Genomic DNA, 243,793 nt, shown 5'->3' with positions numbered 1-243,793 from the left:
AAGGAACTGAATACTAATCATGCAAAAGAGCACAACTGGAACAGGATTATAATTTTAACAGCAGTACACAGGGGAACTGTACAAGCAGAAACTGCTAATTGGTTCAACAGTTGAGGAATATTATCTAAAGATCAGTGAATCGTTTAGAACAATTCCCAATGGACTCCTCAACAGAGTGAACAACAGCCATTGCCCTTTTGCATTGACTAAAGATCAGCTTTGCCATCTCTACAGTAATTGTAAGATAAAGATACGGCTAAAGGTGCAAATTCCAGAGCAAAATAACCAAGTGTTGGAGCTGTTTTAGAGAATTAATAGATGAGTACACTGATAAAAATGGTGTGTTCAAGTCCTCCTGGGAAGTTTGTATTTACGAGTTGGGAAGTCATGTTTATGAAATGAGTCACTTTCGTTACAGCATAATGCCAATGGACCTACTCTTCATTAACTACACAAAAATATAGCAAGGTTTTTAACTCTATTTCTAGAAAATGAAGAACAAAGAATGTGCATCAGTAGTGTTTTGCTGTTTTATGTTTTTAATTAATTTAAGAAGCCACTGAAAACTTTATTACAATGCTATCATATTTTGTGCAGGCAATTAGCTTACTTTGTAAAAATAAAAAAAAATAAAAAGCCTGACAATGTCACTGCTAAATACCTACTGTGGTATTCCATCATGTTTCTCACTTTACAACTTTGTGGTGGAGTTCATGTGCGCTCGACTTGTATATGCGATCTTTCCAACATGACTTGAACACACCAAAAGTTGTTGTGAAATCTAAGGAGAAAATAGAGAAATAAACAGACTTCCAAATGGGAAAACAACAATATACACAGAAGCATGTTCCCCCCAAAGCAAACTAAATGATGGATTGACAGAAGTCATTCTGACAATAGGTTCCAAAAATATGCAGAAAGTTTTGTCATTGTATAATGCAAAGTTTGTTTTTAATTGTATTTATTTATTGAAAATTATTTATTGAAAAGAATAAGAAAGAAAATTTATTAAAAAAATATATTAAAATCAATTTTAAAAAAAACAACTCTGCAATATTGTGTACATCATGTATGTTACCATTACCCTATTCTTAGATATCCCTTTTAGCATCACTAAGTCCTCCCCCGCTAAATATTTTAAATACTGACAAATAAAACCCTCCCCATTTCATTGCAGGTAAAAATCCAAACAATCCATGTACCTGATAATTGCTTGTCATCATTTTGTAAAATTCAAATAAACATTGTTAAAAAAAAATAAAAAAGCTAAATTGCTCAGTCTACTCCATCTCCCTTAAGCCCAACTATCTTTTCTTTCTGGCTGGCTTTTGTCTCATCTGACCCGCCATCAGGTTCCGTCTTCCTCTATCATCTTCACACATTCCGTAAATACACAACTGCCCAAACCCCTGCTGTCTCCCTCTTAGGGCTAATATAAAATGACATGCTCTCATCAGTCAGAGAGGCTTTGGGTGAAAGCTGTGGAAAGTATATCCTGAGTGGATGCTAACACTTGTCTCTGCTCCCTTGAGATTACTCCTCACCAAGGGCGTAGGTTTAGGGGGGGACGATGGGTACTAGTCCCAATCAATATTTTGAGATGACAAATTTGTCCCCACCAATATTTAGCAAGCTCCTTTGAACTGGTAGTTTGATATTTGCGCTGCTATTTGGACCGATTCCAACGGCCAGGACGACGACAGTACAAGATACGCCGTAATTTGATTGGCGGCGGGTTATCTGACGGGCAGGCTACACGCGCGGGCCGGGACTACTTTTTGTGCTTGCACTCACTGGCAGCGAGCGGGTGGTGTGTGCGTGTGTGCGCGCGTGACGACGCCGATGGTAAGTTACCAGGGTTGTCTCTCTGCCTGCCATATACAAAGGCCAGAGTAAAACATTTTAATATTCCGTTTTTTGCCCCTTTTTGTACTTTGTAGATCAGCTATGTCACCCAAGAAGAAGAAAGGGGACATACGAAGCTTTTTCATAAAGCAGAGTGTAAGTAGGCAAAAATAACTAGCCACACAAATAACTAGCAGTAGCAGTGACTGACCAGGCTTTCAAATGCAGATTCTACTGTGGAAAATAGTATTAACTGGTGATCCTGGTTACCCAGGATATTGTTACAGTTAAACCTAGCTTCTGCAATCTTTCAAGATTAGGAGCATTAATTAGGGGTGTGCAGCACGGATAGACTCATAGAAGTTGCGCTATCATGATAGAATGCTACGAAGTCACTGAATGTTAATTAGCCTACCTTAACTTAGAATCTTGCAGTCATAAACAGTGGATCATCTGAGACATTTTTTGTTTCTACATTCTGTTTATGTAATGTATTTGTGAGTGTAGCCTACTTGCTAGACACATGTGCTGGAAAAACATGTTGGCAATGTTAAAAAGGCGAAAGTTAACACTGTTGGTTATTCAAATATAATGAATCATTACTTGATTGATAATATCCAAATAACAATATCTGGTAGGAGGGTTAAACTTGCTAGCCATAGGATAGACTACAAAATTAATTAACCATTTTGTATGCAGGAAAGACCGCATCAAACCACAACAGATTTACATTTATTCATTTAGCAGACACTTTTTATCCAAAGCGACTTACAATTGAGAACAATAGAAGCAGTAAACCTAGGATAACAATATGCAAGTTGTATGACCCTTCCCAGTTTAATCTAATGGACTTTTTTTTTTAAGAATAGAATGGGGGGAAGGGGGGGGGGGGGGGGGGGAATGGATGTCCCCACCAAAGCTGAGACCAAACCTACGCCCATGCTCCTCACACATGGGGACCTGCCGCTCACGGAAGCCAGCCGGACCCCTCCGGGCATGAGTTTACTGCTGCAGACTAATACCCCATCGAGTGAAGAAAAGATCTTGACAAAAGTAAGAGTGAGATCGGATGGAAAAAGAAAGAAGAGGAGTGATAAATAGCTATTTGCGCCTATAGGTATAATACTGCCATTATTAGATGGGAAAACTGACCCAGTTAGACCCATGGTATTACCAGCTCGGGGCAGATATTAATGTAAGCCTTCTCTCTCTCTCTCTCTCTCTCTCTCTCTCTCGCACGCACGCACGCACGCACGCACACACACACACGTTGGGTTTCCCTGTTTTATGTGGACATACATTCCATAGACCTAATGATTTTTATACTTAACAAACTGTACATTATATATCCCCTAACCCTAAATCTTCCATTCACAGAAAACGTTTGGTATTTTTACATTTTCAAAAAAACATCACTTAGTAATGATTTTAAAAGGTCAATGATTTCGGATATTGCACCCGTTCCCCCCTCCTTCTGGTGACGTATGCATGCTTTTTTTTTCTCCATGTCCTCGGCCTGCATTTTTTCTTTTTTTTACAAAAAAGGTCCATTCACTCCAATAATGATAAATGTAACGATAAACATAAAGTTCTAAGAATTGAAGAATAAAAAAGAATAGCAGAGTACGCACCACAACTATAACGAGAATGACAGAGAAACTATATTGTCGGAATCCCTTTCAAAACAATTTTTTCCAGCAAATGAACGATAAAAACATTGACAGCAAATCAGAATCCATCCTGCTTAAAAGAGCTACAGCATTTAATATGACAGACCACTTAACTGCAGTGCCTGTTTAAAAAAAACAACGATACCGTCTACTTCTGTGGATGCTAATATAGTTTTCGTTCTTGGCGTGAACGGGCCTTAATGCGTTACACTCAGATCAATTTCTTATAGCGCAGACTAAAATTAAATCCACATCTTTGCTCTCTTCGTCCATCTGATGCACTCACACTCACTTCTCTCTGAAACAGGAAATGATTACATTTTGACAACATGGATATGGAGGAAAATTGAAGTTAAAGGCATACAAAAAGGGAAAAATTAGGAGGAAAAGAAAAGGTTGAGCCTCTGTCTAGCAGACTGTCACCTTCTGAAGAAGATGGCTGCTTAAAAGCTTGACTGGAAAAAGCTTTCTAGCTTTTTTTTAGCACCTTTCTTGCATGTGACATTTTAGACAAATTTCACCCATGCTTACTAATAACTCATCCATCAATCAATATGCACTACAATTAACTGCTATTATCCGCTCAATGCACATTACAAACCTCAAAATTGTAGCATTTTGCAGTAACTAAGCTAAACAATGACATTTCATAGTCAATTCTTATATAATTGACCTTTCTAATCAGCCATCAGTAGTTTCGAATCACAGGTGCCATTCTTCAGAGCAGTATCTATCTATCTATCTATCTATCTATCTATCTATCTATCTATCTATCTATCTATCTATCTATCTATCTATCTATCTATCTATCTATCTATCTATCTATCTATCTATCTATCTATCTATCTATCTATCTATCTATGATTCTAACTAACACTGACTTTGAGCATTAAACCCTTGACCATGAGTACTGTTTGCTTTCAAAATGTGTAAAACTCAAAAACAGTGACATTTCTCATTGCCGTTTTCCTTTTTTAACTTTGTGGTGGTGTAACTTGCTCCTGCACTCAAGGGATACACATCAGTGTCATTAAGACAGGAAGCAGAAAGAAGCCTGGAAGAAGCAGAGTGCTGCATTAAAGAGCCTCTCTCTTTTGAGACTGAAAACAGTTTGAAACTGGAGAGGGCTGCGACTGAGAAAATCTCAGTAAATAAAACCTTCACACTGCGAGTGTTTAAGCCGCTGCTCTCAAACAGACAGTGAATAGAAGCACACTGGCATGCTCACAGCGGATAAATACATTTGATGAGGCAGTCACATGCACACATACTCCCGCACACAATGCTACAGCATCTGCTGACGAGCGAGTTCCAGCGTTTGGAAAGCGTCAGCAGGTTTTTGCGCGGTCGACATGGGTTCAGTAATAGTCTTCTCAGCTGAATGGAGGGATTGCAATGCATTTATTTAATCATCAATACAGTACCTCAGGACAACTTAAGCACTATATTGACATGCACTTGTTTATTTAGATGGTCTAACAGAAAGTAAATTGTTGGCAGTAGCTGCTTACAAATAATAAGATAAACAGAGCTAAGAAACATACTAGGGCAAATCAAGTTGATTTAAATAACTGGATTTTAAAGAGACAAATAAATAGGCCTGTCTATTCAGATACCAACCATGTGAGTGTGCATTGATTTATCTGCATTGCTAATTGACAAATGTGCATCAAATTGTATACAAATTAGTTCATATTCTTGTAAAGTTTATCAGGTAATATGTGTATATGGGTGTGATCATGCAGAAAGGTGTTGAAGATTATTGTTGTAACAGTGCATGCATACTTGTGAGATATGTGTGAGAGAGTGATGATGTAATAGCTTACCCACAATGCTGCGCAGAGAAGATGAATGGGGGAGTGAGAGTGAAGGGGATTGGTGGGAGCTCCTATCAATGAATAGAGATTGCCGGCCCATGCTCAACCAATGTTGAGACTTATTGTAATTCTGGTCAGGACTACTTATTCATAAGACTGTCAGGGAAAACGCAATGAAAACAGCATTCCTTTAAATAGTTCAGTGCCCTCCCTTCTCACTGTCTCTCTATTTTCAGCACACAAACAAATGCCACCTGCAATGTATTGTTTGTCTGATCCTGTACAGTTCCTTGTCCATTTTTTCTTTTGCACGTTGTGACTAACTGGTTGTTGTGAGGTATAAGAATAGCCCCAAGTGTCACAGTAAGTAGTAAAACCAGTATGCCATTTACAGCTCAAAAACTAATTCTCATAACCGTCTGCCAATATTTGCTATCAGATGCACACTTCAAGGAAATGCGACTTTCTAAAAATAAACAGCCTTGTAAAGACATCTTTTGTTGGAGTATTTGAAAGTGTCCTCATAATGGGAGACGCACGCGCCATGGAACACTCATCCTTATCACTACAATCCGTCTTAAAACAAAGACAGCAACTAAATTAGATATCTGAATCGAGATGTTACATAATCATCACGCTTCAAAATATATAGCCTACTTTTAGAATTTTTCGGGTGCCAATATGTTGCGTAAAATCCCGCAAACACACATAAACGTCATAAAAGGTAGATAACAATATAGACCCGCACAAAGTATAGATTTTGTAACTTAAAACAAATGACAGTGGTGCTTTGCCTTTGTGTGATCTGGACAGTTTGGTGTGGTCGGTAATCTTGGAGAAAAAAGGAGAAAGAATTGAGTTGCTTTGCGCAAAGCGGCAGCAGTTGATTGTCGGAGACAATGGTCCGGTACTGGGGGAATGACACAGACTGAGACGCGCTTGTATCTTGTCCTTATAGTGGTATTCGTGTTGTTGTCTGAACGTGTTTTATTATTAATATTCCGTCCACAGCATCTCTGATTCACAGACTCGATCATGACTGTTGTGAGGACTCTTGACGTCAGAGGGGAGAATCATCGCTCGAGGTCCAATGGGGGGAATATCAAGCGAGGCAGAGCTATCGTCCTACCAACAGAATTAGCCATGTTAACTGACGGGCACCTCGCTTTTCCACAGGACTTAACCCGCGAAAGATTTACGGTTTTACTCAACTACGTGAAACAAACCGCATTTTAATTATTCTTTTATGTTGTTCTCCGTCTCTTTCTGGGTCCTCTATCTCCTCTCTCATCTCCATCTCCTCTCGTATGACAGGCACGGACTGCGCGCGAGCTCGGGGGAGAAAAAGGCATTGCAGCTTCATGGCACTGAGGTACCGTATGCTGATGCACATTTGTGCTTTCTTTTGTATGAATATGTCTTAGTTAAACGTGTCATTGAATTGCAATAATTGGTTTTCAACCGACACCAGTGTATTTAAATAAATTGCCGGAGGCTTGACCTTTCCGAGTCCTTTGCAGTCTTTCTTGGTCAGTTTATAGATAGCCAGGTCGGTGAGGTGGAAATTTATGAATGAACGAGTTCAAATGTGCCTGCGTCTATGGCGTCAGGAAAAAGCGCATCATTGTGGATTCTGGAAGCATACACGAAGCCTTCATAAGAGACCCGTGCACTGAGGTGGCGCGTCTTATTTTTAGACAATTACTAAAAATAGAAACAAAGTGAAGTGCGTGCGTTTTGTCGGGACTGCTTGATTAATAAACCTTCCCCAATGAAATGCACATGCAGCAGTAAACTAAGCGACATATTGCATATTTACAGCTCGTCCGGATGCAATTTAATACATTGTTTTGGTGGTTCAAAATGTGATAATTGCGCCTCCCAAGTGCTCAACGACTATTTAATTTCTAATTAACCACAAATCAACACTTTGCCAGAAATAATTATAAAATCCGAAAATTCTAGCTAATGACAAATTTTGTAAACGCATATCATACTCAGCCTAGTTATTTTATTGACTGCCCTAAGAACAAGAGACTGTGTCATCAGGTTCAGAGGCTTCAGGCATATTTCTTTTGACATATATCCTATTCTCATTACCTTTCCACTGACATAAACATTCTCTCTTATCTTCACTACCGCACCCCTCTCTCTCTTTCACCCCCCCCCCCCACACCCACCATCAGCTATGATTCACTCTCTTGCAGCAGCAATGAGCAACCAACTTCAAAACACCTCTTCCCTCTCCACGGCGGGCACGTGGAATCTCCTGGATGTGCGGAACTCATCACCGGTGCGGACAGCAGAGCTGAGGCCTCTTCCCGTTAGCCCGTGGGACATTGCACTGTGTGTGACAGGCACGCTCATCTCCTGCGAGAATGCAATCGTGATTGCCATCCTCTTCTACACGCCCACCTTGAGAGCCCCCATGTTCATTCTGATAGGGAGCCTCGCGTTCGCGGACCTGCTTGCAGGACTTGGCCTCATTCTTAACTTCGTTTTCATCTATATGCTGAACAAAGAGTTTGCGACTCTGATCTCTGTCGGCTTGCTGATCGCCGCCTTCTCCGCATCAGTGCTCAACATCCTGGCCATCACAGTGGATCGCTACTTGTCCCTGTACAACGCTCTGACCTACCACACAGAGCGCACGGTAACATTCACGTATGTCGTGGTGGTTCTCATCTGGCTGGTGTGCATCATCCTGGGCCTAATGCCAGTGCTCGGCTGGAACTGCCTCCGAGACGAGGCCAGCTGCAGTATCTGCCGGCCGGTCACCAAGAACAATGCTGTGGTGCTCGCTGTGACGTTTTTGCTGGTGTTTGCCCTCATAATGCAGCTTTACCTACAGATCTGTAAGATTGCCTTCCGCCATGCACAGCAAATCGCTGTTCAGCACCAGTTCATGGCCATTTCCACCACAAAAGGTGTATCCACGCTCTCCGTCATCCTCTGCACCTTTGCCGCATGTTGGATGCCCTTCGCTATGTATTCGATCGTGGCAGACTCCAGCTACCCAATGATCTACACATATGCAACAGTGCTGCCGGCGACATGCAACTCGGTCATAAACCCAATCATATACGCTTACAGAAATCCGGACATCCAGAAATCCCTGTGGCTAGCCTGCTGCGGATGCGTGCCGTCCAACTTCTCCTTGCGGCCAAGGACATCGAGCGATGTATAGGTCGGACTACCTATGCGTTGTGTCTATCTCATATAATTGGTTTGTACCGTGTCAGTGTTAATGATATGATGTTTTCCCTTGATGGGATCCCAGTCAAACGTTGCGGGTTGGGCAGTAGCTGTTGAGATCCAAGATGTCAACCTGCAAATGTATAATTTGCATATTTCTTTAATGCATAGTACACCTCGTTGCACAAAATATCAAATTGTAGACATAATCTGAGATATGTCGTACAGGCCCAGTGACAAATATCAATATACTATACATCTAAAAAACACCATTAATAGTAAAAATCGACCTGATTTGTGTGAAGAAAGCTGTAAACAGCTTTCGTTTACACGTTCATGCTATGGGAGTGCTTTCAGAACCAAGGACAGTGGCAGAGACAATGAGGCTATTCCCTTGCAAACCTGCCTCTAACACTTATATCCGTGTTCACTTAAAAATGTATGAATGACAAAGAAAACACAGTCCCGCGAGTGAAAATTATACCGCTTCTGGCATCTATCGCTTTACAGCCAGATTTATCAAATCACTATTTTTAAAATCATCTCACCAACTGAAATTATGATGCAAGAAAAAAAAAAAACATGACCTCTTTTTATTTGTTACTACACGTCATTCTGCAGAGAAACTTCATATCATAAATCTAATATTTAAAAAAGAAAAGTCAGTTTGTTTAGACATACTGAATTTGTTTGTTACGTCCCTAATGACAACAAAATATCTGCTGCCACAAAGTTGTGAAGCAAATCATATTTTCACATTTTCACACATTTTAGGTCTCTGGAATCTATCGAGCAAACGTTTTGGTTTTGGTGCATAACGGCGGGTTAATGAAAGTTTAAGCGCCAAATGAGGTGTCAGCCACAATGCTGTAAATTCGATGCAGAAAACATCTTCTTAAAGCAATTCTGCAAAAGACCAACTGGGGCAGGAATGCTTAAATGAGACAAAAGATTTGGGTCTTTACAGCAAAATGATTCCAGCAATTATCAGATATAACTGAGTGTGTAGAGTGCATAATTACTCAGTCAGATCAGAGATCAGTGTTAGGGGCGGGCTTGTGTGTAAATAGATCTACATGGAGGCCTATTAAAAGACCAGATAACCAGGCCAAAAAAGATCTTGAAATGGCATGTGAGATTTGAAAAACACATTACTGAATCTGCCAAATTGGATTTAAATTATGCTGTACAACCAAAAACACACAAGAAACTCAAAAGACAAAACCGAGAAACACTATGACTCTCAAAATGGCGCAAATGAAACCACTAACAGCTAAAGGATTAATTGTAATATTTTATATGTACCGTGAGGTACAAATGTATATTTGTGGAGCTTGAAATATGACCATAACAAAGCCTTGTGTTTTCTAGGGGGGAATGAATGTCAAAGCTGTTCTTTGACGACCCCTCAATTGCAGCAAAGAATCTTAATTTAGGCCTTACCATTTCTCTTCTGCAATAATGAATCAGCATGTACCGTTCATCGACAGAGCTACAATCACAATGAGGCCATCAACAGAGCTAATTTTACTTCCTGACTTGAACATGATAAAAAGATTCTGAGAATAGGTTAGTGAGACCAGAGTGTTTCAGCTCTTAAAATCAAATGTACTGTTTTCTAGGATGAGCTTTCACATTGTAGAACAAGTATTTAAAGTTGGCCTTGAGAGCCCATCCAGATGTCCTCTGACTAACCTCAATACTCTTAGTGACCTGTACAAAACCTGATGGACTTCTACATGGAGTTATTTCACAGTCTGGACACTGTGGAACAATTCTCCAGTCTATTTTTTTTGTGCGATTATGTGATACGCCTGATTGTTTGTGTGTCTGTGTGCGAGAGCGAGCGGACCATTTGTTTATATACCACTCACTTATGTCAGGAGTGGGGTTCAGTGACCTGTCACACTGTGCCCACTTATAAAAAATAACCCACCCCTCATAATACACAACACCAGGCAAATATCAATGTTTTTCAGAAAATCTCTATCGTTATGTAATGTATCTCCACTACAATGTACTCAATTGGATGCCATAGATTCAGTTTGTACAGGGGTGCAGCGGTTATTTTTCTTATGCAATGCTGTATGAAAACGTATATTTTTATACACATCAGGGCATGAGTTTTATGATGTCGTTTTGGTGTGGGTGTATATGTGCGTGTGTTCAGTACCTGTATTCTTATCAATGGTTTCCTAAAAAAAGCAAAAACAAAAAACTAAACAAAAACAAACACATGAGACAAAAAGAGTGTTGACAAGGCAGAAAGTGCCATAATTTCACTTACTAGTGTCTTACTGAGTTAATGCATTAATCAGATCAGTAAAAACAAGGATTATGATTTGTAACATCACCTGACTATGTCAACAGTCACAGTGCCATTCACCTTCAAACCTGCAGTGGTCCAAATACAGCTTTGTGCCCAGACTATAGGCAGCTTGACTACTGAAGACAGACAAGATATAGTTTGTTTAGTAGCGGACAGTTTTAATTAGGGATGCACGATATATCGGCCACCATATCGGTATCGGCCGAAATATGTTCATTTTTAATGATATCGATTTTTTAAAGTGATAAATAATGGATTATTTTCTTCAGCTGATACTTTAGATGTTCGCACTGTTCGCCATGATGGTTTTGAATTGCTCGAAATATGATTGGAATCACTTCAAAAGAGGAAGATACAGTTTAGTGCAAAATGTGCTGTCATATAGGCTACATAAATATATAATGAGAACATTATAATTGTGTGATTGGGACATGGCTTTTAATGGTGAGACTTTTGTTTTTGTAAGCAGGCTCTCAAAAAGTATAAAAATTTAGATTTATCAGCCAATATATCGGTTATCGGCCTTAAAATACAGTCAAACCAAAAATTATTCAGACACCAGATATATATTTTTTTTACTAGTGTGTGCAGGACACTATAGTTCATTTATGTAAGAGAGGATAGCAGAATATAGTAAACTGTGATATATTATACCCAAATATTCCTCATACAGTGGACTACCAGTAAAATAGTATAACAATTCGGGACCAAACATTATTCAGACACTTTGACCTGACCATGTTTTGCTCAAGTGTTTTTTCTTTAATTGCTAATGCGAACTTTTTACATCACAGATGGTAAATTGGTATTATCTAAGTGTGTACTTAAATTTAACAGCTGACAGCCATTCAACCTAATTAATTTTAATTTAGAGACAAGTCTAACACAAGGATGGACAAAACCAGTGAAATATCAACTGATTTGATAACTCTGAGTTCTTGTTATATTTTATCTCCATTTCCTAAACTATAGCGAATAAACTGTGATAATGTGAAAAATGTTGAAGGAGTGGCTTAAGAAAATTTTGGTTTGACTGTATATATAATTATCGGTACCGGCCAAAATGTTAATATCGGTGCATCCCTAGTTTTAACAGTAGGGTCTAAAAGCTATAAAATATACCAGGTGGTGAACATTTTCAACGCCAAGGGAACAGCTGCATCCCACCCTCTCTCTCGGACACTGGAGCCCAGTAAGGCTACCGGCAATGCAGTCCTCTCTTTAGCGTTCTGTTGGACTGGGACAGCCCTTTAGTGTGCCAGACTACAGACAGATGGTCCACCCCCAGCCTCATGCTCAAAAGTGACCTATCCAATTACTAACAACACAGATATCATCACAGAATTGAAGTTTGTCAGGCAGCCAGCCATCTAGAATTTCACATATCTTCAGTCAGTAGTGGATAAAATATAAGATGACTGCATTCCTAGCTACAGCACAGGCAATGGGGGCTTAGTTTTAGAGTTATAGAGAGAGAAAGAAGAAAAATTTAGAGTGAGACTAGCTTACCTTAGTCCTTTGTCATGACGTCACTGCTGGCGTACATAAACGCAGAGAGGTCGTCTGAATGACGGCACCTAACCGCATGGAAGCTCTATTACCACTAAATCTAGCCCTGCTAAAAATAACCTTGAAGAGCATGAAATGTTACATTTATCTAGGGTACTTGAAATCCGTTTTCTGGGCCATTAAGCAGAGCTCTGTGTTTCCCATCAACAGCAACATTAGAGTGAGAAGGCGCCTTCCTAAAATAAAGAGGATAGAGACAGTAAGCCTTTAGAAGAGCCTCTGGGGTTATGTAACCACTGCACCCAAATTGTAGCCCGTTCTCCAAAATCCAAATCTCTTGTTACTGATGAAGTCTCACTTTGATCCACAGTCACTTTTGTACTCATTTATAGAGCTAAAGGAAAAGTCTTGTGTAGGTAAACTGTCAGCACAATTATGTGGCCCTTATTAGCAAACGGTCAGAGATGTGGATGGGTGCTCTGATACTGTGATGTAATTGTTGTTGATCATTTTCTTGCTTTGTTTGTTTCTATTTGTATTGTGAACTGAAATCTGACAAATACGATGCACTTTATGAAAGGAACATGCTACACATTGCAATGTAAGTGTGGAATGTAATCCTTCCTATAAATGATTTATTTTTTATTACTGTAAATATGACAATATCGAGACAAAAAGAGAGTGGGTAAAGGAAAAAAAACAAAACGAGGAGAATACTTTGTCAAATAAAATTCAGCAAACTCAATCACGGCCTATGGTTGTTTGGTGTCTTTATCATCTGTGTGTGTGTTTGAGGGGGAAGGACAGACTCACACCGGTACGGGTTATCGTTTGAAGGCGGCTCAGCTTTAAAAGGGTTGCGTATGAATTATTGAGCCGTTCCGTTTTACGTAACACTGTCAGGATCACGGTGAGTGTGGGATCTGAACACCAGAGATCTTGCTGAGCCCACGCTGTGAGGTGATGGACAATTCGCGCCTTTTTGAAGGGGCGATCAACGTGGAAGCGCCTGCTGTAGAAAATGTAGGCTGCCTATTACAGTTTCAGCAAAATTTAGTTACTAGTTAACTACACTACTATAAAGCCATAATGGATTATTTGGTGATCTCAAAACAGTTTAAGATTTAAGACTTATTTTTATATATATATGCTCAGTTACATTACTGGGTTACTCCCTTACTTACGTTCCGGGCCTAATTATGAGCCAAATATTAATGTTTAAATTTGTACTCTGTACTCTAAACGCAGCAATATTTTATAATCTAACAGTGAATAGTAATACTACTTCCAATGACAACATCCAATTAATTATACATAGGCGGCAGGCCTATTGATTTGCTGTAAGATAGGCTACTAGCATAAATAGTAGCCTGATACATTTACTGAAATTCAATATTGACACCAAATGTGTTGAAGCAAATAAAGTTAAAAGGTGAATATAACAAGAATAACTTTAAATGGAAAACAGTGTAAGATCAATAAAAACCGATGATGATGAAAGTAAATTAGGTTCCCTTAAATGCTACAATACAATATCTAATATCACATCCTTAGCAAAACAGTAATTATAACTATTATAAAATGTAGCTTTAAATATACAGGTTAAAAAAACACACATTAGTGTGAGATAGAGCATTGTGTACAACAAATCAAATTTTATGCGATTTGGGTGCCACGAAATGACAAAAACTCTTTAAAAACACTAGAGAAATTTGATGTCCTATATGTGGAAGCTGAAACTGAAAACAAACGCTTGCTGGGGTAAAAATTCGTTTCCTTCAGCAGCAATGTAAACTCTTGCCTGTTATTTCACACATAGCCTACATGCACACAACGGGGAGAAAGAAAGGGTGCGTGGACTGTGGTTAATGGAGTTCACCTGTATATTAAACACAAAGAAAACATTGACATTGATGTACCGACACGATGAACTCACCCTCGATTGAATGGTAGACTAAGTGAGAAATTGCGCATCCTGCTGGTAATTTGGATGAATCACAACTTAAGCGAGAAGAGGCATGACAGTAAGGTTTACCCACATATAACCTGCCTACTCACTCGCTCACGAACCAACACACGATGAAAAGCAGGGATGAGTCACCGGGCGCGCGCGCCCACGCATGCGGACAAAAACGGAGAGGTGACAGTATCACCGCCTCAACAGCACTGAGTCACACTATAGCACTGCTGAGACAGTCACCTCGAGAACCCTCCACGACACAAACATACGCCAGTCGCCACATAATATATCCTCAGTTTATTATCAGTTATTACACGTTTAAATAACTTTAAATAAGACAATAAAGAAAATATTTTTAGAGTCACCAAACAAAACAACACTCTTGATTGTGAGCTAGTTAATCTAGCTTATGACAACAAGCTCATCTGCTACTGTTTGCCCCATAATTGCCTTTAAATCATAGTGAGCCTTATTTATGATCTCGTTCTCCATTAGACACATACAGTACAAACAATTTAAACAGGAAAGATGACCGTAAACCGTTTTCGGACAATAACTCACTATTTCCTACGATGACCAGAGGGATAGGACATCTTCGGTTCTAGTTTTGTCCTGGCCACGGCACACATACTCTATATTTATTTATGCATACATATATATGTAGGCTATACATATTATATAAACACAAACTTTTATGTTAGTTGCGATTAATCTATTTGACTGTGCTTAAAAAATATAGGCCTACAAGAAAACATTTTTATCTGTCCCACCCCACACCCACAGCCGTTTAAATCTATTCACAGATTGTGTCTGTTTAATAGTGTTATATTATCATTACTATTATCATTACCCTAGCCTATAACCGAAATAAAATGAATAGCCTCAAAGTCACATGAAGTGAAAAATTCCTGTAGCCTAAGTGTGACCATACAGAAATAGTCATATAAAATCAAAGCTGCATTGGCACAACTGTCTGGAATTTACGGTGTTTACAAAACATAGGCTATATATGGTACTGGCCTATTAGATAACACAGAACGTTAATTGGGTAATGAGATCAAGCAAAAAATGTAATCTATACAAATAAGCTATTAAACAAAAATAAAACAGCCTACATATCAGTGAATGGCTTTGAAAGACAATGGGATGAATTAATGTTTCTTTTTGTAGCTGAAAATTAATTTTTTCTAATAATAACAAATTATTCAAACATTTTAAATGAAAACAGATGCTCATTTATCGTCAAATACTGATGTATGCAATTCCTTTAACATAAGAAATGTATGTTGTAAAAATATGTTGTTCCCTCAACATAGGAACTCGAGGCCACTACTTCACATCGTGTGGCCACAACACAAGTATGACGTTACCTCGACAAAATTATTTCGCATACATCATCACGTTCCAAAGCCAAGTGAGCCCCCAAACATGTCCCCTCCCGGCCACAATCATTTCCTCCATCCCTAAAAACATTTTCCAGCAAACAGGCTCATTTACTCTAAAAACTCAATGTGTCAGCTACAAATAGCTGAAGAAGAAAATGAGGACAGAGAAACAAACTGGAGAGATGCGTCACAGATTCACACAATTGATCAGTCCCGCTGGAAGTCACGATTGTGACGGAGACACATCAGACCTTCCTCAAAGTTTGGTTCAGGTGAACAAGATCCTCAGTTCTCTGCCAATTTACGAGAAAGAGAAAGCATAATTGGAAAATGATAGGGATAAATTGAAGGATACAATCCATAAATCAATAGAGACAGAGTTTAAGGAAAGGACGGACATACAGTGAGATTAAGAGTAATGGTTGTGTAATACAAGAAAAGGTACTTGATGCTTGCTTTATTTTCGCTCACACACTTTGGCAAATGAATGTCCTTTTCTAGTAGTAGATTGTGATTACTGCATGATTAAAACAATAAATAAAAAATCTGTAGATATTGATGGAGTGGATATCCATTTCAGCATCCACACCAATAGTTTTAATTTATTCATATTATAGTATACATGTAAATAAATAAGAAAAGTAAATAAATGCCCGGAGATTTGAACGTGACTATGGGGGAAACCGATTGAATGTTTTAGATATTATTCGCACTATAAGACACAAAAAAGGAGATTTTTTATTAATCCCAATTGTTATTTCCTGAAAATCAACAAAGAAAAAAGTCCAGGCTTTCTATGATCACAGGATAGTTAAAAATACTGTATGAAGACAAAACAATAAACAAATCATTACATCACAAAAAACTATTGCTTTGAGCTTAGTACATGCATTACATTTATTTATAAATAGATTGAAATGGAAATATTAAATGGAAACAAACCACACTGAGGAATGTTTTAAGAAGCACTTTAATGGCAGTTCATACGTGCATGCAGCATTTGCTTACATTATATTATTTTTTTGATACATAGATTCTCATACTGTTTATTATCTATATAAATCAAAGTTCTGCCATTTTAACAAAGTTCTATACATCACATTGTTTAAAACACAAAGGACTTCATTCTTTACATACAAAACACAGGCTAAATACACAGCTCACGATAGCTGTTAAATTGGGAGAGTTTAAACTCGAAGCCTCCCTATTTGTGCAGTAAATGACACATTTAAGCAAATAAATAAAAAATAAAAGCTGAAATACTGAAGTGCTCTTATTCTGTACAAATTAGCATATTTAACATTTTAAATGCCCTAGAGGGCAAGATGATTCCTAATTAAAAAACTAGCAAACAAAACTAAAATTAAATAATGACCCCAAACCAGCTGTTGATCAATTACACAGAAAACACTGTTCATTTCTATTTGTGTTTGTTACAAGCACAGCTGTCTTCGTTGTTGTGTGCTCAATTATGGTGTGCCTGTTGCCTTGGTAACAATGCAGCGACATCTACTGTGGCTATAGGGAGATGACTGACAAGTGAATGGTTTGATCCTTTAGGGAACAGATGGGCATGAACTGTATCCATTTGAAAAGACACAGAAAACGGATTTCTTTTTCCATCCTTGAAAAGACAGGGTGGAAGAAACAAGGAGAGAGTTTGAACTGACACCGTTAAAGATACAACCCATAACTACTAACACAGCACCACTTGAACCTCAAAACAAAGTATTAAAGTTTTGTTTTAATGAGCTTGTAGATTAATAAAAGCCCAGTTCTGTTGTCTAAAGTTATTTGTAGTTGCACTACCAGTAACTGCCTACAAGTAGCAGCAATCACAATTTGTGATTTTAATGTATTGGTGGATTCAGAATGCACCAATGTACTATCAAAGTCCTTTAAAAGCCTGACTTGTAGTCAAGAAGAAAGCAAATAAAACCCTAAAACTCATTCCAATCCATCCAAATGGGCTCAATTATTTAATTAAATTTGGGGAAATAGCAATCAACAATAGAGTACGTAAAACATCATCACTAAGCTTCCCGCCATCCCTTAGTTACAGAAAATATGTTATATTCCCAGCAGAATATGATTATATCTTACATACACGGCCTTGATACAATTTTCTGATTCAGATTGTCCATCCATACTGTTCAATTAGCTTGGATGTAAACATGAATAACTTTTATACATTTTAATTAACAAACAAAAAATCCTCACTAAACTTCTACGGTGTATTTGTGCTCTATTAGAGCGAATCGCTCAAGAATATTGCTATTTAGACTTTCAACTGGTTTGTTCTCTGCTTGATACTTGGTCAACATCCATTCAAGAGGTCAAAATGCAGTTGTTTCTTTGGGCTTGAACATGAAAATGTTTACTTCATTTAGTATATAGCCTCAAATATATTTCTGACCATTTCCTGTAGGGCTGTGAAAAGATTAATCGCATCCAAAAAATAGTTTGTGTTTATATAATATATGTGTGTGTGTACTGTGTATAATTATTTTGTATATATAAATACACACACATGAATGTATATATTTAAGAAAAATGTGTTATTTATATATAAAATATTTATATATTATATATTATATATATATACTTTTATTTCGGATGCGATTAATCGTTTCACAGCCCTAGGTCCTTCAAGCTAAAGTTAACATTGCATGATCATCCAGCTGGCTGTTCTAATAATGATGAGGTCATTTTCTAAGTGTAGAGAGCGAGAGAAAGAGTGCAGGAGAGAGGACAGATGGTAGGACCACCACACTCAGAGTAAGTGATGAATAGTCTCAGGCGGAGGACTCAAGCACACTGCGTTGATTAGCTGATCTCGAACAAATCTCGAAGTCAAAACTCTCATTCAATTTCACCGTCAAGGCTTTAATTTAAGATGTACAATCTAAAAAGTTTCTGGTTTTGTCTCTTTGAGACTTTGTAGTTACGCAGCCCTTCTTTTAAAACACAGGAGCCATGTTATATTAGTGCAGACAGACATCGACATGCTACATTAGATGTGATAATTCTGTTCTCTGAAACCTACACTAATGCTTACTTCTTTTTTTATTTTTTTATTCCTCTATTGTTGTTTTTCCTGTCTCAGTCCGACCACTCGTTTTCATCCAGCTCAGAGTCTTCGTCAGATTCGCTGTACTCCACGGCGATGCGACGCGATAAAATAGTGGCCACGTCGTTTCCAATTGGCTCCTTCTTCGCTTCCTGCTCCCGCTGTTCCTGCACCTTACGCAGCTGGATCCCTATAAGACAAAAATGGAAAAGGGAGGACCAGAGAAGATACCTGAACATTAATTCATATAACTAAAAGGGTGAACCTCTCAAGAACTGTTAAGAAATGTGGCTTTGAATGGGGAAACATCAAATCCTCCAAAGCTGTTCACCAAGCTTGCAATTAAATTTCATTTTTGAAATCACCAATGAAATCTAACATCAACTGTCTCATACATTTAGTCTCTAAACACTGAAATAATGACAAAAAACTGCATTCTTCAGGCTGGACCAACCAATGCGCATTATATACCAACCGGAGCTTCTAAAGGCATCTGCAGTGGTGCAATGACTTTACCAATTGGCGATTTGCTCTTTTATTTAGAAGGCGGGACTTATTCCAACATAATGGATATTTCTCCTATTCACAGTAATATGAGTGCAGTAATATTAGTGTCTTTGTAAATCTCAAGTATTTGAAATTTCACCCTAAAATAATAATAATAATAATAAAAGATTAATTATTTTTTTGCATGTATTAAATCAAAAACAGTAATATTGTGAAATATTATTACAATTTAAAATATTTTAAATTTTAGAATTGTAATTTATTCCTATCATACAACCCTGATTTCAGCAGTCATTACTTATAACATTACTTGTAACATTATAATCATCTTTATTTTGTCACTTTTGATCAATTTAATGCATCCTTGCTAAAATAAAACTATTAATTTCTTTTAAAAAACAAAACCATATGTACTGTCCCTAAATCCTGGAATGGTATAATATAATATTATAATTATAAAGAATGTATATAATATTTAAAAAACATGAAGAGTTTTAACGTTGTGACATTATTTTCACGGTGCTGCCAATTTTCACTATCGAAACAAGAAAAAAAAACAAGTAGATTGTAGTCCTCTGACTTCTTCACACCCAAAGCCCACTTTATGTGTGACCACTCACCTCGTCGGATGGCTGCCAGCAGGTCGCTGCGTGCATCGCTCATTGGGATGAGAGGTACCTGGCCCTTCCTTACAACTGGTGCTTCCACAGGGGCATTGGGCATGATGTGTAAGTGAGGGTGCGTGGGTGGCCCAGGTGGAGGTGGAGGGGGGGCTGCGGGGGGAGGATGGGTTGGGGAAGGAGTGTAAGAAGTAGGGAGGGCAGGAGTCGGAGGAGAGGGGTTGTAAGTCTGGGTAAGAGATGGCATGGCACTGGCCGGGGCAGAGGAGGGGCCAGTGGGACTGTCAAAGGCAGTCTGGGCGGAAGGAATGAGAGGTGGAGGTGGAGGAGGAGCAGGCGGAATGAAATACTCTCGATGCTGAGACTGCTGACCACTGAGATGCAAACAGAGACAGAAACTGTTCAGACAAACTACTTTACTCAAGAGATGAGCTTTAAGCTTGAAGCACACTACAAGATGGAAACTCATTGCTTTTTTATGTTATTAATTTGAGCATGTTTTTTTGGCTAATTCAAAAAAATAACCAAAAACCATCCCTCCATGTTATGCTGTAAAAATAAATAAATAAATAAAGCTCTTGCATCAGTATTGTTATTGTTAACTAAAACTGAAATTATAAAAAAAAAAAATTGTTTACTGGAATAAAGATGAGGGGGAAAAAGAAATTCACTGGAAAAAAATTGCCAACAAACTGAAACAAAAAAAAAATTAAGTTGAAGTACTAAAATGACTAAAACTGAAATAAAAAATAAATGAATACTAGATATAAATGTGAAAAACTCAAAAGCTAATAAAATAAAAATAAATAATATCCTAAATAATAAATAGTCTAAAATTAAAAAGAAAACAGTGCTTGGTCACAGACATGATGCTAGCTAAATTTTACACATAACTGAATATGTATTTTGTACATTATTCAGACTCTAAACAAAAATATGAATGAAATAGCATTTAGACCAGGGTTTTGCAACCCCTAGTGGTTCATATGAATGAACTGCAGGGGATTCATGAGAGAGTAAAAGAAATGCATAAAATAACTGTATAAAATCAAAAATGATGTATAATTAAAATGTTACGTTTCATGTAAATAATTTAGATCATAAGGGTTCCGCTTATAAAAAAATAAAAGTTAGGAAACTCTGTTTTAGACACTTTTTACACAGAAGATACTGTATTAAGAGAAGCCAAAGAATAACAGACCTGTAGTCTTTAGCCTGCAGGGGGCGTGGCCCGTTGAGAGCGGGGTCTGTAACTGGTTGTCCATGGGAGGTCTGAACCCTGCCAATGGTCTGTCTCCCAGGTGGAGCTGAAGAGGAAGGGGCCGGCCGGTAACCGCGGTCCAGGGACTGGGTCTGAACATGAGAGGGGGCCATGAGGTGCTCTTTGCCATCAGCAGCAGAGTAGGCACTGGTCACAGCCATCTGTTGAGCTGGGTGACTGGGGCTGCCTGGGTAAGAGTGCTCACCCATGTCTGAGGCAACCGACCTGATGACGGAAAAGAGACAGAGAGGGGGGAGGGACATGAAGTGAGAATCATTAAATACAATTTAAATGTTTTGGTTTCCAAACTTCAGCTCTATTGAAAGCATCTGTGTGGCATTCTGTTGTTTATTACCACAGATGAGTGACCCTGGATGACAAAACTTTATTTTATGGGTCTTATGGGTCATTTTCTTGAAATTGAGATTTATACATCACATGAAAGCTGAATAAATAAGCTTTCCATTGATGTTTGTTAGGATAGGACAATATTTGGCCAAGATGCAACTATTTGAAAATATGGAATCTGAGGGTGCAGAAAAATCGAAACATTGAGAAAATCGCCTTTAAAGTTGTCCATTTATGTTCACGATTGTGCTGCATTCACTCACAAAAATAAATGTTTTATACATTTACGGTAGGAACTTTACAAAATATCTTCATGGAACATGATCTTTACTTAATATCCTAATGATTTTTGGCATAAAAGAAAATTTGATAATTTTGACCCATACAATGTATTGTTGGCTATTCCCACAAATACCCGTGCTACTTAAGACTGGTTTCGTGATCCAGGGTCACAGATACTCATTTTGACTGTTGATTTTGCCCCTCAGTGGACTTCTAAAGTCTACGTCCAAGTCAAAGCACCATAATATATGTTAAAAGAGCCGAAACTATGCCACTATTTTTTTTTTTTAAGTCTCACCAAGGCTGCATTTATTTGATAAAAATACAGAAAAACAGTTATATTGGGGAAAATATTAATACGATTTAAAATAATCCGTTTTTTTTCAGTAAACATCATTCTTCCCTTTCTTCACACCAATAAAACAATGAACAACACAATTTATCTACAGCACATATCTACACATAGTACTAGAAAAAAAATAAACAAAACAACCCCCCCAAAGAAAACTGTATGTTGCCCATGCTCAGGAGTCTCTATAAATGCAAACAGATGTTGGGAGCTCAAAGTGCCAACAGATGGCAGTACTGAGTTATGCTGAACTGCAGCCCACTTTGATGATCATGTATTGATCAAAGAGTCAAAGTGAAAGAGACCATTAACCTGTTGTCCGGTGAGAGGGAGCCCTCAGAGGACATGCCATGGTACGGAGAAGGTGTGAAGCGGGGATCTGGCCGGAACTCCTTATCATACGCCATTACGTTCCACTCCTGTCTCCGATTTCGAGCCTTACGAACCTTTTTCACCTCACGACTGGGGTCCTCAACCTGCTTCTGCTGCTCCTGAGTGAATGTGTGAGCAAGAGAGACAGAGAAAGAGATCAAATGAGAGTGCGTGCGAAAGAAAGGCTTATGTTGCAGAAAGCCCAGGGTTTCATCACAAATCACATTTGGTGAAAGAGATTTAGATTGTCAAGCAAGCAAAGTAGTGTCCACATCTCTCACTGAAAATGCTGTGAAGAAAGTTTTCTACATAATTCAGGGAATGCATTAAACATACACACGCACTCAGTAGAAAAGCAAGTGAAGAGACCGTAGGGAAAGAAAGTGGATGCATAAACAGGAGTCAGCAGTGAGGGATTGACGGATGAATAGAAGGACTGACAGAAATGCAGGTCTCTTACGGAGGACAGGAGGGGGCTTCTGAGTAGGGCCTGCCTGGAGTGGGACTTAGTCTGGTCTGAGTGAGTCTGGCCTGAGCCGCTGGTCTGGAGAGAAGGGGCAGATTCTGGGGGGGTTAGAGCTCTCATTCATGCACACATAAAGACACGTCCACTGACGTGTTTCTTTCTGCTCTCTTCTTGGCATATAAACACACTGCCTTCTGGTTTGTAGAGAGGAAATGAATCTGAGAAACTGGTTTTACCAGGGTCCTTGAAGTGCCATGGAATCAAAGGTAGGTTGTCTGATGTGCTAAGCAATATATCAGCTCTTGTTGACAAATTAAAGTCAATCTTAACCATGTTAGTAACACGTACAACAACATTTATTTTAGTACAAACTTGGTACAAAAGTTGCAGTATTTTTGACAACCCAAATGCAGCACACGATAGTTGAAAAAGCAGATAGTGAAACGGGACATAAAGCGCACGTAGAAGACACACACCTTCTGTCTCCTCTTTTCTTTTCTCTTGTCCTCTGTGGCTTGCAGCATTTTCTCCCTCCAGAGGATAAAGAAGTAGGAGGGATCTGTGTAGAACTTCAGTGCATCCTTCTTATCATCTCTATATAAAGAAAGAAAATATGATGGTTGAAGAAGTATTGTATTAAACGGTAGAAATGGTTTAAACAAACTAATTTGCTAAAACAAATGGGTCTTTCAGACACCACTTTAGATTGAGAACATTCTAGGAGAGTGAACTTGATGAGCAGCAGGTGATTTATCATTTTGTCACACTACACCAGAGATGCACAAACCAGGGAGCAATCTAATCTGTGCCGCCACAGTTTCAATATGAACGGAAAATATACTTGCACTTCTCATAATAACATAAAACATCTAATGTTAGCAATTGCTTTGGACAAAAGTATTTGTCAATTGAACTGAAATCTAACAGCAAATGCAGTAAAATTCATCTCTTCATGTGGTGTGAGTTTAAAATGCATTTGGCAACGCAATGTATGAACGTAATAAAATACAATACTATCAAATTATTATTATTATTATTATATTTAAATAGTTTGGCATTCTAAAACCACCAAGTGTGAAGGTGAAGTGGACTGAGACACTATTACAACTAAAAAGAAGGCCAGGTACAAGCCAAAGATGTTTTCCTTTTGATGTTTTGATTTGATTACTTTTTGTATGTTTTTTATTTTTAAATTTAGGCACTGAAAATGGGTTGGAGCTCTTTATTTTGCTTGCAAAGTGCACCAGATTGATGCATTTCACTTTAAAATGTAAAAAATGTTCCCCCGGGGCAGGGCATTTCTTCATTTAAATGTAGAAAATATAAGTGAATTTAATTGGTCAAAAAAAGTACATTTTTAACATAATATACAGTAGTTGGATATAATTTTCTTTCTGCCCACGGGCCTCAATCAAGTTAGATTTTTGGCCCTATGTAATAAAAAGCTTGGCCATCTCCGCAGTACATCATTACTTGTCTGAAAAAAAAAGCTGAGCTGAAGCTACAGTATGCTACAGAAGTCACTACTGTTGATATTAAACATTTAATGCATCTCATGGCGGAAAGTCAGCTGGAAGTGAGGATGATGAGGTCACCTGTAAGGGCTGAGAATATTGAGAGGGGGAGGTTTGTCTCCACGGTGGTAGAGCTCCAGAACAGGATTAGGGATGGAGTTCCTTGAAACCACCTGTTGGTCCTGAATAGTGGAGCTCTTGAAGGCCTTTCTCATGTTGATGTCTTGCAGAGAGACTGAAGATGGGGGACAGAGGGAGAGTTCAGGTTTTATGCATTCATTTCTTTTTTGAGACTGTCTAAGATATTAAGATTTTACAGAATGAAGAACCAATGAAATCAGACAACATACACTTATATGAAAGCAAGACAGATCAAAATAAGGCTAAATGGTTCATCCTCACCATAATAAATGTCTACTATACACGAGCACCAAAACCAGAAAGGAACCGTCACCTCTGTAATACACACTCGGCTGAGTGCAGTGGGCCACAAGACAGCCAGTTAACTGCCATTCATTTAAGACTGGATAATGATAAGCCAATACTTACGGCCATTACCCAAGATCGGTTTAATGTTTACCATTATGGTGATTAAAGTTGTGGTTTGACTAAGACAAGTTGTCATCAGCGTAAAGAGTAAAGGGCCTTACAGCAGAGCTGTGTGAAATCTCTGCTTAAGTCACTTAAGGAGATGACAGAGCTATCCAGGAGACAGCAGATGGTCATTCTCCTATTCACATGCTCTGCTTCTTACCCTGGACTAATCTCAAATGGCACAGACATGTATGAGATCAGATGCACATTTAAGAGCAGCATCATTGCATTGATTGCCTTGGAGAATGTGGAGCTTAATCAGTGACTTAAGATATTCTTTATATCGCCACTATCCAAATCCAAACCATGTGGGGTATGGAAAAAGGGACTAATCTTTTAAATTCAACTCTCAAATCATATTAGTGTACACATTAAAACTTGGGACATCACAGTGGGTCACAAAATGTGATGACAAAAAATTAAAATTAATGATAATATTGATAGTCTAAAATCTAAATTTAATTATATATATAATATATTTATATAATAATATATACTATTATAATATTATATATTATATATAATAATATATAATACAATAATATATATTATTATAATATAATATTATCCATGTAACATAATATAATATTATAAATTGTGTGTGTATATATACACACAGACACAGACACACGCACACGCACACGCACACGCACACGCACACTTAAATATATCATTTAAATATGTACAAATTTAAAGTAACACCAGGTAACTTTTCAACCTTCATAATATATTTCCAAGTCTCTTGTGATGGTACATTGACTTACAATAGGTCGAATGACACGTCTGCCATAGCCTGACGGGGTCTGTAGCGTTTTTAATCGTACTTTTAAACTTCGGGTTTCGGGTAGTAACCGGCGAACAAAGAGAACTACAAAACTCGACTGCTTTACGGCATATACGTCACTTCCACCACCTCCACTTCCTTAAAATCGCAGGGCTGTCAAGTGTCACGCATTGAGCGTGACAGTCACTCATTTCGGTCTTTTGTCACGCTCTCCCGCCACACATTGTATTTCTCACGCTGAAAAACTATTTGTAATATATTTAATATGCCGCCCAAAACTCTGGCCGCGCCGCTCTCACTGTGGAACAGGCATGAATTCAAGCGCGTCTCCTCTGGTGTTGTTCGTCTGGTGTTGTTAGCCAATCAGAAAATAGCACTATTGTATCTGGGTAACATTTAACGCAACAACCAATGACACCTCGTAGTCTGGGGTGTTTTTTTGTCTGCCTGACTATGTTACGGAAGCTATCTTATCCTCCGTTTATCTTCATGAATCAGGTAATGATTATTTGTCTTGCCTCAAGCTATAATGCAAATCAATTTGTAAAATTTGCAGATTTATTTATGGTAGCTTGATATTATAATATTGACGATATATGGTTATCTACCATTCAAACATTGCATTGAAGTATCATATAGATTCAGTAAAACGGTAACCAATAGACTAGGCTACTATAATTTTTTTTTTTTTTATGTCTGTCCTTTTTATGTTTTTTGAAATGTGGAATCTGTAAAGCACTTTGGTCAACTCGTGTTGTGTTTAAATGTGCTGAAGAAATAAATTTTTATTATTATTATTATTATTATAATGACAGTGGCTTGTAAACGTGATCATCGCGATCATTTGTTGTTAGAAAAAAAATAAAACCCATGAAATTATATTCATATGACATGCTGAAATATATGCCACTGTACCTGGGATGAAGACATTTCAGACGCGACGCAAGCAGAACACCTGCATGTGACCTCCTCCTACAGTGTTCAGGGCTATCATGGTTGTCAACAAATGCAGGATGACAGAGTTTACGACAGTAGTAGAGGACAATACCGTTTCCCAACTGTAGGGGGACCCCGAGAGCAAAAGTTACCTGGTGTTACTTTAAATGGCCTTTTTATCAAAAGAAATATACTATGACTAAAATTATTTTATACAGATGATATTTCTGCACAGAAAGCAGTGAACAGCAGAGGAAACGAGCTATATAGATATTGTATAACATCAAAGTCATCATGATGCAAGTGATCCATGCCATTGTGTGGAAATGAATGTCTTAGCTCTGGTCCAAAAATAAATCATTTATTAGAATCTTCTACATTAGTCTTGGGGTTGTCTGTCACTGAGGGGGCGGGGCTTGTTTTGATGTAAAGAATGATAAACTGCCTCAATCCCCCTCTAATTATGTATGCCACAGGAGAACACTCACAATATTAAAGCACTGGCTGTGCCTCAGGGGCCACTGTACTACCGTACTGAACATTAATAATTTAAGGCTGAGCAAACTGGCTAATCTGATGGCAGGGATGGGGTATATGAGGTCAAACCTGGGACAACTTATATTTTTTTGAAAAGCAGAAACACCTTGTTTTAGGAGTTATGAGCCACATTTTTCACCCCTTGTTTGAAATCAGTTCGCAAGGGGGGGTGGGGGTTTCCCCCTGGTCTAAAATTGCGGGGCACCTACATTCATCGCCACCTTTTGCCCAGCTAGCGACGGCCCTGGATGCAAATCTTAGTGCATATTATATATATTTTTAAATTGATGCTTATTAATTTGAAGTTTATTAATTTTGATTTGTGTTTTTGTCATTTGTATTCTTTTATTTTTTTTTAAATGTCTATACAGTTTTTATTTCAAGTTTTAGTTATTTTATTATATCAAGATAAACTAAATGAAAATGAGAAATGTTTTGGCAAATAGCTGAAACAAAATAAGTTGAATTTTAATATTTAATTTAATTTAAGTTAACGTTTATTTCATTTCAATTAACAAAAAAGCTTTTTTTATTTATTGCTTTAGTGGTAACACTTTACACTAAGGGTTCATTTGTCGACATTAACTACATTATTTAACACACAAAAAAAAAATACTTCTGCATTTATTTATATTAGTTAATGCTAATCTCAGCATTTACTAATACATTTGTAATTTCAAAAGTTGTATCTTTTAACATTAGTTAATGCACTGTTAACTAACATGAACAAGGTTAATAAATGTTGTAAAAATATTTTGTTCATTGTAAGTTCATGCTAGTTAATGCATTAACTAATGTTAATAAATGAGACCTTATTGTAAAGTGTTACCGCTTTAGATTTAATTAACTATAATAATCCTGGCAGTGAGACATATTAATATCCAATGATGTACTTCTCTCTAACATAGAGCTTTCCACATCACATACTGACTACAGGCCTTATTTTATTAATTTCATATTTCTTTATCTGTCTCTTTGTTAAATTTTTTATTTACATCTCTAATACCGGGAGTCCTTTTGGAGTGCGAAAGAAACTCGGTTTTAAGTGTGGATGGCTGGTTATAAATTAATAATTAGAATGAACATTAAGGGAGGAGGGAATGGGGTGACATTTTTGGATCAGACACAACCATGAATGGAAGCAAATCCCATCACCCTTTCTGCCAGCGCTAGCGCACACACATACACGTCTCCACACACACACACACACACACACACACACACACACACACACACACACACGTCTCCTTCACAACACTTCACTCACACACACACACGTCTCCTTCACAACCCTTCACTCACACACACACGTCTCCTTCACAACACTTCACTCACACACACACACGTCTCCTTCACAACACTTCACTCACACACACACGTCTCCTTCACAACACTTCACTCACACACACACGTATCCTTCACAACACTTCACTCACACACACACGTCTTCTTCACAACACTTCACTCACACACACATCTCCTTCACAATCACAACCCTTCACACACACGTCTCCTTCACAACCCTTCACTCTCACTCTCTCACACACACACACACACACACACACACACACACACACACACACACACACACACACACACACACACACACCTCCTTCACAACCCTTCACTCTCACTCTCTCATTCTCTCTCACACACACACACACACGTCTCCTTCACAACCCTTCACCCACACAAACACACACACACACACACACACACACACACACACACACACGTCTCCTTCACAAACACAACCCTTCACACACACACACGTCTCCTTCACAACCCTTCACTCTCACACACACACACGTCTCCTTCACAACCCTCCACACACACACACACGTTTCCTTCACAACCCTTCACTCACACACACACGTCTCCTTCACAAACACAACCCTCCACACACACACGTCTCCTTCACAACCCTTCACTCGCTCTCACACACACACACACACACACACACACACACACACACACACACACACACACACACACACACACACACACACACACACACACACACACGTCTCCTTCACAAACACAACCCTCCACACACACACACACACACACGTCTCCTTCACAAACACAACCCTCCACACACACACACACGTCTCCTTCACAACCCTTCACTCTCTCTCACACACACACACACACACACACACACACACACACACACACACACACACACACACACATACACACACACACACACACACACACACACACACACACACACACACACACACACACACACACACACACACACACAGACACACACACACACACAAACACACAAACACACAAACACACAAACAAACACAACCCTTCATTCTGCATGCAGCACACATAAAACCCAGATCACCATCAGGTCAGACAGACGCACACATTAGAGAGCTATAAACACACACACACACACACGGTCCAGAAACTGCACGGTGTGCATTCCCAGCAGGCCTTGGCTCTCAGCGCGGGTGTGGTTGAGAGGTCATCACTCATTGTGAATCAGGTGATAATGGATCACTCGGACTTTAAAATAAACGTCGATGTTTCTTCTCCCTAAACGGGGGGTCACAGGGGAGCTGGAACATATTAAACCCTCTTTATCAGCTCTCCAGTTATCGATCACAGCTGGGCGGAATGTTTTAAATAGACGAGGACATCGTTAGAACATGTAACGTGGCCCTAATCTTGATTTTAAATACGGGCAGGGTGCTTAAAGATAAAAAAAGTTCTGGGATGGGCATCAAAACACAAAACCTGACAGACAGACGTGCTGAGCTCTGCTATCCGCTTCATTTATTATTGAGACAAAAGACAGTGCCACCAGGCACTGGATTCTTCTATTCCGCAGAAAGATAAAATAAAAGAAAGAGATGAGCGGAGTAGAGAGAGAAGTAAAGTGATACAGTTTGATTTCTCTCTCTTTCATGGCAGAGAAAGCTGGGTCATCCCTCTAACTACAGGCTAAAAGAAGACCATTATAGAGGACAGCATTTAGAGGCAAACATGCTCTTTCTCAGCCTTTCTCAAGCTGCTACCTGCTACAGCTGAAAGCTTGATAAGATCTGGAGATGATGTAGAGATAAAGCTTAATGTTTGATGTTACCCTCTTCCACGGTGGAGTCCAGCTGAGTGACTTTGATAGCCAGCAGGTCCACTCTCTCCTGCAGGTTATTCATACGCATGTAGAAACTGTTTGCTTCATTAAACAGCTCTCCAAAGATGTCCTCTGCGTGACGACCTGCAAGACAAATGCAGACAGAAGAGAATGGCATGCTGAAAAGATTAAATTTTCACGCTGGCTTTGTTTTGGTCTTGCTAGTCGACCAGCAAAACTTGTTCAAGGTGGTGGACCAGAATGGTGTCTTCAGATTAAGCAGTTTGCATGATGATAAAACTAGATAAAGACCCTGGTTAGGAAACAATTGGCTTGTGTCATCTCGGTTTAATCTAGGGATGTGCGCATCAGCAAATTTTGACACTCGTTTAAACGGAAGTTTTGTAACCGACTATACTAAAAGTAAGAAACCCTCTGAAGCCTTGTGTATATGGTCCATTTGAGCACTTAATCTATAAATCAAACAGTCAAATCCCATAATAAATGCCGCTAAAAACTGCACACTTTGCAAATAAAGCTTATTCTAATTCTGATTCCGAAGCTCAGTTACTTTTTCGACGTTGAAGTGAATATGCGATGGGCATTTGCTTGCTTCGGCTATAACACCTATTTATCACACCTATATGTGCATGTCCTGAATACGGTTATGCATGGCTCTGGTGGAATTATGCCATGCCATATTTGAAATGGCACAGCTTACATAAAACTTTGCTGTTTTATTTTGTAATTCAAAATACTCCCGCACATCGTTTGTCTTTTGAGCAGTCATTTCTGTGCTCTCCATGACTGACACGGAAGAAAACGCATCTGAGGTAAAATAAAAAGATTAGGCCTTACCTCTTAAAGGACTAGTTCACCTCAGAATTAAAATTCTCATCATTTACTCACCCCCATCATGTCACCCAGGATGTTTGTGTCTTTCTTTCTTCAGTCGAAAAGAAGTTAAGGTTTTTAAGGAAAATATTCCAGGATTTTTCTCCATATAGTGGACTTCAATGGCAACCAATGGGTTGAAGGTCCAAATTGCAGTTTCAATGCAGCTTCGAAGGGCTCTACACGATCCCAGCCGAGGAATAAGGGTCTTGTCTAGAGAAACAATCAGCAATTTTCTAAAAAATACAAAATTATATACTTTTTAACCACAAATGCTCGTCTTGCAGAACTCTGCTATGCGTCAAGCATTACGTAATCAGGTTTGAAAGGTCACGTGTTGACATATGCAGAAGTACCGCGGTAGAGCGAAAACCTCCCATATCATTTTCTCCTCAAACTTCAAAATCATCTGACATCGTTGTTTAACCTTTTCTTTTTTGTAAAGGGCATTTGACTTAGTCTTTGCACGTTCGCTTTGTAAATATTGGATGGTACTATCGTCTAAGTCTCGACTGACCTTTCCAATGTGATTATGTAATGCGTGGTGCATCGCAGAGTTCTGCAAGATGAGTATCTGGTTTTATTTTTAGAAAATGACAGATCGTTTCTCTATATCAGGGGTTCCCAAACTTTTCAGCCCACGACCCCCAAAATAAAGGTGCGAGTGACTCGCGACCCCTACTATCCTAAGATTGCCAGATCGGGTAACGTTTCTGTAGTTCTAATGAGACATAAGAAAACTACTAATCTGACTTGCTTTGAGGCATGTGTTACAATTGCTACAATTGCTCGTTTGTGATGTCGCAATACATCATACTTTCCTAAAATCATGCATCATACTCTACCTTGTCTGTGGCCATTGTTGATTCCAAAGCCGGTGCTGGATAAACAGAGCATGTGCGTGCGACAGTAGGCTGCGGTTGGCTAAATTATTTACGACAGCGGTAATGGACAATTCCAGTTCCAGCCTGTAGGTCGACCGCGGAGGAAAAGTTCCTTGGTGTTTCTTTAATTTTGGAGACCGCCACTCGGAGTTCATCCTCTAAATTCAGTAGCAATCTGTATTTATTTTTAATGTACGTGAGTGCCGAGAAAGTCTTTTCGCACAAGTAGGTAGTGCCAAAAAAGCATCTGTACATCCATAGCGGCCTTGGATATCTGTGGGCATTCCCTCTCGACTGAAATCCAAAAATTCAGCCAGCATCTTGGAATTAAATGCTGTCTTTAGGGTTCGGTCGCTTGACAGTTCAACCAATGCGCCCCCCAGGTCGGATGTCAGATGATTTGCCCTCGTTACAATGAACGGTGATCTTATCCAGTCATATTGTTCTGGAGCGGTTTCCCCAGGGGAATACTTGTTGAAGTGTTCCAGGAGGGCTTGAAGGTGGGTAGTGATAGACTTCTTCACTATTGGCGCTTTTCCACTGCATGGTACGGCTCAGTACGGTTCGGCTCGGCTCGCTTCGCTTTTCCACTGCGTGGTACGACTCGACTCGGCTCGGTTCGTTTTAGCTCGGTTGCTTTTCCACTGCAGTTAGTACCGCTTCAAAGTGGGTGGGATTATGACTGATCGTTATAGTTTATCCGCTCCTCGTCAACCAACAAGAGGGACATCTGCGCTTCTCGTCCACTGACCACGATTCAGCCATTTCTTTTTTGGAAGTTTTTTTTTCTTCAAGCAAGTCAAGCAAGTAGTTTTAAAACAGGTGCTACAGCGGTGGCTGTTACTGGCTATTTAAATGTAGCGGGTTTGATGTCTCGCAAATACAATAACGCTGGTAGTGACGATTCTGTCTGTCTGACCAATCAGTGATCTACAGTGCTTCCACGTCACATTTTAGTATCGGTACGGTACGCTTGGAACCTCAACAGAGGTGGTACCATTTAAAGCGAGCCGAAGCGAGCAGTACCGTACCATGCAGTGGAAAAGCGCCACAAGTGACACGTACCGAGCCGAGCCGTACCGTACCATGCCAGTGGAAAAGTGCCAAAGCGTGCCGTACAAAACCGAACCGTACCGTCCCATGCAGTGGAAAAGCGCCATTAGTTAACACTCAGTTAATTTTCCTCCACGAATTCGTCCAAATTAGAAAACATGTCAATCCTACCCATTTGAACTCGCTCAGTCCAGCACTCAAGTTTTCTCGTGAATGCGTGGATTTTATCATTCAGTTACATGATGCTTGTGTTTTCACTTTGCAATGACATATTAAGGCCATTCAGTTTTTCAAATATGCAAGACAAATACGCTAGCCTTTTTAACCAGTCAGGATCAGTGAGGTGGTCTGCGAGCTGGGACCTATTCTCCATCAGAAATAAGCACACTTTGTCCCGAAGCTCAAACAGGCAGCTCAGCACATTCCCTCGCGAAAGCCACCTGACTTCTGTCTGGAACAGCAAAGCATTCATGCTCCGATCCCAGTTCTTGACAGAGAGTGGCAAACAGCCTTAGATTAAATGGACGCGTTTTTATGTAGTTGACAATTTTTATCGCAGTCTCCAGAGCATGTTTAAATTCTGGATCAACTGTTATGCTCGCAAGAACTTCTCAGTGTATAATACAATGTGTGAAATTTACGTGAGTTGCCACTTCCAATACTCTTGTTTTAAGACCTTTCTTTTCCCCCCAGCATCGCTCCAGCACCATCTGTACACACACCGATGCACTCGCCCCAAGAGAGTACATCTTCTTTTAGTTTGTCGTCAAGTTTTGTGAAAATGTCCTCGCCTGTGCACGTTCCCTCAAGTGAGGTGCAAAACAGAATGTACTCGTTAAGTTTTCGGTCAAAACTGTATCTGACGAATACAAGCAGCTGGGGGAGAGTTTGATACCTCTGTGGATTCATCTAACTGTGAAGCATAGTTCCCTTCCTTCACTCTGTCCTACAGCTGACACTTTATGTCCTGGGCCATGTTGGAGATGCGCCGGGCAATAGTACAGTTAGACAGTTAAGATAGGCGGTAAACAATAAACTGAAGTTTTAAAATAAATAAAATGTTAGGTTACTTGCGTAACCCCGGTTCTCTGAGAACACAGCGAGGTATCTCACTATGGGAATGCCCTCAGGCATGATAGACTATGGAAGCACCAATTACACCACATCTGTCAGAAGGATGGGCCAAAAACAGCTCATGACAAGGAGCCCACCCCCTCCCTATATATACACATCCCCGAAACGGCATTCTAAAGATGCTATTCCCTCGTGTTATGCGAGTAGGGAAGTTTGGTGAGATACCTCGCTCTATTCTAAGAGAACCGGGGTTACTCAAGTAACCTTATGTCTTACCTCTTTCAAACAATAGCTCGGTATCTCACTATGGGAATGATATAGCCAACTCCCGTAACGCATCTCCCACCAAACATCCCCATACCCCTTGTAGAATGAGCCCTTAAGCCCGCCAGGGAATGAAGATCCATAGAAGTATAGTAAACTAATATGAACACTCTCAAGAGGTTCAAACGGGGCCTGAGTTAAAGCATTCAGAACCGTGGACAAGTCCCATGATGGAACCAGCCACTTGGAAATATCTTCACTCCCTCCATAAAGTGGCATATAAGAACTGAAACTCCTTCGAAGCCTACATGACAAGCCGAAATAGCAACCAGGTAAACATTTTAATAGTAGAATATGCTCTACCATTGTTCATTAAGCTTTGCAAAAAGCAAAGTACATCACCCACCGCGCAATGAACATGTAATGGCCACGGGAGAGCCAGCGCATCTACACCCAAAGGCGCATTTTCATCCCCGAGAGAGAAATACAGTGGACAATTTGCGTTTGCCTACGAGGCGAAGACATCTTACGTACATCCCCCAAATCTGATCCACCACCTGTGGGTAGAGTACCTATTCTCCAAATAACAGGTTGCCCCTTTGAAAGAAGATCCGCTCCTACATTCAGGAGTCCTGTTACATGCGTTGCATGAAGCGAGCTGAAGTGAGCAGAGCCCCAGACAATCAGCTTGTGCAGCTGCAACGAACGTGTTCCCCCTTGGCGATTGATATATGCCACCACCGTCATGTTGTTTGTCCTGACCAGAACATGAAACCCTTCCAAGTATGGGAGAAAATATTTCAGGGCCAGAGAGACTGCCATCAACTCCAACATATTTATGTGAAGTTTGCAAAGCTAGGGCGTCCAGCGACCATTTACCGATCTGCCCCAAAAAACAGCCCCCCAGCCCATCAGGGATGTATTGGTTGTCACTACTTTTCTCAGAGACACGCCCCCCCAGCAGAACCCCTGTCTGGAATAAACAGGTGTCTCTCCACTGATGAAGAGTCATCATGCACTCCCTGGATATTCTCACTCTGACGCCTCACTCTCACTCTGACACAGACGCCTCACTGCTACCCATCGCTGGATGTCTCTCATTTTTAGCAAGCCCAGCTACCTTGGACACCAACATGGTGAGTCAGACTATCCTGTAACCTTAGCTCGCCTTAACGCGTTAGCTAGGATAGGAGACGCTGCTAATGAAAGCGAAGCATAGAATCTCAGTAATGAGCAGAGAATCCACAACAGATTTTAACTACACTGCGTTCGGCAACGTCAAATTGACAGTACGTTTATGAACTGAAGTAGCGCTAAAGGGAAGTCTTCATGAGGAAGAGAACAAGAATGCCGTTTCGGGGATCAGAGCTGTATATATAAAGATGGGGTGGGCTCCTTGTCATGAGCTGTGATTGGTCCATCATTCGGAAAGACAGGATGTAATTTGTGCTTCCGTAGTCTATCACGCCCGGGGGCGTTCCAATAGTGAGATACCGAGCGATTGTTTGAAAGAGAACAAAAGTAAACGGCAGGTGCTTCATAGCCGATGGCCACCCATACAAAGCAACTTAAATGTCCCAGGCCTGGTCTTCTCTCGTCTTCCACTATTGTCACTCCTCCTCTTATCCTTTGGAGCTCCTGGAACTCCAGACTGGTGCAGCGGTCAGTGACGTTCATTAACACACGGGCCACCGGCCTCACTCCGTTTCCGCGGCACGCGCACTGCTCTTCACGCTAATAATAAAAGGACACTAATTTTTCCTTGTGTATTTTTTCCATGTAATCAACTATTGTTTTCAGTGTCGACTAGTAGCAGCTGTACCGTTTAGTCGACTAGTCTTGCACATCCCTAGTTTAATCATATATTAAAATGTTTTAGCAAGAAAAATTTTGGTAAATTTCTGCCTGTTGTTATTGGTGCACACTTAAATAAAAATTATCAAATACAATACCTCATAGTTTTAATTTAATAAGAGGAAGTGTGGAAAACATGCCTTGTTTATTTTAACTATATTTTCATGGGGTTCACACATCAAACATTTTCTATATACAGTACTTGGCTATAATGGCAGTCTGGTTGAATGATTGTTTCCCTGACTTTTCAGTAGGGTGAGAGCCTCCGACATTGTGAGATAACACAAATGGGACTTATTTCAACAGATAACATTATTATAAAAGAACTAACAATTCAACAAGAAAGAAATGAAAAGCAGGCTGCCACTCACTCAAGCTGCCCAGTTGTTTGATGATGGCCGCCAGGGTGCTGTTGGTGACACACTCCAGCTCACTGGGCACTCCATCAGGCAGAGCTCCTCGACAGAGGTGCTTGGGCTCAATGCTCCTCTTCACCAGTGGCATGATTGACTACTGCTGAGACAGAGAAACAGAGAGACCTGTTAAGACACAAACCAACAACCTACTGAACTCAAACACCAGATGAGAAATTATGAGTCATTTCCAGAGCTATAAAATAAACATCCATTTAAACGGGGCCCTCACAGACAAAATTGTTGAAAAATGAATAACTATAAAATAAAGGATAAAATAGCTATAAAATAAACAAATTTAAACCCTTCCTCACAGCCAGTTCAAAAATATTAAAGTCTTTAAGTGTGTTGTGCTGAAAAATCCTTCACCTTTAGTTAATACATGCAATCTGACATACCTGTGACTCACTGTGGTCTGCTTATGTTTACAGACCACCAAAGACCACAGACAAACACTATTAAAGACAGTCACTGGCATCACACACACTGATGCAGGCACAATGGTTCAGTGACCTGGGCATGCAGACAGCATCGCCTGGCAACAAAAGTGGACTACTATGCTGCTAATGAGACATGAAAAAGAGTGCTGTTATAGCCCTGTGGGACAGCAGACATGTGTGTGAGTGCTCCTGCTTTCGTGTGTGTCTAGTTATTATTTCAGCAAGAAAGTAAATGGAAAAATGTCTTTATAGTAAATGCTAACAAACACATTGAACTGCACTACCAATTAAAAGTTCGGAGTATGTATTTTTATTTATTTTTTTATTTATTCATATATAAAATAAAGAAATGAATAAAGCAACGAATAAAGAAACAAATAATTATTTCTATTTTAAATGCAGTTCTTTTGAACTTTTTTAATCATCAAATTATCTTATTTTTGTGAAAACCATGATACAAGTTTTTTTAAGCAGCACAACAGTTTAACCAGTTTCTTTGATAATAATAAAAAATGATTTCTGAAGGACCATGTGAAACTGAAGACAGGAATCATGGCTACTAAAAAATAAAGCCTTGCCATCACAGGAATAACTTAACATTTAAAATAAGTTTTCTATTTTAAGTTCAGCAGAAAAATAAAGGCAGAGCACTGACCGCTAATTGCACTTGGATGCCTTCGCGACGGTTGTTTTCAGTTTTTTTTCTACTCATCTCCTAGCCCGTTTCATAAACAGACGGAATGATAATTTAGGGGATTCAAACTTTACAGTGTGTACGTGGCCAATAACTGCAGCAAGAGCTCTTTTAGTCTTATCAATCACAGAGGTTGTGAGCTCTTTTTTTTTTTTCATTTGATTCTGCTCTTTCGATGTGAAGCAGACACTGAGGTACTGTGATCTGGTCATCCAATTTAATAAACACCCCATGAATTATTCCACTGGATCCACCTGAAAATCTTGTTTCTCTTCCCAAATCCTAACTTCTAGTCTATCGCTCCACAAGGAGACTTTAAAATTTTATTTTCTCCCCTATTCTTCACTTCTAATCCTTAATAGCATCCCGTCCAGTGGTAATGTTTATTAATTCGAGAAAAGCAATAGACCAGATACTGTATATTAGTCAATGATGGAAATGTAAAAATTGAGTATTTTGCTCAGCTGATCATCAAGTGCTGGCCTGATCTCTTTTATACACACCATCATAACAATTACACACCAGTTCAATAACAGATTACTCTGCACTGAAAATATTCACACTCTTTTTCAGTCTGTCTTCTCTGAGTCTCTGGGTCTGCTCATGAATAAAGCAGTAGAAATGAGTGAGACCATAGAGAGACATGGCTGTAATCCTAACTCCCTCGAGCGCTCGGCAGGACTGTGTGAAGTGTAAGTAATAAAAGGATGGGTTAATAGAAAGACAGACAGAGAGAGAGAGAGAGAGAGAGAGAGAGAGAGAGAGAGAGAGAGAGAGAGAGAGAATATCTGTCTATGTGCTTTAGGGAATGAAAGGACACATCTGACTGCAAAATACTCAAAAGCAGGACAGTTTATCATGGCTGTCTCTAAAAACCTTGTGAGCTCTACATTTACATTTGTGCATTCAGCAGATGCGTTTTTCCAGTGATTTTGACTTTCAAAAAATTTATGATTTGCATTTTATCAGTATGTCCCTGGGAATATAATCCATGACTTTGGCGTTGCTGGGGCCTGGCAGTTGAGCTACATGAATGTTACCTACCAAGACAGTTTTATTTTGCTGCTGACTCGGGACATACAAAATGCCGTTTAGATTGGCAGATCTCCAAGATCGGAAACACAGTCACTGATACCAACGCCTTATCCTAACCTGCCATGATGGATCATCGATTTCTGCGCAACTTGATGCAATCTCAGCCAATCAGAAAAAGTCAAATTTTTTATAAAATACAATTAAGTGGATTTTGGACCAATAAGATTTCATTGTGGGTAGAACTACCTGGCTCAATCCTGCAAATACTTTGTGGTTGCAGCTGGTTAGGGACAAAACAATATTAATTCACATTTTCAATTCAATTGCCGCATTGTATTGTGCTTGGTTATGTGTATAGTGTGAGAAAATGCTCAATTTTCAATTCAGGAAATTCTCATACTTACAAAAAAATTCAATTACAGACAGGTGTTCCAACTCTCTCACTTCTCTCTCATTATCTTCTCTCTTCATGTAATTTAGCGGTTTCATTGAACTAAAACCAAAAGCATACTTGAAATAAAATAAATGTTAATTGAAATAAAATATAAAAACTTAAACTTATTTTATTTCAGTTAGTTGCCAAAGCAACATTCCATTTAGTTTAACTTGTAATGAAATCAAATCACTAAAAATGGGTTTGGATAATATTATATTGGGGTTGGATATCTATAGTATAATATTATAATAATATTAAAAACTTGAACCCTTAAACACAAACTGGACAAAATGATGGTGAGAATGATGAGAATTATAGGAAGCACACACAGGGAGAATGTAAAGCAATGATTGAGAGAAAGAGAGAGGCAAAAAATGTGCCACCTTGCCAGGAGAGGCCTTGATAATGTTGCCATGGAAACACTGAAATGGCTTCTGAGAAAGGATTGAATTAAAGAGAGAGAAGGAGAAGAGTGAAAAATGGTGCAGAGAGAATCCCTTCTATACATCTCAACAAGACCTCAGAAATGCAGCAGAGACACACACACACGTCTGAATTTCCCCATCTCTCTCTGACAGCAGGAGGGGAGAGCAGCAGAGTGAATTATTGAGTTGCTGTAATGTGTGTGGTGGGGATGTAAAGCAGTAATATGTATATTAATATGAATATTAAGAGCAATGAGCATATGAGGTTCACCTCATTAACCAACGCTAAACCCTATTCACTATCATCCGATTAGGAGCAGTTATAGTACAGCAGTAGGAGCGTGTGTGTAGTCTCTGTTCGCATGATTTTAAAGACTACCCAGTTTTGTGGATGTATGTTGTTTTTGATGTGCATCAGTGTAATTTATTAAGTTTGTATGTGTGCACGATCATCTACTCTGTGTGAAAAATACAGCATTTATAATGAAATTAAAGGCCTATCTCTCCCTCTCTACAGGCATGTGTTTAAAAGTCAATGTAATGCTATCAAACACTCATCTCCCACTGTGAGCCAAGTGCCTGCGGACTGCTTGCAAAATATCACACACTACCATTAGTCACAAACACTGACGTTCATTCGCTTAACAGGTTCCAATCAAATGCAATCCATCTGCAGCTACATTTATTTGATCCAAAAAATTGTGAAAATGTATTACTTTAACTGGTTTAATATACAGTACTGTGCAAAAGTCTTAGGCACTCTAGGCCAGTTATTTATATATTTTGCTGTAGTGTTTCAGTAGGAAATATCAGTTTACATTTCCAAACATTCATTTTGCCATTAATTGTAATAATCCAGTGAAATTTTTGTATTCACAAGGAGTCTGACAACAGCCGGTATGATCCACACAGAGATCTGATCTCATCATCATCGAGTCCGTCTGTGATTACATGAAGAAACAGGAGAAAAACTGAGACAAGATGCTTGAAGAAACCGACCTGCAAAGCTACTTGAAAAACTATGTGCAAGTGTACCTGGAAAAAAGCTGTTTTAAACGCAAAGGGTGCTCACACTAAATATTGATTTGATTTATTTAATAGAAATTAATTAATAAAATCAAATCTATTTTTGACATTTCCGAAAGTCTCTAAAGAAAGTGCCTAAAAGTTTTCACAGTACTGTAGATTTGCATTTGTTTCTTCATGTAATCCCACACGGACTCGATGATAGTGAGATCAGATCATACCAGCTGTTGTCAGACTCCTTTTGCATATAAAAATTTCACTGGATTATTAAAATGAATGAAAATACTAGTACAATGAAAATACTAATGTGCCCAAGACTTTTGCACAGTAATGTATTTCAAAACGTAAATTATTTATGTGAAGGAAAAGCTCTCATTATAATATGCTAATTAGTAGGGGCGGGAGAAAAAATCGATTCTTAGATGCATCGCGATGCGGACGTGGACGATTCTGAATCGATTCACAAATGTCAAAAATGTATTTTCAAAAAATATATATATATTTTTTTTATATATATATATTTATAATAACGTAATATTGACGGAACGCAAAAGTTGTCCAGACTCATTGTAGCCGTTGGGGTATTGTTCAGCCCGGTATTTAGCAGTCAATTGAAAGTTTCTTAATTTTTTCGCCACCGTTAGCTTATCAGGAGCCCTACCCGTGAACGTGAGACCGTATGGTTACTAGGCAACATGTTTAACAATGCCATTTGGCCACGGTTTAGGTAGAGACCTAAACATTATCTAAATCAACTAGTTGTTGGGTTGTCTAAATGACTAGGTCCCAAACGAGCTACATAGTTAGACCGATTCAGGGTCATAGCACAAAACTTGTACAAAAGTCAGTCGCCAATCAAAAGCCCACAAAAGTCTGTGGCGTGTGCACATAACAGAGAGGCGATGGCTGAGAGCGAAATCCAAACACCCTCCTGGTTAAAAGCTGACGTGTGGAAATATTTTGGCTTCTATGAAGTTGAAGGGGGAAAGGAGCTGGACAAGATCCACACTAGTTGTAAGCTTTGTAGAATAAAACTAACATATTTCGGAAACACGACAAATATGAGAAGCCATATGACACGTTTCCACCCAGAGGAGGAAAAACACTCGGCTGTACCGGTGTTCTGACGATTTGTGCTGCCTTGTCGAAAAATGCTACCCAAGCGCGAATCGATCACAGATAATGTTGATTCATTCTCTATTGTTTCCATAATGGTGTAGGTAAATCTCACAATATTATGACATCGTTATTTCTTTTAAATCAGGGTAAGTGTACGAGGAGCATATTTTGATATTTTAAATAAACTAGCAATTATCACATTTGATATAACAAGTAAAAATGACATTATTATATGAAATACAATTATAATAAAATTCGAAGTTAAGAGTACAGTATACGAAAAGTAAAAATTATCATCAAATATTCATCTTTGACCTGTCAAAGTTTCCTACAAGTCTCCACAGCAAGGATGCATAGATTTATGGGCGTGGTAAGCAGAAGAAAAATGAGTCTGCACATGCGCATAACCAGTAAGTAGCACATCTCGATGGGTAGCATGAATCGTCAGAACACCTTTCATTGTTTTATTATTAATTTACTACAAGTATGTTGCTAGTTCAGGCACACATTTATTTTCCTGTTGGTTCTTTGCAATGTTAATAAAATATATTGTACGTTAATTCTTTATGGGTCATTACTTTGTACTTTTAAAGCAAACTATTTATATTCACACACACACACAAAAAGATTCAGATCGATAATCGCTTTAGCATCGAATCGCAGCCCTCTGAATCGTAATCGGATCGAAAGGTGCCTAGAGATTCCCACCCCTACTAATTAGGTGATCAAGAAACATTAAAGGGTTAGTTCACCCAAAAATGAAAATGATGTCATTAATGACTCACCCTCATGTCAGTCCAAGCCCGTAAGACCTCCGTTCATCTTCAGAACACAGTTTAAGATATTTTAGATTTAGTCCGAGAGCTTTCTGTCCCTCCATTGAAAATGTATGAAAGGTATACTGTCCTTGTCCAGAAAGGAAATAAAGACATCATCAAAGTAGTCCATCTGACATCAGTGGGTTAGTTAGAATGTTCTGAAGCATCGGAAATACATTTTGGTTCAAAAATAACAAAAACTACGACTTTATTCAGCATTGCATTGTCTTCCGGTTATGTTGGGGATCCGCGTTCACGAGTCCGCAGTGACGCTGCTGACGTAAGACGCTGCTGACGTGTGTATGGTGCGTCCGTGTATTCGGGTTCAAATAAATATGGCTGGGCAAAAAAATGCAAGTCTTCCTCTGTGTGGAAATCCTTAGACATGTTTGTGAAGATTGTTTTGTTTCCAGCGTGCGTCTCCCTCAGACTGTAAACGAAGCTCGGGCGCACCAGACACACGTCAGCAGCGTCTTACGTCAGCAGCGTCACTGAACGCGGATCCCCAACAGAACCGAAAGACAATACAATGCTGAATAAAGTCGTAGTTTTTGTTATTTTTGGACCTAAATGTATTTCCGATGCTTCAAAACATTCTAACTAACCCACTGATGTCAGATGGACTACTTTGATGATGTCTTTATTTTCTTTCTGGACAAGGACAGTATACCGTTCATACATTTTCAATGAAGGGACAGAAAGCTCTCGGACTGAATCTAAAATATCTTAAACTGTGTTCTGAAGATGAACGGAGGTCTTGCGGGCTTGGAGCGACATGAGGGTGAGTCATTAATGACATTTTCATTTTTGGGTGAACTAACCCTTTACATCACCTCACTTAAGACATACAAACATAACCGACTGTGTTTACGTGAATAAAATAACTCAATTTGGTACTCGTGAACTGCAGAAGGAGTTAAATAATGTACAAACCTGCAATCTCGTACTGAAATTCAGGCCCTGTAACAACAACACTATTCACCCGGAGCGAATGAAACAAGTAAGTGAGAGAAGGCGGGTATATCAACTCGCTGACGGAGAAAGGAGAAGAGAAGCACAGCTGCTATCAGTTTATCAATAGTGCAGAAAATATGTATTGAAATGGTTTCAGATATTTCAGATTCGATATGCTACGTATCAAAAAACTATATTTTTGACAAGGGTGGTTTCACATTTGTTTTCCGATTGCCTGGTCCGAACCAGAGTTTGATTGCTTAAAAATGTAAAATTTTCCATGTTTGAGAGAGACGCTGACATGCAAACATAACTGTACAAACATCAACAATATCTTTTACATTTGTGATCATACACACAAAACTGACAAACATTGTCTACATAAGACTCATTGCTGCTTCCTTTCTCTTCTCCCAGCAACAGTTTTCAGGAGGAAATTATGTTTTAAATGCCAAATCAAGAGAAGCACAAACAGCAGGTCGATCTGATGAGCAGACGTGTTTGTGCTGCTCCAGAGCCCCTGATATCCCCTTACCACTGGCTTCCCTTCACCTCTTTAATGTTGGGATCAATGTTCTCTGGGAGCCATGCTGATCAACCCTCAACCTAAGCTACCCGAAAAAAGAAAAGAAAAAAAAAAGAAAAGAAAAAAACCTTTAATGAAATACGATTACATTCTGCATTCTGTTCCCTTATCCTAAATATTCAGTGCCTCGGAACACAGAACAAGAGTGTCATTAGTGCAGACTGAGAAGAGGAAGTGTTGCCATGGTTTCCTTTCATACCCCCGATTGTTGCTTGATCAAAAAAAGAGGAGAGAAGAGCAGAAGCCAAACACTTCGACAGACAAGATAGTTAGACAGACAAAAATGCACATTATTCCCTTCAAGGTCAATGACTTCAGACTAGTGTTATTTTAGTTTTTATATTTTGACCTTCTATTATTGTTTTTATTAATATGTTTTCATGTTTACATTTTCATGTGCTTTTGTCATTTTTATTAGTTTTTAAATATGGTTAAATTTATTTTTATTTCAGTTTTTATTTATTTTCAGTTAAAGGGGTCATGAACTGGCTTTTTAAAAAAAATTATATTGTTTGTCTGAGGTCAACTTATGACGTTCGCTTGGTTTTTACATTCAAAAACATCAAAATGAATAAGTAATAGGCTATTTTCTACTCTAGTTTTGAGCCTAGCTCAAAAACGCTCGGTTTTTATGGGCGTCTCGCATTGAAGACTTGGAAATAAACGCCCACTGCTGTGAGTGGATAACAGTTTTGCATAATAATGAGTTTCAACTCACTCGTCAGTGCACATGGGGGAAATTGTTTTGAAAACTTCCAATGTTGTAAAATGCCAACCGGAATGATTCGCCCATACATGTTCGACCCAGAGTCCGATCCCGAATCGCAGGACAATGAACCAACAACACCTCAAATACAACGGATACTTCAGCCTGTGACAGCGTGGTAAGTTATTGTTAATTGTTTATGCTACTTCTAATGTAGGCTATCTTTAATGTTTTTATAGAAATTTTACTCACATAAGTGTGTTGCACCATTCCTGTCGGATCCAATATAGAAGGCACAGCACCGTTTTTCAATCTTAATCGGTCTGCAAATCCTGTCTCGACCTGTGTCTTGTTTACAAAACAGTCCTCGGCGAAATGAAGCGAACAAACGGACAATGTTTTACCCACATCAGCTGGAACCTCATTAAAAATAAATTTTAACCATGCATTCCTATTGGAATCCAGAGGAAGCTTATGCAGCGACTGTCTTCTTCCACAACCAGGCACTGCACAATATTTAGTAAACGGCATGTTTACTGCTCGGTAGCTCGATCCGGTTTGTCATCACGAGGTAGGCCTATGTTATTTAGCTATGCCTGTAATGCGCGAATCGGTGGGCGGGGCTAAACCGGCCGTGTTGAAGTAGGCGTTGATCTTCTTCTGCGGGGGTGGTGTTTTATCCTCTTTGACGTCATAGTTCCCCAGTTTGAAAAACGAGTCGTTTGCTGAGCCTGGGATCAATAAAAGCATTTATTGGACTAACAAGGACGTTTTCAGTTCTGAAACTTACAGGACATTCTTATAATATGGTGACCTCTTAGATGTCAAAAGCTCAAGGAAAATTTGATTTCTCAGTTCATCACCGCTTTAAACTTACAGTTATTTCAGTAAGTTGACTAAAGGCGGGCATACACTGTGCAAGTTTGGTTTCAATGTTACTATAGTTCCGGATAGAAAAAAAAAAAAAAAAAAAAGAGTAAAAAAGATGAGTGTGCAAATGATTTGGTGAAAAGCAGGAAACAACACAGCCATTCCTTTCAACAAAAACAACAGAGTATGTGTGTGTGTGTCAGTGCATGCACACACTGTAGGGTTGCAGCCACCGCTAATGATATTCATAGATCTAGCCTATGTGACGTGGTTGTGCATGATTTAGCAATAGGGACTATAGCCTATACACTGGTCAAAATCGGGCCAACTCCACTAATTTTTTAATCCCTCTGGAGTCTGGGGCATTTTTTGGGGCTCTGGGGATGTTTTAACATGCACATAACATTTTAAAATAAAATGTTTTTAATGTTAAATTACTTTTTAGATTTTTATTCAGTAATGATGCCAAAAGAATACTTAGGCTCATAAAAAGGCTGTACAAATATTGGTAAAGAGCTCAAAATGCAGGGTCCAACATTTAAATGTACTCAAAACCAGGTATGGCCTAATTCAGACTGAGGAGTATATGATAAATATATGAAAATACATGCGCTCGTAACGTACTCGGCTTGGCTGGTAATTCCTCTCTCACAATGCTAGCCACGACCATGCAAGCATCAACAATTTCCACAAGATTTCTCCTGAGATAAAAATCGCCGGCAAGCTCGTACGACAGCAAAAAAATGCAATAAAAAAACTTGCACTGTGTGCCTGGCTTGAGCATCATGTCTAATTGATTTAGTTTAAGTTATTATCTACTATTTATATTTTATTTTAATTAACAAACAAATACATTTTTTAATAGTTTTGGTTAATGATATTAATCTAGCTCCAGACAGATTAAATATCAATTAATCAAAAGCTCTGCTGTAATGTTAGATGAAAAAAGGGTCCCTAAAGCCCAAACTTTAGCATTAAATTAGAGTTCATTTGTTAAACTGGGATGGGCCTGAGGGTTAGCAACACTCTCTCTCGGTCTCTCTCAGATGAACTCTTCTCACTCCGTCACACACAGTTAAATGTGCTGCATACAGCACAATCGGAACAAATCAGCTAGGACACCATGTGACCTAGCTGGAGTCCCTGTGCATGAACCCCTGGCTGGATATGGCTTGGAGCAAAAGGGGTCACTCCCTGGAGCCAGTGCTTTAAGGACTGCTCTGATCTGTGACCTGATTTGTATCTGAAGTTCCGGTAGATTTATTAGGACATGGATGGATACCTTCATCTGTGTAAAGGGGGTAGGCTAACAGAAAAAAATAAACTGGGGTGTCTGGAGAGAAGGCGGTGGGCTAACTGGAGAGTGAAATATGGCTGTGGGCTGAATGGAGATGGATGAAACCTTCAGCCCAGAGAAGACCCAAAAGAATGATTACTTCCGTTTGATATTCAAACAAAAACTTAACGTCAGCATGAAATGAAAATCATCTATTTTCTATTTTCTTTAAAAGAATGTTGTTGTGAACGATTCAGCCATGTGCGTGTTTCTTTTCTTTTTTTCCAACTTCCATTACATAGAGACTTTAAGGCCTGGTTTCACAGACAAGATTAAGTTAGGAATAGGCCAACACAATGACATATTACAGCCATAAAGTACAGTGTTAACCCATCATCATCAGTGACCCTTGCATGCAAGCAGAACAATGTATTTTCATTGTAACAAAATCTTTCACAAACTCACGCCTTGCTTCTGTTGATTTTGTCGTTGCCTGAATGGTAACCTGGAGGGATTTGCCCGCTGTGGATTTAGCTTTGTTCTTGAGATGAACTTTTGATTTCAAATGGTCGTTACATGTGTCTTTGTGGGTCCAGTCAACAGTATGTTGACAAAACTTACAAAACAGTTGTCCAGACTCATTGTAGCCGTTGGGGTATTGTTCAGCCCGGTATTTAGCAGTCAATTGAAAGTTTCTTAATTTTTTCGCCACCGTTGGCTTATCAGGAGCCCTACCCGTGAACGTGAGGACGTATGGTTACTAGGCAACATGTTTAACAATGCCATTTGGCCACGGTTTAGGTAGAGACCTAAACATTATCTAAATCAACTAGTTGTTGGGTTGTCTAAATGACTAGTTGACTAGGTCCCAAACGAGCTACATAGTTAGACCGATTCAGGGTCATAGCACAAAACTTGTAAAAAAAGTCATAGTCGCCCCCCCCCAAAAAAAAACAACATGAAAAGATTTATGGAATAAAATGCAAAAAAAAAAAAAAATGTTCACAGCATGCAATTTGAATCGGAACCGTCTTGAAATGCATTACTGAAGACAGCATATTTGTAACAAAATTTGTTATGCTGAGTTTTTAAAAAATATATATATAAATAGGCCGGGTGTTTTCGACAAGCAACTTGTATGATGGACAACTAATCGACCATTCACTCGCTTTTCACTTTAGCTTTTGAAATCGTGATCACGCATACTCTGTGTATATGGAGTACTGACCGCACATTTTACAAGATAATATATTTGTCAATGACAAGATTTTGCACAAGTTCTCCGCCATCATCTTGTCAGTCATCTCTTCTTTCACTAGTCACATGATAGGTGAAATATATCTGAAATCCTGCTACGACTCTGCAGCCTGTGCTGTATGGAGTAGAGCAGACTCTTTGGGCCCTTTCAAACACTAGTGTTTGAAGCAATGTGTGTAGCGCAATGTGACGCTAGGCGTGACGAAAGTGTTTTTGCTAGTTTCAACGGTGAGACTCTGATTGGTTTATTTCAAGTTACACCCACAACACAGACACCCATCACTCATTAAGAGAATAGGGACAACCCTTTTAGATCATGCGACCATTTTTCCTGTCGTTAAACTAGCAAAAGTGGACTTGCGCCTTGTGCTTTAGACTTAGACTAAAGAATAAGATCGTTAAAATAGGCCCCTTTTATAGTGTATAGCCTAATTGTAGCGTCTTTTGTCCAACTGAACTAAATGGTTTTTATTTCTATAAAAAAGCAAAACGACAGTGGGGGCGATGCCGCGATGGGCAAGTAATGTAATCGGTGTACGGTCGAACACTGTTTAACACTGACTACCACAGGAAGCCTACATCATGACCAGCAGTCTGAGATTGATGGCACTGTACAGAAGTGGATTGATTCACAACATCAATGATGACCACCGTGACACCCATGTAAAGTAACTGCAACAACATAGCATTGATCATGGCCTACTGCTGTCAGAAATTGCTGAGTAAGCATGCTGAAAACAGACTCGCTATGTGAATGTCTGTCTGTGTGTGTTTTTGGGTTTGCTCACAAAACCGGAAACAAATGATTTAAAGAAGTACTTAGGCCTACTCATGTTGACAACTGAAGTGAATAAAAGAGAGAAAATGAGACAGGCACTGGTTTAGTCCAGCTGTCTAATATCCCTAATATGTAGTGTGACCTAGAAAACCCTTTTCAATGGGCTCAAAAGACAGGCCATGCTTGCATTTTCTTTTTTTGGTGTAGGGTAACAAAAGGCCAAGGCAAACTAGCAGCAAACAGCACTTTTACATAGGCATTGCACACAAACACATTTGCACACAAAAACACAAAGCAGAGAGGTGGCCTGTTGTACAAATACAGACATACAGTTCAGCTAAACAGAAACTTGAGTCGAGACTTGACTTGGACGTTAAAGACGTGTGAACATGTTAATTCAGTACATTTACCGAATAGACATTAATGCTAAAGTTCAAGTAAACAGATCCATTCCGGCTCATGACACAGTCACAATCAAGGGGGGCGTCTCAAAGTTGGTGATGACACTAGGCAGTGGACACACATCATTTACTTGAGCTAACATGATCAAATTGACACCCTCTGGAGTCTGGGGCAGTGTTGGGGCCCTGGAGATGTTTTCAGTTTTTAAAAAAAATAATAAATGTTGAGATTTTTTTTTTATTCAGAAATGATATCAACCAAAAATTTAGGCTCATAAGAAAAGCAACATATATAGGCAACAGATGTTGGTAAAGAGCTCAAAGTGCAGGGTCCAACATTTACTCAAAACCAGGTAGGCCCTAATTGAGACTGAGTCTGAGAAATGAGAGAATAATTACATGAAAAGATGGACAGACTTTTGTTGGACAGAAAACAAACAAAGAAAAAATAAAGGTAACCGATTATTTTTGTGTTTATAATTATCATAGTTTTGTTTTTGTAGATTAATGCAAGAAAAATCACTCTCACACACACTCACAATGTGACACGCATATATTCAGAAGACAGCAAGCCCTTAGGCAAACTAGATCGACCTATTATAAATTAAACAAAAATATCGATGTATAACGTCGCAGTTCCTAATAAAGTTACCAGTCTCAATTGACAACATATTTTATTTGTTAGTACCACATGATTTCTCGCCAAAGCAAATAATAATAAAATGCCCACTACATGTTACGAATATTTCCACGGTATCACATTAATCCTCGTTACAGCAATAAAACACATAACAAAACACCCCACAGCATTTTTACGTGATCAAAACAGAGCACTTGCGCGCGGTGTTAGCGTTAGCAGCTCAGCTTTGTCCAAGCCCATGAGAGATGCAAAACCGATTAAAAGACCGTTTACCTGTATGTATATCAAGCACTGGCGCGGCGTCTCTTTGATTTCGGTCCGTATGTTTCTCTCCCACTGTATTGTTACATCGCATGCGTCGCTCAACATCTATTATCTGCAACGGCTAATATGAATAACGGTACGCGAGACAGGTTCAGTTGTTTGTAAATCTCGGAACGATGCTTCAAGCGTGCGCGTTTCCTTGACAGCGTCGAGTCTTCTGCTAGAGCAAGATAAACGCTGCCCTACGCGCATGCGCAGACTCTAGCCTTGACCACCTCCCACCAAAATAAGGACCGACTGGAGCAGCAGAGGAAGAAAATAATTAGCACTTTACCTCAGAAATCTTTACAAAATAACAGTGAGGACGGTCCAATAAGACTACATTGCGGAGTTCCGTTATGTTCTGTCGTCTGATAAATGTCAGTTACGGTTGAACCCATTATAAGCATAAACAGACAAATTAATGGTCTTTTCTAAACAGAAATGTCCCCACTGCGGTGATGTTAGGAATATATTTTCGTAAATTACTGTGTAAATTCAAATTGTGAAAATTTGAGCTCAGAGTAGGCCTATGCATCATTTGTTTCTTATTCCGTACATTTGTATTTCTATCAGTAGATGGCAGCACCGTTAAGTATCTCTCTCTCTTTCTCTCTCTCTCTCTCTCTCTCTCTCTCTCTCTCTCTCTCTCTCTCTCTCTCTCTCTCTATATATATATATGTGTGTGTGTGTGTGTGTGTGCGTGTGTGTGTTCATAAATATATATGAATCCACAAACATACATATAAATATATATGTTCTTAAAATACAAGTATTGCCTTGTTACATACATATATATATATATATATATATATATATATATACAAATTTTCTGTTACAGAAATTGTACGTCTATTGATAATTACATATATATATATATATATTTATTCCAAAGACGTACATTTTCTGTAAAATATTTTAGAAGTATATAGGCCTATTTATAAATCAATATAAACATATAACAAGGTAATACTTGTATTTAAGCACAATTTTGATTAACTTTACGTCATCGTGTGGCTTTTAATTTTACAACCTGTGTTAATGTCAGCAGTTTACACCAAACGCATGTTAATATTTTGTAAAAGAGGTATTAACATTATATAATTTACGGACATTAGTTCCATGCTAGTTCATAGTATTTAAACTGTATTTAAAAGATTAATTGTTTTTTTTAGTCTGAGGTAAAATATCTAAACATATGGCTTATATGTAATTTCCACAAAACGATTTTAAATATGTAACTGTGTTTAAAATGTAAAGATTTCCCACCCACTGATGCATCTGGCGCTGTCCATGGTCCTGGAATCATTTTGATTCCATTGTAGGTAGATGTACCCAAACTCTTAAAGATATGTTTAAAATCTACAAAACGTTACAAACACAATGACCACCACAGTGAGGTGAATGATAATAGTTTTTTTTATTAAATAAATAGCAGCTTCACCAAATGATAACAATGTGAGGATGATGGGAGTTTTATAACAAAAAAGAGAGGATCTGGTAAAACATTTACAGGCTATGGTATAAACATTGGAGTTTGAACAAGGGCAGGTGATACAGGAGAAATTCTAAGGTTCTACACAGGAAAACAGCAAAAATGTACAGCTTTATACATTATATATCCATAGACATTCTCAAATGAGTATTTTTGGTCTTACTGACCAACATCTGTTGCCATGGAGAGTTCGTCCATAAAAAAAGTAAATTTTTTTAGTACTTTTGTCTGTTGTGCAATGTTGCTGCTTCTCTCATTCTGTCATGACAACAAAATTTTGCCTGCTCTTACCCACCTTAGCCCCTATTATAACTGTATACTATTAAAATTGCGGTGTAAATAGATTTATTCCCCCTCTGAGCCGCATTGAACAGTTTGTGTAGAGACATCTAACCACATTTTCAAAAGCACTTCTGTGCCACCTTTACAGTGTAAATTTGGCATACGACTTTAACCCCATTGTTCTGTTAGGTCTGGTTTGCTATAGGTCACTGTGAGAAGTGGTTTGCAGTCATTTCCTCTGTATTGTTAGGCCAGGAAATAAGACATTACCCCCAACTGTATAATCGTTTTACTGCCACTCAAAGAATTCAGCAAATCGTTACTGGAGGTGTTTATACAAGTTACACAAACAATGATCTGACTTGCAAATGTATTTAGATAGCATAGCTTCATCCATATTGAAATGCAACTAGCTTGGATGACACAGTAACTCTTTTTTGGATTCAAACTAGGTCTTTTTGTAATTATTCAACTGACCACATGAGGATGCTATGACTCTATCTTACACAAACTGCTGTCTCATAATGTCAAATGCTGCTTTAGTAAGAGACCGGGTGCTCATGCAGTACTTAATGGCATTCAAACATCTGAACCTGTTAACACACACACACATACACGCGCACACACACATACACGCGCACACACACGCACACGCACGTTACATTCCATCTCCCTTTTCCGACCTTGGTCAGATTATTGTTTCTGTAGCTAACTCAGCATACATTCTATGCTCTGATACAGTCAATGAGAGTTACAAGTTCTTATAAGTGTGACATCTCAAGCATCACTCGGAGCTCTGTCACACCTGTCCTATTTTCCAAGTCAAACTAAAATATATTTTTCAGACACTGCTGGTGTGTTCTGTGTGATTGTGACCGCTGCTGATGGAGAGCTCTGTTATTCCCAGTTTCAGCTCTAGTCCGGGGTCAGTGTCCATGTCATGGGGCTCCAGATTTCGGATTCCGTTCCCGTCCCCATTGCGGCAGTTACTGTTCCGGTCAATCGAAACTTTTTCGCAGATCAGGATAGGCGTGACAGCATGAGATGGACAAGGAACGTGTATAGAGATGGGTTTAAGCCCCACCTGGCTGTACTGGCAGTGCAAGTAGCTTGAAAATGCCCTTCGGTAGGTCTTGTTAAACAAAGTGTACACTAAAGGGTTGACACCTGATGAGATGTAACCCACCCAAACGAACACATTGAGCAGTTCCGTGAGCAGAGGCTCGTTACAGGCTCCACGGCAGAGGACATACAGAACGTTGGTGATGAAAAAGGGACACCACATGAAAAGGAAGAGGAAGAACACTACACCCAACACTTTGGATGCTCGCCGCTCGTTCTTGATGGCCTGCATCATGCCTCGCCGCCCGCGGGCTCCACCCGGGTCCCGTCCAGCGGGCGAATTCATTTGAGACGGCGCTTCTGAACTTGGGATTATTGAGATGGTGTCCAGGGGCATGGTCAGACTGAGCGCGTTTCCATCGCTGTTGTTGATCCGTAGACAGTTCAGACTGCTGCGACGTGACGGAGCCGACGACGGCTCCAACTGGGAAGTGGGTTGAGCTGGAGGCTGCAATGGCTGCTGAGAAGAGGCTTTGCCCTCGTAGAGGAAGACTGTGGCCTGACGCTGAAGTGCTTGGACAGTGAGACAATACGTGACCACCATGATGACCAGAGGAATGAAGAAAGCAACAAAAGAGCCAACCAGTATGAAGCGTTCCTCGTTCAGAGCACAGTTGTCGTTTATAAGGACCTTATCTCTGTTACGCAGTCCGATCACTGGGATAGGCATTGAGATACCTGGAGTTGGGGAAAAGTAAGAGAGAATATTAAACAAATATATACGTAAACAAACACCAAAGAAACAGTCTGACTAACAAAGTCTGAGACAGATGCTGGAGACAAGAGACCAACAAATCTTCTCTCTTATCCGACTAGATCAGTATTCCTGATGGTTGACATAGAGAACATTTTATTTAATTAGAGCAGATGAATGAGATTGTCAAGGCAGATAGAAACCTTAATGCTGTTTTGGATCCAGATAAGAATCAAATAAACATTGGGCTCATGTTCAAACAAGAGAGAGGTTAGATGTGTGAACTCTCTGTCATCTGCACTGTCATTACTAAGTCTTATAAGACAAGAACCTTCTATGGAGAAAAGAGATGAACAGGAGACAAAGAGAAACATAAAAGGAGAATAGAAAGAACATTGTTGCTATTGTTGCTAGAACTAATTAAAAATATTTTTTTTTTGTTAGCTGGAAAAAAACTGAATAAAAAATAAAAAATATAAATATCTAATGAAAAACATAAAAGAAATGCCTTGGCAACTAGTTGAATAAATAAAAATAACTTTATATCAATAAAAGATCATTAGAAATATTAATAAAAACCATAATAGTACACACTCTGAGATGGAAACAATAGAGGAATGGAAAGCCTATATGGATGAGAGAAAGAGAGACACTATGTCCAAGAAAGGGTTTAGGCTTGCATTAATTTCAAAGAAAAACAGGGAAAGAAGAGTTTATTTTTCTAGAAATGAGTCCACTAAAATCATTAAACCTTCAAACACCAGTTGTATGGATCAGATAAGTCATGGTCACACTACATTAGAGTCACAAGACTCTAGAGGGCGCTAATGCAGAAGCATGCCAATCCTTTAGCATTCCACACACAATGACAGGCTGTGGTTTACTTTATTGAACCGTAGGTGGTGATCTTCACTACAAGTATGTGATTACCAAACCACAAACATTCAATTAATCTAAGCTACTCTGAATTTAGAGGATCTGCTCGGGTGATGGAGAAAATCACCACAATCACCAAACCCTTGCTTGTTTATACAATGTAATTTCAAATCATTTTCATTGTTGCGATCTGAGGGGCCTTTTAGACCCAGCTGGAGCCTTGAAAAAAACATAACCTGGCATTCTGAAGAGTCCTGTGAGATATGAACACATTCCAGTAATAGATTCAAGAGGATTGCAGTGGACTGGCATTGACTTCAGTAGGTACAAATGGTACAACTGTTCAGTCTAAAGATCTCTACTGTCATTGGAAAATAATGTTGTGTTTGTCCTTTCTTTTCTTCTGCAGGATTTTCAGGCTGCTGCTCTGCTGGTTATCTGGGATTGCCACACCATTCCAGGCATTTACATGCTTGTTTTTGTAAGAAATAATCAATGATAATATCAATGTTTTTCTGACCTATTGAAATAGTCCAAACTGCAGCGATCTTCAGCATGGCCTTGGTGCGGGAGTTGAAGCGACTGTGCTCAATCGGATTGCGTATGGCCACGTAGCGGTCGAGGGAAATGGCACACAGGTGCATGATGGAAGCAGTGGAGAAAAGCACGTCCAGATATATCCAAATAGGACAGAGAGCACTGGGCAATGGCCAGGCATAATCTGGGGAGAGAGAGAGAGAGAGGGAGAGAGAGAGAGAGAGAGAGAGAGAGAGAGAGAGAGAGAGAGAGAGAGAGAGAGAGAGAGAGAGAGAGAGAGAGAGAGAGAGAGATTGCTTTGAAAACATCTTTAATAAAACACATGAAGAAAAGGAAAGAAAGAAAGAAAGAAAGGATAGCTAGCTAAGAGAGACAGAAGGCAAAGTGGTCCTGCATGGCAGATCATATTATACAAGTCCAGACAACTGACTTTAGACCAAGAGCTAAAAAAGACTGTTATGTCAGCAAGCTTAAAATAACCAACATTAAGAAACAGTCAGGTTATGTAAAAAGAAAGTTGTGAGTTGTGTAGGTTCAAGGATGAGAGAGAGAGAGAGAGAGAGAGAGAGAGAGAGAGAGAGAGAGAGAGAGAGAGAGAGAGAGAGAGAGAGAGAGAGAGAGAGAGAGAGATACACACACACACACACACACACACAGTCACACTGGGTCTTCAGGGATAATACCAGAATTATAAAACAGCCCTGGTTCTAATTTGTCTAATTTGTTAGTTTGTTTTCCAGCTGGCTACAATGCTCAGAATAGTGTGATGTGAAAAACCTGCATTATTTGCGTAAAACAATGACTTCATTTAATAAAATGTGTCCTTAATGTGACTTAATAAAACTAGATTTTTAGAGTGGTTTTGTCTGTCACCGCCAAGATGTTATGATGTTGTGGGTGGCTGCCAGTGAATTGCTATGCAGTTGCTAGGATGTTTTGGGTTGTTACCAGGACATTTGCCCATGTGTTTCTAAGTGCTAGATGGTAACCTACTGGCTCAGATCGAAATAACCCATCCACAAACCTCATAATTTGAATTAGAATTCATGTCTATTTAGGACAAGCTGCAAGCAAAAAAAAAAAAATTATGAAGAGTTTCTGATCAACATTTAAGTTACTGTTAAATTTTAGTTCCATGGGAGACTGGTCTCGAGACCATTTTTTGAAGGTCTTGGTCTTGTCTCGGTTTCAGACTAAGAAGACTCATTGTCTAAGAAGACTCTAAGGGCCCTATTTTTACGATCTGAAACGCAAGTATCAAACGTAAAATGCAAGTAACGGTAACGCTTCATTTTACAGTCCTGTTTCCCATGTACAAACTATGTACTTATTATAGTAATTACAATAACTGGGTAATAACTGGGTAATAACTAGGTACTAACCATGAACCTACCCCTAAACCTACCATTAACCCATGTACTTACCTTATATTACCCAGTACTTTCTAGGTAAGTACACTGTAAGTACTGTACTGTAAAATGAAGCATTTCCCAAATAACTTTGTAGGCGGGTCTCGGGCGCTGTTGCTATTATACCGGCTGGATAAATGACTCTTGCGCCAAAAGCAAATCTAAAATTGGTTGGTCTGAAGTAGCTACATTACTCATAGGTGTGGTTTGGGCGTAACGTGAAATAAACCAATCAGAGCATCATCTCACATTCCTTTTAAAAGCAGGCGCGCTTGTTCCTTGGCGGATTGCTATTATGATGGTGGATTTGCCAGGTGCACGCCAGGACCAGTTCACAGCCGAGGAGACCGACGTTCTCGTCAGGGCCGTGTAAGTCAGAGAAGTGACATTGTATGGGGATGGGAGAAACCCACCCATATTAGCTTCACTTAAACAGGCGTATAATAATTTGGGTAAATGTGTAAGCTAGATTTATGCCTATTTTTTCACATCTTCATGGACACCACAATGATTTCCCTCGTGTGGTAATATTTTTCCTCGTAATCATGTATGGTTTGCAAAAATGGAAACTGCTGCGTCTGTGTATATGAAGAAGCAAAGTGTATGCGCGTTGTGCACAGGCTACATTATGGCCAAGCATGCACCCTTAAAATAGCATCTGAATAACGCACCACTGAATTTAGACTAGGTTTTTCCTGGTCTGTGGCGGAATTGTTTTCTGAAACTGCAAAATAGCACAAGGGAACGTTTGCGCCAGAATACTCCTCCTCTTTTCGCTGAACCCCTCCTGGGAGTTCATTCCCTAATTTACCGACGTGCGTCTGTGGAGGGAAAAGTCCGCTGTGCGTCGGGAGCAAAATAGGAATGATACATACGTCGGTGTAAATAGTTAATTGCGCTGGGTGCAAGATAGGGAAATTGCAAAATTGTGGAAACACTAAATGTATTTGTTGACATTCATGTGATCGGATGTACTTATTTTCTAATTTGATTTATTTTGTTACTGTTGTGCCAGGTCAGAAATGAACAGGGTGAAAAATCTCACCAAAATTCATACAAATGCCTACAAAATTCAAGATATGATTGAACTGTTTTTTTAATAAGAGCAAGAGATCTGTTTGAAGTGCGACCGCGAACGTGATATTGATTTTTTATAAAAAATAGATTTTAAAAACATCTTTGCACTGCCACTCTGCAATGCAAAGATGAATTTTGTTCATTCTTGCCCAGCTTTGGTCTTGACTTTGTCTCAGTTGGTCTTGACTACAACCTGTCATACAAAATTTCAAGCTTCAATTGATACGCTTTACAGTAGGTGACAGAAGTGGCTAAATGAAAACATTCCTCAGAAAGGACACACTGTAATGCAGGGTCAGATACTCTAACAGCAAGGTCTACAGGTCTGGAGGGACATGTCTGAGGGTTCGGAAGACATTAGCGCCACACGAGGGTTGAGTCATTGTCAATTTAAAATGTTATTGAAGCCCTGGGAAAGTGCAGGCACTCCAATCAGGGGCTGAATGAGACTGGTCCGAATCCAGACAGCATTTTAGAGCTCAGAACACCTGGACTGGAGATGAGGGAAACGTCTGATGCCAAGTTAGCGAAATTAATGATAACAGAGTTCTCAGCCAGCGTGGGACCAGCAAGTGTTCAGACACAGATGGCAAGTGAGGGGTTTCCTCTCCTCGTTTATTTGTCCATATCGTTTGTTTTTCCCATTCAAGTTCTGCTGTGCACAACACATCCAATTACACCGGTCCTAAAGGGTTAAATAAGGGGCAAGAGAAAAAGACAAAGTGGGATAAAGAGGAGAGGCAGAAAATAAAAGACAGCCAGTGTTGTGGAGTAACTAAAAGTAGTGATCACAGTACATCACTGATTTAATACTGTTCTGTCACATTCTGTTGTGTATACAGCCTTACAACTGGAGCAATAATCAAACATATTCTCCCATAATGTTCTCTTTCATGTAGCATTGGGAATTTCAAATCATATTAGTGAATCAATTAGTTTAAACGGTTCATGTCATTTGAATACTTGTGCAGAAATTCCTGCACAGCTTTTTACATAGTCCTTTTTGTAGCAAAATAAAAAAAATAAAAATAAAAAAAAGAGTCTCCTTTACCAACCTGTTTTTACATATTACAGACAACTTTATTCAATGCAACTTAGGTTGCATTCAAGGTATACATTTCGCCAGCATGCCTGGTAATCAAATCCATGACATTGCCATTATTAGTGCCATAATTTACCAATGGTTCAGACAGCAGATATGTTGTACTATTCTAAACTGTGGTGATCTGGCTGTATAAAGGCCCGTTCACAACAAGGACGATAACTATAAAGATAACTATAAAGCTATAGTTCTAAAAATCGTTCTCAATATGAAAGAAATAGCAGAGTTCACACCACAGCTATAACGGCACAGAGAAACGATATCATTGGAATCACTTTCAGAACGATTTTATCCAGCTGATGAACGATAAAAACATCGACAGCCAATCAGAATCTATCCTGCTATAACGAGCTTGAGCATTTAAAATAACAGACAAGCACGTGCTTAGAATAAACAGAACATTATTGTATGTTTTAATAGTTTTTCTTATTATTAATAGGCTTTAAGAGTGAACACAAAAACTAGAAAGGGGGGGGGGGGGGGTAAACATAATTAAGAGGGCATGGGGGGCAACATTTCCTCACATGTTAACAAGCAACTTCATCTGCATGTTGATGACAGAGAGCACACAATTTAACTATCTTTCATCCCTTGATTGGTCCAGCTGCATACGGCCCTTTGCATCTTGCTTTGATTAATTGGAATAACTGATAACTCAGCCCTGATTTACATGTTTAGTAGAATAATTTCTCTCTTAGACAGAGACGGAGTGTTGGAACACTTCAGAGACATGAAAAATCAACTGTTGCTTTCTGTAGATCACTGATATAACTGAAAGTTAATGAACTCCTTAGGCTCTATGAACAATTTTCAGACATGATGAACAACTTTACACACATTTTAAACACATTTTCTCTCAGTGATAAATGTGGACTCTCTAATAATAAGTCTAATACTTATCTAATAATGCTCCTGTAGCTCAGAAAGTAGTGTTAGCGACATCAGGATTAATGGTTTGAATTCAAGGGAACATGCATGCGTGCAAATATATATAGTTTGAATGCACTTGATTTTGCGGTCAAATGCATAAATGTAGATGTTTAATATCCCATATTTTAACATCCATAATAATATCATTCAGCAAACTAGACAATTAAACCACTGTTAAGAAAATTAGGATAAAAAAACACTCTAATGGCTGTTTTTAACTAATTTACATTTAGACAAATTGGTTGTGAATTTGTATGAATTATTATTATCTAATTCACCCCAATGAGGGTTAGATTTAGCAGTGCAGTTAGGGATGGACCTAAAAATCATAAAAATAAAAAAATGCCACCAATTCATCAAAACGTAAAATAATTACATTTTCTCTTGAGATGGGGTTGGATAGGAATATATACAGTGCCTTGCGAAAGAATTCAAACCCCTTCATTTTTTGTAAAAAAAAATGTATGTTGCTGGCTTATGATAAAGGGATAGTTCACCCAAAAATGAAAATTAGCCCATGATTTACTCACCCTCAAGTCATCCTAAGTGTAAATGACATTCTTCTTTCAGACAAATACAAATACTAACGGAGTTATATTAAAAAATGTCCTGGCTCTTTCAAGCTTTATAATGGCAGGGAATGAATGGCTGTATATATTTTTAAGTCAATAAAATAGTAATAGTAAACTAGCAAAAATAGTAAACTAAGCAACAACAAAACTGGGTATTAAGCAAAAAACACTTACGCGCTCTTGCTGTGCTCACCAACTGACAGCTTGTCCATATAGACAAGTATTCAAACTCTTAACTCAGTACTTAGTTAAAGCACCTTATAACCACAGTAAATAACCACAGTAAAGTGTGGAGATGGCAGCATCTGAAAGGGCAGAAGGTTCACCTTCCAACAGGACAATGACCCTAAGCACACAGCTAAGACAATGCAACATGAACAAGAAATGCAACAAGAAACCTTAAAATATCTGTCCACCGAGGATCCCCATCCAACCTGACAGAGCTTGAAAGGATCTGAGGAGAAGAATGGCAGAAAATTGCCACATGCGGATGTGCAAATCATGTCACATCATACCCAAACAGACTTGGGGCTGTAAAGGTGCTTTAACTAAGTACTGAGTTAAGAGTTTGAACACTTGTGCAATGTTGTGCAACTTATTTCAGTTTTTCCTTTTTTTTTATTGCAATGTTGTCACAGATCTGTTTTAGAAGGGGTTTCTTAAAAAATTAAGGGATCTGAATACTTGCTACTATATACAGTATATATACACTCACCTAAAGGATTATTAGGAAAACCTGTTCAATTTCTCATTAATGCAATTATCTAATCAACCAATCACATTGCAGTTGCTTCAATGCATTTAGGGGTGTGGTCCTGGTCAAGACAATCTCCTGAACTCCAAACTGAATGTCAGAATGGGAAAGAAAGGTGATTTAAGCAATTTTGAGCGTGGCATGGTTGTTGGTACCAGACGGGCTGGTCTGAGTATTTCACAATCTGCTCAGTTACTGGGATTTTCACACACAACCATTTCTAGGGTTTACAAAGAATGGTGTGAAAAGGGAAAAACATCCAGTATGCGGCAGTCCTGTGAGCGAAAATGCCTTGTTGATGCTAGAGGTCAGAGGACTCCACTGATTCAAGCTGATAGAAGAGCAACTTTGACTGAAATAACCACTCGTTACAACCGAAGTATGCAGCAAAGCATTTGTGAAGCCACAACACGCACAACCTTGAGGCGGATGGGCTACAACAGCAGAAGACCCCACCGGGTACCACTCATCTCCATTACAAATAGGAAAAAGAGGCTACAATTTGCAAGAGCTCACCAAAATTGGACAGTTGAAGACTGGCAAAATGTTGCCTGGTCTGATGAGTGAACATGACAATTAGTTCACTGTACTAAAATGGCCCCCACAGTCACCAGATCTCAACCCAATAGAGCATCTTTGAGATGTGGTGGAACGGGAGCTTCGTGCCCTGGATGTGCATCCCACAAATCTCCATCAACTGCAAGATGCTATCCTATCAATATGGGCCAACATTTCTGAAGAATGCCTTTAGCACCTTGTTGAATCAATGCCATGTAGAATTAAGGCAGTTCTGAAGGCGAAAGGGGGTCAAACACAGTATTAGTATGGTGTTCCTAATAATCCTTTAGGTGAGTATATATATATATATATATATATATATATATATATATATATATATATATATATATACACACACACACTGTATATTCATATTACACAAAACAACAAATGTAATGGTTAAATTCATAGAAATAAATTTAAACATATGATATTTATAAATACAATAATTTAAATAATTTTGTCAAACGGGCTGGAGGAAAAAAGTGGCTAGAGTTGATGTGCAGCGTAAGATAAATAGAAACTCGACCTTAATAGGCCTAGAACCACCCTTCAGATGTAGACAGAATTGGTTTGTGAGATGTCTATTCGTTCAACACCATCTGAGCGGCTGAGTATCAGTATATTGCTCATCTTAAACATATCTTGGCACTGTATGTTCCCAGAGGTAATCAGTATAATGCTTCTCTCTGATTTCATTCCCACTGTACTGTCTCTCTCTTTCCTTGTCTTTCTTTCGCTGATCCTCAGCGATAAGGTTTCTATGCTTCCTTCAGAAGTTAATACATGTGAGAAGGCTACAACACTCCATCATAAACATCTCACCATCTTTTTCATCCGTTTTTGAGATGATGCACTGAAATTTAACACCCAAATCACACAGATTAAACAGACTGAATCAAGGTCAGATGGCTGTATCTTATGAAAGTAACATGCCAGCTCAATCACAAATGTGGTGCACTCCCCTCACCAAACACACAAACACACAATCGCACACACTTTTAGACACCGTAAATGAAATGAGGAGTGTGAAATCCATCATTGTCGCATCCACTGCAGTGGAAAACTATTTTATGTCAGTGTGTGTGTTTGTGTGTAGGCATAGGCGTGTCTGAGTTTATGAGCGTGAAAGCATTCGTATGTGGGTGTCCAAGTGTACACATTCACACATTCTAACAGTTCATAATATTTTGCTCTGACAGCTTGCTGGTAATGGCCATCACAGATTTACTGTTTATGACAACAAGCAGACATGCAGCAGAAGTCCTCCACTCCATCTTAATCTGTTTAATCTGTGTGCTTATGTGTTTGTGTGTTGGTTGGTGGGTGTATCTTTCCTTATCCTCTGGTTGTAAGACACCAAAACCCAAGAAACATATGTGTACGGCAGACAAGGTTGCTGCAATTTTGTGTCTGTACAGTATATAAAAGGTTTCCTGTATTTTAATAAATGCTTGAGTTTTTATAAACTCTCTTTTAGGTGGCCTATGTTTTGTGCATGCCAGAGCAAGGTTATTATCGTCAACTAAAATTAAACCATGTCCCTTTTCATTCGTTCCCTCGTTTTAGTAAATCCTGGCCACAATTTACCACTTCATCCCCTTGTTTTAGTTAAATCATGCGCAAATTAAGAATTTGTTCCCCCTTTTTTACTAAACCATGGCCAAGGATTACACTTTGTGGCGAGCAGGACGAGGCAGAGGGACGTGAGAGAATGGCGCGAGGCCGGTGGCGTGAGTGATAATGAATGACACCTGTGAGACGCACCGGTCTCGCATCTCTCATGGAGGAGAGAAAAAAGGAGGAGCGACGACTGTGAAGATCGAGAGAGGAACAGTGCTGGTTTTATGTTGTGTTTTGTTTCCCTTTTGTGTAGGCGCTGCTGGTGGATCCTTTTGTTTTTGTATTTGTTTTATTGTATTATTAAATTGTTTAACTTTTTTAAAAACATTGTCTATGTAAGTTGGTAAAGCATACACGGCAGAAGGTCAGGCCGGGGCATGCCTTCATACAATGGCTATATTACGGGCATACCAGGCTGACCTGCTGAGGGACCTGTAGACTAGCGAGGGGATGGGGCCTGACGTGGTTTGAGAACTGTGCCGGGCCACTGATCTGTCTCTCAGAGCCACTAAAGAGACCACCCGTGCCATTGGGCAGTCAATGGCAGCTAATGTGGCTTCGGAGAGACACCTGTGGTTAAATTTATTGGAAATTAAAGATAAAGATAATTTTTTTTTCAGTGTGCATAGATTCAGCTTTAGCTCCGCTCAGACTGCAGGGCATACATATTCTGAACTACATAGACGATTGGCTTATCCTAGCAGAGTCGGAACAATTGGTGGTTCAGCATCGAGATGTCGTTCTCGCACACATGAAAAAATTGGGGTTGAGATTGAATGCCAAGAAAAGTGTACTTTTTTGAGAGCAGTCTATAGACATCCTGTCGAGACAGGGGCTGAGGCACGGGGAATGGAGGCTCCACACCGAGGTGGTGGAGCACATTTGGGTAGTTTATGGCCGGGTACTGGTGGATCTGTTCGTTTCTCAGGATACGACGCACTGTCCACTTCTTGAACCTGATATCTCTTCTCGACGGCTCTCATAAGGAGTTGCCGGTCAGGAGGAACCTTCTATCTCAGGCGCGGGGAACAATCCTCCATCCTCGCCCATACACATTCAACCAGTGGGTCTGGCCTCTTAGTGGGCCCGACTCAGAGAATACGGTCTCTCAACCGAGGTTGTAGAGAGCATTCTAAGCTCCAGAGCTCCATCCATGAGGAAGCTATATGCCCTGAAATGAAGAGTTTTTACCTCTTGGTGTTATCTACGACAATGGGATCCAGTTATTGCACTGTGGGTTCAATACTTGAGTTCCTGCAAGATCGTTTTGCTTCAGCGTTATCTCCTTCCACACTGAAGGTCTATGTTGCGGCTATTGCTGCTTACCATGCCCCCCTGGGGGTTTATCTATTGGAAGAGAGCCTCTCATTATACGTTTTCTTTGTGGTACCCTGAGGCTAAGGCAGTTCGTACCACAATTCCAGCATGGGATCTGGCTCGTGTTCTAGAAGGTCTAACTGTCGCTCCCTTTGAGCCTCTGAAGTCTGTTTCAGAAAAATTTCTGACCCTCAAAACTGTTTTCCTTCTAGCCATTTCCTCACTAAAAAGAGTAGGAGATCTCCAGACACTGTCAGTATCTCCTTCATGCCTTGAGTTTGCACCCGGGATGGTCAAAGCGTTCCTCTATCCTAAACCCGGTTACGTACCTAAGGTTCCAACCAATATACCACGGCCTATCGTGCTGAAGGCATTCTGTCCTCCTCCCTTCAAGGATTTAGGCCAGGAGAAACACTCAGAGCACTGGATACTTAAGTCCACAGATCTGCCCAGTGGAGAAACTTTGATCAATTATTGGTGTGCTTTGGGCCCCCTAAGAAAGGCCTTCCTGCATCCAAGCAGACGGTTAGCAAGTGAATAGTCGAGGCTATCTTTCTTGCATATGAGGTTCTGGGCCAGCCTTCACCTTTGTCCACTAAAGCCCATTCTACAAGGGGTATGGCGCCCTCTAAGGTCCTAATTTCTGGGGTGTCCATTCAAGAAGTTTGTGATGCAGCTGGCTGGTCTTCGCAGCTTTTATTTGTCAGATTTTATGACCTAGACATGGATACCCCGGGGTCTAGAGTTCTCATGTCATGATAGTTTAACACGACAGGTTCTTGGCTGTATGGCGTTCAGCCATTCTCGTTCCCAAATCGTCATCGACGCATCGCGAGTGCCCTAATCAGGGAACTATGGTTACAGTCGTAACCTGAGACGTTCTTTAGGTGGCTTCCATGGCTGCAATAAGCTGTGTTTTCCTCCAACTGGAAACCTGGGGTGCTGAAATACTATTGGGTAAACTGGCAGTGGGCAGGATCACACAGACCAAAACATAAACAGATGCTCTGACACGGAACTCACATTCAGTTGTTTTTTGGAGAAACAATTATATGAACTCTAAATTATAACTCCCAATCTCTGCAATTATATTATGGCATTTTTATGATTTAGTATGGTCAAAAAAATTTATGAGGGAACAAGTTCTTCATTTGTGGCCACAATATATTTGTCTGCATGTCATGTATGGCGCTCCGTAAAATATAACTTAAACATTTTATTTCAGCTAGAATTAAAGCCCTGTTTTAAGATCGTTTCTGATGAAATCGAACGGTTAAGATTAAAATTTGGACACATGCTGCTGTCCCGAGAATTTTAGTTTTTTTTGGTAGCACCCCCTAAAAAACTAAGAAACTACGATAAAACCTGATAGAATGCATCTTTTGTAGCGATTTTTGCGTGAGCATATCAGTGAACACCCCAGACCACCCGGTGAGTTTCACGTCTTTGTAAACTAAAGTTTAATGTGTTTTATGAATGATTCTTTCATATGCACCTATGAAACCATTGTAGAGGTGTGTGGCGGGGGAGGGGGGAGTGGGGGGGTGCTACCAAAGAAACCTCGGGACAGTAGCATGTGTCCACATTTTTATCTTAACCTTTCAATTTCATCAGAAACGAACTTAAAACAGGGCTTTGATTGTAAAACACCAAACTTACCCTTTAAGCTGAAGAACTAAAATAACTAAAACTAAAACTTAATAAAAACTTTATGGGAGGCATATTTAGATGCCTCATAGGAGGCAAGGGAGGCAGTGTCTCCTCATAAAACTGGATGGGAAAGTAATCGATATTACAAAAAATAAAACAACGCAAATATTAAAAAATGTGTCATTAAAAAATATAAAAGTAACTCGGAGGCGCACCTCCTCTTTCACCTTTGACTTAAAACAGACACCCCAATGCGTGCGAGGGGGTTTAGTGGGGGGTGACTTTCTCCCATTCATTCTCAATTAGCTCCCACTAAACCTAGCACACACTTTAGGAGGTCTTTTTTAAGTCAATGGGATCAGCGAAGGCACAAGAGACACTGTTACTTTATCTGTGGGTATCACCATTGGGCATTGATACTTTATAAAAAACAGTGACTTTTACATTTTTCATGTCACATTTTGTAATATTTGCGTGTTTTTAATTTATTATTATCTATTATTTTCTATTATTTTTTATTAGAACTAAACTTTAATTAAAATGAATAAAAACAGTACATACAAAAATAAAATCTAATTAAAAATTTTAACAAAAACTATAGTACTTTTCAGTTAGGGCCTTCAGTAACGATTGCCGCAGATACAGTTGTTCTCTTTTGGCTCACGCAGAGTCTTTACACAGACTTCAATCTATCGCTTAACGCTGTTGCAGAGACTCTCCATTCGTTACGATGAAATCACAAAACAAAATGCACACAAACGTGTCCCTGCTTGAAATACAACCACTGATGAACATATTTGGTTTCGATGAGAAAAAAATATATATATGAGTGTGGATTAGGACCCATAACCTCTGACATGCTAGGCAAAAGTTCTACCACTAGACCATTAAAGTACACAAGTAAAATTGGCGGATCTATGCATTTAGTCACGTGAAAATTTTCACAACTAACAAAATATGTTAGGAGATCTCATTAAATGAATAATGTTACCAAAACGACCCGATGTAGGCTACTATTGAAATTGATTTCTGGACATCGCAATGTTATTTTCTCCAAAAAATATTATTGTACACATGTATAGTACATATCTGTTGATGATCCGTTTAGATGACATATGGAAAATCCAGCTCAGCCTCACAAAAAAATAACCATATTCTTTCTGGAAATATAATCGTTCCATGCTGAAACAGACAGTAATTGAATTTAGACACATTCAGACACACAGTAATTAATTAAATTTAATTATGAAAAAATATTTTTTTATTTTATTTTGACGACCCACCACTGTTGTACTATACAGTATATACAGTACAGTATATATCAGTGATACTAAAATAAGACAGTGCCAGAGTGTCTATGTGCCTGCATCCATGCCAGTTTGCTCCCTCCCACAACTAAATTGCCTCTTTTCCAATGCTCTGTTTGCTCTGAGGGTCTGCAGGATGCTGTACTGATTAATATCTGTTTGTGATCAATAATGTCCTCTCCTCTCAAACGGACAAATGCAAGCTCATCATGTGCACTATCTACAGCTGACAAGCAGCTAAGATCATTTAAAGCTAGGACATCTTCTGCAATCAATATGAAAGGAGTCTGAGAGAGTTCGGCTAACCCACTCATGTCCAGAGATTGGCGAGGCAACACATCCTGAAAGAGCTCCCCATGGCTGAGGAGAGATGGACAGTGTGGCCCCATGTATGAATAGCAAGAGCCAGAAATACTCTGAAGCAGACAGCTCAGTTGCTCCGAGGCGGCCGGACTGGAAAACGATCTAAATTCTGCCACAGGCAATATTTCTGTGGGCTTCTGAGCAAACCAATGCCAAAGAAGATTCTGTCTTTCTCAATATACCCCCCAACACCCCCCACCCCCACCACAGCCTGTCTCTCTTTTTCTCTTGCTCTGTGAAAGGAGATTTCACGCTATACAGTGCTATAAAGTTGCTATAAAGTTATTAAATCTCGCCACCTCTGGCCCTTTTTATTTCTAAATTTGTCAGTACTCTGTACTATATATAATTAAACTCGTGTACAATCTCTCAACTAAATCAACCTAAACCCAAACTTTTTTTTTTTTCAAAATAGAAGTTATCATCTCATGAGTTTTGGTGGAAAGAAACCAATTAAATGTGTTATTTAACCAGGGTATATTCTATCGTGTCATTTGTATAATGAGCCATGTTATTTGGAGGAGAAGGACTGCCTCGCACCAGTGAAAAAAGCCCCTGGGCTTTAAAGGGAAATGCCACTAAAGTTATATTATGGGAAGTATGGCTTCTCGTGAGGCTATGTTTTGTAGGTGATGGGGGCTTTCTAATGGGATGCATTATTTTAAAGTTCCCATTTGCATTTTTATACACCTTAAAGGTTTAGTTCACCCAACAATGAAAATTCGGTCAGTATTTACTCACCCCCATGTTGTTCCAAGCCCGTAAGACCTTCGTTCATCTTCGGAACACAAATTAAGATATTTTTGATGAAATCTGAGAGCTGGATCACTCCTCCATACTAGTCCATAGGCTTCTTCAGGGATTGAACTTGCCGGCCTCGAAAAGTTATTAAAGACATCGTTAAAATAGTCCAAGTGACTACAGTGGCTCAATCTTAAGTTTATCGGTAACACTTTACAATACGGGTGCACAAATAAGCATTAATTCATACTTAACTAATGCACAGATAATCATGAGTTAATGTATGACTCATGAAGAACTAAACCATTAATTAATGTTTACTGCATCAGCAACTAATAAAGAGTCTATATGATTAATAGATTAAGTAATACATGAATTGCTATTAATTAAATGTGTCATCATATATTAATTCCTTAATAACATATTTTATTAACTAATAGTGTAAATTAATGTGTTATTTACCACAATTAGTCAAAGCTATGCACTTCAACTTCAGTTGTCTGCTTTAATTAATCATTAGCTAATGATTTACAAATCTATCATTATGTTATGACTTTACTTGTTGAGGCACATGACTATTAACTAATTGTTAAGTAATATGTAATTTTGGTTTTGATATCCACACTATGGATTTCAATTTCCCTCCTTTTACAACCGGGATTCCACTGTGCCAGATGACCACCGTATCCAACAGTTCATGGCACAGGAGTGTGTCAGGTTAAGCTTGAGCTCTAGGATTTAAAGGAAGAACACTGAGAACATGCGGCCTGGCTCTGCTATTTCATAACACTGTGTCTAGACTGGACAAAGACACTAGAACCCATTATAATCAGTGATACAACACTGGATGCAACACAATGCTACACGACACAACAAAACCCCGACAGTAAACTGATGCCTTACTCTATTTCAGACGTACTCCGAGCTCTTGCGCTACTTCTGTTGTGAAGGACAAATGGACTTGCAATGGTCTGTCATGCCCAGTGTAAACAGCTGTAATGGTCTCGTCCAGTTTAAACACAGTGTAACAGCGTCAATATTTCCGATTCTGGTGTGCTGATATTTGTGTGCGGCCCAACTTACCCATCCTTCAAACACTCTCTGACATTACACTCACTGCATGTGCAACTGCCCCACAGACCTTTAGTGGGGATGACAAAACCCATAACCATAATGACATATTACCTGATTTCCATTACACAAGAGTAGATGTTAAAACTTCATGCTTATTTGTACTCAGCTTTCGCCAAGATAAGCACCAACTAAGACATAGCTGTTATGTTCAGGAAAAGACACACACACACACACACACACACACACGAGCAGTGCTTGGGTATAACGCTACTTGTTTACTCTTTTTACTTTGCCAGTCACAGAACACGGCAGCCCCCCAGGCATGCGCACAAACATGACTTTACAACGGTATTACGACAACAGATAACAATGAAGAACTGGTTAACAACCACAACATTTTCCCCCCTCCCACCAAGCTTAAGTATGAAATATAGCCTCAAAGTCCTGGAAGTGTGCAGGACGTGCCCTCGCCCTCACAGGACGAGTTGACGCAGGGGCATCAGTAGATTGCGAGCTTTGACAGTGATCAGTTCCCCCTTCCTGCCTGATGACTTCATCAGGATCCAGATTCGGTGGGGCCAGAATGGAGTCCATGACCCCAGATCGGTTCAGGCATTCATACCTAATGGAAGGTGCGGGCACTCTTCGAAGACAACTGGCATGCCAACGAGACCCATTAGCAAGCTCAAAAGTGACTGGCCCTAACTGCCGTTTGACCTGGAGGGGCTCGGACAGAAAAGAGCCCAGTTTATTGCTACGGTGTGGCCTACGGGCTCTTACCCAATCCTGTGCTCGTATCTGGGTAGCCCGAGCACGATGCTTGCGGTCATATCTTGCTCTCATGTTGCGCTGACGTTGATGAACCCGTGCTCGGGCAGAAGTGTTCCCTGGGAGCTTATGAGGCGGACGGAGCCTAGTCAAAGGTAATTCTAGTTCCCTGCCAAGCATGAGACTGGCAGGGGAAACTCCCGTAGTGGCATGCTGGGTGGCGCGATAATGCAAGAGTGTTTGGGAGAGAGAAGCTTTAAATGGAAAACCTTGGGCAAGGTGTGCACGTATGCCATTCTTCAGACTTTGGTTAAACCTTTCTACGCCACCATTAGCTTGAGGATGGTAGTAGGCAGTACGTATGTGGACTATTCCCTTGGCCGACAGGTAGGATGAAAACTCACTGGAGATGAACTGTGGCCCATTGTCTGTGGTAATGGCCCGCGGAATGCCCCAACGGGAAAAGAGCTGCTCCAGGGACTCGATCATTGCAGAGGCTGTAACTGAGCCCATAGGCACAACCTCAGGCCACTTTGAGTGGAGGTCATACACCACGACTAGGAACCGCTGATGGTGGGGAACAGAGGCGAGCTCCCCACATATGTCCATCTGTAGATGCTCCCATGGCTTCACAGGCCAGTCGACAGGCTGCAAGGGTGGTGGGGCTGGAGTTCCTGTTTTGCCACTAAGCAGACAAGGTGTACAGTCACGTACAAGAGCTTCTAGCTCTCTATCAATCCCTGGCCACCAAACCAAGTCTCTACATCTTTGTTTCAGTTTAACTATCCCCACATGGCCCTCGTGTGCCATTGACAGAACCCGCTCCCTAAGGGGCGGAGGAATGACTGCTCGGTGCCCCCTTGCAATGCATGACTCACCCCAGCATGTCAGTTCTGTCTTGACTCGTGAGTAGGGGATCAGGTCAGAGCTCACCTGAGCTGGCCATCCTGACCGAATGTAGGTGCTGAGGGTAATGAAGAGTGGGTCTGCTGCAGACTCGTGCTGAAGTTCCTCAAGAGACACTGAGGTCTGTAAGGGCCCATACACTAACTGCACCAGGTCACTCTCTATGTCTGACTCCGGCTGTCTGGCTGTGGTGGTTGACTCCACCGCTGAACGTGACAGTAAATCTGCAACCACGTTGTCTTTTCCAGGGGTAAACTGCAGCTGGTAATTGTACTGACTCAACCTGTCAGCCCATCGGTGGAGTCTGAGTGGCTTGTGGCCAGTTCCCGCAGAGGACATGAGGGCAGTAAGCGCCTGGTGGTCTGTTCTGAGAGTAAAAGATCGTCCATATAATTACATGTGCCAGCGCTCACATGCCCAAATGCACGCCAGTGCCTCTCTCTCTCCCACTGAGTACTTCTGCTCTCCAATACTCAGAGCTCGCGAAGCGAAAGCAATAGGCCTTTCAATTCCGCCATGCATCTGTGACAGGACTGCTCCGACTGCCACCGCTGACGCGTCACATGTCACTAGGGTAGGACTGGAGAGATCAAAATGAGCTAGTGTTGGTGGTGATGTGAGGAGGTTCTTGAGTTGTTGAATAGCACGTTCACACTCCGCTGTCCATGCCCAGGGGGTGTCATTTTTGAGCAACTGTTGCAGGGGTGCAGTGATTGCTGAATACTGAGGTAAGAATCTGAGATAGTAAGCAGTCATGCCAAGGAAGGATGCAAGCTTTCCAGCCGAGGCCGGCACAGGAAGGTTGAGGATGGCCTCTACATTGGACTGCAGCGGTGTGATACCCGAGCTGGACACCCGAAGGCCAACAAAGTCTATTGCTGGGGCTGCAAACACACATTTTTCTGTGTTCAACGTCAGATTGTGTTTAGACAGAGCTGTGAACACCTGTCTCAGGCATTCATTGTGAGCGGCCACATCCTTTCCATGTACCACAATATCATCCAAGTACACAGCCGTACCCGGAAGCCCTGCTAGGACAGTGGCCATGATTTTCTGAAAGCAGCTAGGTGCTGAACTAAGGCCAAAAGGGATTCTCTTGAAACGGAACACCCCCATGTGAGTAACGAATGCAGTCAGGTTTCTACTGTCCTTGTGCAGGGGTATCTGCATGTAACCTTGCTTAAGATCCAGCTTCGTGAACACTGAGGAGCCATGGAAAAGTGTTGTAAGTTCCTCAATTGTCGGCAGTGGGTATTTGTCTGGCACCACTGCCTTATTAGGGCCCCGAAGGTCAATGCATAGACGTATGCCCCCTGACCGTTTTTTCACAATCACAAGATTTGAGACCCACGGAGAAGCATCGATGGGCTCAATGAGGTCTGCTGTTAGCATGCCCTGCAGTTCAGTGGTGACCTGGTCACGCATGGCGAGAGGCACTCTTCGTAGTGGCTGGATGACGGGCGGTACATCCGGGTTAAGTAAAGGTTTGTGTGCGAAAGCAGAAAGGCAGCCTAAACCACTGAATAGATTGGGAAACTGTGTGTGCCATGGAGAGTCCACCTGAAGGATAGTCACTCCACTGTTGTCATGCAGGGAAAAACCAAGACTAATGAACAGGTCCAGACCCAGAATATTAGCACCGTGCTGTGTGATGTAGAATGAGAACTCCACCAGACGTTTTTTCCCATATTGTACCGGCAGCTTAATTAATCCAGTCACTGCAATGCTGGCTTGACCATAACCACATAGTTTTAGAGGTGATGGTTGTAGCTCCACGTCAGAGAAAAATTTCTTGTAGGTGGCCATATTAAGCAACGACACTTTAGCTCCTGTGTCCAGAAGCAGTGGAATGCAACAGTCTTTCAGCTGTACACCACATGTAGAGAAAGTGACTGAATGAGGACCAACCGTGTGAATTACTGCTGGTGAGGGCTGAGATGAGGTACGTGAGCCTGAGCTGGACTTTGATCTGCACCACCTTGCAAAATGGTTGAGCTTACCGCAATGCCTACACTTTTGGCCGATAGCTGGGCAGTCTGGTGACCTGTTGGCATGACGAATGGAGCCACAGTTGCCACACTTCTGTCTTTGTTGGCTTGATTGAGGCTGCGTTTGTTGGATGATTTCACCTGCAGGCTGGAACCTCTCATCAGTGACTGCATTTGTGGGTACAGTGGTGACATCAGTTTTAGCTGCATTATTCTCTGCTATTTTAGCTGCACACTGAGTAGCTTCCTCAATTTGGAGTGCCAGAGTGAGAGCCTTATCCAGCGTAAGTTCATCATCCTCCATTAACAATCTCTCTCTGACTCGTGCACTGCTCGTTTTTTCAATAATTTGGTCTCTAATTAATTCATCACGTAGAGCACCGAATTTGCATGGCTCAGCAAGGCTTCTTAAATCAGCGACAAACTGGCTGGCTGACTCACCCGATCGTTGGCATCTTTGTCTGAAGTTTAAGCGTTTTAACAGCACGCTATGAGTCTTTTGAAAATGTCCCTTTAATTGCGCAACAGCTTCAGAGTATGTCTGTGCGGTGCCGAGTGATTGGAAGATCCGTACTCCCTCTGCATCGAGACAATGGAGGAGAAGCGCGCGTTTTCTCTCATCCGAGACATCATCCAAGCCCGCGGCAACAAGGTACGTCTGAAATGACACATACCAGCGCTCCCACGGCACAACAGGTTCGCCAGCGTGGGGCAGAAATGGCTCAGGTGGAGGCAAAGATAAAGCCATCCTCGTCGCCAAATGTTATGTTCAGGAAAAGACACACACACACACACACACACACACACACACACACACACACACGAGCAGTGCTTGGGTATAACGCTACTTGTTTACTCTTTTTACTTTGCCAGTCACAGAACACGGCAGCCCCCCAGGCATGCGCACAAACATGACTTTACAACGGTATTACGACAACAGATAACAATGAAGAACTGGTTAACAACCACAACAATAGCTTTACAGTAACCTATGCTTCTCCATCCATTTACGCTTCTTTCCATATTGTGATGTAAATCTCCTTCTGTCTAGTGTTAACACGCGTCAGCACACACAACGGCTGCAACCACAGTGCGGTCCCCCCATGACAACCGTCTGGATTGAGCTGAGTAGGGGACTTAACAATTAGTTAATAGTCATGTGCCTCAACAAGTAAAGTCATAACATAATGATAGATTTGCAAATCATTAGCTAATGATTAATTAAAGCAGACAACTGGAAGTTGAAGTGCATAGCGTTGACTAATTGTGGTAATTAACACATTCATTTACACTATCAGTTAATAAAATATGTTATTAAGGAATTAATACATGATGACACGTTTAATTAATAGCAATTAATTTATTACTTAATCTATTAATCATATAGACTCTTTATTAGTTGCTGATGCAGTAATAATTAATAAATGGTTTAGTTCTTCATGAGTCATACATTGACTCATGATTGTCTGTGCATTAGTTAAGTATGAATTAATGCTTATTTGTGCACCCGTATTGTAAAGTGTTACCAGTTTATCAAGCGACGAGAATACTTTTTTTAATTAATTTCCTTCTCTTTGGGCCTCTAGTCAGTTCACTAGTGTAATAGCGTACGCTTCTGTTTTTGTACGTCACACGCATCACACACATGACCAGCGTCGGCCAATAGTGAGCCTACGTGTGACGTAGCTCTACGCAATCACACTAAGTTAACTGACTAGAGGCCCAAAGAGAAGGAAATGAATAGTTGAAATAAAGTAGTTATTTTTGTTTGTTTTTGAGCACAAAAAGCATTCTCGTCGTTTGATACACTTATGATTTAGCCACTGTAGTCACTTGGACTGTTTTAACGATGTTTTTAATAACTTTTCGGGGCTGGCAAGTTTCAATCCCTGAAGAAGCCTATGAACTAGTATGGAGGAGTGATCCAGCTCTCAGATTTCAACAAAAATATCTTAATTCGTATTCCAAAGATGAACGAAGGTCTTAGGGGGTTGGAACAACATGAGGGTGAGTAAATACTGACAGAATTTTCATTTTTGGGTGAACTATCCCTTTAAAAGTCAGTGCACATTGGCTTATAGACCAGCTTTATATGGAAATATATAGCTATCTTTTTATTTCGGGAAGGAAATCTTTATATTTTAGGCTATGGCATTAAATAGTTTGAAAATAGGCATAGTTTGAAAATCCCTGTGTCAACTCACCATACAGGATGTTAATGAGCGAGATGGGCATGACCAAGATGCCGACCAGCATGTCCGCCACTGCAAGGGACCGTAGGAAGAAGTTTGTTGCGTTTTGCAGCTTCTTCTCCAACGACACGGCCAAAATGACCAAAATATTCCCTCCTATTGTTAGAAAGATAATCACAAGAATTAGCAGGGCTGGCCAGTTCTTTTCCTTCATCACTTCCCTTTCGACCCCATGAGGAGAAGATGAAGATGAGGAGGGGAGATTGACGCTGTAATCGGTTCCGAAGAAGCTCTGGTTCAGGCTCACGGTGGTATTACCAGGCCAGACCATCGAGCCAACGAGGTCTAGGGAGGATGTTGTAGAGCTAAACCCACCCACAACTGGCCCGCCAGGTGCCCCCATCCTCTGATGCCGTTTCCTGTCCCCTGTATCAATCAGAGCTCCTTCCAATCATAGCCGCTGATGGCCACGTATGGGAAGACGAGTTTAGAAGTTTAAAAATGAAGAAGTGATCCACTCAAAATGCTATGTGAAGGAGAAATCCACTGCGCTGAGGATATCCATAGCATTTCCTGTTCCTAGTTTCTGGCTCAGGATCTTATTCATGGAAACTGTATCTGTAAAACACAATGAGAGACACACAATACCACTGAATACCAGACAGTATGAACTCATAGATAATAGACATTATAAAAGACTAAAAAGACACTGACTATCACTGAGAGTTGCTCAGATAAAATAATAATAGGAATCAAAGTCGCACAGTATTGAAGGTTGTGCTGAATATTTACAGCACATTGTCTAAATGGTGACTGACAGCACTGTTGACTTGACTTGCTGAATTTATTTTCAGTTGTCAGTCAGAATATCACCATTGTAATATTGGAAGACGCACAAATGATCAGTTATGGAAAGATCCATCCATTTCAGGCAACAATTGGCACCCTATCTCTGTGGTAATAGAGGGTAATTGAGTTCACAAGTTCAAATGATTCGCTACAATCCGAATCTCTGCGAACCTACCGCACTTCGCTGTACTGGCCTACAGGGAATCATCATAATTCACCAGATCGGAGGTTACTCATCATTGAATTAGCTGTATTAATAACTCTAGACACCTGTCAAAGGTAATGTGATGTAATGTCATTATTATGACATTATTATATTATTACTGATGGACAAGTGGGTAATTGTCACTTCATAAAGCCAGTCACTTAGCCCTAAAACAGAACGATGTCTAATAACGATGTGGGTAATTGCAGTTTTCACCCCATCGGTGAGGCTGTGCATTGTAGGTGTAGACTGATGGCATGTTACGTGTGTGGGAATAACAAGTACCCACAGTGCTCTGTGCCACACAACTAACCATGAATGCTTTAATTTGGAAAAAGCAGCTGAAAATGGGCAACGTGATGAATCTCACCACTAATACTCTGGTTTGAGAACTTTCCCCACTCCTCCAATGGCTGTCGTTCGTCATGACTAAGTGATCAACACAACGATCATTTAAACATGCATCTTTATCAGTTAAGACTAACAGAAGAGAAGAAGAACAAAAGTACATATCCCTAAATCAAGTCCTCTCTAAACAGTTGAGATTGTCCTCTATAGACAGAAAATGGGAAATGCACAGGAAAATATGACACAACCTGTCCCAGCTTCCATCTACAATGCTAAGAAATAGGTTTATTCACTGCAGGGGAGGGCAGTTTTCTGATATACAGACATGTTTCCCTGCATCTAAATAGAGAGCAAAATCGTAAAGTTCCTTCGACGCATGCAGAGACCCCGGTAGTTCACCTCTTCTCTGGAGACTTGAGATAAAGCAAATGACAGCAAAAAGTAAAACAGCCCTTCAATAAATAAATCCCTGGATCGTCACTTTCCTGTGTACCACACACATACACATAAGCATGAGAGAATCTTAAATGCAATCATATACAGGTTCAAAGAAAGTGCATAAAGGCCACAATACTTTTTTTAGACAAATTTACAATGAGCTCTGAATCTTAATATGACACTCCAGGCCCCATTATAAAAGAATAGAGCATCTCCTGGGAGACATGCTGGTGGGCACAAAGAATGAACACCGTGGGCTGCAGAGGGCTAAGAGACAATATCAGTATAAGGGGCTCTGAAATGGTCTAAAACTAGAGGTCTGTTTATATATAAACTATTTTAATATACTGTAGGCCTACATTAAAAAAACAGTTATTTTAAATTGTAATAATATTTCACAGTATCGCTGTGAAATAAATGCAGCTTTGGTGAGAATGAGAGACTTGTTTCAAAAACATTGAACGTTATACATCACCTAAAGGTCAGAAATTCTTTGATATTTATTTTAGATTAATAGCCAAAACCACGCAGTTTATTGAAAAGAACACTCAACTATAAATCTCTTTGTTGTTCTAAAGTTAACAAAGCTGATTGTGGCTCACCTGATGAGAATCCAAATCTTTGTTTTTCCAACACTCATTCTCTCTCTATTGCTCCCCCTCAAACACTCTCTTTTCCCTTCAGACACCTCTTAATCTTCCATTAATGAAGTGGATGAGAGTGCCCTCACAAACTAAGTGAGATCCTGCATTCCAACAATGGGTAATTAGCCTCCTCAGCAGAAGCCAATCAAGTAACAGTGCATTGGGATAAATTGGCATGAAATAGAACGACTACAGGAAACAAGGACAATGCCCAAATACCCTCCAGCATTTAATCTGGTAATGATCAGTACTAGATTAGATTTTAGGATCATTTGGAAAGGCTTTCATTGGGAAAATGTTACCAAAGCATTCAGAGATTCCCTTATGATCCACCAAAACAACAAATAAACATTCACATTTTCTTTTATAATAAGATGAATACAAAAACAAAACAAAACAAAACAAAACAAAACCTAAAAGGAGTACAAAATTCTACCTCAGAGAGTGTTTTAAACTCCGAGGCACTGACCTACATGAATGTATTCTTAGAACTGGTCGTCTCATTTCATATTTGAATTGGAAAATGAAAACAGAAATGTTTTTACATAATGGGAATTGTGGGCAGTTGAATCTGCCTGAGGAGACTAAAATTTCCTCCCACTAAGAAAAGTTTAAAAACCCTTTTACTTCTTGACAGGAGGGTTAAATATTTTCCAAAGCTAAACCTGAGTGGTGTGTATGTGAAATAAGCATACAAAATGAATGCTGAGTAGTTAATTAGTCCTGGTGCTGTCGACCGAGATCAACAGAGGAAAATGAAGAACAGAGGAAGGCATTGTGAGACTAAGATTGAGTGACTCTGACAGCATCACTAAGTGAAGGAATCTGTAGAATTACAAATATAATATTACGGTCCCAAGCGTTTTGTTTGGTAATATAAACGAAATGTAAAATCAGGCGAGCAAGAGTAGCCATGTGCATGTGGGGTCTGGCACAAATAACTAAACAGAATTACAGGGATTCCCGAGGACCCTATAACACAATGTGCAGGCACTAAACATATGCATATCCAGATTTCTTCTGGGCAAGTGCTTTTGAAACAGACCCCAATTGTGATCCCACAGAGAAGACTCATGTCTCCTAATTTATTGTTCTGTTTAACTCGGCACTGCTTTTCATAGCTGAGACTATAATTTTTGTCCACAGGGCTGAATAGTAATACATTAAGAAAGTAACCAGCAGGCTTAGAAAGCCATTTGCCAAGTTTGGTTCAGTGCAGCACTTTAATGGAACAGAAAATAAATCCCAGTCTTAATTTGTCCTGGTATAGGGTAAAATCGTGACATAAAAACTGAACACTTGTTTCTACAGAAAGGAAGACGTTTCTTGATTCATTTTTCAAGTTTGCCACGTTATGAACAGCACTTGAAAATAAAATAAAATCAAAACAAACAGCTTAACACAAACTGCTCGGCTAACTGTCGCCCTTGGCCTTTTCCTTTCATTTTATCTTGCTGTTACCAGGGTGGAAAACTTAGGGCAGGCTTTTGAAAGAAAATTACTAAACATCCTTACAGCAACAACAGATACTTTGTCTTATTTTATATATATATATATATATATATATATATATAATTCGCAAGCTGCAAATTACTCACTGCATCATATGAAAGAATTTTACTATAGTGAATAATGTAGCCTAATATATTAGGCTACATTATTCACTATAGTAAAATTCTTTCATATGATACAGTGATTAATTTGCAGCTTGCTGTACATCACCATTAAAATCTTGTAAGATAACCCAGACTAATGATTTGAAATCTATTCATATATGTCTGTTTCGCCCTGTTCTTCACATCTCTGGAGAAGGTCATACAGATAATAACTCATCTCATATGGGAGGACTGTTACAGGAGTCACTAAAGCCGCTGGCGACAAATTTATGTTCCTTCAATATTACGATAATTACAAAATGTAAAAGATGAAAAGACCTCTGCTTTCTGTGATTGCACTGAGAAAGTCACAGAAATCCAAATTCAAATGTTAGCATGCAGCATCTTTTTCTTGCACATCAGATATTCTGAAACATGATCCTGTGACAATGGTCTAGGTTTGTGCTAAGCTTTTTGCATCCACCTTTTTTTCTTTGAATCAGATGCCAGCCAGACTGCTAATGTGCATTTAACAGGCTGAAATCAATGAATAATCGATACTGTTTCATAAAGAGATAATTATGAGGAGAATACACACATATACTTGCAAACACAGACATACACATACAAACTTAAGTATTTGGGAGAACAAGAAACCTCTCTGAACCATGAAATGGGGCTTTACTTGGTTGGATTAGCGTAAGTCACTCTGACACCTTTGTGAGACGAATCTTTCAGAAAGTCTTAATGTGTGATAGGGACACCAATCTCTTTCATTATGTATTTCCTGGATGGGTGAATATGTAGACACGATCTGATAAAGGTGACAAACACACACAAACTTTTTTAAAAAATGCACCTGATATTCTTTACCAGAACTGGTGCGATTGATAAAAGTTTCCTCTCATATGCCTTTCCAGGGTCAACGTCTCACGTCTGCTTGTGCCTATTGCAAAATGCATGTAATAGGCCTTTAAAAAAAAAAGTTGAATTCATGCAAAACCTCACCAAATACCAAAGAACAGGCCAACGCATGGCATTCTGGGATGTCTTCTTTATCCTTTTTGGCATTCCATTTGAAACTCTAGATTAAACTATTTGTCATTCTTGCTACAATGCAAAAATGAAGCTTTTTTGTTTCAATTCTAAAGAAAGAAAATGTATTCTAAAAATTATTCTAGCTATTCTTTCCATTCCAATGACTACAAGGATTGTATAGTAGTTCATTATAAGGAAATTTTTTGTACATAAAAAAGATATTGCATATACAGATCACATATAATAGTTCCAAGTCTCCAATGATGAAAAAAAAGAAAAATAAACTGCCGTTGTGCTAGTGTGCATGGACAGTAATGCATGAATGAGATCTCTTTGCATTCAGTATAGAATTTAAACAATTAAATGCCAGATATCTTCAAAATTGCTGTGTTCCTCTCGGTTGTGCATTTTATTAGTTTCCATCCATTTGTAATATCAAATCTTTTTTCTATCTTTTTATTTTTGCAGGCCTTGGGGAGTGGAAGGGTTATATTGCCAACCAGGGAGACAGTCTATTGATTTCTATCTTTCTTTAACTTCTTTCAAGCTTTTCAATTCTCAAGCTCTCTCTTTCTGCCACATTTCAGGAGCAGTTGGTGAAGAGCCCGTTGAGGTGCTCTATGCCCTTGACTGAGCAGAGCACCATCGCAAATAATTTCAACCCCTTTCACTCTTTTTCACTCTCTAAGTATCGTTCACCTCCCTTTCCTTTTCTCTTCTCTTTTTCCATCAAACAGAGCAACACCTTTTGCTTCTTCTGTGGGAATGGTGCTCTTTTTCTCCTTTGAGCTTTTTCATGATTTTACTTAATGTATGAGCCTGCCTGTTTATATAACACCTGTTTTTTTTAATCTGAACACTCTAACAAACACAATACCGCTTGAAAGCGTCTTTTCGCATTGCGTGATTGACTGTTCCTCTAAGGGTTTCATTAGCACCTCTTCATCCTATAATCATGTCTGAGTTAGTCTTTCTACTATATACCCTTCCCGACCTGCTGCATCAGTCTTCCTTTCCTTTCAAACTTCCACTGAACCAACACTTATGATAATTGCTGCTTGCTTGCTATAGCAACATTCAGATGAACAGTAATCTGTTTTTAGTTTTTCACAATTATAACACACTATCAAAGATAAATAACTATGTTTTTCTAGTCCAATTACTGACCACTTCAGTTTCTTCACTTCCTCCCAGTGACCCCACGGTTCACTGATGAAGCGATGCATTCCTCTATCCCTTGTTCACTTTTCTACAAAGCTGATTCAATGACACTTGAGTTGCTCGGATATTCAAGGGTAATCAGCGAGTCACCATCACCCTGAGCATTACACTGGCCTCTACAGCAAGGTTTAACCGGAGGAGTGGCCTGGGTTAATGCTAACGCTGCACAGATTGAAGGATCAGCGGCCTTGAGGGATGCAAGAATCCTCTGAATGCCCTCTGCTGTCCTGATTGACCCATTAAATCATCTAAAAGTGTTCACTAAAACAAACATACAGAGGCATGTGGGGAAATGCTGATGATCCGAGCTAGTAAGTAAGTAAAGTTTATTTCTATAGCACATTTAAAACAGCTTGCGCTGACCAAAGTGCTGTACATAGTTGTACTGGCCACAGGGTAATAAAACACATGTAATAGAAATACATTTACAAATACATTTAGCAAAGCTGGCCTTTGAATACAAGTCTTGGGGCTGATTGCTTTCAGAAGCACTACCTTGCAGCATATTGTGGGCAGCCTATTCTGCTTTATCAAACATTGATCAAAGACACTCTTGAGATACAGCAAAAGGAGTGAGCTGAGGGAGACGATAGACCTCTATCTATAACAATTGTTGAATTTGAATGTAAGGAATCATAACCCATGAATTATTGTGCATCTGTGTTTGTGTGTTTGTGTGTGTGTGTGTGTGTGTGTGTGTGTGTGTGTGTGTGTGTGTGTGTGTGTGTGTGTGTGTGTGTGTGTGTGTGTGTGTGTGTGTGTGTGTGTGTGTGTACCTACTTAACTATATTTTGGGGACAAATTTGTTCCCAGAAGTGACCAAAACCTGACAAAATCTTCAGGAACGTCCTCATTTGTAAATCGGGTATAAAAATAAAGTAATTAAAGTTTTTTTTAAAAAGGTAAACATGCAGAAAGTTTTCTGTGATGAGTATGTTTGGGGGTACGGTTAGTATAGGGGATAAGATATACAGTTTGTACAGTATAAAAACCATTACGTCTATGTAATGTTCCCATTTGATAGCTAAGTAAACGGGTGGATGGATGGATGGATGGATGGATGGATGTATGGATAGATAGACAGGAGATGGACAATGACACTGAAATGCTAGCCAATAGAGTGTTGGAGGTTTCCCGCATATGTATTTGCACGGCCTGGTGGCCAATCTTCACTGATTTTAAATTCCATCAGTATGAACAGAGTGTGAAGGTTGAATAAGCTGAGCAATAGCACTGTTGCCATAAAAAGATTGCAATCCACACAAAACAATGGGAGACATATCAGAGTTCAAAAGAGGACAAATTGTTGGTGGCGTCTCGCTGGCTCATCTGTGACCAGGACAGCAAGTCTTTGTGGTGTATCGAGAGCTTTTGTATCCAGGTTAATTTCGGCATACCACCATGTATGACAAACCGTGTATCAGCATGATAAAGCAACAACACAGAAAGACTTGTGACAGAATGGTATGATTAACATGAAAGTGAAATTAAACATCTCCCATGGCCTGCACAGTCACCAGATCAAATTTTTTGTTTCTACATTTTTTTGAGCCACTTTGGGGTATTTTGGAGGAGGGGGTAAGAAAATGGTTTCCTCCACCAGCATCACATAGTGACCTGGCCACTGGAATGGCTCAAAAAAGACTTGTATCTGTCATTTCCAAAACGAACTGTTGCTGTATTGGCCGCAAAATGAGAACCTACACCATAAATTACTGTGGTCTAAAATAAGTCGTTTTTGTTTCATTGTTCCAACCCTGTAGATAGCCTGAGAGAGAGACAGAGAGAGACAGACAGACAGACAGACAGACAGAGAGAGAGAGAGAGAGAGAGAGAGAGAGAGAGAGATAGAGATAGAGATAGAGATAGAGATAGAGATAGAGATAGAGATAGAGAGATAGATAGATAGATAGATAGATAGATAGATAGATAGATAGATAGATAGATAGATAGATAGATAGATAGATAGATAGATAGATAGATAGATAGAGAAAGAGAGAGAGAGCACTATAAATGTCTGATAGCATATAATTTTTGGAGTGGTGGACCGCCATCAAACTACATCCTCTAGCCCAGCCATTAGCATGTGCTGTAGGTGAGGTTGTCTTCACTTAGCATCATTCATGCTGTCCTTGTGGACCATCCCCTGTGATTTTCCTACAACAAAGCGAGTTACTAAAGCCTCTGATATGGCCAGCAAAATAACAGAGTATGAATCCTCATTAGCGAAAAGCCCTTGTTGTAGGGCATTCAATGCGTCCCTTGCATACTCCCTTGGCATGACAAAACTGCAATAGGACAAGGGGACCTTGCATTTCATTAAGGATACAACCTGTAGTTATGCCTTTAAAATGGTAACATTCAGAAACCCAAAGATGCCTAAGAGAATGTCCTGATAAATGTGTAGTTAATTTAATTTTTAAGGATATTCCTAGTCATCTATGACCATGACTTAATATAACAGGAAGAAATTAAAATGTGATCGGTCTTACACTGCAGGCTTAATCATATATGAAACCAATGTTAGAGACCAAGAGGGAAAATGTACATTATATATAAAATTGGGAAAACTGCGGTGGTGCAGTTATAGCATCAGAAAGCAATAACATAATACTTTGAAATATACATATAGTACATATGGCATATGGCACTTTAAAAGCATCTAGGGTTGAGCTAGAGAGATATTTGGAGGAAACGCATACAGATGCAAAAAGGCATGAGCCTATGTCAATTCCGTCAGATATCCCACCTATCAATCCACCAGAATAACAAATGGAGGTCTGTGCACCTAAGTGGAAAGAGATAGAGCAGGTTGTGAGAAAGGCAAGGGCTTCATCATCTCCAGGGCCTAATGGAGTTCCGTACAGAGTGTACAAGAGTGCTTCAGGAGTTCTACGAATTCTGTGGAAATTGATAAAAGTGGCATGGGAAAAGCAGGTTGTACCTAGAGCATGGCGCCGGGCAGGTGGAGTCTTTATACCTAAAGAAAAAGATGCTACAAGCATCAGTCAGTTTCGTCCTATTTCACAATTAAACGTCGAAGGTAAGATCCTTCAGAAAGTCCTTCATTGACACTTCAGTTCAAAAAGCGGGCATTCCAGGGTTCCCAGGATGCTTAGAACACATCAATGTTATCTGGCAACGAATTCAATCAGCTAAAAAGGAGAGGAAGGAGCTCCATGTGACATTCCTGGATTTGGGTAATGCATATGGTTCAGTGCCACATGAGCTTCTTTGGGCAGCATTTGATTTTTTTAGAGTGCCAATGTCAATAACAAATTTAGTGAAAGCCTATTTTGGAGATTTGCAATTTAGTTTCTCAACTCCAAAATTCAGCACCGCATGGCAATGCTTAGAGGTTGGAATAATGGCAGGATGCTCCATTTCTCCACTGGCTTTTACCTTGGCAATGGAAGTAATCATTAATAATCGAGGAGTTTAAGTGTGCCAAGGTCAGACTGGAAATGACTTTAGCAGAGTCACGCGACAAATGTGTAAGGGAGGCAGCCCCTGTCGTAAAAACTGGTAGAAAGTGGTCAGCAAAGAAATCTGTAGTAGAGGCAAAGGCTGACCTTCAAATTGGGGATATCGTGGGACAGGTACAGCATGGAAGAGGGGGTTTTGGGCTCAGTTTAGCTCCTACTAAATGGCACAAGGCAGGCCCAGCTCAAAGGAGGAAGGTGGTAGTCAACGAGGTGCGAAAGCAGGAGGAGAGGATGAGATGTATAAAGGCCATTTCCCAGGCCAAGCAGGGAGAGTGGATGAGATGGGAGAGTGTGGAACAACGCAAAATGGGCTGGCAAGACCTTTGGTCAATGGAAGAGAGTAGGATCAGCTTCCTTATTAGGTCAACATATGATGTTCTCCCATCACCGCAGAACCTAAACCTCTGGGTAGGAGAGGATCCCTCTTGTGCTTTGTGTTCATCACCTGCCACATTAAGGCACATTTTGACAGGATGTAAGGTGGCTCTTAGCCAAGGTCGGTTTACTTGGCGCCATGACCAAGTATTGCAATGTTTGGCTTTAGCATTGGAAGGCAAGCGTAGTATGACCAATAAGTTGCCGCCTGTTCTAGCAAAACATTACACGCAGAAGACAATATTCCTCCGCCCAGGCGAGCAACCACCAAGAAAATGTGCTAACATCAATTCTCGCCCAGGACAACTGGAAGCTGCTAGGGACTGGAAGATGCTGGCTGATCTTGATCAACGGCTTATTTTTCCACCTGAGATTGCCACCTCTAACCTACGACCAGATATTGTTTTGTGGTCTGGATCAGCACGCATTGTTCAACTGATAGAGTTAACAGTGCCATGGGAGGATGCGGTAGATGAGGCATATGAGAGGAAGAAACTGCGGTATGCTCATCTGGCCACTGAAGCAGAACAGCGAGGATGGAGAGTCCAGGTTATCCAGTGGAAGTGGGTTGTCGAGGTTTTGTGGCACACTCTACAACCCGGTTCCTCAGAGACGTCGGATTCAGTGGCCAAGAGTTGCGTCGCACAGTAAAGAACTTATCTGAAGCAGCAGAAAGGAGCAGCAACTGGCTGTGGTTGAGACGGAAAGATTCTAGCTGGCTGTGTACAGGCCGCGATGCTACGGTTTCGTAGAATTCTTGAAAACTTGTAGAGTCTGTTGGTTTATTTGTATAGGTTGTATAGTATTTACAGTCATTACGTTCCTGTGTATATTGCGTGTATGACGGGTGGTTGGGCAGATATTGTGTTTTGCGGTAGGTGGTATGCCATACGGAACCGTTGCCACTGAAACTACATATTAACGCACCAGTGGGGCTCGACAGCCTTAGTCAAACGGGTTGGCGCGTATGGTTGGGTTGCGGAGAGATTGTGGTTAGGTCTCAGCAGCAGGAGGGATGTAGAGGTCAGGGCTGAGTTGAGTGGGGGACGGAGGGGGGTGACTCTGGGACGCCAGAGTCACTGTCGAGCCCTCTTGAGGTGTCGTGGGCTAGTCGACGAAACACTGAGGATGGAAGGTGCCCACCTGAAGACCCTAGAGGTGTCCCCTACTCAGCTCAATCCAGACGGTTGACATGGGGGGACCGCACTGTGGTTGCAGCCGTTGTGTGTGCTGACGCGTGTCAACACTAGACAGAAGGAGATTTACATCACCATATGGAAAGAAGCGTAAATGGATGGGGAAGCATAGGTTACTGTAAAGCTATGTCTTAGTTGGTGCTTATCTTGGCGAAAGCCGAGTACAAATCAGCATGAAGTTTTAACATCTACTCTCGTGTAATGGAAATCATTAGTAATAAATGATTACTGTGTTCGTTTGATTTTATAATAGTGGTACTGTTGGGAAATAAATTAAAGTCCACTTGAAAAACGAAGAGACACTTCAGTTGTATGGCATGTGGTCTATAAATACTCCCTTCCCTTTTGGGATGTCCTAACCTGTACCTCAGTGATGCTCTGTTATAAACGATGGCAGTTAAATGGTGCCTGTCAATATCATCTGAATGGGGTGATTAATGAGGGAAGAAAAATGAAATGAATCCTTTTGTAAAGAAGAGTAGAAAAAACAATAACGTCTGGAGTGGAATCCATCGATCAACGTGAAACAGACAGATGGTGCAGAAGAAGACAAGTTTCATCTCCCTCTTTGACTTTCTCTCTTTCTGTGATTTATGGCAGGTGTTAATTGTTGTAATAATGGTTCAAGGCTTTGTGTGAGGATGAGAGAGAGAATGAAAGGTGTATCTAGCACAGCAAATGTTGAGGGGTGTATGGGTCGCCTACCGTCCATAAGCGGACCATCACATGAAAAATAAAATAACTTACTGAGGGCTCCCGTTTTGTTTAGTTAAAAATTATTTATTTATTTATTTAATATTTAATAAATAAATAAAAAATAAGGAAAGATAAAAATATTTTTACATCATATAAAAAAAATACAAAAAATATTATTTATATAGACTCTGAATCTTTATCTTAAAAATGAGGACTAGACATTTGGAGGACGTACACAGTCTGTTCTGATTACCTCACCATCACAACTCTCATGAGTCATCTGACAAATCCTGTGTTTTTGACATTCAGGCCACCTAAAACCATAATTATGTCGCAAGTGTGTGAGTGTGTACTTGCTGAGGAATGTTGTGAGAGGCCAATTAGGATATATTTTGTTTGTAAACTTTACTTGCTAAAAAAATCCGACGGATTCATTGCCCACACACAGACACAGTGAATAAATAAATAAATAAATAAATAAACAAACAAGCAAGCAAACAAATAAATGGATTAGAAACTGCTTTGGTGCTGAAAGTCCTATCTCCTTGAGTTCTTTCACTAAACTAGCCACTTGAAAGGACATAATAGTTGATACGGTTTGTGTGTTCTGCCTCCTTTCTAGCACGTATCCAAGGCTGCTTTTGACTTCGCATTGACCATTCAGCTCTAAAGAAAACCTCATGCTTACAGCTGTTCCTCTGGCTTGGTGAAAAAAATAGTGGAAAAAGTTGCTAATTCAACTGAATTTACATGCGAGCCAAATGTCACTCAATTCAACACTGTTCCCCGCAATTGCAGCCCTTCACAGTTAAGACTAAAGCTTAATCTGGCTCTCGGTTACACAGTCACACATCCACCTGTGTGTCAAGGTACGGTATGGATTTTGGCTTTGTGGAATTGAAGTACTGAGAGAGGGCGAGAGTCTTCCTTTTTTTGTTTTGTTTATTGTCTCTATACAAACAGGACAACAAGCAGGAGTGGCAAGTGCTCATTTTGAAAAGGTTTCTATAATGGTTTCTATAATGGTGTGTCCTAACAGGGTCCCTGAGACTGTTTACAGGGCTTGTGTCATTCTGCCGTCCTCTTCACTTATTTAAACCTCCCTCTGGGCTTTTTCTCTGAGTGTTTGCTCTCAAGAAGTTCCTGGCTTCATGCATTCAACCTGAGGTGAGCATTGTTCTCACTTCATAGTTTCCACGATGGCTGTCAAGGGAATACAGAATGTACTGCCATTCGGATTAAAAGAGAGTGGAAGAATGACGAACATTAAGATAGCTTTGTGCAACAGTCTTTTCATTGTTCTTGCTCATTATTATTCAACATGCAGCATTTACATAACTTGCTTGTGAAACTGTGCAAAATCCTCACACACACACTCACTCAATCACTCAATAAACTACACGCTAATTTCTTCAGTCAGGCTTTCATCCATCCATCCACTCACTCATTCATCACTCCCACATTTACATGCTTACTCATTTACTGGCTCCCTCATTCATTTGCATATTAATTAATTCATCGATTCTCTTGCTCATTCACTGACTCATTAATTCACTGACTCACTCGATAAACTGCTAATTAATTTCTATTGTCATTAATCCATCCAGTCAGTTGTTTTCTCACTTGCTCCTCAAGTTACATGCTCTCTCACTCATTTATTCACTCACTGACTTACTTACTTACCCTTTTCACTCAATTAATCATTCAATGACTGAATAACTCATTGAATCACTCAGTCGATCATTAATTCATTCATGTTTTCTCATATTCATTCACTTCAGCCATTTTCTCTACTGTTACTCCATTAACATTCACTGAATTCATTATCCAATAATGGATTAATAAATTACTGAATTCATTAATTTATTGTAATAATGTTTTATAATTATTAATGTATCAAATGTTAATTCATTTATTATTTAATTAATGAATAAAGAATGGTACCACTTTTTTTTGATAGTCCACTTTAGACATTCTATAAACTTTATATAACTTTGCAACTGCATGTCAACTAGTAGTCATTAGCAGACTGTCTACTTAAAGGGTTAGTTCATCCAAAAATGAAAATGATCCCATAATTTACTCACCCTCAAGCCATGCTAGGTGTATATGACTTTCTTCTGTCAGCCAAATATAATCGGAGTTATATAAGAAAATATCCTGGCTCTTCCCAGCTTTATAATGGGATCCAATGCATAAAAGAAATCCATACGGCTCCAAGGGGTAAATTAAGGCTTTCTGAAGCGAAGCGGTGCGTTTTTGTTAGAAAAATATCCCTATTTATAACTTTATATAACTATAATCACTGGCTTCCGGTAACGGCCTTATGCGAGTCGAGTTCCAGCGGAAGAGTGACCTCTGACCCGACGCATGACATAGGATGTGGAATGTAGTGTAAGCTTAGGTGAGAGTAGATGCCTCTCACGGTTCAGACAAATAGGGCTGGACAACAAACTCAAGCTCCTCTTATTTTAGGCTTCAAATTTGTGGCCGGTGTTTTGTTTTGCTCAATACTCTACGCTTCCGCATTTGTCATTAGGTCATACATCGGATCAAAGGTCACTCTTCCACTGGAACTAGTTGGAGCTTCAAAAACTCAGGATCTATTCACTCCCATTATAAAGCTTGGAAGAGCCAAGATCTTTTAAATATAACTCTGATTGTGTTTGGCTGAAAGAAGAAAGTCATATACACAGCTTGAGGGTGAGTAAATTATGGGATAATTTACATTTTTGGGTGAACTATCCCTTTAATATCTGCTTGCAATTTATTTTGATGCTCCCCAAACAGACATTCTACTGACTACAAGTAACTTTGTGAGTACATGCCAACACTACTGAACTTCTACTAATCCTAACCCTTCTTCTAATACTCTTCAGTCTTCTAATGAGTTGCAAATTAATGAGGGTTAGTTGACATGCTGCAAAGAGGGTTAGTTGCAAAGTTACTTGTAGTCAGTAGAATGTCTAAAGTGGAAAATCGAAATGAAGTGTAATCTAAACAATTAATTAATATACATTATCTTATTCATTCATTCTTTTACTCACTCTTCACTTTTTGACATTCGTCCATTCATTTCACTGACATTTTCTCACTTGCGCTCCCATTTTACAATAAATGAATCAATCACTGAATTAATTATACATTAATGGATTCATAAATGTGTGGTAGTAATCATGTTAATAACTGATTATCAATTTAACAAAAAACATGAATCATTTAATTCATAAATACATTATTAAAAAATGAATGCACTATTTCACTCACTAACTCACTCACTCACGAACTTATTCATTCACTTGAATAATTTTTGGATTTTCTTAACTATTTAGTTCCCCCATTCTTGCATTCATCCAGATAATTATTAAGTCACAAGAACTGTCCCCACATTGATTCATCCTATAAAATCATTCTGTGATCAATTTTCTGCTGGCGATTTGAATTAAGGCAGTAAGTAGGTTAACATCTGTTCCACCCGCTGTTTTACAGTATTCACCTGAGAGTTCCTTCAGCATGCAGGACTGCAGAGTGAACTGTCAGGAGCTTATCCACAGTCAGCTGTCAATCAAAGTCTGCTCTCCGACTTGAGTGCCGCCCTCTGTGGGAAAGAGACACACTTGATCAGACGCAGCTCTTTTCCACCCTCCTATACTCTTGTTCTAATTCTACACACCCAAACAATGAAGGATCCCTGCCCTACGCTTAATATTAATCCAATATGTTAATTAGATGCAGAGCGAGTGTCAAGGGTACATAATGAAAGACAAGCAATTAAGAGAAAGTTAACGCCACCTTTGCCTCCTCATTAAACGCCTAGGAGCCAATTGCTTTGTCAGCCCATTTCTGATCCACTCCTTTTTGAAATGTGAACCATTAAAGGCCAGAAATGATTTGTTAAAATTAAAAGAAGTTCCCTCTTTGAAAGGCTGTGATCATTTATCTTTCAGGACGATTTAACAAGCCCTTTGGGGGACAACAGAATTCAAATATCTATGTAAATTAGAATGACTATGTGAAGCCAAAAAAAAGCTTAGCTGTTGTGTTATAAGGCAATTAAAGTGTGGCTTTAAGTTTTTATCCGCAGAGAGAACAAGCCCTGCTTTTAGGAATTTAAGATGGAGTCTAACCGAGAGAGGTTCACAGAGGAAATAAAATTATATTCATTTAACGAATTACAGAAAAGAACAGAGAGTGAATAATACTCATCTTCTGTTTTCAAGCCTGTCTTAAGAAGATAGTTTAGAAGGGAATGCCTTAGTCTCTCTCTCTCTCTTCTCCACTGTTTTATTTTTTTTTCACTATTCACTCATGTACTTCTATAGCATATGCGCAGGAAAAACAACGCATTTTTCTGTCACATGGTCAACTGTCGTAAAAATGTCAGGCACGCATCGAGTACAAAATGTCCATCTACTACCTGACATGTCTAGGTATTAAATTATAAGAAACCACTGAAAAATTAATCCTGAGAAATGATATGGGTCTCGAGGTTTTTTCAAAAGTAACCCTGGGTTAATGAGATAAAAGATAGTTTTTACCCTTAGTGCCAAAGTTATTTAGTGTGCAACTATGTGGTGCTAAAATATTACCCTGAGTGTGTAACAAGAGACAACCAATCATAAACCTCCTCAGTGCTTACCTCATCAAATATTATATATTTTTTCAGTCTGAGAGAAGCAGCTAAAAATTCATTGCAGGCTGACAGATGCGTGGTCTTAAAGGGTTGTACTAATTCTCTTAATGAGTAATGGGTGTGTTTTGGGCATAACATGCAACAAACCAATCAGAGTCTAATCTCCCATTCCCTTTAAAAGCAAGTTGCTATTCGCTAAATAGCTATTCGCTATTTACATGGCGTTTACATATACATGGCGGAATTTGCAAGCGGAAAGACTGAACACATCTCCAGAGAGGAAACGGATCTGCTCGTGCGCAAGGTTAAAGTCCGCAACCAGACCATCTACATCTAAGCCGGATTCCACCATATCTTTATGTACACAATAATAATCTTTTACAATGTAATCCTTTTATTTTTTATTTTTGGCATGACTGTGTGCTGCTTCGTCCCTGTGTGTGTAATAAGCAGAGTGTATGCTTTGTGCACCCGTCTACAGGCGCATATTACTAATGCGACCTTTAAATAACGAAAAAATAATAATACTGTGCCATTGACTTCAGATCAGGTTTTTGTTGGTCAATGGCACAGTCTATTTCAGTTGCCTCAAAATAGCAACGCGCCAACAACACCTCCTTTTCAGACCAGCACTGCATGCCCATGGGCGAACAGATGGGCGCAAATGCATGTGCTATTTCAGCTCAAGCTGAAACTAGCAAAAAAACACTTTCCTCGACCTTGCGCCTGGCACCGAATTGCACCGGGTGTATGATAGGGCCCTAAATTTTAACCAGCATTTATAGTTGTAACATCTGATCAGGCTCCGGTCCGCCAGAGGGAGCCCTCACCTAATTATTGTCAACTCTGTCACTTCCTGGTTCTGCCACATCAACTCTTGTCATGGCATTTCCAGTTCAGCTGGTATTTAAAGGGTTAGTTCACCCAAAAATGAAAATTATGTCATTAATGACTCACCCTCATGTCGTTCCAAGCCTGTAAGACCTCCGTTCATCTTCGGAACACAGTTTAAGATATTTTAGATTCAGTCCGAGAGCTTTTTAGATTCAGATTAGACTCGGACTGAATCTCATATTTTAGATTCAGTCCGAGAGAGAACCGTAAGAGAATACAATGCTGAATAAAGTCGTCGTTTTTGTTATTTTTGGAACAAAATTTATTTTCGATGCTTCAAAAAATTCTAACTAACCCACTGAGGTCACATGGACTACTTTGATGATGTCTTTATTGCCTTACTGGACAAGGACAGTATACCATACATAGATTTTCAATGGAGGGACAGAAAACTCTCGGACTGAATCTAAAATATCTTAAACTGTGTTCCGAAGATGAACGGAGGTCTTACGGGCTTGGAACGACATGAGGGTGAGTCATTAATGACATCATTTTCATTTTTGGGTGAACAAACCCTTTAAGCCATGTTCACACTGCCACATTGCCAAGTATTGCCAGTTCTACTGCCTTACTAGTTCTCCCATACCATTGTTAATGATTACTGTTATGACCATTGTTTTCATTCTTGTGACTCATGTTTTTGAATTACTAGTGTGGATTTGTTTGCCATTGGACAGTTTTGCCTGTATTTCAAAGTGACTGACGTTGCATTCAATATGCACATTTGGGGTTTCATATCAATTTCACATCCGACAAGCACATCTATGAAAGCAGAACTTGTTATAGCAGCCAAACAGAAAATTTGCCATCATGGGTTTGATTCCTTGGAAATCTAATAACTGATCCAATTTATCTCAGATACAATATCTGAAACTTTAGATAAAAACATCTGCAAACTTAGATGTAAATTGGAATATGGGGGAATGTTTGGAACATCTTTTTGCAAACAGCCATTACTTTTGCAATGCCATTTGGAGCACAGAAATCACTTAGAGTAGCTTTAACTTCACAATTCCCAGATTACAATAAATAAGCAGATTGCCCATAAATCCTTAAAATGTCATTACATTTGACATCATATCTCCTCTAACCTGAAACCCAAACACATCAGAAGCCCTGGGGATATGCTAGAAATGTTATCTCAGAGCTGGCTGGGTTACAGATGTTTTCATGGAGTGTGTGTGGAATACAGCGAGTTGATTAAAATCCCAGCTCTTATGTAACAGGCGGAGGAAACATGCCCTGCTAACCCACATCCAAAAAGCACTTACACAAGATCCCACAGTTCTGCAGGAGAGAGGCTGTTGGCATGGATGTGTGTGAGAAAGAGTTAAAACAAATCTTCAAACAATGCTAAACAACTGTGTTTTTGTACAGTACATGAGAAAGACTCTTTTTACAAAGCTATACTTTATAAAGCTAAAGCTGAAAAAGTCTCAATATGGGGATATCCACAAAGATAAAATGATTACATTTTTATCTAAAAATTAAGATTTTTAAAAACAGTTAAATCATTTTTAAAATGATTTTTAAAAATGAATGAAAAAATTAAATAAATAAAAAAGCTTTTACCTCCAGTCACTCACTCACTGATTGTTCTCCTACTCTAGCTAGTTCACTGGTGATTGAAATTTCATTGCACTATTCATATTAAATTCACAGGATTTTTTATATCATACCTCACATGACGTGTGGGTGTTTATCTTTTCTTCATTTTAAATAAAAGCTTTTATGTATTCTATTTTTCTTTTTACCGGCCAATGATGGTTCTGAAAGAAAATGCGCAAGGTTTGTTATAGTAACAAACACAAGTTTCACGCGCATCTGACTGACAGATAAACCGCGCACTCTTATTTCAGTGTTTATTGTTATCGATGTGGTTATTTTAGCAAACAGTTTGCTTTGTATATTCAGTTCAGTAGCATTAAGTCAAGAGAGTAAACTTTATCACGTTGTTTGTCTTGGTCCATCTAAGCAATAAATGCACATCCTTGAATGAGCGTATTTGCTTCAACCTGGTTTTAAATATGAACTATCTGTAATGTCATTTTTTGTGTGTGGAAAAATTAAACAAAACTAAAATAGCCAATCAAATTTATTTTCACCCATGCACACACATACACACATTTGACTTTACAACACACAAACACACACCTTTATTTATTCTTATTCTCTCTTGCCCTCTAAATATGCCACGAGTGTACACAGATAGATTAATAATCAATTTAAAATATATGTAAAAATGAATTAAATCTCATGGTATACACACAGTATGCAAAACCGTACGGCTGCAGGCGCCACTGCTCAGAATGAAACTAAAACCTGAAATCTTATGCATTATGTAAATCAGCCAACAGTCCCCACTTGGAAAATCTCTTATTAAACACACTAAATAACAACTTAATTAACATCTAAAAGTGCAAAAAGCTTTGTGTGAGGATTAGGTTTAGAGTAAGAGGATAGAAAATGTCATTAGCTCTATATAAAACAATAGAAGTCTAACTGAAAAGCAGTAGTGTGTGTGGTCAGAGGGCGCCTCAAATCTCTCCTACGGCAGACGCAGTGATTTAGTGATTGATTAGGCCTTCTCATTATCCAACTCTGTGCTGCATCTCTCAGAAGACATTGGCCAGTATCCACTGATTCACTGAACCAATTTAAGCGAAATTGCTCCTTGGAGAATCTGGAGAATATCTATAAACACCTGTGATTTACTGTGGTGATATGACACATGGGCGATAAGGCATTCATATGGCAGAAATAGAGCTAAATGATGAAATACAGAGTAACAGGACTGGCATAAGGAAGAGAGAGAGAGTAAAGATGTAACAGAGGTAGACAAGATCACAGACAAACAAGGAAATGCTTGTAATGAGTAGGACTGCCAACCATCCTCTCTAATAAGGAATCAATCCAGACTGAAGGGAACGGACTTGCGTTTCATATTAAATCCATATAGGATGCATTTTGTCCCTTATTTAAGCGTCTTACCCCCAAATAGCTAAAAACACCTCAGGTGAGCTGTTTGAGTTGGCTTCTCTCATGGGCATAGCTTCAGGCGTTCACTGTGCTTGTGTCACATTTAGTTTTTGTTTAAATCCGGTCAGTTGTCACAGACGGTTTACTTTAATCTAAAATGGCATATGCGCTATAAATATGTTGTGAGAAAATCCCTTATTCTCCTCTTCTAAAGTTGACATCTCCAGAGCGATAAAAGCAAAATCATCTTATGTACATAAAACAATGTGTGTAAGACTGAGAAGTTTGTAGGTTGGTAGCAGGGTGTTTGAAGTAACTAATTAACTGTAGAGACAGATATGACCTTTCCCTCAGACTACATCGATTTCCCCTATAGTGGCACACACACACACACGTACGCGCACACACACACGCACACGCACGCACACGCGCACACACGCGCACGCACACACGCGCACGCACACGCACGCACACACACACACACACACACACACACACACACACACACACACACACACACACACACACACACACACACACACACACACACACACACACACACACACACACACACACACACAAAACATACAGAGAGATAAATAAGATAGATAGAGAATGGCATACTGTAGAATTGACAAATAGCGTGAGATAGATTCTTCTGGATGTGTATCCGCAAATAAACACAGTTGCAGTTGACCCACCAATCAGAACAACACACACTTGCTCACATCTTTGATCTGGAGCTGTTTCTTTTATATGATTGTTTCTCCTGAAATCCACTTATAATGTTAGTCAAGGTTTCTTGCATCAAAAACAGGCATAGTTTAATTTTACATTCGTCACAGTGTGAGAAACAGAGTGTGCGCTGAAATGCAAAACCCTATTATAGTCAACGAATCTGTCTACTCCAGAATCGCCTGATACTTTCAGATGACAAATCATGTTACTATTTGTTGCGCTGCTTGCAACAAATGGTACAAATCTTCACAAAAAAAACAAAAAAATCTTTACAAAAAATGGCCATTTCACTAAGCCATTTTATCTTCCCCATCGTTCTGAAATAAAATTATGAATGTCTATATAGTACAAACTATCTAAAAGAAGAAGGAATATACATTTTTCCACGATAAAAAACATAAAAACAAGAATTAAGGTCAATGTCAAAGTTTTTTTGTATTTATATAGCACCTTAAAGCAACATGAAAGCTGACCAAGGCTTAATGATAAAAATAAATAATCACACAACTATAAATGTTAAAAATAAATTGATTACTGTAAATTGAAAGAGTAACACCTGTGTAGATGTTCATCTACAATGGGAATCAGCTGTGGTTGGTCCAATTGTTTTTATAGCATTTAATTTTAAGATTTAAAATATATTTCATTAAAATATTACTGTAGAATTGTATGAAATCATATTCAGTTTTGTATTATGTTATTGTTTTGAACATAAGTTTACCAGTTTTGAAAAAAGTATTTAAGCATGAGCAAATTGGCCTGTAAGTTCACAGAGTTTTGGCGGTTGTTGTGTCGAAGTGAGAAAAGAATGAATGTAATTTGAAAGATGTAGTCATTGAATGCATTTTGTGCCAAAGCAATGATAAATGATCCACAGTTTAGCCCACATATACTTCTGTTGTACTCACTGTGTGAAGAGTTAAAAAAGTGACCTAAGTATTGAGAAATGTGTCTTAGCGACTGTAAAAAACTGTAAACATCTTTATCCATAAGAAAGACTAACGTTTAAAATTAAAAACTCACAATAGCCAAAGAAATTAAACAAAAAACAAGCCTTAAAAAGCTAAAAGCTAAAACCTGTGAAAAGAGGTACATTTTCGAGGACGATTTGAAAGCTGGTAGTAAAGCAGACAATCTAACAGACTGAGGTAGCGAGATCCACAGCTTTTGAGGATAATTGTCATGAAACAGGAGGTGAGACATGGAGATTAACTGAACAGGTTTTTTATTCACAGATAGGTTTCGATCTTTTGTACCGTCAAACGGGTAAGTGAAGAGCATTAGCAGTTCAATGGACAGCAGTTACACGTAACTGACGAGTCTTTCTCTTTGCAGGATGGAAGATGAGCACACAGATGAGATATAATCTGATAGACAGGTGACTTAAGGAGGATAAAGAAACACAGGCGAGTAGTCGGTTCACTCTCATTTAGAGAAGAGACCGGAGAATGAGTGAGTTTGAGCTTTGTGCTCATGAATGCTGTTTGATGAGGGAGCGACAGGTGTGGCAGGTTAGTATTCTGGTGATTGTGAACGGGTGGGTGGAGCTGAAGGACCCGGTGCTGATGGTATGCTGGCTGAATCCGAGACACTACTACAGAAAAAGCTCTGTTAACTTTTAGGGGCTGTTTACACCACACCGTTTTCAACTAAAATCTTTTTATTCACGGATCTGTGTGAATGGGGATCGTTTTGACAATGGTGTCGTCTGTACGAGGAAAACTCAAAGGAAAAAAACTTCTCAGTTTTAAGCATATGGTTGTTGTGTAAACGTACCCTTAGATTTCAAGCGAGACAATAGAACAACGGGATCTAAGAGATCTCCGGGGGGAGTAGGGACAAATAAGATCTGTAATCTAAGATGGAGCCAGGCCATGTAAGGCTTTAAATACAAAAGTTAAACCTAATAATAAATTCTAAATCTGACCGGTAGCCAATGTAAATGTACTAAGCTGGGGGGGGGGGGGGGGTTCTCCCTCCTCTATTCCCCCCTCTATTCCCCCCCTCAAGAAACCAGCTGCAGTTGCAAACGTGAAAGGCAAAACTGGTTGACAGATGTTTTTTTTTAATTTTTGGTTCATGAGTAAAAAAATTGTTTATACATTGTGTCTCATTTAATTAAAATCATTTTTAAGTACAAAATCAAATGACCAAAAGGTACACACATTTTCTACAGACTTGCTTTGCACTCATTGATCTAGATAACATATATATTATATGATATTACCTATATTATAGATCAGTGTTTCCACAATTTCTCAAATCAACACTTCCAACGTCACAACTTGGCAACTTGTGTATCATCTAGAATTCCAAGTTACCCATACGTAAATACAGTATGACTTCACTTAGTCATTCATGTGCTCTGAAACTTTTTTCAACTTGAATGACACATTAGTATCCAATGACAATATAAATTAATCCAACAGAAGTAAAGTAACCAATTGGCTTTTAGTAGGCTACTCACATATTTTTTTAAATGGAAATCACCTGAGACATCATGATTTCAATAAAAATGCAGTTCTATCTGAAAGGTACTTATGTACCTGAAGTTTAGTTGGACACCTTAAAGCATAAAGATTAAAAGAAGAAGAAAAAAACAGTTCCACGCAACACTGCGAAAAAATAATTAAAAAGCACAAGGCATTTAAGAATACAAGAACATTTCCAAGTCATTAAGTATTCCTTAGAGAACAGATGAGTCAGTAATTAAGAAATGGGAACAGTATGGCACAGCTGCAAATCCTAAAGCAGCCCTCAAAACCTGACGGTGCAAGAAGAAAATCAGACTAAACACTATTGATTCAGCAACACACACACACACACACATATATATATATATATATATATATATATATTTTTTTTTTTTTTTTTAATTAGTGCTTCTCCGATGACACAAGTCAGCAATGCTTCACTGTGACCAGGAAGGATGCTGAATTAGCAATTTGTAAAATTTGTTTGGCGGCTCATTGCTGAAGAACTATGACTGGCTTAATTTATCAACTGAGAACACAACACCCTGAACAGCAAACATATAGTTACCCAAATTTAATTACCCCAAACTCATTTTGGTGCATCACTACTAAACATCATATTTGTCATAAGCATGGCATCAAACAAAATACTGTGCAACGTTATTTAAGGAAACACAATGTCCCTACTGTGAATCATGGTGTCGGAAGCAACATGCTGTGAGGAGGTTTCCTGCAGCAGCCCCGGAGGGCTTGTGAGGCTTGTGAACGCAGTAACAACACGGAAATTGTAGTGTTGGAGAAAAACCTCATGGAGTCTAAGACACCTGCAACATAGGAGAACATTTGTTTACAGAGGATAAAATCCAAAGCTATGCAAGAATTACTTAACAATCTACCCTCGGCCCTACTGCTTGCACTACAGGAGATCATCTAAAAGAATTTTAAGACAATCCTCACCTCACTCTTGTGACAGCTCTTCAAGCATCCCTGTACTACCTCAGCCCCAATCGTTATTTTAATGCCTTTACTTTATATTAACATTAATCCGTAAATTAGTTCAGGCGTGGGCTTAGCACTTATGCTCAAGCCCCTCCTTTACGCAAAACAAACCAAATCTCTTTACTTTCATGTTTTTTTAAGAAGTAAGATGGATGTGAACTAGAGAAATCTTATTAAATTCTGCATGTGTGACAGAAGCCTCAGTCCTGTGGGTCTACAGCAGGATTTCCCAAATGGGGCTTCGTGAGGTAACTCCAGTGGGTTTAACTTGCATTTTGGGAATGCAATGTGCACTTGTTTCACTTTATTTATACATTCGCATAATGTCCAACATTTCTGTGGACAGAAGTTTGAAGTTCACCAGTATTCTGCCAAAATAAATGTTCACGGATTTAAAATGTTAAAAGCTTGTGGGTTTGAACATTTCAAAGTGAAGAATTTAAGACATAAATATGTATAGCCTGTAGTGTAAAATAATAGTTTTTTTATTACAATGCAGTAATATATTTGTTCTTATTTTTTTATAATTACAGTTAAAAGTACTGCTACTACTAATTATACTTAGCACTGTAAAGCTGCTTTGAAACAATCCGTATTGTAAAAAGCACTATATAAATAAAAGTTACTTGACTTCACTACTACTACTACTACTACTACTAATAATAATAATAATAATAATAATAAAGACTCTGAAAGAAGTTGGTTTCAGCAGCAGCAGTATGAAATATTTTCATGACATGAAATGTAATTTTGCTGTCATAAGACAAAATAATTGCAATATATTCTTTTTTGTCCAAGCTGTGGAGCCCTATGAATAATTTTAAAATAAAAACAATCAAAATAAAAACACTTACTGAAAAACATATTCAATATTTGATCTGTTTACCTTGCATGTCATTTAACCATAAACCAACATCAGAGAACAGTGAAAATGCAAATGTGTTGTTAAATTATTGAAATATTAACTTAAAATCTCAGGGGGTACTTCAAGTAAATTAAATATAAAGTAAAGTAACTTTATCATCTATCTACAGTATCATGCCGCAGTCTAAAAGCAGCTGTTTTGTGACTGTGTGGCCCGGGTCCACATACCCCGTCACCCAGTTTTGTGTTCTGTTTGCCAGGGTTTCTGGGTTCAGTTGAGCACTGGTGGAGGAGAGAATGCAGTGACCTGCGATGTTTTTATCCCAAGCTGAGCCCTCCGTTAAGTGTGTGTGTTTCAAGAGGAGTCCTCTGTTAATCTACTTCAAGAGTGTGTGACTGTGATGACTGTGAGTGTGAATTTGGACCTTTAAATGCACACATAGAGGCACCAAACCCTCCCTTCAGCATAGTTACATCAAGTACTGTATGTTGAAGTATGGATACCTATATGGTGTTTTGAAATTGATTAACATCGGCATAAATTCTAGTCCGCTTATTTTGACTATTTAGACAGCCCACTTGTGGCACTTTTCCACTGCATGGTACGGCTCGGTTCGGCTCGGCGCGGCACGGTTCGCTTTAGCTCGGTTGCTTTTCCACTGCAGTTAGTACCGCTTCAAAGTGGGTGGGATTATGACTGATCGTTATAGTTTATCCGCTCCTCGGCAACCAACAAGAGGTATGTCTGGACTTCTCGTCCACTGATTCAGCCATTTCTTTTTTGGAAGTTATTTTTCTTCAAGCAAGTCAAGCAAGTAGTTTTAAAACAGGTGCTACAACGGTCTCGCAAATACAATGACGCTGGTAGCGGCGAGTCTCTCTGTCTGACCAATCTGCAGTGTTTTCACGTCACATTTTAGTGTCAGTACGGTACGCTTGGAACCTCAACAGACGTCCATTTGAAGCGAGCCATACCATACCGTACCATGCAGTGGAAAAGCGCCAAAGCGTGCCGTACCGAACTGAACCGAACCGTACCGTAGGCCTACCATGCAGTGGAAAAGCGCCCAACTACTCCATCTTGTTTTTACATGCCATTTTTTTTATCTGAAATAGTTTTATCAACCCCATACTTTGTAAAAACAATATATTCTTAAAAATATATATTACAAACAAATAAAAATAAATAAATACCATGCACCCCTGGACCCCAGTTTGAGACCCCCTGTATTATTCCGTACGTCAGTGCCAAAACTCTGATCTATTCAAAAAGTAAAGTGTGTCCAGACTACCCTCTTTCACTAATGTCTGACTTTGTGCTGTTAGTAAAGTGATTTGTCTTCACTTTTCAGTTGTCTATGTTGGACACATCCATTTCCTGGCCTCTCTGGAGTGTTAATGCAGACAGGAACGTCTCTTTCCTTTTAAGTGGTTTGTTGTTCTAAGTGATTTGATTTGTTGTTCCATTACTCTCCCCCACTATGTCTACGAATCCTTTGTCTTGTTCCATCTCCCGTATCTATTTATCTCTCCATTTATCACCAAACTCGTCCTTTTAACTTACTGGACATCATTCCATCCTCAGGTTCCCCACACCTTGGTTAACTTCAAATTCAAGGACCTTTCAAGGACTTTCCAGGTCCAATACCCTCAAATTCAAGGACTTAATGTGGGGACACATTTGTTGTTTCCAACAACAAACGCTGAGGCACCCTGCATCCTGCAGTCTCTCCATCTTTAACCATCCATCCAACCATCCATCCATCCATCTATCCATCCATTTCTCTCCGTCTCAATATTACATTGCTCTTGTGAGTCAGGTTGGCCAATAGTCTGTAGGTTGACAGGTGTAATTTCCAGAGGAATGCTGGGAAGGAGAGCCCCCAGAGAGACACGTGCAGAGAGGTGTTAAATTCCTCTGTCCATCACTCTTTCTTTCGCAGAAATTTTCATTCATTCATTCAGCCTTAAAAGATTTCTGATCTGTCTGTATCAAATTTAGAGTGGTGCGCTACAGAACGAAAAGGCAGAGAATATAGCAACCCCCCCTCCCCCCCCCCCCCTCCCCCCCCCCCCCCCCCCAAAGGGGGTAAAATTGCCCTTTGAAATGGAAATCTGCAATTCATAGATACCAGCAAGAACAAACACCAGAAGATTGCCAAAGATTTACTTTTGAACAGCCATGGTTTAGTCTTTGTTATTGTGGCATTATGATCATCAAGCTTCACCATATAGTGTAAGAAATTTAAACAACCCCCAGCATCCTAAGAACTAAATTTGCCACGTAACTCATCCTGCACTTTTTGTGCTATAGACATAAATGACACCTCACATTAGGAGCAGACTTTCAGGATTATTGTTTTGTTTAGTTTTCTTTTCATTCCTATGTTTGTTATTTGTGCTTCAGTTCAGTTTAGCCTTTGATTGCTTCCTAGTTCGTCTCCTTTGTAATCGATTACGTTCAGCAGTCTATCATTATGTTTTCCCTGTGTATTTATACTCCCTGTTTTGATAATGTCAGTTTTTGTCCTAGTTTGTGTTATAATGTTAAATTATTTTATGTGCATTCTGTGCATATTCTCCTAGTTTATTAAAAGAAGTTATTGTGAGATATTCTGCATCATGCGTTTATTCTACCATCATGTATGTGACACAGAAAATGTACTGTTTTTTATCTATAAAAATAGATAAAAATGTATATATTCATTCATTCATTCATCGCAGATATGGATTAATTGCCATTTTCATTATTGTTTTTAAAAAATCAATTCATCAAATTTGAGATCAGTCTACTATTACTTTGGAAATTGTCATAAAGCCTTTTTAGTAGTTTTTTCATGAATTATGAATTATTGAATTGAATTATTTTAATTTGAATTTAATTACATGAATTATTTTTTTTGATTATTATTATTACTTTTTTTTTTATATATATCGACTCTGGGAATGACCTCCAATATCTTAGCAAGAGGTCATCAAGTTTTGCAAATGTTTTCATTAACACATCCAGTTGTTATCATCATCATCTCTGTCATTATGGTGAAAAATCCAGCATAAACCAGCATGAAATATATGTTGGACAGGCTGGTTTCTGCTGGTGGACCAGCAGTCATGCTGCTCTCAAGCAAAACTTCCCATGTTGGGGACCAGCAAACCAGCAACCATCCTCCCATGTTTATCCCAGCAAGCAAAACATACCTTATATTGGTCGCCAGCAATCAGAAATCTCTCTTTCTGAAACACACTGTCTTCTAATATGAAACTCTCTTCTCGTACAACTGTCTTTCATTTGTAATCAATTACTCTCTGTTCTCCTCCTCTTCACTTCTTCCATGACTCTGTCCAATTAAGGGCAATATCTCATGATCCTCTCTTTCGTTCTCCTCTTCCTCAAGGTTCTCTTAAGGTGAAGAGTACCACTTCTCTTCCATCAACTGCAATCCTAACTTTGTAATCAGCCTCAGATCGTGTGTGTGTGTGTGTGTGTGTGTGTGTGTGTGTGTGTGTGTGTGTGTGTGTGTGTGTGTGTGTGTGTGTGTGTGTGTGTGTGTGTGTGCGCGTGTGTGTGCGTGTATGGGTCCAGTTTTCTCTACAATGTGGGTGCCATAAACTATATCTTCAAGGAAAACGTCTTTTAATTATACTAAATATTAACTCAAAGAAAATGTAAAAATGTAAAAAGCTTGTGAGTCTTTTTTTAGTTGTATGTGACAGAACACATCATAGAATCAATAAAAAGTCCCCACTATAGTAGAATAAATCTTTTTGAGATGCATGGTACAATCACAGCATGTTGGTGTGCCTTTAAGAACACGTGTGTTTGTGCAATAGTGTGTTTGTGTTTGTGCATGTGTGTGTGGTTTCATGTCCTTCACAGCTAAAGTATCTCAAGAGTCACAGCACACTACAGTAATTACCAGGTGTCTAAGACTCAACTCTAGCTCAATATTATTTTCCTCCAGAACTTAAAAAAGCCTACACAGACACACACATTCACATTAACTAAACCCACACTGTTGGTCAATACCAAACCATATACACCATCAGAGTCAGTCATATTTACAAATATCAAACATTATCGCAAACACACACACACACACACACACACACAAAAAAAGACAGCCAGGCTTTAGTAATCAGGGAGCACGGTAAAGAAAAACAGCAGCCGAGCGCCCAGCTGTGTGAGATAGGACCCGATATCGATCTGTGCTATCACTTCCATTCAGCCAGTAAGCTACTGAAAAAAATACCCACACCTTGGTTTAGAATATATATCCAAATTCTAAAATGTGAAGGTATCAGCAGGTTTATGCCAATGTATAATTCATGTCATTTTAACCACCGACACCTTGGAAGATAAATAATTTACAGATTTTTTTATTTTCTATGACAGCTGGTTAGAGATAGGTCCATGCAGACTTTAATCACGCAATACCCATGCTTTACTGTGTGTGTGTGTGGTTGAGGGGTGTTCTGAATAAGGTCTGTCATTGAAACAAGCTCAAGATATTTATTAAAATACATTAGTAATACCCCCTGTAATTTTTTCAAAAGCTTTTGTGTCTTGAAAAAGGAGGTTGCTAGCGAGTGGCTAAATGCGACTACAGAGGTTGTTGGGGACTTAAACATCATCACACTGAACAGGTAAACTCATACTCACTAATCCGCTATAATCATGCTCTTGCAATCTATTCTAACTTAAACTTTCAGGGGAAATGTTTTGAGAAAGACTGAAAGAGTTGTCGGAAGCTTAACGTTATGCGCCCGTGAGTAGTTTGTTTAGGTTTTTACTTCTGCCGATTGTATATAGGCTTCAAAATTAATTCAAGTTGTGTTTATTTGTGAAGATTATCATGATGAACAAAATGTGTTGGAATCATAAACGTTTGGTGTTCACAAAGCTTATTTTCTGCAATAATCCAAAAGCCAATGGAAAAATCCTATTGGGTTTTTGACAAGGGAACCAGGGTGATGCTAACTTCCAGTTTGGCCAACAAAATATGTCATCACTGCAGTACTCTATTTCTGCACCATCACAGAATTGCAAAAAATATATTTTTAAACAGGTTTCCTGAACACTCCGTCCACCTTATTGTTCAACAAACAGACAGACTCACCCAAAACTTGCGGTTGAGTCAATGTTGCTAAGCTAGGCGGTCTGGGATGTTCAAATATCTGTAAACAGAGCAATGATTATAAATATCAAACTGTGGAAGAAACATATTTAAACACTGAACATTAAAATGACACACATCCACTTTAATGTGTACTCTGATGACATTATTTAAGAGCTGTATTGTTTTTGGACTGCTTATTAGGCTAATAGCGAACCTCTTGTCATCGGTAAGAAAACAAATATGAGTTAACACTATTAATTTGCTTGTGTTTCTGCATCTGAAATTGAAGTAAATAACTGGGGGCGGTTTGTTGCTGTAACCTCACTGTAACTTTGTTTTGTAGTGTGCTAGGCAACTGACTATTTTAACTGAAACTTTTCACTTGTTTTATTCATGACCAACATACTTTGCCTTTGAACTTGTTAATATTATAACTACATGTAATGTAAGCAGAGGTGGAAAGAGTAATAAAATATTCTACTCAAGTAAAAGTACTACTACTTCAATTAAATTTTACTTAAGTACAAGTAAAATTACCGGTCTAAAAATTTACTCAAGTAAAAGTAAAAAGTAGCTCATTTAAAATTTACTCAAGTAAAAGTTACTGAGTTACTTTTTTAACAGCGGGGTGGGGTGGGGGGCTCTCCCGTGTAGGGTTGTAATGGTATGAGATTTTTACAGTATGATAACGTCTCAGATAATATCACGGTTTACAGTATTAATCAATTATTAAATAAACGGTATTATTAAATTATGGTTATTATTATTATTATTATTATCATCAGTTAAAATGACAGTTAAATTAAAGAAAACAGGTTTTTTGGGGGTTGAACAAATGCTTTTATTATAACAAACTTGAAACCATTTGTTTGTTTTGTTTATTAAAATTTCAATAGAGCATGTCTAGTCAATTAAATTCAATAATTGATAATGAATTAGATTAACAACTAATTTTTAACATTAATAAAAAAAAATTTAAGAATAATATAGTCCTATGAAATGTATTTTATTCAGAAAATTAATGTTTCTTTTTATGATTTAATCCAAATATATTATCAAAAACAGTGGCAATCAAATGAAAATTTAAACTTGTGTCCTTTTATTTTTTGGGGAAGAGCTGCAAAAAACAGATTTACTAAATTAAACCATGGACAAAAAATATATGCCTTAATTAATGTTTAAATAAATTGTATTATTATTGGTGTGGTTGTTATTATTATTTTGAGAAGTACGTTCTATTGTATGCCTATAATAGTAATATATTTCTGTCATAATTTCTCTTAGTTAAACCAAACTTTTATTTTGACGGGTTGTAGTGAAGACATGTTTCAAAGTGTAAGCCTATTTGACAATGGTTTTTCTCAAATAAAATGATGAAAATGCTCATTAGGCGTTCTCTCAGAGCAGATCTGGAAATGCTCATGTATTCATCTTGTAGGACTACTCAAATTGTTTGTGAGAGCTGAAACACCACGCGTACTTGAGTATGTAGTAAACAAAGCGGAGCAGCTCATTCACACCGATTCACAGAAACGCAGAACAAGCAGGTTATATATTTACATAGCAGTATTTTTTCGCTTAAATATTCACAGACCATGTCGCGATTGGATTTATTGCACAGTTCTACTTTCCATGTATTCATCCATCCATCATTTTGCATGTTTTACGTGACATCTTCTGCGTTATGTAAATTCCATTTTCATGACTGGATTCCGGGATTCCCTCTGCATCACGATTACGTAAGTCATTCGGCCTTACGTTATAATCGGGACATACCTTTATCTGCAGGAGGGATGGTGTCCTATGTATCCTCCTTTTGCAGCCACTTTGTGTCCACATTTTTTGCAAATTGGATATCTATCCTCGAGGACAACCACACTTTTTTACATCCAAAGTATTTCCATACTGGCCTTAATTCGCTTGATAAAAATTCGAGGGCGCTTCGCTTTCAGCTTCAGCTGAGTCTGCGTCATCATTTTTGCGCGTTTGTTCTCCCGCCCTTCAATCAATGCAGTAGTTTCCGGAGTGTGATTTTTTTTCTCCCTTGTATTATTATTTTTTTCTCAGTAACGGATATGATTTCAAATGTAGCGAAGTACAATACTTCAAACAAAACGTACTTAAGTAAAAGTAAAATTACAGATTTTAAAAACTACTTAAAAAAGTAGAAGTAGCCTTCACAAAAAAACGACTCAATTACGTAACGCGAGTAAATGTAATTCGTTAAGCCCAATTTATACTTCTGCTTCGAACTGACGCCGTAGCTACGGCGTAGGCTGTGCGTAGCGCGCGTACCCTCCGGCGTACCCTGACGTGCACCTCTCCAAAAATGTAACAACGCGTCTCTTCTACGTGGACGCAAGCGCTGTGATTGGTCTGCTCAAACCGCTTCCTCGGGTTTCACATACTCCCTCTGCGTGCGTCAACGCTGACAACGACGCAGAAGTATAAATTAAAACCAAAGCGTAGTCTACGGCGTAGAGGCTCCGGCGTAGGTCCGACGCAGAAGTATAAATCAGCCTTTACTTTCCACCTCTGAATGTAAGAGAAAACGAACGATGTAGTAGTGCATCATACATCGTTAAGCTATTGACAATAGACAATGGACCAATAATACAAAACACCTACAAAAGATTAAGGACTAATGTGACTTTTAAACTGCTTTCTGTGTAGACAGCTCACTAGATTTTCCATGAAAACCAGTACTATAGGTCAATCTTTTATAGACCTAAAACAGACCTGCTGTCAAGCAAATGCAGTGTGAACATCTGTCGGCTCTCACAACACAGTGCTGCAGTCAGAGTTGACTTCCGGTTGGGTCATGTAATGACAGAGGGCCCCAGCGCGTGCTTACACTTACAGAGCTCTGGTTACTCAATGCTGTTGTGTGCTGGGAAGAACATTTCACTCCCAGAGTCCCTGCGATGAATTATTCAGACAGGTGGTCTGCATATGAATGCCAGGAAAAGTAAATATACTGGACCCCAAAGCCTTCAATATGCTGGGTATCCTTGACAGTTCCCGCTCTCTCTCTTTCTCGCTCTCTCCGAGGGTACGGTATGCGGCCTATCTTTAAAGTCGGCATAAAACAGAAGTTGTGATAGACGTTTATCCAAGTGAATTGGCTTCTTGAACAAGAACAAATTTAGGGCAGAACTTGAATTTTTCAATCAGGAATTAAACAGATAATAGTCGTTTGATATTGCTGTGATCTCGTGTGAGTCACAGGTTGTCCCGCCCACATCAATTGAGACAAAATGTCGTGGCAAGAGAAAGAGGAAGTTATTTTGATTGACGAAGGACACATGAATGTGAAAAAAATACGATATGCACAAATAAATTATTTATAATAAATACTGCAAAATTTCATTAAAAAAAATATGAGAATTGTCCATTTTTATTTGACTGAAAGAAAAAAAAAACTAAAACAACAGGAAAAGTTTATGCATGCTGAAGTCCTCAAGATCAACATATAATGAAACTGCTTGGCAGGGCTGGATTAACCATACTGGAATTTGGACATGTGTCTATCCTATAAATAAATAAAAATATTCTAAAACATTTTTTTTAGATATCGGCCTACACTACCGATCAAAAGTTTTGGGTCAGTAAGATTTTTTATCATTATTATTTACATTTTTTTGTTTTACATTGTATGAAAGTGGTCAATTGAATGAATTTGAAATAAATGTTAATTTTTTGAACATTCTATTCATTAAACATTTTAATGAACATAATATATTAAACAGCAAACTGTTTTCAACATTGATAATAATGAGAAATGTTACCTGAGCACTAAATCCGCACATTAGAATGATTTTTGTAGGATCATGTGACATTGAAGACTAAAGTAATGATGCTTTAGTCTCAGAAGAGAGTGGTGTGTCACGCTTTGTAACTGAGGTGCGTTAAGACAGGCAGATGCAAAAATTACAATCTTCTCTCCATTATTCCCATCAACATTTAAAATCCCTCTCTTTCTCCCTCTCTCGATTTCACACACACACACACACACACACACACACACACACACACACACACACACACACACACACACACACACACACACACACACACACACACACACACACACACACAGAATCAATCTCCATTCAAAATCAGCCATGTAACTGCTGTAAATTAGTCTGCTGTAATGAAACCCGTTTAACAATAAGAGACCAGAGGGATTCAATGCGGTGTCGGTGAAGGATGGGCAATAGAATCGGTGATCGACTATACATGTCATACACACACTCTGCCAGTCAAAAGTGGTCACAACACCTCATTCATATATTTAAAAAAAATTTGAGACTTCAGAATAAGAGTAAAGCTTAGAGTAAAACTATCACACTTTGTAACGGTATGCCGGTTTATCGCGATATTGACATGTACGATTATAATATCGTGAACATTTGTTTATCCACGGTTTTAGAAGAAAAAAATGAAACCAGATCTCACCTGCGCATATGCAACTTCTTTCCACTTGACTGCGTAGACTCCACCCATACATGTACAGCTGTGAAAATGTCTGAGACAGAGGCTGTGAATTCTAATCTATTTCCCCCGCCGAAAAGAAAGTTAAAATCTGCAGTGTGGGAATACTTTGGGTATCCAAAAAACGAACGCGAAGATGCATATCCAGTTTGCAAGAAATGTGGACGAAGAGTGGCTGCAAAAGGAAGAAATACGTTGAACATGTTATATGTTATATATTCATATTCGCGATAAAGAATAAAGAAATAAAGATAAAAAATAAAGATTCCATTTATAACTTAAGGCCGTATTGTTTCCGTGTTGCAGAGGGGATTTACAATAAAACGCAGATGTCACGTAAAAAGAGCAAAGATGGATGAATAAATAAAAAAATATAGCTGTGCAATAAATCAAATCGTTATTTGCGTCTATGAATATACAGCTCAAAAGACTGCTATATGTATTGAAATCTATATTCTGCGTGTCTGTGTGAATGAGCAGCGCCGTTTCGCCTAGCTTACATTCTTCAAGTAGCTGCCACTTTCCCTGATAGCAGCTTTGCTCTTGGCATTCTCTCCACCAGCTTCATGAGGTGCCACTCGGCATGCTATGGGCTGGCTGCTTTGTCTTCACACTCAGCTCCAACTTATCCATTTAACTCATCTTTTCCAAATGACTTCACATTCTTTTTTTAAATGTTTTTTTTTTGTCATTTAGTGCCATTCAAATCAAAAAAGGATTTTTAAATTAAATGTTGTCAATACATGAGTATACGTTTCAAGCATTTCAGCAAAAAAACAACAACAAAAAACCCTGTAAAGAAACGTTTGCATTTTCGATATACGAATAAGAGTGAATGTGTGCACATTTTTTAAATAAAATTTTATTTTCAAAATTGATTCCTTTCTAACTACAACTAGACCTAGAACTTCTTTTATCATTCTTATTTATTTATTCACTTAAATTCCTTTAATTCTGTCTTTGGATGGTTTATATAAGCTTTTTACTTGTGTGAAGTGTCCTTGGAGAGCATGTGGGAAAAAGCATGAGAGGACATGGAGGAAAGAGTGTGAGCTGATTTGACGCGAACAGGGCCAGACCTTGGAGAATCGGTGCGAAAGAAAGAGCATATTGAGAGAGAGAGGAGGATTTCTTTGTGTGCACGTAATGAAGTCTGTCTGCAGCTTGCTGGCTCTCTGGTGTAAAGATCCGGATTCAGCCCATTGAACAGGTATGATAGACTAAATCTGTCACCATTCATGATGGTTTCTTGAACAAAGCTTAAACCAAGACCAAGACAAAGAAATAACTCTCAGTGGAGAATCAGAACTGACCACGCTGTTAAATCCATGACCGGGCTTGACACATATCTCACTCAGTCACCACTTTTTCCTCATAACACTCTCAAATATTAGAGTCCCTTACTGTATAAACATTTATAGAAGACTTTATGGTGCCTGCAATGGAAGCTTCTTCATTTTCCTCTCAATAGTTCCCTACCGATTTTAAGGTTAAATATGGCGCTGACATGTTCTTGGCAGATTTTTTTTAGCTTCATCCATATGTCTGCCTTGGAAGCGAGAGCAAAATGGAGAGAGAGAGAGAGAGAGAGAGAGAGAGAGAGAGAGAGAGAGAGAGAGAGAGAGAGAGAGAGAGAGAGAGACAGAGTGAGTGACAGAAGTGTGTTGTCACATCCAAAGTGTTACCTCAAGGGACAAGGTAGGATGAAATGTACTGTCTTCACCATCAAGTGGACGATTTTTGGAATGCCCTGAGCCAAAGTTTTCTACAGATGCAGTAACCCACAAAGACTCGGACACACACACAAATGTTTTGAGTCGCTTGTACCAAACAGGAGGTAAAACTATGAGTCATATGAATGTGTGCACTCTGAATGAGAGTCTTCAGACAGCCTTTCGCCCAGAACCCATTATTACAAACAAGAATTGATCCTGTCAAACCAAGACTGGAGAGAAAATTACAGTCTTTCTCTTTTTCCATCTACCCCCCCACCCCCCCCCCCCCTCTCTCTCTCTCTCTCTCTCTCTCTCTGCAGAAAATAATGCAGATAACTGTTGTATTACAGCAATAGGATTCAATATTGAAGTGATTTTCATAAACATAGTCATTAGCAACTCTGACAGGAAGGTCCCTGGCATTATGCTCTTCCGGATGAACGACACACTGATTTAACCACTTCATTACCCAACATGCATTTGGTTTAGCTTTAGGTTAGTTTTTTTTTGTTGACAATTCTCCATGTAATCCACATCAATTTAGGCAATGGATTTTTTGCGTTGTAAAGACTGCATTTGAATATGTATAACAGTACTTCCAAAATTTTCCCTCAGCCTTTTTTCTGGCTGTCGTACATGTCTGTGCTGCCACCTCTGCATAACCAGCTCTGCAACAGAGGAACACTCTTAATTGGCCAGCGATATCATTAAATTACCCCACCAATAGCCTTCACAGAGTTTACTTGATGTGACTATCTGCTTATGCAGTCTGCATTTCATAATGCTCTCCATCTCTCTTTCCTTAAAGGGATAGTTCACCTAAAAGACCAGGGATTTAACATGCTTGTTTACAAACATCCATTTACTTCAGCCCTGAGATAAATCTATACAGATTGAAGCCATAAAGGATCACATATTCAATATATGAATAATTAATCTCGCTCAGTATCCTTTGATCACATGGTGTTCATACATGACTGATAATCACTTATTAAGACGTACATGCCCTACGTTGATACAGCCCGACTGAAATGTTTCCTTAGGGAATTTTATCTGAATTAATGGATTTCAGTTCAACAAAGGTTAAAGTCAACATGAAGTGGCATTCACACCCCATTAAGCAAATGTAATATAGCATACCTTTGAGTGAAACGGGATTAAAACAGGGAAAAAAGGATTCAATTGGACATGGCTTGACATGAGCTCATTAGCACATTCCAAACTACGTATTTAAAAAAAATCTAGCTTAGCAATCTATATATGAATAAAACTTCATTATACTTTATTTTACCAGTGGCCAATATAGGTTTGAAGGGCTATGAAATACATGAAACGGATTGAAAGTCATGCTGACCCACGAGAGAATCGTGATATAAGAAGGTCTCTAATACATGCCTATATTTATTTGATAATGACATATGCACAACAAAGTTAGAACCATGGATTAGGAGGACCATGTCAAATTTTAGTCAACAGCACCTTTCTTCCCAGTCTGTCTGTAACAGTTTTTAGTTTCTGTCTCTATGAAGATTTAAAGAAAAAAAAAAATTTGAAAAAAAATACAAAGAGAATATATGCCACACACCATGAAACTGTTTAAACATCTTCATCAATAATTAGTGTTACTCAGACAGTTGGCTTCAATAACAAACCAAGCACAGAATTATAAACACTCAGTTGACTATAGATGCCAGAACCACATCATGTGTGGGTGGTAAACAACTACTAAAAAGTTTTAAATGAGCTTAAATATACCCCTAAAAATAATTCAAGATGCGGTTATCAACACTAAACTCAAAGACTAAATCAAATACGATCTTCATCGGCAGAGAAACAAAAGAGCAGAGAACATGGTTTGATGCACAAGAAATGCATTTACAATAATATCAAAACATGCTGAGCTCCTCGCTGTATAAATCAGCACAGCACTAGACATCTGCACCAGACATCTATAAGTATTAACAGCAAGAGAAGCGATTGCCTAGATTGTTTTGTCCTGGAAAATCACCAAATAGTTTTGAATAACAATTTATCACAGCTATGTTGCAAAGTGCCTGTTTTTAATCCTGCTCTTCTCCTAGTCCAAGTCCAAAAATCTATTAAATGGATGTTTTGTAATGGAGTGACTATAGACCAATTGCTTTTGCACAGGCCAGTATTTCAGCTCCAATATATCAATTATTTGTTGAGGAACTGGTTGCCGGTGTTGGCGTACCTCCAGATGCTTCTGGCTAACTTTCTCAGCAATGTCTGTCTGTGTGTGAATGGTTCCAAAGGCTCAGAGGAAAGGTAATCAATATCCAAGTCTGTCTCCCTGACAATATAAAAAACAACAATAAAGAGGCACCATAGTGGCCAGGGGTTATTAAAAGCACAATTATTATTGTGTTTTTGTATAAAACACATTATTGTATATACTTTAGCCCAAGGATACAGCAAACCCCAAGTATTAAAAGCATAAATTAATAAATGTGAATGCATATCAATGTACTAAACTCACTCAGAAAACCCTGGCAATTGCAAAGTGACGCCCAGGCAACGACAATCAGAGTTTTGCAAGCTCAAAAACCACTCAAAATTTTTTTTTCAGAGAACACATCATTAACTCGATAACTGATTTGGTTTAATGGAAATGGTAGGGAATGGAAGTTTATGTTCAACCTGTCATCCCAGTTTTGGTCAAACCTTAAAAGGGCACAGATCTGACAGGGGGTATCAATTTCTGTCAGTGTGAACATCAAAAGATGGTGCTTGACGGTGTGATATGTAGATAAAAGGTCTGGACAGAAGTCAGAGTCAGAACAGTGTCAGTCAGGACACCACAGCTGACATTCCTCTGCAGTCAAACACACACAATGAGGAGGAATAATCACTCTTTCGTCCTCCCCTCTCCTCAGGTGTGTGGACTCTGAGCCGTTTATCTGACAGCGTCAATCTCACCGTATGCGGTCTCACCACAGACTGAAGGGAGACTGCGGTCGGCACTTGAACCGCATACAAGGCCACACTAGTTATGTGGTTACTTTTCATTTACATGCAGATGCTTTTAAATTTATTTAAAGTACTTTCAGCTTACATTTGTATGCATATAGCAGATGCTTTTATCAAAAACAAAGTGAATTCAAACCATGCATCTTTTTCTTAGAACTCGAACCATTGCCATGCTAGAAACACGTACACTGCAGAAAGAAAAAAAATCTGTGAAACGTACAGTAAAAGAACGGCAGCTGTAGTTACCAGAACTTTACCGTAAAAACATATGGTAGCAACATTTTTAGTTTTACAGATTTAAATAAATATATTTCAATAACTGAAATACATGATAAAATACCAAATTAATAAAATCATTTTTTTTTTACCTTCATAATATACTGACAACCTTAAAAGCACAGGTGGTACACAAAATTCCACTTGATAAAAAGTTAATCACAATTAGCTTTTCCACAAGCTGAGGTAAATGCTAATAATATAGAAAGTGCACATGCACACAAATACAAAATCCCGTCATTGGTAACACAATAAATAAATGGGAACACAATGCTAAAATAATACAATAAACATCGATTGAACAACATAGGATGTAACATAATACCCTATGTACATAAATGACTAGAAAGAACTAAGAAAAAAATAGCTAATAAATAATATAAGTGAAAATATAGAATTCTAAGTCAATTTCCAAATTTGTTTTGTAGATTATAAGATAACTTGTTCTTATTCACTTCCAAAAACTTTTAACAGTATTTTAGTGTGAAATTACATAAAATGTTTCATTAGATCTTTTACAGTTTTTTACTGTGTAGACTAGAGTAAGGGGACATTCCGTAAACCATTTAAATGATTTTATTATAGCATTTTCATCATTAAAATTACGATCATTTTTATGTTATTGGTTGTATATATATGAGTTCACTCTCATTGTGGTGACGCAAACTGGTCTTCTAAACACATAAACTCTCATACACACACACAAAGTTACGCCTTTCACACCTTTGTGACTTTGGTCCTCTTGCACTTCCTCTCGAGGGAGAGAAAATAAAGGGATATTGTGGAGGGAGGACATATTTGAACTGGAGCTTCAAACAAACTACTGCAATTAATCATTCCTCCCAGAACATCTCGCTTCCAATCAAGGCTGAGGCTTGAGCTCTATTACCTTTAAAGACAATGTGACCCTCAATAAAGAGGATGAGAGCCCTGCGAAAATAACCAACAGTAGAATTGGTATTAAGTAGCAATTTACAAGACGAAAGAAGCATTGTACTCTTTTCTGATCTTTTTCACTTTGTGTCCAACAAATATCCGTATAATGACATAACTTATTAATTACTCCTTAAAAGTTTAACTTCGCCAACTTTCAACCCACTTTGTATTCTTACAATGACAGTAGTATATGTAAATGAACAATGTTTACTCATTCTCTGTGTTACCTGGACCAAGGAATTCAGGTTTACTTGTCTGGATGTTGCAAAATGCATCAATCAGACGTTTGACAGCTCAAGGGCTTTCGTAAAAACTATAGATTATACTTTTTTGCATCCGCACCCACGGACAGAGAATTATTAGCACAACAGTTATCGTAAGGGTAGGTTTATCACTGAAAATTGTATCGTGGTAATATGTCTATACTTTAAACAGCATTATGGTAAAAATGGATCACTATCGGAGCAGCTTTCTTACCTGTATGATACAGTGTTTTGCTTTTGGGAGAAACTGACAGAACGGCACTTTCTTTCAGTTTTTCCCTTCCGTTTGGCTTAGAATACTGTTTGCTGTCATCCAGTTTGAAATGTCGAATACAAACAGAGAGATTTTTCTGATTTTCCATTGTGGCATTTTCGCGATATTTACGATCCTTTGCAGTCTTTAGTCGCTAGATCCTTCACTGGAAAGCAAAAATAACTTACACTTGCTAAACGTTTATGCTTTAATTCTTGCAACCGGGAAAATTGCAAGTCCACACCATTATGACGAATAGTTTGCTACGAAGTATTTCCTACTAAAGCAAGGTGGTATGTGACTCTGGAAAACTTAGCCATAGCAGACTCACAGAGTGAACAGGGAGGAACTAAATACATGGTGGTGACAAACTAAATGTTGAACAGCTGTGATGGAGGATTATTGTCAATGGTGACTGATGAGTAGCGAGAAAATACAAACAATTGAAAACATACTAAAAGTCCATGAAAACGAAACGTCTCGGTTACGTATGTAACCCTAGTTCCCTGATAGGGAACGAGACGCTGCGTCAAACGCTGCGGGAACGCCCCTGCGTTGTGCGTCATGAAGCACGTATGGAATCAGCCCAATGGAGAGATGAAACGTCATAGGCGGGTGACGTCATCGACCAGGAAACTATAAAGCACCCCAAAAACACAAGCGCATTAGCTTCTGATAGGCTTGAAGGAAGCGCTAACGGGAGTGCCGGGAGTATGGCGGAGCGACGCAGCGTCTCGTTCCCTATCAGGGAACTAGGGTTACATACGTAACCGAGACGTTCCCTTTCAAGGGAACTTCGAGCTGCGTCAAACGCTGCGGGAACGCGAATACCCACGTCGCCATAGGACCAAATGACCGTCATGTGAGACTAGCGCACAGAGGACGAGAGCACCTGTGCCCCAGGGGTAGAGCTTAAGTCTAGGTCATAGAACTTAATAAAAGTATGCGGTGAAGACCATCCAGCCGCATCACAAACATCACTCAGGGAAACCCCCGACAAAAGAGCTTTAGAAGCAGCCATACTCCTGGTAGAGTGAGCTCGGACAACCAAAGGTGAAGGCTGGCCAGCCGACTCATAAGCAAGTGAGATAGCCTCAACCACCCACTTGCTCATTCTCTGTTTAGACGCCGGACACCCTTTCCTGGGTGGCCCGAAACATACAAAAAGTTGTTCTGATTTCCTCCACAGGGCAGCTCTGTGGACATAAGCGTCTAATGCCCTAACAGGGCAGAGTGAATTAAGTTTCTCCTGGTCCGATGACATAAATGGAGGAGGACAGAAAGCCTGCAGAACCGTAGGTCTAACAATATTAGTAGGAACCTTAGGAACGTAACCTGGTCTAGGATGCAGAAAAGCTTTAACCATGCCAGGTGCAAATTCCAGGCACGAGGGTGAAACCGACAGAGCCTGCAAATCTCCGATTCTTTTTAGTGAAGAGATAGCAAGCAAAAAGATAGTCTTAAAAGTGAGAAACTTCTCGGGAACTTCTTCGATAGGTTCAAAAGGAGCTAGGGAAAGACCTTCTAATACAATGGCCAGATCCCAAGTCGGCACCCTCGTACGAACTGCTGGCCTCAGCCTCAAAGTGCCACGGAGGAAACGAGTTATAAGCGGGTGTCTCCCAAGAGAGACTCCACTGAAAGGGACGTGGTAAGCAGCTAGTGCCGCCACATACACCTTTAGTGTGGAGGGGGATAACCCTGTGGAGAAGCGCTCCTGCAGGAATTCCAGCACTGCACCCACTGGGCAGTTAACTGGGTCCTGCAGGTGTTCTCCACACCAAGAAGTGAAAAGTTTCCACTTCAAGGCATAAAGCTTCCTCGTGGATGGAGCTCTGGAGTTAAGAATGGTCTCAACAACCTCGGTTGAGAGACCGGAGTCTATGAGCTGGGCCCCCTCAGAGGCCAAGCCCACAGTTTCCACAATTCTGGGCGGGGGTGAAGTATCGTGCCCCCCGCCTGGGAGAGTAGATCCCTCCTGACCGGGAGCTCCAAAGGAGAACCGTCCAGGAGAGAAATCAGGTCCGCAAACCATACTCGGGCCGGCCAGAACGGGGCTACTAGTAGTAGACTGACCCCGTCCCGGCGGACCCTCTCCAGAACTCCTGGTAACAGAGCAATCGGGGGAAAGGCGTACAGACGTGACCTCGGCCACGGCTGCACCATAGCATCCAACCCCAGGGGGGCTGGAAGAGTGATGGAGAACCACCGATGACAATGAGTGGTCTCCTTGGAAGCGAATAGGTCCACCTCGGCGCGACCGAAACTCAACCAAAGGAGCTCCACCACCTCGGGGTGGAGTCTCCATTCCCCTGGCCTCGGCCCCTGCCTCGACAGGGAGTCTGCTACCACATTCAAATACCCAGGGAGATACATTGCTCTCAGAGATAGTAGCTTCCCTTGGGACCACAGGAGGATCTGACGGGCCAACTTGTAAAGCCGGCGAGACCGCAGGCCCCCCTGATGATTTATATAAGAGACCACCGACGTGTTGTCTGATTGAACTAACACATGATGGCCTCTCAGGTCTGTTAGGAAGTGTTTCAGAGCCTGAAACACAGCCAACATCTCTAGACAATTTATGTGCCACGAAAGATGATGATCCTGCCACAGACCTTGGGCTGGGCGACCACTCATGACCGCCCCCCACCCTGTGAGGGAAGCATCCGTCGTTAGCGTTATGCGACGACAAAGAGCCCCCAGCACAGGACCTTTGGATAGGAACCAAGTTTCTCTCCACATGACCAGAGCACGAAGGCAGCGCCGCGTGACTTTGAACGTGCGGAGCGGATTTCCCCTCGGGGAGAATCCCTTGGTCCTGAGCCACCACTGTAGCGGTCTCATGTACAACAGGCCGCAAGGTATAACGTTGGACGCTGCTGCCATCAGACCCAACAGTCTCTGAAACTGCTTGACAGTGAGTAGCTGGCCTAGCTTCACTTGTTTCACAGCTGAGAGAATCGAAGCGATGCGGGTCGGAGAGAGTCGCGCCCGCATCGATACCGAATCCCAAACGACACCCAGAAAAGTGGTCTTCTGGGAAGGAGATAATACACTTTTCTTTGCGTTCAGCCTCAACCCCAACTTTCTGATATGAGCGAGGACGACATCTCGATGCCGAACCGCCATCTGCTCGGTCTGAGCTAAAATCAACCAATCGTCGATGTAATTGAGAATACGAATGCCCTGAAGCCTCAGAGGCACTAGTGCTGCATCCATGCATTTCGTGAAAGTGCGGGGAGATAAAGCTAGGCCAAACGGAAGAACCCTGTACTGGTACGCCTCGCCCCCGAAGGCGAACCTCAGGAACTTCCTGTGTTGTGGAAGGATGGACACATGGAAGTATGCGTCCTTCAGATCTATCGTGACAAACCAGTCCTCGGACCTGATTTGAGACACGATCTGCTTGATAGTGAGCATCTTGAATTTTAGCTTCCCTACCGAGCGATTCAATATGCGCAGGTCTAAAATTGGACGCAACCCCCCATCCTTCTTTGGAACGATGAAATATCGGCTGTAATAACCTGACTCCAAACTGGGAGGAGGAACCCGTTCTATAGCCTCTTTTTGAAGGAGCGTTTTCACCTCTTGTTCCAATACCAGAGCCTGCTCGGGGCCCACCACTGTGTGCAGAACCCCTCTGAATTTTGGTGGACGACACCTGAACTGGATAGCATAACCCTTTTCTACTGTCTGCAGGACCCAATGAGATATTTTTGGAAGGCTTTTCCACTCTGCCAGAAATTCTACTAAGGGTACCAGCCTCTCGAGACTGGCCTCTGGTGTAACTTGAGCAGCAGACGCAGCGCCCTGTAACGGCGCACCGGCAGGGAACAACTGGTCTGACCGCTCTGAGACCCTCCTCAGAGGGAGCGAGCGTCCCTCGGGAAAGCGCTCGCTGGGATCGTCTGTGCCCCGGCATAAAGGCGGGGTTGGCAGAACGAGCCCCTGAGGGCACCGAGGAGGAATGGGCACCGTAAAAAGAGGTGAACACCTTTCCGCCTCGGTGGGGACCACCCTCAGCATCCTGAACGGCTTGGCGTCAGGACTTCTTCTTAGCCGAAGCCTTCTTAGCCAATATAACTGTCCTCAGATCAGTTCTACTGGGAGAAGGCTTCGGCTGAGAGTGTCGCGGCTGAGCCCACTGTCCAGCAGGGGGAGCACGAGACGCGACACTCTGCCTCTGCTGCGCTCTATGTGATGAGCTCGAAGACGGCCGGGGCTGCTCCCGCCCAGCAGCCCCAGGGACATGAACTTTAAGGGGAAGAAACTTTTTAAAAGCTGCAGTTTGTTTCTTTTCTTCTTGGAATTTATCGATAACTGAATTCACAGCATCACCAAACAACCCCATGGGAGAAAGAGGAGCATCTAAAAGAAAAGCTTTTTCTCTCTCTTTAATATTAGTCTGATTTAACCACAAATGTCTTTCTGCGGCCACCAGAGCTGCCATAGAACGACCCATTAATTTGGCCGATTCTCTGGTGGCACGCAGGGATAAATCAGCAGCCTGACGCAGTTCGCGAACTACATCAGTACTGACCTCCTCACTCTCACTCATGTCCCTTAGCAGATCAGCCTGGTATGCCTGCAAGATTGACATAGTATGCAGACATGACGCAGCCTGACCTGCTGCCGAATATGCTTTACCCACCAAAGCCGAAGTGTTTCTTAAAGGCTTGGTGGGTAATGCCGGTGCCTTAAAAGATGATGCTGCTTCGGGGGAGAGATGGCTCGCAAGCGTCTCTTCCACACGAGGCAACGCACCATAACCATGAGCCTTGGCTCCCATAATATTAGCGTATGTTGAAGTCTGGGGACTAAACACTCTATATGACACCGGTTTTCTCCATGATTTCGACACCTCGGTGTGGAGATCATGGAAAAACGGCAGGCACCGGCGTGGAGGCTGCACACGTGACGGCAAAAATCTCTCATCCAACTTTGATTTAGAAACAGACTCCTGTCTAGTCACTGGCCATTCAATATTAAGTTTTTCAACAGCTCTTGTTAACACCTCCATAAGCTCATCACTCTCAGGAGTGTGGGGTGGCGAATCCTCCACATCTCCCTCAACACCAACAACATCAAGTTCCTCAGAACTGGATAGCATTGGTGCCTCAGCCCGAGCGGAAGAAACCGCAGCGCGTGCTTCCGAACCCGGGACTGAGGCACTGGATCTCACAGGTGAAGGGAGAGATAAGGCAGAGCCCGTCTCAAACCCCGCTGTGAGATCCATCTGCGATCCCCACGATAAGCGCCGCCGCTCTGCCTCGGCAGAAGCGGGACCCGAACCGCGGGGAGCGCGCACCGAACCGCTCTCCTCAAAGAGCGACCGGCGGGAGCGGAGCGTCCTTAACGGCAAACGCTCGCAATGCTCACAGTCTGCTCCCTCGAGAGCAAACTGGGCATGCTGAACTCCCAAACAAACAACACAAAGATCATGTGTATCCCCGCTCGTTAAATAACGCGAGCAGGGAGGAACACACTTTCTAAACTGCTGTTCGTCCGCCATAATCTCTCAATATATATATATATAGGGATAAATTGTTTGTGTGGTGCAGGGTATGTAAGACAGACAATATCACACAGGGACAGATTCACATGTAGCGCGACTGAAAGCACAGAAGCTAATGCGCTTGTGTTTTTGGGGTGCTTTATAGTTTCCTGGTCGATGACGTCACCCGCCTATGACGTTTCATCTCTCCATTGGGCTGATTCCATACGTGCTTCATGACGCACAACGCAGGGGCGTTCCCGCAGCGTTTGACGCAGCTCGAAGTTCCCTTGAAAGGGAACTAAAGGTGAATGAGTGCAGATGACTGTGACAGATGGCAACATACCCAGTGCATTATGGCTGTTGAAGTTTTCTTACCTATTTGGCAAAATGGAAGGCAACAGCCTCTTTTCTCAGTTTTCTCTAGTCAGGTAGTATTGATTTCAAAAATTGTTTAGCCTTTCTACTTTATAGGCAGCCAAGTTTTATTGAAAGCCCATTTTGCCAGCGAAGAACCCCTTTAACCTGCCCGCAAATAAACAAAGTGCATCATGGTATTTGTCTCACAGGAAAATGTAAAGACAAGTGTGCTTATGATAATATAAGCTGCTTTTGATGCATCCATCAAAAGATATAAAAATCATAGCATTTAATTCATAGATGATATTTGTAAGTAACAGCCAGAAAACTTATTTCAACATCCAAAATTATCATCATGCTATCACTTTTTATTTGAAGTTATTTAAATAATGAGTAAAAATTCATAGCAATCAATTTACATATGATTTTGTAAATAATAAAGTGGCCAAAGTCACTGTGCACTGTGATTTATAATGGACTTCATTAGTTTGTTTGAGTTTTAGCTATTTAAAAAGATATTTTTAATTTCAAATTTTAGAAATCGCTTCCAAAGAATCATGAATATATCCATTCTTGATTTGAGATTGAGCACAGACTATGATTAAACAGATAAGTGACTCTGCTATTACACTTGCAAAGATTATTATTACACAAAATTTCTTCCATTCAGCCATTTTAATGAAACAAGAGGAGATAGGTGGCTGAAAAAATCTCTTTAACTGAAAAACAGACAGCACTTTCTTTGTACACTGATAATTAGTTGGAAACCAATTTCCATCAAAAGCTGCCTAGGTGAACTCTTTTGCTGACTGACACAAACCAATCTTTTAAAAGATGAAAACGGTTCTGAGACTTTGTATAGCCTAAATGAGAAAGTGTAATAAAAAAAACTAGTTGAAATCCTAAGCCCTGTTTTAATGAGGGCAGTGTTTGCCTGAATCTAATTACCTGGTGTTTCCCCAAGCTACATTAAGACCAATGTAAAACATAATAGATAATATTGAACTAGATGGAAGCTGCTGTGTTAAAGCTGCGATGTTTGAGGTTGTTTATCTGTTGTCTCTGAGTCCCCTGGCCTCCACATTGCAGGCGCTGTGAGGACCAGACAGAAGACACACAGCATGCACAATGAGGAGAACAGAGAACTCCAGATTGGACGCCTGCTCAATAAAGACACTGCAAATAAGTTAATCTGCAAATTAATTGCATTGTGTTGTTTTAACTGACTGTTTTTTCAGACTGTGTAAAATTACCATGGAAAGCTTTATATTTTAAAAAATTAAAGCTTAATATTTAAAATCAGATAAATAAAAGAGGCCATTTGATGGTTCAAACTGAAAATCTAGCAATTCAAAGAGAAGATGTAGGAACACTCCATCTTCATTTAATTCATATTGTCGGAAACTAAATTTAGGAATGTAAACATTAAGAAAATAACTTCAAACAAAAAGGTCAAAAAGTGAATTACCTATAGCATGATCATGGTTTTCGAGGCATTGCAGATGACCTTCAGAAAAACCTTTGATTGGCTTTTAATGTCTATTAATGTATTTGCACCAACATAATTTATGTACAAACCCACATAAAGGTTATTCTAAAGCAAAACATTTAAGAAATACCACAAATAAGGACCATCATTTTCCAAGAACACATCTCAGATTAGCGTTATGGTTCAATTCACTGTCTCAAATGGACTGTAAATTAATTACCACATGCTCGTTTACCCCTGAGTTCCATTAAGCTCATGGGTCAATGAATCAATATTCGATTCAGTAATGACATATTTGCACGCAACCTTCAACGATCCACCTGTTGGAAATAGTAGTCAGCAATGTACTTGAAATACAAAAATGTATTTGAAATGTTTTTCTTAAATTGTGCTTTTGTACAGACACAAGTCAAAACAGACTTAATTTCATAGCCTGTTTTCTTTCATGACCTCAGGGTGTTGCTTGTTGTGACATGACAATTATTGAAATTTCAGTTTTTAATTGGAGGCCAGTGCCATTCTAGTCATGACTGACCTGTTATTATGCTCAGAAATAAACCCGCCCACCTTTTCCCCTGAGTGAGCACTTTACACCACAGAAACCAAGGCTATTGATTTATTCAAGTGCGTTTGATCCATCTATAGGAACATTAAGGGTATCTGGGTAAAAAAAATGCTCTGCCGAACCCTTTGGTCAAGTTCTTCCCCGTGAGCAACACATTAAAAGAAAGGGAGTCAGTATTGTTGATTAATGATTAATCTTTGGACGGAGGTGAAGAAGAAGCCAGTTACTTACTAAATTTCACATCAGTCCAAGTTTAATGGTAATACTTTTCCTGGAATAGTCAGCGAACATATCATCAACCTTCTTTACCATGATAAAACAAGCACCAGAGAGGAAAAACAGCCTGTAGTTGTTAGAGTGTAGGTGTTGATAAAAGTCGAATGAAATAATCTGAAGCGAAGTTGACCCATGGAAAAGCGTAATTGTGAGAAAAAACCCCATGAGTCAGTCCTTACACCTCAACCTCTTATGCCATTGAGCCACATTCACTGACCTTCTGGAACTTTCTGGCACCTTCTAGAGCTCTTCATGCAGAGATCAAGCCAATCAGTCTGACACTCACATCGGAGAAATAAGACAACCACACATCACAAAATCAGACAAAGATCTGTGGTTCAGTTGTGGAAGTATAGTCACCTTCTTGTGTGCCTTTTTTATTATTTCTTTTTTAGCTGCTGTCAAACACTTCAGAATGGAGACAGCTCAAACGCCTACTCAGTCCATGGGCAGCTTTACACTGACACTCAAACAACAACTAATGAAAGAGAACAGCTAGATGTCTTTGCTGATAACTGAGGAGCCGAAGGGGGTACGAAATGAACAGGTAAAGGGAACGTCCACAGGAGACATGTATGTATGTGTGTGTGTGTTCAACAAAATCAAAATTCTCTCAGAGGGATTTCATTGATTGAAGTAGACAGTTATTAGTCCCTGCTTCCCATGAAAAATTCAAATGTACTTACAGAATCTGCAAATTTCAAAAGGGGGTTTCAACCGTGCCCAGAGCCCAGAGTCCCTTGGAGGGTCAAAAAAAGATTCTAGCGGGTCTGTGGAAATTTGTTTTTGAGGCTGTCAACAGTAAAACTGCTACACAATCAGGTGTACTGTGAAAAAAAATGCTATAAATTTGAATTGAAAATGTTTCTCTTCAGGTTTGACAACAAAAAAAGATACAATTAATACAACGTGTATATATATAATATATATGCTTTGGCTTCAGCAAACAGAGTCAATCATAAAAGGCAATTATTTAATTTTGAAATATCACACTGCCGTTGTAATATAAAAATGTTCCTTACACATTATTGGGTCTTTATACACAAAAATAGATGATCACCATATTTCAGGATCCTTGGCAGTAAAAATCATAATATTATTATAATATAAAATATTTTTCTTTCTATTTGAACTTGTTTTAAAAATTGAATTTATTCATGTAATGGCAAAGCTCAATTTTCAGAAACCATTAATCCATTTAGTGTCACATGATTCATCATAAAATATAAAAAGATTCCGCAAAATGTACTATGATATGATATATATGAAGGATTTGTCTGTATTGAGTTGCACAGGTTTTACCCTCATCTTTAATTATGCATTCAAAAATATTCACTGTAGAAAAAGTCAGTGGAAAATATGGCATAAATGTACTGTATCAATATGTAATAAGGAATTTTCATAAAACATAACATACATGTCACAGTTTTACCTATATTTTGAATTATGCATTGCGCTGTGTTGTGTTTTAGGGCTAATGCCAATTTCCATAAAATTACTGAATAACATCCTGGCAGAAACTTACCAGCACCTTTTCTGTTTTGGGATCAAATGAAATGTCTGAAAACTTAATGGATAATGTTCTTGCAGAAAGTTACCATACTTTTGTAATGACACCAACACAGAAGTTAATGACAAACCCAGATGAGAACAAAACTCATTAAGCAGGTAAATATCTTGAAGTGAGACAAGTCTTTAAATGATGTTTTATTAACAAAGTTCGCGAGGAGCACGCTCAGATAATTAACACGAGTGTAGAGCACTCAGCATTCAACAATAAGAGGTGTATACATATATTCACCAGTCTCACCTCAATTCGTTGACAGTTTAGCAGCATCCCTCCACCACACCTTCTCCACACTTCTAGTTCTAACCATTTACATACGGGGATGGGGGTACTCTGTGTTCAGGCCGAACTTTGAACGCGGAACCCTCCCCCTGGACAGCACGCCAAATACGCATTAAACTAACTCCCTCTAATTGTATGTAAGTGTGAACTTGTGAAACAGTCTTTTGCGAATGCGGAGAACATCACAATCTGGTGATTTAACAATCGCAATGGGAATCCACCATCTTGGCAAACAATGAAGAATGCAGGCAAGCAAATCCAGGTAAACTCAGAGATAATATGCTTTAGACTTCAACTTAGAATAGCCCAAACTCAGGAACATAGGATAACTCAGAACTTAGACGGAGCACTTAACTTTCATATAGTGGATCACAGGAGAGTACACTCTCAGTTTGTGATTTTTCCTCACAAATGTCCAGATAAAGGAACAAGGGCAGAAACACAAAGAACAACAGGTCAGTATACTTGCGGGTAAGTATTTTCCTTTCCAGCAGAGTGAATAGTGAGACCTAGAATCCTTTACAAAGACTGACACCAACTGATAGGGTGTTAGGGTATATTTGAAGGGACATCCATTTGTAGAGGTGTCCGAAACCACATTGGACGTTTTTGAGTGTACTTATTCAATCCCACATTGCACCGCAATAACAAGTGAACAGCCGATGTGCACTCAACAGCTGTCCAAATTCACTCTCTCACTTTCATTCACTCCTTCAAGTGAACTGTATTCGTGGACTAATGTGGGGAATAGTGATTGAGGGTTTAATTCAGCCCGAGTGTGCATGCAGGTTTTAAATAGTGGTTCAAATGAGATAATGGGCAGCAGGTGTGCGTAGTTAGAAATCTGGCGAGCGAGAGTGGGTGGATGACGGTAAGGGAGAGCCCAGTGCACTCCTGACAACTTCGATACAATAAAGTTCAAAAGAACAGCATTTGTTTAAAATAGAAATCTTTTGTAACATTATAAATAATTCACTATCACTGTTAATCAAATTAATGCATCTTTGCTGAATAAAAGAACATAACATATGCTGGCAAAAAAACAAAAACAAAAACAAAAAAACATATGCTGGCAACCATATCCACCTTTTTCCTGGTTAGCGAATTTACCCATGATTAACAACGGGTTTTAACCGGAGGCCGGTTGTTCTCTCCGGTTCGAAGCTTTATGAAGATTAAGCGCCGCTTGCTCAGAACGCCGCAGTGATGTGCTGGTTAGAAAATATGTGAAATAAGTAGGGCTGCCCCTACCCGTGCACGACTGAAGTTGGGTTGGAAGTTATGTATATGGGAGAGAATGCTAAACCATAATGAGCATTTTCGTAATATATTGCCTATTCTGCATCTCAACGCACGCATAAGCTTGCCACTAAAAAACCCAGGCAAAAGTTATGATTATGCATTAAACATTTGAATTGTTTATTAATAACTAGTGTTTTCTGTAAGTGTCGACTGCAAAGATACATTTGATGATACTGACTCGCCATCTTCGCAGTAGTGAACGCGCCTATAGAGAGAAATGCACACTTCATACGAATTAACCTATACATAAGCAGAGAGCAGCCCATTTCTGCTCGTTTTTAATTATTTTGTTTAAAAGTACACATTTCAAGCATTCTATGGATATACTTATGTATGTGAGGCAAGTAACTTATACGCTGAGTTTCGTTGATTAATAAGACGCGCTCCAGTTCACACGCCCGCACATCCGTGTCCTGTATATCTACAATTTGTGCTTCTTATTTATTATTCCAGGCAATTTGTTGATAAGACATTGATAAAAATGAAGATACAATTTATACTAAACGAAATTCACTTTAAAGAAAGGCTTTCTACAAAACAAAACTTGATAAGTGGTCAAAATCATGTCTGAGCCATACCAAATGTTTTCCGATATATTGGCCATCTTATGATCATATCTCATGTTATGCGGTTCCCTTTTCATATAATCAACATAGATTAAATAAATTTGAAAAAAAACATTATATTGTGAAACTTAATTACGTATGTTTATTTATTTTTTGTTTAACTTATATTTAAGGGTCACACTGCTCCGCTTTGCTCATGTGCTCTGGTGTGTAGCCTATAGCCTTTACATGCATGTGTGCGTGACGTGATAGAGGGGTGCGATTCTCGAATATTAATTGAATAATACCCAGCGATCTTCCAATATTATTTTTGCTTGAAATGCCCATCCCTACTGGTAACGTATTACACCTTTTTCGTTGGATGCTTCAGTTTTAGCGCAGCTAACCAAAAACGTCTACTCTCTGGTATTGAATGTAGCTGATACGAACCGGACATAGGCATTCTCTACTTTTTATCTTATGCTCAAAGCACCCAGTTTCTAAAAAGTTGTTTATCTTCTTAGAATTGTTAAAACAACCAACAACAGCACATGTAGAGCCTGAACTCATTCTCTCACAGCTAATACAGTACGAACCAGAAGTAGGCAACCTGAGTCGTCGTCATGGCGGCGCCCATTGTTTAGAGCAGAATAAGGTGGATAACCAAAGCAACCAGCACTGGTAGCAAACAAATATTTTGTTTTGGAGGCTGGGACCTTCTTAACTCACTAAACCAGCTAGCCTTTTTTGGTCATCCAGCTTCATCTAAAAATACGATGCTCGTCTAATCCAACAAAACAACATATTACAGTACAATCTGCTGACTCCACACAGAGTTAATAGTAAATTATAGTTTTTTGAAAACCTTTCCCACATACTGACAAATCACCAGAGAAGCGGACAGACAGAGAGAAAATAGCATGAGTAAGATGAATATTCAGAGGAAATACTCCCCGTACCTTCTGTTAGAAGAAAACAATTCTCATTAAATTCAACATGATCACAGCAGAACTTTAATTAATCTCACAGTATGAAGCACAAATGCTGCTGCTATCAACCGAATGCATATGTTACACTGGATCATGACTGTGGAGCTAAATCCCATACAAACCCACACACATCCGCTAAATATTAATTGCCTTATTTGTAAGCCTGTATCATGGCCTAACATAAAACAAAGAGGATATCGTCTAACCCATCCCCTACCCCTAAACCCACCCATCACAAAACATGCAAAACACTCAATAAAAATAAAAAAGCATGTTTTGGCTGATTTATAAGCTTTTTTAACTAGTGAGGAACAGTAAAATGTCCTCACTAGTCGGTTGTCAAAATATTTCAGTAAGTGAGGACATTTGGCCCTCACACATAGCCCTCACACATATACAAACATGTGTATACAAACACATACACTCCCTTTGAGGTTGATTCCCACGAGATGGATATCAATTACACCTCAACCATGCAGAATCCACACAAATGTCGTGTACAATCGACCGGTTCTATTTTTCTTATTACAATAAAACTGTATGTCCTGAAGGTCACCAAAACAATCGCCCTCTTCAGTAGTCACTAACCTGCTATCACAATTTCAAAGGAATGATGGAGGAGCACTACAGCCTCATATTGACAATCCCGCATCGAATAATAATGATTAGTACATCACTTATGTTAATAAATAGCGATGTTGACTCGGTTTAGGGAAAAGATGAAGCATTGGGGACAGAGAGGGAAAGAGCAAACAATTCCTTCTATTCCCCAGACCGCTGAGCCTGACGTGACCAGTCAGAACACGAGTCATTCATCTCCTCATGGAAGCACAGAAAATCATTAATAGTGGAGTCTGTCCCGCTCCTTTAAGCGAATCGTTTAATCACTGAGTGGAATTGTGGGCAGGCAGAATAAATGGATGGATGCAAGAGTGATTTATCTGTTTTGTTTGGGAGCCTGCAGGATGAAAGGGAGTCAAATCGAACTGGTTGCAAAAGAAACACAACACAGATTATTCTTTCAAAAGAAAAGAAGCAAAAAGAAAAGAAGGATAGATAGAAGGAAAAAAGACACCAAAAGCTCTCAAACCTCTTACTGATTCAAGCCTCCGGCATCAAGTGCACTTGCTCCCCAACGGGTTTCTGATGTTTGGGTATGTGAACCCATCTAACGGATCCCTCGTTTTCATTTAGGAGTACTAAACTTCACCAAGAGATTATATTCTTTACGGTCCCTCCACCTTCCACACACTAGTGGTTCCACTCCAGAAGCCATCGACAGTCTACATTTGCATTTCATTGTAACCGTCATCTGTGTTTATCTGCGAAGCACTTTCCATACAAAGGGTAATGTTTCAGAGACAGCGCTTGAGATGACCTTTCAAAGATTGTGCGGTTGTTCCGCGTCTTCAGTGAGTAAATGAAGATAAAATTTAAAATAATAAAGTGAAGAGAAAGAGGGGCGAGAGATTAGGTGGACCAGAACAAACATTTTATCTCAGGCAGGTTCTACTGACCCAAACACACACAATCCATTAATAGACACAGCAGGATGTGCATTTTAAGTCATATTCCATCTCCTCACACGTGCGTGCACATACAGCACAACCACTTCTGGGCAAATGAAGTGATGTGAAGTCCAAGTACACACACACACACACACACACACACACACACACACACACACCACACACACACACACACACACACACACACACACACACACACACACACACACACACACACACACACACACCTTGCTCAAGGGCACCTCAGTCGTTTCCTGCCGGCTTTGAGAATTGAACCCACAACCGTCGGGTTAAAATTCTGACCCTCTAACCATTAGGCCACAACTGCCCCCAATCTCACGAATCCTTTCAAGAACATGCCTCTGCAGCCGGATCTCATTAGCATTCATTTTGACAGCATCTAAAACATTAAAATATGTATGCATGCACAACTTTAAACATAAAACCCTAACATTTTATTTTTTATCAACCAATTAAGTATGAATACAATATTCTATGAACCTATAAAATAATCATAAACATTTGTGTTTTTAAAGTTGTTCATAAATAAAACTTTTATGATGTTGTCAATACTTAAATAATGAATTATTCAGTTTTACACCGATGAGTCAACATCGAGAATATGGGAGTTATTAAAAAAAAAAACATCAACACATTACAGTAATGAGAATTTTGGGTGACTATGTGCTACAGTCATAAAACTAATGTCACAAATCCAAAAATTCTAAAACAAGCTTTATTTCAATCATGCAAAGTACATCGTATGTTCTTCTTTTGATTTGGGGGTGAGATTCACCCTTCTAGATATTAATTATATCTAACACACAGACTCACACACTTGTTCTGTCTTTCTCTTTCTCCTCCTCTACTAAAGGTGTACACTCTCCTGCTTATAACAACTGCAAACAGACACACACCACATGAAACAAAGAGCAGTTGAAAGACAGATGAACTGCTCCTCTCTTTTAGCCTTTCAAGTGTTTCGATCTCTCTACCGGTATTACTGGCCATCCATCCTGCCAAACCACAGAGAGAGAATACATTTAAAACTGCGTAAACAATATCTTTTAAAAGCATCACTCACCATCCACAGCACCTCTTGGAGACTTACAGAGGAAGCAACCTAGTCTGATTACTAACAAATAACCAGAGTATTCGCATCAAATCTTTCTCTTGATTCAGCCTGAAAATAAAACGGGTTAAAAAACAACATAAACTTCCATTAAACAAGGGGATCAAGCAATAGCATAGATACTTTGTTGTGGGTTCAAATGATTTTAATCAATTACTGTAGAAACCCTAGCATTGAATTGTTGTATGTAATGTGAAAGAACCGTTAACACATTTTTTTTATTATCAGAAAATGAAATAAAAACACAATTTTAAATGCACTTAATTTGTAAATGTAGATTACTACATATATAACTGTGCGTGTATATACATGTATGTGACGGAATCGACAAAATTAATTCCATCGAAAGAATTATTGAGACATTCTAGTGAATACTTTAGTTACTAATCAAGAAATCATTGATGTCCCGGTTTTTCATTGAGTATTTTGAATTAGTCTTTGCATTAGAGAGCAGATTCATTCAGTGTGAGTTGTTTCTGAATGACTCTTGAGTGACTCTTGGCATTGGAGTGTGATGGTTTAAATGACTCCTGAATGACTTTGTGCATCAGTTGGCTGATGGAATGGGCAGTGGGGCATAGCCATGTGATTTCAGGGGCTAAATATATACGTATCACATACACACTCACACGCATTTAAATTACAAAGTGTTCTCTGATTCTATGGCACAATAAGGTTATAAAATGGATTTATCTTAACTGTACGCTACACAACACTGTTAAATAGAATTATATTATAGTATATATAGATGTCAAAATAAGTACATTTTCTATTTTACATTAGAGTTATGGGTGATTTTTTTTTTTAAATGTGGTGTAATTCAATCAAATTTTAGAGCTAGAACTACACTTGCAACAGTCAGACAATCAAATTCTGTCCTTTTCTTTTTTGAAATGGATAGAACTAAAGAATGATGAACTAAAACAAGATAGAAAGAACCAACAAACTAACAATCAACAGACAGACAGGCAGACATATCTATTCACACTCAGGGCAATTAAAACTTCATTGAATTCTTCATCTATGACGAGGTTTAGAATATTAGGGTGTCTCTCACACTACCGTACACACAACTCTGGTCCTTGGGGATTGAAAAGGCTAGCGACTTGATTTTGCACTTAACACACACGCATAGAGGGAAAATGTTCCTTGGAGTCGGCACAGATCAGTGACTTGTCATTGATGCCATCCATCTCTTCTGTGACAGACAAGGATCGGAGAGCCAGAGAATGAAAGTATGTGTGATAGGCTGTCTGAATCCACACAGTGGTAAGGCTCAGTTGGGGGTTAAGGTTGGTTGTGACACATCAGAGTGACAGACCCGGTTTGGCTGACAGGCAGCATGTGCTTGTTTTTTAGTGTCACAAAATGTGATGCCTCAAATTTGCCTCTACGGAAAACAACTGACAGCCTAAAAAATAGGCAGATTTCTGACTAATAAAATAAGGCACAGAGAAAAAAAAGTCATGTATTAATCCGACAACTTATTGGCACTAACCTGCAAGAAAAGCTGTGATCTCTGAGTCGCTGTGGGAGTGTTGCGATAAGGGATAAGGTGTTGACATCATAAAAGGGATGTGAACAAATCAAATTTGGCCATGTGAGCAAACTTTTCAGCAACTGTGAGAAAGAACTGCTACTGTTCATGGTGATGCTTAAAACCGCTTAAAAAAAGCAAAAAGAGGTAGAGATATGGAAAATGCAACTTCTTACCCATCCATATTATTAGTATCATCCTTGCAAACGAATGATCTACTAATTTAATTTGCCCCTGTGCCCCTGTCTGCCCCTTTCTTACTTGGAATAGAGGCGAGTTCTTCTTAGTTCTGCTTTGTCACCCAAATTAAGCAGTTCGCATCAAAGAGATGAATTTGGAAGAGACAGAGAGCGCAGAACTAGTCCAACAGCATGAGCATTTGCCACACACACACACACACACACACACACACACACACACACACACACACACACACACACACACACACACACACACACACACACACACACACACACACAAAAAAAAATAGAAAAAAGGATTTACTCAGCGACTTCCCAAAAGCAAAATATTTTGTTTGGAGTAACCATTTGCACCTCTTTAAATATTTATATCAACATTTATAGCCTTTATAGTGAATCAATCCCAGGGAGGAGGAAAATAATAGACAGAGATGCTCTACGCTTCAGTGACCTCTCCAACCACACTGCCGCCTTCACGCAAGCTGCTGTCTTTATTACGCTTTCTGTTCATCCTATTTTAAATATGTTTCATAACAGCGAAGCTGGTTTTCCTCCCATAAAAGTGGCCTGATTTTGGCTTGACCAAATAATGCACTATACACTTATACACTATGTACTTATGCACTATGTACTCAACTGAGTAATGTATAAATTTTATATGGTTATTTTATCATCCAACATTTGAGTCTGATAGCCCCTCCCCCTCCGCTATGTAATTAAAGCTGTGACAGTCGAGTGCATGAAGTGTCCAACATGCCACACTAATTAAGTGCATCATCCGGGTATTCAAAGTGCACTTTTTTCTTTTTGGAATTTTCAGCGTGAACACACTACTTGCACCAAGTATAATACAAAACGTCATAGAATAGTGAACAACTCGGGAATTGAGAAACACCTTCTGTCTTGGAGAACCGAGATGATTCAATTCTTATCCAGTATTTTTGACTTGTTTTCCAGTAAAAATATCTATACTATATATATAGTTTAGAAACACATATTAGATATTTACTGTACACTTGTTTTAAGAGACTACAAATTTGTCTTGTTCATAGCATAAGCCTTAAAAAATAACAAACATGTTAGATAAAGCTTAAAATAAAACAAAATAATTTGAAAATGTGTAAGAAAAAGTCTTAATATATTGTGTAGTTTTGCTGCAAGAAAATTGTTGATTTAAGAGTGTGTATATACACTGATGAGCAGAAACATTATGAGAAGTCATAGGTGAAGCAAAAATTGTTGATCATTCATCTCTAAACAAAGCCACATATTAAGGACTGGGTAGATTTGATGGTAAGCAAAAAATCAGTTCTTATAATAAACATGTTGGATACAGGAGAAATGGCCAGGAATAAAGATCTGAGCATCTCTGACAAGGGCCAAATTATTATAGCAAGGTGTCTGGGTCAGAGTATCTCTGAAGCAAGGCTTGTGGGTTGTTTCCGGTCAGTTGTGGTGAGAATTACAGTGGTGAGCATTTAGCAACCGTGGTCGGAGGAGGGACAAAGCTCAAACCGCCGACGGGGTGTTGGGCACCTAGTGCTCATCGATGTACGAGGGCAAGGCTATCCCGTCTGATCTGAGCCAACGGAATATCTACTGTGGCACAAGTCACACTAAATTTTACTGATGGTTATAGGAGGAATGTGTCACAACACAGTACATCACACTCATTATGTGGCTGCGTAGCTGCAGACCAATCAGAGTGCCTATGATGACCCCTGTCCACCATCAAAAGCACCCACATTGGGCACACGAGCGTCGGAACTGGACCATGGAGTAATGGAAGAAGGTTGCCTGGTCTGATGTGTCCGGTTTTCTTGTACATAATATGGACAGCTGTGTACGTGTGTTCTGTTTACCTGGGGAACTGATGGTACCAGGAAGTACTGTGGGACAACGACAGCCGGTGGAGGGAGTGTGATGCTCTGGGCAATGATCTGCTGAGAAACCCTTCACACATGCCACCTACCTAATGACAATGACAATGTTGTTCCCTTATGGAAGTGGCCTCTTTCAGCAGGATAATGGACCCTGCAACACTGCACACATTGTTCAGGAATGGTTTGATGAACGTGATAAAGAGTTCAAGGTGTTGCCCTGGTCTCCAAATTCACCAGACCACAATCCAATTGAGCATCTGTGGGATGTGCTGAACCAACAAGTTTGATCCTCAACGGCTCCACCTCGCAACCTACAGGACTTGAAGGTTCAGCCTCTAACATATTTTTGCCAGATACCACAGGACACCTTCAGGGGTCTTTTAGAGTCCATTCCTCTGCAGGTTGGTGCTGTTTTGGCAACAGCATATTAGGCAGGTGAATGTTTTGGAACGCGTGTGTGTGTGTGTGTGTGTGTGTGTGTGTGTGTGTGTGTGTGTGTGTGTGTGTGTGTGTGTGTGTGTGTGTGTGTGTGTGTGTGTGTGTTTGTGTGTGTTGTTGTGTGTGTGTGTGTGTGTGTGTTTGTGTGTGTTGTTGTGTGTGTGTGTGTGTGTGTGTGTGTGTGTGTGTGTGTGTGTGTGTGTGTGTGTGTGTGTGTGTGTGTGTGTGTGTGTGTGTCTGTGTGTGTGTGTGTGTGTGTGTGTGTCTGTGTGTGTGTATATATATTTGTGTATGTATATAAAAAATATCATTTACTTAATTTGTATTTTTTGTCTTGTTTGTTTTTCAGTAAAAAAAAAAAAAAAAAAAAAAAATATATATATATATATATATTAAGCACCCTCCCAATCTCAGTTGATGTTATTAACTATATTTTCATTTTACATTTTATATCACGGAATGTGGGGTCACAGGCTGGAGATTAACCTACAGATTTGTAGTGAGTTTGAAACCTTTAATGTTGATGGGTAAAATGTTGAAGTTTGGAATAGTCTTGAACCAGCTTTGAAGTTTATCTGTCAAGAAATCTGCTCCCTGGTTTTCAAAAAGAAAAGCCATTAATTTCAAGAGTAATGATAACAGACAGGTGCTTTACACAGTCACAAGATTTTCTTTAAGGTGAGTGAATCACATTCTAGCAGAAATTCAAACGAATAATAATTGCAAAATAGGCCATAACAACACCTGGAAGGAATGTACCTTTCTTAATTTTCTTTTTTTCTCTGTCATGTTCCTTGTTTGTGCTTTTTGATGGGTCAATCCATGCTGCAATCCATGATTTTTTGCATCATCCAAGATATCAGCTTCCAAATCAAAGTCATCGGTCTTAAAACAAATTTCTACGATGCAAGTCATCCATCAATGTATACTAATTTTCTCTTGTCAGGCTTTGCATATTAAGCATGGTTTGGCCCAGAAGCAGAACACCACAAATGATCTTATATGATCTTGGAGAACTTGTTACAGCAACTGGTATACTCATTCCTGTTTTATGAGATAGTCATGCAGCAGTTTCCAAAAAGTTCCACTCATTTCACTCTATTCCCTTCCATTAAAAATTAGCTCTTTTTGCCATTTTTCAAAAGTCTCATCTAACTTCAAGCCTTAACTAATGCATAAGATTGTAGTCAATCCGAATCATCTTATTTTCAATGTTATCCACCTGGTATTTCACTAAAAATACCTCTTGATGGTCCATAAACGGACAAAGTTTCAATACCTTTGAACGTATAATCTTCTTAGAGTCTCATTCACTCTCTAAATTCTCTCTAAAATCTCTGTGATGATGTTAATCCAGCCATTACCCTACAAAACAGCACAGGGGAACAAGTACCTGAATACAGACCAATTTTATTACTGTTTTTCCACACCTAAAATCCTTTGTACCTGAGCTAGTCTTTTCTTAACATGCATCCAGGAAAAATGCCCAGTGAGACATGAGATCTAGTCCCAATCATGTCCAGGATGCATTTCATTACAGATCTGAGCAGCGGGTCATTCATCAGTTTGACAGGTCTAATTCCTTTTGGTCACATTACAGAAATATTTGTGGCTTGATGACCACTGAGAAGGGACCACCAGAAATGGAATTCCAAAAACAAGATTTACTGTTGCCACATGACGAGAAGTCACACTGGAGTCTATGTGTAAGATTTGGGAGTGTGTTTCCAGTGTAAAGGTTTTTTCCCTCTCTTTCAAATGATCGCTTGAATGGGAGTCTGCAATGTCTGGTAGACTCGGTCCACCTTTACTAAAACAATGTCTGTGCACTATTCACACATTCATACTCATCTGCAATAAATACACCATCTACAGGACCTACTGTTATGTGCGCACAGAATCTATTTTAGGATCAATATTCTGTGGATTTTAGCTCTGTGTTCTCAATTCTCCTTTTTAGGGAACTATCTTTTCAAGCACAATCTTAGCATTTGTGAAATAGTGTTGATTCCCCCCCCCAAAATTACCTCAATTCCCTCAATTCATAAATGTTCAAATTTTCACAAGTATAGCCACGAGACATAAACAATATGCACGTCAACATGATTTTAGTGCCATGACAACGTAATGCCACGAATCCCAAAATGTCTGTAAAAATTATTTAAACAGCTTTATAGCTCAAATAATGCACCAGATTTTACAGAAGAATTAATGCTTTTATATAGTTGTAAGCTTTACATTTTTGCTTTTAAAGGGATAGTACACCCAAAAATGAAACTTCTGTCAGGTCCATTTAAGTCAAGACAAGACTATAGAAATGATTAGGAAATTTGTATTGAATAAATTGCAATTCAGTTGATAATTAAAATTTGGCGGTATGGCTCTGTTCAGGGAGTCCTCTGACCTTTCATGAGCACCATGAAATAGCAGAGAGTCAGAGGACAGCAGCAGCATTAGGGAACGCTCACAGTTTAGCACTGGGAGAGCAGAACTATTTCCCCATATGAACAGAGCAGCAACGATGACAGAATACCAAATGCCACGTTATACATGGCAAGGAGGAGCTGGGGAGGTGGTGGGTTGCAGAGAGCGAGCAGCAAGCAGTTAGGAGCGAACTGAATCTGTTTAAATAAGGCGCCCTGAAGTGAGCGTAGCCATTAGCAGCGAGGGGAGATGAACTGCTGATGCGCTGATGCAGCTCAGCTGAGCAGATCGGTGTTGAGACCGTGTTGTTGGCTAATAGCGTTAGCAGCATCTTGACAACTTGGCCTGCCAGAACTGACGCTGATGCTCAATTTCTTTCAGTGATTACTCACCCTCATGTTGTTCCAACCCCGTAAGACCTTCGTTCATCTTTGGAACACAAATGAAGATATTTTTGATTAAATCTGAGATCTGGATCACTCCTCCATAGGCATTATTTATTTTTATTTTCTGCGCACAAAAAGTATTCTCGTCACTTGATAAACTTAAGATTGAGCCACTGTAGTCACTTTGACTATTTTAACGATGTCTTTAATAACTTCTCGGGGCCGGCAAGTTTAAATCCCTGAAGAAGCCTATGGAGGAGTGATCCAGCTCTCAGATTTAATAAAAAATATCTTAATTTGTGTTCCGAAGATGAACGAAGGTCTTACGGGGTTGGAACAACATGAGGGTGAGTAATTACTGACAGAATTTTCATTTTTGGGTGAACTATCCCTTTAAATCCTCCAAAAATTGGCCCTATTCACTTCCATTTAAAGTGCCGCAATGTAACAATTGTTGTTAAAAAGCAAAACTGGAGGGATGAGTTGAAATTTGTGGCAAACAACATTATGCAACAAATGCTATCGATTGAGAATAACTTGCATGCACTGAACATTTACTTATTTTAATGTAGCATGACATTGGAAAATAGCATGCCCACCCCCATAAGATCCTGTGAGTTTTTTGAAGATACAATGTTGATTGGCCTCATGAGCAACTGCAAAGAAGCTGCCTACAGGCAGAACTGGAGCTGTTACAATAACCTTCTAACACCATTTTCACTTTAACACAGCTTCAGGTTGATAGGACACATAATTTCACAGTGCCTCAAGTGGGAGGCAATCACTGGCTCTACAGTAAAAGAAAACACAACACAGAGGATTGACTTTTTGAGACAATTAAAGAAATTCAATCTTCTACAGACCACATTGCAACCACATAGGCCAGCCATGCCTCATCTATAACTGTCTGAAACAGACGATCACATCAGTTCAGTAGAGAACATCACCGGCTTCAAATTCCCTCTTTATAAATTGATCAGATGCTATGAATACAATATGTTGGCTCAATGTGTCACTATTGTTTAAATTAAGCTAACAAAACCTTCCATAATAATAATAATTAACACCCGTCGAATGCGGATTAAAATCAACCATGGCGGGGAAAGCATATCAACTCACTAGCCAATTTGGCAGGTTCAAAAAATTATGTCCTATCACTTTGCATGCCATCGCTACCAGAGCTCCTTCCCAAGAGGAGCTTCAACAGTAGCAAAACAAAGCGAGGTGGTTACACTTTATTTCAATGATCTACTTTAGACGTTCTACTCATCTAACTCTCATTAGTGTATTAGTGGACTGTAGTAGTTGCAAAGTTATAGTTAGTAGAATGTTTGTTTAGGGAGCATCAAAATAAAGTGTTTCGGATCGATTATACGGATCACTGCCGCATATAAACATAATCCTTCACTGTTGTCACTTCTCCTTTTATCCTTCCGGAGCTCCCTGTGGGAATCGAGACCGATGTGGCGCGTGACGCTCATTTGCACTGGCACCACTCCGTTCGCGCGGCTTTCGGCCACGCCCTGCTTGCCACCTGGCACAGTGGCAGTCGTGGTCTAATAGATTTTTACACTGGTAACCCGAAGGTTGCTGGTTCGATTCTCAATACTGGCAGGAAATGACTGAGGTGCTCTTGAGCAAGGCACCTAAACCACAAATCTTTCATTTGATAGTCACGTGTCTAATATCTGTAAAACGTCTCAGGTTACGACTGTAACCATAGTTCCCTGAGAAAGGGAACGAGACGATGCGTCAACGACGCTTTGGGAACGCTCCCAGCGTGAATGCGTCTGAAGCATCTATGTCAACTAGTCCAATGGAAGGAATGAATGTCACGGGCGGGTGACGTCATGACCAGGAAGTGATAAAAGAGCATCCGGTGCAAACCGGCATTAGCTTCAAAAATTGCCGAAGCAAGCCGATCACAGGGATGCAGGAAGTATGGCAGGGTGACGCATCGTCTCGTTCCCTTTCTCAGGGAACTATAGTTACAGTCGTAACCTGAGACGTTCCCTTTCGAGGGAACTCGCGATGCGTCAACGACGCTTTGGGAACGAGAATACCCAAAACGCCAGACTTTCAAATGCCTGAGTGTCAGCCTGTTGTCACACTGCACCAAGCACCTGGGATCCTGGGGCAGCATCCAGGTCCAAGCTGTAAAACCTCATGAATGTGAGCGGTGAGGACCAGCCCGCCGCATCACAAACGTCTTGGAGAGAACTCCAGATAATACGCTTAGAAGCCATACTCCTAGTGGAATGAGCCCTGACCACCAAATGGTTGGCCAGAAGACTCACAAGCAAGAAGAATAGTCTCGACTATCTATATGCTCAATAGGTTGGATTTTCTCGACAGAGAAGTCCGATGAACATAAGTGTCCAGTGCTCGCACTGGCACAAGAGGTTCAGCTTTTCCTGGTCCGAAAAATGGGGGAGGACAGAAACCTGCAGCACAATAGGCCTCGGAATAATGGTAGGCACCTTTGGAACATATCCATGTTTCGGGTAAGATTGCCTTGGCCATCCCGGTGCACTCAAGGCAGGTGGGGACCGAAAGGGCCTGAAGGTCTGACTCTTATAGGGACGAAATAGCTAGCAGAAAATAGTCTTAAAAGAAAGGAACTTCTCTGAGACCAAATCTAAGGGCTCGAAGGGAGCCCCAGATAGGCCTTCTAGAACTATTGCAAGGTCCCAAGCCAGCACCTTAGTGCAAGTTGCATGCCTCAGCCTCAAAGTGCCACGAAGGAAACGAGTGATCAGGGGGTCTCGACCCAAAAATGTACTACCCACCAGGGCGTGGAAAGCCGCAATGGCCGCCACACATATTATACCTTAAGCGTGGAAGGACATAGACCTGATACAAAGCGTTCTTGCAGAAACTCGAATACTGTGTTTACTGAACAGTTAACCGGATCCCACTGACGCTGGTAACACCAAGAAGTGAAAAACTCTCGAAATAGTGAATATAGTTTCCTCGTAGCGGGAGCTCTGGAGCTTAGAATGGTCTAAACAACCTCGGTTGAGAGACCACTCTCTATGAGTTGGGCCCCCTCAGAGGCCAAACCCACAGTTCCCAAATCCCCTGCCGGGGGTGCAATATTGCATCCCCTGCCTGAGACAGAAGGTCTCTCCTGATCGGGACGTCCAAGGGAGGTCCGTCGAGGAGAAAAATTAGGTCCGCAAACCAAATTCAGCTCGGCCAGGGTGGTGCTACTAAATAGGCTTATTCCATCCTGGCGGATTCACTCCAGAACTCCTGGGAGCAGAGCAACGGAGGGAAATGCGTACAGACGTAGCCTCGGCCACGTCTTCCATAGCATCCAGCCCCGAGGGGACTGGTTGAGTGAGGGATAACCAGAGTGGACAGTGCGTCGTATGCTGAGACGAGAACAAATCCACTTCTGCCTGGCCGTAAAACTCCCATATTTGCTCCACCGCCTCGGGGTGGAGTCCCCTGGCCTCAGCCCCTGCCTCGACAGGGTGTCTGCTCCAATATTCTGGCCCCCCCCGGAATATACACTGCCCTCAGACAGCGTAATTTCTTGAGGGACCAAAATAAGAGGCCACCAACGTGTTGTCTGTGGGTCAAGAACCAGAGTTTCCTCCATATAACCAAGGCGCGGGGATACTGCCGCGTGATCTTGATCGTAAGGAGTGGGTTTCCCCTCAGGGAGAACCCTCTGGTCCTGAGCCACCTCTGTAAAGGTCTCACATACAGCAGGTCAAAGGGTATCACATTGGACGCTGCTGCCCTGAGGCCTAACAGTCACTGTTCCAGAACAACACATGATGGCCCCTCAGGTCTGGGAGGAGATGTCTCAACGCATTGAAGACGACCATCATCTCTAGGCAATTCATGTGCCAAGAGAGATGATGACTCCTCCACAAGCCCTGAGCTGAGCGGCCTTCCAATACCGCTCCCCAGCCGGTGAGGGAAGCATCTGTCGAGATCACAACTCGATGGCAAAGAGCTCCCAACACCGGACCCTGGGTTAAGAACCAGTGTTTCCTCCATATAACCAAGGTGCGGAGACACCGCCGCGTGATCTTGATCATACGAAGTGGGTTTCCCCTCGGGGAGAACCCTCTGGTCCTGAGCCACCACTGTAAAGGTCTCATGTACAGCAGGCCAAAAGTTATCCCGTTGGACGCTGCTGTCACAAGACCCAACAGTCTCTCTAACTGTTTTACAGTGCGTGACTGGCCTAGCCTCAGCTCTTTTGTGGCTGTTAGGATAGCAGCTACACGAACGGGCGACAGAGTGGCCCGCATCGTCACTGAATCCCATACCACACCAAGGAAAGTGGTTCTCTGTACTGGAGAAAGCACACTCTTCTTGGCATTGAGCCTCAACCCCAACATCTGCATAGGAGCGAGAACGACACCTCGGTGCCGAACCGCTAACTGTTCTGATTCCGCTAGAATCAGCCAGTCATCTATGCAATTCAGAATGCATATGCACTGCAGCCTGGCGGGGCCAGAGCTGCGTCTACACGCTTCGTGAATGTGCGGGGTGATAGAGCTAGACCGAAAGGAAGTGCCTGATACTGGTGTTCTTTGCCCCAAAGAAAACCTCAGGAACCTCCTGTGCTGAGGGAGGATGGAGATATGGAAGTATGCGTCTTTTAGATCTATCGTGACAAACCAGTCCTCGGATCTGATTTGAGTCACGATCTGCTTGAGTGTCAGCATTTTGGACTTGAGTTCCAGCACCAAACACTCCAACAGACGAAGATCTAGTATGTGACGCAGCTCTCCATCCTTTTTTGGAACAATGAGATAACGACTGTAAAGACCCGACGCAATGTCGGGTGAGTACACCTGCTCTATAGCTTTCTTTGCTAACAGGGCCTTTACCTCTTGCTCCATTACCAGAGCCTGCTCGGAATGCACTAACGTGAGCAACACCCCGTTGTAGCCTGGAGGACGAGAACCAAATCTGCCTCTTACTACTAACTGCAGGACCCATAGAGATATATTTGGCAGTAGCTTCCGCGCTGCCAGAAAATCTACCAAGGGAACCAGCCCCTCGAGGCTGGGCTCTGGTGTAATAAAGACAGCCAGTTCGGGGACCTGAAGCATACTGGCAGGAACCACCCGAACTGACTGTTTTCGAACCCCCCTCAGAGGGCGCATTCCGACGCAATGTCGAGTTGACGCTGCGCCAGAAGCTCGCTGGAGACCGCTGCGCCCCGAAGCACCAAGGGTGGCGGGGTTGGCAGAACGGTCCCCTGAGGGCACCGAGATGGAAAGGGCACCGTATAATGAGGTGTACACCATTCCACCCCGGTTGGGGCTGCCCTCACCGGTCTGACGCCGGTGGCGCCAGACCTTTTCTTTTGAGCCGCAGCCTTCTCAGCGTGAAGAACGGTCCTCGGATCCGGCTTCTGCTTTGAAGGCTTTGGCTGCTGTGTTGTGTATGAGAAACTAGACGGCTGGAGCTGCTCACGCCCAGCAGCCCCAGGGGGTTGGACATAGCGAGGGAGAGATTATCTTGTATCTTTCTCTATGATTCCCATCAAATTGAGCCAGAGGTGTCTCTCAGTGACCACAAGGGCTGCCATCCCTGAGAGATAAATCTGTGGCCCGACGGAGTTCTCAAACCCCATCGGGCCAAACTCCCTCACTTCTGTCCAAATACCGCAGCAGGTCAGCCTGATATGCTTGTAGCACTGCTATGGTGTGCAAGCAGGCCCATGCTAGACCCACTGCCATATATGCTTTTCCCACTAGATTAAAAAATAGTTTTCTTTAATGGTTTAGTGAGAGAAGCCGACGCCTTCAGGTACGATACTGAACCGGGAGACAGATAGCTCGCAAGCGTCTGTTCTACCCGGGGTATTGCCCCATAGCCATACCCTCTTAACCCCCAAATATCTGATTATACATGAATGTGGGGGCTAAAAGACAAGAGGAGTACGGCTTTTTCCATGATCTAGACAGCTCGCTGTGCAGATCGGGAAAAATGGAAGGCCCCGTGATGGAGGTGGAAAAATAGAGGGAAGGAAACTCGTTTAATTTATTTTATTTTTAGGACGAGTGCCCCCTTATTTCTGCTGGTCATAAATATTTAATTTATCTACAGCCTTAGTAAACACTTCCACCAGCTTATTATTTTTTATATATATTTTTTATATATATTCACTTTATTTTATATATAATATATAAACTATCATATATATATATATAGGCTATATATATTTCTCATACGCTGGGGAAAGAGATGGCAAATTCACTTCCCCCATGATTGTGTCACTTTCAATGCCCAGCACATCTACCTCCTCGGAGGTAGAGCACTGAAGCATTGATTTCTCTCTCTCCCCGGGCGGAAGAGACCGCAGCGCGGGCTTCCGAGACCGGCGAGAGAGCACTGGATCCCTCGTGGAAAGGGAGGAGATAAGATCCGCGGACCCGTCTCCAACCCCGTAAAGAGATCCTATTCGCGATCCACAGGAATGCATTCTCCGCGCTGCCTCGGCAGACGCGGGACCTGTCACCGTGAGAATTGCGAGCCCGGCCACTTTCCTCGAAAAGTGACAGGCGGGAGCGGAGCATGCGAAGCGAAAGCTTCTCACAATGTTGGCAATCAGCCCCCTCGGAGGCTGATACCGCATGCTCTACTCCCAAACACATCACACAAAGCTCGTGTGTGTCCCTACTCGTTAAATAGCGCGAGCAGGGAGAACACAGAGTTTGTGCAATTGTTTAGTTTCCATAAATATATATATCAGACAGACAACAGTAAATATAACAGACAGTTTGACACAGATCGCTTGCTGAGGCAACAGAAGCTAATGCCGGTTTGCACCGGATGCTCTTTTATCACTTCCTGGTCATGACGTCACCCGCCCGTGACATTCATTCCTTCCATTGGACTAGTTGACATAGATGCTTCAGACGCATTCACGCTGGGAGCGTTCCCAAAGCGTCGTTGACGCGTCGCGAGTTCCCTCGAAAGGGAACTGCATTTTTTCATCTTAAAAATATATCTAAATTACGTCATATGCTCTCAATGAAAAATGCAGAAAATTAGGTTCATATGTTCATGACATCAAGGCTAGATTATTGTAATGCTTTACTGCGTGGTTGCCCTGCACGTTTAATACATAAACTACAGCTGGTCCAAAATGCAGCCGCTGGAGTTCTTACCAGGACCAGGAAGTATGACCATATTAGCCCGGTTCTGTCAACACTGCATTGGCTCCCTATTAAACATCGTATAGATTTTAAAATATTTCAGATTACTTACAAAGCACTAAACGGTTTAGCTCCCCTGCACTTGAGTGAGCTCTTAGCGCATTATAGTCCTTCACGTCTATTGCGATCTCAAAATTCTGGCCAGTTGATAATACCCAGAATATCAAAATCGACTGCTGGCGGTAGATCCTTTTCCTATTAAGCATCAAAACTTTGGAACAATCTTCCTAACATTGTCCGGGAAGCAGACACAGTCTGTCAGTTCAAATCTAGACTAAAAACACATCTCTTTGGCTTAGCATACACATACTGTAACACATTAACTTGACTTATCTCGAGGTTTACCGCAGTCTGCCGGATCCAGGCCGTATCCGGATCTGATGAGGGACCTGCACCTGGACACGACAACAACACAGTCCTGGAGTGTCAACTAGTCTCTCCCTTGTGAAGGCCCCCTTCCCTTTACCTCTGTACTGATAAAACGTTGTAAGGATAATTCCGATCCACATGGCTACACGGAAGCGATAAAAAATTCTCAGAGCCACCAGGCACTGTTTTATGCAAAAGAGTGGCCGGATCGCATTAAAGGTTTTCTGTTAGAAGGGTGTCGTGTTAGTGGCCGCTAAGTAAATAACTAATGATCAGAAGTGAATCAATCAAAACTAACTTTAGCTGGACAATAACTTTATTCTAGAGTTGCTGTAAAGCCAAAACAATCTATTACTTTAATGTCCTATTATCACTGTAAAGCTGCTTTGAAACAGTCCATATTGTTAAAAGCGCTATATAAATGAAGGTGACTTGACTTGACAACTGCTCCCCGGGGGTTGCAGGAAAAATGGCTGCCCACTGCTTCGGGTGTGTGTGTCCACGGTTTGCAGATGGTGTGTGTGTGTGTATGTGTGTGTGTGTGTGTGTGTGTGTGTGTGTGTGTTTGTTCACTACTCACTGCTCCTAATGTGTGTCCACTAACTTGGATGGGTTAAATGCAGAGGACAAATTCCGAGCAAGGGTTATCATACTTGTTATCACCCTTCGCAGGCCAGGGGGCACCAACGAGACTGTGCGCTACACCCCCTTTCAACCGGGGGCCGTCACGGCGGCCGCAGCACCTAGGGGTAAGGACAAGCGAGGCGAAAGAAAAGGAGATGGAAGAATGATGGTCCCATTCCCAAAATTTACTGCCATCCAGTCCTCCACAAGCTGGGTGAACTCCTCCATGATACCTGGCGTCGGTGCTAGATACCCCTCGGTGGACGGCCCTCTGAATCATCCGCCCCCTGGTGGACGGCAACGTCTGCTCCGTCTTCAGGCGACCGGCAACAAATCAAGTCAAGTCACCTTTATTTATATAGCGCAAATCAGCTTTACAGTGATAATAGGAAATTAAAGTAACAGAGATTATTTTGGCTTTACAGAAACTCTAGAATTGTCAAGCTAAATTTAGTTTTGATTGATCACTTCCGTCACAACGTTCATTCCGTCGCTAACACGACACCATTCTAACAGAAAACCCTTAATGCGATCCGGCAGCTCATTTGCACAAAACAGTGCCTGGTGGCTCGAGAGCACAAACCATGAAATAGGTTCCAAGGTACAAGCCTTGAAAAATGTAAAAATACAGAATTTTTTAACGCTTCCGCGTAGCCACGTGAACCGGAATTATTTTATCAACGTTTTATCTGTACAGAGATAAAGGGAAGGAAAGGAGCCCTTCGCAGGGGAGAGACTAGTGGACATTTCAGGACTGCGTTGTCGTCGTGTCCAGGTGCAGTTCCTTCATCAGATCCGGACACGGCCTGGATCCGGCGAACTGCGGTCTCCTGTTCTCTGCTCCTCCCAATCATGACGGACGGTAGACTCTGGCCTCAGGCTAATGGCCTTAACTCCTCCACAGCAGCCGCCCCTCCACAACCCAGGCGGATGGCAGCGAGTTCGTTCTTCTTCCCTTCAAGTTACTCCTGCCCACCACCTTGAGCGTCCATAGCGACGGACTCTGCTCAGCCGTGCTCAATGGCACCGCGGATTTTCCACTGGGCAAGAGGTCTTTGACAGCGCATTGCTCCCTTCTCTCACGTTTTCGGCACCAATGTAACAAGGTTTGTGTTCAGGGAAGAAGGAGCCAGGGACCGGCAAACGTTCAACATAAGTTTAGATAACCAAATAAACAAACAAACAACAAAACGAAAGTAAAACGGCAGCCCCTCACAGACGATTACCACATATAAACATTATAAAACAAAACATAAAATCCAGGCCTGCTCCTCTCTTGTCCTTCACTGTCATCACCTCTCCTTTTATCCTTCAGGAGCTCCTCCGTGGGACTCGAGTCTGGTGTGGCACGTAAGTGATGCTCATCAGCACTCGTGTCCTGAGCTTCATTACGTTCCTATGCCTTTTGACCACGCCCTGCTTGCCACAGGCAGTAACTTAATTTAGTATGCAAATTGACGGTTGAGGTTGTATATAATCAGACATAAAGAGACACACAGCCTTTCATTTCAACAAAGAAACAAAAACTGATAAGCCTATTTATTTGGCCAATTACATTTAACTATTAGCATTTAGCATTGCTTTCTTTCCCTGCATCAGAAAATACTTTTTGGGTTACAACCCATCAGTTGACAACCACTGGTCTAATGTTGGCTTATACTGATCCTGAAAGCAACTTAAATTGACAAAATTAATAACAAACACTATATATAACAACCTTTGTCTTACAGACACTGACACAAAAACCTACTGCAGAGGAACAGGATGTCTGAAAGCAACCCATTAATCTGTGGTTCTCTCTCAAATTCTCCATTTCTTAGTCTCTTATCTCTGGAGTTATGGGTGTATACGCTCAGCGATGCTGATCTGCAAGCCGACAAGCATATAACACAATCAAAAAACTTTGTGTCCCATAACCCTCAGTGGGACTGCTTGGCGAGTTGAAACTGTTGAGTGACATTAGGAGGAGAAGGAACATCACAGATTCAGTGAGGTGTGTGCACATGTTCATGTGTGTGCATGTGTGCCAACCTACACAAAGACAGGAATAGCAAAAACAAAAATTATCACAAAGTCAGCGAGGTGCCTGTTTCTCCAGGGGCATGATGCCAGAGTATGTGTGTGAGAGAGGGATATTTCTCAGTAGGCGCATTGTTTGTTACACATTACACTGAATCTTTAGGATTGCTGTAGAACAGCTTGGAAGAGATCTGTTTTACAGAGTCTCCCTGAGACTGTGGCAGACAGGTCTTCCCTGCTCACTCTGCTCTGTCATCAATAAGACCCCAGATGAAAAGATCACAAAGCAAAGAGGATTAAAAGATAAGTGGGCAGCTTCATGGACCAATTGTAAATATGTATGTGACTGTGTGTTTCTCACAAATTATCATAACCTCCCAGTGCATGAAAAACACAACACTCTGTAAGACTAACTATCTCTTGTGACAACCTATATAAAAAAATAGGTCTTCACTGGTTCACTTGAGTCTAAAAACCCGGGGTTCTACCCAAGACCCGAATGGCAACATTTATTAATCCTTTTGTGGAAATGATTACCTAATTTATGAGCTCCACATTAATGATGCTCTACAATTCATTCAATAGAATGAGTGTAGGGATTTGAGTGTGGGGATTTGCTAATGAATTTTAACATAAATATAAATATCCTTGTCATTTGAGGTGCGACAAAGTTTGTGAGCTGTGTATCTACTTGGAATGGCTCGCCCAAGCAGAAAAATGCTGTAACCCAGGCAGATTTCGATTACAGAAAACCATCTAAATGCAGCTGATGGCATTCTACAAAAAATCAAACAACAGTATTTTTCAAGTTTTTCCTCAGCTGGTGAAAATGCGCAGAAAACAGTGTATTCCACATTTTTGACATACACAAAGTATAGGCACACTGGGTTAAAATGAATGAAAAATGGCCTTAAATTGTTTGTAATAGATGTATTTAGCTGAAGCTCAAGCAAAGCATTTCCAAATATTTTTACTATTGGTGATGCACAACATATTGATTGATATTTGGAAACGGATATACAGTACCAATGGATGTTTAATCATGCATTTCCATATCCCCTACATTTAGAAATTCAACTTTGTTTGACTACAATGAAAGTCAACAGGGTCCAAAAAAACAACATCACTGGACCTCATTAACTGTCACTGTATAGACAAGAGAGAGAAAAGAAAAAAAAGCACAGCATTTTCATTTTTGGTTGAACTAGCCATTGACATATAGTCTTTAATAAATTTCAAAAAGTATTTCCATTTTTTCATTTTTATTCTGTACATTATAATGTTGCGATGACTATGTTGGCTTAGTTTCTATTACTTTATTTTTAATTTATTAGGACAAAATTTGGTAACACTTTAGTCTATAGTCCACTTTAGACATTCTACTAACCATAAGTCATTTTGCAACTACATGTCAACTAACTGTCATTAGAGTATTAGTAGACTGTCTGCTTAATATTTGCTAACACTTTATTTTGTTGGTCCCCCAACATATATTCTACTGACAATAAGTAACTTGGCAACTACAAGTTAACTTATTCTACTAACCAGAACCCTAACATCTAACCATAACCTAACAGTCTACTACAGTCTACTAATACTCTAATTAGAGTTAGTTGACATGTTGTTGAAAAGTTACTTATAGTTAGTAGAATGTCCAAAGTGGACTATCAAAATAAAGTGGATCCCAAAATGTTAATATCAACCAAATACTAAAATCAGTTACTGACCATAACAATAAAATAATGGGCAACTTATTGTTATAGGACGGGATTTAAATATCAGAGCATCTCTAATATAGGTAACTGATACGTAATATCAATATCCACCCAGTGAACTCTGCTATAAAGCAGATACTATTCTGAGGACAGTTAGGTTCATCTGATTACATGTGCAGGTATAGACAGTGGTAAACAAGTCTTGATATATGGCCTTTTAACAAGGGACAGAGACTGATCTGGATACAGACTGACCCTCTTTATTCAATCACTTCTTTGATGTTTGGCTGCCTTCCTGTCCTCCAATCCTGTCTGTCTCGCTACTTCACAGCATAAATTTTGCCTCAGACATATCCTTGTGTCATTTGCTGAGGCCTTGAACTTTAGTCAAGCAAAGACTCCTGCCCTTGACAATGTTAATTCATGTTCTCCACACTGGTTGAAATCTCAAAGTCACACCAGCCGATGTGAAAGCACACAGTGCCTGGCACATACCAGCGAGTTGTGATGTCACAGAGGGCACACAGCAGGACAGTAAATGAACATGCTGGATCTATTGATGCCACCCCAGAGAGAATGTCAGCTCCCCATGAAGACACAAAGAAAAGATTTGGCCGTGTAAAGCCTATTTATTTATCTATCAAAAATAAACCTTAGAGGCTGAGGCTTAAAGGGTTCACTGTGTAGTTTTTTTTAAGTATCTTATTAGCTAAAATCAATGTCTTTAAAATCAATAACATATTCATAAATATGTCCTCACTGGTGTAAAATTACCTCTGCCAATGATCTGAATTATCCTCGTAAGTGAAGAATTTCTTATCTTTATTTACATTGGATGGGTAAGTCCAAGGAGGCTTCCATGTCGTTCTGCCATTTTGAAAAACTATAATAGCAGAGAGGGACAAAAAGCACTAGCCTACCTCAACGCTTTTTCGTTCAGAGCCAGGGATATGTGACTGAAACCAGCTGAATGTAATTATAACAAAGCTAAACACATCTCTTAAAGCTAATAAATGCACGATTTCGAGTATATGTGGTTTGTGTGTGATTTTCGTGCGATTTGGGGTATTTTCAAATGAATAAAGAATGTTTACAGTATGCATGCTAAGCAGATGTAGCCCATAGCTGCATATAAAATGCTAAATATCTAAATATAACATATTTAAATATAAATATTTAAATATAACATATTCAACCTTTTTTGATTTAAAACGATTTAAAACCGTTATCAGAATATGATACAAATACTCGATGGTGGTTTAAAGTGAGCTTTAAAGCTCCAGTAGGTAGCTTTTGTAAACAAATATTTGTTAAAACTCTCATTATGTCCTGAAAGTAGAATATGAGACAGATAATCTGTGAAAAAAATCAAGCTCCTCTGGCTCCTCCCTGTGGTCCTACTGCCATTTGCAGAAATACACCGCTCCCAGGTCAGAAACAACCAATCAGAGCCAGGAGGAATGTCTTAGCAGTGTCAATCACGCTCGTGTACGCGCTGATCACCCCTCTCTTGCACAGCGCGAGCGCGTACCGTCGTTCGTGACTCTCCTGTTCAAACTCGTTCATCCAAATGAACAAATCTTTTTTCGAGTCATTTAGTTCAGTCAACGAACGAAATGACTCAAAAAAAGATTTGTTCATTTTGAACGAGTCTTTTTCGGAGTCATTTCGTTCATTCAACGAACGAATGACTCGAAAAAAGATTTGTTCATTTGGATGAACAAGTTCGAACAGGAGAGTCACGAACATGCATCACAGAACAGAGCAAGGCAAGCATTTGTGCTTATAAAACTTAAAGTTTTTTATTTATTATTGAAATGACCGATAGTTTCGCTAGATAAGACCCTTATTCATCGTCTGGTATCGTTTAAAACCCTTTGAAGCTGCGCTGAAACTGTCGTTTGGTCCTCGAAACGTTTGTGTCCTATTGAAGTCCATTATATGGAGAAAAAGCCTGGAATGTTTTCATCAAAAAACTTAATTTCTTTTCGACTGAAGAAAGAAAGACATGGACATCTTGGATGACATGGGGGTGAGTAAATTATCAGCAAAAGTAGCTATAACTTATAGAAAGAGTGCAACCTTATAAAGTTACATGTATTGCAAAATACATAATGATTTGAGGACCAAGTTTGTAGTCAAAGTATGGGCAGGCCATAGTCAATGTAAAGCATATTGTTGATGTTTCGTCCCTATTAGTGAATGTTCAATAACTGTTTATAATCCGCCGTCATCGGTGGTCCTGCTTACTAGCCTGCGCGTTCACGGCAGGCTCCGCTGTGGGGGAGGAGCTGTGGAGGGAGGGCTGTAGCGCAGCAGAGAGCAAGGGGGTTGGACCTGTAAGTTGTGCTTGTTCAAATTTTCAGGCTAAGTCAACATTTTCTCAAAACTCCCTACTGCAGCTTTAAGTAAAAGTATAATATTAATCTTTTAAATTGTGTCATGTAGCTTGATGCTACTTGTTGTTCTAATCCACCTGCTGCAGGAGTTCTATTCCATAATCTAATTTGTTAAAAGAATTCACATTATATAATAGTTTATAGTTTTTGCTGTTGTTTTTTAGCAAGACTTAAGATAATACTCATTTATTTATTTATTTATTTATTTAATTATTTATTTAATAAGTGGATTATTCATGTATAGTGGGGTAAAAGAGGTGTTGGTGGCCAAGCCATAACGCCAGAATAAAGGCTATAATGGCTGAATTCAAACAAAAGAATAAGGATAAAAGAATAATGAAGATTAAGTCTCATACAGGCAGAGGTGTGAAAAGTTCGTCAATTTACAACAATAGAGCATGAATGACCGGTTTTCCTCGCCAGACATTAGTCAAAGACTGTAAATGGTTGTTTACAGGGCAATACAATATTTGATAAGCATCTTATCAGCTTTTTCTAAAAAAACTCCCCTGACATCCTCTTACTTAAGTCTTCAGAGCATGGATAATTCTAGAGATATCATCCTCAGATTTGAAATGAAACATGACCACACGTGTGGCTACACTTTAGCTGTGGTTATAAGTTGTTATACTACATTCATATAATATATATATATATATATATATATATATATATATAGACCCCTTTTCAGTTGGTAAACATGGTGACGTTTTTTGTGGGCGGAGCTTAGGTGGTGGCAGAACGATCCCTCTGGCCGCTTCCCTAACGTTAGTATGCAAGTTTTGTTAGGTTGTTTTTTAACAATGACTTGAGAAAATCCGATTTTATCTTAATGTGCAAGGTCACTCACTGTCCAGGACTGCGATTGTTATTTGCAAAAGTTAATTTTAACGGACGGAACCAAATTGCCCGACCCATAGCCGTTACACGCTCACTCAATGATGGACAATCTGACAGGATTAACGTTAACGCTAGGCTACTTCCGGTTGAGTGACCTGACTTCTACACCTATCCAATAGAGAAACTGAGTGCATATAAATCTTTAGATGCCTAGAACTATGTGATGAATGGTCACATACAAGACTTGTGTGGTACGATCCGCAGTTCTGCCTAGCCAGCGCCATGAAGACGACAATGTAAAGAGTAACATTACGGTGCAATTTTAACAATGTGAATATTTTATAGAAATAAAAATTCCAGATACAGCATATTCATTTTTTCATTGATTCTTGCACCCAACAAAACAACAAGATGACATTTAATAATAATAATAACAATTTAAGCTCCTTATTATATAGCCGAATCTGTGCTGGTTGTTATTTGCCGCCTGCAGTTTTACCTTTGTTTTGCCTCCAGCTAGCGCCGTGACCTAACTGTGACGTAGGCTCGAAATTGGTCATACATATTTTGTTTTATGTTTGAGCTTCTATATCTCAATACTAATAACAGTCTGGTTAATTCTGAGTCTCTTGAACTGTAAACTCTCAAGAGTTGGCTTTCTAAATATATGTTGGTTATGTGTCTATTCAGAATGACTTATGAGCAGCAACCTTTTTATTTTGGGTATGTCATGTATGCCAAAATGCATGGCATTCAAGGTTTATTTTATACAATTGAAGAGTGATTCACTCTGTAATTTTATGTTGTTTTGTAAAAAACTTTTAGATTCTGTTAATAAATATATATTTTTGTGTATTTTCAATGTTTTCTGCCGAGTTCAGCATTGCTCTTATATTATGTCTAAACTCTACTTTCAGCGCCATGTCAGGACACTTTTGGGGTGCAGCACCACATGACCTTTTAATATAGGAGCTGAAATAAACAAGATGTGTAAAAAAGGCAGTTGTTTTACAATTGTTCAATTATATCACAGTGCAATCAAAATATTTATCAAAATCTATTGCAAGTTCTGGTCATGTGGACCTTATAGTGTATACTAGTGTGTAGTGTAGGATAACATTGTATTAGGGGCGGTTCCTCTGAGGAGGCAAGGGAGGCAGTGTCTCCTCAAAAAAATTGGATGAGAAAATAACATATATTACAAAAATAAAACAATGCAAATATTACAAAATGTGACATGTGTATAAATGACTTGTTTTTCTAAAGTAATACTGTCCAACGCCGCATCTCTCTTACCTTCCCCTGAGCCCACTGAGTTTTAACAGACCCCCTAAAGCGTGCCGTGGGTTTGGTGGGGGGGAATTGAGAATGAATGGGGGAATGTCTCGTGAAAATTGGATATGATCTGTTGTGATATGAATGGTTTGTGCAGTAAATCGCGCTCAAGAATTGGCCTGAATGTAGAAATGATGGCAATCATTTAGGGAAGACTATTTAAAAGTAAGAAACAACTCACCCACTTAGATATCACTGCTTTATGTCATGTCAAAATCAAACTTGAAATGGCCTAAAACCGTGATCACTGTGGGGGGTTTTGGAGAGAATTCAGTTTGGGGAAATTTAAGGTACATTTTCGTGTCTGTGACCAGTGTTTACAGAGCTTGATGACTGATCAAAATAAGTTGACTATTAAAAAGAACAGCTGAACATCGGTTCACAAATATATTCTTTAGATTGGTACTGCCTTTTGGATTAGATGTAAAAATACATAAAACACTACCTTAATGAGATTTATACTTGGTTTTAATAAATAGAACATTAATTAAAACACATACACACATAGTCTAAAAATAAAAAATAGAATTGTATTTGGTATTTATGTAATGTTCATTTAACTAGGAAAACATGGTGTAAGAGACACATGAATTTACATTTATATATATATATATATATATATATATATATATATATATATATATATATATATATATATATATATATATATATATATATATATATATATATATATAAACTGTGAGGATCCTCGTTTTAAAACACCACTGGACACAGCTGTATTTAATAGTGTTTAAAATGGCTGTTCAGTTTTGCACACACATTCTCCAGTAAAATTGATGTAAAAGATCTCAAATTCATAAAAAGATAGCACGGGTATAAGTGAAATCAGAAAAGAGGTTGAAAGAGGACGGCTGCAGGGGGGAAGGATTGTACAGAATTGAATTGAAAGCCGATGTGTGGGAGGATAGATGTTTGAATAGCTCACACCTCCTGTAAAAGTCTGAGAGGTATTTTAAAGTCTCCTTCTGACACCATGATCTAAAGGGTTTCTCAATGTCACAGAAAGGGACACAGTGTGAACAGAGAGGCAATTACACTCAATGCTTTTTCTATTTGGCACAACGTGTATACTCGCATGAACACACAAAAACACACAAACACCCCAGAAGTCAATGACCTCTAAACTGACACTTGGCCCCAAATTTCCAAAATATCTAGCATAGTCAATATTATTTCAGTTGTCGTTAGTAAGTCAACCATATTGCTCACACTTTATTTATACTTAAGTACTTTATTTATACTTTACTCATTCTTAAACTTAACATCACAGACATAAAACTTTCACTTAATACTCAACTAAATACTTATGTATTAATATATATTTGCAGGTGCTTTTATCCAAAGTGATTTACATTGCATTTAAGGTATTGAGCTACAGGAAGGCCATTGCAGGATGAACTATATCATAGAGACTTGGTATGGTATAATGTTTTAAAGTGGGCTTGTAGGTAACCACACAGCAACCACCTAGCAACACACTAAAACCCACAGAAAAAAACAACTACATAGTAACGCCCTGGCAACCACTATAAAAACATAACATTGTAGCATCCATTTTTGCACTGGTAAGCGCCACTCACATTCTTCAAAAGGTTTGAATGCTCTTTCTAATAAGATATGGAGCTTTTCTGAGGAACCATGTCAATTTAGAGCCCTTTTGTGGAAGAGTTTGTTTTCGGAAACTTTTACAAAGTATCTGGACGCCACCGATGTCTGTAGCCATGCACGATAAAAATAATGACTCTTCCTGGCCCTACTCCATGCTTCACAACTTTATGGGTATTAAGCCCTTTCTCCTTCATAAATGAAATATACTTGCATTTTTACGACTACGGGACACTCCACAGGTGCAGCTGTAAAGCAGAGGCTTCACTGTGTGCGTAATATAACGTTTGTCAATCGTGAAGATGCATTTTCTGGGCTAAAAATCAGGTTTTAGACAACATAGCCATACTGGAAAAAAACATATTAAACTAGTCTAAACTTGTTTTTTAGTCTTATCCTTCCATCTAGACTCAAGCTGAGTCTTGAGAGACCAACTTAAACCAGCTGAAACATGCAAACCCTAGATTAAGCTGTTTTTTTTGTGTGATTGTGATGGATGGGTACTGATGAGCTATATAAATACATACACATGTACACAATTATTATTATTCATTCATTAATTTACATAAACACTTTTTCATGCTTTGAAACCTTCTGCTAATTTCAAAATATCCTACCTGCTTCTGTCAATTCAGATCAATTCTGCACACAAATCAATCAGGGTCTAATGTGTTTATGTCCGTGTGTGTGTGTGTGTGTGTGTGTGTGTGTGTGTGTGTGTGTGTGTGTGTGTGTGTGTGTGTGTGTTCTGCAAATGGCAAAATGGTGAAAATCGCGGTGCGGCTGCATTGTGCTCCGGCTCATATGCGTTCCAGGTGACAGTCAGCGATTTATACAACACTCACAGCCTTCTGAAGTCCCACACATTTTGTACACGCAGGGTCCAAAGCTACATGCAAAGCTCTGTGTGTTTTTCCACAGTCGGAGCTTCAACCCTCACAGTGAGAGACAGACAGAATGCATATGAGGAATTTCTGTTGACACCAGCTGAAGTATTTCCAGTAAGTACAATGGAAACAGAAAGTCCAGATTTAAAATTAGAACATGATGAAAATAGAACATCAAGACAAGAGAAAAAAACAGCATAGTCAAGGCCATTGTTTAGTTTAAAGTGTCATGCACATTTTGAAATTAAACAAAAGAGACATTAAGCAAAAAAAGGACATCTGTAGCACTTCTAAGCATACTACTGAGCTACAAAGACTACAAATGATCCACTCAAAGTCTACAAATACAAAATAGCCATGTGTCCTAAAAAAGTCTTACTCACTAGTAACACTTGTTCCATCATTAATGATAACTACACAGGAACAAAGCAGAAAAGTATTGTAAGTAAGTTAGTAAGTAATAGTGCTCAGTTGAATGATGTAGTTATTTTAATTATTTTTTAATAAAAAATCGGAGCATTGCTAAGAACTATTATATACAGGGTCATAATTAATGTGAATAATGTATAATTAAGTCTAAAGTGATGATTATGATAACCCACTAGTAGTGACTCAATTATCATCAAATCTTTCAGGTGGAATTACTAATTATTTGGAACAGTATTCTAAAGTAAAAAGCATGATAATTCCCACCCAGTAATGACTGAAGCTATTGTAAGCTTTTGAGGTTTTTGTAAGGATTTGCATAATATTTGCTTCTGACGAATTTGGTAACACTTGATTCATCACTAGTGGGTTACCATGATCTTCACTTTAGAATACTGATCCAAATAATTAGTAATTCCTTTAAAAGGATGTAGTAAAACTTGAGTCATTACTATCCAAATCCTTACAAAAACCTCAAAAGCTTACAATGACTTCAGTCATGACCAGGCAGTTACTCCTAGAGGGTTCCCATGATCTTCACTTTAAAATCAATTATACATTATGTTCTTAGTAGTCCTTTGGGAAGTATGGAAAAATTGTAGTTACTTATTAGCTAATATTAGCTAATAGTGAACTACCTCATTCAACTGAGCGCCATTACTTAATAATTCCTTAAGGAGTTTCTTTTTAGTTAATACTAGTTAATGTTGATATTGCATTACTCCTTTGTTCCTGTGTAGTTATTCATTAATGATGGAACACTATTATAAAGTGTACATACTCTTCTTATAAATATCGTTTATAAACAACTGATACAACGTTGTCTGTTATCACTGAAAAGCCTCTCAGCAACAAGAACAAAAATAAACAAAGAACTTTGGTCCTTTTTACTCATTGTAGCAGATGCCTAGTTTATAATACACTGAACCATAGTATTCCATTTATTTAATAGCTCAGGGGCCTTTAACCTTTTACAGATTGTTTGGTGGATAAAATTAAGTAAAATAATTGTAAAATTATTAATAAATTTTATGTGGCTATTTTAACTTTAGCTTTTTTTATATTTGGTTGTAGTGAACTTAAAGTATAGTTCACCAAAAAATAAAAATTCTGTCATCATTTACTCATCTTCATGTCATTTCAAAAAGGTTTCATTTTATTTTTCTGAGGAACAGGAAAGAAAATATTTTTAGAAATGTTTTAGGCTACATCTGAATTTGCATACTTCTCTACTAAATAGTATGAGAAAAGAGTATGTTCGAATTCTTCATGAAACAGTAGTCAAACCCAGATGACTTACTACTTCCGACAAGATTCTGAAGAGCGCATCTGATGGACACGACTAAGAATTTGTGAATAGCATTGAAATAATGCAACTGATGCTGGTAGGTCACATGACAGATACATATACTCTAAGAACATACTTATAACGGTCAGAAGGTAATTACTTATTCAAAAGCAGCACCTACTCCAAGATTATGTAAATAAATTCATGCAACACATAATTTTAAAGAAATTCTCACATAAAAATATCTTCAATATTGCACAACAATTGGCAGACCCCTGCAGTACTACCACAGACATCCTACAGGTTGAGGGCCCCCTATGAAGACCCCTGGTATACCTTGAATGCAGGGTTGCTTTGTATAACGCATAATGTCTGCCAATACATCAAATATAAATGAATGCACATTAGTTCAAGTACAGTGAACTAATTAACTATTGCTAGGCCCAGAGTTACTTCCTGAGTGCAGCAACACTGAAAAACAATCTGCATTTAATTTATTACTTTCATACACTGACATTAGAAATGTGTTTCACTGATCTTTTTAATAGATGTAATCGTGCGTATACATCAGCGTAGAGAATGATGCAGTGTGTGAGGAATATTTAGGCCTGGTATGCAAATACAAAGAAACAATGAAAACTCTTATGTTCCTGTGTATATTCTAAACAATTCCTAGGAGCTGGGAAAACAGGTTCTACAACAAGACACCATGTTTTAATGATGACTTCTCACTCGATTGGACTTGGAACATGCTGACAGGCATGAAAATCAGAATTACATGAATTGATGTGTCTTCAATGGGCTGAGTCATTTTTTCCGCATGGTTTGTGTTCCCTTCCACTATTTGTTGCTCCATTCTTTAATACCTTCAAAAGTTTCAACATGATATTCTAGTACTGTCCCTTTTGAAACCCCTTCAAAAAACTGCAAGACATTTTTATAGTTATCACTACACTAAGTACATGCAGAAAATCAACATTTGAGATTCACTCCCACTAGTAAATGTGGCTGTCACTTCCATTCGTCCTTTTGCTAATAAACAGATTGCTGTATAAGCTATATTATATCAGGCCAAGACTGCATTATGCTATCCTTGCTGAAGTTCTGATCCCAACTGCTGACACTATCACAGTTAAAGGGTGTAACAACTGGAAACTGGCTGCTGGAATGAACATGGGTCTCCAAAGGCATGTCTCATAAAGAAACATCTCACCAGTCAAGTCATGTGAAAGGAAAGAGAGAGGTGCAGTGACAGTGCCAAAGACACAGCTACACTCATGAATACTGAACAACTGAAGAGAAACTGGCACTTGATTTTTCTTATTCTGGTATGTCAATTCCCTTCATGAGGGAAGCCAAAAGTCTTTGATGAACTTAACTCCAAATGTTTCATTTGATATATTAAATCCTAGTTAAAATTAACACTGCCACTCCTCTGAAACCCTTGGAAATACACCATCAATCAAAACTTTGAGGTTGGCAATATTTTTAAATTTTTTTGAAAGAATTATCTTATGCTCACCAAGGCAGCACTTATTTGATCAAAAATACAGTAAAAACAGTAATATTGAGAGGTATTATAATAATTCTAAACTTTTAATATATTTTTAAATGTAATATATTATATTCAATATATATATTTTTGTGGTGGCAAAGCTGAATTTTCAGCAGCCTTTACTTCAGTCTTCAGTGTCACATGATCATTCAGAAATCTTTCGAATATGCTTATTTGGTGCTCAGAAATGTCACCTTTGAGCAATTAATGTGTCCTTGCTGAATAAAAGTAGGCCTATTTATTTCTTTAAAAAAATCTCACTGACCCCAAACTTTTGAACAATAAATGTTACATTTAGTCAGAAGTGTGGCAAGTATGACCTCTCAGAATATCAAAATGCCTCTGTGATTCATCCCAGCACAGATGCTGCCCAGGGAAGAAAAGTGACATATGGGGCATCTCTTGTATTTTGACACCTAAAAAAGACAGACTCAGAGGGAAACGGCCGGAGAAGCTCCCACATTCTGTGGCACTGAGCCTTGGATGTCTCTAGTCCCAAGGGTTGAACTCTGTGACAGGTGGGCTGTTTCTGTAGCTTGTCTCTGAGGCTGTAAACTGGGGACATGGGTGCAAGAGCACACCAAGACAAGATCAGATGAGATGAGATGAGACGGGATGGGGGGGGGGGGGGGGGGGTGACAGAGAGGAAAAGAGAGAAAAAGGCAGACAGGCAGAAAGGGAATCTTCCCCTGTGGACGGACACAATGGTTTCAATGTATTTATCCATGTGTGTTTTTGTGTTCGGTGCCTGTTTGGCCAGCTTTCGTTTTGCATAAAGAAATTAAAGAACACAAAATGATTAAGCAGAGGATCTTCTAATGCTCATAGTAATGGTCACACCAGCAAATTAATTTAAACTGGAGCAGGTCAGGTCACCTGCTTAAGATTATTGACATTCTTTATCTCACCATCAATGTGTGCTTGATGTTAGTTAAAACAAACGCATTGAAAAGATATGCCAACAAACATTTTAAATGCAACAAAAACAAATGTTATAAAAAAAAACAGAACCACAATCAAGCCAAAACTACTACAATTTACTGTGTTTCATTCATAGTGGTGAGCCATTCCCACTGGGTACAATCAGACCTGACAGAACACTGAATAAGCACAGTCCAGGGCCACGCAGACAAAGCCCTAATGCCTGAACCAGGCAGCCGATTCATATTTATGAGAAACCCCACAGAGAAGCAGAACATTAAACATAAAACCAAAGCTCAGAACACACTCCAGCACAGCCTCACACCGTCAATTTCTCTCCAGGGTGCTGACTCTTGACCAGTTGTCCACTTCAATACATAAACTAATGAGATCAGAAAGAAAATGATGAATGTTGATTCCAGATGAGCTAAGATGTATTATAAACGATCCGGAATGAGTATGAACAAAACAAAATCACAACCAGGGAAATGCATAATTCACATCACATAGATAATTTCTAATGGACCCTTTTCGGGGTTATCAGAAGTGGAAGTCACCATAGATGGGTAAACTTATATAGTGGTGAACAGGTTACTTCATCAAATATGATTGTTGGGTTTCCATTTGTTCCAATAGTAAAATAAAAATAATCCACAATAGCATTTCCAAAACAGGAAAAAAATAACAGAGATGGATTACAGTAGTCAGAGGAGAGAAAGATTACAAATTTACCATCAGCCATTGTATTAGAAACACCTTCACAGCATGTTTTTGTAACTTAAAGCCAAAGAAATGTTGATATAAATGTACATTATTATTATATTTGTTTAAATAATGAAAATAAAAATAAGTGTTGCTTGATTTACAATGTTAATAATTGTAGATACTATCACCCCAGTCTGTGAAAAGTAGACCTATCCATTGGTAATATTGGTTACATATGACCTCAGGCCCAGGGAAAATAAAATGTGGATTAAAACAATATTTCATCTAGCCCATTTTAATTGCCTCATGGAATCACCAAATAATTAAATGTCTTAAAAACAATATAACAATCCTAACACACCTTTTTATTAAACAATAGGATGCTAATTAACTCACTTTCATTCTCAAAAAGCAGACTTAATGTAATTTTTAAACTACGCTAAATGTGGAACAATTACGCATGCAACTCTGCGCACGGATGATGTCAGCCGTATTGCGTCATTTCATCTTATTACAGCGTTCACTTTTCAAACCGGTACGCGTCCTCACTATTTCACGCGGGCGCGCGCCTCTCCAAGTCCCACTAATAAGGAATTGGAAGGAATCTGGACAAATCGCGTCGCATAATGTCACCACACGAAACCAACAGTAATAAATAACTGCTAGTCTCAGAGAGACCCCACTTATTAAATTGATGGCACCAATTAATCGTCTATTTTAATTAGATCAAGCCAAATACACCTTGTCTCTACATATCACTGAATCGGACTCATAAAACTGGATTTCTTAGAGCAAAGACGCATTTAAATGCCACTGGAAGGGGATTCTTTTTTAAGGGGATTCGACTCTCTTTGACATTGACAGTAAATTGCAAACCATCAAGGAAAGACTTGAGTAGCCTAAGGTCATGATTCTATTTCATGAACATGTTTGACTTAATGTGTTTATATCACTTGATTGACAATATGCGTAGTATAGATGTGGAGCGATGTGCAGAGGAAGCATTAAAGTTCTGTTACACATCACAGCGCATTCAATACGATGTTCATCTCCAACTACATAATAGCAAAATCACCAGCAATGCCGTCATTAAAATAAGCTTTTATAGGGTTTGCAAGATGTGTTATCTTATCCTGCGCGCACGATCATTGCCAAACAAAGATAAGCTAAATTCTCTCTAAATCCACATTTTAAAACGTTAAGAATTCATTCACTTTCCGAACTTACCGTCGTTTTCAGACATAAGTAACTGTGAATACTTTAATCAGGCTTTTTTAAATACTTTTTTTCTACAAATTAATATGTAAATTAATTGTAAAAATACAATTGTTAAAGGAATACGTGATACTTCGCAAGTGAGAAGAAATGTATAGACATCCATCTTAAAAGAATTAAATAAATAAACGCCAGTATTTTTTCGCACGTAAAAAATATTAAATGTTATTAATGATTAACTCACCCATTAGAATATCGTCTGCTTCCTCTGACCTGCCAGCATTCTTGCGTTTCTCCTCTCCTTTTTAGTCTTCTTTCACTTTCATTGATGACGAATTCCTCAAGAACGCAAAGCAGGACGAGGATTGTGCTCATTCAGACTGAAGCGCGGAAAGAGAGAGGGAGGGAGAGAGAGAGAGAGGGGGAGAGAGCGCGCGCCGTCACTGCCTGCAACCAGTCGCACACCAAACAACGCGCGAGGATCCACAGGCTGTGTTAATGCAGCTGCGCTCTAGCGCACGGCCACGGGTAGCAAGGGTGGTGCCCAGGCACTGTTTATCTGTAACGCATCTCACTATTCTCGACGGTCCGGTTTAATTACTCTGAGTTTTCAATTAGTGAACGACTGAGCACCTTTCTCACCATCAAGAAAACGGAAAGTCACGCACAGAGATTTCATAATAAAGTCGTTTTAGAGCATGGTGTAAATCAATCCAGTGCCAAAAGTTAACATACCATAAGTTAAATTAGCCAGTTTTGTAAATGTCACTTCTTCACAAACCAATTTACATAATGCGTCTTTAACTACTATGCAGGCTACATGGCTTAAATGTATTACAATGTATAGTACAGATTTGTGCATACTGTTGCAGTGTACATGTGTGTGTGTGTGTGTGTGTGTGTGTGTGTGTGTGTGTGTGTGTGTGTGTGTGTTATTTTTATGTACAGTGCAACAGTATGCACAAATCTGTACTGTACATTGTAATACATTTTAAGGCATGTAGCCATATATATATATATATATATATATATATATATATATATATATATATATATATATATATATATGTATATATATATGTATATAGCTCAAATATACAGTGAAAGCAGTAATACTGTGTAATATATATTAAAGATGACTATTGGAAAATATTATAAAATGTAATTTATTCCTCCCAGTTTAGAAAAATATTAGGCAGCAAAAAACAGTTTTGAACATTGATAAAAATAAAAACCATTATTTATAATTGAGCACCAAATCAGCATATTAGGGTGAGTTCTTAAAGATCATACACTGACGACTCGAGTAGGCCTAATTATTCTTATACAATTATGGATCCTATATAATTATGTACAATTACTGTAAGTGCATACAGTGGCGGTTCTACATTGAATTACACCCTGGGCGAGACCACCTTCGAGCACCCCCCTTACAAAAAAAATAAAAAAATTAAAATAAAACACAAAATTATCCACAACCAGTCATATTTTATCATAACAACTAAAGTTAAAGAGAACATTATATTTCTCTGCACAAATCCTTCATTACATCCATCATTGCCAAAGGACAGTGGACACAATTCTGCACAAACTATGACAGTGTAAGTTATCAGAACTTTAATATACACTATATACACAAATGTGCCAAAAAATATATACAATCAGATATATAAAAAATTTAACAAGAGCAGAGAGCAACAATAATATAAAACATTAAGAATAACATACAAATAAAATATAGAATAAATATTCTATAGCACAAATACTTTATCACACAAATGTGAAAACACTAAAGAGAATCATTACACTATTGCACTAAGAACAGAACTTTGGCTGTCATCATGAGGCCATTATAACTGTGTCATGAATATTTTTCTTGACCTCAACTACAGAGGTACAAATTGAATTAGTCATTAAAATGTCATTGTACCACTGTAGTTGAGGTCAAGAAAAGTATACTTGAAACTACCTACAGATTTGAAAATTCCGTTGGCTAATTACAGGGCCTAACGTTAACCCAACTGATGGAAATAAATAATAACTGAACTTGTAACAGTTTTGTTGAAAAGCACAATATTATGGTGAAATTAGATCTCGTGTTTGTTGACTTAAAACCTAATTATTGTTGTAAGCATAACAATCATCATAGCAAAAAGGCTAAGAAACGTAAGAGACGAGTTACCCACAATTAACATTTAGCCCTTCATTCATGACAACATGGATAGCTTACCGTAATCATACCACAGAGAAAACATAGTTTTTGCTCGTTTCTCCTCTTCTTCTTTTCTTTTTTTTTCTAAATTGTGCACCTGATGGCTTTGACCTCTTCCTGTCCATCTCTGTTTATTTGGCACTCGACAATCAACAGATTTCCCATTCCCCGCCCCCAACACTGTCACTCACGTAACGAGTCACGACCAGAAGTCAAGACTAAACCAATTCACCTTGGTGAGGTGACCCACATAATCGTTTTGTATTACTTATTTTTATTAGCCATTTTCAGAATTCATAAAAACAAAAATTTGCAGGAACTATAGGCCTGTATTTATAATATTATGAATGAAATGTGCGTTATTTAGGAAGAAAGTTGAAGTGGTGTGACTGACTTTAGCCCACTAATTCCATTAGAGTATTGCTGATACAGTGCTCCTGCTACGCGCTGCTGCACCGCCTCTGCGTGCGGTGTGTGAATGCTCTAATCTGTTAACATGGGCGCCGAAAAAAATACGCACTGCTAACGCGTGCAGTGTGAAACCGGCGTCACACACGGCAACTTCAAGTAGGGGCGCCAATTTGCCAATTCCCCACACAGTGAAATGATATAATAGAAAACCACTTCGCGGCGCAGAGGATTTTTTTTTAACTGCTCGTGCCGCCCCCCATATGACATGAAAAAATGCCGCCCCGGGCAACTGCCCGGTTCGCCCGTGCCTAAAACCGCCACTGAGTGCATAATATACTCTGAACAAAATTATAAACGCTACACTTTTGTTTTTGCCCCCATTTTTCATGAGCTGAACTCAAAGATCTAAGACATTTTCTATGTACACAAAAGGCCTATTTCTCTCAAATATTGTTCACAAATCTGTCTAAATCTGTATTACTGAGCACTTCACCTTTGCTGAGATAATCCATCCACCTCACAGGTGTGGCATATCAAGATGCTGGTTAAACAGCATGGTTATTGCACAGGTGTGCCTTAGGCTGGCCACAATAAAAGGCCACTCTAAAATGAGCAGTTTTACTGTATTGGGGGGAGGGGGGAGGGGGGTTAAAAACCAGTCAGTATCTGGTGTGACCACCATTTCAACACCTTAGTGCAACCAAGCGGCAACATTCTAATCTGAAAAATGAAGCCTACCCGGAAGTGAGAAAAACTGCAATACATCGAAAATCCGCTAAGGGCAGGTCCCAAAAGGGAGCAAATGTCCATAGACTCCCATGTTAAAATGTCAATTTTCACAGAATAAATTCATGTTTTTACAGGTTGGTCCCATGGACTTTTATATTATTATATTTTTCGATAGGTTCCGAGTGCCTGACAACTGTGAGGGGGGTGAATTTTTTTCTAACTCGTTAGTTTAGATCGTATTTAGATAGAAAATGTATGACAAATAAGGACGTGGTTAACTTTGATTGACAGCGTGATTGACAGATGATAACGGGCTGCGCCGAGTGGAATTCCTAAAATTTGACGTCTTGGCCATGATCTGACACAACACATCATACCAACTCTGTTTCCTTTCTGAAAAGATTTTCCAAGGTGGCGCCGCCCATACCCCCCATAAACGGCCTCAAAACTGTTCTTCAGAAAGTCTATGGGTGACGTCACAGACGCTTTGTCCATATTTTTTACAGTCTATAAGTGCAACACATCTCCTTCGCATAGAGTTGATCAGGTTGTTGATTGTGGCCTTTGGAATGTTGGTCCACTCCTCTTCAATGGCTGTGCGAAGTTGCTGGATATTGGCAGGACCTGGAACACGTATACGCCGATCCAGAGTATCCCAAACATGCTCAATGTGTGACATGTCCAGTGAGTATGCTGGCCATGCAAGAAACTGAGATATTTTCAGCTTCCAGGAAATGTGTACAGATCAAACATGAGGTGATGGTCGTGGAGGAATGGCACAACAATGGGCCACAGGATCTCATCACGGTATCTCTGTGCATTCAAAATGTCATCAATAAAATGCACCTTTGTTCGTTGTCAATAGCATACGCCTGCCCATACCATAACCCCACCGCTACCATGGGCCACTCGATCCACAACGTTGACATCAGCAAACCGCTCACCCACGCCATCTGCCCAGTACAGTGAAAACCGGGATTCATCCGTGAAAAGAACACCTCTCCAAAGTGCCAGACGCCATCGAATGTGAGCATTTTCCCACTTAAGTCAATTACAACGACGAACTGCAGTCAGGTCGAGACCCCGATGAGGACAACGAGCATGCAGATGAGCTTCCCTGAGACGGTTTTTGACAGTTTGTGCAGAAATTGTTTGGCTATGGAAACCGATTGTTGCAGCAGCTGTCCGGGTGGCTGGTCTCAGACGATCTTGTAGGTGAAGATGCTGGATGTGGAGGTCCTGGGCTGGTGTGGTTACATGTGGTCTGCGGTTGTGAGGCCGGTTGGATGTACTGCCAAATTCTCTGAAACGCCTTTGGAGACGGCTTATGGTAGAGAAATTAACATTCAATTCACGGGCAACATCTCTGAGATGTTGTCTCAGTCTGCATGCCAATTGCACGCTCCCTCAAAACTTGCGACATCTGTGTGTAACGTAATTACTACGGAAGCAATTGCAAGTAACAATATTTATTGAAAACTCAGTACGTGGTTCACAGACAGGTAAGGTTGAAAACTCAGTACGTGGTTCACAGACAGGCAAGGTTGAAAACTCAGTACGTGGTTCACAGACAGGCAGGTAAGTGGCGCAGGGACTCGATGGTCAGATGGATACAGTGCAGGTGAAGTGAGGTGACGATCAACAAGACGAATCCAGAACATCCACAGGGAACAGACAGGAACAACGAAGGATACTGGAACGAAGAGGGATCAAACACCGGACATCACAAACAACGATCTGACAATGGAGATGAGAAATGGGTGAGATTAAATAGACCGGGATGATAGACTGCAGCTGGTGATGAGTGATTACTGAATGAGCTCTGATGAGCAGCCACGCCCCTCTAATCAGCACACACACATATGTAACAACAGAAACACGAGACATGAATGAGACATAGGATTTACCAACCGTGACAGTACCCCCTTCCCTAGGAACGCCTCCTGGCGTTCCCAGACTCCCTTACCTGTCGATTGTAATCATCGATAAGGGAGTGATCCAGAATGTCTCTAGCTGGCACCCAACTTCTCTCCTCCGGACCGTAACCTTCCCAGTCCACCAAGTACTGTAATCCGCGTCCCCTCCGTCTCGAGTCCAGAATACGATTAACCGAATATGTGGATTCCCCATCTACGAGGCGCGGCGGGGGGGGAACCAGGACTGGCGGATTAATGCGAGCATAAAAGACGGGTTTAATTTTGGAAACATGAAAGACGGGATGGATTCTCCTGTACACTGGAGAAAGATTCAGGCGGACTGTCACCGGACTAATGATTTTAGTGACAGCAAACGGGCCAATGAATTTAGGTGCAAGTTTATTCGAAACGGAACGGAGAGGAATATCCTTGGTAGAAAGCCACACTTTAGAACCGACGACGTATACGGGAGGCTTCCGCCGGTGGCGATCGGCTTTGGCCTTGGTGCGCGCCCCCACTTGGAGTAGAGTCTCACGGGCTCTCGTCCAAGTGCGATGACACCTCTGGACGAAGGCGTGGGCGGAGGGGACCGCGACTTCGGATTCCAGACTAGGAAAAATTGGTGGCTGGTAACCTACGCTACACTCAAATGGTGATAGGCCCGTGGATGACACTGGCAACGTATTGTGGGCGTACTCCACCATAGAAAGTTGCTGACTCCACGAGGAAGGATTCTTGGACACTAAACATCGCAACATTCGTTCCAAATCCTGGTTGGCGCGCTCAGTTTGACCATTGCTCTGGGGATGGAACCCAGAGGACAGACTCACAGTCGCCCCCAGAAGTTTACAAAACTCTCTCCAAAATTTGGATACAAATTGGGGTCCTCTGTCAGAAACCACGTCTGTCGGGAGGCCATGAATCCGAAAGACGTGGTCAACGACAGTGACCGCTGTCTCCTTGGCTGAGGGTAATTTGGGCAAGGGAATGAAATGGGCCGCCTTCGAGAACCGGTCCACCACGGTCAAAACTACCGTGTGACCCTGGGAGGGTGGGAGGGCGGTAATAAAATCTAGTGCGATATGGGACCAGGGTCTCGAAGGCACCGGCAGCGGTTGGAGTAACCCGTCCGGAGATCGATTGGAAGTCTTACCTGTGGCACAAACTGAGCAAGCCAATACAAAATTGCGAACATCACAAGCCATGAGAGGCCACCAGAATCGTTGCTTGACTAAAAACATAGTACGATTGACTCCTGGGTGACAAGCCACATTGGAACAGTGACCCCACTGAATAACGCTGGACCGTAAACTCTCCGGCACAAACAACCGGTTCGGTGGGCAACGAGTCGGAGGCGTTACCCCTTCTAAGGCCTTCTTGACCTTCGATTCGACCTCCCATGTGAGTGTAGAGATGAATAGATTCTCAGGTAAAATGCACTCGGGAGTAGACGGGCGATCGGAACGGTCAAAAATGCGCGATAAAGAATCGGGTTTGATGTTTTTAGAACCCGGGCGGTACGAGAGAGTAAAGTCAAAACGTCCGAAAAAAAGAGCCCACCGAGCCTGCCTGGAATTGAGTCTTTTAGCCGTACGAATGTATTCCAAATTCTTGTGATCGGTCCAGACGATAAAAGGTACCCCCGACCCTTCTAACCAGTGGCGCCACTCTTCCAATGCTAACTTGACTGCCAACAACTCTCTGTTGCCAATGTCATAATTGCTTTCGGCAGGTGACAAACGATGGGAAAAAAACGCGCAAGGGTGCATCTTGTCGTCTGAAGGAGAGCGCTGGGATAACACTGCACCTACCCCCACCTCTGACGCATCGACCTCCACCACGAACTGACGTGATGGATCAGGGGTTATCAGGATGGGAGCTGAAACAAAGCAGCTCTTCAGTTTGGCAAACGCAGCTTCTGCTGCGTCTGACCACCTGAACGTCGTTCTGGGGGAGGTCAAGGCAGTCAGAGGCGCGGCTAGTCGGCTGAAATTGCGAATAAAACGCCGGTAAAAATTGGCGAACCCCAGAAACCTCAGTAGGGCCTTACGGGAATCAGGACTTGGCCAATTTACCACAGCCTTAACCTTGTCAGGATCCATGCGCATTCCCTCAACCGAGATGATGTGACCTAGGAAAGGAACAGACTGTGCATGAAACACGCATTTCTCCGCCTTGACAAAAAGCCCATTCTCTAACAACCTCTGAAGCACCTGTCGTACGTGTTGCACGTGTTCCTGGAGAGACGATGAAAAAATCAATATATCATCCAGGTAGACATATATGAATTGATCGATCATGTCTCGCAACACGTCATTGACAAGTGCTTGGAAGACCGCTGGGCTATTGGACAAGCCGAAAGGCATGACCAAATATTCAAAGTGCCCCCTAGGGGTGTTAAATGCGGTCTTCCATTCATCCCCCTCCCTAATGCGGACCAAATGATAAGCATTTCTTAAATCCAATTTCGTGAAGACGGATGCTCCTTGCAACCTCTCGAAAGCTGAAGACATCAATGGCAAAGGATATGTATTCTTTACCGTGATGTTGTTCAGCCCCCGGTAATCAATACAAGGTCGCAACGATCCATCCTTTTTCCCCACAAAAAAGAACCCCGCCCCCGCAGGAGAAGAGGAAGGGCGGATGAACCCTGTTGCTAGAGAATCAGAAATGTATTTCTCCATGACCTCTCTCTCTTGGACAGAGAGTGAATATAATTTGCCCTTAGGCGGAGATGTACCTGGCAATAATTCTATAGCACAGTCATAGGGACGATGTGGAGGGAGAGAATCAGCCCGAGACTTACTGAACACCTCCTTCAGATCCCGATACTCCGTGGGCACGTTAGATAAATCCACTGTCTCCTCCTGTAACACATGAACAGAAACAGACGGACAAGCAGAGACAAGACATGACTTATGACAAAAACTGCTCCAAGCCGCTACGGATTTGAGTTGCCAGTCTATTTTGGGATTGTGACGAGTGAGCCATGGGTGACCAAGAACTATGGGTGCAAGCTGAGTGTCCAGGATGTAGAATGAGATGGTTTCTGAGTGATTGCCTGATGTGGTGAGGATGATATCTTCAGTAACCAGAGATATGGTGGGGAGTTTCTGACCGTTGAGGGCGTGAACTGCAATCTGATGGGTGAGTGGTTTGAGGGGAACTTGGTGCTTGAGTGCAAAGTTGTGATCCATGAAGTTACCTTCGGCGCCCGAGTCCAGAAGTGCATGACAATCGTGACGGTGGTTGGACCATCGGAGTCTAACCGGAAGGAGAGTCGATGTCGATGAGGTCTTCTCGGCGGAGATCCCACCCGATAGTAGCCTCATACTTACTACCGGGCTGGGCCTTTTAACGGGCAGTTGTAGGCAAAGTGTCCCGCTCCTCCACAGTACAAGCAAAGGCCCTGGGATCTCCGCCTCTCCCTCTCCTCCCGGGAAAGCCGGGCTCGACCTACCTGCATGGGCTCGGGATCGTAGACGGGGCTGACCGCGTCCCCACCTCCAGCACGGTGACCCTCCGATTCCGCCGAAGAACGGTAGTTGGGTCCTCTTCGCTCCACACGAGACAGTCTGGCGTCCACTCTCAGTGCTAGCGCGATTAAATCGTTGAGTTTCGGTGGTAAGTCCATGGCATAAATCTCCTTTTGGACGCGGTCAGCCAACCCATGCAGGAACATATCCCACTGCGCCTCCTCGTTCCATTGGCTCTCCGCCGCCAGGGTCCGAAACTCGATCGAGTAGTCCGACACGGATCGATGTCCTTGACGTAACTCGGCCAGCAATCTGGCCGCTTCTCTGCCTCCTAAGGTACGGTCGAAGACCCGTTTCATCTCGTCGGAGAGCGCTTGGAACGAGGTGCAGCAGTCTTCCTGGTTTTCCCACACCGCCGTTCCCCATAGTGCCGCTCTCCCAGTCAGCAGCGTTAGCACGAAAGCCACTTTAGTTCTTTCCTCCCGGAAGGTTCTGGGCTGGAGGGAGAAATGCATGGAGCATCTAGTTAGGAAAGCTCGACAAAAATTGGGTTCACCTGAGTATGTCTCTGGGGCTGGTAATCGTGGTTCCGACTGGGAGGGGTCCACTGGTGGTATTTGGGGAATCGGCGGTGGGACCGGCGCAGCGGGAATACGCAGCTGTTGGACTTGCTGGGTGAGCCCGGACACCTGCGCCACTAACGCCTGAACAGCACGAGCGGTGTCGTTGATATTTCTCTCTTGATTCTCCATCCGCCGTCTGCTGTTATTGACGAAATCCTCCAACGTCTCAGGATTGTCACTCGCTGCTTCCATTTCTGGTCAGATCGTTCTGTAACGTAATTACTACGGAAGCAATTGCAAGTAACAATATTTATTGAAAACTCAGTACGTGGTTCACAGACAGGTAAGGTTGAAAACTCAGTACGTGGTTCACAGACAGGCAAGGTTGAAAACTCAGTACGTGGTTCACAGACAGGCAGGTAAGTGGCGCAGGGACTCGATGGTCAGATGGATACAGTGCAGGTGAAGTGAGGTGACGATCAACAAGACGAATCCAGAACATCCACAGGGAACAGACAGGAACAACGAAGGATACTGGAACGAAGAGGATTCAAACACCGGACATCACAAACAACGATCTGACAATGGAGATGAGAAATGGGTGAGATTAAATAGACCGGGATGATAGACTGCAGCTGGTGATGAGTGATTACTGAATGAGCTCTGATGAGCAGCCACGCCCCTCTAATCAGCACACACACATATGTAACAACAGAAACACGAGACATGAATGAGACATAGGATTTACCAACCGTGACACTGTGGCATTGTGCTGTGAGATTAAAACTGCACATTTTAGAGTGGCCTTTTATTGTGGCCAGCCTAAGGCACACCTGTGCAATAATCATGCTGTCTAATCAGCATCGTGATATGCCACACCTGTGAGGTGGATGGATTATCTCGGCAAAGGATAATTGCTCATTAACACGGATTTAGGCTATGTTTACACGGAAACGATCTGAAGAGAAAACGCAAAAGTGGCGTTGCGTTATCACTTTTTATACTGCGTTTAGACAAGCGTTATCGGGGGGAAATCCGCGTGCATATGATGACGCAAAAGTGTGTGAAATTCGATGTAGTATGCACTCCAGGCGGCTAGGTGGCAATGTAAAGCACTGCGACACAACAACACCAATATCTGAGAATATTTTGTACAACTGCTGAAAAGACCCTTGTACGTTTATCAGAGCTGCTATGGCAACTTGAAGGTCCGAGGTATGGAAATAATCCGACATATTGGGGTTATTTTCCTGTAATGGCGCATGCCTGTGATGTAAACACGTACGCGACGAGAGCCACAGTGAGCAGATTTGCATTTTTACTGTTTAGATGGGAACACGACGGTGGATCGTTTTTAAGATTTCCACTCTGGAGGGTGGTTTCACTTTTTTGCGTTTTAAAGCCTCCAAAACGCCGTCGCCGTGTAAACGAAAGGCACATCCGATAAAATATTTTTACGTTTTCACCCAGAATCGTTCTCGTGTAAACGGGGCCTTAGACAGATTTGTGAACAATATTTGAGAGAAATAGCCATTTTGTGTACATAGAAAAAGTCTTAGATTTTTGAGTTCAGCTCATGGAAAATGGGGGCAAAAACAAAACTGTTGCGTTTATTATTTTGTTCAGTGTATGTAGCCTACTTAATTTTACAAACACACACACGTAAATTTTATTAATGGTGACAAAGACATTGGAGACAGAAAATGATGGGGAGTAGACTTTGGGGCATAGGCATTGTTAGACCCTATTTTTGTCTTTCATCACAATCCACCCCTAAAAATCTGTGATTATAGCTGTCAACACTCTTAAATATCTGCGATTATGTGATCTCTCTTCACTTTGCCTAAACCAAACAGCTGCAGTGAGTTATCGTGGTTATTTAACTTAGAATCAACACTTAACAGTCCCTTATCTTTTCAAAAAACTTTAACGATGGTTATATTAGGTATTATCCTTAGTCTGTGGCAGACTCGTTCATAGGCGAGCTGGCTGTGTTCTGCATAGAGCACTACCCGCACACAGCTGTTCACAGATACACACTTCATTTCTCTGTGTCTCATCAGAACGCTCTCTGGTCCAGTGAAATCACAACATCAAATGCAACTAAATCTCTCACCTTAACTGATTTACACCTAATGATAAACAGATGGCATTTGTTTATTAAAGCAATATTGTCAATCAAGCGAGAATCAAAAAGAAAATGCAAAAACATTTTCTGTTTTTTAAAACATTATTTTTAAATCATAGCACCTCACATTATTCTCAGTGATGATTCATTGCTCTAATACTATATTTAAGGGGTGCTAAATATCACCTAAACTTAAAGGTTTTATGAGATTCACCCAAATGCAGTCAATCCTCTATACAGCCAGGAACATCTTTGCTCTTATGTGGTATGACTAATCATACCTAACAAAACACCTTTTCAAAGAGGCAATTATGAAGGACTGCATGGTGCTGTGTGGAGTAGAATATGATTAGATGAGATCTGCAGTTGAGCATTTTGGCACCAGCCCAGTGCTGAGTGCTACGTGTTAAATTATACAGACCCAGCATGGTTCCTACGAATGGCTTCCTTGTGCTTCTGACATATCATTTGTGACAACAGCGGGGACCTGAGCTTCCCCTAAAGCCAAGCTAGGACAGATCGACCGAATGCACAGAGGCCAAATGGAGCTCCATGAGGGTTGGAGGGCAAGAGGAGCAGAGCAATAAAATAGCCATTCTATGATATGAATAAAGATTATGGGATTCGAAAGGTCAATCAGATCCAACTCAAATGTCTCAAGTATAATCATAAAAGCCAACACACATTCCTGGGTCTACTGTGGTTTGAGAAAACTGAAATAGACCATATAATGGTCCGGGATGTTTAGTGGAAAAAATCTTATCCTCAGAAGAGCGTAAAAGCGCTACTCCTAGCTTTAGTTCTGTTCTGAGTACCGCCCTCCATCAACATTACTCAATGTACAATATATGCATTAGCGTCTGTCTAAGTGACCTTTATGGGAGGTGATGAGTGCAGACCCCTGGAGGAAAGAAATTTTCCCTTCTCTTACCCAGGCCACAGGCAAGTCTAATGGGCCTCACAGGAACATTTCGACCACACACACACACACACACACACACACACACACACACACACACACACACACACACACACACACACACACACACACACACACACACACACACACACACACACACACACACACACACACACACACACACACACACAAAGTGTATCAAAATAGCTGAAAGGTAATCCGGCCTCCCTCTCCAACTATGCCAGCAGACAGGATCATTAGACTACTCAACAATGATGAGGGATATTTGAGGCACATTTCCCCCACTTTCAGGAAAGATACATTCGGAGAATGTCAAACGACGATTCCTGCTTCCCACACCCACATATGTACCACCTGCTGCATGCACACCTATCATTAAGGGCTTTGTAGAAGAAAAAGACACAGAGAGGTAAAGGTAGTGATTATAACCTTTTCTCCTGTGTTCTTCATCTTCCTGCCATATATATTTGGCACTATAGAGCTTCTCTGAGCAGACCTTCCTAAACTAATAACAAGCTAAGCCCTGTGGGGGAAATTTTGTGGGTTGAGTCAGTTATAGAAACATATATTATGTTAATTGCAAGGAAATGTAAAGATGCCCTAGAATTGATGAGGGATAATGGCTTGTAATAAATATCAAGGTCTGAAAAGCCACTGAAAAGCTACCTTATGCTGTTATTACAGTTTTGTTTAGTGTACAAAGCTTGAACTTACAAGTGTATTTTGCTTGGAATTGTTTATGTGTACAAAGTATCAAAGTTATAAAATTAAGTAAAACCTACTCAACTATCTAATACTGTAGTACCCATCATGCACTGGGTCATGATGGATTTATAAGGTTGCATTTTTCACTGTTTTCTAGTTTTCTAGTTTTATCATACTCAAACGTTCCACTGATTGTTGCCGTTATTGTGTATGGTAACTTAAGAGATTGAGGTCTCTGTGTTTGGTTGGGTAACTCATTACCTATATTGTGTATATGTTGTCTTACAAAGTGTAACAAGAAATCTATTGTGTCATTTACTTATAAGTAATCCATACACTTCAAAAGCATGGCTTAATTCAGTGCTACATTGTTTGAGTAAAATCTACAAACAAAGAGTAAAATTTACTTGAAACAGAGTATTGCAAAGTAAACTTTAAATGAGTAAGTAGAAATTACCCAACTGTTACGGTGGAGTTAGCGGCAGAGACAAAACTGGATCTAAGTGCAGCAGTCTTTTATTAAACAAAAATAAACTCAAATCTTTAACAAACAGATACTCAGGATTAGGAACAAGATCGGGAACAGAACAACCAACAACATGCAACATTAAGAACTGACAAAAAACAAGATAGAACACAGGGTTTAAAATGGCAGAACTGAAGAGCAAATTAACAAGACACACGTTAAGAACTAACAATCAATCAGAAACTATAGAAACAAACAGGGAGGGGGCAGAAAGACAGAACTGAACTATTAACAGATAAACTAAACACAGACCAGAACAGAAATCAAAACAAACTGATATTGTGACCCCAACACACAATCCAAGTTAACTGTACTTATTCTCTTTGTTAATTTTATGCAAAAACTTGCACACAAAAAATTAAGTAAATTTTACTTCTTTTTTTTCAATGTATGCAATGTTAAACATTTACAATTTTTTGTTGCAAGAAATTGCAGTTAACCAAATAAGTTTTTATTACTGTAGCATTTTTACAGTGCTTTTGTGTAAAAATTAAACATTCTGTACAGTATTCAAAATATTTCATGCGTAGAAAAAATAAAGTCATACAGGTTTTGGAGAGGGTCAGTAAATTATGACAGAATTTTCATTTTTAAGTGAACTATCCCTTTAAGTACAAGAAACAGTTGAAGTACAAGACACAGTTGCCTTGAACAGTTAGAATGATGGTATATATGATGGAACACATCTGTTGACACGTTGACTGACACGTGACAAAGATGGCGGCGGCGTGAGTGTCTGGTGCGGACTGGTCTGCTAATTATGGAATTATTTGCCTTCAACTAATTTTACGATAAGTACTATATTGAATCTGAAAGCCTACAAACAAAGTTTTCGTTGATTATTGACCTAAGCAAGCTCTACAATGGAACAGTCAGCTCTGATTTGCGCAAGTACTACAATGGAACAATCCGCTTCAAACTAATTCCTTTTGGACGCACTGCAGCAATTAAAGTCCGAAATGGTTACCCATTTTGATGTGTAGATGGACAGTCTACAGATGAACTTAGACACAATAAAGCTTTCTCTCTCAAACCTGGGAGAACATATCTCGGAGCGTGAACAAAGAGTCGGAGGCAATGAGGATAATATATCTGATCTTGGAAAGCGTATTAAAACACTTAAAAGTGCAAACGATTACCTGCGGGACAAGGTGGATGATGCCGAGAATCGTAACAGGGTTTATAACCTGCGTTTTATTCACGTTCCCGAGGAGTCGGAGGGTAAAGACACATTTGGATTTATTTCCATTCTGATCCAGCAGCTGTTCGGGAAAGAAAGCTTTTCTACTCCCCCAGTTATTGAAAGGGCTCACCACTCTCCAATGCATCGGACCAGGGACAGCACTAGGCCAAGGGTGATTATGGTGAAGTGTCTCAGTCTCCTTGATAGGCATAAAATCCTCCGACTTGCCCGGGAGAAAAAAATTCTTGACTATAACGGTGATCCATATATTTCCTGACTTTAGTGCTGCTTTGCTTAGCAAGCTACGTCAATTCGATGACATCAAGAAACAACTCCGACAATGTAAATTGGAATATACTCTGATTTACCCGGCCGCTCTCAGGATTACTTTCAATGGGACACCTTTTTTGTTCAAAACTCCAGCAGAAGCAAACTGTTTTCTACAGGGCGCTGTATAATGTTGACTGACTTATTGACTTTAAAGAGCAACATGCAGGTTGGACACCCCTATATAGCATAGTGTACGTTGATGATAGAACAACTAGCTTTTCTTAACTGGAGTAATATATATTTAGCCATTAACGATATTTTGAGATAAATTGTGATAAAATAATTTCCGCGTCTATAAAGCACTAACCGGGAAGTGACGATCGGCGAGGGAGTCTGGTCAAGTTCAAGCTCAGATTAAAATGGATTCGAATGAAGAAACCGAGTTCTCCGATGTGGACGAACATGCTTATAATGGCCCACAGGCCTATAATTATGAGCCTCCTAGGCGAGATAGTAGTCAGGGGGAGATCAGGGGAGGAACAATGGGCAGAGGAGAGAAGTAGAGTTGTGGTGTCAAGAAAACCAGTGGCGAATAGGGCAAGTGACTTGGTGAGTTCATGTAAGTTAGCACCGTGGCTAACGCTGGTTCATCTACTGTATGGCTAGTACCTTGGTGTTTTGCAATAAATCTGCTTTAGCAAACATACGTTCGACCTTGTTCTTGATTAAACATCCATTTAGATTGCCTTAATTTAGGCCAGCAACGTTTTGTCTTCTCATACTCTACGCGGACAGTGATTATGCAGTCCATCCAGGCACTATCTACATTGACTAAATACCATGCCATAACAACAAATTAATAATGACAATACCTAAGCTACAATAGCAACAGTCTAATGGCGCTTTTCCACTGCGTGGTACGACTCAGCTTTAGCTCGGTTTGCTTTTCAACTGCAGTTAGTGATACCATTTAAAGCGAGCCGTACCGTACCATGCAGTGGAAAAGCGCCCTAACAGTCATATCTGTATAAAACTCCACTACACGGTTTTGCCTGCAGGAGAGGGGCAGATTAGGAAGCGCCAAAATCCGGTGTAAACTTTGACGGTGGACTTGATTCCATCGAGTGCACCGAGGGAACAGCGTCAGTAATCAGCCTCACGTGGTCCTTACTCCGAAATCCCATCCGAGACTCCATCAAATCTCCAGCTCGATAATTCTCCGGAGTGAAATGTGTGCCACAAACGACAGAGTGTGTGCAACTAGCACAAACACAATAATTTACCATTATGGCTTCTCTAAAACTCGATCTAAAACTTTCTGTCTCTCAATACTGCTCTAACTACACCAACACCCAACAATGAGAAAGCTGACCGCGAGCTCTATTATTTACCTCGGCCTACGTCATATGACGCGTTGCTATAGCGGGAAAGGCGTATTCCAGAGCCTAGTACATTTTCATCAAAATCTCAATATCAAATGAGATTTCATTAGTAATTTCTACATATGTGTTTTTAAAATACCTCTGCAGACAATTTAAAGTATTAATTCAGAAATAAATTCAACCTGCATGTTGCTCTTTAACTTGCTGAAAAATGAAGGCTTGAATTTAATTGATTTGAATTGAATAGATGAGAAATAACCTTTACTTCATAAAATTGATCTTCTTAGAGCATGGCTTTCTTATAACAAACCTGCTATTATTGCTCTGTCTGAAACTTGGTTAAATAGTAATGTGCGTGATGATGAAATAAGTCTTGATGGCTATAATGTATATAGAGCAGACAGAGGCAGTCGTGGTGGAGGAGTTGCTACTGATGTTTCCGCAAGTCTATCGTCTGAACTAGTTATTACAAGTGAAAGTCCCATGCACTTTGAATGCCTTTTTGTTAGAATATGTTTTCATCAAAACAAACGGTTGATTATAGGAAATATATATAGATCCCCTAACTCTCTATCCGAATCAACTAATAATATATTCTTAGTACTATTAATTCTTTAAATTGTTTTGACGAAATTATAGTATTGGGAGATTTCAATCAAAATTGGCTTGATAGGTCCTCTTTGAAAGAGAGGAATCAGTTTGAAAGCCTAAATCTTACTCAATTAATACGGGAGCCTACCAGAGTGGAGGGGAACTCCAGGTCTCTCTTAGACTGGATCTTGGTCACGCATCCCAATAGAATTGCTGATTCAGGTGTTTTATCTGATTGCTTCAGTGACCATTCAGTTATTTTTTGTATCTGGAAAATAAGGTTACCTCGTCTACCACCTAAAATAATCAAGGTAAGACAATTTAAAAATATGAATGATGATGCATTTATTCAAGATTTGTTATGTATTAATTGGAACAGGATGGATTTAATTCCTTATGTTGATGATGCCTGGAATTTCTTTTATACTGAAGTATTAGAAGTTATAGACAAACATGCTCCATGGGCATCAGTTAAAGTGAAGGGTAGACATTTGCCATGGATTGCTGGTGATTTAATATATCTCTATAAGCAAAGGGACAAGGCCTGGCAAAGATACCATTTATCAAAAGATCTGGTAGATTGGATTGAATATAAACGATTAAGGAATATATGTACTGTTAAAACAAGTAATGCCAAATCTGACTATTATAAAAATTCACTATTAAATGATTATACAAATCCAAAACACTTTTGGAAAAAACTCAATTGCCTGTTGAATAATTCTAAAAAGAATTCCCTTGCAAAACTAAGAATTAATAATAACATTATAAGTGATCCAATTTCTGTGGCTGATGCCTTTAATCAGCACTTTTCTTCTGTTTGTAATTTATGCCCGCCTGATTTCTGTTACTCCAACCCTGTAAATAGTAATGTAGCAAACAGCTCTTTCTCAGTTACTACAATCCTCCCTACTGAGGTACAGCAGTCAATTTCCGAGATTAAATCTGGAAGTGGTGTTGGTATAGATGGTTTGGAGATAAAGTTTATTAAGATTGCCTCTCATGTTCTAGCTTACCCATTATGCCAGCTATTTAATTTATCTATATGTACTTGCAAAGTTCCAATCATGTGGAAGTGTGCTAGAGTAACACCTTTATACAAAAGATGTGATCCTCTTGATCCCAATAATTACAGACCAATCTCAATTATTAGTAATGTAGTAAAAGTATTTGAAAAAATTATATTCAAGAGATTGTTTAAATAAATTAATGAGTCTTTTATTTTTTCTCCAAACCAATCAGGTTTTAGGCCCAATTACTCCACCTGTCACGGTTCACAGGTTCACCTTCTGATTCTGTGTGTTACTGCTCTGATCTGATTGCCCTCGAGCGTCAGCTGTGCTGACGAGCAATCAGATCAGTCGCAGCTGTACCTCGTTTGTGAGTCCTATATGTAGTGCTGTGTTTGTCATGTTCAGTGTCAGATCGTTGTTTTCCTTGGTCCTGTTCGGTTCTCATGTTTGTGTCAGTCTCGTTCTCAGTTCCTGTTCACGGATTCCTGCAGCTCCCTGCAAGCGCCGTTTCACTCTGCTACAGTGGATTATCTGGTCCGTGTCGTTTCACTCTGCTACAGTGGATTATCTGGTCCGAGTCGTTTCACTCTGCTACAGTGGATTCTGGTCCGTGTCGTTTCACTCTGCTACAGTGGATTATCTGGTTCGTGTTGGACTTTCGGAGTGACGGAACCACGCTTCACCCACTGCTGTCATCTGCGCTGCCAGAGCCCTGCTGTCTGACATAGATCGTCACCAGCCTTCCTGTCTTCACTGTTCACTCAGCATTTATTATTAATAAATTCTTTTACTTGCTATTGGATCCTGTGATTCCTCCCCTGACATAACGATCTGACCAAGTTATGGATCCAGCGAGTATGGCCGAGCTACGAGAGATACTCAATAAGAACAACGCACGTTTCGATCGACAGGATGAACAGATCACAGCTACCGGCCGTGCTGTCCAGACCCTGGTGGCGCAGATGACAGAACTCTCTTCCCAGTTTCAACAGCTGAGAGTCGAGTCTGCCCACGGGACCACTGCGCCTAATCCACCACCCGCTGTTCCACCCCCGGCCCAGCCTTCCAACAGTCCGGACCCAGAACCCATGCTGGTGGGGAGAGCTCGGCTCTCCCGGGAGGAGAGGCCAGGGGCTGTGTTTGTACTGCGGGACCGGGGGACATTTTGCCATCAAGTGCCCGGTAAAAGCCAAGGCCCGTCAGTAGCGAGGAGGTTACTGACGGGTGGCATTTCTTTTGAAGAAACCTCCCGTGAATCAACGCTCCTCCCGGTCAGACTGCAGTGGGCCACCTCTCACCACGTCTGTGATCCGCTCGTGGACTCTTGAGCGGAGGGGAGCTTTATGGACCGTGATCTGGCACAACGCCTGGGTATTCCCATCATTCCCATATCTGTCAACGCACTAAGTGGTCAACTCCTGTCACCCGTCACGCACTCCACCGGACCGGTGAGTTTGACTACTTCTGGCAACCATGTCTGCATTTTCCAAACTTAAGGACTGCTTTGTTTCAGCCCCCATTCTGGTGGCCCCTGATTCTTCCCGTCAGTTTGTGGTGGAGGTCGACGCGTCAGAGGTGGGGGTAGGCGCGGTTCTCTCCCAACGCTCCCCCGCAGACAACAAGGTTCATCCGTGCGCGTATTTTTCTCATCGTCTATCTCCTGCCGAACGTAACTACGACATTGGTAATAGAGAATTGTTGGCAGTCAAGTTAGCTTTGGAGGAGTGGCGTCATTGGTTGGAGGGTTCGGGGGTACCCTTTATCGTTTGGACCGATCATAAGAACCTTGAGTACATCAGGTCCGCCAAACGTCTTAACTCTAGGCAGGCTCGGTGGGCACTTTTTTTTGGTTGATTCGATTTTTCCATCTCCTACCGCCCAGGTTCCAAGAACATCAAACCTGACGCATTGTCCCGCATTTTTGACCAATCTGAACGCCCGGTTTCTCCCGAGTCCATCGTTCCACAGAGTCGTGTGGTGGCAATGCTGACCTGGGAGATCGAGTCGAAGGTCCGCACTGCCTTACATGGGGTATTGCCTCCGCCCGGATGCCCACCAGGTCGATTGTTTGTGCCAGAGAGATTGCAGTCCAACGTTATCCAGTGGGGTCATTGTTCCAGCTAGCTTGTCATCCGGGAGTCAATCGTACCATCTTTCTCGTTAAACAACGGTTCTGGTGGCAGACCATAGCCCGCGACACCCGTCGTTTTGTATTGACCTGCTCTGTCTGTGCTAGCTATAAGAACTCCACTCGCCCTCCTGCTGGGCTCCTTCAACCGTTGTCAGTGCCTTCGAGACCCTGGTCACACATTGCGCTAGATTTCGTCACAGGCCTCCCTGCCTCACAGGGTAACATGGTGGTTTTAACCGTGGTGGACAGGTTCTCGAAGGCAACTCATTTCATCCCTCTGCCTAAATTACCATCAGCCAGAGAGACAGCGGTGGCTGTCATAGACCACGTTTTTCGGGTTCATGGCCTCCCGACGGACGTGGTCTCTGACAGAGGTCCCCAGTTTATATCCAAATTTTGGAGAAAGTTTTGCCGGTTGCTGGGGGCGAATGTTAGTCTTTCCTCTGGGTTCCATCCCCAGAGCAACGGGCAGACGGAGAGGGCCAACCAAGATTTAGAACGGGGGCTGCGTTGTTTAGCTTCACAGAACCTACCTCTTGGAGTCAGCACATCTCATGGGTTGAGTACGCGCATAACTCATTACCAGTGTCGTCCACGGGCCTGTCTCCGTTTGAGAGTAGTTTAGTGTACCAGCCACCAATCTTTCCTAGTCTGGAATCCGAAGTCGCGGTTCCCTCCGCTCACGAATTCGTCCAGAGGTGTAGACACACCTGGAGAACGGCCAGGGAGACCCTTCTCCAGGTGGGTTTGCGCACCAAGGCCCAGGCCGATCGCCACAGGTCGAAGCCTCCCGTCTACGTCGCTGGTCAAAAAGTGTGGCTTTCATCTATCGATATTCCTCTCCGCTCCGCTTGTAGAAAAGTTGCTCCTAAATTTATTGGCCCGTTTACCATCACCAAGATCCTTAGTCCGGTGACGGTCCGCCTCAAATTTCCTCCGGCGTACCGGAGAATTCATCCCGTTTTCCATATTTCTAAAATCAAGCCCTTTTTTTGTTCTCCTACTAATCCGCCAGTCCCGGTTCCCCCACCGCCGCGAATCGTAGATGGGGAACCAGTTTATTCGGTTAACCGTATTCTGGACGCTAGGCGGAGGGGACGTGGATTCCAGTACTTGGTGGACTGGGAGGGTTACGGTCCGGAGGAGAGGAGTTGGGTTCCTGCCCGAGACATATTGGATCATTCCCTTATCGATGCTTACAATCGCCAGGTAGGTCCCTCTGGGAGCGTCAGGTGACGCTCCTAGGGGGTGGGGTAATGTCACGGTTCACAGGTTCACCTTCTCATTCTGTGTGTTACTGCTCTGATCTGATTGCCCTCGAGCGTCAGCTGTGCTGACGAGCAATCAGATCAGTCGCAGGTGTACCTCGTTTGTGAGTCCTATATGTAGTGCTGTGTTTGTCATGTTCAGTGTCAGATAGTTGTTTTCCTTGGTCCTTTTCGGTTCTCATGTTGGTGTCAGTCTCGTTCTCAGTTCACGGATTCCTGCAGCTCCCTGCCAGTGCCGTTTCACTCTGCTACAGTGGATTATCTGGTCCGTGTCGTTTCACTCTGCTACAGTGGATTATCTGGTCCGAGTCGTTTCACTCTGCTACAGTGGATTCTGGTCCGTGTCGTTTCACTCTGCTACAGTGGATTATCTGGTTCGTGTTGGACTTTCGGAGTGACGGAACCACGCTTCACCCACTGCTGTCATCTGCGCTGCCAGAGCCCTGCTGTCTGACATAGATCGTCACCAGCCTTCCTGTCTTCACTGTTCACTCAGCATTTATTATTAATAAATTCTTTTAATTGCTATTGGATCCTGTGATTCCTCCCCTGACACCACCACTACTGCTCTTACAAAGTTTGTTAACAATGCTACATCTTCTCTGGACAATAATATGTCCACTGGAGCAATATTTCTAGATCTTACCAAAGCATTTGATTTGGTTGGTCATTATATTCTCCTTGATAAATTATATAACACTGGTCTCTCTGAACATTCAATTTTATGGTTTAATTCATATCTTCACTACAGACGTCAGTGTGTAAGTCTCAATGGTGCTTTCTCTTAGTTCTTGATAATGGAAAAGGGTGTTCCACAAGGTTCTTGTTTAGGCCCTCTTTTATTTTCTATTTTTATTAATGACCTTCCACAAATGTGCTCTGACAGTCAGATCTTTTTGTATGTTGATGATACAGTTATTTATTCTTCAAAACGCGATATTAATTCGATTCAATCTTCACTGCAACTTGATTTTAATATTATTCAAAAGTGGTTCTTGGATAATGGACTTATATTGAATAAAAGTAAGTCACATAGTATGTTATTTTCTACTAGGTCTGCCCGTCATAACCAAGGTAATAGTCTAACAATTAAATTCTTAGATGGTACTTTTATGGAGAATGTTGAGGAATTTAAATATCTGGGCCTCTGGCTCGACTCCAGGCTCTCCTTTAGGCCTCATATTGACTCTATGGTGAAAAAAGTAAATTATAATTTAAGATTATTATATCGTTCAATTAATTGCTTCACACAAGCGATTAGATTAAAAATTATAACTCAACTTTTATTTCCTATTATTGATTATGCTGACTTTGTCTATATGAGTACAACAGAATTACACCTTAAATCCTTAAATGTTGTTTACAACAGTCTCTGTCGATTTGTGTTGAGATGTCCATTTCTAACTCATCATTGTCATATGTACCAACAATTGAATCTCTTATCACCAAAGGCCAGACGACAGCTACACTGGTTCCAGTTTATTTTTAAATGTTTCTTTTTTTAATTATCCTCTTTATTTGAAGCGACATTTAGTTCAATATAGGTCAACTTATGGCCTGAGACACCTTGATCATCTCTTTTTTGCTGTCCCTAATATATCTAAAGAAATTGGAAGACGTGCTTTCAAATTTAAAGCCCCCTCTGATTGGAACAGCTTACCTTGTTCCTTAAGGTCTATCTCTTCCTTTCCACTCCTTAAGTCAGCCCTATTAACTTACTTGCAATTCTGTGATCAATGTAAATGTTTCCCTGGGGTTTGACCTGTGTGTATGCATGTGTATATAGGTATGTATTTTTGTATTTGTATTTGTAGGTTATATTTTTGCTTGTTTTGGTGGCTTCATCAAAAATGGTTCTCTCCTGTAATATTGTAATATCTTAATATCACCTTAATCTTATACTATATTGTTTATGTGAATACGCTTTGGACAGAGGTGGGACAGGCTGGGGTTGATGGTTGTGAGGAAGAGCTTTAGTATGTATGTATGTGTACGTTTTTTGGTGTTATCTTGTGGACCCCCTCGAAAACGAGATGTTTCATCTCAAGGGGTTATCCTCTAATAAAATGAAATATATATATATATATATATATATATATATATATATATATATATATATATATACACACTTATACTATTTCTCAGCTAAAATTATCACACAACTATACAAGAGGGCAATTGGTTTATGTAGAGAAGAAAACAGCCGCTGTCATAAGTCTGTCTTAGAAAAGAAATGACAAGTAATTGAACACCATTTTCTGCCATTATCCTTATTTTGCATCAGCTTAGCGTAACAAATCATGTTGTTTCAATTAGATGCGCACCTCAAAATGACATCCAATCATGTCACCTGAGGACACAGCCTGTACATACTTTAGTCACTAAGTTAATCGGCTTGTTTTTTCAAGATTCTGTGCAAAAACAGTGCCCGGAATTTCTTTATTAATGGCGTTTTATTTTCCATATAAAACCCTGGACTTGTTTCGTGCTCAGCCACGAGAGCAGAGCAGTCATGCATTAAGGATTAATTTAGAATCTGAATCAGATCAGGGCTGACTGTTCACGTGCAGCTCCTCTTAAGCCCCTTTCACACAGCGCGTTGATCCCGGGAAATTGCCGGGAAATTGCCAGAACGCCTTCTGTGTGAACGCAAACACGACCCGGGATTGATGCCAGGATCGTTGTCGGGTTGGGGACCTAGTAACATTGCTGGGATCAGTCCCGGAACACGCGCTGTGTGAACAAAAGCTGTAACCAATGCCGTGTCGTAATGATGACGCTGAAGTGAAAGCAGGCTAGTGGAACGGTACGTAATGCACTAGTTTATGATCGAATCAGAGAAAATAATGCACAAGCGTGGTTTCTCGAGAGAGAAATCGGAGCTCATAAGCAAACTATAGACGCTGCTGGGACATTACATGTCACATCGATGTCACGTGTCTTTACGGGATTTTTACGGGTTGTGTGTGAACGCACTCTCTGATTCCGGAAAATCACTGGCAGTGTGAATAAACCAAAATAAAATGAACCCGGGTAAAATCCCGGGTCGCTTTATCCGTGTATTTTCCGGAATCTCTGTGTGAAAGGGGCTTTAAATGTGGATCTGGGCTCAATTTTACAGTCGCTCCTCTAGTGATTAAATGTTCAGAGTCAGGTTAGCAGAGCTGATTCTGGTACAGCCTTTACCAGGCAGCCAAAACTGAGCTCTAGGGGTCAAGATTCATCCTCACTTCACAAGTCCCACTGACTGACCCCAAACCCCTTCTTCACGCACAACTGAATAAACCACAACAGGCGAAGCATGCAGACCCAAGCGAAACCCTGGGTCTCCCCACTGATCCTAGTGTTTTCCCGGCTTCAGTGATATGATGATTTGTGCTATAGAGAGGCTTCTTATTTCAACAGGCCATGCTTGAGGCTTTATAATTGGCTAAGGGGTTGCCTAAACCCCTGTGGAGCTAAGGGGTTAGCTGCGATCATTGACCTAAGCTTGGCCACCCTGCTCACAATTGCTGTTTCTGTCTCTTTTTTTCTTCATAAGAATTTTGTTTATTTATCCTGGCTCTCTTTATGACAACAACACAGGAAATGTTTCAGGCGAGCACTAAAATTTGCCAGGTAGCTTCAGTAAATGAACAGTGAACAATAGTATGCTTACTAGGACTAGATGTTGATCCCTTGATAATCAGCAAGCACTGTTTTTGGAGATGTCCTCTTGGGTGGGATTGGATTGGGGGATGACCTCCTGGTGCCTCCAATACGACACATCCTCAGTTTATCACAATACACCCTCACCCGAGGCTGGACCACCACAGGCTGATCAGACCTGGGTGTGTGTCGCACCGGAGGCTCCATGAGGTCAATTGGCAGCCCATACAGTCTCCTTCCACTTCAGCCACAGCCAGTGACTGCTTCTTTCGGCAGCAGTGGCAAGGTCTTTGATGGTCTTCTGCTGAGCCTGTCCTCTGATTCCAACCTCCTTTAGTAGCCTTGTGGTGGTACTAGCTACAAAGCCCCTTCTGCCCACTTCCACTGGACGCAAGTTTACCTTCCATCCCCGGTCCTCTGCCTCGGCAGCCAACTCTGCATATCACAACATTTTTCTTTCAAATGCCTCATCGATGGCTTCCTCCCACGGGACTGTCAGCTCTACTTTGTAGACACTTTGACAGGATTTGGACCAAAGGACCAGGGGCCTCATTTAAGAAACACGTGAAAGTGTTTGAAACCGTTGTGTAAAATAAATGGCAATACTGCCTCTCATAAATAACACGAAGACTTCACAAAGCAAGTCTTACAAATAACAGCCTACACGGACACCCGTTTGATCGATCTGCAACAGAAATGCAAATTAACACATATTTGCAAAAAGAAAAGTGAAATATGTTCTGCAATAATATTGGCATGTTATACAATTCATCCCCATAAATAAGATGATAAACAGAACTAAATAATGTACAAAACTGATATTCTCGCCGATGTGTGCGTCTGGGGGAGCAGATATAGATGCAGTCAGTCAGTCAGTCAGTCATCCCCATAAATAAGATGATAAACAGAACGAAATAATGTACAAAACTGATATTCTCGCAGATGTAGATAGATAGATAGATAGATAGATAGATAGATAGATAGATAGATAGATAGATAGATAGATAGATGTAGGCCTATTATTTGTCCACTGGGGAAAGTTGTTTTGATAGTAAAAATGTCTTTTTTAAATGTCGTGTGTCCCCTTTCCCCCACCCGTGGCAGACACACTCTGGCGATGGAGCGCTAGACGCCTTTTTGCCTCGACTTTGATGTCCGACCATTTCTTTTTTATTTCGGCCACAGTCCGAGATTGTTAGGCTACAGCATTTACGCCACTCTGCAACCTTTTGCCACTCAAGTGCCTTTTTGGCATTAGTAATGCCCACACTGTGCCCTCCAAACAACATTTTTCTCCTCTTTTCCACCTCGCCAATGATAACTTCTACTTTACATTGAGTGAAGTTAAATTTTTTTGATTTCCTCTCTGTGTTTGCATGATTTCGCAATCGATGAATATTAACTTGTGGCCGTTTCACGGACTATTTATGGGCAGCTATGGGCGTGACATGAAGCCGCAAAAGCTGCGCTACATTTAGAATTTATTGTGATTTATTAAGGGAAAAATGCGTAGGATGTGCGTGCGCACGGTTTTATAAATCCGAATATTTCTGTGCGTACGAACGTCCTATGTTTCATCCGTACGCCACTTCTGACGCAAATCCTACGCAAAGTTTTATAAATGAGGCCCCAGGTCTGGGCGCAGGTTGGTCGCCGCAATTTCGGGTGGAAAGGTGAGCCTCTGACTTAAGTCTACCCGCATTTCCCAGTCCTGAGCTGCGTTCAGTGGGCATGAGTCTGGAGGCAATCGATTGATCGACCGTTTCTCCCCTTCCCGGACGAAGGATGTTGGTTGCCGGATGGTAGTCTGGGCTTCCTGGGGTATGGCTTTGACAGTTACCCTCTTACTCTCCAGTGTAGCAGCCAGGCACTTCAGCACTTGGTTGTGGCGCCAGGTATATCTGCCTTGCGTAAGGCTGGTCTTGCAGCCCACCAGGATGTGTTTCAGGGTTGCTGGAGCAGAACACTGGAAGCAGGCTGGATTCTCTCCGTACCAGAGATGTAGGTTGGTTGGAGAGGGCAGGACAACATATGTGGCTCTGATGGTAAATCTCAGCATATTGCACTCCATGTTCCACAACTCGTTCCAAGTGATCTTCCTCCTCTCCACACCTTCCCACCTCATCCAGCGGCCTTGTTTGGCTTGGGACACCGCTCTAGCACACCTGTCCGCTTCCTCCTGGTGGCGCACCTCCTATAGATATATACGAGATAGTGGAAATGTTAATACAACATGATTAAATATGGAGACGATTAAAGCATAGTCAAAACTTTGCATGCATGTATTAATTTGCTATATATGTACCACATTTAAGCAGTGGCGTGCACAGACCTCCTCAGGTGAATGAGCGGAATGACCAAAAAGGGGACAAAAAAAGAAGACGCAGACTTCCTTGTTTTTTTTTCTTTTTATCCTTTATTTCCTTGGCATTCTATGAAAAGATGTTGATACAATTAGAATGCATAACACATCAAACGAAAATAGGGAGATTATTATAATATTACTAAATATTATTTACTTTACCAAACAAAATAGTGAGAATCAAGAAAGTTATTATGATGAATTCATGTTTAGTTTTGTTGATCTTGTAAATTTTGTGTATGTATTATATGCATATAGTTTTGCTATCATGAAATCCGTACCACTTTACAATAAGGTTTCATTAGTTAAATTTGTTAACATGAACTAATAATGAACTGCACTTTTACAGCACATTGTAATCTTAGTTAATATTAATTTCAGCATTTACTAAAACATTATTAAAATCAAAAGTTGTATTTGTGAACATTAGTTAATGCACTGACTGTGACATAACATGAACAAACAATTAACAGGTGTATTATTATTATACAAGAATTGTCAAAATGAAATAATTGTCAAAATCACTCAGTGTTACTTAATCTAATCCACCACTATCTCAATTACAATTACAAATTAAAGCTCCAGTAGGTAGCTTTTGTAAACAAATATTTGTTCATTTAAATACAACTGTCTGATATTAATGCAGACATAACATTGAATAATAGGGGTGTAACAATACACTTACACAAGTTTTTTAATCGTTACTTCTAAGACATATGATAAACAGTTAACAAAAGTGCTGTTCTTTAACCAGAATAGAAATATTCATGATTCTGCTTAGCTAAAAAAATACAGAAATATGTTAGACAATAATATGTGTTCCCTTTCGTTGTCACTCCGAGTTACGTCGGATGACGACGAATGGGGTTTCGCTTAGAAAGCCTATCAACTTCGAGTATTACAAAACGAGCCAATGGCAAGGAAATGCCATGGGTCTGCGGAATTTGCATGGCGTAACTCCGCCCCACCTCGTGGGTATAAAAGGAGGAAGCCGGCAGCAAGCAGATATGTTTTTCGCTTCGGAGCCAAGTGTATTCTTCTCTCCACAAGCCATCTCTGAATTGTCAGCTTTACAAACGAGTACCTCGAGTGTTGGTGTGACGGCGATCTACGGCGAGAGAGTGCTTCCTGCTGATCTGTTGCAGTGGTCTGCCAGTCGGTGCGTTTCTCCCCGGGTGCTTCAACACTTGAGTTTTCTCTCACTAAAAGAGCTTACACGTGGCACGTCTTTTTAAAGATGTCTCGCCCGTGTACTTCTGGTTGCGGCAGATTGGTATCGGACTCTGATGGGCACGAGCGTTGCATAGTATGTTTGGGCATTGATCATGCTAGAGCAGCGCTCGTGGATGACTCATGTTCTCTCTGTGGGAACATGACCATCGCGTCATTACGGTCGAGACTCCGTGAACTCGCAAGAGTGAGAGTCCCCTCATCCACCCCCCGTCCTGCGGCTGGTGGCCAGGGTGACCTGAGGGTTACGGTCTGGAACAAGGCGCCGACTATGTGTCCGCGACCCCAGCCCCCCTCTTCAATGACGGTGCCCGCTAGTGAACTGCTGATTCCCGCGGGTCTACCCTCTGGTGGCCCGCGTGCTTCAGTTGAAGCTACAGAGGAAGATGCCATGTCTGTTGCAGCATCACTAGGCAGGTTTGACTCTTCTGGAAGTGAGGGCTCGTCACAGCTGCCACCTTCCGGTGTGCATACGGCTGTGCTCGAGTCTGATCCGGAGATGACGGCCATGCTTTCCCGGGCAGCCGCGAGCATCGGACTTGAGTGGAGGCCTCCACCCTGTCCTGAGCGCTCGCGGCTGGACGATTGGTTTTTGGGTAAGGCCGCCGACCCTCGTCCTCGCCAAACCCCAATACCTTTCTTCCCGGATGTGCATGATGAGATCTCGAAGTCCTGGAAGACCCCCCTGTCTTCTCGGGACCGCTCGCTGGTCTCATCCGCCTTTCCTCCCCTCGATGAGGCAGCTGCCCGTGGGTACACTGGGCTTCCCCCGGTTGAACGCTCTGTTGCCATGCAACTATGTCCTCAGAGTGCTTCTTCTCGGGGCGAGCCTAAGCACCCATCCAAAGCCTGTAGATTTTCGTCGACCCTGGTGGCGAAGTCTTACAGAGCGGCGGGACAGGCGGCTGCTTCACTGCATGCTATGGCCACTCTGCAGGTCTACCAGGCCCAGATGCTCAGAGACATGCACGAGGGTAGGACAAACCCAGGGCTCTTTGATGAGCTGTGCGCCGCGACCGACCTTGCTCTCCGGGCGACGAAGGTTACCGCGCGCTCCCTGGGTTTGGTGATGTCCACAGCTGTGGTCCAGGAGCGACATCTGTGGCTGAACCTGGCTGACATGCGGGACGCTGAGCGGACCCGTCTGCTTCACGCCCCCTTGTCCCAGGCCGGCCTCTTCGGCGGTGCAGTTGAAGACTTTGCCCAACAGTTTTCAACTGCCCAGAAACAGACCGAGGCCATCAGACCCATTCTGCCCCGCCGGCCCGCTGCTGCCTCCACCTTGCCGGCCGGGCAGACGCCTCGACCTGTTTCCCGCCGAGGGCGCCCTCCTGCGGCTCCCGCCCCTCCCGCCCGGACCACGCAGCAGCCTCCACCCAGGGCCGGTCGCGGAGGAAGCCGTAAGAAGGCGCCACAGCCCTCTCCTGCCCCGCCCCCCGCTAAACGCCGGGCCAAGCGGCGCTCCTGAGACGGGCTGCTCAGGGATGATGGTTGTTTCTCAGGAGGTGGTAGCAGGACCACTCCTTCCCCCGGTGGAGGGCCGGGGGAGAATCTTTTGATCTCCACTCCCCGCTGCTCACCCACGGGTGGGCAGCACCCTAATGTGGTTAAAGTCAGAAACAATCCCCTCTTCCCTGAGCTCACAGAGTTCTCGGGCGACACAGAGCGCCGCCCACAAGCCGTGCTCTCCTCGCCCCCCTCTGTCCCAGAGGCGGTTGACACGGCGTGCCGTCCACGGACCGCTTCGCTCCTGTCCCCCTCTGTCGCCAGACCCCTGGCAGAGCAGGCCCCCGCGGGACGACCAGCCTGGTCCTCCCCTTGCCCCCTCTGCCAGGGCGCGGTTGCTAACTGTGCCCCCTCCCCGGGCCGCTATGCCGTCCACATCTGGGCCAGTTACTCCGCTTCGCTGCCCCTCCGGGGGGACGCCTGTGGCTCGCATGATCCCGTTGGTTCAGTTCCTGGGAGCCTGGCTAGAGCTTCCCCGTCTGTCCCACTGGATCGCGCGTACCGTCAGGCTCGGCTATGCGATTCAGTTCGCACGGTCTCCTCCCCGCTTCAGGGGAGTCCGCTCCACTTTGGTCGGTGGCAATGCCCCTATCATGAGACCAGAGATTGCCACCCTGCTGGCGAAGGGTGCAATCGAGACTGTCTCTCCAGCCGAGATGAGGTCCGGCTTCTACAGCCCCTACTTCATTGTCCCCAAGAAAACCGGTGGGTTACGGCCAATCCTGGACTTGCGCGTGCTGAACCGCTCCCTTCACAGGATGCCGTTCAAGATGCTCATCGAGGCGGCCCTTGTTCCCCTTCGAGAACAAGGGGTTCGCATCCTGAGTTATATCGACGACTGGCTGATCCTAGCTCACTCTCGAGATCAGGTTTGCGAACACAGGGACCTAGTGCTTCGGCACCTAGCCCGTCTGGGCCTTCGGGTCAACTGGGAGAAGAGCAAACTTTGCCCCGTGCAGAGGATCTCTTTTCTCGGTATGGACATCGACTCGGTCGCCATGTCCGCGCAGCTTACGAGCGAGCGCGCGCAGTCACTGCTGACTTGCCTAAGACAATTCGAGGGCAAGAGTGCGGTTCCACTGAAACTTTTTCAGAGGCTCCTGGGGCATATGGCATCTGCAGCCGCGGTCACGCCGCTCGGATTGCTTCATATGAGACCGCTTCAGCTTTGGCTTCGCGACCGAGTCCCGAGGTGGGCATGGCAACACGGCACGTTCCGAGTACCAGTTACTCCGACCTGCCGTCAGTTCTTCACCCCGTGGGCGAACCTCGGTTTTCTCAGGGCCGGTGTCCCCCTGGCACGAGCTTCCCGGCATGTTGTTGTCTCAACAGATGCCTCCACCACGGGCTGGGGCGCCATGTGCAATGGACATGCTGCTGCGGGCTCCTGGACAGGACCCCAGCGGCTGTGGCATGTCAATTGCCTCGAGTTGTTGGCAGTACGCCTTGCCCTGCACCGCTTCCGGGCGTTGCTCAGGGGTCAACACGTACTAGTCCGTTCAGACAATACCGCCACTGTAGCGTACATCAACCATCAAGGTGGTCTACGCTCCCGCCGTATGTCACAACTCGCTCGCCACCTCCTCCTATGGAGTCAGAAGCATCTGAGGTCGCTTCGAGCCATCTTCATTCCCGGAGCGCTGAACTGTGCAGCCGACGAGCTCTCACGGCTTCAGCCCCTCCCTGGAGAATGGCGACTCCATCCCCAGTCGGTTCAGCTGATTTGGGACCAGTTCGGGGACGCGCAGATAGATCTGTTTGCCTCTCACGACTCGACCCATTGCGCCCAGTTCTATTCCCTGACCGAGGGCACGCTCGGCACGGATGCTCTGGCGCACAGCTGGCCGCAGGGCCGCAAGTATGCGTTTCCCCCAGTGAGCCTTCTTGCGCACACTTTGCGCAAGGTCAGGGAGGACGAGGAGCAGGTCATTCTGGTTGCCCCTTACTGGCCCAACCGGACCTGGTTCCCCGAACTAGTACTCCTCACGACAGCACCTCCCTGGCCGATCCCTCTGAGGAAGAACCTTCTTTCTCAGGGACGGGGCACCCTATGGCACCCTCGTCCCGATCTTTGGAACCTCCACGTGTGGCTCCTGGATGGGACGAGGCAGGTTTGAGTACCCTACCACCATCGGTGGTGGCTACCATCACTTCCGCTAGAGCGTCGTCCACGAGACACGTCTATGCGTTGAAGTGGAACCTCTTCGTCAACTGGTGCTCTTCTCACCGAGAAGACCCCCGGAGATGCTCGATCAGTGTTGTGCTTTCCTTCCTTCAACAGGGGCTGGAGCGAAGGCTGTCTCCCTCCACCCTGAAGGTCTATGTTGCCGCCATTGCCGCACACCATGACCTCATCGAAGGTAAGTCGGTGGGGAAGCACGACCTGGTCATCAGGTTCCTGAGAGGAGCGAGGAGACTAAATCCTCCTCGTCCTCCTCTCGTTCCCTCTTGGGACCTCTCAGTGGTTCTAACTGCCCTGAAGAGTGCTCCCTTTGAGCCCCTGCAATCAGTCGAGCTTAGGTTCCTGTCTATGAAGACAGCGCTCCTGGTTGCACTGGCCTCCATCAAGAGGGTTGGGGACCTGCACGCATTCTCCGTTGACGAAGCGTGCCTGGAATTTGGGCCGGCTTCCTCTCACGTGATCCTGAGACCCCGGCCTGGATACGTGCCCAAGGTTCCTACCCCTCCCTTTCGGGACCAGGTGGTGAACCTGCAAGCGCTGCCCTCGGAGGAGGCAGACCCAGCCTTGGCACTGCTCTGTCCAGTACACGCTCTCCGCGCCTATGTAGACAGAACACAGTGTTTCAGGACCTCAGACCAGCTCTTTGTCTGTTATGGTGGGAAGCTGAAGGGAAAGGCTTTCTCCAAGCAAAGGTTGTCTCACTGGATAGTGGACACCATTGCTTTGGCTTACCAGCAGCAAGGTCGACCGTGCCCCCTTGGTGTGACTGCCCACTCCACCCGGAGTGTGGCGTCCTCTTGGGCTCTAGCGCATGGCGCCTCGCTAACAGACATCTGCAGAGCTGCAGGCTGGGCGACACCTAACACATTCGCCAGATTCTATAATCTCCGAGTGGAGCCTGTGTCCTCTCGTGTACTCGCTTCAACCAGCTAGTACCGGACCCGCTCAGGTGTCTTCGCTTGCTCGCCATTCCACTCCACGGACTGGATACGTGCGATATTTTCCTCAGGTGAGCTTCTCCGAAAGCCCTGAGCTCCTCCAGCACTCCTGACGTCGGCGCCAGTGTCTATTGCCTGCGCGTCGGCTAGGTGCCTCCCGTGTGCATGGTCCCTCCTCTGAGCGACCCCCACATGTGTATTTCCACTGTAAGCCTCTCTGATCGTGTGTCTTTCCCTTGGCAAGCCACCTTGCCACCCCTGGGGTTGAAATATTCCACCTGCGGCTGGATACCCCAGTGTTTTCCATATGCTTCCTTCGGGTCATATGTGTATTCTCTAAGTCCCCCCCCCTCCGGGCTGGCATTAATTGCATACTTCCCCTAAGCTTGGGATATGCTTCCCAGTGTACCTTGGTATTCCTGTGATAAATGGAGTCCTTTGTCCAGGCTGACAGGGATCTCGATTTACGCAGGGCACTGGAAGACAGCTGAGAAGGTGGCGTGATTAGACTGGTAACCCCATTCGTTGTCATCCGACGTAACTCGGAGTGGCAACGAAAGGGAACGTCTACGGTTACGTATGTAACCCTCGTTCCCTGAGTAGGGAACGGAGACGTTACGTCTGCCTGCCACTTTCCGCTGTACCGCGGGGATCGCCTGAGCTCAGTCTTGGCTCCTCAGCGAAGAAACATATCTGCTTGCTGCCGGCTTCCTCCTTTTATACCCACGAGGTGGGGCGGAGTTACGCCATGTAAATTCCGCAGACCCATGGCATTTCCTTGCCATTGGCTCGTTTTGTAATACTCGAAGTTGATAGGCTTTCTAAGCGAAACCCCATTCGTCGTCATCCGACGTAACGTCTCCGTTCCCTACTCAGGGAACGAGGGTTACATACGTAACCGTAGACGTTTCTGACTACATACATTTAGAAATTTTAAAATATTGTATTTTATTTTATTCATTAATAATAATAAACATGTCCTGGTTTACCTATTTGATGCACTCTTTGTATTTCCATAAATCATTGTTTATATGTAAATAAAAGCTGAACTATACACAATGCATATTGTTGCATTTTGGTATTGCAATATATTGTGACACTCTGTTTATTGTTTCACCTTCTATGAAAAGACTGAGCTTCATCAATACCTTGACCTAGTACATTTGAAATAAGGTTCCACACTTCTCCCGGTCAAGCCACAGTCCAGTCTAAGTAATCCTCTCTCGGACTGCGGATTATAGTATATTATGTGGGGCACCTATGGGTAAGCCATCCTGTTTAATCTCTATAGAGAGATACATAGAAGAAAACTTGCAAACGTCATTCTTTATGTGTGTGGGAGAGATTTGAAATCCCAGAATTAGATTGGAAATACCTGATTTGCACTCACCCCGGTTAACTTGCATTATGCCCTAGGAAGAACTCTGGCCTCGCTGAGGTAAACACAGATTTTTTTTTCTCTCTCACATTTGAATGGGTCACTACATTATCTCAAATTGTCCACAGCAGAATTTATACAGAAGAGCATGTCCTAGTTTCTCTTTTGAAGGCAAAGTAATGGAATAAAGAGACAGAGGGCCAAACACATTAAATGTATCTGAGCGAGAGAGAAAAAAACAAGCAGAACCTTCTGCACACAAGTTTCTGGGGCAGATGTTGGTTCGGTCCGTGATTAGCCGGTTCTTTCAGCCACTAAAGACCAACTGCACCTCTTGTAGAATGTGAATAGGAGAGTGCTTAGAGAGAGATAGGAGAGAAATAAGGGGGAAAGAAAGAGAGAGAAAGAAAAAGAGCTGTAAATAGTGAAATCCTCTGCAGGCACGCTATGGTGTCATTTGGTTTGCTCCCCTAGGACAGATTCCATAGTGCAAGGAGAGAAAATGAGATTAAACAACATGTACTATTAAATTTAACGGCATGGGGGCTTATTCAGAGCAGACACCAAATGCCGCCTTTTTCCTATCCTAGACAAAAAGGAAAGGGCAAAAACCTGTGTGGAACATGAACTGAGTTTGCAGGTCATGCAGGTCGTCTGACCTGATTTAAAGTAGCTGAATCCATGTGAATAGACACATACGTATTGTATTGTGTTTGCATGCTCATTTTGGAAATCGGGTGAACTACTTGCGCAACGAGAAAGAATTAGTTTCAGCTATGCAAAATGAATAATAGATAGGGGTGTAACGATACCCGAACCGAAAAAACGCGATACAGAACACACGATTCGAAACGCGATACTCTCATTGTGTACCGAACACGACCCTCCCCGCCCCCTGCTACCCCGGCCCCGCCCAGCCCGGCTCAATGGACCTCATGTCTTAAGGCAGGAACACACCAAGCCGACGGTCGGCCGTCGGGCAGTTTTTGTGCGTCGGCCGACTAAAGGCCTCATTATGCTTCTGCGTCAACTCCACGGCGTAGCTACGCTGTCACTCCTACGGCGTCGTGGCCGTTTTATGGTTCTGCGTCAGGTTGAGTTGCATCGCGGTGCATCTGACCAATCACAGCCCTTGTGGTCTGCGTCGCCTCGACGCGTAGTCACAATTTTTTGGAGGTGCACGTCGAGCTACGGCGGATGGGTTCGCGGCGACGCAGAGGGGTCTGCGGGGGTACGCCGTCGATTTGACGCAGAAGCATAAAACAGGCTTAAGTTTCCTCAGTGTGTTCCGCACCGTCGGCTGAAATTGGAGCTCGTCGGCTTTGTTTCGGCCGATTCGACATGTTGAATCGGCGTCGGGCCGTCGGGGAAAGAGAGAACTCTGATTGGCTGTTCAGCTTAGTGAAAGAGTCAGTGCACGAGAATAAAAGCAAAACATCGAGCAAAGAATTCAAAACTGTACAGATAGAAGGCTGTTCTTATGTTACATCATGATCGTCATCTTACCTGAGTGTTCCTTGGCGAATATTTTAATATTAACATGAGCGCAGTGGAATAAAGAAAGTGTTTAGCAGGATTGATATTCAAAACGGTAAGCACGCACTGCTTTGTTTACGGTATGTGTATCTGCAGCCGGCAGCGCCGGTTTCCTCTTTTGAATGACGAATATAGACTAATATAGCTGCAGAAATAGACAGTTGTCTCATTTACACGCAGGCGCAGAACGCTCCTTCTAGCTGACAGTCGGCTTTAGTTCTCTCGGTGTGTTCAAGTGCAGCTTTTTACCGCGACGAGAGGCGACAACACAGTCGGCTTTCATCGGCGCTAGTTCGTCGGCATCGGCTTGGTGTGTTCCTGCCTTTATTATGTACATTACACAACGAATTCAGTTTTGTAGCCTAACCACCATTAACACCAAATAACAAGCTCCGTGTTTTGTTACTTTCGATAATAAGCAAGGTGTAATCTTTCAAATTCTGTCTATTTGATCACGAAATTCAAACAATAAATGGTCTTTTGGCGCTCTTTGCTGTGGCGTGACAGATCGCTGTAGGCCTACTAAGCTCCTCATTTCAAGCAGCAGCGCGGCGCACGGGTAAACGCGATCATCTCTTCCTCAGTTAGCCTACAGAATGGACACCTGAATGTATGTTGAAAGATGCAGTATACTTACTGAAAGGCATCATAACTCGTGTAATCGCTCAATCAGTGTTTCAGCAGGGGAAAGACGTCAATAAAACAGCATAGCTTGTCACAAGCATTATATTTACCTCAACAGGCAAGTGATTCAGTGTCCACAACTTTGGTTCCAATAAATGAACTCTTGCACTAAATAAATGCACCATGTTAGCCTATATATTATATTTTACTTAACCTGTTAATGATATCATTGTTTATTTAATGTATGTTTAAAATATCTTTGGAATTCCGTGGGAAAACCGAACCGTCAATTTTGTGTATCGTTACACCCCTAATAATAGACTGTTTAACTTAATTGCTTAACTGAAAATCTGACATTCTAATGATTATTTAGATTTTAATTTAGATTATTTTTATGTGATCAGAGCCATTTGTAAATGTTTCAGTTTAAACATGTGCACTATTATGTGCTGTCCTACAAAAGTTACTATGCATCTTTTTTTTTTAAATAATGTAAAAACTGAGTTAAGTCATTTTTGACTTTGCAAGACAATTTGATCAAAAACAGATATATTATGAAATATTATTACAATTTGAAATAACTGTTTTCTATGTAAATATATTTTAAAATGTAATTTATTCCTGTAATACAAAGCTGAATTTACTCCAGTCTTCAGTGTCATGATCCTTCAGAAATCATTCTAATATGCTGATTTGGGCTCAAGAAACTTTCTTATTATTATCAATATTGAAAACAGTTGGGCTGCTTCATTTTTTTTTTGTGGAAACTTTGACATATTTTTCTTCAGGATTCTTTGATGAAAAGAAAGTTCCAAAGAACAGGATTTATTTGAAATAAAAATCTTTTGTAACATTAAAAAATGCCTTTCCAATCACCTTTGCTCCATTTTCATCCTTGGCAAATAAAAGTATTAATTTATTTTTCTTTTCTTTCTTTTATCTAAATCTAAACTTTTGAGTGGTAGTGAATTATATGAATCACGGCTTCTACAAATATATGACGCAGCAAAAACTGTTTCCAAAAATGATAATAATAAGAAATGTTTCTTGAGCAGCAAATCAGCATATTCAAATGATTCCTGAAGGATCATGTGACACTGAAAACTGGAGTAATGATGCTGAAAATTCAGCTTTACTATCAGGAATAAATAAATAAATAAATAAATAAAAATTATATATATATATATATATATATATATATATATATATATAATTTTTTTTGCAGTTTTTCGCAGTGTGGACAATCAATCAACAGCAGCATTGTGTCAGTCCCTGCACAGTGCATTAAAGCAGCTTCTTCCAGCCTGACCCGACAACTACCTTTACGGTTTACTGATCAATCCTCATTCCTTCTCACTGTCTGTTTCTTTCTTCCTCAGGCAAGGTGACATTATTCATTGATGGAAAAAATATTAACCGGTTCCAGGTGTTATTTTCTCCAGCTGATCACTGTCCAGATCCCATCTTCTAACAAGAAAGCCAACCTCAGAGTGAAAGCGTGATACTTTATCAGCAGAGCACCACGCCACCATTGGCCATTGCTATCTGTCACACAGACCATCACACCCTCAATATCTATCCTTTCTACCTGAATAATGGCAGAGCCAGCAGTGAAAAACAATGATCCAGCACATGCTAAAACAATAGCAGCTTCAACTGTCATTCTCAAATTGAAACACAGAATCCCAGCATCCCCCAGGGTGAGAGCCAGACCCTCCTGCCTGGCTGGAGATAACAATTGTGACAAGCTCCAGTAGACCTGGGCCCTGCAGAGGGACAACACAATCCAGCTTGTTTCTCGCCAGCATAAAGGAATAAAGAAAGAGTTTAACATGTCAGACATGCAATATTTATCAGTTTACACACGCTGATGCTCTTCAGAAACGCCATTAGATTGTCTCGCCATATTGTATAGTTGCCGTCCGGCTTGTCATATTATGTTATCTAACTGACTACATCTAAATAATGCTTGCGAAGCGACAAAGTCTTTGTTGCATGCTTCCTGTTCTTTTTCCGTTTGTTGCTTTCCTAGAGCTCCTTGTGTCTCTTTTTACTCTGTTTCTTTCTCTTTTTCTTTCTGTGCATTTCCATTTCGTTTCCCCCCTTTTCTTTCAGTTCCCAGTAGGGGTATGACAGGTCTTTGGGAGCTGGTGAGGGATTTCAGTTGCTTTGCTTTGTCTAAAATATATTAAACCGAAATCCTGCAGATAGCATCCTACTTCTTAAAGACGTTAATTTACTGTGACTTTTTGATGTTTTTCGCAAATCGGATATAGCAGAACCTTTTTGGAGATATACGAGATTAAAATCTGCCAGAAAGTGTTTACATAAATTGGATATTCTGCTTGTGCTTTTGTAAAGCCTCCGTGGTACATGCTTAAGCAGGATTTGTTGATCTAAGATAAACTTTTTAGCGCTTACGCTACATAGTATGTATGACTCACCTAGAGGAAGAAATCTTTGGAATCATGAAAGCTTGAAACAAGATTGAAAACATGTCCATACAAGCTTAACATTCTTCTAAAACATTCAGTACAAAAGAAATGGTGCAGGCTTAGATTTGGGACTATACTGCAGAAACAGAGGCTAACGCGTGATACCGATCCTCTTCTGATGGTGGGATGCAGCTGCCGGTTCATTCATTACCTGGGGCTGGTATAACCTGCCAAGTCTTTCAAGGTAGTCATCCAATCTTTTTCTGTAAGACTGTTCAAAACTTGTTTAAGTCAGTTACATAAAAACATAGATTGGTCTAATATGATACTGAAAAGTAATGCTGATTGATAGTAATGCCCCTAACCAACTGCTAGTTGCTCATACTAGCTCTTAAGACACAGTCTTAACATAATGGCTATCACTGTAAAAAAAAAATCTGTAAAATTTACGGGAAAAAACTGGCAGCTGTGGTTACCAGAGTCTTCCTGTTAAAAATACGGTAGCAACATTTTAGGTTTTACAGACTTTTAACCGTATATAATTTTACAGCAATAAACCGTATTTCATTATCTGATATGTGAATTTACTGATCTTTTGAAGAATTAATATCTGTTTTGTTCTATTGTAATACACTGACAGCCAACAATCACAGCAGTGATGAGAGTCAAATGATCAATCAAAGCTTATAATAAGCAGCTCTTCCGCATGAAAGTTAATACTAATAAATAGAAGCTACACAGTGTCATTCACACAAACATTAAACGCCATCATGGTAACATGTTGAAATTTAAAAAATGCAATGAGCATTAATTTAATGACATTAAATGTAACATAAAACCCTAATGTACATAACTGATTAGAAAAAAACTAAGAAAATTATGAAGAAACAGTTATTTAAAAAAATACATTAAATGTGGTGTCACGCAGGGAATTGTGGGAATGTCAATTTATATTTTTTCACTGTAAATTATACTATGACTTGTTCTTTTTCACTTCCAAAAACTGTAAATTTAACGGCATTTTACAGTAAAATTACATGAAATGTACCATTACCATCACAGTTATTTACCGTATATAGTAAGGAAACTTTCTGTTAATCAATTAACAGTTTTTCACTGTAGCATTTTTACAGTCTTTTACAGTTAAAAGTACGATCATTTTTTACAGTATGCAACTGACCCTAAATAAAGTTAGACTGTCTAGACTAAAGATGGTTGTTGGTTACTTAAAAATATAGTCAAACTTATGAATATTAAACCAAAATTGCCAAATTAAGAACAAAAACTGACAGAAAGTTCTGAAAAAATAAAAATAAGCTATAATTTAACTGAGACTACACTTTTTCTAAGCTGTCTGTGTTTGCACGTCCAGGACAAGTTTCAGGCTCTATTAAAATTGTGAGACAGATTATTCCCTAGACTAAAGCAGAACCCCAATGAGCAAAATAGGCTGTGCCTAATATAATTGTCATATAGCCTACAATATTATCATATATTTTGAATTATTATTACTATATTTAATCTACTTGGCTCAAGGGGAAGCCTACACCACAAAATGTTTTAACAACAACATTCAAAGAACGCCGGTTTCACGCTGTACACGTTAGCAGAGCGGAGGCAACGCAGAAGCAGTGCGTATGGTGAGCGGGTATGGCGTTCCGATCTATGTAGTGTGACCCTCATACAAAATAAAATACAAAAAAATCCTGTCAATTTCAAAATTAACACCCTGTGCAAACTCCCAATTGTATTGTACACCAATATCTTGGTAGAAACCATAGACTGTAAGGTAGAAACCCAAAAATCAAGAAAAACCACGTCGGACAGGCAAATCACGTGGTCTCGCGCATCCAGTCGCTTCGCTTCTGAAATGCTCCTGGTGTGAGTTGGCAACGGGTAAAGGACGGAATAAAACCTTGTCGGCGAATAAGGGGTAAATAAGGGGCGAAACTGGTCTATGGTAACTTTGTAAGTCTCAATTGTTGAAAGTTCTGTCAGATTCGTGGTTTTGCTACTTTCATAGACGTTGCTTCAACAAGACGTTACTATTCATTGGCAATGTCTACTATAAATGTGAACCTCTCATTTACATTTAGATTTTAATTGTAACCAAGCAATGAACGCAGGCAACGCCCAGTTGAGTTTTAGTAATCATTTACAAATCAAGGTTATATAAGAATCGATTCAAGATCTTGCATACCTTTTCCACATAGCAATCAGTGCAAAGCAGCAGTGCAAATAACCCAACAGAGTCACAGATGGTTTGTTCAATCGGTTGAGTGATTCTAACACTAATCGTCAGACTCAGGAAATAAAATGTAGGCAGAAGTCTAATATATATCATCCATGCATGAAAGGTTATTTGCAATCAAATCTAGGGAATTAAAAGTTTTATGTTTGTCTCCAAACAAACTTATGCCAGTGAAGGGATATTCATACAAGACCAGTCTTTCATAAGTGCCATCGCACATTTCACCATGGAAAACTGCTAGTGACCTGTATAAATATTGAAACAAGAACATCTCCCTACTCTATAATTCACAGTCCAACTCTGTCAATCTGCCTCTGAATATCATTACTGAGTTTAAACATGAATGAAGTTGATTTTTAATTTGTTTCATTCAGACAGTGCATCAAATGTGTTGTCGCAGAGAACACCAATGGACATTCAAAGGTCAGTTTTAGAAGTTTCCAAGCCAAAAAGAGACTGCCAGCATTACTCACATCTTGGAAAATACTAATGAAAAGAGAGGTTTGATTATCGTTGATTGAAGGGATACGGCAAGATATTACCAATTCATTATCAATTCATTTAGAAAAAAGAAAATCAAGTATATAATTGATTGAAATTATCTAATCATGGTATTAAGGATTGTCAAGGACAGTGTTTTACGTTGTATTTTGTTGATGTTGATTTTAAAAAGTATGTTTATACATTTAATTTAATAAATGTTTTTTCATTTAAAATGTTTGAATATTTGGTTCATGATATTTAAGGAATATGAAATGACAAAATATTGACTTAATTTAAGGACAATTTTAAATGACCAAAAAAATGTAATAATAAAAGAATACTTTGTTTTTTATCATATTTTCGAATAATTTCAGCTTCTCCTTTGCAAATTGGCGAACTAACAGATAAAAAAACTCAGAACAGATCATTACCAACAAATTTCTTTCTGTCTCTTTCTTGCTACAAAACTAAGTATTCAATGCACTCCATCTGGACGGCATCTCACAAGCTCCCTTTTTCAGAATCAGAATCAGAATCAGAAAGAGCTTTATTGCCAAGTGTGCTTGCACACACAAGGAATTTGTTTTGGTACTGAGGCTTCCAGTGGACATATACAAATACAACATGAAACATAATACTACAAATTATAAGAATAAAAAATAAAAATATAAATATATGAGAATAAAACTATCACAGTTGGGTTTAGTCAGAATAGACATTTTCAGATTTACAGATTATGAACCTATTTACAGTGTTTTGAATATTATAAATAAATAAATCTACATATAAGTATCACCTGAGTTGTGGGATATTGCACTAAACAGTGGGAGTATTGCACTTACAGGCATATGCCTTGGGAGGAGTGTTAACTGTTCAGGAGGGAAATGGCCTGTGGGAAGAAACTGTTCCTGTTTTAAACAGCTTGTGGCAGCCTGCATGGCACGTGCAGAAGTGAAGCGACGAGAGACGGCAGTATAAAAAATAGGAAACGCAAAGAAAACAAGAAAATTCCAGTCAAAGATCCTTCAGGTGCTCATGGAAATCTTTATTGCTGTGCTAGAAGCATACAACTGCCTGAGGTTTTCCTAAGAGTATCTTTGCTGTATGGGAGTTATCCCTCGCTGACATGTGTATCAACACACACAAGGACAATACAGAACCCTAGCCATGAGCTAATGTCAGGACGTTTTCAAATAACTAAACTGACATGTGCTGTTTTTTATTTATTTAATTAATTTACTAACAATTGCGATTGCAAAACCATAGCTTAGGTGAGCATGATGGTTATTGTTGTTCTGGAGTTCCTATTGTCTTCGAGTATTATTGAACGAGCCAATGCACATTGGCGTGCGAGATTTGCATCTCACACTCCGCCCTGCGGGGCGGGTATAAATACGGAAGTAGATGCACGCACCATTTGCCTTTCGCTTCGGAGCCGAGCTTCATGTATGGTCTTCTGAAGACTGCTGTTATACAACGAGCGAGTGTGTCGGTGCTTCTTTGGGAAGTCTCTCCTGGTGTCTGTGTTTACAGCGTGAGTGCAGCGGTGATCGCGAGCTTTCAAGCTCTCAACTGCTGTTTTCACAGCAACCAAATTTCTGTTTGTGTTTGTTTGTCTGACGGTCGGTTGAGGGCGAGAGAGTGAGTGCTTCACTGATACAGGCTGCAGCATTCCTGTGTCAGTGTTGCCGCGGTCATTCCCATGTGCACTCCGACACTGGTGAGAGGTTTTCACTCACTTCCTAAAAGAGCAACATGGGTGTGTTTGCGTCTTTTTCAAGATGTCATTCCACCTCTGCGTTTCTGGATGCGATCGTTTCCTTTTCCTCTCTGACGGTCACAACTGTTGCATCACGTGTTTGGGATGTATGTTTATGTGTATATAAATATGTATGCATATGGATTTATATGTTCAGCATGCTGAGGCAGCTTTTGTGGACGGCTCATGTTCTCATTGCGGGAATATGACTGTTGAGATCGAGACTCGCCTTAGTCCGCGAAGCACGAGTCCCCATTACCATGCCCCACCCCCGGGTGCCGTGTGGTATGGGTGATCGGAGGATATTGATGGATGTCGGGCCGCCGAGGCTGTTGGGCTCGAGTGGAAACTCTACCGTGTCCCGTTCAGTCTAGGTTGGAGGATTGGTATCTTGGGGCGGGCCCCGCTGGTTCTCAGCTCGCCGGCCCAGTGCTTTTCTTTTCTGAAATGCATGGAGAGCTTATCAGGTGGTGAATGGCACCTTTCTATGCCTGAATAATTTTTTCCCCTCACTACCCTTGATGGAGGAATGGTGAAGGGTTGCTAGGTGTCCCTCCATTGGAGCGTTTTATGACACAGGTGCACCTGTGTCTGGCGGCCGGTGCCTTTTGGGGCATTCTGTGAATTCTCGTCCGTTCCGATGGGCAGAGTTTACAAAGCCTCTGGGCAAGCCGCTTCCTTTCGCGTGCCATGGCGCTGCTACAGGTCTGTCAGGCCAAGGTACCCATGGCATGCACAAGGGTAGCCCAGACCGTGAGCTCATAGGTGAGCACCGCACCACATCCGACCTCGCCCTCCGGGGCATGAGTGTCGTGGCGTGTGCTTTCGGTCTGGTGATGTCCACCTTAGTGGTCAAGGAGCGCCATTGTTGGATCAGCCTGGTTGATATGTCGGTTGCGGACAAAGGTTCGGTTCCTGGTCTCCCCAATTTCCCAGGTTGGGCTGGTCGTATATAATCCGGCATATCTTGCCCCGGCGGCCCGCTGCTACCTCCACCCCGCCGCCGATGGCAGTTCCTCCGCCTGCTCATCCCAGAGGACGTTCCCCGGCCGCCGCTCCCGCTGGGCCTCCGCAGCAGCCTCCACCCAGGCCTCAGCATGGAGCCGGCCGTAGGAGAGACACTCAGCCCGCTCCAGGCGCTCCCAAGCAAGGTGGCAAGTGACAGTGAAAGCATTCCGGAGCGGGCCGCCCAGGGATGGATGAGGATGTTTTTGGAGTTGGCAAAAACGATCACTCCCTCCCCCCGGGTGAGGGGTGGGTGGAGTCTTTGTTTGTGTGTGTGTCTGTTCCGCCGCTGGCTCCATAAAAAAGCGGAGCAAGTGGTACCCACACTTCAAAGAAAGAGCAATTTCATCTGTTCCTGGGTCCCAAGAGGGCCAGTCTGGCGGGTGTGACCCTGTTTACACCCCTCAGCTCCCCCTTGGTCGCCAGAAGGCAGCTTGGTGCGTTTGAGGACCCGGTCATCCGCCTTCTCACGCGCCCCTGCCAGTGGAAACAGTTAAGTGTTGCATAGCACACTAACACCACTCTCTCTACTTTGCTGCCCCACTTCAGGCTAGGCTTTCCCGCTCAAGTCAGTGATAATCATCACATTAGGTGTGAGCAGACGTGCTCCTGAAATCCAGTGATAATCATCACACCTAGTGTTGAGCAGTGCTCCTGACTTGTGCGTGCTTATCCTGCTGGCGAAGGATTTGATATAGCCGCTCCTCCAGTCGGTATGAAGGCCAGTTGTAAAATACTAGGTGGTGGGTCGTGACCATCCTGGCCCAAGATTGGTCTGCAGCTCCGACCTGAAAAACATGTGCTTCAGATCTCTAGCTTCTGCGCCGCAGGCCATCCTGTGTGTTGCGTGTGAGGGTTGAAGTATCAGTACAGAGTCCTTCCCTTCGAGTGCTCCAGGGCCCGTTGGGTCTTCAGGTCAACTGGGAGAGAGTAATCTCGCCCACGGGTTGAGTATCTCTTTTTCAGTTTTGGAGATGGACGCAGTCCAACACTTCTCTCCAATCAGAGTGTGTTCAGCTGGTGTTTGAAGTGAGAAAGGGTCCCACTGAAGAAATTTTCAGAGGCTCCTGGGGCATATGGTAGATGGAGCCATTGGCTTCCTCCATATGGTGACCGCTTCAGCGCTAGCTTCAGGATCGGGTCCCGAGGTGACCGTGGCAGAGCAGCTCACCCTGTGTGACAATAGTTCATCCCGGTCTGCTGCCAAACCCTCTTCACCTGAGGGGTCATGTATAAATGGCGTGTTTTAACAGGGGCCTGGGCGACCCTCGACTACACGGGCATTCATGCTTCGAGTTGTTAGACATTGCGACTGCGGCGCAAGCTTCCCTTGCATGTCACAACTCACCCGTCACCTCCTCCTTGGAGTCAGAAGCTTCTGAGGACGCTTTGTTCCACTCTTCCCGCTTTACTCAATCGTGCCGCCAACGAGCCTCACGACAGTTATAGCCAGGGCAAGTGGAGACTCCAACCCCTGGGGTCCAGCTGGGTCATGACCATTCCGGGGCCGCTCAGCTGCCTCTCCGGTTTCGTCTCCCTGCCAGTTGTGTTTCTGTCCAGACACTGGCTCTCAGCTGCCCCAGGGGCCCAAATAGTCCCCAGTGAGCCTTCCAAAAGCGACTGCGACTCATGGTTGTCGTATGCCTGCTCAAGTCAGTGAATTCATCACACTCATGTTGAGCAGAAATGCTCCTGAATTTCAGTGAAGTTCATCGCATTCACGTGTTGAGCAGTAGTGCTCCTGTAGCTCAGTGAATTCATCGCACTCATGTGTTAAGCAGCAGTGCTCCTGAAGCTCAGTGATCCTTTTACACTCAGTGCTGAGCAGAAATGCTCCTGTAGTTCAGTGAAGTTCTTCGCTCAGTGAAGTTCTTCACATTCGAGAGATGAGCAGAAATGCTCCTGTAGCTCAGTGAATTTATCACACTCATGTGTTCAGCAGAAATGCTCCTGTAGCTCAGTGAAGTTCTTCACACTCAAGTGTTGAGCAGAAATGCTCCTGCAGCTCAGTAAAGTTTTCACACCCAAGTGTTGAGCAAAAATGCTCCTGAAAGCTCAGTGAACTTATCTCTGTCTAGTGCTGAGAAGAAATGCTCCTGAAGCTCAGTGATCTTTACATGTACTGTTGAACAGTGCTCCTGTCCTTTTGCGCCCTAGGAAAAGTCACTTGCACTTACAGTGCCAAGTCAGGAGGGAACAGGTCTTCATAGTTGCCCCTTATTGGCCCAACTCGACCTAGTTCCCATCGACAGCCTTCCTGACTTCCCCTGAACACATTTTCAGGGACGGGCACGATGGCACCCGCGTTCACTGAAAGCGGAGGTTCAGATGGTTATCAAAGGTACATGTGGTAGTTATCATCACTTCTGCGAGCACCCCCTATAAAGTGGGTAGCGTGCTTACGCCTTTAGAAGTGGAACCTAGTCGTTGAGTGCGTCTTCTCTCCAGAGGAGATCCTGAAAGCTTTCGATCATTTCAGTGCTCTCTTTCCTGCAAGATGGGTTGGAGTAGGCTGTTTTCCTTCAAACTCAAAATGATGTTGCCTCGGTGTTAAACGACGCTCATCGTGATGCAGAAGCATGGAGAAGCACGTCCTAATCGTCAGCTTCCTGAGGAACAAGGTAATGTAAATCCTTGCGTCCCTCTTTATCCTCTTGGGCCTTATCTCTGGTGCAACTGCACTGCAGAGACCGCCCCTGAGTCACTGCAGGCAGTGAGTTAAAAATTCTCTTATATCAGTTCTCCTGCTCGCATGGTCTCTACTAGAGGGTAGGGACTTGCTCGCTTTCGGTCAACGTATTGTGCCTGGAGTTCGGGTCGGCTAACTCTCACAAGCTGAGACCCCGGCTTGAATTATTCAATTCAATTCAATTCAAATTTATTTGTATAGCGCTTTTCACAATACACATTGTCTCAAAGCAGCTTTACAGAAAGTGCATTTAGGAAATGTACATAGAAAAATACAGTCAGTTAATCATGTTTTAATTTATGGCATTACATATCGCCGGCTTTGAGTCGTCTCTTCACAGGCGTCGAGTCGTCTCTTCACAGGCGTTGCGGCATCTGAAGTCTCCGTGAGAGGCTGGATACAAACTGGAGCTGACGAACGCTATTTACCTCGGGACTAGCGTCCCGAGATAACAGCAGATAGGCAGATGGGAAATAATTAGTATAGCTGATGTTCATAATGTTAATGCATTCGAACTGATTCAGCAGTAGTATTAAAGGTTAAGCATTAAGTGAATGCTTGGTTAAAGAGATGCGTCTTTAATCTAGTTTTAAACTGGGACAGCGAGTCTGAGTCTCGAACAATATCAGGAAGGCTATTCCAGAGTTTAGGAGCTAAATGTGAGAACGCCCGAATTATGCCCAAGGTTCTTACCTCTCCCGTAATAGGAGCAAGGGGTGAGCCTGCAAGCGCTGCCCCGGAGGAGGCATATCCAGCCCTGGCTTTCTCTTCCGTTCGCTTATAGCGGTTAGACGTGTACAGAACGCAAGCCATAGACCTCAGACCAGCTCTTATCTGTTAGGAATTCAGCAGAGAGGGAAGGCTATTTCCAAGCAAAGTTGGCCACTTATACCCCTTTTCCACCAAAAAAGAACTGGTTCGGAACTGGTGCTGGTTCAAAGTTGGTTCAGAGTTGGTTCAACTTGCGAACCTTCTCAGAACCGGTTTGTTTTTCCACTGACCAAGCGCCTAGCGAACGACGTCGTTACGTCAGTGTGTACGTCGCTATACGTCTCAGCTAGAAATGCTTGCAAGTACAACGTTACTTTGGGATTATCTCTAACTCGTGTACCAAGAAGGCTTTAAAAACAATTGAAATATGTAAGTCTTTTAATCTTTTCCTTTGATATGTAATCTTTTCTGATTAGTTATGTACCCCTGTCTTTTGTCTTTTTTTTCTTTCCGTTTATTTGTTCTATATTGTGACTGTTTTCTTCTTTGCTTACATAATGTTTTCAATAAAAATAAATAAATAAATTAAAAAAAGCTAGAAACGCTTGCGCCAACTTCAAGCATAACAATTACAATGGCGGACTACATCGTGTTTCTGCAAATGTTTCTCCTGGCTTTGCGGTCAGAAAAGATGTTTAGAACACATCTAAACCCACCCCCAGCCCCCGTCGTAAGCATGACGTGGTAAAAGAACGGTTCTCTGGTTCTAGTCCAGCAAAGAGTTGGTGCCGCTTTGTAACCACTTTTCCTGGCCGAGAACCGGTTCTTTGGCTGTCGAAACACAAAGAACTGGTTCGCGAGTAGGCACCGGCTCCGAATCGGCTCTCAAAAAAAAGGGGTATCTGTGCCTACTTTCATTTCGGTAAAAAATTCCGAGATGCAACATGTCAACTTAGGTGTTGAGCTCCTCGATGATGAGTGTAAAGTGCTCCGCCTGGGCGTTGACGATATGCTTTGCTAAACAGATTCTAGAGTTGGGGGCTGGACGACATCTAGTTGAACCGCTGCGCCTTTCTACTCCAGTTGAGTTCCCTTAAATCTGAACCCTGTTGAGTTCCTCCACACCCCTCCGACGTCAGACGTGCGGAACGTCTGGTGTTAGGCCTACTACTTGTAAGCAGTGTGGAATCTGTGTTAGGCTCGGTCCATACGGCGACCCCATATGTGTATTCTTCCACGATACGGGGTATACGTTCCTCCTTCAGGGAACGGTGGGTTGCATACGCAACCAGGACGTTCTCCATCTAAAACACTGTATATTGATGAAGAGCATACTGTTTATTTAGTGTGTTCATGTAGATTTTAAAAAAGACAAAGAAATGAAAGGTTCAGCAAAGATGCATTAATCAAAAGTGACAGTAAAGACTTTAACAGTGTTACAAAAGATTTATATAAAAAAATGCTGATTTTTAACTTCATGGTTTGCATAAAAATATCAAGCAGAACAAAAACAGCACTTTTATATTGTTACAAAAAATCTTTCAAATAATCTTTTTATTAAAAATACATATACATATATTTCAAATGACCTATATATTTCATAAACATCTCTTTCCTAATCTTTTCTCCCAAATCCTGAAAAACATGTATCATGGTTTCCTTGAAAATATTAAGCAACACTACTGTTTTCAACATTGACAATTGATAATATTAATAAGAAAATGTAACTTGAGCACAAAATGAGCATATATTACAATGTTTTTTGAAGGATCGTGTGACATTGAAGACTAGTGTAATGACTGCTTTAAATTATATGATAATATATGTAGCCATTGACCCATGACATAAGAATCACTGCAAAAATAATTTATTTGGGTGTTTTAAAATAAATTTCCTATAAAAGTAACTTAACATGTCACTTTCCATACAGAAGTAACTGCCCAAATAAGCCCACTATCCCTTTTATTTAATATATGAATACATACCAGTCAGTCAAATTATAGGTCTGTCTGAATTCACAGTACCAACGAAACAGTGGGTAAAAAACAAGAAGAAACGTTTATCACACAACTCATGTAATACGTCAGTATGTAGCATGTTCAGATTCTTTTTCGTATTACACACCTGCATACTTTATAAAACATACTTTTTAATAGTCATGACTCACGACATAAGGTCTTCATTGAGTGTAGTACCTACTCTGACACAATATGTGAGGAATTTAGAACACAATTTCGGATGCATCAAAACTAATGTACATAGTAAGTATCTCAATATTGTTATGAATTACTTTTGAAAATTACATTGCCAAACACTGTTGGTCATGTTTAAGTATCTAAATAGGCCATTCCAGACTGGTGGTGAGATACAATAAGTAATATCTTGCTATGGGAACTACGCCGGCCCACATATCCCCACAAGAATTCAGCAATATCGCCTCACAACAATGTGAAAGTGAAGCTATTAGAGCTGTGTCTACCAGCAGCAAGCCAGAGTGTCAGACTCTTCTAATCTAACACATTACAGTGATTTTCAGCAGGGCGTTTGATCCACCTGTGTCAGAGTGCTGCTACTTGAAGTGCCAGGAAATGACTTGATATTACAGCCCGTCACTCATTAATTATATGGTTCAGCGCAAACCGGGAAATACAACTCCTTGCATTGACTTCAGTGTGGAGGGTGAAATATTTTCACAGTTACGCAATTTGAGTGCTTATATTGACTCGTGGTTTGTCCTGGATCAGTATAAATAAACAGGAGGTGGAAAACGGATCCCTGTCTAAAGGAAAGAAGCCAAAAGCAATGACATTCTAACTGGACAGAAGAATAAGATCTTGCCATTAACATAATGGGAATCTGATTTAGAAGTCTATAGTTAGTTGCCAAGATCTTCACTCCAATAAAACAGAAAGCATGCTGTGGACACACACATAAATTCTGGAAACATGCACACACACAGAGCACTGAGAGCTTGACATGATAGCCTGTAATTGGACAGGACACAAAGGTCGTTGCCAAAAATCGTAGATGCTTTGGACAAAAACCTGGAACATAATCCCACAGCCAAAATAACCTCCCTCCTTCTCCTCTTTCTTTGCCTCTGCTCTTCCCCCTTAGCTTTTTCTGCCCTTCTTTCCCCATTAATGGTATGCACTGAATATTTTGATAAATATTGATAATGAATTAATAATATGGTGAAAAATTATAGTGATAATATTTTTGGTCATGTCACCCAGCCCTACATTTAAACTGATGAGAAGTGACATCAATCGCCACATGATGTTGTTACAAAAGCTGCATCAAATATACTGAAAAACACCAGTCAGAGCCTTGGAACCAGGGGTCTGAACCATTTCAAGGAAAGAAAACAAAAAAATGGAAACGAATGACATTTTAACAGAAACAAACAAAAAAAAAACGAAAACAAAATCAAGTTTAAACGCTGTACTTATTTAAAGAAGCAGTTTTTTTATTTGCCCTTGCACTGCAAATAATCAGAGAAAGTCTCCAAAATGCATGCAGGACTTTCATTCACGATTTAGGCGGGTGTAGCTACTGTATGAGGTTTTGATGAAAGACTGAGGATCCACTTGAGTTACAAAGTTTAGTCACAAGCTATAAAGTTAAATTCAAGCTGATATAAAGTATAGGCAAAAAAACTACGTTATTAACAGGTATTTTTTTCTAATCAAACAATTTTCAGAATGCTAAATTAGCATTAAATGTTACAGAAGGAACGTATGAACTGATACTTTAAAATACTGAATCTGTTCGGAGTGAACCGATTAAATTATTGTTTCCAGTTGGAAGTGTTGCAGTTAACCAGATTTTAAAGCAGGGGTTTCGTTTTGATGTTACGGTAGTCATTGACCATTGACAATGGTGATATGGAAACACACAGATTATTAGCAGCTGACCAGAGAGATCTGGGGCCTCATGTATCAATCTTGCGTACGCACAAAAACTTTGCTTACGCCAGCTTTCACGCTCATCCGTCGGATGTACTAACAGTGAAATTAACGTGAGAATGTGCGTTCCTCCACGCCAATTTCATGTCTGGCGTACGTACATTTCTATACTCGTACATTTCAATACTACATTTCAACTATAGTTTTTTTCCGTTGACGACTCTTACAGGCAATGAAGTTAAGTTGCAAACATTAGACAGCGAATTGTTCTACAAGTCTATCGCACTACCACCTGTGGGAAGCATTGCTATTAATTTGCAATTTATCAAATAATTAACATATATTGGCACACAAGCCTTATGGGAATATTCTATCAATTATGCAATTAAGTAAGAACATATAAAAGCATATGCAAATTGATACAACCCTTAGTCTATGGCAATGGCAGCTTTGGGCTTATTAGAGGACATCGCTAATGGCAGAATCCGAAGAGAACGAGTTTTTAGGGACCACAATGATTTTCTGGCCCAGGATGATGACTGGCTTATCAGCCGTTTCAGATTTCCAAGGGCTATCCTCTTGGAGCTCTGTGCGGAGTTGGGTCCGAATCTAAAGAGAGAGACAGCGAGGAGCCACGCAATACCCGTTTCCTTGTAGGTGCTGACAACACTTGAGCCCCTTTCACACAGGGATTCTGGAAAATACACGGATAATGTGACCCGGCATTTGTCCCGGGATTGTTTGATTTCGGTTCATTCACACTGCCAGTGATTTGCCGGGATCTGTGAGTGAGTTCATACACAACCCATAAAGATCCTGTAAAGACACATGACGTCAGGATGAGACGTGTAACGTACGTGACGAAAACATGTACACGCGCATACCGTTCCACAAAGCTGGTGAACGATCTCAGCTTCAGCGCGGTTAGTGAGGAGCTCCTGGTCTCTGCTTCGTTCCAGTTTGCAGACATTTGTTCGTCCTTTCTTTGTTGATGACGAACACAAACTTTCTTCTAAGAGCAACAGAGTTGCGCGATGGCACGAGCGTCATCACTATGACACACCCCTTACGGCATTGGTTCTGGCTTTTGTTCACACAGCGCGTGTTCCGGGACTGATTCCGGCAATGTTACTAGGTCCCCAACCCGGCATCGATGGCGGTATCAATCCCGGGTCGTGTTTGCGTTCACACAGAAGGCGTTCTGGCAATTTCCCGGGATCAACGCGCTGTGTGAAAGGGGCTTTAGTTTCCTGGCAACTGGTTCTTTCCAAACGGAACTGACAGACCGCTCAGGAATAAGCCAGTCGTCTTTGAGCTGCGCAATGCCAGCGGTATGGGTCGGGATACCGCTTTGTCCGTACGCAATGTTTTAGTATGAATTCAACGCAAGTCTTTGTACATGAGGCCCCAGATCTTTTCAGAGCGTCAGGGCCTAATTAAAAAGAGTCAAATATCTCAAGGTCATAGGCTAAGAGTAAGCTGGAGAGCTGCAGGGCAACAGAGGCCACAGGTAACGCCTATTACATCACTCAACAACCATATTAATCCTCACAAGAAATTATTGTAAATAAATGATCTGATGATCAGGGAAGGGTCATAGCACTTGCATATTGTTGCCCTATTGTTAGTTTAACTGCTTCTGTTGTTCTCATTTGTAAGTCGCTTTGGAATAAAGCATCTGCTAAATGAATAAATCTAAATCTAAATGATTACAACGGTTTGCAGAAATAAAGCCTAAAGATTATACCACAGAAATAAATTACATTTTAAAGTACTGATGATATCAAAATGGAAGTTATTTGCTTTTAGTATGAATAATTTACCCGTACTGATCTATAAGCTAGTGTGCTCCAAAACAATGACAAAATTTGCATTTAGAAGATAAGCATTCAAAACTTACAGTCTCTCACTGCTGCCAATATGGTTCAATGATTTTGATGACATCACTCTGCACTTTAGCTTCTCATCAGATTTTCTGTCCAATCAAATGCTATCTTTAATCTAAAGCGTCCCGCCCCCTACTTTATAAATAGGATTAGACTGCTCCAGTCATTTGACACATTTACTATTTTCTACATGGTGAATGGCATATAGTGCATTCTATAGGGAATAGGGACCGATTCAGACAGTGTTAATTATGCTTTCCATTGGGGCGATTGAAGTCTGGTTTCACGTTTCTGTTTTTTTTTTTAAATCAAATAGGTTCATCCTTGAAAAGAGACTTCTTTAAAAAATATTTAAAAATCATACCTCTCCCACACTTTTGCATGGGTGCATAATGAATCATTCATTGCAAGTCAGGTTATTATTTTCTGTAACAGTTCACTTGCATCTCTAATCCTTTGTATTGAATGTCAAAACAGGTCTTTATGGTACAAAAAGATTATGATCTGACTGCAATACTGATTTCCCTTTTAAATATTAGGCTATAAGAAGTAATTCTAATTAATTTACATTCTAATGTAAAAGACCAGAAGTGTTACTTCCACACACAAACACAAAAGTAAGTTTAAGTCAGGATGGAGCTCACAAAAGGTTCGCTGCACAATTTCACACAGCTGAACACTTTGTGCAGCTGAACTGAGAGCTGCTGAAAGCTCTTGTCCACACTCCTCTTTAAGAAAGTCTTCCATATAATTGTATACACCTTGAGTATACAAGCCAAACGGCTTCACACAGTCAAGGATGAGAGAATAACCAAGCATTCCTGCCTCAGCTGAAACAATCACAACCGGCTCTGTCTTGTGAGCACGTTTAACTGTGGAAGGTTGGGGAATGCAGACAGAAGCTTGAAAGAGAGGATGTTCTTCACTCTGTAACAGGGAAAAACTGAAAAAGAGAATTAAAGAAACATTGGATTAGGAATACAATCACCTTAAAATGATCATTCATCAATTTTTCCCTTCCTTTTAATATCAAATTCATGTTTTCCCCAGAGGTTAAACTGTTATTGTCTAATGATGAAATTCAGAGAAATGGTCAAGACTGGCAGGGGAGAAGCAGAGAAAGAGAATGAATTAGGAAACACTATACCCCTGTTAATTTTCAATGAAGAGACTTTCATTAGACTTAAAATAACCAGTGCTGATCTGTCCCTTTCTGCACAATTCTTCATACGATAAATAAAAGACTGAGTGGCAAAGTAGCAGAAGCTGTCATTGCAAAACCGCAAGCGACCCTCCATTAGCCTAAAACATAAGAGGTTTAATAAATCATCCTTTATTGTGTGATTCATCAACTATTTCACAGCAAACGAGAGCTCAAAAGGTTTTCACACAACCTTGTAATGGACATTTTGTTTGTCCGAGAATCCATTAGCAGCCACACCACAGATCAGCTCACATATGAGTCCATTTGGTATGTATGTATTTTGACCATTTATTTGCCTTTAAGAGTCCAGCATTGTAGAGAGAGAAAAAAGCACGATGTTAAGGACACAACATATAGATGTCAGATCTGCAGTAACAAAAAATATAAAATAAAACAAAACCTTTTCAGTGAAATATGTCATTTAAACATTCTAAATATTATGTCAGTTTGAATACAGGGTGAATCCTATAGAGTGCAACAGTGAACACCCACTTTTTCAGTGGCGTTGGTAAGTATTTTTCCCATTCATTTCTCCCATAGGGATTTAAAAAAAGGTCTTTGTTAAAGCGCTAAAGCCATGAACCAAATCAACCAGCTATGAGGTCAACCATAACATTGCAAACTTTGTAGTATAAGAACTACAATCCCATGAAGCCTTACGAACAGCATAATCGAATTAAAAACTATGAAGAGCGTATCGACTCGATTTGGGGGACTTCGTGGGAGTAGGCTGAGCTAAATAGCTCTTTTGGTGTGTTGTTCTGTACAGCAGTATGGGTAAGGTAGTTTTTACAACAAATTCTGCCATTAAACATGATTATTTAAAAAAAAAAAAAAAGCTGTAATATTGTGGGCTGATGGCTTTGATAGAAGCAAACTAGTGATTAACATACTCATATCTCGCAGTTGGGCTGTTTTTAAAGGTTTAAAGGTTACTGTTAAAAATATATTGGAGAAGAGGATTGGAGTTTTCACTTGCAGAACCCGACTGTTGCACTCTATCTAGGCATTGTGCAAAAGTTGTACCTTTAGAGGTACAGCAGCCTTTCACAAGGGCAGTACACTTAAAAGGTCCATCTTTGTATCTTTCTCCAAATTCATCCTACACTCCTGACATAAATTATGTAACAAGAAAAACTCATCAAAAAGGTAAATAATAATAAACAGCTTTTAAAAAGGCCTATGTCCCAAGATAAAACTAAGTAAACATTTCTTGAACCACCGGCAAAATAGGACCATATGCTACTTTTGATAAATAATGCAGACATAATTTAATTTACTTTAAGATAATTATTTTAGGCCCTGAGATATGGCTCATTAATTAAATGATGTTGTTATTGTATACTCTCACACTTCCCATCTATAGCCTGTGCATTCAGAGTAAAATAGTTTTGTTAAACAATGTCTCACCATCTTACAGCTGACATCATGAAGTCATTATGTTCAGGATAAGTAGTTGACAGGGTTAGTGCTAAGAGAGGTACTAAAATTATATGTTGAGAGCTGAAGAGACATCGTCATGGCCATATCATCATCATTAATAATTGATAAGCCCTGCTCTCAACTTCCTCTTCCTTTTCAGTGACTCAAGACAGGCTGCGTGTGACAATCAGGCTTTCTCTGGAGAAGTTGGTGTGTATGTAAATCGTCTCGGTTACGTATGTAACCCTAGTTCCCTGATAGGGAACGAGACGCTGCGTCAAACGCTGCGGGAACGCCCCTGCGTTGTGCGTCATGAAGCACGTATGGAATCAGCCCAATGGAGAGATGAAACGTCATAGGCGGGTGACGTCATCGACCAGGAAACTATAAAGCACCCCAAAAACACAAGCGCATTAGCTTCTGATAGGCTTGAAGGAAGCGCTAACGGGAGTGCCGGGAGTATGGCGGAGCGACGCAGCGTCTCGTTCCCTATCAGGGAACTAGGGTTACATACGTAACCGAGACGTTCCCTTTCAAGGGAACTTCGAGCTGCGTCAAACGCTGCGGGAACGCGAATACCCACGTCGCCATAGGACCAAATGACCGTCATGTGAGACTAGCGCACAGAGGACGAGAGCACCTGTGCCCCAGGGGTAGAGCTTAAGTCTAGGTCATAGAACTTAATAAAAGTATGCGGTGAAGACCATCCAGCCGCATCACAAACATCACTCAGGGAAACCCCCGACAAAAGAGCTTTAGAAGCAGCCATACTCCTGGTAGAGTGAGCTCGGACAACCAAAGGTGAAGGCTGGCCAGCCGACTCATAAGCAAGTGAGATAGCCTCAACCACCCACTTGCTCATTCTCTGTTTAGACGCCGGACACCCTTTCCTGGGTGGCCCGAAACATACAAAAAGTTGTTCTGATTTCCTCCACAGGGCAGCTCTGTGGACATAAGCGTCTAATGCCCTAACAGGGCAGAGTGAATTAAGTTTCTCCTGGTCCGATGACATAAATGGAGGAGGACAGAAAGCCTGCAGAACCGTAGGTCTAACAATATTAGTAGGAACCTTAGGAACGTAACCTGGTCTAGGATGCAGAAAAGCTTTAACCATGCCAGGTGCAAATTCCAGGCACGAGGGTGAAACCGACAGAGCCTGCAAATCTCCGATTCTTTTTAGTGAAGAGATAGCAAGCAAAAAGATAGTCTTAAAAGTGAGAAACTTCTCGGGAACTTCTTCGATAGGTTCAAAAGGAGCTAGGGAAAGACCTTCTAATACAATGGCCAGATCCCAAGTCGGCACCCTCGTACGAACTGCTGGCCTCAGCCTCAAAGTGCCACGGAGGAAACGAGTTATAAGCGGGTGTCTCCCAAGAGAAACTCCACTGAAAGGGACGTGGTAAGCAGCTAGTGCCGCCACATACACCTTTAGTGTGGAGGGGGATAACCCTGTGGAGAAGCGCTCCTGCAGGAATTCCAGCACTGCACCCACTGGGCAGTTAACTGGGTCCTGCAGGTGTTCTCCACACCAAGAAGTGAAAAGTTTCCACTTCAAGGCATAAAGCTTCCTCGTGGATGGAGCTCTGGAGTTAAGAATGGTCTCAACAACCTCGGTTGAGAGACCGGAGTCTATGAGCTGGGCCCCCTCAGAGGCCAAGCCCACAGTTTCCACAATTCTGGGCGGGGGTGAAGTATCGTGCCCCCCGCCTGGGAGAGTAGATCCCTCCTGACCGGGAGCTCCAAAGGAGAACCGTCCAGGAGAGAAATCAGGTCCGCAAACCATACTCGGGCCGGCCAGAACGGGGCTACTAGTAGTAGACTGACCCCGTCCCGGCGGACCCTCTCCAGAACTCCTGGTAACAGAGCAATCGGGGGAAAGGCGTACAGACGTGACCTCGGCCACGGCTGCACCATAGCATCCAACCCCAGGGGGGCTGGAAGAGTGATGGAGAACCACCGATGACAATGAGTGGTCTCCTTGGAAGCGAATAGGTCCACCTCGGCGCGACCGAAACTCAACCAAAGGAGCTCCACCACCTCGGGGTGGAGTCTCCATTCCCCTGGCCTCGGCCCCTGCCTCGACAGGGAGTCTGCTACCACATTCAAATACCCAGGGAGATACATTGCTCTCAGAGATAGTAGCTTCCCTTGGGACCACAGGAGGATCTGACGGGCCAACTTGTAAAGCCGGCGAGACCGCAGGCCCCCCTGATGATTTATATAAGAGACCACCGACGTGTTGTCTGATTGAACTAACACATGATGGCCTCTCAGGTCTGTTAGGAAGTGTTTCAGAGCCTGAAACACAGCCAACATCTCTAGACAATTTATGTGCCACGAAAGATGATGATCCTGCCACAGACCTTGGGCTGGGCGACCACTCATGACCGCCCCCCACCCTGTGAGGGAAGCATCCGTCGTTAGCGTTATGCGACGACAAAGAGCCCCCAGCACAGGACCTTTGGATAGGAACCAAGTTTCTCTCCACATGACCAGAGCACGAAGGCAGCGCCGCGTGACTTTGAACGTGCGGAGCGGATTTCCCCTCGGGGAGAATCCCTTGGTCCTGAGCCACCACTGTAGCGGTCTCATGTACAACAGGCCGCAAGGTATAACGTTGGACGCTGCTGCCATCAGACCCAACAGTCTCTGAAACTGCTTGACAGTGAGTAGCTGGCCTAGCTTCACTTGTTTCACAGCTGAGAGAATCGAAGCGATGCGGGTCGGAGAGAGTCGCGCCCGCATCGATACCGAATCCCAAACGACACCCAGAAAAGTGGTCTTCTGGGAAGGAGATAATACACTTTTCTTTGCGTTCAGCCTCAACCCCAACTTTCTGATATGAGCTAGGACGACATCTCGATGCCGAACCGCCATCTGCTCGGTCTGGGCTAAAATCAACCAATCGTCGATGTAATTGAGAATACGAATGCCCTGAAGCCTCAGAGGCACTAGTGCTGCATCCATGCATTTCGTGAAAGTGCGGGGAGATAAAGCTAGGCCAAACGGAAGAACCCTGTACTGGTACGCCTCGCCCCCGAAGGCGAACCTCAGGAACTTCCTGTGTTGTGGAAGGATGGACACATGGAAGTATGCGTCCTTCAGATCTATCGTGACAAACCAGTCCTCGGACCTGATTTGAGACACGATCTGCTTGATAGTGAGCATCTTGAATTTTAGCTTCCCTACCGAGCGATTCAATATGCGCAGGTCTAAAATTGGACGCAACCCCCCATCCTTCTTTGGAACGATGAAATATCGGCTGTAATAACCTGACTCCAAACTGGGAGGAGGAACCCGTTCTATAGCCTCTTTTTGAAGGAGCGTTTTCACCTCTTGTTCCAATACCAGAGCCTGCTCGGGGCCCACCACTGTGTGCAGAACCCCTCTGAATTTTGGTGGACGACACCTGAACTGGATAGCATAACCCTTTTCTACTGTCTGCAGGACCCAATGAGATATTTTTGGAAGGCTTTTCCACTCTGCCAGAAATTCTACTAAGGGTACCAGCCTCTCGAGACTGGCCTCTGGTGTAACTTGAGCAGCAGACGCAGCGCCCTGTAACGGCGCACCGGCAGGGAACAACTGGTCTGACCGCTCTGAGACCCTCCTCAGAGGGAGCGAGCGTCCCTCGGGAAAGCGCTCGCTGGGATCGTCTGTGCCCCGGCATAAAGGCGGGGTTGGCAGAACGAGCCCCTGAGGGCACCGAGGAGGAATGGGCACCGTAAAAAGAGGTGAACACCTTTCCGCCTCGGTGGGGACCACCCTCAGCATCCTGAACGGCTTGGCGTCAGGACTTCTTCTTAGCCGAAGCCTTCTTAGCCAATATAACTGTCCTCAGATCAGTTCTACTGGGAGAAGGCTTCGGCTGAGAGTGTCGCGGCTGAGCCCACTGTCCAGCAGGGGGAGCACGAGACGCGACACTCTGCCTCTGCTGCGCTCTATGTGATGAGCTCGAAGACGGCCGGGGCTGCTCCCGCCCAGCAGCCCCAGGGACATGAACTTTAAGGGGAAGAAACTTTTTAAAAGCTGCAGTTTGTTTCTTTTCTTCTTGGAATTTATCGATAACTGAATTCACAGCATCACCAAACAACCCCATGGGAGAAAGAGGAGCATCTAAAAGAAAAGCTTTTTCTCTCTCTTTAATATTAGTCTGATTTAACCACAAATGTCTTTCTGCGGCCACCAGAGCTGCCATAGAACGACCCATTAATTTGGCCGATTCTCTGGTGGCACGCAGGGATAAATCAGCAGCCTGACGCAGTTCACGAACTACGTCAGTACTGACCTCCTCACTCTCACTCATGTCCCTTAGCAGATCAGCCTGGTATGCCTGCAAGATTGACATAGTATGCAGACATGACGCAGCCTGACCTGCTGCCGAATATGCTTTACCCACTAAAGCCGAAGTGTTTCTTAAAGGCTTGGTGGGTAATGCCGGTGCCTTAAAAGATGATGCTGCTTCGGGGGAGAGATGGCTCGCAAGCGTCTCTTCCACACGAGGCAAAGCACCATAACCATGAGCCTTGGCTCCCATAATATTAGCGTATGTTGAAGTCTGGGGACTAAACACTCTATATGACACCGGTTTTCTCCATGATTTCGACACCTCGGTGTGGAGATCATGGAAAAACGGCAGGCACCGGCGTGGAGGCTGCACACGTGACGGCAAAAATCTCTCATCCAACTTTGATTTAGAAACAGACTCCTGTCTAGTCACTGGCCATTCAATATTAAGTTTTTCAACAGCTCTTGTTAACACCTCCATAAGCTCATCACTCTCAGGAGTGTGGGGTGGCGAATCCTCCACATCTCCCTCAACACTAACAACATCAAGTTCCTCAGAACTGGATAGCTGCAGCATTGGTGCCTCAGCCCGAGCGGAAGAAACCGCAGCGCGTGCTTCCGAACCCGGGACTGAGGCACTGGATCTCACAGGTGAAGGGAGAGATAAGGCAGAGCCCGTCTCAAACCCCGCTGTGAGATCCATCTGCGATCCCCACGATAAGCGCCGCCGCTCTGCCTCGGCAGAAGCGGGACCCGAACCGCGGGGAGCGCGCACCGAACCGCTCTCCTCAAAGAGCGACCGGCGGGAGCGGAGCGTCCTTAACGGCAAACGCTCGCAATGCTCACAGTCTGCTCCCTCGAGAGCAAACTGGGCATGCTGAACTCCCAAACAAACAACACAAAGATCATGTGTATCCCCGCTCGTTAAATAACGCGAGCAGGGAGGAACACACTTTCTAAACTGCTGTTCGTCCGCCATAATCTCTCAATATATATATATATAGGGATAAATTGTTTGTGTGGTGCAGGGTATGTAAGACAGACAATATCACACAGGGACAGATTCACATGTAGCGCGACTGAAAGCACAGAAGCTAATGCGCTTGTGTTTTTGGGGTGCTTTATAGTTTCCTGGTCGATGACGTCACCCGCCTATGACGTTTCATCTCTCCATTGGGCTGATTCCATACGTGCTTCATGACGCACAACGCAGGGGCGTTCCCGCAGCGTTTGACGCAGCTCGAAGTTCCCTTGAAAGGGAACTACATACATTTTGATTACAAAATTACAAAATTAATGAAAAAGAAAGAGTAGAATAAAAAAGAGTCAAAATAAAAAAGAGAAAACGAGCAAGAGTTAATGAATGATGTACCAACAAGTATATTCCAGTTTGCATGTTTATGGCTGCCAAAACAGAGGAAACAAAAATTTGATAACGCTTCTTGTGAAACTAAGCCTTTAGACACAGCACTGTGAAAGAGACGACAAATCTAGCTCTGTTCCAGGCTTTTCTTTTTTGCCAAAACTATTTTAAATTTATTCTGACAAGAGACAGAGAAGTTGTAAATTAAATAGCAATTATTGAAGAAGCTTTAAAGCAAACTCACAGACAGGTGATTCCACTCAAAACCTTCACCTCATTCTATAGCTGCACGTCTTCTCTACAAACTATTTTTCAGTTTAAGTTACAAATACAGCTTTAATTAACTTAAAAAAGGCTCATAATGGGCTTTTCTGTGCAGTAAAGATTAAGTGCGAAAAATAAAAGGTTGTCTAGGGAATCCAGGGAATGTGGTTTGGGTCTGGGCCATTTGAGGTCTATGTCTTGAGGAGATATAATCTACTGCCTGATTTTACAGAAGGCACCGTGGCTTATTCTCTCTCGCAATGCCTCTGCATGAGTGATCACACCATAAGGTAATTGCATGTCTGATTTTCTATGCCTTGGCAATACAAAAAAAAACAATATATAACTCGCCTCTCTTCCCTAGCTCACCTTCTAAGAACAGTGTGAGAGCCACGATTGAGACGGATTCAACACACTGAATTAAACTACCTTTCAGTACAGTTTCAATTATTGCTATGGTATATCTACCTCTGAAATACACCGATAATTCAAAGAATTGGTTGCAGCATTTTACTTCTTTGAATGAGTTCTGTGTACAGAATCCTCCTTTCTTTGAATTTGCGTCAAAAGTACAATATAAAAATGCAGCCCTTTAAGAAAAGGGAAAGGAGAAAATGGAAATGGAAAAGAAAGAGAAAAGAGAAAACATGAAATGGAACCGATATTTAAAAAAAGGACAAGAGAAAAGAAAAAAGGAAACACAAAAGGAAAGAATAAAAATGACTAAGAAAAGATAAGGAAGAAAGAGGCAAAGAAAAGGTAAATTAATAGGAAGACAAAAAAAGGGAAAGAAAATAATAAAATTAAAGAAACTAAGGCTGCTTCCAAAATCTCATACTCTCTTGAGTAGGTACTTATTTTGAATAAGTAATTACTTAATGGGCACTAATAAAATTATGTTTGTTTAGAGTGTATGAATAATCCGGAAGTACTACATTCGCCATGTTCAAGTCAAGTCAATGCGGTGAACTCAGTTTCGGTGGGGACTACCCTCAGCAGCCAGTGGCGTCAGGTCTTCTTCTTAGACGAAGCCTTCTTAGCAACAACAACTGTCCTCAGATCAGTTTTGCCCCTGGAAGACTTCGCCTGAGAGCTCGCTCCCCTTCTTTCTGTGGGGAAGTGCGAGATGCGACACTCTATTTTTGCTGCTCCCGGTGTGAGGAGCTGGTTGACCGCCGGGACTGTTCCCGCCCACCAGTCCATGAGGCATGAACGGAATTTCTGGAACGCCACCTGCTTTTTTCTTCCTGAAACCTATCAATGACCGTATTTACTGAGTCACCGAATAGGCCAGCAGGGGAAAGCGGGGCGTCAAGAAGGAAGGTTTTGGCCTGGTATGCCTGCAGAATGGACAAAGCCGAAGTGTTTCTGAGTGGCCTGGAGGGTAATTCCGGTGCTTTAAAGGACTATGCCGAATCGGGGGAGAGAAGCATCTCTTCAGCCGTAGGCATTGCCCCATAACCATATTGTTTAATCTCAACGATGTTTGAATATCTGGGTTTTTGTGGACTAAATATACGATATGGTCTTTTCCAGAACTTCGACACCCCCAGTGCCCGGAACTTACTTGAATGCTACTCCACAGACTATAGACAAACAAAATACAATAGACCTCACTTCTATATAAACAGAACAAATATATATATAGCCGTCCGGCCTGTAACCGGGTGAAAGCCTGCTGACACTGCTCCGTCCACTGGACCGTATCTGGTGCCTCCTTTTTAGTTAGATCAGTCAGCGGGCTAGCGAGGTCCGAATAATTAGGCACAAACCTTCTGTAATAACCCGCTAGCCCCAGGAACTATCTACACTGCTTTTTGGTTTTGGGTCTCGGACAGGTCGCAACCGCTGCCGTCTTATCAATTTGGGGACGCACCTGTCCGTGACCCAAGTGGAAGCCCTTACCTTACTTCCACACGCCCAATCGCACACTTCTTCGGGTTGGCCGTGAGCCCCGCCGTTCCCAGCGTCTTCAGGACAGCACGCAAATGCTGCATATGACGCTGCCAATCATTACTATAGATGATAATATCATCCAAGTAGGCAGCGGCATATGCAGCATGCGGCCGGAGAATTTTGTCCATCAGACGCTGAAAAGGCGCAGGAGCCCCGAACAAGCCGAAAGGAAGGGTGACAAATTGGTGTAAACCGTACGGCGTTGTGAAAGCTGATATGAAAGCTGACATAGGAGACAAGGGGATCTGCAAATAACCCTTTGTTAAGTCCAGTGTCGAATAAAAACGAGCAGTACCCAGCCGATCAAGCAATTCGTCAACCCTCGGCATTGGATAAGCATCAAACTTTGACACCGCGTTCACCTTTCTATAGTCTACACAGAACCGGACCGAGCCGTCGTTTTAGGAACCAAAACTATCGGGCTCGCCCAGTCACTGCTGGACTCTTCTATTACCCCCATATCCAGCATAGCCTCTAATTCATTCTGAACTACCTTTTTCTTGTGTTCAGGTAAACGATATGGGCGGCAGCGCACCACCACACCCGGTTCCGTCTCAATGTGGTGCTGAATGAGGTCCGTTCGGCCAGGCAGGGGCGAGAACACATCAGCAAATTCAGCTTGTAAATTTTTAATGTCAGTGAGCTGGGAGGGTGAGAGGTGATCTCCACCAAGAGCCAGCGTGAGAGATTGTGGTTTTGTGGTCGCTTCTGGCCCAAGATCCTCCTCTCCGCTCACTACCGTCGCCAGCATCACTGACTCGGCCTCAACCCACTTTTTGAGGAGGTTGAAATGATAAATTTGATGTGCTCCGCCCCTATCTGTTCGAACCACCTCATAATTGAGATCGCTAACCCGCCGTGTGACCTTTAACGGTCCTTTCCACTTGGCGAGTAATTTAGAGCTGTAAGTAGTGAGTAATACAAGTACTTTATCTCCCGGTGCAAATTGACGAAGTCTAGCCCCCTTGTTGTACAGCTGACTCTGTCTGCCCTGGGCCTGTAACAAATTCTCCATTGATAGCCGCCCCCAAAGTGTGGAGTTTTGTTCTCAGGTCCAAGACATACTGAATTTCGTTTTTACTAGCGGGCGGTCCGTCCTCCCAAGTTTCTCTAAGAACGTCCAACACCCCGTGGGGTTGACGCCCATAGAGAAGCTTGAAGGGGGAAAACCCCGTGGAGGCTTGGGGGACCTCGCGTACAGCAAACAAGAGGGGTTCTAGCCACTTATCCCAATTTTTGGCGTCTTCGTGAACGAACTTCCGAATCATGGACTTCAAAGTGCGATTAAATCGTTCCACTAGCCCGTCTGTCTGTCGTGGTAGACGCTAGTGCGAATCGATTTAACGCCCAATAATTCGATGGCGGCGCCGGTCTTCTCCTTCCCGGGTTTCGGCACCAGTGTAGTCAATTTCAGTGTATGTGGGTGAAGGAAGAAGAAGACAGGGTCGGCAAACTTGGGACTCGCACTTTATTTAGAACAATAAAAGAACAAAAGAAAGGTGCGCTCGTGCGCCTTCACCGTAGTGTACCACTACAGCACTTGAATACGAAAACACTCTGCCCGCTGTACCAGCTCTCGCTGTATGTCTCCAGCTCTCAAGGTTCAGTCAAACGACCAATCTTCCCGTTGCATAAATAACTCAGTCCATTCAGTCAAAACTCTTTCCAATCTGTTTGTACACTGCGGGTTTCGGCTGCGGGGCGCGTGCCAGTGCCAGGAGCTTCTCTCTCCCGCTCTCTCCTTCCTGGCAGCTTATATGTGGTCTCCACACCAATCACTGCAATCAGACACAGGTGTTCATCATCTGCACTTGACCTACTTACTCACCGCACAGCTCGCTGACTCGTCTCTCGCTACAGACTTCGCGAGACCACGCCCCCCTCGCCACACACACATTACCAAATGATTGCTTAATCATATGACAATAAGATAATCGGTGACAAAAATAAATAAGACAATAAGTGACATAAAACAAAGTGACAAAGTGACATTTTTGATCTTATGAGTGTCCAGTATTCTTACCTAATACTAACATAAGCGTTAGACATTAGTGTTGATTAAAAAGTATTTTAAAAAAGTATTCCTGAATAGTGTTGTGCGTGTACAAATAATCCTGAGCCTTTTACCAGAGGGGAGAAAAGAGGAAAGTGCCTGTGCATGGTGACTGTGGTCGTTCATGATAAGCTTTGTCTTCTTGAGGCAGCGTGTAATGTAGATGTCCCTAACTGCTGGTAGTTGTTTGCCAATTATTTTCGGAGTGTTTTTTACCAAAGTTTTTACTGAGCATGTGATTATCATCAGCATCAGTTACGTCGCTTCAATGCCATTCATAAATTCTCTAGTGTGGCCATCCATCGTATGCACACTTCAAAATCTCGCCAGAAGTAGTAGATCATCCGGGAACTTTTTGCCAACGATTTTATGAGTACTGTGAATTCGGACATACTTCTTTTGTCACATACTGTTTTTCGCCTACTATATAGTAGGGAAGTATGTGATTTTGGATGTAGCCTAAGAAAGGACTAAAGAAGACAGAGAAAAAGAAAAGGGAAATCATTAGAAAGACAAAAAAGTGTCAGGGTTCTGTCACTTCTGTCTAGTTGAGATCTTGGTTTAGTGACTGAGCTCTGACACTCCCGGTTTGTCATGCATTTGTGTAGTCTGGTTTGTTGTGAGCACATTGGCTTGTCATGTGTTTCCTTGTGCCATGTGCTCTCCTGTCGATTGTTTACCCCCTCCCATCTTGTTACTAATTCATTTGTCCCACCTGCCTTCCTCATTACCCTCTTTTAAATGCTTCCCTATGTGGTGGGACGTACGGCATTCCTTTAAATCATCCTAATGCTCTAGGGTAATTGAGCAGCGTATAAAAGGGGATTCTAATGTAACACTGGTGTGTGATCACCGTTCTGTGCTGTCTGTGCATCACTGCCCGTGGACCGCCCCTTCTGGTTTGTTTCATCCCTTCCGCTTTGAGGTATGTGTCGTTTGGTAGTGGTGGGCAGATCGGTGCTTCGTGAAACACTGAAACAGTTTAATAAATGTGCCATATTGTGCCGAGGCTTCGAAAACAATCCGACACCCGTCTCCACGGTGACCCCTAGTGGTCAGAACAGTGTAAATGCAACAAAAACCCGGGTAAACATGCATAAAAACACCTTTTACAATCTATTGCATTGAAATTTTTTAGTGTTTTGAAACAGTTATGACGTAATGAAGCCTCGTTTACTGAAATCACGTGACTCTGGCAGTTTGATACACGCTCCGAACCATTGATTCGGAACAAAAGATTCGTAAAGGCTTCAAGGCTTCATGAAGTACTGTTTTGAAATTGCCATCACTATCATTTGGTTGACTAGTTGCACATAGATTTGTGATTTTGATAGTAACAGTTTTGGTTCATTGCTGTATGGCGGATGGTTCGTTGCATGGGTTGTTAGCAGCTGCTATTTCCCATTCACCTGCTCCTTTCGCATTCCATGCTTTGTTGACCTGGTGATGCCTTTCTGTGTGTGTGCGTGACTTTGATTTGCGATCCGCGATGAAATAAAGGTATGTGGAACTTTCGCTACTGCGCAATGTTCATTTATAGTTATGTTGTGAGTCATTTTATGTTTAAATCAGATGGAATAGTCTGTTATCGGGGACTGCACATTCAGTGAGGCCTGCGGGGCAACACTATTTGATGTTGCTGCTTTATCAATCCTGGTTTCTCCTGGGTTCATGTGTGTGTGACACCTGCTCTCCAGCATTTGTGATCCTGTGATCGTTGGGTTATTTTATTAGTTCTTTTGTTTGCTGAATATTTACTTTACTCATTATCTGTACATTTTGTTATAAATATTGTTTTGCTAAATTTATTTTCTCAGTTTGTATTTGATTTGTTTCGCTAAAGTTGTTTTCAGTGTTTCTTTATCTCTTTTGTTTTGTTTTATGTGACTTCTGAGTTTGAAAGTGGGGTGAATATCCACGTTTGGGTGCCCAAATTTGAAATCGCAGCGTAGTTGGTTTCATGATCCTCTGGTTGATTATTTAAATAATTTGTCGTTTTTGTTTCTTTCCTTTGGAACGTTAAGTTTCAAGTGTTGATGTTGGTGTTATTTGTTTTGTTTATTTTGAGATCATATTGTTAATTTTGTCTTTCGTTACAGGAGGCAAGGCTTCAGGGCAGGCTGCTAGTAGCCCCTCGAGTGCGGTGGTGGGATTCTGTCACGGAGTGCTGTGCGTTCATGCTTGACCTCATTGGTGTGCGTGTGTTCTGGTGAGATCTGTGCACAGGGTGGTATAGGAGCCTTGCGCTCATTAAGCTAGTTTTCCCCACCATTAAGCCTCGGTCTCCTTTTCATGTTTGGTGTCTTCAATGTTTGTGTTAACTTGCTCTTACAGTCTTTTAATGTTTTTAAGATTATTGTGTGACAATTAAAACAAAGCTTTTGTATTTTTGGTATCCACGTCTCAGGCCCTCCTTTCGAAAACCACACTCCTGTCCTCACCCTCCTGAGGAAATCTGACCTTTTCTCGTTTTTTTTAAATACCCAGAGGGTGGATAGCTTGTTTTACCAATATAATCATTTAGTTGGAAAGAGAAAAAAAGCTTTGTCATGCAGCCAAGGTTATCAGAGCCATCAGATCAAATATTTACCCCTTGAATTTAATGCTCTACAGTAAATAGTGGCGAGGTAAATAGCGGTGTTTGTGTCTCTAGTTGGAGGCTGGAATAATAGACTAAACTTGGATCAGTTTCAAAGCACTTATCGGCTCAGCGCTCATGGTTTGTGAATACCATATGTTTCAACGTCACAAATAATAACCAGATCTGGAGATGTGATAAAGGGTGACTACACAGCACGAAACACTGACTTTGTCCTCCAAGTTTATCTCAAGTTCCTGTTAACTATTAGAAGCAGAAACTAATGATCCTCTAAAGGCATTTCTATCGAAACCAAAATGGCAAATATGGGCATAGTCAATATCACAAGGCCTATTAAGAGAGCCTATTAATATCACAGGCCACAAAGGACAAAGCATCATAGAAAAGAATAAAAGATGTGCACTTTGCTAATGGCTTTTGATGACATAATTGGCAGGTGTTTTATAAGACACCGAACATTACAATTCCAAACATGCTTCAGTTCCACAGTAACGAGTAATGTTTTAGTCAATGCTTCTGTCCACAGAAGAGATAATATATTGCAGGCGCAGATGATTAAAATAGGGATAATTGTACAGCTGCTCGACTGCTCAACAGCTGTGATACCATATACCGGTCAAATGTGGATTTTTGAAGATGTGATAATTGTGAGATGCATGTTCAGAGCAACAGTACAGAAATATAAAAGTTTTCAGCAGACTCAAGACAGCGAGATTTACTTTTAATGACTTCTAGAGATCATTGCTAACATGACGCATCAGACGTACGACTGGTAAGTCTGATAAATCTGTGCCTATGCATTTCAAGATCGTGTTACCCCGGGTGTTATCGCTTTCTGCCACAGAAAGACTTTAATTAAGATGCTTGTGATAACTTCCTGGTAGTTTTATTCCTCTCATCTAGCTGTGCAGTGCTTTTCCCAGGGTATGAAATTAGCAGCATTAGATTTCAGACCCGTCGACAGCGGATCGAAGGAGTTAGAAGTGACAACCATGTCTTGACTACCTTATTGCAGACACCTGAGAGTAAAAAGGTGAGACAGCGTGTCTGTTTTTAGAGAGTTATTAGCTCAGTGTAGTTCCTAACAGAGAACAAAAACAGATGAATTAGCATTACACTATTACAAACAAATATTAACAAATAATGATTTGCGCCTCGTTTCCAACTGGGAAAACACTATTTTTGTGACCGTTTCATATTTTTGTCGCTTGCTGGGAGGGAGGCGTATGAGGATACATGTTAGCAGCAATGGTTGAGACAGTGGAACAGAGGGGGTGTCTGCGGGAGGCATCACTTGTCTAATTAAGGTAGGGAAAATGGTTGTCATCTGCACAATTGTGTCCACGGGCGAAAAGAAGGTGAAAAAGAACGAGACACTGGCATTGTTATGGAGGCTGGTTGGTTGTAAACAAGGCGGAAAATAGAAGCTAAATTAATAACATGCATGGGACAACGGCAGGATAAACAAGCAATTCTGTAAGACATTAATTTGAACAAGGGTGACAGACAGATTGAGTGAGACAGATTGATAGAGGTGTATAAAGCAGGAAAAATCAATGCAAAGCATTTGACATATCCTGTGGTCATATCCTGGCTCCTCTCTGCATGTTAACAATCGCATGTTAAAGCATGTGCTGTATGAGCAGCAATATAAAGCTTTAACATACTTGCTCTCAAACCAAGCCACATGCACCACTTGTCACAATAACTAAACTAAAACCAACATTGACAGAAATTCTTCTAAATTAGAATAACAAAATATTAATCAGTACTAAATCTCCCACTTAACATTAATCTTGCACACAAAAAAAAATTATATTACACTTAATTTTAGCATTTAGTCTCCCTTTCGGAGGGATAAATTCACTTTAAAAGGTTGAACAAGAGTTGTGTTTCACACCATGACATTTACTGGAGACATTAATCTGGCACCTGCTCTGACGCCAAAAGATAGTGCTGGTGCAACCAGGGATTTAAACCAGCTTAAAATAAATACAACAGGGCAAAGAAAGCTGCCAAAATCATCTCAATTAATCTGTTCGCATGAGTCACAGCAAGCTTCAGGCAGAATCTGCTCATGCTGGTCATAATTTTTTAACCTACCGCCTTGTTTTTAAAAACAAAAGAAGAACGGCAGGTCACATCTTAATCGGGTAAAATGCCCATGGTGCATTTCACACTATTTTTTTGGGTAACGAGACTAAGAGGCATGAGATGAACAGAAGTTGTCACAGGCTGTAGTACTCGAGTCCGGTCTTGGACTCGAGACCGTTTTTCTAAGATCTCGGACTTGTCTCGGACTCGCTGGTATTCGGACTCGGACTTGTCTCGGTCTCGGCCACTGGTCTTGCCAAATATGGCTTTCGGTCTCAACCGAGTCCAGGTGTCTTTATTGTGTTCCCAGTAAGCACACATAAAAGCCATTTATATGCGCACCGTTTATTTGCTCCGGTGTGAGCCGCGATTGCGCCAGAACCAGCCAGTCATCGAGATAATTCAGCACGCGCGGAAAACGCGTGCCACCTAGAAATACAACCGACGCCTATTTTTCACGCGACACGCAAGCGTGTTGGAAGCGTTTCCAGGCAAAATAGAATATGAAAAGATGTTTATATGTCATTTTGTACACGAATACATATTAATAAATTACATTTTAATGTTTGAAACTGAAAGTATAGGTTTGGACATAAATTCGGATATAAATTTAATTAAAAAAAATATATATTATCGATTTTCAAATTTGCACCTGTCAACACAGAACGAAATATTCTGTAGTCTATTTTGCCGTCAATACTGCTGACAGTGTCTTTATCAGTAGTATAGGCTACTTAACATGAAGTATAGGCCTTCCACAACTCTCTCCCATATGTCGAACAAGGGTGATCCAAATCAGGGACTTGACACTTTCAAGTAGGCTACACTTCGAGTTTGCAACGAAAGACGACGGCAGGTTAATTGAAGAGGTGGAGAAACACCGGCAACTGTACGATCCACAGGATCCTTGCTATAAAGATCCACTAAAAAAGGAGAAGGCATGGGACTCAATTGCTACAGCCATTGATTGTAATGGTAGGTTTACAATATATAGCCTACATGTGCATGTTTTGTCATAGCTACATGTGGTCTTTCAGCTCCAATCGAAGTTTATGGGTGCAGGGTGTATAAAAAAATGTCGGTAACACTTTACGGTAAGGGTACATGAATTATCATGAATTCATGTATAAATTCATGCATTCATTCTGCATTCATTCATGCATTAATATTTCATGAATCATCAGGAACTAACACGAGTTCAACGTTTTTCATTCATGATTTCATGGATGAACTACGCCTTAATTAAAACATTAACTAAGATGAGAACATCATCATGAATTATGATTTATTACGCATGATCATTATGTTTTCTTTGTTCTTTGTCTAGGTCAGTGACCTAGTCACCACTTTAGTTGAGGGGCCACACACATGATGAAGTCATTGGTAGATAATGCTTAGTTAATGATGACTACTGTATTGGTCAGACCCCAAAATAGACCAATCGCAACTCATAGCACACAAATTCTGTTCACATTGAAATACAGTAGTCATCATTAACTAAGCATTATCTATCAAGGACTTCATCATGTGTGTGGCCCCTCAACTAAAGTGGTGACTAGTCCTTTGAAACACTGATGAACAATGTGCTATTAATGGTGGCATAACTGTGAACAAAGAAAACATCATGATCATGCGTAATAAATCATAACTCATGATGATGTGCTCATCTTAGTTAATGTTTTAATTAAGGTGTTGTTCATCCACGAAGTCATCAACCACCATTCTGGCCGAGGACAGTCGGTAATTGAATGTTTCACGCCACCTTGGGAGACGATGACCCGGGAAAGGTCTCATAAGGTAGGTTTTCAAAGGAAATGCAGCATCTCCGACAATGACGTAGGGTATGGGTCCCTGCACACCTGAACCTGGTAAAGGGCTGTCTTCGGGCACATTCAGTGTTTTGGCCTCCATGCCCCTGCCAAGCCGCGAAGAGGCGTACACACCCCCGTCACTGGCCCGGCCAAAGTCTCCCACCTGGATGTAGGTGAACCTGTAGTCTGCATCCACAAGTGCCAGAAGAACAATGGAGAATGTCTTCTTATAATTGAAAAAGAGACTTCCAGAATTAGAAGGTACTTTGATGGTGATGTGCTTCCCATCTATCGCACCCAAGCAGTTTGGAAATTTCCACTTGTCCCAAAAATTTGAAGCAATGGCTTTCCACTGGTCCTCAGTTGGTGGAGGAATATGGTTTGAGATCATCTTATTTTCAATGGCACTGCAAGTCATGTGCACAGATGAGCACACAGTAATTGCCCCCAACCGGTATTGATAGGCTAGGCTAGAAAAGCTTTCTCCTGCTGCAAGGTATCTGTGTCAGAAAGAAAAAGATGTCATTGTCAATATGAGTAATTATAATATAGTAGTAATAATATTACAACAAAGCGTTAGTAGTATTGATGAGATTATATTTTATCCTCATAGTTGATGATTGCAAAAGAAGGTGCAAGGTCCTGAGAGATGCTTTTGTAAAACATAAAAAACAAAAGAATCCTCCCAGTGGCTCTGCAGGTGGGACAATCAAGGAATGGAAATACGAGGTTGAAATGTCATTTCTGCTGCCTCATTTGCATCCAAGAAGGTTAGTATGTACTTTAATTTCCTTGTTTTGGTTATAGAGATAGTTAATATCTTCTTTCTTAGCACAAAACATTACATTTTTTACTTGACATTTTTACAACAACACAGGTTGTTTATTAACTGTATAAAGTTAAGTGTTAGGCCTACTTGATTATCACAGTTACCACTGTTAATACATTTTAGCTCAAGATGTTCACTGGATCCAAAACAGGCACTGGACGATACACAGGACCCCATTGATTTGAGTGCAATAGAGGAGGATGTGGAGCGCACAGCAACTCCAACATCACAGAGGTGTAACACCCCAACCCCACCATCTGGGCCAGTCACATCAACACTCCACTCTCGAGCAAGTCCCTCTGCAGCCCACCCCCGCATTCAAGCTATTCTGTCAGAGAATAGACAAAGCACCCCATCTCAAACAAGACCTGCACGTGACAGGAGAAGACAAGTAGTAAGTGAAGCTGAGCAACTGCTACTGGACATCATCTCCATTCCAACTTCAAATGTCCCCCCTCATGTCCCCACTGCGCAAGAGGAGATGTACTATTTTGCTTTGAGTTTGGTGCCTAGGCTAAATAGGCTATCACGTGAGGGACAGACCCATGCCCAAACTCACTTCTTGACATACCTCACTGAAGTGGAGGACAGACAGCTGGCACAGATGAACACCCCAGGCCCTATAAGAGGAAGCCACTCGTCCACCTCCACTGCATTTCACCCTTACAGCCCCACACTCCAAATCCGGTCCCAATCTCATCCTGTTCCTCCCCATGATGACCCTTCCAGGACATTTTTGGATAATCTGTCTGACCCTTTAACCCACACCTACCACAATTTTTATTATCATTCTGTGGAATACTGTATCTGTTTTAGTGTAAAGAATTGTGTTTTGGTATTTAAACATTTATAATGTTCAATTGTTCATAAAAAAAAATTCTTCTTGTACAACTGTCTTTGGTTCTTTAAGCCTACCTGAGTGTAACGCTAAGCCTCTGCTTGGGCTCGATAGGATCACGGAAATTGGTTGTCTACCTTGTCAGGTCGGGTCCGACAATAGACAGAATCTCCTCCATTTGTTCCACTGACATCCGAAAGTAATTCAGATGTTTTCTGAATCAAGTTGCAACTCTGCAACGAGGTGATAAGCCCCGAAAGTTTTTCTTCTTTGATTCATGGGGTGAACCCACCATCTTCTGTTTCTCCTCCAGCGAATTCTTAACAGAAGAAGGGCCGCAATGGCTTTTCTTCTGTCAACAACTCGAACTGGAAAAAACAAAACAAATACCGTTATAATTTTCCATATTAATAGGGACTCAGGAATATACTTTTGTCCACTGTAGTGGAAATTATATTTTAATCAATTTCTTTGACACTATACATGCCACAATCTGGTGTCCTGTAAAGAGCACATTCAGGGCTTTTCAGATACACCTAATGTTTTGAGATTTCAACATGAAAACAAATTTATGTATACAAATGTATCATATTTTCATATTTATGGATATATGATAATATATTCGAATTATATTTGCTCTCAGAAAATGCGACACAGTCGCCACGCAACAGAAACGCCACGCTCACGCCACGCAGCCAGAGTGTCTCCGGCCTTAAAGAGCATTGACTATAATGGCCGCGATTAGCTCCGGCATCCGCTGACGTTCCGCGCCGTAGACGGATCCAGTGGAATGACACGCAAGCGTGTTGGAAGCGTTTCCAGGCAAAATAGAATAGGAAAAGATGTTTAAATGTTATTTTGTACACAAATACATATTAATAAATTACATTTTTGACAAATTTAGATATAAATATAGGCCTAATTTAAAAGTAAATAAATAAATAGGCCTAATGATCAATTTTCAAATATTGCACCTGTCAATACAGAACGACATATTCTGTAGTCTATTTTGCTGTCAATACTGCTGTGCTGACAGTGTCTTTATCAGTAGGATTTACAGGTCCTTCTCAAAAAATTAGCATATTGTGATAAAGTTCATTATTTTCCACAATGTAATGATAAAAATTAAACTTTCATATATTTTAGATTCATTGCACACCAACAAAAATATTTCAGGTCTTTTATTGTTTTAATACTGATGATTTTGGAATACAGCTCATGAAAACCCAAAATTCCTATCTCAAAAAATTAGCATATAATGAAAAGATTCTCTAAACGAGCTATTAACCTAATCATCTGAATCAACTAATTAACTCTAAACACCTGCAAAAGATTCCTGAGGCTTTTAAAAACTCCCAGCCTGTTTCATTACTCAAAACCGCAATCATGGGTAAGACTGCCGACCTGACTGCTGTCCAGAAGGCCATCATTGACACCCTCAAGCAAGAGGGTAAGACACAGAAAGAATTTGCGGTGTGGCATGGAGGCAATCAGCCTGTGGCACTGCTGAGGTGTTATGGAGGCCCAGGATGCTTCGATAGCAGCCTTAAGCTCATCCAGAGTGTTGGGTCTTGCGTCTCTCAACTTTCTCTTCACAATATCCGACAGATTCTCTATGGGGTTCAGGTCAGGAGAGTTGGCAGGCCAATTGAGCACAGTAATACCATGGTTAGTAAACCATTTACCAGTGGTTTTGGCACTGTGAGCAGGTGCCAGGTCGTGCTGAAAAATGAAATCTTCATCTCCATAAAGCTTTTCAGCAGATGGAAGCATGAAGTGCTCCAAAATCTCCTGATAGCTAGCTGCATTGACCCTGCCCTTGATAAAACACAGTGGACCAACACCAGCAGCTGACATGGAACCCCAGACCATCACTGACTGTGGGTACTCCAGTGCTGCTTATCTGTGGCCCCGGTCAGGCACTTCTGCCACTGTTTCTGGTTCAAAAGTGGCTTGACCTGGGGAATGCGGCACATGTAGCCCATTTCCTGCACACGCCTGTGCACGGTGGCTCTGGATGTTTCTACTCCAGACTCAGTCCACTGCTTCCGCAGGTCCCCCAAGGTCTGGAATCGGTCCTTCTCCACAATCTTCCTCAGGGTCCGGTCACCTCTTCTCGTTGTGCAGCGTTTTTTGCCACACTTTTTCCTTCCCACTGAGGTGCCTTGATACAGCACTCTGGGAACAGCCTATTTGTTCAGAAATTTATTTCTGTGTCTTACCCTCTTGCTTGAGGGTGTCAATGATGGCCTTCTGGACAGCAGTCAGGTCGGCAGTCTTACCCATGATTGCGGTTTTGAGTAATGAAACAGACTGGGAGTTTTTAAAAGCCTCAGGAATCTTTTGCAGGTGTTTAGAGTTAATTAGTTTATTCAGATGATTAGGTTAATAGCTCGTTTAGAGAACCTTTTCATGATATGCTAATTTTTTGAGATAGGAATTTTGGGTTTTCATGAGCTGTATGCCAAAATCATCAGTATTAAAACAATAAAATACCTGAAACATTTCAGTTGGTGTGCAATGAATCTAAAATATATGAAAGTTTAATTTTTATCATTACATTATGGAAAATAATGAACTTTATCACAATATGCTAATTTTTTGAGAAGGACCTGTATATTTATGCTTAACATGAAGTATAGGGCTTGCACAACTCTCTCCCATATGTCGAACAAGGGTGATGCGTGTCAGCAGCGCCGCGTCAGACACGCTTCTGATGTGCAAAGACACAGAAAACGCAACGCAGCTGCCACGCAGCTGACACGCAACAGAAACGCCACGCTTACGCCACGCAGCCAGTGTGTCCCAGGCCTAAGCGTCTTAGCTGCGTGGCGTGTCCGTTTTTATTTCGGCTCCCATGTTAACAGGTTACCCCTAAAATCCACTGGATCCGTCTACGCCGCGGAGCGTCAGCGCCACGTTTTTGATGCGTCCCTAGCTCGGCGTCAAAGTCCACTGGAAGCGTCTCAGACTCGTTTCAGCAGCGGAGCCGGAGCGTTGGTGACGTCTTAATTTTTTCTCAGAATCGGAGCGTTGTTTATTTGTTGTTCATTTGCCTTCTTTTGGCTCAGGAGCAGACAGTTAATTGTGCTACCTTATTGATTTTTTTTCTTCAATTTTCCTCTTTGTGCTTCTACAATGGGTAAGTGGGTTACTTAATTAAGTGAATTCTTTCTATTAGTGTTTTCTGTTGTTATTTCCTACTTGGTATCCAATCAGAGGCATTGTTGTCCAAACTGTAGGGATGCGGAGTCTCAACAGGGTGTTTATTTTGAAATTGATAGTGTTTTTTGACTTTTATTTTGTATTCACGGTGCGGCTTGGACGCGGGTCCGTCAAAAATAGACTAGGCGCCTATCTTTAGCGAAGCGGCGCGGAGAGCCGCTTCTGGGACGCTTCTGAGACGCCCTGGTTCCGCAGCTGGTGGACTTTAGAGCATTGACTATAATGGCTGCGATTAGCTGCGGCATCCGCGACGCTGACGTTCCGCGCCGTAGATCTCAGTGGATTTTAGGGGTTAGAGCTTGCAGACTGCCTGCGTGACGCGTGTCTCAGGCGCGGCTTGAACCGCGCGGAAAACGTGTGCATGCTAGAAATAGAACCGACGCCAATTTATCACGTGACACGCAAGCGTGTTGGAAGCGTTTCCAGGCAAAATAGAATAGGAAAAGATGTTTATATGTTATTTGGTACACGAATACATATAAATAAATTACATTTTGATGGTTGAAAGTCTAGGTTTTGACAAATTCAGATATAAATATAGGCCTAATTTAAAAATAAATAAATAGGCCTAATTATCAATTTTCAAATATTGCACCTGTCAATAGCCTACAGAACGAAATATTCTGTAGCAGCGCCGCGTCAGACACGTTTCTGG

At 41.1% G+C, this 243,793-nt stretch overlaps 3 protein-coding genes across 12 annotated transcripts; 1 reads left to right on the top strand and 2 right to left on the bottom strand.

Annotated features, from left to right (window-relative positions):
* The first annotated feature begins 6,224 nt into the window (after positions 1–6,224).
* gpr185b (G protein-coupled receptor 185 b) lies at positions 6,225–13,110 on the top strand. Its single transcript, XM_077227266.1, has 2 exons — positions 6,225–6,704; positions 7,519–13,110. The coding sequence occupies exon 2, from the start codon at positions 7,521–7,523 to the stop codon at positions 8,517–8,519; it is 999 nt and encodes a 332-aa protein (XP_077083381.1). The 5' UTR covers positions 6,225–6,704; positions 7,519–7,520; the 3' UTR covers positions 8,520–13,110.
* A 3,554-nt stretch (positions 13,111–16,664) lies between these two features.
* On the bottom strand, positions 16,665–50,862 carry LOC143737119 (actin-binding protein WASF3). 5 transcript variants are annotated; one of them, XM_077228085.1, is made up of 11 exons: positions 50,623–50,862; positions 36,842–36,986; positions 30,457–30,591; positions 24,581–24,734; positions 23,462–23,579; positions 22,980–23,063; positions 22,460–22,638; positions 21,109–21,393; positions 19,908–20,281; positions 18,769–18,970; positions 16,665–17,334 (listed from the first exon to the last, which is right to left on the bottom strand). In XM_077228085.1, exons 2-10 carry the CDS (start codon positions 36,972–36,974, stop codon positions 18,813–18,815), a joined length of 1,620 nt encoding a protein of 539 aa, XP_077084200.1. In that variant the 5' UTR covers positions 36,975–36,986; positions 50,623–50,862; the 3' UTR covers positions 16,665–17,334; positions 18,769–18,812. The 5 variants fall into 5 exon arrangements, with proteins under 5 accessions (XP_077084200.1, XP_077084199.1, XP_077084203.1 ...); XM_077228084.1 differs by having other exon boundaries at positions 16,665–18,970; XM_077228088.1 differs by lacking the exon at positions 22,980–23,063 and having other exon boundaries at positions 16,665–18,970; positions 50,618–50,862.
* Positions 50,863–52,048: 1,186 nt separating this feature from the next.
* On the bottom strand, positions 52,049–165,703 carry htr2cl1 (5-hydroxytryptamine (serotonin) receptor 2C, G protein-coupled-like 1). Of its 6 annotated transcripts, XM_077228100.1 has the most exons (8): positions 165,463–165,673; positions 111,231–111,441; positions 106,773–106,830; positions 100,480–100,616; positions 91,571–91,672; positions 75,997–76,602; positions 55,637–55,837; positions 52,049–54,224 (listed from the first exon to the last, which is right to left on the bottom strand). In XM_077228100.1, exons 6-8 carry the CDS (start codon positions 76,385–76,387, stop codon positions 53,266–53,268), a joined length of 1,551 nt encoding a protein of 516 aa, XP_077084215.1. In that variant the 5' UTR covers positions 76,388–76,602; positions 91,571–91,672; positions 100,480–100,616; positions 106,773–106,830; positions 111,231–111,441; positions 165,463–165,673; the 3' UTR covers positions 52,049–53,265. The 6 variants fall into 6 exon arrangements, with proteins under 6 accessions (XP_077084215.1, XP_077084214.1, XP_077084218.1 ...); XM_077228099.1 differs by lacking the exon at positions 111,231–111,441 and having other exon boundaries at positions 165,463–165,600; XM_077228103.1 differs by lacking the exon at positions 100,480–100,616 and having other exon boundaries at positions 165,463–165,515.
* Positions 165,704–243,793: the final 78,090 nt, after the last annotated feature.

Source organism: Siphateles boraxobius, unplaced genomic scaffold, assembly GCF_051911475.1.
Source record: "Siphateles boraxobius isolate OS27281-9 unplaced genomic scaffold, OSU_SipBor_1 130, whole genome shotgun sequence".
NCBI classification, from domain to species: Eukaryota; Metazoa; Chordata; class Actinopteri; order Cypriniformes; family Leuciscidae; genus Siphateles; species Siphateles boraxobius.
The sequence above is the reverse complement of the archived record's forward strand: the minus strand, read 5'-3'. Positions and strand labels throughout refer to the sequence as shown.

Excerpts from the sequence above, each read along its gene's own strand:
- gpr185b (XM_077227266.1), top strand. The coding sequence starts at position 7,521 with ATGATTCACTCTCTTGCAGCAGCAATGAGCAACCAACTTCAAAACACC.
- LOC143737119 (XM_077228084.1), bottom strand. The coding sequence starts at position 36,974 with ATGCCACTGGTGAAGAGGAGCATTGAGCCCAAGCACCTCTGTCGAGGA. Across the intron at positions 30,592-36,841 it reads CAAACAACTGGGCAGCTTGA|GTCGTCACGCAGAGGACATC; the intron begins GTGAGTGGCAGC and ends TTTGTCTTGCAG. Across the intron at positions 23,064-23,461 it reads AAGAAAAGAGGAGACAGAAG|ACCAGCGGCTCAGGCCAGAC; the intron begins GTGTGTGTCTTC and ends CCTTCTCTCCAG.
- htr2cl1 (XM_077228098.1), bottom strand. The coding sequence starts at position 76,387 with ATGGGGGCACCTGGCGGGCCAGTTGTGGGTGGGTTTAGCTCTACAACA. Across the intron at positions 55,838-75,996 it reads GCTCATTAACATCCTGTATG|ATTATGCCTGGCCATTGCCC; the intron begins GTGAGTTGACAC and ends CTCTCTCCCCAG. Across the intron at positions 54,225-55,636 it reads AGTTTGGACTATTTCAATAG|GTATCTCAATGCCTATCCCA; the intron begins GTCAGAAAAACA and ends CCCCAACTCCAG.